At 38.2% G+C, this 253,931-nt stretch overlaps 4 protein-coding genes across 12 annotated transcripts; 2 read left to right on the top strand and 2 right to left on the bottom strand.

Annotated features, from left to right (window-relative positions):
* Nucleotides 1-4,101: 4,101 nt before the first annotated feature.
* LOC117972668 (guanylate cyclase soluble subunit alpha-2-like) lies at nucleotides 4,102-42,074 on the top strand. Of its 2 annotated transcripts, none has more exons than XM_059028514.1 (8): nucleotides 4,102-4,775; nucleotides 8,814-8,875; nucleotides 12,429-12,550; nucleotides 14,665-15,392; nucleotides 24,077-24,562; nucleotides 25,377-25,520; nucleotides 35,889-36,043; nucleotides 40,516-42,074. In XM_059028514.1, exons 1-8 carry the CDS (start codon nucleotides 4,545-4,547, stop codon nucleotides 40,565-40,567), a joined length of 1,980 nt encoding a protein of 659 aa, XP_058884497.1. In that variant the 5' UTR covers nucleotides 4,102-4,544; the 3' UTR covers nucleotides 40,568-42,074. The 2 variants fall into 2 exon arrangements, with proteins under 2 accessions (XP_058884497.1, XP_034778412.2); XM_034922521.2 differs by having other exon boundaries at nucleotides 40,467-42,074.
* A 41,672-nt stretch (nucleotides 42,075-83,746) lies between these two features.
* Nucleotides 83,747-93,879, bottom strand: LOC117405566 (L-aminoadipate-semialdehyde dehydrogenase-phosphopantetheinyl transferase-like). Its single transcript, XM_034008729.3, has 6 exons — nucleotides 93,334-93,879; nucleotides 92,162-92,390; nucleotides 90,356-90,477; nucleotides 88,536-88,697; nucleotides 84,653-84,730; nucleotides 83,747-84,281 (listed from the first exon to the last, which is right to left on the bottom strand). The coding sequence occupies exons 1-6, from the start codon at nucleotides 93,502-93,504 to the stop codon at nucleotides 84,126-84,128; spliced, it is 918 nt and encodes a 305-aa protein (XP_033864620.3). The 5' UTR covers nucleotides 93,505-93,879; the 3' UTR covers nucleotides 83,747-84,125.
* Nucleotides 93,880-95,493: 1,614 nt separating this feature from the next.
* On the top strand, nucleotides 95,494-98,968 carry LOC117405471 (myb/SANT-like DNA-binding domain-containing protein 4). Its single transcript, XM_034008553.3, has 2 exons — nucleotides 95,494-96,064; nucleotides 97,530-98,968. The coding sequence occupies exons 1-2, from the start codon at nucleotides 95,603-95,605 to the stop codon at nucleotides 98,193-98,195; spliced, it is 1,128 nt and encodes a 375-aa protein (XP_033864444.1). The 5' UTR covers nucleotides 95,494-95,602; the 3' UTR covers nucleotides 98,196-98,968.
* Nucleotides 98,969-104,382: 5,414 nt separating this feature from the next.
* On the bottom strand, nucleotides 104,383-200,424 carry LOC117406340 (glutamate receptor 4). 8 transcript variants are annotated; one of them, XM_034923117.2, is made up of 16 exons: nucleotides 200,131-200,420; nucleotides 198,973-199,131; nucleotides 159,032-159,271; nucleotides 151,275-151,459; nucleotides 147,658-147,711; nucleotides 144,323-144,481; nucleotides 138,490-138,657; nucleotides 137,209-137,313; nucleotides 134,066-134,176; nucleotides 130,518-130,724; nucleotides 128,514-128,887; nucleotides 115,907-116,105; nucleotides 114,957-115,204; nucleotides 109,442-109,556; nucleotides 108,151-108,285; nucleotides 104,383-107,191 (listed from the first exon to the last, which is right to left on the bottom strand). In XM_034923117.2, the coding sequence occupies exons 1-16, from the start codon at nucleotides 200,216-200,218 to the stop codon at nucleotides 107,027-107,029; spliced, it is 2,712 nt and encodes a 903-aa protein (XP_034779008.1). In that variant the 5' UTR covers nucleotides 200,219-200,420; the 3' UTR covers nucleotides 104,383-107,026. The 8 variants fall into 8 exon arrangements, 7 of the variants coding, with proteins under 7 accessions (XP_034779008.1, XP_034779007.1, XP_058884496.1 ...); XM_034923116.2 differs by lacking the exon at nucleotides 109,442-109,556 and adding an exon at nucleotides 110,231-110,345 and having other exon boundaries at nucleotides 200,131-200,419; XM_034923119.2 differs by having other exon boundaries at nucleotides 107,053-107,191; nucleotides 108,016-108,285; nucleotides 200,131-200,423.
* Nucleotides 200,425-253,931: the final 53,507 nt, after the last annotated feature.

The raw sequence follows: 253,931 nt of genomic DNA, 5'->3' as shown, positions 1-253,931 counted from the left end.
AGACACTTTAATATGAGAGGTTTTAAAGACTTAAGGAATTTGCTCCAATAGGATCCCATATTCAGTGCTTAATATGGAACCCCTAATGATTCTATATGAGAGCACTTTCTGCCATTGTCGCCTGTAGTTAAGGTTACTGTCGACTGTGTTACTAATTTGTTTTTTAAATTCCCAAATGTTTTTATATTTGTATCAACATGACGCAGGTGATTAATCAGTAAGCCGTCTTCTGAAGAAATCTGAATGACATATCGCTGCAAGCTTCTGTTTTAATAAATGGCCCACTCAGTTACACTGACGTTTTCTCTGCACCTTTCTTAAGAAGGGAATTAGCAGACTGCATTTTGTAAAAGTAAAAAAAAAATAGCCTCCCCCCCAGCAGACTTGTATCAAGCACTCTTCATTTATAGCTCAGTAAATGAAGTGCCACTTGTCTTTTATGACAGAAAAATAATAAGCTATTGCACTGTCAAATAGGCATTGTTTTGCAAAGGTGTAAGCATCATATCTACCATTTATGGTGTCTCATTAAGGCCAGTGGAAATAAAGAAAATAGGAATATGTCATGTCGAGCTCACAAGATACACTATCTCAGGATCTCAACCATGTCGAGATCCTGAAATCATTTATATTGTGATCTTGACATGATTCATTTCTATTTAAGCCATCCTAACCATTATCTTTAGTATAATACACTAACATTTTCACCACTCTCTCAGTCATTGTGTAGTTTCATTTATGATTTATCATGTACAGGCATGAGACAAGAATAAGAAACTCTTGCCACATGTGTAAATGGAGTGTCCCTCGCTTGACTAATTAATTTCATATGCAATATCCATGCATTCTGTATTCTACAAAAGCTGCATCTCCCTGTGGTAAGTTAGTTTTAATGATGGGGGTCATAGATCTGACAGATAAAGAATATTACTAGGTATATTACAGGTATCTACCTCTTAAAAAATGAAAAACATGTAAAAGAATAACAAATACCTGTAACTGTATTTTTTAACTAGGAGTTCAGTGAATTATTATTATTATTATTATTTATTTATTAGCAGAAGCCCTTATCCAGGGTGACTTACAATCGTAAGCAAATACATTTCGTGTTTCGTGTTCGTTTTTCCCTTTCAATTTGAAGACGACCACCAACCAATACTTTCGGGATATGCCTGCCACAGGTCAGGCATTTACTAAGCATTTTATGTCAGAGCTGCCGATAGGCCCCTCCGGGGAGTGACGTCCTCAGTCCCGCCTACCGAGGAAATAAGTGGTCACTCCGCGGAGCTCACTTCCTCTTTTTCTTCTCAAATCAGGTAAGTGAAGGTAGGTATAACTAACCTGTCCAGTTGCTGTGATTGCGTCTGTTAAAAGAGCTCTCACTCGAGTTTTTCTGGAGTTCCCCTGCAATTATTGCTGGAAGTCGGCTCGCCACTTCCCCGGAATCAGAAACTCAGCTTCTGAAGACTGAGCTATAAACACAGCACAACTGCGCCACGTTTTATTTATTTCTTTTTTCAACAGCTACATCGCTTGCAATTGTAGTCTGCTTTTCTAACCTTACAGCGCTTGCTGTTTTGTGTTTATTCCTCTGCTATTTACAGCTTTAAAAAAAAAAAAGAGACACGTGATTCCTCCACCAGGCCCTGGTTCTCTGCTGGATTGTCTCGGCCCGCCCGCCCACCCGGTGCGTCGACCAAACATGAGATTTCCCCGGTGACTTTTCTACCCCCACAGCTCCTTCTTGTGTGTGTGTGTGTGTATGTATATTCCTCCACCGGGACCCAGCTCTGCTGTTGAGTTGACGTCGCCGGCTTGGCTTGTCTCAGCCCACTTAAAAAAATAAATAAAAAAAATTTACAGTTCACCCTCCTGACTTCTGTAGACTGTGCTCCACCCCGCTGCAAGCTACACACTGCCCGGTCATGCAAGGACATGTAGTCCAGACAAAAGCCTCTGGGTTTTCAGCCCTCAATGCTTACATGTGCTCTGCATCGGTGCCCTCGGTGCCTCAGAGCCCCTGTGCCTCAGTGCTTCAACACCCTCCGTGTCCCTGCATCGCTGCCCTTGCTGCCTTCAGTGCTTCAGAGCCTCAGTGCCTTAGTGCTTTGGCTCCCTCGGTGAGTGGACGCTCCGCGCCTCGAAGCTTCGCCCCAGCACGTCAAGAGATTTCCAAATTCCACCCTTGCATCCTGTGGGAGGATCCTCCCTCCACAAGACAAACACCTACTCTGTGTACAGTGCCTGGGTATGCAGCACGCCTCCTGTATTTGTTTTGCACGACCTAAATAGTGAACATGCACCTGACATACTAGAACAGAAAGCTGTCCTTGCAGATACACTTTACCTACAGGCTGTTAATTACAACACCGTGTCACAACTATTTGTCAATTTTGATGTCAGTGCATTTATCTGTATATTTGCTGTTTAAAATAATAATAATCTGTACGCGTAATTTATAACATATTTCCGTGCACATTCCGTGAAATACGATACTTTACCTGTGACACTACCATGAATTTTAACGAAAATGTCTGCGATTTTCACAGGGCCTTCACCTCCGCAGGGTGGATTAGTGAGCTACATGCTCCTGTCAGTGCACAGTGCGTCTATGAGTATTCGGAATGATGGAACCAGGTATCATTAGGCGTGAACCCCACTTTCTTCCCTAAAGTGTGGTTAGGTTACGGATGTAACCATGCAAAAGGAGTGAGCTCCACAGAGTGACTACTTATTCCCTCGGTAGACGCGACCAGTGGACATCATTCCCCAGAGATGACTATCGGCAGCTCTGACATAAAATGCTCAGTAAATGCCTGTGGCAGGCATATCCCAGAAGTATTGGTTGGTGGTCGTCTTCTCTTTCAGGGAACCTGGGTTACACCCGTAACCTAACGATTTGTGTAACTACATGTATTAAAGTTGCCAATACGTGCTAAATTGTATTAGCGAAACAAAAAAAAAAAAAAAAAAAAAAAAAACAGTTTTAGTTATTAAAAATATGTAGTAGACGTGTTAGTGCTGATCGTGCTGTTTGTTCACTAACTTCTTCGCAGTGTGTAGTTATTTGATTTCTACAACTTTCAAACCTGACACCTTGCTATTCCTTTGGGCTTCCTGTATTAAGATACCATGCAGAGGGTACCAGAACGGAGATTCTTTCATCAAGCAGAAAAAGGTCAAATACATAAATACGTATTTTTCAGGTTAAAGGATTTATCTGATCCATTTTTTTTATATACAGATATACCTCGTACATGCATTAAAGAGACTCAGAGTGTGTGCAAGTACCATTTAACATCACACAATAAAATAATGCACTGTATTAAGTTTTGTTTTGTTTTTACCTTATTAGTTGTTATTGAAATTTGACATTACAGAAATTTCAATATTTGTCTTTTACAGGCTCATCTCGGGGTATTGTGCGCATGTATTCTTCTCCTTCCATTATAATAATATTCTTGAAGCATCACAGAAACACTGCATCTGATAACGACATGCTAGAATATGTTCAAAATGCATCTTGCAGCTCGGATGTCGAAGTGTTGGTAATAGCTGACTCGTTAAAGACGCATAGAGAAAACAATGCCTAATCGAGAGTTCAAAAGCCTGTTTCAAAAGAGACAAAAAACAGTTCAACCAAAAGTTGTTTAAACTTTCAGCAATAACTTTTGCAAAAGACAACTCTTCTATAACTAATAAAATATACATTCAAATAAAAAATCAGACAATACTTATATGGGAAAATTATCAAGACCAGAATGTCTAACGTGGTTGCTTTTGCCGTAGAGTCAACTCATTGCTGACTGACACCTGCGCCTGCTGGGTTTTTTGTTTATGTTATGACTGATTGTGTTTTTTTGTTTGTTTTTTTTTTCTCCTTATTTATTTTATTTTTTTATGTTGTCTGCCGTTTCGATAAATAAACCTTTGTTACTTTGTTACTTTAACAATTTTTAATATACCACTTTACATTTTCATTCATATATATCCTTTGAAATCCAATACACCCTACATAGCAACACGACTCACTCGCAGAATGACAATATTTTCTGAGGTAAAAGGGGGTGGGGGATGTTTCACTGATTGGAAGAAGGAGATACTAAAGCGGTAAGGCTGACATAGCTTAGTGGAAGAGTTCGTATTCTTGGTTGTAGTACCCTATCTCTCGCAGCAGACTGTTTTTAAAAAAAAATATTTTATGGATTCACATCAGGAAAGAGAAGCAGCATTTGAAGAATGAATTGTATCCTGGCTTTATTTGAAATAAGTGACACAGAAAGGAGAGACACTGAAAACACGTGATTGTTATTAATATTATTAGACAGAGGAGAAAAAAAAAAAAGGTTTAGGGTTCAAATGCTCGGTAACGGGAGCGCGGTGTATACCGTCCCTGCTGTCTGTCTCTCTCTGTCCAGCCCAAATGAACGTTACCCTGGCATCTCCTTATATAAGTGTAACCCAGAGGATTTTTTTGCCATTTACCCGTCACTGAATTCATCCACTTCAATTTGAAATCTAATGAATCCTTTTGGCTGCCCAGAATGTCTTCGAGGAAGATCTCATCGGAATCGTTCAGTTCATTGGGATCAGATTATCCGGAGAGCCCCGACGATGTCGAATGTCCCTTCTCGAGGGTATTTTGGAACGGAAAGAGCCCCTCTGGGTCACTTTCATGCCCATTTGAAGATGTCGAAATAAAAAGGGCACCGCGGACGAGACGAGTTAACCTGGATTCATTGGGGAATAGCATAAGGAAACTCACCTCGCCAACGGTAAAGAAAAAAATACAACCTAAACTTGAATAAATATGTCATTTTACTTTAGATAGGTGCGATATATTTATTGTTACGCCTATGTATCTAGCCTATAGTTTACTCAGTGTATTCGAATTGGTTAACCCACAACTCAATACAAAGACAATCCCCAAAGGCTGGTTGTTGTGTGTTTTCAAGTTTGTAAAGTAATTCACATCGAGATGTTCCTTAAGTATTTTTGCAAGCAGGTTGCATGCTCCCATGAAAGACCTCAATCAAATATGTACTTTGCATATCCTTTGTTACTTGAGCAATTATTTTCATTGGTTATTTAGCTGATTGTACGATTTTGTCTCGTTCGGGGACTACACGACCTCACCACATATTATTATAATTAAAAAACGTGGGCTTGGAATCGTAGGTAGTAAAATATGTATTTATGCAAGCCATCATGGCATGAATGGTCGTAATGAAGTGTGTGTGTGTGTGTGTGTGTGTGTGTGTGTTTGTGTTCGTGTGTTATCTATTTACCATGTATTTTGTCAAAGTACTGTATTTTTTATATCAGGTACCTTTAATTTAAATAACTAATAAGAGCAATAAAAATTTGATGCATATATACACTAAATTGACATTCATGTTATTCTGCAAATCTTGTTTTACATAATCGTTATAATTTCACTGCGCGGTGGTTATATTGATTCTTCTCAAAACTGTTGCATCACTACGACCAAAAAAATAGATTTTTTTTTTTTTTTTTAGTGATTTATGTAAAAGATGAGCGACAACAGCCAGCCAGTGCTGACAGTTGCTATTTGAACTTCTGCAGAAAAGTATGCACTGTATGAACACCTCAATAATGTCAACCTGAGGGAACACCCCAGCCGTTAGGTACTGGGCCTGTGCATGTCGTTTTGTGGTGCAGTCTGCACTATAAGCTTCAATGTGGTATTTTACTCTGAAGATTAACATAGATGTGGACACTGCAACTGTAAGGTTTTTTTTTATATATACCTTTTTGTATTAGACCATGTAAAAAACTAAATATAGCAGAAAAATACAATAGATACACACTTTAACACCCAACACCTAAATTATTGCATATCATAAACTACAATCAGTCTGAACCCTAACTGTGTATAGGTATATTTATTTTTAAGTTTTCCCTAGGTCTCCTTGACCCCCAGTCCCCAGTCCTTAGATTGGATGTCTTGGACCCTGGTTGATGTAAACTCATTCGAAATTGTTTTAAGGAATCTGTTATTAGTTTTTTGTTTGTTTGTTTCACAGGTTGTCTATAGAAAAATGCCCTATGTGCTTTAAAAGACACATGATTTACATAATGACCAGCCATACCTGAAGCACTTCTTTGGCGGGTAACACTTTCCTCTACGAGTGAAAAGCTAATTGATAATAAACACTGGTCCAAGCTAGTCTGATTTTTTTGACACGTGCTTGGGAATAGGTAGCCAGGTCGTACCCAGTTACATTTGAAGCTGTGATTCAGAAGCTCATTGAATGTTGCCCAGAAAATGTCTCCGGAGGCTGTAACAGGAAACGCTGACCCCTGCAGGCGAGATGAGGTACATACGTGTTATTAGCGCTGTTAAACCCCTGTAGAAACGTCATATTCGTGAATTATGACACATGAGCCAGCCGCACCTTTTTCTGTTTTACTTAACTCATCCGAAAATATCAATATGGTTAAGTATAAAAGCAGGGTTTCTTTGGTAAACCAGTTGATAAATACAGCAGAAATACCAGAGTACAGCTATTTTACTGTAGGACAAGAACACTTTGTAAGAGTCTTGCATGCTTTTATAATTCCTCTAATATCTATTAGACATACTGATCATTACAGTAAAGTATATTGTCAAGTGTACCGCTCTTCAAGTTAACTTGTCATTTTGTTCTGTGGCTGTATTGTAATATAATGTTAAATATGATTCATGCTTTTAAAGACGATAAATATTTTAAAAAATTGTGGCTGAAGATAAGAATTTAATTGCTGTGTGTTCATTAGTGATGAGTGACACTTTTTGCTGTAAAATTCTGAAGGTTAATTAGTAATGTATATGCACTCACATAGAACCATTATGATGATTGTATGTTAAAGTTTAATCTGTTCATTTTCCATTAGCCAGTGAAAAAAATGTTTGAAAATATTATTATTCACAATATCGTATGAGATGTTTATATCCCCCAGTTTAATGTGCTTTATGGTGTTTTTATTATTTTTACAACAATAATAATAATACCATTTATTTTATTCAGCTTCAAAAGAAATGCAAAAAGTATGGACTTTAAAAGTCTGCTTTTATAAACAAAATAACATTTACTATTATTGATTATATTTTTACAAACAGGCTTTGAAAAAACATTGGTTAAAAAAAACAAACAGAACCCTTCTTTGCTTTGGAGACAGTGACAGAGATCCTCTGTAGGTTTGCAGAACTGACCCTTCAATAACCTTCAGAAATGTTTTTATAAAACACTAAGATAAACCAGATGAGAATCATATCTATTTAAATGCACTTAAACCAGCAAACAGTACATCATTTGTGTGTGGCATATTAATGGTAAAATAATCCATCTGTATTTCCAGTAGATTCAATCTTAAGACTGCTGAAAGTGGTTAGTGTAATTAAATGTAAATGAATTGGCTTCTAAAGTGCATTTTTGACTTGATTTCAATTAATTTTTATCAAAGCATGCAGTACCACAATTCTGTAGAGAGAAATGTGCTATTTACGTTCTGGGGTTAAAGCCTTTGAAAGAAGTGACACAGTCTAAAAATACTTTGGATGAGACTTCAAACCCTGACTAATTCATACTTCTCCCTGTTGCCCAGGCCACCACTTTAAAAGAGAACCTGTCATCTGTTGGTCTTACCAGGTTAAATAAAAAAAGTGAAAACATTTAGGTTCTTATGATAAAGTAAGTTACAACGTGCCACCCATAGCTAATGTTTAGGAGTAATGCTGAGGTTGTGTGTTGGTTTAGTGGCTCACTCTCCTGTAGTTTAGGCTCATTTCACTGTTCAACTCACATTCTAATCCACACCTGAAGGGCAAAAAGCCTAGTCCATGAACAAACTGCACCACTTAATTCAGAACTTTTAACACAACATATGTCTCTACCACGTCTTGCTCACCCCCCACTCTAAAAAGGTAATTCAGTTTCTCTTTGAACATACAGTACTAGATAAACAGGCTTAGGCCCCTGTTTTATTAACGCCTGTTTATTAATTGGCTGTATCTAATAGCAACAGTATACATTACAGCTGCAGTGTTCATACAGTCCCTGAACAAAGATTTAAATACATTGTGCTTGATCAGCAAAGTCAATTTTTTATCTTTTATTTTGGTCATGTAGTTCAATTTTTGAAGATATATTTTAATAGGATGGGATTTAATGTTACTTGTATTGTGTTCATTCATGATGCCATTCAACCATTCAACATGTCTCGCTGCTAGGAAACGCACTGTTTCGCTGGCAATGCATAGCACCATGGGTTGAGTAAGGAATCGCGACTACCAGACAGTTGTCCTGTGTTTGGCTTGGACCAGGATGGCTGCTTCACGGAACATACTGGAAGCTTGTGGGAAAATAGGCTTCTCTTAGGTATCGCAGTGTATTGGAGTGATGGAAAGGATTTATAAGATATCGTCTAGGAAGGGTGGGGGGGGGTGGGGGGTTCTTAAATGCTGGAATGCAAAGAACTAGTAGTTAATACTGTAAGTCAAGAAACAACACAGAGTTTATGTAAATCAACCTGGAATATCATCTGGGTCCTATGAAGGCACTGTATGCTAATGGTTAGGTCAATATCTTTTGTGCAGGTAATGGAAATTAAGTGGAACAAATGATGTAATTAAACTGGGCCAGTAATACTAATAATAATACTATTATTATTATTATTATTATTATTATTATTAGTAGTAGTAGTAGTAGTAGTAGTAGTAGTAGTAGTTGTAGCAGTAGTAGTAGTCGTAGTAGTAGTAATATAATAGTCTACTAAAGTTTTTAATTAAGCTTTTCTTATCTTAAATTTAGGCACAAACCATACAACAAGCCCTCCAAAGAACTTTGCAGTACTACAAGAATCAAGTTATCCGGTAAGATAACCCTTTTCATATTAATATCATTGTATTTCGTAGTATGTTTTCAAGGTGCTGCTAAAATACTCATCAAATGTAATTAATTCAAAGCCATGATTATTATTATTATTTATTAGCAGATGCCCTTATCCAGGGCAACTTACAATTGTTACAAGATATCACATTGTTTTTACATACAATTACCCATTTATACAGTTGGGTTCTTACTGGAGCAATCTAGGTAAAGTACCTTGCTCAAGGGTACAGCAGCAATGTCCCCCACCTGGGATTGAACCAATGACCCTCTGGTCAAGAGTCCAGAGCCCTAACCACTACTCCACACTGCTGTCCTGTGTCGAGTAGTGGAAAATGGATATTGAAATCAGCTGCAGTTGTTCAGGTCAGCTGTGTGTTTGTATAGCTATCAACTCAAGTATTTCTGATAGAAGTCCCTATGCATAATGGCCACTGCTTTATCATTTGTGAGTCAGTACTGGAAGTTGTGGAAATTCATTTTCTGAAAGAAAAAGCTTTTTTGTTTTAGTTCATGGAAATCTGCTTTGGTCCCTGAAATGTAGCTGGATACAGTATTATATCACTGAAATATATTTTCAAATGACTCTTAATAATATGTTAAATACATTCTAAACATTAATATCATAGATATGTGATATGTGTAAAATATGTTTCCTATATAGCAGGGCCAAAAAAACCCTAAGATTCTTATAACCAAATACAATGGTATATTATTTTTTTGCACATGGACCAATAGGCAATGATGTGTGAATAAAAAGCAACCTCATTTATGGAAAATAAAACCCACAAAACAAATATTGTCTATCTAATATTGTGTTTTTTTAAAAAACATATTCACTCTTTCTTGAGGGATAAATCATAAATGCTAAAAAATATAACATAAAACGATTTTACACAAGAGAACTATGTTGTTAATTTTTCTCCAGTGCATTTAAGAGTGCCTATGTAAACCTAACATTGGACTCTTATTCACAAACCTTAACTGTTTATTTAAAGAATGATTTTGTTTTAATAAAAAATAGCTTGTTTAAATAAATTAAAAAAACAAAAAACAGAACATACTCCCACCAGGGCAGACTTGAACTTATTCCAATACAACAGATAAAGGACACCATATAACACACCCCATTAAACAATTAAAAAATGATAATGTGTTTAAATACAGTATATTGTATATTCCACTACAGCTTGATATTCTGTAAAACTGTTTACTATGTATGTTTTGTTTGATGAAATACAATAAATTTAATGAATAAGAAGAAGTAGCTACTTTTAAGGAAAGGACAATAGCCTAATTTGTGTTACATGCTCCTAACAGCTTAAAGGTCATAATACATTGACAGGGGCAAGAAGGACCTGAGCTGGGGTATAGAAACAGGCTTGTTGGCTCCAAGCTCTAAACTCTCATCATCACTCTGTATGTGATTCTCCAGCATTTGCTCTGCACCCAATAGAGATTAATGTTTGTTTCTACTAAAAAACAGATTTGTTTCCTTTGGCGTTTTTCTGAAGGGACTTGATATTTACAGTCTATCCTGAATCAAGCCTTTTGACATCAATGCATTTGTGTGGATTTTCAGAGATATGCTGTTAAATGTCCAGACTAAAATTGACAGTTTTTATATGTTACCTTGCTGAGAACTCACATTTCTGACTAAATGTAGAGTGAGGTCTTAAACCCTGACATACTTTTGTAAGAGTGTAGGATCATCTGAATATCCTAACTACACTTCTCCGTTAAGATTCTGTTGCTTACCTTTATAAGTGAATATCTTTTATACGGTACCATTCATTTTAAAAACAATTTCAGCAATGCTGTGACCACACTTAAAAACTTTTCCAGATTTGATTTCCATTACACGAGAGTAGATGTTAAAACTTCATGCTGATTTGAACTCTGCTCTTGCCAAGATTAGCACCAACTAAGACGTAGCTTTACTGTAAACTAATGTGATCCATCTGTGTCTCCATCCATTTGCGTTTCCTTCCATATGATGATGTAGATATCCTTCTGTCTGGTGTTGATGGCTGGCTCCAGGGATCAGCTTATTTGCCTCCCTGGCGCATCAGCACACACAACGGCTGCAAAGCTAGCTCGGGGGATCAATCACAGTGCGGTCTCCCCAGCGCATCAGCATGTGGATGAATAATATGCACAAAAATATGTTATTTGGCTATAATAATTATCCCCCATTGGAAAACAGAGATCAGCCCTGCTTTTTATCCACTCTGAATGTGCTCAGTGTCTGGCCAGTAGGGTTCCCTGTTCCACGATGAGGAGAAGGAGTCCCTGCTGGTTTCCCATCCCCCACCCCTAGGAGCGACAGTGCCAAAGTGATGCCCCCTTCAGGGTCCCCTGCACAGCCCGGACGTGAACTGGCGCCGTCCAAGCTGTGTGACTCATTCTGCGCTCCCAGTGGCAGCACTTTAACTGGATGAGCCACTCGGGGACTCCCACTTTACAGTATTTTAATATCTAGAGAACTGCTTGTCCTATTGTGATCAAATGTTTTTCTAGGGATATGGAGGAGCCTGTCTGGTTATAGGATATGGAGGAGACTGTCTGGTTATATGATATGGAGGAGCCTGTCTGGTTATATGATATGGAGGAGCCTGTCTGGTTATATGATATGGAGGAACCTGTCTGGTTATATGATATGGAGGAGCCTGTCTGGTTATATGATATGGAGGAGCCTGTCTGGTTATAGGATATGGAGGAACCTGTCTGGTTATATGATATGGAGGAGCCTGTCTGGTTATAGGATATGGAGGAACCTGTCTGGTTATATGATATGGAGGAACCTGTCTGGTTATATGATATGGAGGAACCTGTCTGGTTATATGATATGGAGGAGCCTGTCTGGTTATATGATATGGAGGAGCCTGTCTGGTTATATGATATGGAGGAGCCTGTCTGGTTATATGATATGGAGGAGCCTGTCTGGTTATATGATATGGAGGAACCTGTCTGGTTATATGATATGGAGGAACCTGTCTGGTTATATGATATGGAGGAGCCTGTCTGGTTATATGATATGGAGGAGCCTGTCTGGTTATATGATATGGAGGAGCCTGTCTGGTTATATGATATGGAGGAACCTGTCTGGTTATATGATATGGAGGAGCCTGTCTGGTTATATGTATGCCACACTTTTGTAGGTCATGGTGATCTACAGTACTTTTCCATAAAACTAAAAGCTTAGGTTTTGGATAAAGCTGTGCCAGGGGAGTTAATGCAGTACCTTTTTTATGTTGGTTACTGTTTTACTTATTTCTTCCTCTGCTGCTTGGCTGCTGAGTGTCTTTTTTATCAACTGGCTGCTAATTGGGTTGCAGCAGGTGGCAACTGGCTGCTAATTGGGTTGCAGCAGGTGGGTTCATAATCGTGTACCGCACAGAGGTATCAAATACATGCGCAGCCTATTTGAGATACTGTACATTTCATTTTTATGTGGGTCCTTCTAAAAAAACAAAACAAAGCAAAAAACCCCATCATTGCACCTTTCTAGGGACACTCGTTGATTTTCTTTTGCAGGTGTGATGAGGATGAAAAGGATCAGCGCAGCACTCCCAATCGATATCCTTACTTGGACCACTCTGCCAAGGACGAAGTGGAAGATATCTCAGGAATTCTGCAATGCACAGCCACTTTACTTGGTATTATGTTTTCTTTTGTCTTTCTGATTCGCACACACCTTGTCCTCGTGTAGCTAATGATAGCATGTTGAACATCAACCACGAAAGACATTTCATTAAGCAGGAGTAACTCCAGGCTATATTGATTCATTTTTATTGAAAATGACTTCTTGATTGTAATCTTTACCCAGTGTCACCTATTGCATGCACAAGCAGAAAAGATAAGCATTGCTGAACTGAGGCAAGATATCTGCAGTGCACCTCACATTCTTATATAAGTGTGGCTATATATATATATATATATATATATATATATATAGCCACACAAACTGGCTCAAATTTAAGTTTTTTTTTTGCATGGCTACAAGTTTGTTAACAAGACTTCAGCAGTGAAGATCCCGTTTGTGACGTAACCTTGCACAACTTTCTACTATAAAGGTCATACCAAGCAATTCTTTATTAACAACTGAGATCTGATGAAAGTAGCCCTGGCAGGCTTCTTGGACCAAATACAACAAATAATAATAATAATAATAATAAGCATGCAGTACGAGGGGTTTAGAGACCTCTTCATTCAGTATGTTTTTTTAATTCAACATATCAAATTATTGCCATTTGCAGGTGACTCCTAAAATGACAGCTGTTTGCAAATAAATAAATACATGCGCAAGGAAAGGAAAGATATAGCATGGAAAGATATTTCTTTTAACCTTTACGCTTTTGTTATTTTCATGGTTGGTGTTCGGATGCTTTAAGCTTAGACTTTCCTGTCCCTTAGCAGTAAAATAAGATGCAGTTCGTGTTACACTGGCCTTAAAAACCATCTATCATGAGTACTTACCCCAGAATGTATTAAATGAACATAACTGGGAATTCGTGCCAGTGTTCTCCTGTTGTGGTTGCAGGCTACCAACCTCAGAACCAGGATTAAGCGATTGTGTACAGAGTTGAAGTAAAATCTCTTAAACCTAATTCATAGGGTAGGATTTGTTTCACAAGATCAAAAACATGAAAACAAAACAAAAAAAAAACAGTTGGTTCCACGAATTTGTTCAGAAAGACAAATATGGTTCATAATACTAATAATAATAATAATAATAATAATAATAATAATAATAATAATAATAATAATAATAATATTATGATGATGATGATGTAGTGGAAAATGTGGACAAGTAGGGTAGCCTATTGCAGATTTACTACCAGTATTTAAAAATATATACTCTAATAAACATTTAGACAGGACACTTTTTATATCATAAACCTATAGGATATAAGGATATAAGATCATTACGAGTGCAGAAAGATACCACTGTTTAATACATACCTCAGGTTAATAGAGTAGCTATGTGCTGGCTTGCATAACTGTGGCTTTATGAAATATTTAAACCAACCATCATTGCGGCGTTCTCCATCATCCACTATGTCCCCTGCTCCAAAGCAAGGGATCTTCTTTGTGAATGACATCCAATCTACCCAATATTGAGATATTTAAACTTTAAGGGATATGCACCAATTATTTTTCATCAAAGTAAAACAGCCTCTAAATTACCATTTTGTTTAAATTACCATAAATTACCCCGTGAGTAATTTGCCTTTAAATATTCTTCCCAGCATCAGCCTTACGTCCTTGATTTTGCAGATACACATGTTCTGTGCTGAAAAAATAAATACAACTGACAGTGAACAAAATTGAAACATTGTGCAGTGATAAAGAATGTGGTTTAATGTACTTCCAAGGTAATATCACAAAACCAGTACCAGTACATTCACTTCAGCTCTTAAACACAAGCTTTTGTCATGTGCAAAGTGTATGTAATTTCAGTGCTGTCTATTGTTGATACTATTTGTTGGTGCATGTCTGTTTTTGATTCCAAGTCAAATTCTGAAAGACAAATACTACCAAATTTAGGATTTGTGGGGGGGATTTGGCTAAAACTAATTAGCAGCATTTCAACAACTTGACAACAGTCAGGCAAGGAGAGAGAAATACAGAATTTTCTTGAATTTTCCCAAAAAAAGGACGGTAGTGAAAATGAAACTCAATCCCCAAATATCCCAACCAAACTGAATTCTGAATACTGGGATCCCTTTTGTGCCTGTCTGGTAAAAAGGTCTTCTTGTTTTGTTTGCAGGTGTGAAGTTTGAAGAGCTGCGGGAGAGGTTTGGCGAGGAGTTCTTCAGCCAGTGCTTTGAGGAGAACGAGCGTGTCTTGCGAGCCATGGGCAGCACCCTGCAGGACTTCTTCAATGGCTTTGATGCCCTGCTGGAGCACATCCGAACTTCCTGTGGCAAGAGGGTCTCTGCGGAGTCACCTTCCTTTCTATGCAAAGACTTGCCAGATGATGGCACTTTCCTGCTCCACTATTTCCACCCCTACCCTACGGTGGGCTTCGCCATGCCTGGAGTGATCAAAGCCGCTGCGAGAAGGATATATAGCATGGAGGTCCTGGTGGAGCAGGTGGAAAATTCTGCCGAGAAGCTGGGCCTGGATGGATCGAACCCGGGCAATTCTAACTGCCTCACCTTTCTCATCAAAGTGTGCCAGCCCCCGTGCCCTGCGAAAGCACATCCGTTGAGACTGTCCTGCTCCCCGCCAGATCTTCGGATCAGCATCAGCACTTTCTGCAGGGCCTTCCCCTTCCACTTGATGTTCGACCCACACTTGGCCATCCTCCAGCTCGGGGAAGGGCTCAGAAAGCACATAAAGTGCGAGGCTCACAGGACCTTGAACTTCCGAGATTGCTTTGAAATTGTTTCTCCAAAAATCGTGTGCACTTTCCAGGGGATTCTTTTGAGACTGTCCATGCCCTTTGTGATAAGGACACGCCCTGACACATCCGGATTAGGATACCAAGAAAAAGTAAGAGGCTTTTTTTCTTTTTACTTTTTAAAATAATACAGCAGAACTAAAACACTAAAAAGGATACACGATTGTGCATACATATATATTTATTTATGTCTCTCTTCATCTCTCACCAACTTCAAACCAATCACACACTGTAAGAGTCTGCAAGACTGAACAGTGAAGACAAACACAGTTAATGTTGCTGACATCAAAGCAGCTTTAATGAGAAAATAAAAGTCATGAAAGATTTAGAGAATGTGCAAATCTACGGTACCATCAACCCTGTTCAGTCCTGGGTCTTTGTGTAGAATTAATGACCACCAAGCAGTGCTCCAGATAAGGTTTTGGGGTCATTGAGTAATTTACTCTCCAATGTAGACATTAGACACTAAAATGTATTTTGGGTAAGTACAATGCAACATTACCTTTGAAGTCATGAGTACTTTCAATAAATACTGTACACACTTTAATGCTAACTTATGGGGTATGCATTAACTAAAACCTTTACTTTGAACTATTGTACACAAACTTGGCCTTACAATAAAAACAAAAAGAACTGTTAATCTTATTTGCTTTATTGACCACAACACAGATACAGATTATATTTTTAAATTCCAAGGCTGCAGATGAATCATATGTTATAAAAGGGTTCCATGCACGTACGCTATATTTACAAAGAAACGATAATATTGCATTCCTTATTGATGGTCTTGCTATAGCTATATGAAGCATCCCAAAACTTAAGAAACACAGAATATTGTACGGTGCCGAGAAATCCAGAATCCAGTCACATATTCATCAGTTACAAACACGCATTTCAAGTGAGTGGATTCAACCGTACATTTAAAAAAAAGATGTATATTGAAAACGCAGACTTCTTGGTCAAGTGTTTATGGCAATTCCCAGGCAGGCTACAATTGGCTTGTCCTGGCATTCTATAGCTACCACATGCAGTATATTTACAATTCACCATTGAGACACCAGGGAAGAACGAAGCTTGATAACATGCAGATTCAAGCTGTGCAGCAAAATTGCTATGCCTAGTCATTGCACATTCAATTTAAATATCATAAGTAATTCATTTTCTTTCAATGCGTAAAACACCCTTTACGCAGCTTATCTGGAGCATTGCCACCAAGCTTGTTTCACTTTGGACCTGAGCCTGATTTGAACTACAGAGATGCTTCTCATGGGAGTCTTGTTGTGGGTGAGATGTTTATCTGTGTTTGGCTGACAGGGGATGAACAGGGATGGTTTCCATCTAATATAAGGGTTTATATATTCAATGATGCTGGTAATACTACATGAAACCACTCCTTGAAGCGGTAACACATTTTGCCAGCGACTGACTACTTAAAGGCTGTTCTGTTTTAATGAGGGACTTTTCTTAACAAGTTCAGAAAAAATTATAAACTGTGCCTTGCCAGTGTTGTTTGTCAGAGAATGACTAGGACCTCTTTCAGTTATGGTTAAAATAAATATCCATAATTAAAGACTCTCACCTTCACAAATAGCATCTTGAGTGATTTTGGAGAAGGCCATTTTTTTCAAATGATTGCAAATTAAAACTGGAGGATGTCATTAAAAGAAGTGAAGCAGAAAATGTTTCTATACTTCTCTCAGGGCAAATACTGAAGCGCCTCTTTTCAATATGCCATCGTGTGCGTTTAATATGTAATGAGGATTGCTGCAGGTAAGGCTGTGTGGTACATTATTTCTATGTTTGGTTTGGGTAAGAAAGTTACCTTCCATTTCCAGATGTCTCCACCGCTCACTTTGTTCAGGTTTGCTGTTATAGCTGGATGGGGTTGCACCTGAATATATATTTCGAACAAATCTTGCTCAATAAATGCTGAGTGTACTATAGCTTATTTTAGGTCTGTCTGAGGCAGTACATGCTTAGTTCAGGGCTGTCTGTCTGTCGTGCTACATTTCCATTAGACACATGGTTTTGACAGTACGAACTGCATGTACATTAATTCTGTACAAATGTCACCAAGCCTCTCTCTTCTTGATTGTTCAGTCAATGCTTTATTCACACAATTTCTCTCCATCTGTAGCCTTAGGGTCCTATTCAGAAAAGCTTAAGGACTGTTTTATGGAATGTCTTAAGGACTATCTTTGGTAGTGTTTATGCATTCTTAGGTTAAGCAGTACCTTTAAAATGAGAATAAAATCTAAATGGGCAAAATACAGTCCTTAACAAAACATTTTAAAGGTTTGTGTAAAAATGTAGAATATTTAAAAAAAGTGATTTGTTCAAATGTTTGAAAACAAACAAAAAATGCTTAACTGACACCAAATGGGCATCAATGATTAACCAGGATTAAAGTGCCTCAGGTCACCCAACTTCGGCTTCGGTTTTCCTGTCCACTGATCACACCCAATTGATCACACATCTACGCATCAAAACTCTTACCAGGCATTCTGCCTGAAGTCCTGATGACTTCATTAACTTAATCAGTGTCCTTATTAAACAGACAAGTTGTGGTGACATTAAAACAAAGCCACCTTGTTCTCTTTTTTTTCACTTAACTACTCTAATGCCTGCTGTACTGTTCTCTATTTTTTTATGAATTATGTTAGGCATAATTTGGCAGTCCAATTTATATTTTTCATATACCATAGGCAGGGCTGTATTTTGTCACAGTAAAAAAAAAATGGCTTACTTTATAGCACTTCATGGTCTAAAAATAGATATTTCACAATTAAAAATAATAATTATTAACACATAGGATAATAAACAAATTGAAATATTTGTTTATAAAGTATAATTATATTTGGTATAAAGTATTCCTTTAAGCCCTTTAAGCCATACTCAATATTAGCAACTTTGGAATCTAAGATAATGGATGTAACCATAATAAAAAAAAATACGATAAATACAATACTAATACCCGGCTTAAGCAGCTATCTTTAAATGATTCTTTGTGATGGATAGTTTCTCAGTGCTGCAGCCCGACGTTATTGTTGTGTAATTACTGAAAAACATGGAAAGAGGGACGTGTAATGACTCTTAGTCATCGATGTTACTGGTCTGCCACAATAAAGTGTTTAGTTTGAGCCTGTGGGGCCTCTGCCATTCATCATTGAGCAATTACCCAATAAAACAGCCGCTGACATGTGATTTTAATAGCTATTTATCTGTCTGCTTCCAAACAAATCCAATTAATTCTTCTTTAACGTTGCTCAATGTGCATAATGTCTCCAGGAATCAATATTTATTTTGTCTGCATTCATTTTCCAACTTACTTTCAGCGTTTACGCACAAGCCATTATGGGGAAGAAAGTACCATTCATTGATACCCTGTAATCATTATTTAAAACGCGCACACATCTTCATGAATCAGCTTCATTGCACTGTGTACTGTGACGTCACAGTGCTTTCATCTAACTTCCTGTGTGCCCTTCTGATAAAATGTAACAGGTGTGACTTGTGAGATTTAAAAAAAAAAAAGCGAATACTATTATATGCATTGTGTTTATAACTGCAAACAGTGTATTCAGCTGTGGGAAAACAGTGCATAATCAATGTCTCTTTCTCCACCTTTGTCCTGCTGTATTGACAAACACAGCTACGGCCCATTATTGAATAATACATGAACGGGATGATTACTATGTAATGTCAACATGGCAAGACCATTAAAAATCAGCCGAGGAATGAGATAAGACATGTGCCTATTTCCCCTTGTGTAATGGTTTATATAGTAATCCACATAAACAAGAGGGAAAAGAAAGACTTCATGACTCAGAGTTTAGATTTTTAGGTTTCTTTTTTACTGTTTGGAACAATTTTAAATTACCGGGAAAACAAATATTTAAAAAAAATAATAGTTAATAAGTTAAACGCCAGAAGCTTTAAAACTGAATTAAGTATTATACACATATTACAAAAGGAACAAAAGACATCCTGGCCAATAACAAAGTCTCAAGTGAAATCAGGTTTAACCTTAATCTTAAAAGTTATTTTGGGGGGTGAGGTAAAAATTAGACCTTATCTAGTAACGTCATAAGATCATCAAATAGACAATATGATAAACAACTTTGGCAAATAATTTTAATGTGATAAGGAAGAGGCTTTACATATGTATATATGTATACACACTAGATAACTGCTTATCCAATGGTGCTATAGGCATTCTTTAGTTCATTTTATTGAGAGCATTAGCATATAGAGTCTGTCTGTCTGTCTGTGTGTATATCTGGATGGACATCTAATGTGGTCACTGACATGTTTTAATTGCTTCCTTTTTTCTTTCAGAAACCATCTGGCCCAGTGTATTATAACACAAATATATGCTTAATACAGACTGATACAAAAATATAATCTTCTGAAGAATTAAATACCTCAAAAAGGCTACTAATAACCATTATAACCTTTTTGCTAGAATACATCTCAGCAGATAATAATAAAACCCTGGCTTTCATTGTCAATGTCCATTAACTTCTAACAGGATTTCACATTTTACTGTAATTTACACAGATTGAAGCTTTTATAAAAGCATTAGATACTCTGTTCTCAGTATTGGGTGAATCACCTGAACCTTTATGGAAAATGTATTCCTTGGATTCTAATTTAACCTAATCCCCACAAAGTGGGACATTTCATTTGTAAATGAATGTATTACATTAATCCATCGCATATCCGACTGCGGTGGGACCAGAGCAAGGGCGGATATGTAAAAAGACGAATAAATGAATCCTGTTTTAAATACCATTCTACACAGCTGTAACAATTAATATATTCACACAATTATTGTGTAGAGATTCAGCTTTTATTAGGGAGCAAGCCTGTGACAGGGTAGTCGTCTGCCGTGTGGATGCGTGTATTCGCTGCTGTGTGACAGGCAGGAGATCGAGACAGAGGTTGAAGTTGATACTCCCCACAGGTGAACAGGATTTATTTAAATATCAACACACTGAACAGCTCACATGACACTACCAGCAATAGCTGCGCACGGAGCACATACAACACAGTGTAGGAAAACTCTGGTAGGATCTACAATCTCTGAACTAATCTACTCGGTTCAATAATAAACTAACATTGCTGAAGAGATTGATCATGGCAGATAAACAGTTAGGACGGATATGTGATGGGCGAATTCACAATGGATTACTGTATTTAGTACAGGCATTGAACTGAATATATTACAGCATGTTGAAATCCCCAGTGAAGTTCTCTCCTGCAGGCAATTAATCTGTGTGCATAGTAACGCATAGCAAAGTTTAATAAAGCACAGTGAAAGCATGGTAAAGCATATTAAAAAAAAAAACTATTGTTTTCTTTAATGTTACGACCTGCAAATGTTCCATTAAGGACTTATAGAGCTTCATACTTAACTAGGCTAAAGCAAATCACAAAGGACAAGATAACTACTGTAGAGCTGTGGAATATTATACTACTGAATTTGTATGTGATTTATGAATTTCTTTTTAAAAGGAATATTCAAACACCACCTGTGTGCTTAAAATACTGTGGTAGGCACATCACATCTTGCTGTGATTACTTTTTTTTTTGTGGTAGGCAATACATGAATCTGTTGGCATTTTCAACAGAAAAGGGCAAAAACCAGGCCTGACAGAACAGATCCTAGACTGTGTTAACCAAGCAAAGCGGTCCTAATCTCTGCATATCATCTTGTAAAAAGCCTCAGGATATTATGAGCAAGAGCATTCAGGGCAGAAGATTGATTGTAAAGGTGAAATAATATTACAACTCATATGGCTTTTGCTGTAAATATAGAGCGAAGTGCATCTTTGAACCTACATTTGTGTACCTAGTTTTAAAATGTACACAGTTATATATGAATTTAAAAAAAAGAATCTTCTCTCAGTACCGGTACCTTATAACTGGTGCAACACAGCTAACTGAGAGAATCAGCCAGTATGAACTGTGTCAGGGCAGGAATCATCACCGAGGGTATTCATAAGTCATGCTATTACCCAGGTTTGAAATGACATAGTTAGGTTTTAGTTTGCTTTTCCAATAGTACCATTTTAAGGGTGACAGAGCAGTGGGAAATGTTATTATGAAGAATGATTACTGTATAGTCTTACAGGGCAAATGGGGTTATTTGAGTGATGCTTTGTTTTACAGTATTCTGCCCATATTGAATTCTCTCACTGGAATATGAAATATATTCCCACCTTCCAGTGTTTCATGGCTCAAGATACATTTATAACACAGCAGCATTTCAGCAATATCTGGCTCATCGAGAACCACAATCAGGCTCTTTGGACTTGATGTTGTGGAAACTACTGTGCAGTAGTCAGTTTTCGAGTACACTTTTTTTTAAAGAACTACCTAGTAATCGCGGGATGGATATTTGAGTCAAAAATATTGCATAGCCCTGCTGTAGAGTTGACAGGGGAAAAAATGAACACAACTTTAGTTAAATATTTTTTTTCTTCGCTTTTGATTCTGCTGATGAATCAAGCTTAACTTATACACTGTCATAAACTTAAAAAAACTGAAGAAATGATAGAGTTCAGTGGTTGCAAAAGGGAATCTACAAGTGTACATCCCACACGCATCAAGTATGCAGATCACAGTTCACAATAGTACATTTCCTCTTAATAAACAACACATTTGTTATTTTCTGTGAAAACACAGTCGCAAGCAGACTGTAGGGACCGATAAGCCAAAGAATAGTTTACTCTCCTTAATCTTTTACTTATCACTGGCCTAAACAGATTCCCTATAAACAACCCCATGTATTATCTCCTTAGACCACTGAAGGGTATCATTTCCTTAAACAAATGTGCTTAGCAACCGCAACCCCAGAGCAGAAGCTCTAGTTGCTCAGTTGTTGTTTTTTTTTTTCTAGATAAGCCACCACCATCATCAAGCACAATATCTTATGCTTATTTAAATAACAGTGAATTAATTTTCATAAGCTGGCAGGAAAACAGGGCAGGTTTTAAGTGGGTTATCTTCCCCATTCCAGGCAGACAGCGTAGTGCAAATATAATAGACCCAGGGACAATTCCCATCTTAATGAATTGCCATACTTTGATATGGAAATCCACTGCAACTCTCTTTGTGTCTCCTGCTGTGCTTTGACTTTTATTGTTTTATTAACCCTAATGCAACTATGATATATTAAGTATGAAACTGATACATGGTATCTATGAACTTTGATGTCAACATACAGTACTGTATGTAAATTGGATAGTGCCTCTGCCAATTTGCTACTTGTATTGTAATGTGTATAAACTATATATATATATATATATATATATATATATATATATATATATATATATATATATATATATATATATATATATATATATACACACACACAAAGATAAGCATAATGAGCAATATATACTCCCTTTCTTTCTTTAAACTACCCTACAGAATCTAATATGCGCTGGCATACGTTACTGAGGTATTTTTAGGGTTCTACAAGCCAGAAGTTATGGTATGTGAGTAACACTTAGTAGTCCAGTAGCACTGTTAATTTATGCTGTTGAACTAAAACAAATTCAGAGCATTGTATTTTACCTTGTGTCATTTTTTTTGTATGGTTCTGTTATGGTTGGTTTCAAGTTGGTGGTAGGCTTTAGATGCAGTTAATAATATTGACAGTTTGGGTCAAAGGTTTTGTGGACGAAGTTTAAAGATTAAGTATAAATCATTACCAGCAGAGCAGTAGAAGTCTTAATTCCGTGTCGTTCGTGTGTGTGTGGATGGGAGTTTATACAGTATGTGCTGCATCAACAGATAGAAAACTTGACCCCTTATTCAGCATCACAGGCAATTATTCATAGTATAAAATAAGTAGGTAAATAATTACAGGGTGTTCATGTGAATACATTTTTTTTTTCTCCATATTTTATTTTATTCAATTGTAAATACTATGTTAGGTCGTATGTAATTGCATATGTGTTAATATTATTATTATTCCACACATTGTGCTTGGAGTTATTGACATTCTGATAAATGCTGTATGCTTTATTAACTGCAGTGTTATTGCTACCGTCAAGGACTTAAATGCTGTTCATCTCTGCTTAGTTATAAATAGCAGAACTCCTTCTTCCTTCTTGGCCTGCATTTTTCAGAAAGCACTCATACACTCACATACACTTACATACACATACACACCCACATACACATACACATACACACACAGACACACACTCTCACACTCACACACACACACACACACACACAGAGACACTCACACATACCCCACACCGCCTTTCTTCTCAAAGTAATGTAGGTTTTATATATTATCTAATACCATGGGGGGGGGGGGGGGGGGGGTCTATAAATAACCCAGAAATGTGTGCTGTTACAATTTACTCGTGGGTGAAATAATATTTGTGCTGTGCTCTGAAGTCTGTAGGTAATGCATTGTCTTCTGAAGCCTGTGCTTTTAATTTGAGATTAATTGGGTTATTTTAGTCTGAAGGATTTACCAACAATAACGTCTGACTGTAGAGATACTCATTTCAATAGTGTGCAAAGCAAAAAGGTAACTAAAAACAACTGTGTTTCCTCTATAATCTTTAAGTAATGTTTGTCTGGTTTCGTCTTGAAAGCCCAGGAAGTGTGCAATGCTGGGAGCGATGATATAAACCTGCATTTTTATCATGATGGATAGATAATATATTGATTAACACTGGGTTGACACACTGATAATTCAGAAACTGTTCAGTATGGTGTATTTAAAAATTCCTTGTATTTTCAGGTGATGGAAATAAAAGGGCAGATGATTCACGTCCTCGAGTCCAACACTGTCCTATTCCTGGGGTCTCCTTGTGTGGACAAGCTGGAGGAGTTGATGGGCCGAGGTCTGCACCTCTCGGACATTCCTATCCATGATGCCACGCGGGACGTCATCCTTGTGGGCGAGCAGACGAAGGCCCAGGACGGCTTGAAGAAGCGCATGGATAAGCTGAAGGCCACTCTAGAAAAGACCCACCAGGCCCTAGAAGAGGAGAAGAAGAGGACTGTGGACCTGCTCTACTCAATCTTCCCTGGGAACGTGGCCCAGCAGCTCTGGCAGGGCAAGACTGTGCAGGCACGCAAGTTTGACGATGTCACCATGCTCTTCTCGGACATCGTTGGCTTTACCGCTGTGTGTGCCAAGTGTACCCCCATGCAGGTGATCAGCATGTTGAATGAGCTCTACACTCTCTTTGATTATCAGTGTGGAATTCTGGACGTATACAAGGTATGTTCCATTTTTTTCCATCCTGTATTTTATGGGAAACTAGTCATTTTTCTACCAATATTCATGTTTTTAAGTATACTTTAGCCATCTGGCTTATTTAAAAAACTAGAGAAACTCAATATTCTATGTTATTGCCACACGTCTAGTGCCAACTTAATGTAGGACTCAGTACTGTAGTGTTTCTTCATTCTTCAGGTTAATGCAGAAAACCACTGTACCTTGAAGACTAAGTGAATCCCTTCAGAGGCCTGGGTCAGAGTTACTGAATAAATTACAAGCTCCATGTAGTGCTGACAGTTTTAAATTTTTCTTCATTCAATGTTTTTTCTCTCCCTTGAGAGCAAAATACTTTTATCTGAAAAGTCAGCAGAGATTGCATGCACTCTCCTTTGTCAGGTCATGCAACAGGAGGCCAATTAACGGTATTGCTTTATGTGTATTACATATATTCTAGTATATCAAAAATGAACCCAATCAGGTCAAGATTTACTAACTTGGTCCCCCCAAGCGTTCTGCATTTCATTCCCAATATGTATTGGAGGACAGTGTATGTTCTCAGTTTACAAGCTCTTAAACCCTTCCAGGAAGCATCACAAGTAGGGGGTACCTATAAATTGCTTCCCCATTCTCAACTAACCTGTAATGCTTGGTTTCATATGGCCTGAGGTTAATAATGGTAAACAACTGTGTCTTCTAGTTTGTTAAGTAAAATAAATGGGGAGGAGGGGAGTTAAAAAGATGTTAAAAGGTTAACTGGTTTAAGGTTTTCTCTGAGCCAGCAGGAGAGTGATTATTTCATTTTGGATTGTTGCAGATAGAAACGATAGGGGATGCATACTGCGTGGCGTCAGGGCTGCACAAGAAGAGTGACTGTCACGCCAAACCAATTGCACTCATGGCCCTGAAGATGATGGAGCTTTCTGAAGAAGTGTTGACTCCAGATGAAAAACCCATACAGGTGAGCATTGATAGGACTGAACACACTGATAAACAATGACATGGAATGACAAACAATAACATACAGTGACATGTCATGACAAAATGTGCATTCTGTATGTAACACTACAATACCAGAGGTTGTTTACATTATGGTTTTTATGACTCTTAAAGTGATTGTTTGTGAGAGAACCACACTTCTTCCTATTTTGTTACCTTGTATCTCAGACCCTGGCTGCTTAAAAACATGAATGAGTCATGTGTACTGTGTCCATTTTAGGACATCCTCGGGTAGCACTCCTTTCTGTGTCAGGCATCAGTCCTCCTCGAGTCAGAGCTTCCCAATCCTGGTTCTGGGGACCCACTGTGTCTGCTGGTTTTCATTCCAACTGAGCTCTTAATTGCTTAACTAGACCCTTTATTTGAACTGATTGAATTTGCTTAATTAGACCTTTTTAATTGTTTTCAGCTCTTACTGTTGAAGAGTTAAAAAGTTACTGTTAAAATGTTATAGCTAACTTGAATCAAAACCAGCAGACACAGTGTGTCCCCAGGACCAGGATTGGAAAACCCTGGTCTAAATCACCCAATCAGACAAGAGCAAAAAACTTTCAATGCTTCCATTAGATGACACAAATGTCAATCAATCATTCGACAAGTAGGTGGCATTAAGTTATTGTGGTGGATGAGTAAGAAGTTATTAAAGAAAAGAGGATTGTATAATATGTCTGATGTCAAGATGCTGAGAAGATTTGACTTGCAATTTAAATCCAAGCAAATTCAAATAATTAAATTGCACGTTGTAACTTAACACATTTTTAAAGCACTTAAAATATACAACTAAAGAACGGTAAAAATGCATTGACTATTCAGCAGCTACACTGTATTGCTAGCAATTGGTTTACATTTTCATTTTTTTTAAATTATACAATCCTCTTTTCTTTAATAACTTCTTACTCACCCACCACACTAACTTAATGCCATCTGCCTGTCAAACGATTGATTGACATTTTTGTCATCTAATGGAAGCATTAGATGACCTTTAATTACGCTTCAGCTTGTGGATCCCTGCATGTTTCATTTAGGTTTGGTGAAAATGATGCAGTTTTATCATCGCCCGTGAATATATGCAAATGTTAACTGCTTAACACCTTCCATCTTTTGCTGCTGGTGCACTTAAAAACTTTCCCTAGTAAAAGCACAGTGTGGCAACTGTGGTAAATGCATACCAATTAAAATTACAATTCTGAAAGTAATAAACAACGTCCAACTAAATTAAATGTCTGAATTTTCTGATTTGGGAAGTTAATTGGGTATATTCCTTTCTGTAAAAATCTGCTGTTTACCATTTGCAGTATAACACTTTTGGAATCTAATCCACAGGCTCTTCAGGAAAAGGGCGCCAAATTGATAGAGCATCTGTATCAGTGCCATGTACTGTATTCTAAAAAATAATGGTAATTAGTTTTATTCCATAAAAAAACAACAGTGCGTGAGTTGAAAATGTATCTATGTTTAACAGGAATATAAATAAGTCTCAAACACAAACACGGTGGTTGTTTTCTGACACGTAATGTACAAAGTGAAGATGACTGTTAAAATGCAATGTAGGGTTTCAGAGTTCAGTGTATTGGGCAAAATAATTCGAAATGGACCTCAATCTAGACGCCTGGGAACCGACTGTAACTCTGCATTTCTGGGACTCCGGTAATTGATTAAACTATGTGGGTTTGTACCTCTAGCAGTTGCATTGTAAACTGATGGATAAAATAATTGTTATGCAGACTATAGGATGAAAAATGAAGGAAGAAATGTATTTTGCGTCATGTATTAACTTCTGTTTAACAGTGTGTAACGCATTTGGCGTTCAAGAGTAGCATCCTTAATTAAAAACACTGAATCTCAAGATACTGTAGATATAAGTAATAAAAGAGAACACATTTGGGGTGTATCTTGGTTACACCCTGTCAATATTTCCCCTCAATAATAGAAAATCCTAGTTTCCTAGTCTGTTCCAATAAAGCACAGCCATTTTGTAAGGAATTTGGCATATATATATATATATATATATATATATATATATATATATATATATATATATATATATATTCAGCATGAGGTCTGAGGGTTTTTCTATATTAATACAGAACCAGGGAAATTAAATACATTCATCATTATACAGAATTAGAAACAGATATAAAGCTGTAGGATACAAGAAGCAGCAGAGGATTAAGCATTGCTTTAATCTCTGGAATCAGTTCAAACAGTAATTCCGTTATTTTTTATTCTCAGCGGTGAGTGTGACTCATCATGCTTTCACTATGGTTATATAGGAAATAATAGTGTTGGAAAAATACTAATGGTAAATCTTTTAATTGACCCATGAAAAGACCGCTAGCCAATCGACAGCCTTATAGAGGGTAACAGCCTGAGAAATGTACATCTTACAAGTAACAAACTCCCCAGGTACACTTTTGAGTCCTTAAATTAACCTTCTAGTTTTGATTTATTGCCTTTTGGTTTAATGCCTTGATGAGTATGTCCTGTAAAAAAAATAAAAGGATGTAATAGATGTACTACATCACGATTTGACAGTTGCAGTTATGGCCATTTTAAAAATAATTAATGTGCAGCAGTTATATAGATCTGTAATTGAGCGTTGTTAAATATTGTATGAGACGTCATAGATAATCTAATTAAAATATAACAGTGAAAGCAGCTATTCATTATAAATTAACACCAGTTAAAACTGAACAAGCTGCAACAGGAAAATATGAGGTATAATTATAGTTCCAGAACAAAGTTGTGTGTCACATAGCAATTAATATGATTAGGTGTTTATTTGTAATTCATTGAGACCTAGATGTCAGGCAGTAATCAAGACCAAAGTTCCCATTAAATGCTGAAGCAATCAGGGTGGTGATTTAAATAGGATACAATAATGTGTTTAATGTTATTTGTACAATGGATTCCTCAGTATGGCAAATACTCACAGATGTTCAACTCAAGTAGGAGTCACGGTAGTTACTTTGACCAAGTTAGAAAAAAAAGGATAGAGGGAAAATACTGTGAATACCTATACTGGACCAAACTTTATGGGGAATCTCCAGTATTGCTACAGCTGCATTTATTTTTGTAGATGGAACTGAGAAACAGCTTCCTTAAGCTGTCCTCAAAACTCAGATGATACACCTCAGTTAACTTGCCCTACCCTGCACATTCTAAAAGCTAATGCTATCTTCTCTTTGGTCTGGTGACCTGCACTACACAGTTCACCAGTTGAGGTATAATCAGTGTTGAAATATTCACCCGTATAAAGGCCAGCAAGGCCAGCACCATGGACAGCAACCACTTGGTACGCACCCCTGTTTTTAACTACCAGTAGTTCCTTTAGTTGTCTCAAAACAGCACCAGTTTGAATGACAATATCCCTATTTACAGCAAATAGTTCATCTGGTGCTGAAGATGGAGGGCTTTCTGCTTCATCAAAGGAAAAGAAAAGGCTTTAATCAAATTCAAATCTGAAAATTTATTTTGCTTTATATACATAATTAATTTAAATCAGTAAATAAAGGCGATTCAAATTCAGGAAATCTCTCTCTCTCTCTCTCAAGTGTGGAAAATAATGCCTTTCCTTAAAAAGTACTGGGAAGAGTTTTTTTTGGCTTTTTTGGGATAACAATATCAAGACACTAATCAAATCTAGGGTGTAGGATGTAAATGTGCAAACAATTTTGATATTTGTTAAAGGTAAGTTGTTTCAGTTTTCATTTTTAGCATTATCTTCCTCTATTTAGCCTTGAATGAAGAAGAATTAAGGGGGACTTGATTGAAGTCTTTCATATCTTAGAAGGAGTTGACAGAGTTAACCCTAATTAATCCTTAAAGCACATCACACAAACCATGACCAAACCACACAGTGGACAGAGGGTGGGAGACACTTCTTTACACAGAGAGTGGTGTTGATATGGATTGGGTTACCCTGTTGCTGATGCTGAATCACTGGGATCCTTTAAGACCCAACTTGACAAGGTTTTGAGATCAATCAGCTTCTAGGAACCAGGTGAGCATAGCTGAGCCAAATGGCCTCATTTCATTTCTACATTTTCTTGTTTTTATGTTGCCCTACTATTGAATGGTAATCATTTTCTCTGTATCAAAATCCACCTGGTGTTATCTGTAATCCTAAATGATGGCTTCTTTTGAGTGCTTCCTGATTCTAAAGAAATCACATGATGTGTGACCTTTGGACTCTGCTGGCCACGCCTGTGTCATACTATTACTACAGACCAGGTGGAACACAGCATCATGTGATATTTCAAATATATGTTGGCATTTTTACATTTAATTGAGAGGGATTCAATTTCTGGAAGTCACAGACAAATATCCTGTATTGCAGCACAATCTCGAGCACAAAATGACTTGTGAACTGCCTTGCAGTGCTTACAAGAAATACCTTTCTTTATCTTCCTGGTATCCCGTGGTGTCACTCTTCCATAATCCTGGTTGTTTTGATATTTTTAAGATAACTAGTGGAATACATAGGGGCATCTGTAATACTAAATGTTGGTTATTAGGTGTATGAATGCTCACAATGATCATGTGTTTATTTTGATTGCATTAAATGAGTGTTTGACTGCTGTGGTGCAGTTTTAATACATTACCTTATTAATGGGTCTGATACATATGCAAATACATTGTACTCCAGAAAGATTTTGCCCATTATTATTTATGAGCACACGTGTCTATAATACCCATGGAGCACAAGGAACAACACGGTGTTGTTCAAACAAATGAAGAGGCATGAATGTGTGAACTGGTATTGTTTCCAGCTCCGTTACTGTTTGCACCTCAGAGTATTACAGCTTCTGGAGTAGATTGCCTCCAGCCTATATTCAGTAGAGCTGTTCTTGGATTCGTCAGCACCAAAGGGATTGCAACAAAAGTTATTTTAAATTGAGTACTGCAGTACACACACGCATGTTGCTTAGTTATTTTAAAGTGGTTGGAACGAATGGAATAATTGCATACAATTCTTAGAAATTCTCTCTTTAAGGTAATTGTCAGTTGGTTGCTGTCCATGGTTCTGGATTGAAGTGCTGCTGGAGGCTGGGGTCTACATTTCACCTACTTTATATACAGTTGAATATATGAAGCTCATCTTCATTTCTTCAGTTTCTTTTGCACCCTGGTTAGACCTCATCTGGAGAACTTATCTATAGTACGGCCACCAGCCCATGGGGAAGATATTATTAACCTTTAGAATGTGCAGTGTTGGGCACCCAAGATAATATTAGATCTTCATAAAGCTTATTCTTTTATCAGAACATCATGGCCATATATCAAATATGTGGATGGTACCTAATACTGCTGCCTGCTTGAAATGATCTGTTCAGCGATATCAATATACATAGTGATCAAGGGGGGTCTGAGTGGGTTAAAATTGGCACCCTTCTAGCAGTAATTGTGTGTCTCCATTTTTAATGATTTTTTTTGTATTTACAGCTGAACACACTCTATTAGTTCTTTCTTTTCTGTCACAGCAGCCTGTTTTGTAGGATTCGCACCTGTGAAGAGCATGACACAATTTAGATTGTTTTAGTCAGGCTTGTGTCCACTTTCGCTCACACACGCACAGTGCAATCATTGAAGCCTCAGCGAGCTGGGTCTGTGGGGGTTCTGTGATTCACCCACTGCAAATAGAACGGTGCAATAAAAAATAAAGATCCTCTACCCAAACAGTATGATAACCTGCTGGAGCTGGCCTTGGTGTTCAAAGAAGCGAACACAGAGGGACTCCAAATTGATTTTTTTTTTGTTACTCAGCAAAGATGACATGTTGACACAATCAGACTTTAGGCCAGCTCCCAGGGTACTCATATAAATGTCACACATCCACAGAGACTGTCTTCAGGTTCTGGCTTCTCTTATGCCTTCTCAGACAATGCGATGGAACCACTTTCTAACCCTTTCAACAATGCCTTTATACATACTGAGGTATGTAAACACTGATCAAAGCTGATAAGTACTGGATTTCAAGTGTTATCAGATAAGAACGTGAATGGTTCTGAATGGTCATACTTAAAATGACGTACTTAGACACTAATCCTAGTGATAATAGCCAAATGGAAAATGGTAATAGATCTATCTGACAGCACAGAATTGAATGCATATGAAAATGGGATTGCTTCATATGCAACTAAGAGGTATTTTCTCATATTTTATTTGTGCACAAGTAGACACTCTTAACAGATTTATAAGTGTAGTTGCTACTGGAAGTGACTAATTAAATGTATAATCAGTCTGGGCCTTTTAATCAATTTTAAAGTGTTACCATTCCTTATTTATTGTCCGCATAGATTTTCTGCAACAGTATGCTGCAGTACTTTGTATAATAAATTGTGGAACACCCAGTTTTAGTCCAAACTAAGACCTGGGCAGCAAACAGCAGCCTGTAAAATAGATATCCTTAAAAAGTGATACTTGATGACCCATGTTGTCAAGGAAACACATACAGTGTCTAGTCAAAGTTGTCACATTATCGTTTCTGCTTTATCCAATGGCTTTTATAAAACCACAAAATGCCTGTTTATGCTTATTTGAAATTGTGCAGATTATGTGTAACAAATGCACCAGGCTAAATACATTCTGACAATCTGACAATCTGAACTCTCAACCCTCAGTTTGACTGGCTATACCAAGACTTACTGCCTGCAGTGAGGAGGCTGCAGTGAAACAGCTAGATACCTTGTGATCGATGTCTGTTGTGTTAATGTGTCTCATCACAGGAGGGTCCTAACACTGCGTCACATTTAGAAATCTCGGTCCAGGGTGTTTGTGAGAGAGTAGAGAATTCAAGTGTACCTGCTAGCACCAGCAGGGTGTCTGTACGTATCTCAGCTGAAATGGAGTGACAGTAATTTGTCTTAGTCACAGCGCTGCCCTATTTCACATTAGCAGCACTAGCTAATGGCCAGGATAGGAAAATAATGCCCATTCATCACTCAGGTCACAGCCAGTGGTCCTGTCTCAAATGCCAGTTACGCGGTTGTATTTTGGAAATTACAGTCTTGGAGAGTATATTGTACATACTACGTGGTAGAGCACACAGAAACTGATCTTTATACACTTATAACAGTGTACAGATGTCGTCATGTGATTATTTGGACTTTCCCTTTCAGCCAGGCCAGGGAACGTGCATTCTAATCACAAACCTTTGACCACCAGGCCACTTGGTCTCTGTAAACACACTGCCTGTATCTTGCCAAGTGGAATCCCATTTTGATCTTGCTGGGAAGCTGAAATCTGAAATGGAGACAATCACGTAACTGCAATGGCTCATCTGAGGATTATCTTCCAGTGATCTGCTAAAAACCTGACTTTAAACAGTACGTATAAACCTTATAAATGATAAGAACACAAAATAAATCTTTCATTCATAACAGTACAATATGCGTGAGAGCGTGGATTATGAAACTGACATCACACACAGTCATTAACTTCCCAGTTGCTGCAGATTTCTCATCTGACTCCATATGCAGTATAACTGCTCCTGAGTGTTTTTACTTGATGTGTTGCTAAAACGCTTTTGCAAAGATTTGAATAGAATCCAATACAATTTCAGTGTTGACTGGAGTACAGCAGGAATGCAAACTTTGTATTAGTGTAGCAGTGAAAAGCGTAAGGAACGTCAAAGCTGTCAAGTTCAAGATTGATGAGGATTTGAACACCTGATATTCCAGCTGTGAAGTTCTTCCAGCCTCTTTTCTCAAGCACTACAGGTCTACCATCACTCTCCAGGGCACAGTTCCACTTGGACGACCCTCATAGTGTTGCATTTTATGTCTGGTTAAATGAATCTCTCAGCATGTTAAATCAATCCCTCAGTATTTTCACGGTACAGTAATATGGGCATATATCTGTATTATGGTTCACAGCAGCACATTCATTTACAAAATACGCATTTCACCAAAAAATAATTGGGACAGTGCTGGGATACATAATGTACAGTGCATGCTGGAGGGCAGCGTTGAACTGTAAGTGAACTTGCTGCTGTATCCTAGGGTCACCTTGATGATGTGGCCTCACTTCAGTGGGGCTTATCCTAGAAATGCACATTTCTCAATAAATTGGTACATTCACTGCGCAGTTGCTGTTATCAGTTAATTTGTGTCAAAGTCTCTGAATCAGTTCACTCCCACTTTTCTTCCTGGCTTAAGAAAGTGTGCTTGTATTCAATTAACAGCTCCCTCGCCTCAGTGCTGTTGGAGCAGTGGGAAGCTTTTAAGTTCTATTAATAGTCTCCTTCTGTTCCACCAGCACAGAGCCGAGGAGTACAGGGCAGAAACATTGACAAGTCTCAATATATTGACACTGACAATGCACTGATAGAATAAGCTTTATTTTATATTAAGTCTACAGTACAGAAATAACTATTTGCAGCTGTCTGTACATTTCTGTTTTACCACAGCAGAGCAAAATGTGTTGGTTCTGTTTTTTAATGGATTCATCTCTTGGTGCACTGGACTCATCTGCCTGATGTCTTAAGGCTGAAAGAAATTCAACACTTGCCCTCAACTGACCCCTATGGCTAATGTGCATTGCATTTTATGTGGCTATGCAATGATCTGGTATGATGTCGCCATGTCACAGGAGGAGCATTTTTAAACTCGCAACCACAACCAATCATTCCCACACAAGTCACTGATTTGCTGTATATACTGAAAGGGAAAACTTTGTTAATGGGCTTGATTTATTCTGAAAGGAAATTACCATCATTTACCATTCTAAAACCAATATGAAAGGGTACGATTCGCTTGGCCTGAGTGTGCCACATGGGGTAGGGAAGACCTATGTGGTTTCTTTTTTGGTTTATAACCAGAAATGTTCAGTAGTTGTCATGTAATGGAGCGTCTACATGAATTTCTTTGACCCTAATCTGCTTTGATTGTTATTTGTTTTAAAATTTTAACACCATTCTCTGACCAGGCAAAACCAACAGTACAAAATAACTACAACTTTCTGTTTGTATAATTTATTGTATGCATTTCTTACAGTTTTTAAAAACACAAGTACACAGTGCTGGAAATAGATGCTTCCTGTTACAGGGGGGCACACACAAGGTATCAAAAAGAAATGATCTCAGTAGAAAACTGGTTCAATCAGAGCCAACATACTGAGGAGATAATCAACTGCACAACTGCCCCAAAGGAACCCTTGCAGTATGTGTGCTATTTTTAATCGAATCTTCTAGTGTCTGGGGCACTTCACTGGGCAGTATCTAAAACAGTGGCACACCAAATATTCAAAATCTGTTTTCCTGTCTTAAGTTACCTTCACTGTCATTATCCCTTCCCTCAATGTCATTGTGGTGCTCAACCTTTTAATTTCTTGTAAGTTGAGTAAGTATCTTCAAATTGTATTTTCTTCATTTTGTTCCTTCTTAGTACTATACCTGTTTTTATTTATCTGTGTTAAGGTGATTTGACTATTCAGATACTGCTCTTCAGTCCTAGGTGCCTGTCTTAATGTAGGCTGGGTCAGACAAAATATCTTTCCTTTACCGAGCACCAGTAGCATGTAGCGCACTGCAGTGTTTCTCCAGATAAACAAAAGGAAATCCCTTCCGAAGTGGAAGATCACTGGACCCCTTGGCTGATCTAACCCACATTATTTATGTCTATGGCAGGTCCTGAACTTCAGTCAAACCTTAACACAGACTTAAAAATAAAGCTAAAACACAATAATTGCAAAAAAAACCACTAAAACATCTCCAATGGTGCAGCACTTAGAATAGCAATCTTCAAGGCTGTCTGCAGGTATTAATGCCCACTTGTATTATACTGTAATACCACTTGTGACAGAGATCGAATGTTTCTTGGTGTTAGATCTCCCTCTCGACCTGTGAGGGCACTGTGTAACGGGAACAGAGTACCCTTAACTGGACTTTTTGGCTTACGGGGTCAAACCTGGGGAATTACAAATACCGAGTGATACACGCCGCTGTATCACTCCAACATTATTATTTACAGGTGTTTGCCATAAGGCTCTGGACATTGTTAATTAAATCAATAAACACCCTTGCACCTGAAATCATTGTCTGTCTGTTTTATATTCGCTCTACACTGCACTCACCTGTATTCACTCAGCACTTTGCCACACACTCCATAAGGGGATCAGTGAAAATGGTACTGACGCTATTACAGGGTAGGAAAAAAAAGCCATTTACAGATTTATGAAATACATCTCATTTAAAAATTCGATTGTGATATAGCTACTGGACTGGGATTTTCAAGGTTGAAGTGTGCTGTCACAGTTTCTGTTTGATAACCACTGCTCCAAGCCATGAGTAAAAAATGTCTCCTTTTATTTCCTTTGCTTTGTTTTTCAGTTGAGAATTGGAATTCACTCAGGGTCTGTTCTGGCTGGTGTTGTTGGTGTGAAAATGCCTCGTTACTGCCTGTTTGGGAACAATGTCACTCTTGCCAGCAAGTTTGAGTCTGGAAGCCATCCACGGTGTATCAATGTCAGCCCAACCTCATACCAGTGAGTACCAACCAGGGGAAAACACACTGATAGGAATAAAATAGCATTGTGGGACACTGCTGTTCAAGCAAACAGGAACAGCTACCGAGTGCTTATGGAAATATAATCATTGAAACGAGGTGTGAAAGTATGGGGGGGGGGGGGGGGGGAATCTATTTTAAAATGATATAAATGGAATAGCAGAGTTGTGTCTGATTGGTTGTTAAAGTATCCGTTTTCCTTTTCATCTGGTTGCTATGACATTTCACTGCTTATATTTTTATTCATGTTTATATTGTTCATTAATCCTATTAGCAAATGACTGTGATGGGTAATTTCCATCAAGACAAGCCATGGGACAAATTGAATAGAGGTTAAAGGCTCCATGTTCCATTATGAATCCACTGTGCCATACCAGCCCCTTTCTACTGATTAATGTCAATGCAATGGGCCGGCTCTATTGGCTACCTTAATTCAGACTTGTAATCAAAATAGGAGAAAGACATAATTAACAAAGACTATAGCAATTGGTTGCCCTCTAAAGCCCCAAGGATTTTAAAGGAGCACATTGAAGCAGTGAATAAAATTGCCTGTACTAGAGATTATTTAAACTTTTTTGTTAAAAAGCAGTTTGCTTGACTTGTATTCTGTGTCATTTGACACCCTGAACTTTCTCTAATTACCTTGACATTTTCAGACGGATGAATACCGACACCTTTAGCACTTTCCATATCTTGTATAATACTCTGAGCTTCTTTGTCTAGCACTGAGAAATGTTCTTCATGTCTAAATGTCAGCAACCAAACAAACAGGAGCAACTACAGCCTGCTTAAGGAAATTCTCTAATTGAATCGAGATCTTAGATAATGCAATAAAATCAGCATAATGATCTAAATGGGGACTCTGTGCAAAGCAGTGTTGGAGTAGACGATAAAGAATGTATTTTCCTTTTTAACTGGTTTCTATGGCGTCTTGCATGTTTCTATCTGTCAAAGCCATTAGAAAATTGCATTTAATTAGCTGGTTGATGAAATACCAGTAGAGAGGGCCGTATCCTAACAGCTTGCAATGTGGATGACTGTTATTTATTTATTTTTTCTCTTAGAAATTACCTTTTTTATATATATCAACTACAGTATGTTGTGTTGTTTGTATTTACATTGAAAATAATTAAAATCATTTCCTGTAATCAGATATTATTTTCTGTTGTATTTTCCACTTGTAACGTAGCCACATGTCAAACTGTTGCTGTGGTAACCACTTTTCTTTTATTGTTCAAGGACATTTTTGCCTTTAGAGCTTAATGGCTGTAAATCACATAGAATTTTCTAGAGACTATCACTGCATAAGCAGCATACATGACATACTTACCTCAGAAATAACACTATGAGTAAATATTAACTATATCTATGTGTAAATTGTTAGGCAGACCACCAGGTTCAATATCAGTGCTTGAAGGTGTTATCTGTAATGGTTGCTGAAAGAATATGCAGTGGCAATCAGGTTTCAATGGGGGCCGGGGCTCTCGAAAGCTACAACTAACTCTGGGGAATGTAAACACACTGGCCAATGGATCTGTGAAAGACATAGGACAAGATGCTCAAAGTCTACTCCAAATTGTAATTAACATTTTTTTTTCAGAAAGAAAATGTGTACCCAATTAAGTTAACACCCCCCTCCTCAGATTTAGCGTTTTGCCAGTAATCTTAAGTTGTTTATTAGTTGGTGTTGTCAGGTTTCTGATGACTTGAACATAGCAATTTAAATACAATTTTTTACATTATTATAATAATCATATATTGTACTTGGATTCATTTGCAGGACAAATATGATGATGGTTGGTAAAGTGGGCTCTTCCCCAGGGCAGAAGAGAGCCCAAATTCTCTCAAGCACAAAACACATATAGGGCCCAATTTATCAAGGTGTTTCCAGTAAAATCTCCACTTTAAACACTTGGGTGGCTTGTCAGGTCGAATCAGTGGTGTCCTGGCTTGTGGCCCTAAACCCCATTGACAGTGTCCCTTTTTATTCTATAAGTTAAATCCTCTGGTTATTAAATAGCTTTTGTCCCTGGAGGGGTTGTTAAGCTTTGACTTGCCTATAATACAGTAGGACGAAGAATGATCCTGATTCATAGTGGAAAAGCAAAACCACAGACAGCAGCACTTTCTAGTTAAATATTCTGTTTGCTTTTTTTTTTGACAGCATGTATTGGACTGGCTTTCCAGCTTGCTTGTACTTGCTGCTAATAATCAATGAAGCATATTGTAGCAAAATACACTGGGGCTTGAAACTGAGGATAGAGCTTTTTTTTGTATCTAGCAGTCATGGTGGAGATGTGTCCAAACTCTGATATTTAATCTAGGTAGTGCAGCAAATGTGCATCAGTTCAGGGGAAATGAGCTACTTTTGAAATGTGGGGTTTAGAAACCAGCAATGTCTTTCACTCTAATGCCTGTCCTGTTTTTAGTATCATATTTCAGATGCTGTCATACATTATTTTACAAAGGGTTCATAATTCAATTAAGAAAGCAGCTTACATTGCCCCTTATAAAAGCTTAACATAGTTGTATCATAGCAAAGTGTAAAAACACACGATGAAAGCATGGTAAAGCATAGGTAATAATTGTAAAGCACAGGGCAGTATGGTAAATCAAAATAAAAAAATTCAAAACATGGTAAATCCCTAGTATAACCATGGGAAAGACAACATGACACTTTTACAAGGGGGGAATCCTTAAAGGATTCTTCTTGTTGATCCTAATTTCTTTATAGTTGTGTACCAATGTCAGGTGGTATTTTATTACTATTATTTATTTATTATTATTTTTTTTTACCTTTCTCACAAAATGATGCATGATTTTCACTGGAGTAAAATGCTTTAAGCCTTAGAACACCCTGCTAAGCACCAGTTTAAGAATATAGAATGAGATCAAATGCCACAGCAGTTCATTTGAATTATTTAGAATGTGCTTCTCCCTGCATTGGAAAGGCACAAATGAAAGCAGCGGAGCATACATGCTGACAGAGTGAGGAGAAAGTAGGGCAGCGTTGCCACTGCCTCAAAGAGATTTTCCATTTGAATGCTGCTGTTTTTGTTTTACACTTAGGGGCGCAATACATTGAATCAAACACCCGTGGCAAGTTTGACTGAATGTCAGATAGGGGAAGGAAAAATCACTGGTGCTGTTTTATGTAATTGATTTCATCCTCAGTAAGCTTTGCATATGTATGTTACCCCGTAATTGACATGGATCTGAATTAGCTATGTGACCGGCTGGCTTGCAGTGGTGATGTGTGATGACGTCACGGACCAGGAAGTAACTGAAACCAGAACAATGGATGGGCGGGTGAAGCTGAATGCTATGGCACTCAGCTGAATTTATTAATAAACAAAACAAAAACAAAAGATTTAAACAAAACAACAAAACACAAAACAAAAAGGCACAAGGGCCAAACGAATAAACAAAGACTGTTTAGCAGTCGTTTTTTTAAATGTTATTTTTCCTCGCTCTCACTCTCGCTCTCTCCCCGTACTCTCCTCTGTACACTCCACCCCGCAGCACGGGCAGCTGCAGGTTCTTATACTCTGGCCGAGGGGTTAACTAGCTGTTAATTATCTTATTACCCCTCGGCTACAGTCTGCACGCGTTTGGTAAGGATGCATGACTGTCAGCTAGTTAAATAATCAGTAGCTGATCAGTCATGCATCCTCACGAGGTTTTTAAATATAAATAAGAAATACGCGGCGCTGTTATCCGCGCCGCAAACAATAATACAAATAATAATAATTAGGGGCGGGACACTCCGCCACAGCTAACAAAATCTTTTTTTTTGGTTTTTATTTGGAGTTTGTGAAATTGGTGCTCAGCTTAATGCATCTCAAGCCTAAACTGAATGGCCACCCTTTCCTGCTATTCATTCCTGAGTTTAACAACACTGCCCAGTCAATGAGGGAAGTGATTTCAGTAGTATATAGGCTTGACCCCACAGTTGACAGTGTATATTTCCAACAGTACCATGATAGTCCCTCTACATTACATCAGGCCCATCACTTACCAAACTTTCCCTTTGGTATATGATGTGGCCATTTTGTGGAGTTTACACTTAAAATAATGCGGCCTGTGTCTCTGAGCTGGTATTTCTTCGGTTGTGATGAGGCAAAAATGTATTCGCGTTTAGAAAGGGCATTATAGCTCATGCCAAACTAGTTGGAACTTTCCAGACTACAACTGTGTCAAATGACTGATTGGTCTCTGCAAATACTGTATTCGAATCCTTAAATTTACTAAAGTACCTACTGAAGTAATTATTATATAATATGTCTGTGAAGGCAGACTTTGTCCCCCTGGTTTTTAGTTCTGCAAGGATAAACTGACAGTTTTGGAAAGTGCGTTCATATTTTTCAGAAAGGCTAATGTGCTTTCATTTTTCTTCCCCTCAGGCTACTTAAAGGAGATAACAACTTTGTCTTTATCCCCCGGTCACACCAGGAGCTTCCGGACAACTTCCCAAAGGAAATCCCTGGCATTTGCTATTTCCTGAAGGCAGGCAATTCCCAGAGCCAGAACACGGGAGCCTCGGTAGCCACTGCAGCCAGCGGCACATCCACTCGCATCAGAAAGATCTCTTACAACATCGGCACCATGTTCCTTCGGGAGACCAGTTTATGAGGACTGGATGCAATCTTGCAGAGATTGTGCCAGGGAGCGCATTGCTTCAGATTCACAGTACAGGACTGCCCAAGGTCTTTTGGAGAATAGGCTCCTTTGACATTTAACACAGAGAAAAAAAGAGATGGAACTTAAATAACACGCTCTTAGCACTACAGGTATTATATATTATGGTATAATTTGGTGCCCTTTTCCCTGACATGGACTGAAAAGTTATTCTAGCACATGCATTACATAATCTGTCTTATTCCCTGTAGGCAAACAAGTATTCTTTCTCTCTGTCTTTCTCACCCTTGTCTTTCTCTCTCTCTCTCTCTCTCTCTTGCTTGGTATTTAATGAGGTAGAGGGTTACTTTGTCTTCAGTTCTGAGGCAGCTTAGTCTATTAATGAAGCTGTCTCTCCGGCTGTTTTAGGATGCATTCCCAGTTTAGAAAGCTTTGTTTTTTGATGGATAATCAGCATGCATTGTTAATGTACCATTCAACGTGTGTATTGAAGTGGGTCATTCAATAATAAAGCTGTGTTGTTGTTCTTACACCCAGACATCCCTACAGCAAATTAGATGACCAATAAAAGCTGCCTAACTGCTTTTAAAAAGCCATGTCAAAATTGTGGTCCCTTATAAAAGCCCATATACTGTAATAGCATGTCAAGCCTTGTAATGAGTCATAGCAAAACTTGGTTATAATACCCTGGTGTTTGTTATGGTACTACTATTAGCAGGCTAATGTTAGGAACTTTTCTGTACTCTTCAGAAAGCTTTTGAGGCAGATATATAAATGCAGAATGGCTAGGATCAGACATGTATATGTACAGTATTATCCATTTTACCACTAAAATAGGTGCTCACTAAATATCTTGTTATCCATTAAATTGAATTCCCATATTTAAATAAGTGCAAACGATTTTAATGAGAAATCTAAGCCACAAGTGCAGTCACCATTACTCTGTTTATGGGAAGGGTCAGTTGAGCGGTTCTGTTGTACATACTGTATATACTAACTTTAGCTAAATGAAAAGCAGGAAATATATATTTTATTAACTGTGCATCACACATTAAAAATAAGCAAGTGTTTGTTTATCAGGCGTTTTGATTGGTTAAGAGGAATGGTTATACAAAAGGTCAGCCAAAAATCTTACAGTCCTGAAACATGGGCAGCCTTTTTAAAGGACTCATCTAAAGCTGTGTCTGTAGTTCTGCCTTGCTCAGCTGCAAGCTCAAAGCTGTTATTGTTCATGACGTTTTCAAAAGCGATCGTTTACATCTCCACAGTCTGTGACAGCATAGACAGAAGGTGTTGCCTATTCTTTAGGGTTTTATTCCAATCTGTAATTTTTTTTAATCTGATTTTATAACATTAAAAGTTTTTTTTTTTAAATAACATTAAAGTGAGTATTTCTCCTTTCAAGTAAACTGCAAATTGGAACAGGTCCCTCTGTGATGTGATTTCCTGTTATTGTTGTTGTTTTCTGTAACCAGATTTATTACAGATGGAGGGGAGAACACTGACTTAAGCAGATACAATGTATTTCTTTCACGAAGCACCAACATGATTGCCATTCAAAAAACTTTTTTTTTTTTTTTTTTACGATGTCAGTTACATCAAACTCAGCCCTTAAATACCATGTGTCTTGTATATACAAATGTGATATTTTCCTACTGGCGTACAAGGCTGTGATTCTGAGCAGAGTCTGCTAAAATGTGATATTCTAGCAATATGCTCCTGCTTGACTTTGGCTGTCTAAACAGGAGAAAACAATCTGCCCAATCAGGCTAAATAGTACACTAGGGACATTTTCTGAATTTACTACAGCAAGCATTGATCTGTAGCATATATCATTTTTAAAAACATTTGTTTCAGTGATTTAGTTGCTAGTTGCTCCTTTTACAAAAGTAAAAGGAGCAAATAGCGATGTGACAAGAGACTAAACATTGTATTGTTTTGAGTCGTAACAGAATAGCATCTTCAGGGATTTAATTAAGACCCCCCTTTGGATAACAGATGCATGTTTTAATGAGAGTTTCACTGCTGTATGTAATTGGCTCCCGCGGTTGCATTCATTTCTCCAGAGGAAGACACAGTGGAGCTGTATGTACAGTTGTTGTCAAAAGTTTACATACCCCAATGGAAATGTGTAATTTCTAGAAATTTCTCAAACAACGAATTTTAGGAAAAATCTTTTGTAGCAAAAGATTTGTTTTTATGGATGAAAAAAAGAAATTGATATCTACAATTACTTATTTCAACAATTTTTTTTGGCAAAATTCAAAAAATGCTAATTCAAAAGTATTCATACTCTTTGATGCTATGATAGTATTGTCTACAAGGTGCTGGAAACTTCAATATGATAATGCAGAACCTAATTCTAGAAAAGTCTAGAAAATGCTGGACTGTGCTATCTGAAGACCTTAGGCAAAAATTATTTATTATCATAAAGTGGAGAAGGATACAAGAAGATTTTCAAGCATTTGAGTATCCCAATTTTCAACTATTGTTTCTATTATCAAGAAGTACAAGACTTGTGGTACTGTCACAATGCTCCCTCGGTCTGGAAGAAAGAAGGTTCTTTCACCAAGAATGTTGAAGAATTGTGAAGAAGGTTAATAACAATCCGAGATTGTGTGACTGGTAATCCCTGCAGCAATATAAAGCTGTGGGAGAGGGGCTCCCGAGTGGCACATCCAGTAAAGGCGCTCTGCGCGGAGTGCAGGATGTGCCCTATAGCCTGGAGATCGCAGGTTCGAATCCAGGCTATGTCACAGCTGACCGTGACCGGGAGTTCCTAGGGGGCGGTGCACAATTGGCTGAGTGCTGCCCGGGTAGGAAGGGCTTAGGTCGGCAGGGGAATCCACGGCTCACCGCGCATCAGCGACCCCTGTGGCCGATAGTGCGCCTGTGGCTCTGCAGCGGAGCCGCCAGATCTGTGTTGTCCTCCGGCACTATAGGTCTGGTGGCATTGCTGTGGATCTGCAGTGCGAAAAATGACGGCTTGGCAGGAGCACGTTTCGGAGGACGCGTGTTCCAGCCTCTGTTTCCCGAGTCGGCGGGGGGGTTGCGAGCGGTGAGCCGAGGATACAGATAATAATTGGGCATGCTAAATTGGGGTGAAAATCGGGGTAAAATAATTGGTGACGACTAAATTAAAAAAAAAAAAAAAGCTGTGGGAGCAGCACAACTGCAAACAGTTTACCAGAAATGTGCTAAGATCTAACAGCATTCACAAGAGTCATGATAGCGATTGCATGTCAAGCAGGTGCCACTGTTGAAAAGCGGTCATCAGAGTGAATCAGAAATGGCAAAACAAAGAGAAAGGGGTAGCTGCAGTAACAGAGACAGCTTTGTCCACAAACTGTCAGTGACAGAGGCTTGTCAAGTCTGAAATAGTGTATTAATAAGTGTATGGATCCTTCAGCTGTATGGATCGATCTTTGTACTGTGTGGTATTTTTTTTAGGAAGTTGTTAAAAGCTCTGGGAAGCTATTATCTCAGTAAACACACACCATAATTACAATACACTTTCCTGTTAAAATGTATTAAAGTAAGTAACTCCACATTATGAGAATGTATGTCATGTCTACTACTTTTTTCAAGGTACTTACACCTGATTGTCAGAGCTACATCTTACAAACTACTTGTCCAATTTAAAAAGAAAAACGAAATTTGTCAGGGATTTGATGAACCATATATGTATTTCTGCATACAAATGTTCCATTAACAAAAAACATGAATGTTGAACAATATATTTATTTTTGCACACACATTTTCTATTAACAAAATAATCATTAATGAGCTTACAGTAATGCACAACTGAGCAATTCAACATGGTACTGAACAATATTGAATCCACTTATGTAGAACAACCAACATTCTGGTAAATTTGCGAATAAAACAATTCACAATGGTGTTGAAGGATATTGTACTCCAAATACGCCATAGTTTAATGAAAAGTAACGTTCTGTTAAATGCAAATTAAATAATTTAGGACCTTCGTTTTTTCATCAGAAAATCACACTTTGGTTATAACACAAAACATGACAAAATACAGGCACTAAATAGGTATATTTACTTACTAACTGCAGCATGGTAGACTCTTGTGTCACTTGGAGTTCCACAGGACTCCTGAAGCCTTACAATGCGCAAAAGCGAGTCATTCGGTCAAAGATAGACTATTGGCTTGGTTGAGGGATTAAACTGCTGAGCAATAGCTATCTTAAGTCCGCCCTTGAATTTGCTTAGTATTGCTTTATAAAATGTGAAGCGGGAGGCTATGTTCTTTGAAGGTCCAGTAAATATTAAGCTCTTTAATGTCAATAGGAATAAATAGTCATCCTTTTACCACAGTCGTTCAATGCTGTGCTGTGCTTGACTTCTGGGGTAATGTAAGGACAAGGTATAAGGGATGGCATTTGGAATAGAAGAGCGATATTTTTTGTGAAAGCAAGCAGATGTGAAACTGAGCAAGCCTTACACACTCACTATACACAACACCATGTTCCTTGCTGTAAATCAAAATGGTACTGTCTTTTAGATGAAAAACACAAACTCATTAATAATTGTTACTGAACATGAAATGTTACTTATAAAATAGGCCTTAGCCAAATTTTAAGTGGTGTTGTCATGGCTGGAATTTGAATTAATGCAAGTAATATATCTGTATAATACTACTTCACTCCATCAAACATGGATCTTAGTCTAGACATGTTTGGGGGGGGAGTGGGGGGAAGCACATTTATCTTTCAACACTGCAGACCTGTATAGAGGTCTAGAAAAGTGAACGACATCCATAACAGCAGACCAGTAAATTTATCTAATCAAGATGATGTTTCAGTATAATACAATACAACTGTTTCATTAGGTATTTTCAAGGTACAAAGTTACTTAGTGATGAAGAGCTATTTACAGAGGAGTTGTGAACGTTTGACTGATTGGTTGTAAGAATGATTTTCTAATATTGTAAAAAATGACAGTTATTAGGAATGACAGCTTTTTGATTGATATAATGGTGTGTTCAGGCATTGGATTTTAATGCAAGAGTTGATTGTTTATGATCTGGAAATGTTATATATATATAGTATATATAGTATATTTACTGTAATGTGTAGTATACAGGTAATATGCTTTAGAGTACCACATTTTTTAATAAAATATTTGTATTCTTGCAGGAGCATTCCCTTTGCATGCAAGGCTATCCCTTTATAATGTAAAGTTCTTACGACCCTGTATGAATGCCAAAACATGTAACTGTCACAAACCTTTTTAAGTACATTAGCTGACATCATTTTTGTATTTAAAGACATTCCCTGTATATACTAGATTGTTCTGGTTATTAGTATTTAGCCACTGTATCAAACACATTTAACATGCAGTAGGATGTCAATGTAAAATAACTATAGTGTACATTGTGTAATTTGTATACTACTGTATGTCTGATGTTTTAAGCAATAAGCTGAGTGTCATTTGTGTGTCTTGAAGACTAAAATGAAGACCATCTATAGTCATGATTATTGTTATTGTGTTTCAAGCACAGTTGCAGAAATGCATAGTCAAATATAGACCACTTGAAAACGTATAGTGTTATATGTGAATACAGTATATTGCAAACATGTCATGATGTCAAGTGTGTTGCAAAATTAACAAATATGTACCATGGCCCCCATATTCTTTCCCCATAATAAATGTATTCCTGCTTTTACAATGAATACCGTAAATTTCCTAACTATACCCTCAGCTGATGCTAGTAGTACTAGCCTCAAATTATGCATTGTATTACTGCTTTTAGTGATCTAATGTGTGAGAATATAAGAACACATACTAGTATACTCTGTGCTTGTGAATGTAATGCTTACCAAAGGCGAGGGACATTTCATACTAGCTACAATCAGGCATGGTGTTCCAACAAGTGCCACAAGAGCCTCCCACTCGTCTGAACCAAAGTACTTAAAATAATGTAAAATACACTGTAATAGTAATATACATTTTGCTTTGTAATAAATAAAATCCCTGTGAAAAATGACATACCTGCATTTAAATAATTCAAACTATAACTATTTAAAATGTATTCTACTTGACGTTAATACAACATACATTGGTATCCTGTTCTGTAAAACAATATTACTTCATCCATTTGGTTTCCTGTTGGCAATTGTCTGGTACCAAACAACACAAGTATTTTATTTTTCATTTTGTACTACTTTTTTTTTCAGATGTATACATTTTTCATCTTGTGTATGTCTAAAAACAATTTAGGCTTCTAGGTGTATAAAATGTGTATATAACAAGGCTGTCCTTAAGACAGTATTTACAACAGTCAGTAATTACTGTAGCAGCAGCGGCTTACAGTATATGAACTTTATTATGTACTGTATATGTAAATAAATATTATCAGAAAAAAAAATGTTGTCATTCTTCAATCCCATCTTCTACCCTTGTTATATGTGACCTTGAACCTGGCATATTGGCTTCTGCATAATGTTTTAAGTTCACTTTGTGAGTGCTCTGTGAAACCGGAGTAAGGTTCTTGTGCTTGTTAATTCACCAGGATATTTAAAACCCAATAATAGAATACAAGTCCATAGTGAATAGTGGGACATAGTCACACTTCTGGTTATGAATGTTAATAATATCTAGTAGTAATGAAACATGATGTTGCACCATGCTTCTGATTTATAGATTCATTTGAATAAAGACATCTATTCTAAGTTTGTTTCAAAGCTATTTTCAAAATGGCCGCTCTAGTGTGCTGGGGTTTGAGATCTGTCCTCTAAATCAGTGGTTCCCAACCCCTGTCCTGGGAACCCACTGTATCTGCTGGTTTTCATTCCAACTGAGCTCTCAATTACTTAACTAGACCCTTAATTTAACTGATAATTTGCTTAATCACTGCATTTGAAAACCAGTGCTCTAATTCACTGCATGAAGAGCGATAAAAAAAGAAACAAAAAAAGATTTTAAAAAAAGCATAACAACAAGTGCTCTGGCTTTTCTTTTCCATACCACATCATGTATCGTTAGTGGTGTTACCTGACAATGTGGGCAATAATCCACCTGGGGCCCCGCTGAGTTCACAAATGCAAATCAGAAGAATCACCCTGGGCTCAACATTCGATTCGTAATGAATAGGGCTTTCGAGAAAAAAATACCAGGAGCACCTAACTCACTTTTTGTAAGTTGCCAGACGAGAGGTAAGTGACAAGTTTTATTCGAATTTCAGCCCAACCCTTTACCCTGTAGGGGATGCGCGTCCTAAAATGTTAGTAAACTTAAGGAACTTGAGGGGTAAACAACTTCTGGTGTCACTAGAATTTCACGTCTACTCCTGTTATTGAAGCTGACACCCTGGGCTCTTCAAGAAGCTGCTTGATGAGATTCTGGGATCAATAAGCTACAAACAACTAAACGAGCAAGATGGGCCGAATGGCCTCCTCTTGTTTGTAACCTTTCTTATGTTCTTATGTTGGAGGCAGTGTGGTCCAGTGGTTAAAGTCCAGGGCTTGTAACCAGAAGGTCACCAGTTCAAATCTCACCTCTAACACTGACTGACTCACTGTGTGACCCTGAGCAAGTCACTTAACCTCCTTGTGCTCCATCCTGCGGATGAGATGTTAAATCAATGTCCTATTGTAAGTGGCTCAGTATATAATACACAGTTCACAGCCTACCTCTGTAAAGCGCTTTGTGATGGTGGTCCACTATGAAAGGCGCTTTTAATGGGATCAGCCCAACATAACAAGCCCTTATACTTATCAAGAAAAACTTGACGATGGTACAGGCATATATTCACTGGATCACTTATAAATCACAAAAACAAAGATTATACTCCAGAGCTACTATTAAACATAAAACTGTGTTGTTTTACAATTGTGTCCTATGTTCTATGCATTTATTATATTTTGTCACAGGTTGTCATTTTTATATCAAGATTTGTAATTTTTCAAAACGGTGGTGGTTATTAATGGTACACAGTACTATACAAAACACAGGTCAGCACAGCCAAACTAGTATGGCAGGAGACTACTATAACTGTTCTGCAGCTCTTGCATTATTGTTATCTGCAGTTTTGAAGTGTCTTCTCTTGCTGATGCAGCTTTATGCTTGCTGTTGTTATACTACATTTACTGATAATTGTTGAGGCATTGGACTCTGAATGAGTAATAATACATTGCATAAAGGGATGCTCTGAAATATAACCTGGATTTACAGGCACCTGAACTGAGAGGTTACATGTGGTCTACCAACCAGAAAATCCCTAAACAGAGTTTTTAAATGCAGTTAAATGAGAGTCCCCTTGAATTAACAGACACCTGTCTTAAGCACGCCACAAAAGTCAATTCCCTTTGTGACTGAATATCTCAGTTTGTTCTTGCACAATGAACGTTAAAGAGTAAGTGGCTTCATTTTGATTCCTTTTTACATGTTGCTTACTGCATGGTGTTTGAAATCATGTCACTGCAGTATTGAGTTGTGTTATTTTTCTCTAAATCTGCCTTTACTTGCTTTGAGCCTGAGCTTGAGTTAGTCCTAACTGAACATTTCATTCAAGTAATATGTTACTTGAATGTTAGTTCAAATCAGCCAGTCACCTGTGTTCTGTATGTTAGATAAAGGTCACATTGTCACACAATTCTTTTGAGTTACAGAATGCAAGAAATTACTTCATTTCCAGGGCTAGATTCTTAAAACTCTTGACTCAAAATCATTACTGGTATTTCAATGTGACATTTAAAGAAATACAACTATAAATCAAATTAATAAATCAAGGTAATTATACAGTTTAAAAATCTATATGTGTGCACATCAATAAATCCAATAATGCCAGTTGCATTTTGACTGTCTACTTCTATTTGATTGTCTAATCGTTCAGGGCATGTGTGTGCAACAGCTCAATTGCTGTATCAATTTTCACATGTATTAATATGCCAAAAAGAATTTCTGCCACCGAACATGAGGGCAATGCTTGCTAATAATAACATATCCATTAGCGTGTCTCTCTAGGTTCTAATCCGGAGAAAGCAAAACATATGACATGGTTTATTTAGATTTCCAGAAAGCTTTTAACAAAGTCCTGCATAAAAGATTAATTCTCAAACTGAACGCAGTAGGGATTCAAGGAAATGTATGCACATGGATTAGGGAGTGATTAACATGTAGAAAACAAAAAGTACTGATTAGAGGAGAAACCTCAAAATGGAGCGAGGTAACCACTGGAGTACCATGGGATCAGTATTAGGTCCTCTGCTCTTCCTAATCTGCATTAATGACTTAGACTCTGGTATAGTAAACAAAATTGTTAAATTTGTAGACGACACAAAAATAGGAGGAGTGGCAAACATCGTTGCAGCAACAAAGGTTATTCAAAATGATCTAGACAGCATTCAGAACTGGGCAGACACATGGCAAATGACATTTAATATAAAAAAGTGTAAGGTACTGCATGCAGGCAATAAAAATGTCCATTATAAATACCATATGGGAGACACTGAAATTGAAGAAGGAATCTATGAAAAAGATCTAGGAGTTTGTTGACTCAGAAATGTCTTCATCTAGACAATGTGGGGAAGCTATAAAAAAAGGCCAACAAAATGCTCGGATATAATGTAAAAAGTGTTTGAATTTAAATCAAGGGAAGTAATGTTAAAACTTAACAAAGCATTAGTAAGACCTCATCTAGAATATTGTGTTCAGTTCTGGTCACCTCTCTACAAAAAGGATATTGATGCTCTAGAAAGAGTGCAAAGAAGAGCAACCAGAATTATTCCAGGTTTAAAAAGCATGTTATATGCAGACAGGATAAAATAATGTAATCTATTCAGTCTTGAACAAAGAAGACTACGCGGTGATCTGATTCAAGCATTCAAAATTCTAAAAGGTATTGACTGTCCATCCAGGGGACTTTTTCAACCTGAAAAAAAAAACAAGGACCAGGAGTCACAAATGGAGATTAAATAAATGGGCATTCAGAACAGAAAAAACTTTTTTACACAGAGAATTGTGGGGGTCTGGAACCAACTCCCCAGTAATGTTGTTGAAGTTGAAGTTGGGATCCTTCAAGAAGCTGCTTGATGAGATTCTGGGATCAATACGCTACCTTTCTTATGTTCTTAAGTTCTTATCTAGCAGCCTGGATAGAAATTATAAAATGGTATTTGCTAGTTTTCTTCAGCATCCTTCAACAATGACCTACCACCTCAGCAATATCATTACCTTCTGAAAAAATATATACCAGTGACACTGGCTTACATACATATATTTTGTAATAGCATTTCCCTCAAGAAAGCATAGGAAGATAAAGCACACCATCTAATACTGAGTGCCTACCTTAATCATCCAATTACATTTTGATGCAAAATTGTATGCAATTTATGAACCACAGAGAACATTCACAACCTTTTACAAAATGCACTGTACATTACAGGAACATTACCATAAAGTCAAAACAAGGGCGTTCTTCACATCAAAAATCTAAATGACCCTGCTGTAATGTATTTTAAGAGCTAGGGCCTTTTCACATGGCATAGTCACCTTAAATTGCTAGATATTCAAAATGAGTATCTGCAGTCTGGAGTAGGGGCGTTCATTGCTAAATAAAAACCCCTTTGTTGATCTACGCACAGTTCTCAATTTCCCCATGGTCGAAAGAGAAGGAATTGAGAACAAAAAAGCCTCATATTTTCGTGGATAGAAACGGCATGAATTATACATTAGAATTTGAGAATAGCACAAACCGTAGTCAAAGATTAAGGATGAAATTGTAAGAATAATTACCAGGAAGGTGTACATATCTTTGAGGTCAAATTTCCCTGAAGTATAGGCTTCCTATTTTTTTATTTAATAACAGTTGAGAATGGTATATTTTTAAAGGGACAAAGGGCAGGCTATTACAACCTATTTCAATACACTACACCCACATTTGTTTACATTAATTTTAATATATAGACTTAATATCAGAAAGATATGTGGCCTTTTGCCACTTTAGAAACATACTTGAAGACCTTGTTGTTTCTTACATGTTTAATTGTATAATAGTGTTCTCTATCATTCTTTTTTGTTGTTTCTGATTAGTTCATCACTTAGTTCAGGGTTACCTCGCTTTGAGTTGTTTGGAGCTTGTCATGAACATCCATCTTCATTCCATTCAGCTACTGTATGTTATAGTGTTATTTATATAGACAGGGAGAAGGTGGGGCTGGCAGAGTTGAAAAGTCACATTGTCACAGTAAATTGAAGTCTGTTCAGATCTGGCACTTACTGTAAGATTCTCTAGTCAAGATGTTTAAAGGCAGAATTAGGGAAAATTGATGTTGAAAGGCAGAATTAGGGAAAATTATAACGATTAATTATAGGAACAACATAAACCGGAACCACTCAGAAATATTGCAAATACCAATAAACATAAGGGAAATGTAAGGGAAAAATATTTTAAGCTACACTCTTTAAACAAGTATAACATTAATAGAATTGTTTTTTCAAAACCATTTTCCATAATAAGCATTCCTCCAGGGTTTGTGTGCACCTGTATTTTATAAACACTCTTGAATAAAATGCTGTAAGTGGTGTATTCAAGGCTTGCCTTTAAATTGATGCTTGTCACTTGTCAGTTTATAGATATAAAAAAAAACACAATCTGGTATCAACCAAAACATTGCACCAAACACTGCAACCAAAAAATGTATGAGTTTTTGACAGCATTTGAGCTCAGTAGTATTTAGCATGCTAATTAACATTTTGACACACTCCCACTCCAGTAGTAGCTATAGGAATAATAGGATAGCTATTGTGTGCATTAGCCCCTATGCATATCAAGTGCATATATATGTAGAACCTTGGTGTATGTCAGGGTGCTGGAGCCAGGACTCCTCCCCTGAGTCATCCTGCTAAAATATCTGTCAGGCAACCTGTGCAGTGATTATGTCATATGACTATATGCAATCTAGGCGGGAAATTAAAATACTAGACACTGTAAACAAGAACATGGATGTCTCTAAAAAGGCTACAAATGTGTCTGCATCAGATCATGTAAAGCAGTATCCAGCAGGAGTTTTACACAGCGATGGAGGTAAGCTTTTCTGTACGTCCTGCAACGTTACTGTAGATCGCTACCGAGAATCGCCTGTTGACAGGCATTTAGATTAAAGTATTGACTGAAGAGAAAGGCGGAAATCCAGAGCAGAAACCGCTACTGCTTTACTTGCAAAGAAACAAAAAATGGTGACTTCCACGTTCCAAAAGTCCACTGAATGAAGCACAAACACATTACATTTTGACCTGACAGAGGCGTTTTATTGCGCAAATATCCCTCTTGAAAAATTGGACAACCAAAAGTTATGTAAATTCTTCAGACTGCGTGTAGCAAATGGTGGAGCGATTCCTTCATCAGCCCAGCTGAGACATGAATACTTACCTAAAGTTGCCGAGTATCACAAGCAGGAGATTATGGAATTGGTAAAACAGTCTGGCTGCTTGTCAGTGGTCACTGACGAGTCGACTGATGCACAAGATGGGTTACATATTGTATTTGTTTTCCAAGACCTCAATGGTCAACATGCATCTGACATACTGGAACTGAAAGCTGTCCTTGCAGATACACTTTACCTACAGGCTGTTAAATACAACACCGTTTCACAAGCTATTGTAAAGTGATTGAATAACTTTGATGTTGATTTTGATGATGTCAGTGTATTTATTTGTGTATTTTAATGTTTAAAAAAATAATAATAATCTGTACACATAATTAATAAAATAGCTGCACATTCCGCAAAATATGAATTTTCACAGGGCCTTATATATAACAATATTCATGCTTACATTTACTCATATTCAAATTGTAATAAAAGACAAAACATTTTTAGCAGATTGGTTCTGACAAATACAATCTGGGCTGCTTGTGGTTTGAGCTCAAGGCACCTAGTGACAAGGCAGGCTGCCACACAAAATATTCATAAATGGCTTCTGAAAATGATATTATAACACCAGTGCTATTGATATGCTAATGTAAATGTCAGAACCGAGCGCACAATGGTTGTAAAGCAGGCAAAATTCATAATAGTAAAACTTTCAAAGACAACATTGTGAATAACAGTTAAAAGAGGAGCTTGGAGTTGTTCTTGATCTGACAGTGGATGTGTTCTATGGTTCAATAAACCTAAAATTCGAATGCATTTTAAATAGGAAAGTGTGGACCCACGTATGGGTATTATTGGAACCAGGCTGGCACACAGACATCTGCACATTCGATGCCCATCTAAACTGAGGGTGAGGGAGTTATTCTATTTTGATGATTAAATGGAGTTAAAGATACAGTAGTGCCAAAAGCAATTCACATTAATGCTACACTGGCTTGAAGCCCAAAGCATTTGTCCTCTCACTGTCTCTAGCAATACAAGGCTGATCAGCAATTGAAGCCCGAATCTCTTAGATTTGTGAGAGCTGAAACACCTTGCTCACATCTCCCTCGCTTTCGTACTTCTATTAATCTTGTTTTTAGATTTTCATCCCAGTTCAAAGCGCCTCAAAGACACACTGACTAATTATTTTATACACCTCCTGTCATCCTTCCGCCTTCAATCTTAAATTAAAGGCAGATTTTTAAAATGGTAATAAAATGTAATCATGGTTACCCACTTTATCAAATGAATACCAGCAATCTTGCAGATTGATTGGTTTTATGGTGCAACGCAAATGAAATCTTGGAAATTCGATGGATAGATCATTCCCCTATTTGCAAAGCCCTGTGGCAATGCTTTTATGGATGACCTAGTCATTGATACAATATATAGTCCAACAGGGCTTTGAGAATGCATCAGCAATCCCAATTGGTGTTTCTAATTAATTATGTTATTTTCCATTGAAAAGACTTGGGGGGGTGGGGGGGGACTTCAGGAACAACAGAAGTAGATTAGTTTGGGGGATGCTGAAATACAGCGGGTTACAGTCTCAAACAATAACACACAAATTATACCTCTCTAACAATTCCAATTGTGCATGTCTGTGCTGTGCAGGGAAGTGGTGCTCCAGGGTATCTGTGCTGTGCAGGGAAGTGGTGCTCCAGGGTGTGTGTACTGGCTCCATGGCTGCAGCTCCCACCATTACTCGTCTGCAACAAAACAATAACTAAACACAGCGCTCCGGCACTCTAGTACTTTCAGCATAAGGGGCCGAACTGACGTAGCTGCGTCCCATTTGTAAATTGTATAACTGCTCTACAGGTAGTTAATGTACCTTTATTTTGATATGTATCCATCTGGTGTAAGGGCCCCCCCACTGTGTGTTTTTCTACCCCTAGAGTCGCTTGAAACACATTCAAAGACCTGAGTTATCTCTTTGCAGTTGGAGCAAAATAATCTTTCACTGTATACCTACTGATATGAAGTAGTTTCATTTTTATGTTCTCATCATTTCAACCCCACCACTAGATACACACTTCTATATATGTCATTTAGAGAGGTTACAGCATTCAGAATATTTTTGGAAGAAAAAAAAATCAGCGACATGAGTATCAGCAAAGAAAATAGCACATGTCTGGTAGGTCAGAGGTTCATACATCTTCTTTCATTTTCATTTCAGAGCTGTTTACTTACTCCTACCTGGAGAATTCTTGAGGCAGAAGAAAAATATGTTTGATATTTATAAGGGGAATGCCCTTTGAGTGTCCCTGCAATTTTACAAACAGGTCCTTGTTTCTGCATTGGGGTAAAAGGGACTGAAGAATTGAGGGCTTAAGATAAGAGAGGCACTGCCCTCTGAAAGAGGAACTGCTCTGACAGGCCAAGGTCAGCAGTGTTAACCTCGGCAAAGCACCGCCCCTCCCTCCCAATCTCAGTCTAGGCATATTAGAAACCCAGAAATCTCCCTAACTCAAATATTTATTTTATGCTTTTATTTAGATTTTAAGCACCTCAGTATAAACATATAACAAGAATTATACAATATAAGCTGTATATTGTATTTTTTTTTTTTAGCAAAAACATTAAAAATAATTGTTTTCTGAATCCTTGAAGTGTCCTTTACTTTTCACCTGTACAATCTTGCATTTCTAAGGTGAATATACAAGAGAATATTCCCCTTTCCGTATTACAAATGTTTCTGTTGCTTAACTCAAGCATGAAATTGCATGCTATGGTGTTTTGATCAGTCTGTATTGGCCTAAAAATCAGGTCACACCACATTATAATGCCCAAGTTAATATTTCTGTCACAGATACATCTGTAATTGTAATCCTAGTTTCTCAGGAGCCTTCTCTTTTAATGGGCACTGTAGAGAAGAGAGCCTGTGGATCTCTGCACTGATGCAGACCAGTAGAGTTACAATCAACAACCAGTTTCCTAATTGGGTATCAGACAGGTACTGACAGTTCAAAAGCAAGAAGCAAAAAAAAAGAAGGTATATTTTTAATAATTGTAACTGAAAACTTGCATGTGCGTATTATTAAATGTAGTAATATATTATATGCATTGAGGACATGTTATTATCATAAAGCAAAAAAGCCATTCCTTTTTTATTAGATTCTGTCATTTTGTATTATAAAACAATAAGAAAAGAGTGAGATTGAATCTAGGAACATGCAAGGAAATACTTGTTTTTGGGTAGCTTGTTGCATTAGGAAACCAAAGCAATTACTCAATTAATGTTTAATTGAAGTTTACAAAGCACTTGTCATATAATATCTAAAAGCAGAGGACACATCAAGAGTACTTGCCAGTATATAAAAACTCCATAACTTCAAAATGCTCAGTTACTAAAGAGGGACGAAATGGAGTATTCTAAAAATGTAGGGGGGTGCTTATCCGCTCCTTGAGTTCTGGAATCGTTTAGGTTTTATAGGTAAAACTCACTAACTGCATGATTGACCTGGAAGGAGGTTACATCAATAAAGTGATTTAGGGTATATAAGGGCTCTGGACCTCAAGGACTGGATCTGGACACTGCTGGTACAGTGTACCCATTTAAACCTGCTCAAAGTCCATGCTGGCCTATAGTTTTTAGTACACTGAAGAAGGCACTCACCAGAACATTTGTCTACTTGGCTTTTAAGCTTTACCTTCAATTTTGTTTGAACATTTTGAATGACTATATTCTACAACCCTTGAGGCTTGGGCTTGAACTTCACTTGTTTATACTGGGCATGAGCATGCAATCATACACAATCAGTGTCCAATCTAGTCTCTACTGATATTCAAGCCCCCCTGTCACTTTTTCAAAGAACATCAGGGTGCTGACCGTGATCTCTTCTACAAATCAATAAATCTCTGTCCTGGTTAAATTCAACTCATGCAGGACAATTCTCAAACAAGCTTTTGGATGACATGTGGCCCCTAAAAATATTTATGCAAGTTAGATCCAATGAAAACCAACTTGGGTCATTGCAGTAGACCCTTTGCAACCAGGGGATTGCTATAGCCTGATTTATTAATCTTTATTAATGATTAATATAATTGAAATTCATATATAAACCAATACTCTATTACTCATTATGTGTGTGTGTGTGTGTATATATATATATATATATATATATATATATATATATATATATATATATATATATATAATCAGGCTATACAGAAGCACTTTATCAGTACTGGCAGCTTCTCCAGGCAGAGTCTTGTCATAAGCTGTAACACTGGTCAGGTGGCACCTGGATGTCAGACTGGTGCTGCAGTAAATTGATTTGAGCAGCTTTTGATTAAGAAGACATGCATGTTTCCTAATGGAACACTCTGTTCTGTTCACAGCACAAGGGCTGATGACTTCACTGTCTGATATGGGAGTTACAAGGACATGACGAAAAGGCTTTTTCTTCCTGTCAATAATCAAAAAACTGTAGGTCTAAAGACAGGCTTTATATGATCTTGTAGGTCTAAAGACAGGCTTTATATGATCATGGTCACATAGAGGCATGATGTATGTAATGTAACTGTCACATAGAGGCATGACATGTGTAATGTAACTGTCATTGTGTTACGTGACTGAGGACATGGATATATTAGTAATATAGATTTACAACAACAAAACATACGGGTAACACTTTATATTAGGAGTCTCAAATTACTGAGTATTTACATAGTAGTTACTTAGTAAATACATGTTATTATGCATAGTTACAATTTACTTAATGTGTACATCTTTTTGTATAATATAACCCTAACCTTATCCTTAACCCTAATTCTAAATCTAACCTTAACCCCCTAACCCTAACTCTAAACCAAACCCTAAGCCTTTTCTGATACAATTGTGTACTTACATGTATCATATATATATAACAGTTGAAAAAATCTGTACAAATCTTCTAAACCATTTCAATTATACCTTGAAGGTAGCCAGGGGAAATTCACATCTATCCTGTCCTCTGTTCAGAAAATGAATTTCCAGTTCGACCCTGTGTAATCTGTCATTGTGGAGGATGAATACAAACCAAGCAGTCTACTATTTGTATCATTTTCTCAAAACGGTCTTATTATTTTTTTCACATAAATGACAGTTTCTTCAAAACGAACATCACGGCACAGTTTGGTTGTGCTATTCCTAGGCTTCTCACCCCAATTTGATCGGTGTCAATGTATTTATAAAGCACTGGGAGACGGTTATTTATATCACTTGTGTTTAGGCACTTCAAAGCAATTTAAAAGTACTGCTGCAGTGGATCTCAGGATAACTTTCTCCACACCGTATTATTACCAAAAATATACAAATCTGGTTGCAAGGCAAAGCAATTATATGTTCAAATCACATTCTCCTAACGGTACCTGTAGGCACACTGTAGATAACAAAAGATAAAGATTATTTTAATATTGTGGGTTGACTTGTTATTTTTTTCATCCTTGTATGTCATAAATCCAAACCTTTGTCATTCTTATTCCAGCCTCATAAAAACACAACCAACTAACAAACCTGTTACAAACCAAAGTGATTTTTAAAATAAACTACTGCACCCCGGTATATTTTTATTTAAATTAAGTGATAAACTTCACAAGTATAGAATGCATTGTGTAGTAAATTAAATGTGTAACATTTCATTAAAAATAAATCATGGATGGATACTCCCTTAATCAGTTGTAAACCAGTATAATGAACAGGCAAAGCCTTTGTAAACAGAAACATCCATAGTAAACAGAAAATGATATACCTGTACATAACAATGGGAGTAAATACAATTATTTTCCTTCACTTGTTCCATCCTCGCTATGACAGATGCCAGGCTAATCCATGCCATTTGTTCTTGCTCAGTGAAGTGATTTGTCACAGATGTGGCCCACAACTAATTTTCTTCTGTAGCCATCTCCTGTCTCTAGACTCCTTTCCTTAGCACTTCACCGTGTATTCGGGTTTAAGAGGTCTGGCAGGCTTGGATGAGTAACAAAGTAAATAAAATACAAATAGGAGGCATAGAAAGCCATCCACTCTTCTGTAATAGAACACTCATCACTGAGAGCCATGCCCCTGGTTTCTTCACACAAGCTTTAAGAAGATGTCATTCATGAACATACATGTCAACCCCTAAGTGTTCATACCAGTGAGACCCCTGCTGAAAAACCTTGGGATTGATGAAAAACCTTAATCTAGACCACTAGATTTTGTTTTGGGGGAGCTGGGGGGGGGGTACTGGTGACAGATCAAGATTTTTGCACATGGCTGACAGCTATGCCACTGACCTAGACTTAAGGGCTATGCATACCGGGAGTGACGCAAACAACATGAATACCGCATAAGTACATGAAATTTTTTTTTTAAAAAAACACACACAACTGTAACTAGTCATGAAGAGAAAATACTGTCTGCTTTTGCTCCTTTTGTGGAGATGAAAGAAAATAAATAAAACAAAGAAATAGTCTGGGTACACCACATACTAAAAAAAAGGACATTTAACAGTGAATGTTTACATGTGATCTGGTTTAACATGTAAATCATTCAAAAAGAATACATCTACACATATTTCTGGAAATACTAAGAACATTTTTTTATTAGACTTTTTTTAAATTGATTTTCAGTTTTAATAAAATCTTCAGTTAGTGTGTGAATGTGATTATTATTACAACATTATTAAAACAAAGAAGCGTCATTTTACAGAAATACGAAACCAGTGTGTGGCGCTCCCCCGAAACTTTGACCAAAATTAAGGTGAAATAAAGAGAAAGACATACCATCAATTTCCAATTGTTCTGTTATTTCTTACCATATGGCGTCTTTCTTTGTATTGTCTTTATAACCACTGACACTGGCATCATAAAGAACATTATATTTTTCGACTTTAATAATTACATTCCCATTGATGTCCATTTCTCTTTTATTTCTGTGGTAATTTCTGTGTGAATGAGACAGTGACAGTCTGGCAGCCTCTCCTTCGACTCTCTCAGAGTAATGACGTGTTGTGTACTGAAACATAAAAGGCTCACACAGACAAACCGTCAGTTTGAGACAACAAGGCAATTATATCTTTGGAGTAAGGGGGGAGTTTGCATAGCAGCTACAGGAATATAGAATGCTAATGTACACCTCTTCATGGTGACCCCCCCCCCCCAAAAAAAAAAAAAAAATGAAATAATACGCTTTTGCACAAACATGAGAGTCCATTGCATGGCCGTGAAACTCTCAAACCTTGAGACTTGACATCCATGCATGAAATGCCACGAGGCAGACGGACACATTTATATGCATATTGCACATGCTGTAGGGGGCTTTACTTTCTGAAGAGTTAGCAAAATGTGCCACTGAATGTCAGTTTGATTATCTCACCGTTATTTGTCTTGATAGTATGAATCAAATGGCCTTTATGGGATTAAAGTTAATCTAAGGAAAATGTGTTGGATCTGACAAATATTACTATAAAATGTCTTTATTTAGGATGGCCATATGAGCTTCAGGTAACTTGTTTACAACAGCGACTAAATATAGTAGCAACTGAGCCAGTCTGAGGGCTCCACATTAATATGTCTCAACATGAAGGCTGTCCTGTAATTGAAATGGAGTTGCTAAGGGACCCTCGACTGTCAGTGAACAGCTGATCCTACACTCTACAATACAAGTAATTTAATTTGTATAGAGCCTTCAAAAAACACCTCAACACAGAAAATATCAGTTGTTAAAAAGGTCAAGCACCAATTTAGGGCAGACCTCCCTTTACAATAGGCCAATATTTACAAGAAATAATAATTCAACCAGACTTTTGCAGTACACAGTTGCAAAGTTGTTCTTTGGCATCAACTTAACAAGTTCCTGATGTTCCCTGTTCCGGCAAAATCAAGAGCACACTCATATTCGGCAGCTTTTGGGATAAAGGCTTTGTGAATGTCTGCTTTCTGTGAATGTCTGGTTTTGTGAATGTCTGCACTTCCATTTTAATGTAACTTCAGCTGAGTTTATATTCATAAACAAACATTTGAGTGTATATTCCAGAAAAGTGCATGTAGTCTAAACATTCACCTGAAAATGTGAATATTCACTCTATCTTTTCTCTTGTTAAATGTTTTTATCTTCATGGCAACGCATGAAGCTCTCCTCACGATATTCAGTCGTTCTTTTCCTACTCAGTAAGCAGACACGGACATTTAAATATCCCCTCCCCTAAATGACTATGAATTGAGTAATCTGCATTGGTACGGACGATTTTTTTTCCCTAAATCAGAACTGCATAGCAACACATTTCCTGAAAAGTACGGCAAACACGCTGTGAGGAAAACTGTTATTTGGGCAGCAGTGTGGAGTAGTGGTTAGGGCTCTGGACTCTTGACCGGAGGGTTGTGGGTTCAATCCCCAGTGGGGGACACTGCTGTTGTACCCTTGAGCAAGGTACTTTACCTAGATTGCTCCAGTAAAAACCCAACTGTATAAATGGGTAATTGTATGTAAAATAATGTGATATCTGTATAATGTGAAATAATGTATAATGTGATATCTTGTAACAATTGTAAGTCGCCCTGGATAAGGGCGTCTGCTAAGAAATAAATAATAATAATAATAATAAATGCCACCAATGTAAAACATAATACACTATTTCTAGTGCTGTAGCCACATTCAAATTCACCATCTAATCCTAAGAACCTATTTTTTTCCAAATAACAAAACCAACAAAAAGTGTGATTATTGATGACTTGTTTTTCAGGGGTATTACCCAGGCATATTTGGATAAGACATCTCTACACGTTAACATGTACTTGTACCCCCCATTTTCTTTTGACAAGCTAGACATATCCACTAAATCAACTTGCCATTGATAATTGATATTGGAAACATAAACTCTATTTCTTTTAAAGTTTATTTTAGAGGGCTTATGCAAAGTGTATGAATCTTGTTCTGATAACCAACCTGTTAGGACCCTCTCAGAGGCCTTAGGGCCTTCATCCCCCAGAGCCCTTTGAAGAGTCTGGGGCCCCCCTAAATTCCCAGGATTTGAGGGATCGTATTATATTTTTCTCATACGCTGCAGTGACATCTTGAACCAAAATAACAATTCTGCACAGTTTGTAGTTCAAAGGGTTTTATTCACAGTTTATCAAGAAGATTAGGACATTTTACAAGGCTTATAAGGTTTTTACACAAACATTCATGGTTAGTCACTAAGTATTCCACAGCATTTTGTACAACTTTTGCTACATCCTCATCTCCAAAGGAAGGTAAGTAAGCTGGGCTTAGCTGAGTGGGGGACGGAGGGGGGTGATGCTTAAGGTGTTGTGGGCTAGTCGACGAAAAGTCGACACCAAGGACAGAAGGTGCCCACTTGAAGACCCCAGAGAAGTACCCTACTCAGCTCAGTCTAGACAGCTGTCATGCTGATGTGCTAGGGAGGCTGCACTGTGGTTGATCCCTGGAGCCAGCATTACACTTCAGCCATCAACACCAGGCAGAAGGATATCTACATCATCAGATGGAAGGAAACACAGATGGATCACATTAGTTTACAGTAAAATAAGCTATGTCTTAGTTGGTGCTTATCTTGGCGAGAGCTGAATCTAATATCAGCATGAAGTTTTAACACTTACTCTCACGTAATGGAAATCATTTCAGGGTTGTGTCTATTACTATAGAAGCCAACAGCACCTTTTTTCAATTGATCGCTCTCTTACTTATAGAGGTTCTGCTTAATATTGACTGAATGAGGGCAGTATGCGCATTAACAAGACACTGTGCAAGTTAAAGTCTTTGTCTTTTAATAGAAGGCTGCAGAAATTGCAGATGCTTGACTGTTAACAAAACAGAGACTCTATATCAGTGGTTCCCAAACTGTGGGTCGCGACCCACTGGTGGGTCGCAAGAGGTATCGGGGTGGGTCGCAGAACCAAACAAAGTAAAACATAAACATATTTTTAGTTTGAAATTAATCAGAAAATAATTACCCTGTTTTTAATCTGAGAAAACAAAACAGACAAAAGACAACATCATTACTAGACAAATAAATTATAAATAAATTACAACAATGTAGCCCCCCACCCTGGACCAGAAAGCTATCACATGCTCCTACTGAACGTCACCTCACCAGTGCACCAGTGCGTTTTTAAAATGAGGGAGTGCTAGCGATCTAAGTACAAGTCCAATGCCTCCACCTGAAAAGAAAAGCAAACCTGTATCATGGAAATATGAGCACAGTTACATGGAGTTTGGCTTCATTCTGTGTGGGACTGTGGCGGAGTGTCCCGCCCCTATTTATTATTATTTGTATTTTTGTTTGCGGCGCGGGTAAAAGCGCCGCGTCTTTTATTGTTATATTTAAAAACCTCGTGAGGATGCATGGCTGATCAGCTACTGATTATTTAACTAGCTGACAGTCATGCATCCTTACCAAACGCGTGCAGACTCTGGCCGGGGGATAATAAGATAATTACCAACTAGTTAATCCCTCGGCCAGAGTATATAAACCTGCAGCTCTCTGCACTTGAGGTTGGGGTGTTGGAGTAGAGAGTACGGGGAGCGGAGAGAAGGAATATCATTTGAAAAAACAATTGCTAAAACGTGCTGGATTCTCCAGCACGACACTTACTTGTTTGTTTGTTTATTCGTTCGGCCCTCGTGCCCTTTTGTTTGGTGTTTTGTTAAATCTTTTGTTTTTGTTTTGTTTATTAAATACGCTGAGTGCACCAGCACTCAGCTTCAACCGCCCATCCACTGTTTTGGTTTGAGTTACTTCCTGGTCCGTGACGTCATCCACATCACCACTGCGAGCCAGACTGTCACATATGGTGTCAGAAGTGGGATAAACAACGCCTCCAACAGCCGGACCAGGAACAGCAAAGGAAGTTTTTTTCGTGTTCGTTTTTTCAAATAGTGTTTTTTGTGTTTGAAAAAAAAAAAAAAAAAAAAAAAAAAAAAAAAAAAATGGATGAAGTGGACGCCTATATGGAGAGGTGGCATGCGCATCAGAGGGAGTTGAAGGAAGGAGGGGCTACATGGTGCCTCGCCTGCCTGGAGTATGGGCACCTCCCTGAGGTGTGCCCATATGAAGACCCCCTCTTTGTGCAGGCCTTTGATCGAGGTGAGGTGGAGACTGCGGAGGAGTGGATCCACCTGAAGGCCATACCATCGCCGCAGGTGGATCAGGAAACCTGCCTCACCTGCCTCAAAGGGGAGGAGTGGTGCTTTGCCGTCGGCAAGGTCGGGCACAAAGCACCCGACCAACCCCCTCCATGGCAGGAGGTGGAACTGCTGGTCCCGAAGAAGGGAAGGAGGGGCGGTGCTAAGAAGGCAAAGAAGCCCGCACGTCCTGCGCCTGAGCGGGAGGAGCCCGAACGTCCTGCGCCTGAGTGGGAGGAGCCCGAACGTCCTGCGCCTGAGCGGGAGGAGCCCGAACGTCCTGCGCCTGAGTGGGAGGAGCCCGAACGTCCTGCGCCTGAGTGGGAGGAGCCCGAACGTCCTGCGCCTGAGTGGGAGGAGCCCGAACGTCCTGCGCCTGAGTGGGAGGAGCCCGAACGTCCTAAGCCCAAGAGGGGGGAGTCGGTGCATCCACAGCCCAAAAGGGAGGAGTCGGTGCGTCCACAGCCCAAAAGGGAGGAGTCGGTGTGTCCACGGCCCGAAGAGAGGGAAGTCGGGGCTTCCACAGCCCTAGGACCCAAGCTGCAGTCCCAAGAGCCAGAAGGGGAGGAGTTACAGGCTCAACCCCCTGAATTTTTCTGGGGGGGAGAAGGGCAGGATGCTGGTGTTCCCCAGCAGCCTCTATTTATGCTGCTGAAGGGAGCACGGCACACACCAGCCCAGCCGCCACAGCAGAGGGAGCCAGCACCGCCACAGCCTCCCTCTGAGTGGCCAGCATCCGCCCCATCGCCTCTGCCTCCACCACCACCAGGAGCAGAGCAGCAGGAGCTGCCTCTGTCTCCACCACCACCAGGAGCAGAGCAGCAGGAGCTGCTTCTGTCTCCACCATCACCAGGAGCAGAGCAGCAAGAGCTGCCTCTGCCTCCGCCACCTCCACCAGCAGAGGGTGAATGCCTGCTGGTTCCGCCTCCACCGTCGTGGGAGGACTGCTTGCCCCTCCCACCTCCACCAGCAGAGGGTGAATGCCTGCTGGTTCTGCCTCAACCGCCGTGGGAGGACTGCTTGCCCCTCCCACCTCCACCAGCAGAGGGTGAATGCCTGCTGGTTCCGCCTCCACCGTCGTGGGAGGACTGCTTGCCCCTCCCACCTCCACCAGCAGAGGGTGAATGCCTGCTGGTTCTGCCTCAACCGTCGTGGGAGGACTGCTTGCCCCTCCCACCTCCACCAGCAGAGGGTGAATACCTGCTGGTTCCGTCTCAGCCGCTGTGGGAGGACTGCTTTCCCCTCCCACCATTGCCATTGCCTGGGGATGGCTGTTCTGCATCGCCTGGGGCTGCCTTTTGTTCTCCACAGGACACAGGGTACGAGGGAGAAGTGGAGCTCCCGCTGCCGCCTCCATGGCCAGGGGCTCCCCTCCCGAGTCCGCCTTCCGAGGGTCCGCTGCTGCTGCCGTCGCCTTCCGAGGGTCCGCTGCTGCTGCCGTCGCCTTCCGAGGGTCCGCTGCTGCTGCCGTCGCCTTCCGAGGGTCCGCTGCTGCTGCCGTCGCCTGGGGTCGCCAGGGATCCTGCTTCGCCTGGGGTCGTCGAGGGTCCGGCTTTGCCTGGGGTCGCCAGGGATCCTGCTTCGCCTGGGGTTGTCGAGGGTCCGGCTTCACCTGGGGTCGCCAGGGATCCTGCTTCGCCTGGGGTCGCTACACGATGGCCGGAGCTCCATGAAAGGGAGCTGCCAGAAATGAAGAAAGGGGGGGAGGTCAGGAGACCAGCTCCCCCAGCCGCACTTTCGCGGCTGGAGATCATGTGGTCAGAGCCCCACGGAGGGGAACTGCTGGCCGTGAAGAGGAGGGGGGAGGTCAGGAGACCAGCTCCCCCAGCCGCACTTTCGCGGCAGGAGTTTGGGTGGTCAGAGCCCCACGGAGGGGAACTGCTGGCCATGAAGAGGAAGGGGAAGGTCAGGAGACCAGCTCCCCCAGCCGCACTTTCGCGGCCGGAGATCATGTGGTCAGAGCCCCACGGAGGGGAACTGCTGGCCGTGAAGAGGAGGGGGGAGGTCAGGAGACCAGCTCCCCCAGCCGCACTTTCGCGGCAGGAAATACTGTGGCTGGAGCCCCATGAAGGGCAGCTGCCAGCCATGAAGAAGGGGGGGGAGGTCAGGAGACCAGCTTCCCCCGCAGCAATTTCGCTGCAGGAGAAAGGGTGGCCGGCCATGAAGAAGGGGGGGCAGGTCTGGAGACCACCCCCAAAATTTTTTTGGCCAGAGGAGCCGGCCGGTGCGCGGGCCATTGGAACGCTACGGCTGTTTGGGTGGGAGGAGGACATCCCACCGTGGCCGCCACCTTTGGTCCGCTGCTGCCCCTGTTCCTGCGCCGGGACTGCTAACCGGGACTTTGGGGACTAAGGGGGGAGGTGGCCGAAAAGGCCATGTGTGCTGCGCACAAGGGGGGGCATGTGTGGCGGAGTGTCCCGCCCCTATTTATTATTATTTGTATTTTTGTTTGCGGCGCGGGTAAAAGCGCCGCGTCTTTTATTGTTATATTTAAAAACCTCGTGAGGATGCATGGCTGATCAGCTACTGATTATTTAACTAGCTGACAGTCATGCATCCTTACCAAACGCGTGCAGACTCTGGCCGGGGGATAATAAGATAATTACCAACTAGTTAATCCCTCGGCCAGAGTATATAAACCTGCAGCTCTCTGCACTTGAGGTTGGGGTGTTGGAGTAGAGAGTACGGGGAGCGGAGAGAAGGAATATCATTTGAAAAAACAATTGCTAAAACGTGCTGGATTCTCCAGCACGACACTTACTTGTTTGTTTGTTTATTCGTTCGGCCCTCGTGCCCTTTTGTTTGGTGTTTTGTTAAATCTTTTGTTTTTGTTTTGTTTATTAAATACGCTGAGTGCACCAGCACTCAGCTTCAACCGCCCATCCACTGTTTTGGTTTGAGTTACTTCCTGGTCCGTGACGTCATCCACATCACCACTGCGAGCCAGACTGTCACAGGGACTGAAAACAATCCAGCTCCAAAGTGTGTGTTGTGCCTAGAAATGCTTGCAAAGGAAAGCATGAAGGCTTCCAAATTTAAAAGACTTTTAATTACCTGGAATGCACAAACAAAAGCTGTGGTTTATTTCTTAGAAAAAAAGAAATCTATTCTCCAAGACGCGTGTTTTAAGAAAAAAGCCCTGAAAGCATTGTCTCTTGCAAATGCTAGGTAAGGAAGCCGCACTAAGTCAAAAGATAAAATGTGTGCCAATGTCAAATACTACAAAGTAAATACTACCTTACAAAGTAAATACTACTGTTCAAAGTAAGTACTTAAATATTTTGGGAACTGTGAAAAATGAGCGTGTGTTTGGAATGTGTACTGTAGCAATGGCGGGCGTTGGCGAGCCGAGAGCTGATTTCATAAGCAAAAACGAAAAGTTGTTTTCAGCTTATTGTAATTTACCGTGAAAAATATGCATTTTATTTTCCTTGCAGCATTTTACACTGTAAAGTCATACTTTTATCAGCGCCGTGCATTTGGTTACTATGGCAATGGGGTCAAACAAATACCGACTTCATGATAGTGTTCGAGTTATACTTAAACTAGTGTGTACATTGACCTAGCGAGTCAGTGGCATATATGTTGTTACAATTTACTAATAATTTGAAGGCATCCGTGGTTTTAAATCTTCATAATTATTTCTATGTAGTGTTAGAAATGTAAAGAATTTTTTTTTTTTGTCGTTTAAGGTTTGCCGTTTTCATTTCTCCCATGTATTTTTTTATTGATTTAAATAATCTATGTTGTATAAAAGATGAGACAGAAATGAATAATACAAATAATAATAATAATAATAATAATAATAATAATAATAATAATAATAATAATAATAATAATCACAGATAACCCCCCACAGCTTGAATTTTATCATTCATCTTATTCAGTTGTTTTTGTATTATTATTATTTGTTTATTTAGCAGACGCCTTTATCCAAGGTGACTTACAGAGACTAGGGTGTGTGAACTATGCATCAGCTGCAGAGTCACTTACAATTATGTCTCACCCGAAAGACGGAGCACAAGGAGGTTAAGTGACTTGCTCAGGGTCACACAATGAGTCAGTGGCTGAGGTGGGATTTGAACTGGGGACCTCCTGGTTACAAGGCCTTTTCTTTAACCACTGGACCACACATAAATTAATTACATAAATTTGTAAAGCAATTAGTTACTACTGAGCAACAGATATGATGACGACAGCTATTGATATACTGCAACCTTGATGTATTTCAGGATCAAAGTTCTTAACAGGAAGGAATTATATTCTCTATCATTTTAAAACAATTAATCTTATTTGGGTTAAAAGGAACGTTTAGTATTGCCTTTGTAATCATCAAACATTGACTGAAAACTGCACACTTCAAACAAGGGTTTTCTTTGAGCTTGTAAAATGAAGGTGAATTGCTTAAATACAGTATTCTATTCTGCACACAGCAGATACCTTTCAAAAATGAAAGTTCCTTCCTCTCTTTAATAGTCTTACAGTTTGACATGCATTGTATAGAAGTTGAAGCTAAGCAAAACAATACATCTTTTTGAAGTGCTTAAAAATGAAGGCTTATCTTTTTAAAGATGTTTACATTTAAGGACAGCTCGTTGGTTCAAAATCCTTTATGCTTACTCTTATCTACTATATTTTTCATACAGTTCTTCATTATTAGGTATACTTATTTTAATCTTAGGAAAATGGTACTTTCTGGTGGTTGGGAATGTATTCATTTCCTGCTGTGGATAGTTAATCGGGCCCTATTGACAATTTAAATCCATACTTTAATATAAGTATTCCTGAAGGCTTCCGTTGTATATGAAGAGGTTTGTAGTTTGCTTTCGTGTTTCAAATCACTCACACCAAGTACAATAGGTCTTAAATACTGTAGATTTTTCTTCAAAGTCAGCAAATGTAATGCATTTTATGGATGTTATTATCCTACCATTAACCCATTTATTACCATTGCCCTCATTTGAGGACATTTTCAACTGGCCTCTACCTGTTATTTGAATGTTCTCTTTAACTATATTGTTATGATAACTTACTCTGAGCTGGATTTATGTATCAAATTACATAAATACAGCTGGTGCTCTGATTTTTTCATAGAAAAATGTATTTGGTATTTAATGGTTAAAGTAAGGAGAACAAATAGATAAAACACCAGCTCTACACTATCAACAAAATGGTAAATGTTTAATATATTAACTTTAAAAATCACTATGAATCCCCTACCCCTAGAAATGTAATGTATTCCTGCTAGGATTGAGTGCATGTTAAATGCTTTAGAAATAGGGCACATTGTTGCATACTGTATGTTTATCAAACCAATGTTAAAGGTAAATAGTAAACAGTAAATGTATTCATCTACAGAATTGAAGAAAACACCATGGATATCAAAATGTTTAATTTCAGACAGGAAAACAAGAACAAAAGTATTAGGGTGTGTCTGTGTGCTGTGTTAGACTTATCAAGTATCCTAGTTTGAACTTGCTTCTGTAATTCGTTGTTGAGGCCGTGTTTTAGTTTATGCTAACTGGCTTTTCAGATCCAGTGAACTATACTGTACAGAGGCGCCATTAACACTATTATCTGCAACCTGAAGCACAGCATATTTTTAAGGTTATAAACTGGAGCCTTTTTTACATAGGTTATCGCTTCATCTACTGAAAAAGACTCCAGGAACATCCGAGGCTTCAGGATTATCTTCAGACAAACTGAAAACATCAACCACACTTCAATCTATACACAGTGGATGCTCTGACTTCCCCAACAGAAAAAAGTTGTTATTCAGTCTACATGCTTATTGGAGGCATGGCTTCTTCTGGTCTACCTTCAGCAGACTGCCCACCAGTTTCTCAAATCAATTTTACAGCAAAGAAAGTTCAAAACATTTATTGATAGCCAGTGATCTTAAAACAGCCACTGACAGCCAGAGGCCCAGCTGCAGAATATCTGGCTGAGTTCTGATAGATGGTTTATAACCATGCAATAGCCATAGACAGAATTACAGTTTTATAAAGGGGACAGTTTTTAGCCATCTATTCTACTTTGGGATGTAAAACCACGCAATAGCCATGGACGGATTTACGGTTTTTATAAAGGGCACAGTTTTCAGCCACCTATTATACTTTGGGATGTTTAAACATAATTCCATCTATGGCTATTGCATGGTTATAAGCCATCTATAATGCTGTATTAATACTATATAACATACTTATTAAGCATATAGTATATATTTATAATACATTAATAAGCAGCACCTTCATATAAAGTGTTTAAAATACAAAGCAAAGCAACAGATTGCGATTCTCCATCCCCTTTTATGCTGTCACACATGACCCCTTGGTAAACGAGTGCAAACTAAGTCTCGCTTTCATCCAGACTTGCCGACTTCCCGACCCTGGGAAAGAACTGTCAGACCAGCCCATCGAAAGAACTCTGTTCTCGCTGCTTAGCGCCCTCACAGGTCGGGAGGGAGATTTACAACCAAGAATCATTGTATTTCTGTCACAATACATTACCAACCAAAACAGTGCAGTAATATAAAGTAAGAATAAAGGTTTAAAAATCACTTATTTACACAAAATGATAGATAGAAAATAATTATTATAATAGTAGCTGTAGTAACTTGCTGTATTTTATCAAGTAAAACAGAAAAGCTGTCAGCACAAATACAAAACGTCTGTCTCTAAAACGCACTTTGTCTGCATACTACATACACTCATAAGAGCATCTGTCAAGCAAATACAAAAAAAGAAAGGAAAAAAACAGACTATGATCCTGCTGCCTTCAAACCAAAACTAAAAGCTTATTACTGTGCGGAGAATACCTCGTTTCCAGCTAAATATGGCTGCTCGTTTTCACTGCATTTTCTCTGGTGCAGCTAAACAAAGATATTTTATTTATTTCTGTTCTATTAAATATAATATCTTTGAACTACGTCAAAGGTCAAATGGCATTCAAATATTGAAACTTGAGTCGTCATTGAAACAATCTTTAAAAATGTATCAATGTTCTGTAAACCTGTTGGCTGCAAAAAAACTTAACAAGGAGACAAAAATAAAATTTTTAAAACCACCTTGAGTGACAAATTCAGCGACATTTTCAAGTTTTGTAAACCTTTTAAAATGTTGACACACTATTGAAAAGGAACATGCAATTTTTATATTTTGCTGCCTTAATGTAAGTGATACCAAACATAAAATATTATTACTTTGGTCTAAAATGAGAACAGCAGATGGTAAAGGGACTACCAATACTCCAAGAGCGTGGAAGCAGATTATAAATATGATAATAAAAAAAGGTCTTAAATACTGAACAGAGAGTGGCAGAAGTGGGAAGGAGGGTCACAAAACACATCCCACTGTTCTGTGCCATTTCCATCTCCACTTCTGGCAGCCTGTTATTTATCTTGTCACGTCATTGACTCCCAAGATGTTCCATAAAAAGAAGCAGAACGTTTTATTTTATGAGAAGGAGAGGGGGGAGTTTAATCATATGACTTGACATGTAATGAGCAGGGCTTGTAGTTATCAGCCCATGTTTCTAAACAGGGACCACTTGATATCATGTTTAATGACATTACAGAGAACTAGCCAAGGTTTTAATTCCACATTTTATTAGCACTGTATTATCATTGGTCCCCCTTTTCTTCTGTTGATGCTGTGTTTTATTTTTGTTTGCATTTTATACTAACCCTAACCCGAACCCTTAATAAACAATCAAACCTTAATCTGAGGTCATTGATGCCCAGTAGTTGACCGCATAAAGACAAACTATCTTTAAGACGTAAGGGAGCTAATGCTAACAATAGGTAAATAATATATTTTAGTTAGCACTTACAGGCAACTGCAGGTTGTCGATTTGCCTAGTATTAAACAGGGACATCTACACATTGTGTAGCATCTCTTGTGTAGAGAGTTATATTTCAATCATCCCACTGGATATTGTAATCTGCTAGTGACATAAGATTAGGTAAAAGTTATGGTGTTACATCTTTAGATTTATGCATAGATGCTCTTAGAATCGTGGTTGTTCCTGGAGCAGTGGTTTTTACAGACTATACTGAACAATGGAGGGTTTTATAGCAATATTAAACCAAACAGTGATAAACAGAACCAAATTGGATCTAAGACCATTTACTTTGTTTGTATTTGACTATAAAAAAACCCAAACATCATGCTGATCTGTTGACTGTCTAAATGGTTAAGCGTTTACATAAAGGCCTCAGAGTGAATCCTGAGCTTGACCCGCATTTTGCTTAGTCATCCGTCTCCGCCCAGTGCTCTGATGTGGGTTGGCATCTTGTCCAAAGGGAAGAAGAAGCTCTGCTTGGTTTAAAAAAACACACACACAAAAAAAAAAACACTAGTGGAGCTGGATTTAGCTGTCCTGGACTTTAGTGTTCATGCTTTGGAGGGTGCAGTTTGCAGAGTATGAAGAACATTAAATGTCAGCATGCATTTATTCCTGCAACAGGGGGGTTTGTTAAGTGTGTGGATCATCACTGAACAATACTGAGGCAGACACAGAGCATTGGGTGTTGACACGCCGCACAGGCGCGCAGATTTAATTAACACAAGTTGCTGCCACTAGGGTACCAGCAATGGTAGCTCTAGCGTCACATTTAATAAAGAAAACAAAACAAAACGAACTAAAGCTAAAAATAAAAGTTTGCCCACAAATGGTGAGCGCTAGTCTCACTAAAAGAAACGTCCCGCTCCAGGAACCTACTACTCTATGCAAACTTCCTCTAAACTAACCTACTTCAGGGCTCCTGGAGTCCCGGCCTTCTCACGGCGACTCCTGCCTCTTCACATGGCCTTGGCTGGGCAATGCCTTCATGAGCACTGTCTTGTAGTTCCGTAGTAGTTAATCCTGCGGAGCAGATGCTCTCGTGGGCTGTGGTCGTGTGCAGGGCTAGATGCTCCCAGGGTTAGTGTAGGCTCCATAGCTTGGTTTTAGGCAGTAATGCACAAGTGGCCCAGATATAGGGAAACAAAATGCTATATTTTTTTCAATATAGAATTCTGTTTCCATGGCAACATAGAATATAGAGCAATAACAAAGTTCAATGGGGTCGAGCACAATCGAGTGTTATTTAGTTGTTGATGAAATAAGCATGGCACTGCATTAACATTTGTGGAGTGTCCTCTTTATTTGTGAGCAACACAAATGTTGACCTTTTTAGAACTGTTGACTGGTATCCTGGTAATGTAATAACAGAAGCACATTTCCCTCCTGTACATTTTCATTGCTGTCCACAGAAAGATAGGCACTTGCAGATAAGGGGTGAAATGGAATTAACAGAATAAGTCATTATTTTTCTTTTTAGCTTGACTTTTACTACTCACCCCCATTTTTATTTATAATTCCTTTGTTACATTTTCTGCTCTTTTCTGTATAACTTGTGAGATTTTTATGTGTTTGGCTGGAACGAACATGCATGTTTTTGCTCAATACATAGGGGTCCTGTAAAAAAGAATGACAAAAATAATAAAATCATAGAAAAAACAAAACAAAAAACAAAAAACAAAAAACAACTGTTTTTGTTTTTTACTGTAGTTTGTCACAATATTTACAGTATATATATATATATATATATATATATATATATATATATATATATATATATATATATATATATATATATTTTTACAGTTCCATTGATATCATAAAGTACCAAACCACCTTAAATGTACACATCCCTGTTTGGTTGTGTTTTCTCTTTATGTACTAAGCCTGTACCCATCACCAAGACAACTCTTAATGCATTTTGAAAAGCATGTTGGATGTTGTTCAATACTACTGAGGTCATGTCAATCTCTAAAGAAGAGTATTTTGCAATCATGCAATGCAGCAAATAGCCAAAGAGCATCAATTATTAAATCTCCTAGATGCTGATTAGATTTGTCTTTTGCATCCCAGGCACCAACCTGCCTGCAAGCTAGATTTAATTATTTTGGTTGGCTGGACATCACATCAGCAGCTGCCATTCATTGTAATTTTTATTTTGCATGTTCTGCTGTGGCATGTGCAAGGAAAACAAATCTTAATACAATGATAAAATTCCTTCAAACAAATCATATTCTTTACAAATAAAAGTATGTGTGACTGTATGAATGTGGATTGCCCTACAATACTATTTAAAGGCTGTTGCCCTATTTAGAGCACTTCTGGGACCACTGTGATTTGAAGCTAAGGGTCAGGAGACAAAGATCAATCAGTCTGATAAATTAATCCAGTTTTTAATATTATAGTACCTTTAAAAATGGGGTGTTGAGGGTACTATGGGGAAAATCACAATTTAGTGATGGAAAAAGAGAAAAGCGTTTCAAGACTGAAATATTAATGCCTGAATAGGTTAACATCAGCCGGGACACCTTCCACCATGTTGTGGAATCTAAGCCATGCTGAGATCAGGGCAAACAGTAACCAAGCCTGATATTAGGTATACTGTAGGTCCTAATGAAGTGGCCAGGCAGTGTGTGTTGGTAATTTATTTGTTAATAAGGTTGTGTACATCTCCGAGGACAATTTTCAAGAATGACTCGCTGATGGATGTAAAGAACAGGAGCACTAACAGACTTATTGAAGGCAACTACAGTACATAGCAGCGGTACAATTACTGTTCCAAGACTCATTGAGTCTTGGAACAGATATTACAGCATGATGAAACTGATGCACAGCAACAAATGTCTAGCTAGACTGCATATTTTTTGTTCTTAAATGTTCCCTGAGCAGATGTCTGGCAACTTGCCAGCTGGAAAATAAAAATAAAAAGCAGAAATTCAGTATCATATGCAATATACAGATTCATTTGATTTTCTTCCACGATAATAAAAATTTCCCCAAGGATAAAGATACGATCTTAAAAACTCAGATGAAAATGCTTTACAAACAAATGCACAGATGTTGCTCATTATCTATGGAGTCTTTTGTATAGTAGTTATTAACTTTAGATGCTAATATTATAAAAGAACGTTTCATTTTTAACCTTGTCAGGAACAAGACCAAGCAATTTAGGGGTTTGGGGGTCCAGATAATCAGGGTTTAGAACATCAACGGTCTGACTTAGGAACTGTTTTGTGAGGAAATTGGAAGCCCCCCCCCCATTCTGGCTTCTAGTCAACCATGATATATCAGATCTGTACAGTGACTTGTTTCCAGTGTCACGTAGGGCTGAGCTGCATGCTCTGAGCACAGCTTTGAATCATGTTTGATCAGTAAGCACAAACCATTTTTTCACGCCTCCTCATTTTAATTTGGAAAACTGGGGGAGTCAAGGAACACTTTAATATAAAGGGTTAGCCTGGTTCAATTTGAAATGCAACATGAGGTGTGTAATAACTTATTTGATTGCATGCATTGTTGCATGACTTTTTAATTAAAAAGGGGAGATTTTTTAATTCTCTCATTGTTACAGGCTTTTTTTTAAGGTTTTGCATGAATACAACAATGAATGTAAGCTTTCTATATATTGGCAGACGCAGCCACAATATTGATGATGATCTCACCCAAGTTGCGGATAACGTCGGCTGTGTGAAATACCAACTATTTACACCGCAGTGTGCTTGTCTGAGCGAATCTGGAACTTTAAACTTCCATAAATCAAGGTTTTAAACTTCTAGCAGCAAGCATACCCCATTTGAGATTGAAGTTTATTTGTTGAAATTGTTCTCACAGTAAACAAGTCGAAAGGTTATTTCTGGTTGTTGTGAAAATTAAAAGAAATATTGCACATACAGCTTAAAAAAAGAGTCATAGGTAAAACTAATAAGCAGGCAAATATTTCAGGTGATGCCTTTAAAAAAAAAAAGGAGCAATGTTTAAACAAACATTTGCTTTTAATAACCCTGATATATTTTGAAACCATTAGCAGAAGAGGTTACTTGACTGGACAGAGCACTTACTTTCAGACTTCAGCTAGGCTCTATTTAATCCCAGTCATTGCCACTATAGATGGATGGATCTAAATACAGGCGCTGTTCAAATAAATAAAAGAATGTGACTTTGACCAAACAAACATCTCTAACAGTGCGTGGGTATCTCTTTACTGTATTTTTGTCTTTAAAAGTAAGTACAGGGTTGTTCCTATTTGTAATATATAACCAGTGGTGGTATTAAGATTTACCTCTGTATACAACAATTTAAGTGACCCCCAAATTATCAAAAACTTAGACAAACTATATTACTTGGCGCCATGACCAGGTGCTGCGATGTTTGGTCTTATTATTGCAAGACAAATGTAACATGACCAATAAGTTACCACCAGTTCCATCAAGGCATTACACACAAAATATTGCTCCATCCAGGAGAGCAACCGCCAAGAAAAGGTGTAAAACTAAGCCTCACCCAGGACAACTGGAAGCTGCTAGAGAATGGAAAATGCTGTCAGATGTTGGCCAACAGCTTATTTTTCCACTTGAGATTGCCACCACTAACCTTCGACCAGACATTGTCTTGGATCAGCACGCTTTGTTCATCTGGTAGAGTTAACAGTGCCATGGGAGGATGCTGTGGATGAGGCGTATGAGAGGAAGAAACTTTGGTACGCTCAACTAGCTGCTGAAGCGGAACAGTGAGGATGGAGAGTCCGGGTTTACCCAGTGGAGGTGGGTTGTCGAGGATTTGTGGTACACTCTACAACCCGGTTTCTCAGAGATGTCGGGTTCATGCTGGCTATTGTTTGTCCAGAGTTGCGTCGCACAGTGAAGAACTTATCTGAAGCAGCAGAAAGGAGCTGGCTGTGGTTGAGACGGAAAGATTCTGGCTGGGGATCTCAAGCACAATTGAAAGAAAGCAACGCTGATGTACGGGTAAGTAAGCTGGGCTGGGTTGAGTGGGGGGATGGAGGGGGGGTGAGACTGGGACACCAGAATCACTGTCGAGCCCTCTTGAGGTGCCATGGGCTAGTCAACGAAACACAGAGGACGGAAGGTGCCCACTTGAAGACCCCAGAGATGTACCCTACTTAGATCAATCTAGACGGTTGGCATGCTGATGCGCTGGGGAGACGGCACTGTGGTTGATCCCTGAAGCCAGCATCCATAGCCATTGTGTGTGCTGATGTGCTGGGGAGGCAAAATAAGCTGATCCCTGGAGCCAGCATTACACTTCAGCCATCAACACCAGGCAGAAAGATATCTCCATCATTAGTTGGAAAGAAACGCAAATGGATGGAGATGCAGGTGGATCACATTAGTTTACTATAAAGCTGCGTCTTAGTTGGTGCTTATCTTGGCGAGAGCCGAGTTCAGATCAAGGTGAAGTTTTAACATCTACTCTCGTGTAATGGAAATCAAAGTTCTATAATCCTCTTCAGCGGGATACATAGAGACCTGGTAAATGACTATTACAGTAGACTCCCTCTTCCCAACCAGCTCTTTAAGACCAGATGACCATTAAGACCCCGCCACTCTTTCAATTTCCCATTACATTCAATGATGGCAGACATCCTCTAATTCTTTATTCAGGATTGCAACCTTATTATCCTCATTAAAATCAATACTTCCTCAAGGACTGGCCATTACCCATAAAACGTTATCCAATTATACATGTGCCTTTCATGGGTTGTTAGGATACAGCAAGTCAGAATGAAGGAGCGGATTGGATTGATTGAGGCAGCCTTTATGCATAGTTCTGATTAGGGCGTTTATAGAATGCATCACTACATTCTGCAAGAGGAGTTAAGTATTTGGGTTTCAATTTCATTCCCCTTAACCTTTTTATTTTTACACCTACATGCAATACAGAGTTATACATACTTGATGTACTTTATTATATATAAATGGTAGGATTTATTTTGAAAGCAGTTCAAATGACATCAGGTGATCCGAGTTGTGTATGCATAAGAATTGCAATAATACAGGCTATTCCTGTGCTGTAAATGGGAAATAAGACATGGCTGTGACATATTTTCCATGGCCCCTCAATATCAGCCTCTGTCCATGTAAAACCTGGTCAACGTACTGCTGCACAGAGATATGCCCTGTATTTAAATGTATCCAATGCCCTGGGTCATTACAGGCAATTGGAGCACAAATAGTAATTCATTTATTACGCAGCAACAGCACAGATCTAACCCAAGCCATGTGACTATACCCTCAACCATGGAGTTATACTGCTAAACATGTAATTATAGCCCTGCAGTTATAGTACAACCCCGGAAAAAAACTTGCATCACAATTGAATTAGCCGCAATTCATATGCCATGTTCAGTTCAAATACAGCACATCTCATTATTGCAGAGCTGGCTCCTTCAGCATGAGCTTGCAACACCTGTCCTATCTAAAACTGCACAGGTACAGTGGAAGGGATCATAAATATCCTAGGATTTAAATAACCAAGCAGCATCACCTGGTAACCCTGGGAATGATTACACTTGGCTAGCTCAAACATGAGTATTTGGCTTTCCCCAGGTAACCAGCCAATGCTATTTGATTATTCCATATTTAATATAAATTCATTGGACCTGATGCATAGAATCCATACAACTCACAAATGTAACTTTTGTTGGGTGCTTGTATGAGTTATGCCTGGTGTACACGCTTACTGTCTACCTACAGTAGGTATATGACACTATGTTGTTCTGTCTAAATAATTAGGGACAGCATAGTGATATATGTTAGGTAGGTTCTGGTTTATCAAACTTGAACTGGTGATAGATCTGTCAGCAAAAGCCAGATTCTAACAGTACAATAACACAGAGAAAATAAGTTTGCTTCAGATATAACAGATTTCATTTGCAGATAGTAACTTTAGATTTTTTTGTTCCAGTGCAGGTTGCATTAGAAGAAATACCTGAATTTTCAACCCACTCAGTGGAGGGTAGTGTGTTGAATAAAAATTGAAACAGTACAGTAATATTTCACAATGGGAAGAATGCAAATATTTTAAAGCAGTTCAAATACTGTATTAGGTTTTGAATAATATTAACATTCAGGGCACAGCACTGAAAATAAAGCTTTAATGTGTCAAAAGAACAAGATCATTGCATATGTCTGAGACACACTCTAAAGAGATAGAATGCCATTACAGTCGGTTGCTAACAGAACAGCCACTTGTGGCCTTCTTGTAGAGTGACACACTCATGTCAAACACCGCCATAGCCTCTTCTTGTCAAGAGGATATGTCTTCCTTGACTAAGCAATTCAATCCAAATTAAAGGTCACATTTCACTAGACTTTACAGATTTTTTTTTATATGGCAGATACTATCTATTAAAAAGCCTGGGCTTGTACAATGTCATTACTGAAATCATTTAGTGTCACTGAGACTCTCTGTCGTTCCACTAAATCACATCAATAAAAGTGGCTCATATCCCGTATTGCACACATGCAAGATTACAACATGCCATAAACTTTCATTCTCAAAGTTAAAATTATATTACACTGGACAGTTATTGATTTAAGATGCACTTTTGGGGAATTAATCCATACTTTTTTTTTTTGACAGCCATTTATTGCGATTGTTTGGAGCTTTATTTTTTGGTAGGAACTGTAAATTGCATACAATTGAGGACAGAAAGCTGTTCTGACGTCTCGTGGTGCTCCCCTCAGCCTGTATGGTCCAGACTGATAATGCTATGCTACATTCTCTATGTAATATAATTAGGGGAAACATGAATGTTTTAAATACAAGTGTGTTGTTATACAATATGTATCAGTGTTATTCATCAAAGAGGTGTATTTTAAAATCAGTTGTTTTTTTTTCTAGTTATTCCTAAACTCTGTAAAAAAGTGAGCTGTAGCCTTAAAGTAAGAATAAAGTGCTGTCACATTGTCCCTTTATTCTCCAGTCTGAAACTAATGACCCCAAACTGGACTGATATGACTTCTTGTTTTTTTTTCAATGCTAATAGAAAAACCAAGCCTGAAGCAATTTTAAGGACAAACAATAGCCAGCGTGTCAAGAGTTACATGTCTAGCTGCATAACTGTTAACTCCCTTCTCACATTTCTCAATGAGCCATTGCATTTTCTCACTAACCATTAACAGGTTGCCTTTTTTGGTAGCATGGCTTCTATGGGTATATATTTAAAAACTAGTGGAAAAGGTTGTCGCTTATATGAGTGTTATTAATAGGCTAGCACAGTTAAACATGAGGTTCTAGCTGTGTTACACTGATTATGCTCCTTAATACAACATCAACAGCTTCATTAGGTTCCTATCATTACACCTTACACCAAAATGGAATGTCTTTCAGCAAAACCTATATAAGCTGGTTACCTAAATTCCCATATATAACATAGAAGTATTTCACTGCAGTTTCAACAGTTATTTGTTTAATAAGAATGGATCTGTAATACTTAGTAGTGTCAGGATGTGTTCCAGAGATGTAGTCTTGCATTGCTGTTGCTGACAGCTACATTGTCCCAGACTTGACTTCCACTGCATGGATAGCTAATGAACACCAGATACTGTACAGGGTATGTCAAGTCTTCTGGCACCTGCTGAATTTAGTTCACTTTTTCAAACTCTGAAGGTATTCATAACAGGGACAGGTTTTACAGTTCAGGTTTTCTTATCATAAGACTCACCTTTATAGTAGGCTACTACTATAAAAATAACTAGATATTGTCTAACACATGTACTCACTGCTGTACATCCCAGCAATTCATTTACAGCAGTGAAGGTGACTTGTATATACCATCATTGAGAGAGTCCTTATTGTTGAATGGAAAAAAAAAAGATTTTGTACTGAAGAAAAAAAAATCCCTTTCAGTTTCAGATAGATATGCAAGTGCCAATGTGAACCAATGCTACTTTTTATACTTACAAGTTCTAGTTTAAAAGGTCTTCAGTCAACTGTTTGAGAGAAAATCAATCTGAGAACGGCACCACAGTAAAAATAAGCCCTGTTAAAACAGAGGGCTAGGGCAGTTTTTTGTCATATCCCGGCTAACTAACCATTCTGCCAGGACTCTACATCAAGTAGCTGGGATGATCTTTTTTTTCAGCCAGACTGGTAAACGCCAGTCCATAACTATAAAATACTCAATAGTAGAACATTTAGCAACAGTAAAAGACATTTCTTTGACAAACTTTGTGTTTCTCAATGTCTTCACAGGGGGTATATGAATATGACCTGCAACTCATTTCACCATTGAAGACATTAAAAAATACTTCTATTTGAAATGTTTGTAGAAGAAAGTCTTTAAGTATTGCGATATAAATCTATGCCCAACAAAACCACCCAGCTGCAAATATCACAAAAAGGCAAGACACTGTTAAAATACATCATAATCAAATGAACGTACGATTTGAAAAGGCTCAAATCTGATATCTTTATTCAGTAGTTAAGCTGTGCTATTAGATGTGAGGAAGCACTTACAACAGTAATTGGGTCGTAGCATAAATAATCTAAAGGGAACTGAAGCCTATATTATGTGTTCCATGGAGCATACATATGTTCCATCTACCACAGAAACTGAGACTACTTGTTTCCAAATGTCTTTTGTTAGAAGGCATTAATATACCACAAAAGGTGTCTATCCTAAACATCTTTAACATAACCATCTCACGATGGACCTGGCACTACACAACAATTCATGTTATTATTATTTGTTTATTTATTTGTTTATTTAGCAGACGCCTTTATCCAAGGCGACTTAGAGAGACTAGGGTGTGTGAACTATGCATCAACTGCAGAGTCACTTACAATTACATCTCACCCGAAAGAGCACAAGGAGGTTAAGTGACTTGCTCAGGGTGACACAATGAGTCAGTGGCTGAGGTGGGATTTGAATCGGGGACCTCCTGGTTCCAAACCCGTTTCTTTAACCACTGGACCACACAGCCTCCTATGTTCATACAATTTATATATTAAAAACCTGGGAAAACACAATTCATCATAAGAGTTTGTTCATAAAATCCTTGCAGTGAATCATATTCCTAACTGCAGGTCTAAATGACACTTCCTCGCTTTCTAAATCAGAACATTTCTATTCTCTCTATTCCTTTTTGCTAAGTAGTGTTCTGTGGGGTAGGATTGAAGGGTATTGTTATCTTAATAAGGCGTTTAAGATGTATTGCTCATTAGTATTGTGAACGTTCACCATTACGATTCACCTTTAGTTTACATAAGCCTTTTTAAAAACATATATACTAATCAATTTAAGTTATAGGAACACCAGGTATTTCTTTAATAATTTTTTCAAGTGCTTAATGTTATTTTCTCCTTATACAGTTATCCGTCGTGTATCAGCCCTAACCATTTATCTGCCATGATCAAGCTCTTCAGTGCGTGTGTGTGTGTATGAGTGAGACAGAACCAGAATCAGGGTTTGGATACCGATGAGTGAGTAAGCAAGTCGAAACCACTGACAGCCGGGCGAGTAGCCAGAGTTCATTTATTATTGAACAGAGAAGATTAGTTCAGAGATTGTAGATCCCACCAAAGTTTTCCTACACTGTGTTGTATGTGCTCCGTGCGCTACCATTGCTGGTAGTGTCACATGAGCTGTTCAGTCTGTTGATATGTAAATAAATCCTGTTCGCCTGCGGGGTGTATGAACTTCAACCTCCGTCTCGATCTGTCTGTCACTCAGCAGCGAATGCACGCACCCACACGGCAGACGGCTACCCTGTCACAAGCATTAATACCCTGTATCTTTCTAAACAAGAGATTTTGGGGAGCTCCCAAATAAAAGCTGGATCTCAAAACAATAATTGTGTGAATATTGTAATTGTTACAGCCATGTATAATGGTATGTAAAACATGATTAATTTATCCAACCTTTTTACATATCTGCCCTTACTCTGGTCCCACCGCAGTCAAATACGCGACAGACTGCTGTACTAGCAGTTCTTATGGTTCTTTGATTTCATTTTTTTAAACAAAATGTTAAGTGGGGTTATCCCATTGCATTGCAAACACATTGGTAAAGCTAAGTAAGGATAAATAAACAAAAAAAAAGAAAACCTGAAAAATCCAAAACAAAGAATGTTATTGATGCTTTTAGTTTGTTAATGAAAATAGCGGGGTCGTGGATTAAGATCTGAAGCAGTGTTAATTTCTGGAATGCATGTTATAAATGATGAAGGTACATAACTAATTCATCATTTCATCTACAACAGGCCTCCACACATGGGAGCAAAAAGCAAAACAGTCTTTTGAAAATCACTTTTGGGAGCTGCTTAATGAATTCTTTTCATGAAAGGAAACCACAGTTAATCTATTATTCAAAAGAGAATGACAATGTGATATGTGAAGTGCAGTGACGTACTGCAAGTAGTTTGCACTGATAAAGAGGCTAAACTGTAAACTGATTGACGTAAAACTATTGCATTGCATATATTGTACTGTACAAAGCTGTTGAAGTTCAATACACATCGCGAAATTACACTAGCTCAATGGCACCAGGTCAAGAGGGGGTAACAGTATCATGCAATAACACAGATGCAGTCCATATATATATATATATATATATATATATATATATATATATATATATATATATATATATATATATATAATAATCAGCATTATTTGTACCTTTTTTGAAGTGTGAATGTTGGGTGATTTGGCACTGTTTCTACAGCCAGTATTAATGAACTAAATGAATCAGTCTACTGAAGATGCGTTGCTCTTTATTGAATTTCAAATTGTGTCCATATCCATGGTATAAGGATGTAACGGTAATTATAAAGTGATGTCACACACTGTATAACTTTACACGTATCTTCTGAAAAGGCAGATTTAAGAAAACAATGAATCCTAAAAGGTTCTTATCATTGGAGCTTTCCCACTTCTATATTATTTTTCTTGTTGCTGTATAAGCTGTTACAATGCTTTATCAAATGTTGTACTCTTTATAATTACACATGTGGTTCCAGAGCATAGTTTGAACACCAGCTTAGCATAAGGGAGTAATATTTCCATCTGCTAGCCTGAAGTCATTTAATAAATGAATGCTGATTTTGAGTCTGCTTCCTCTATATATGTATTCAACTTGAAGATGTCCTCTGACGTCCTGGCGCTTCTTGCTTACTCTGAAAGCCCACCCAGTATTCATGATCTTCTTCAGTCAAGGGAATGGCTGATGCCACAAGGTCGTCAAAACTCAGTGTAATGAACTGTGAAGGGGTGGGATTTAACAGACCCTACAGAAAGACAAAAACAATTGGAAACAAGGGTGTAACGAAGGGTGTTAAGGTTTAAATTTGTAAATGTCTAGCAAAAATGGTCCTAAATTACAGTATGTACTAAAAATGTGTCCCCTTGTACTGTTTTTATTGGTAAATTGTAAGACCCAATTGTACAATAATACTGTACAACTTGACATCATTCAAAATTGCATTTTAAATTAAAAAAAGTATTCCATGCAAAGCATCTGTCCCACGTTAGCTGTGGAAGGTAGAAGGATTAACATACCCTTGTCAGCTCACCACCAGCCTGCTTCTTTTACTTATTATTCTACTTAGTAGAATACAGAATTAATAGAATTAAAATTTAAACAGAATTAAAATCTTACATCATCCAGCTTTTGGCTTGGTCCATCTGGTTTCCCCAAAGCAACAGCTACATGATGATGGCTATCCAGCATACACTCCTAGTAGGCAAGAAGAAATAACACTATTTACCATAAAACAAAGACGTTGCACATCATAATGAGACACAAAGCACAAACCCAGTGGTTGCAGACAGTTTTAACAGGTCATGTGGGTACGCAACTAGCAAGCCAAGAAACACACTGGGCTGCAATATTCTTACTGTACTGAAGGCTAATAAATCTGTTAGGATTTTGTAAGGATTTTCCTGCTTATAAAACACTTTTGAGAGGATAAACATTGTCCAAAAGACAGCCCATTATCTAGCAAGTGTAAATATATCTCAAGCTCCTTGCATCCCTGCCCTTGCTTCTTCAGCATTGCATTTTAATGAGGATCATTTTCTTTGAGATACTGCAGGTAAGAAGGCACTGAAGCACATATAGTACTACTCAGCATTGTAAGCAGGTAATTTGTCTTTTGAACAAATTTAATTTCTCTTCATTTTTTAATTTTATTTATTTATTTTTTTCTTACAATTTTATGCAATTCCTTTGGTCAAACCTGTCCAATTACTGTCCATCAGGTTTTCTTTATTTTCTTACTTTATTTAATGTTTGTCTGGCATGTCTGATCACTCTTACAGGCCCCATTACCAAGGAAACCCTAAAGATGCATGTTAGAGGTTGTTTAGGCGTTTAAATACAACAAACCATCCAACAGATCTCTGCCCATAGACAACTCCAAACTACAATCTGACAGACTGCAAAATATACATGTAGGAATTATAACTAGGCCACCACTGAGTTCAGAGTAAGAACAGAACAAAGTGCTATGCATATAGTCTCCTTCTAACCATTAATACATTAGGAGGTTGGAGAATACAGTATGTGTTTTAGAAATGTAGAAACAATACATTTCAGGAACTAATTAAACAGCCCTGAAAGATATACCTCATTACAAGACCTTGATAACCCACACTCTTGTTTCTTTTTTTTTTTTAAAGATATCTGCGGTTAAGAAAAATAGTGCAGTAAACAGACACCCTGGCAAATAATGATTTAAATTATATTAAGGTACTTGACAAATCTGGTGGTTCTTTAAATTGCGGCTATTGTAGCACCTGCAATGATGAAAAATCCAATTTGGTTAGATGGTTTATCAGTGTATTTGTAGTATTTATTTTGTAAAGGCAGATCTCTGTGCTGATCAGTTCACACTGCTATCCAATCCAAAACACATGCTGCTGAAGCGTTGTTATATAATTTACTCCTGTCTGCCCATGTGTCCTCCCATTATTCATTATCAACATTGTCAGCCAAAGGACCTTATAATGTTCAGAGAGAGACAACTGTAAATTACTTCCTACATGGCCACATTTATATGCTACAGTGCACTGTGGTAATTCTGGATATATTCAGAAAGCCATTCTTGGATTTCATAAAAAAAGAAAGGGACGACCTGCAAATTAACTTAGAGCTGGAGAGGTAGAGGATATACAGTAAACAGCAACCTAGGGTTGCATTAGTTAAGGTTTAAGAGGAGGAATAGGGAAGCAACTATGTATACCTCAGATTTCATCCTGAGCCAACTACGTTATTTAGAACTAAAATACTGATAGAGCTGTCAAAAGACAGGGTTGTGTTTAGGCTGCCAGGAAGCTGGAGAACGAGTGTTGTTAGGTCAGTGACACATGCTTGAACTGGTACAGAATAACCTTGAAGCTCAATTGTTGTGTCAATCACTGGAAAAAAACAGATATTTCATCAAAGTAGGAAATACATGTAGCTTATTGCTGATGTTTTGTTTTTAACAGCCCAACATCTGGCCAAAAACTGGAGTAGTGTCTTCCTAAATTAAAAGCCACAGTTTTGAAGCCAATAGTTACAGCTAGCTGTTAACAAACCAACCCCACCATTACACATCAAGTAACTCAACTAACTCTTTCTGAGCATGTAATTCTGGTGAATGTGGAGCCCCTTGTTTGTACTGCCTACAGTTTGTGCATCTCAATCCTGACCTGCCAGCTTTTTAGTCCTGGGGCTCCCTTAAAAGTAGTCTGCCAATTATGATGAATGTGAGATGGGTTTGTGATGTGGACTGATGTCCTACAGGGCCTCAGTTACGACCACCAAACTCAATTCACTTGTGACCGGAGGTGAAAAGCAAGAGTCTGCGAGTTAGCCAGCTGGGCCGCCTAGCCCACTAATAATGTATTTGTAAACTGCCAAGTGGTTTGTACGCATGTTTTACTTGAAATAAAGCACACTCTCTAATGAAACAAGATAACACAATTAGAAACTAAGGCAATCAACATCTGGGATTAAATTAGTTCTGAAAAATATATTTCATCTGACATAATGACACTTGTCCTTAGATTCACCCCACACTATTTCCGCCTCATAAGAATTAATGATGGCCAGTGTAGTCAACTGGATAAACCCTGGTCTTCTCCCAGGTAATTACTTAATCATGCGTTCCATTTTCTGCATGTGTGCAAATCAATGGTTTGAACAACATTAGGCTTATTTTGTTCTGCACAAATTCTGCAAGAACACATCAGAAAGAAGCAGCAGGTTTTAGAAGAGCTATATGCTATTGACGGCAAGAAGCAAACCTGCTGCATATTTCAATTAAAGCCTGTCTTCCACCACATCTACCCTGCTCCTTGCAACATGTATCACAGTCGCATTTATCACAGTGAGCAGAAGGCTTATCTCTTGTCAACACTGAAGATTACGCTTTCCTCCATAGTAGAGTCAGTAGCGGCCAGTGAGTTCAATGTTTTGATGGTCTCATCTGCCCACCACCAGATCAATGAATGACGAGTGCCTTACATGGTTGAGTCTGAGGTTGTGAGAAGAAAAAGTTGCGGGGAGGAGTTTGGAAAGGTGTTGCTGGGGGCAACACTATATTTTGGGAGGCAAAACAAGAACTTAGAGATTGCTGTTTCACAAACACAGGGCCTTGTCTAGAAACTGTCTATTAAGACTGTCTACTGTATAATATCATTCTGAGTATTTGTGCCCTAGTATTTGAATAACCATGCATTATAGGATGGGTCCTAAATGTAGTAAATATTATGCTATCTCCTCTCCTATAGCTGTTCTGTATACTATTCTTTTTAATTGATAAAGACATTTTTAAGGCAGTCAAATGCACTCCGAAGTGACTTTACCTGAAACCTTTGCTATGCAGTATAAAGGGTGTTTAAATCCCCTTCAGGCTGAATGGTCTCAGGAGTTTGTTTTGAAGCTGGGGATTTATGTAGCTCTTAAGCAGTCTTTCCGTGTACACAAACATAAGGTTAGTGTGTCACTGCACTTGGACTACTGTGTCCAATTCTGGTCACCACAACACCAAAGGGACAATGTGGCCCAGGAGAGAGTCCAGCAAAAAGCAACCAGACTAATCACAGGACCTAAAGGACTAAGATAAGAAGAAAGGATGAAAGAACTAAATCTATTTAGCCTGGAACAAAGAAGAATCAGGGGGGACATGATTAAAGTCTTTCAAATCTTAAAAGGAGTTGACATAGTTAACCCAAACCATTACTTTAAGCGCAGTACAGAAACCAGGACCAGAGGACACAGTTGGAAATGAAGTGGAGATAGACTTAGCACAGAGGGAAGGAGACACTTTTTGACACAGAGAGTGGTGAGTGCATGGAATGGGCTGCCTAGTAATGTTTTTGAGGCAGAAAAACTTGGATCCTTTAAGACCAAACTTGACAAAGTTCTGAGATCAAGCAGCTACTAAGAACCAGGCAAGCTCAGATGGGATGAACAGCCTCCTCTTGTTCATTAACTTTCTTATGCTCTTATGTTATATGATTATGCATACTAGGATTTCAAAACCAAATCTTACCTCAAATGCCCATCCTTCTTCCTCTTCTCCATCCAGGCACATTTTAGTCTCTCTGTACATGTGGCCTACATGTATGTGTGATGGTGCCACATGGAACTCAGCTCTCTGTAGATTGAACCCAGTGCCTGTTCCAATGGCTTTTATAAAGCATTCTTTCAATGCCTGTATGCAAAAAGACTGGTTATTTCACTAGTTATTATTATTATTATTTATTATTATTTATTTCTTAGCAGACACCCTTGTCCAGGGCGACTTACAATTGTTACAAGATATCACATTATTTTTACATACAATTACCCATTTATACAGTTGGGTTTTCACTGGAGCAATCTAGGTAAAGTACCTTGCTCTAGGGTACAGCAGCGGTGTCCCCCACCTGGGATTGAATCCACAACCCTCTGGTCAAGAGTCCAGAGCCCTAACCACTACTCCACACTGCTGCCCAGTTATACAATACAGAACTGAAATTAATTTGTAACTTGCATCGATTATTTATTTTATTGATGGAAAGCTTTAAGTTTTCCCCCACATTGAGAAAATGACATTTTCATCTACCCTGGAACCCTGTTCTCCATCACATGTGGTTTGTGTTTCACCCACAACAAAGGGAGGAATTCACCCTGCTCGAACTAGAAGTACTGTATGTTACACAGGCAGTCCTAGTCACTGGGGCAGGAAGAAGCCCACCTAAACGTATTAGCTACTGTACTTTCATGTATCATGTCATCAATGCTATAGGTTTCTTGTATAATATGTATTGAAAACTGTAGGTAACAATTAAAGTCATCAGTAATTGATAACCACACTTTCTTTTTTAAATGAGGAAAACTCTTTGCAGTTTCTGACGGGCTGGGATTGTAAAAGGAATTTCCAAGCTTGCTCTGATAAGGTATCATAAATACTTCTTGGAGGTGTTTGATACCTTGAGACATAATGCTTCCATATCTAGTCTTTAAGCCATTTACTGTACTTACTAGACTCTATAACAAGCTGAACAATGGAAGCAATGTACAGGAGACTGAACAAAATGCTTACATAAACAACGAAATAAACTCAATTAAACAAAAGTGGCCTACCCTAGGCATGGGTTCTTGGATTCACAGCCTGTACAGGAGGACAAAAGTATGAATTCTCTCCCTCTGGAATTCCTCTGTGAACTTAAGAGTTGGCCTCCCCACTCTCCTTTTATTAATGGCCAGGCTAAATTGGAAACTATCCAATTTAACCTGGACACTGCCCCACGTGTCTTTGGCTGCTCTCTAATCCAGACAGGATTTTACCTAACTCCAGACACATTCTCGCACGGCTGGAGAGAAATGAAACCCCTCTAGCGGGACTTGCCAAAACTGATAAATGCAACCATATATAATAATTTCACAGGACCAGGCCCTAACTGTGCCACGTGACAGGAAATCACTCAACCAGTGACGCTGACAACTCAAGATGACATGAAAATAAGATTCAAATGAAAAAATAACAATTTATGTGTATTTACAGTGTTACAGGTTTAATAATGTTTTGAATTTGTCATTTATCTTAAGCAGTGCTAATAGTGGGCTGCAGTGCCTAATGCACCCGAAAAGGTGGGTCTTACGTTAACATGTTTGGGAACCCCTGATTTAGAGCATTTGCAAATGTGGTTGCTCAAATCTTTATATTTATTTCACACAATACAACAAAGATCATAATAGTAGAATTTGACAAACATATGTAGGACATAATATACATTTAACCATGTTATAAATAATGCTGTACCCTTATCAGAAAGCTGACGTGAACAAAGATGACTTTAACTTTGATATATAAATGAGCCGGATTACCCAGTGTCTGTAAAACATGTCCAGCTGAGTCCATTCGGTACCTGCAGATTTGATCACCTTCCACTCATGATCAGTAAACTGCCTCGCCATAATCCGAAAGAAGTCTGCTATGGTGCTGCTGCCTGTAACAACAAAGAGATTCCTTTAAGCCAGACTATGTCATATTGCACTTCTGATTGCACAAATTCACTTTACACCAACTTCCTTTAAATTCAAAATATTCTGGAGCCCCTACAGGTAAGAATCAATTTGTTTGGCTAAGAAAAAGCCCCCTAGTTCTCAGCTGGAGGAAGGTGGTGTTCATCCAGTAAGATGATTCATTCACTAATTTGCATCTGGTTGCTTAAAATATCTCCTTCTGCGATCATCAATGAATTCTTACTGGTTTGCTAACGAATTACATAATCAATGGAAATGCAATCCAAACACTTGCCTATGGATTTTTTATAAATAATCTGTGGCACACGTCAATTTTGTAGAAAGTGTTTTTTACAGGGAATACAGGGAGTGGGTCTAGCAGAGTAGTGGGGAAACTACATTATGACTGTGTGTGTTTTTTATATAATGAAATAAAGCCTTGTCCTTGGAAAGTTTACTCCGGTCCCATCATTTCAAAGAGTATGAACGATAAACTAAACTGCTAGCAAGTGTAGCTCAAAGATGAAAGTCCTGTTTAGCTTTAGATCTTAGAATCAGATTGGATCCAATATTAGGCAGTTATCACTGCTGTACATGACAAACACTGTAACAAATACTTAAGGTAAAAACTAGACGCTTTAAGAAACCATTTAGAGATTGCCTTTGAAATAACTTTCATGTCGATTATTTTATTCAACATATTAATTAAGATAAACTAAAAACCAGTCACAGACAATACAACAATTCACGCAAACACTCTGGTCTGCAGACATGCAAGTCAACTGTTTTACTGACAAGGGTCTGGTTTCTGAAGCTGTGAGGTGAATTTGGAGAGATTATGAATTATGCTGCTAGGTTTTGTAGTCTGCTATCAAAGTTATGGCCATTGCTTATACATTAATCTCATTCCTCACTCAGGATAATCATGTTTTATACAGTACAGTGGTGAACCCACTAGCACAACCTAATGCAGACCAAGAGCATCACCTTGTGGTGGTTCAGTGAACTGCTCTTTAGTTTTCTTTTTAACTGTCTACAGCAGTGGTCTAAAACAACATCCCTTCTGAGCTAGCTGATTGGGCGGCAGAAAGAAAAAATATAGGAGTAGTAGAAACTGTGTGCAGTCTTGAAAATAATGTATTTGTACCAAACGCAGAAGCAACTTTGGTAAATTCTATGCAAATAAAAAAGGAAGCCCACTGTAAGCATTCTCTGAACGGCCAATAAGAGCTGTTGTTGCTGCAGACTGCACATGGCCAAATCTCCAATTTGCATTCTGTAAGACATGCTCTTATCACAAAATGAATACCACAAAAACTGTAAAATACATGGATTCGTTTCATGTTAATGCCTATTTCTAATTTGACTTCTTAAGGCCCCAGGATGATCTTATGAACTAGGGGGTTACAATATTAGAGTGATGTATCACTGATAAGTGTTTAAAAAGATCTTTCTTAATTAGAAGACTTATATTAATGAAAAGTTGTTCAAGGTTGCCAAAAAGATGTGACCTCATATCCCAGGAACTAAAGGTAATGGGGGCAAACAATAGCTATACAACACATACCTGTCAACTTTTGAGTAACTGGATTGCACAGGTGACATTTTGAGCCTGTGTTTATTTCACATTGAATGACCCAATGAGTCTACATTAATATATTATTTTACCTGGCTGGACAGTCTTCATAACATCAACCCCAACCTGTAGCAAAGGCTCAGCAGCCAGTACTGCATAGTCTCCTTGATGTGAAATATTAAAGGTGTACTGTTTTTGTGAACTGCAAGAAACTTCATTGGCAAGGAATGGCTTTCCTTTGGCAGTTCTCTGTAAACAGATTTCATTCCATGGAATCCCCATTTTTTCAGCAATTAGTTTCCTAATCAGCAGGCGCCCGGCCTAGGAGCGAGGACAGCATTAGGCACTTGTGTAAAAACATCATCATAGCCTATCAAGCCGATGCAAAGCATTATTAAAGTGATTAAGTGTGCTTGAAGGGAGCAAGCCACTGGTCAGATCACATTTACTTATTGTTTAAAATGACTGCTACTGTGCTGTGCTTCAAACTCCCCTTGTCTGAAATGATTTAATGACACTGCGTTACACAATTAGCAACGGTCACAGGAGCTGAACCATATGGACATTTAGATTGAAACACAATGAGAAAATAAAACAGCCACACATTTGCAGGCTAGTTTTTCACCGAAATGCTTTGTAATGGATTCACTGGTCTTACAACACCTGTGTGTCCAAAAGAACACTAACTACCATAGCTGATATACTTTTTGATGTGCTGTTACATGCAGACCTGCACAGCTGGAAGACACAACAGGTAGAACATGACTGACAAGGCTGCTGAATTCCACATTCCTTTACACGCTAACAAAAAGCAGACCTTTTTGACAGTCAGGATTATTTACATTCTCCCCATTTGTTACACTGGTAACATAATATTTACATGAGCGTTAAAGTTACACATGTACAAATGGCATGTATGGCAGATTACCTGCTTCAAATATATATACTTTTGATGGGAGGTTAAATAATCTTGAGTTTTTAAAACATTTTAAAAGGGCAATTTTTAAAGGTACGTGGGTGTGGATTTAAAAGTATTAAGCATCCACCCCCAACTCGCAATGATTTTGTAGGACAATACAAGTTAAATGTATGTTCTAGTTATTCAACTGATCCCAATAAATTTCCTGTATGAAGAGCAGGATTGAGACATGTAACTGTAGCTGCAGCACTGCACTGGGGAATCTAAAAAATAATACTGCTACCCCTTGCTGTTGATGAACACCAAACATAAGACAAAAACTGGCAAGCTCCTTGTAGATATTACCATTGCTGATTTGGCATCCTTGGCAAAGACAAATTGGTCAATCCTGTCTTTCTCCTCCTTCTGCACACAGCGAGCAGCCAGCAGCCACTCGGAGCAACTAGGTGACCAGGATCCACATCGAAAAGCCCAGCGTACACTCTCCATTGCGAGTGCTTTCGACAGCTGAACCATGGGTTTTTATTTTAGACCAGTCACTATGTATCTAATGTACATTTCACAAACATGGAAGAAGTGCTTTGCGTGCTAAAACGTTGAATTCACAAATCACCGTTTCGATAACACAAACTTGTATTCGAGGCAAACAGGGTTATGCTGTACAGTATCTAAATCCAAATGAGCACCTTAAAATGAATTCCTGTATGAAGACTTTGCTTATCTGTAAAAACAACCAACAGTTGTCGCTTTAACTCAAATTACAATACAGCATTATAAAAGTCGTTTTAAAAAAATCACAGACAATACATTATTTTAATTTCACAAGTACACTTCTAACACACACAGCAGGAAATGTGAGTATTTTCTTCCTGCCACTGACAAAACGCACGGACTAAACGTAATGTTGTTGACTGGCAGCAAATTAGACCAATCGCAGCACAAAGGTCGCTAGAAATAGGCGTTTTCTTTGCACTATTTGGCGAATTAGCTTTTCGATTCTGGAGGAAACCTGAATTTGATTGATTCATTGGACTGGAGGCAGACGAAGAGAAGCCTGCGGGTGATCGTAGAGTGACTGGTATCCAGTTGAACGAATAGGAATGGAGGGTCTTTGTTTACCTGATGTAACCGGACGTCCCTCCGCTCTGCTTCATAACTGCTGAAGCCCCGGTGAGATTTCTTTCTAAATTCCGGTAAGTTATCATCCGTTTGGCTAAAATGTGGCTTGATGACCGGTCGCTCGCACTTTTTTAAAAATCAAATTTGCATACATTTGGACGGGTACTGGTCTGGAAGCCGAAACTAAATCAGTTATTCGGCACATTCACGTTGTCAAATATTATGCTATATAATTAGGGTGCTAGACCACGTCAAAGATGTGCGTTTTTCATTCTCTCAGTGGAAATACAGTTGTCAAACGACATTAAAGAAGCAAGATAGTGTGTGTGTGTGTGTGTGTGTGTGTGTGTGTGTGTGTGTGTGTGTGTGTTTATATATATATATATATATATATATATATATATATATATATAATCATAGCTGTGTTTTATTCTGTAGTCATTTGAATTTACAGCATATCTTTTTGCACTGGACAAGTGTCAGACCTAGCTTTATGTGTTTATTAAGTACAGATGTGTCAGGTTAAGCATTTCTGTTTTTATTGCGTGATAATTAAAACAAGGTGTTTTACTATTTATTCAACATAGATAACAGATACAGCATAACACATTCTCAGTCTATTTAAATGACCCCTCTAATCAAAGCACTGAAATGAATTAGCCATACAATATAAGTCTTGAGGAATCCAACTCAGAATTTCACAGAACTTTGTGCAACTGTGACGTCTTGGATGTTCAGATTTGTGTGCATTATTGTTTCTATAAGCAGAAATAGTAATATATTAAAAGGTGGTGGTAAATCAGTTGGTTGTACAGGGACATTTTTTATCCTAAAACAAACAACCCCTATATATGATATCTTGCCCTGGCAGAATATATATATATATATATATATATATATATATATATATATATATATATATATTTATACTTAAAAAGTTGATGTTAAGGGTAAGCTACTAGCTAGAATTCTAGGGCCTTTAATGATTAGCACAGCTCCATCACAGCCACATTTCTTTTGAATTCTTTCAAATCCAAAGCGGTGGTCTATGCCACCAAAGCTGTTTTCTTTTGTTGTTGCAGATACCCTAGTTATCAGCCAAAAGTTTGCAAAACTAGATCCACTGAGTAAAGCAGGGCTCTAGTTTTGCATGTTGAATGGATCATCCCTTAATAAAGCTGTTTTCCAGTTGGCAAATGTATGGCTGCTACACTAGAACCTGACAGTCCTCATGTACTGTAATGGAAACAACTTAAACCAGACTTTACAGGAGGTTGTGGTATCATTAAACTGTTTAATTCTATCCTCAGATATCTCCTGATTCAAAAAGTTCAATGTATTGGCCAAAGTAAAAACATATTTCACCATTTTGGAGATTTAAGTTCAATATCCTGGACGTCCCTCGTATTGCCTAATCTTGGTGTTCATAACACAACAATATCCAATTCAGCACCTGTCAAGTTACACTCTAATCTCCAAACTGGATTTCTTCCAAATGAAGCAGCTGAAACGTAAAAGGAAAAGCAATTATAGCGTCAAGGAAACACAGACACTAATAAGGGAAATCCGGAAAAGGAAAGATGTACTTTTCTCTAAGCAGCAGAACACAGCCATTAACGAGCTGAAGAGAAGGGCTTGGGATGAGGTTGCGGATTGCGTGAACGCGTTAGGAGAAGGAGAGCTTCGAACTGCAGTGGAGGTGAAGAGGAGGTACCTGGACTGGAGGGCACTAATGAAAAGAAAGCAGGTGAGGGCTGAGCTGTCCCAAGTTAAGAATGAATACAACCTTTCATCACCGGATATATATAACTCTGTCAGCAGTGACCAGAGCGTGGACTTGAGTGGTTTTTCCAAGGATTTGTCTTGTGAGTGGCAAGATTTGTCTGAGTTTGGTGAGCCCAACAGTCAGCCGTCATCGAGTGTCAAGATAGAAGATGATGATCCTCAGAATTATAAGGTATGTTTTAATTCTTTTTTTTTATTTTTATTAAAGTTCTGACAGTGTCTTTTTATTGTTTTATTATGTATTTGTTTTAAGAGGAATGGATGGTAAGCTTTCAATAACAAATTTCATATATGAAAAATGTATTTAGAAATATAATGTACATATACATATGACAAAGTACTGTGTATTAAACAAAATGCAGTGAGCACAGGACATGGAGAAAATCTATAAGTGCTTTATGTATTTCTTTTTTCAAATTATGACTGTATCTCCAGGTTTATTGCTATAATTTTTATAGAGATATCACAATTCAGAAATATACTGTAAAGCCATACATATTTGCAAGTCCATTTTATTTTGCGATTTTAGTGTATGAAAAAAAAGAAAACATTTTTGGCACGAATATCAAATTCCACTAACAATACATACTTTGTATATTATGGGTGTGATTCGCCAAATATTTTGTTTACAAATATTTATGGCTTTGCAGTGTTATATTGTTCCAACCCTATATTGATTGCTTATAATTGTGTTTATTGTTATCAATCAATCAATCAATCAGTCAATCAATCTTTATTTAATATAACACCTTTCATAGTGGACCACCATCACAAAGAACTTTACAAGATGCATTAGCAACAAGAAAATCCATAATACTAAATACAGAGAAATGCATAATACATGATATACAGTTAAAAACAATGCATAATACATTAAGTAGTGAAAAATGCATAATACATGCTATAGTAGCATAATACATGAAATAGTAGCAACAACACAGCAGCCAATAGCAGATATCAGGCTTAAAGATCATGGAAAGCACGACAGAACAGGTGGGTCTTGAGAGTTGATTTAAAGCGAGCGACGGTGGGAGCATCACGCACCAAAGCTGGGAGAGAGTTCAAAGAGTCGGAGCCATGAAGCTAAACGAGCGTTCTTCAGGTGTGGTGCACTTTTGCTTGGGGATAACAAGCAGGCCATACTATACTTGGTTGGGCCTCTTCACAGCTGCTTCAAAATTTACATTTCAGCAAAATCTAAATGATCCAGGTTTATTCATTAACTATATTGACATTTAAAAACCAACAAACCAAAAATATATTTTGTTTTCATGAAATTCATGAAAAAGTACTGTAAAAAACATTTTTGGGGTATGCAACAGTCATTATTTCTCCCTGAAAAATCGGTATGCAAACCTCAGGGCATCCATTATCTATAACCGCTTACTGATTTGTCAAAGAGATTTAAAGTCATGTAACCAACAAAGCAAATTCTAAATGCTGAATCCCTTGAACAGACACATACTGTATATGAATTGCAAAGAATGCCACTGAGAGAAGAGGACCTTGGTGAATAACACACACACACACACATCAATGCAATAAAAGAGCCCATACAGTTATTCTTAGAATGCCATAGAAGGAACACCTACTGCAAAATGATTCAGGTTTTACTCTTGTATTAATTTCTGCTATAGCTTGAAGGAGGAGAAGAAGAAGAAGAAGAAGAAGGGGAAGGAGAAGTGGGAGAGGGGGATGAAGAAGAGGATGAGGACAGTTTCCCCACTATCTTGCCCGGCATCGAAAGAGAAGGCAGAGTTCCGGAAGTGTTTGCGCACATAGACGAGTTTGGGATGCTCAGCGCCACCAAAGCAGCAACGAGAGACGCAGCCGACGCCGATGACGGGACCAACATTCTCATCACTCTGGAGAAACAGAGGCTGGACTTGGAGAAGCACCGGCTGAACGTTGAGTCGGAGAGGCTGCAGGTGGAGAAGGAGCGGCTGCAGATTGAGAAGGAGAAGCTGAGGCGGATAGACATCGAGCACGAGAGGCTGCAGCTGGAGAAAGAGCGCTTGCAGATTGAGAGGGAGCGGCTTCGGCTCCTCATGTTCCAGTCCGAGAGGCCCGCGCTGGACTGTGAGCACAGCCAGACGGAGCGGAAACCCTGGCAACCCGTTGATCTGGAGGGCGAAAAACTCAAACTGGAGAAGGAGCGTTTGCAGCTGGAAAAAGAGCGGCTGCAGTTTTTTAAGTTTGAATCCGGGAGGCTGCAAATCGAAAAGGAGCGCCTGCAGGTGGAAAAGGAACGGTTGCAGCTCCACAAAGATGGACAGCAGTTAGCACTTCATCAATCACGTTAGCTCCAGGTTTTAATTTGAATTTTTTTAATTGAGTTACTATTAAGTGTAACGCCAATGTGCATTAGAACTGGCAGCCATTACCAAGATCTGTTACATCAAATTCCATAACTCATGCTGTGAATAGTCTTATTTAAAAGTGATTGTTTTCAGACAAAAGATTAAAGTTGTACAGTGGCTGCTAGTGTACTACAGCTTAGATATATTGTAGGTGCAACATGCAGTAGGCCCTATTTATAAACCCATGTTTTATTAAACCAGTAAGGTTTGGTATTCACAAATTCTTTCTTGATAGTTTTTTTTTTTCTTTTCGATGTTTCTGTGTTTCCTGATGCTCTAAGAATAAAGGTTTTATCAATATTGCCCATTTATCATTTTGATTTCCATGAGAACTGTGCTTACGAAACATGCTTCAGTTAATCTTTAAAATATTGAATAAAATGTCAGTAGAGTTATGTGTATACGTTTAAATCTGTGAAGTGTGTACTGGAGACTGTGTGATCAGAAACAGCAACACAGGGATTTAAAACATGTTCAGTGGGAAACCTTAAGAAGGTTACTATATTGTATAAAGCACAACTCTGAGCTTAATAAACATTGCAGTTGCCATCTCCTTCAAGCACCTGTGCGAATATGATGGTAGAAAGTATATCTTTTTTATTTTACTTGCACTGTGACATACTCTAAGTGGTTGTTTTTAGTGAGAAGCAATCAATTTCACAAAGCTACCCTTAACATTGTACAGTATTTTATTTTTTATTTTTTATAACTTGCTACCTATTGTGGCATATTGTATCTTTGTGGATTTTTGTGGCCTATTGTATGTGTTTACTATAGAAAAGTGCTGATGGGCCATTCCATGAAAATTGTACTAAGTCCTCTATATCAGACTAATTACAAGTGTAAGATCTGTGTTAATGGGTCTATCCTACTGTAATAAACATAAGTCTGGATTTTGCAGTATGTGTTTATAAGTAACAAAAAGGTAACAATAAGCGATTCATTTGTTGTAAAATAATCATTTTTTTAAAAATAAATAAAACACATAATACAAGAGCTCCAGTTAGTTGCCTTTGGTGCAGTAAAGACAGCTGAAATGTACATTATGTGAAAGCTAAGATGCTATAACTAGAGTCGTTCCACTTCATTTTGATCTGCAACAATGTACTGTTTAAAATAAACTATTAAACTATTTTCTAAAAGCTCTCAGGTGTCTTTCAGTACACTTTTATTCAGGGGTTAATTTGTGCCAGATCACACCTGATCCCAGATCCGGTACCTTTTTGTCTGATGCTGAAAATTGTAGTTTTCAACGATGAACCGTATAATTCATGTATGCTTTCCTGTTTTGTGATTTGAATGACAAAAGTGTAGCATACCATAACAATATATTTTAAGATGTAAAATCTATGAGTTAAAAAAAAAAAATCACAAATCTTATTACAGCCGCCAAAAACAAAGCCAAAAAGAATTTCAGCAGATTAGTCAGCCCGCCACTGTTATTGTTCAAACTTGAAGATTATGTTAAAAAAAACAAACATGGCAGGGCAAAGGTGGGCAAGCAGTTGCTGACACCAACAATAAGGCACGAAACCAGCAAGCAGATGAGAATTAGAAGCATATATGGGTCTATAAGCAAAAATACTATCACTCTTCTGAAAGAGGAATATGAACTGGTAAAACGTGTACAACCTACAGTAGAGAATTTTGGTCCTCAAAAAAGTACTTTGAATTCTTGCAGGTACTGCATATGGAACAGACGAGGAAGAGACTAGTTTTATTCATTTCATCAGGCTTTATGGGCACTGGCTACTTGATTGTAATGTGGTTTGTGTTACATATGAAATATTAATAAGAAAAAGACAAAAAAAAAACGTTTCTAACGGTACATTTCAACCAGGTTATAATATGTAAAAGCTTGCTGTTTATGTATTCCAGGGTAACATTTGCTTATTATGTAGTGCTTTTGCAGGCATTGTATTTTGCCACAGCAGAGATCTGGTCCTTGACTTGCTTTGGCAAAGTGAAGTGGCACAGCATGGCACTATGGAAGCACATAGAGCTACTTTTCAAAGGGTTATATTTCCATTAATGATGACAGAACATTTACTCTATCACAAAGAATCGAGATATATATATATATTGCAGCATCTGATAACTCTGTACAATAATGTAATTTTATTTTACCGTTTTGGATTTTGTAGGTAATTATTATTATTATTATTATTTATTTCTTAGCAGACACCCTTATCCAGGGCGACTTACAATCGTAAGCAAATACATTTCAAGTGTTACAATACAAGTAATACAATAAGAGCAAGAAATACAATAACTTTTGTTCAAGCAAAGTACAAGTGTGACAAACCACAATTCAATAATACAGCAGATAACAGTGATAGTTACATCAGGATATGATTAAATAGTGATAGTTACATCAGGATATGATTAAATACAAAGTACTACAGGTTAAACACTTGGCAGATTACAGTATTCTGAAGTCCAGGATTAAATGCAGTAAAATAGGGGGCAGATAAGAGCAGAATAAAGCACATTTAAATGAAGGGTGATAGTGTCCCAGGATACAAACAGAGGAGTTCTACAGGTGCTGTTTGACGAGGTGAGTCTTAAGGAGGCACCGGAATGTGGTCAGGGACTGGGCAGTCCTGACATCTGTAGGAAGGTCATTCCACCACTGCGGAGCAAGGGTGGAGAAGGAGTGGGCTCTGGAGGCAGGGGAGCGTAGCGGAGGTAGGAGCTAGTCTTCTAGTGCAGGCGGAGCGGAGAGGTCGAGTGGGGGTGTAGGGAGAGATGAGGGTCTGGAGGTAGCTGGGTGCAGTCTGGTCAAGGCATCTGTAGGCTAGTACAAGAGTCTTGAACTGGATGCGAGCGGTGATCGGGAGCCAGTGGAGCGATTACATGTAAAAAAAAACCTTATGAGGAATGCACAAACGTACACCACTGTCCTAGTTTCTTTACTACAAAGGTTTTACAATAATTATGTTTCTGAAATAAATTATTCACTGCTAAAACAAAACCACACAGCCAGAATTAACAACACTATCTAAAGTACTGGTATAGTTTGTAGAATAAATATGTGTACATTGGTCCTAAGCTAGTAGTAGTCTGTGTGAAAAACCAATACCAAAATAGTTTGAAACTTCTTAATGCAATAGTCATGTAGGTGGGTGGTTGTGTATCGAAGGTGCTGTATGTGAAATAATGTATCAAGCCTCACAATTCTGACCCAAATTGCCTTTTTTCATTAAAAAAAGTATTTTGCAATTCCAAACACTGCAATTCAGCACAGAGAATCCGCCATGGCTGAGATTTATTGATTGCAATTGCAGATGGTTTAGTGAACTATGATGGGCGCTCAGGGCCCGATTACTGTGATGGGCTGTGACAGATGGTTTTGTGTGACGTGTGGGTGGTGACGTCAGGTTCAGGAAGCAGTAGTCAAAGACAAAGTATGGGCTGAAACTGAAGCGCTATGGCTGCGCTCAGTGTTTTATGTGGTTTATTAAAATAATAAACAGTTTAAACAAACAAAAACACTTCTACAAAACAAAAGGGCACGTTGGCCAAACAAATAAACAAGAACACAAACAAGTATATTGGTATATAGCAATTGTTTTCTCTTACTTCACTCTCTGCTTCTGAGCCGAGACTGCGTCCTTTTATATTTGTGGCTGGAGCCTTAATTCCCTATTAATAAATGACCTTATTAAGGCTCCAGCCACATTCCCACGAGAGTTCTAGAGAAGGGGTTTTAACCCCATACCCACCGACTACTTTTTTGCCGGTCTGAAACAGTAAACAATAAAAGACGGACGGTGCTTGACCGCCCGCACATAAACACAATAATAATGATTAGGACGGATGGCTTCGCCCGCCTGCGTACAAATACAATAATAATAATAATAATAATACAAATGAAAACAATAATCATACATAAATAGATATACACAAGGGGTGGGCACTTTGCCACATACACCCCCCCTTGTGCGCAGCATAATACCTCCCCCCTTAAAATCCCCAAAGTCCTGGGCCAAGAACAGGGACTTCAAGGGGTTCACCGGTGGGGCAATCCTGGCAGTAGCACACTGGCAACCTCGAGCAGCAGCATGCAGATGGCATCCCCCCGCGGAGGCGTGCAGACGTCCCCTGGCTAAGCAAAGTCGGTGACCCCAGGCAAAGCAGAGCTGGATAGAAGCACGTCCCCGGGAGGCAGCGGCTGCAGCGGACCCATGGGAGGCGACGGCCCCAGACCCCCCAGCGGTTCCGGACCCCCAGACAGCGGCGGTCCTGGACCCCCAGGTGAAGACAGCTCCGGGCTTTCCTGCAATACAAAACTGAAAAACAGCAGCAGCTCCAGACCCTCCGGAGGTGAACTCGGGAGGGGAGCCCCTGACCAAGAAGGTGGCAGCGGGAGCTCCACTTCTCCCTCGTCCTGTAGTTGATGGCTCCCCCAGCAATGTCGAGCAGCAGGCCGCCCCCAGCGATGACGTGCAGGCATCCCCGGGCGGTGATGGCGGGAGGTGAGCCCCTGGCCATGAAGACGGCAACAGGAGCTCCACTTCTCACCGTGATGGAGTCAGGACTAGCTGGGGTTGACCTTCTTCACGTCCGGGCGGTTTTCCCTTATGCCCCTCTCAGCAGCATATGCAGGGGCTGCTGAGGACCGCAAGCTTCTTGTCCTGGTCCTTCTGGTAGTGAAGGGAGAGGCAGCTCCTGCTCCTCTCCTTGTGATGGATGGAGGCAGAGGCAGCTCCTGCTCCTCTCCTCTTGATGGTGGAGGCAGAGGCAGCTCCTGCTCCTCTCCCTCTGGTGGTGGTTGTGGAGGTAGAGGCAGCTCCTGCTCCTCTCCTTGTGATGGATGGAGGCAGAGGCAGCTCCTGCTCCTCTCCTCGTGATGGTGGAGGCAGAGGCAGCTCCTCTCATCCTGGTGGTGGAGGCAGTGGAGACAGAAGCAGTTCCTGTTCTTCTCCTCTTGATGGTGGAGGCAGAGGTAGCTCCTGTTCCTCCCTCTGGCGGTGGAGGATGAACCAGCAGCCATGCGCCCTCTGCTGGCTGAGATGGGAACAGCAGGCACCCTTCCTCCGCTACTGGAGACCTGGGTTATGGACCTGTTGGCCACCCCTTCCTGGGCTGTGGATGCACGGGCTCCCGCCTTCTGGGCGCTGGACACACGGGCTCTGTCCTTCTGGGCGCTGGACGCACGGGCTCCACCCTTCTGGGCGCTGGACGCTCAGGCTCCCCCCCTTCTGGGCGCTGGATGCACGGGCTCCTCCCACTCGGACGCTAGTTTCTTCTCTTCATACTGCATGGGGCAGATGGCCAACGTGTGCTCATATGCCCTACAGCCGGGGCACAACTGCGCTGCAAGGTTCCTCAAAAAGGCCTCATCCCCCCCGACTACACATTATAAGACCGGCTTTTTTGCCGGTCTCAAACAGTAAACAATAAAAGACGGACGGTGCTCGACCGCCCGCACATAAACACAATAATAATGATTAGGACGGATGGCTTTGTCCGCCTGCCTACAAATACGATAATAATAATAATACAAATAAAAACAATAATCATACATAAATAGATATACACAAGTGGTGGGCACTTTGCCACATGGGCGCTCAAAGCCCGAGTGAACAATACATTTGGCCGGAGACCTCATCCGTGGGTGCGCAGACTACATGCATGAGGCCGGCTGGTAAAAACATGAACAGTTACATGCATCCCAGTGCCCCAGCTAGGAAGTGGCTATGAGCCACCTCCCCCTGGGACGAGGTACGCTGCGAGGAGGTGGCTGAAACAAAAGAAGCGACATGAGAGAATAACACACGGAGCCTTTATGCGCTTGCTGATAACGTGTTGGTTAAGGGCAGATTCTCCTGTAGAAAAGCAACCGAGTTTACAATTCTCTATGGTCACTTCACTTTGTACAATTGCTTTAAAGTTCATGCCGTTGGTATATTCAGACTTTGTGTATATATTCGAGGGAAACATCTGCGACAGCCATTCAGTCTGAATACATTAGATCTGCAACTTATAATTATGGATGGATAAACAATGTTTGTACATGATAAACATTATACAGAAGGGTTAGTGATGTATTGCAGCATAAACAAGGTAATGCTTGAGTGCAGCATGCAAACTCTTACAACGTGTGAAAAGCAATACGTATAAAAGGTATTTGTCAGAAGAAGTTTTATTACTTGACAGATTTTTTTTGTTTTAATGACCAACATAATTAGAAAAGATGCCTTCTGCACTTTATACTTTCATGAGCAATACCACCCAGAGCCTTACTCACCTTACTCTGATTTTCGATTTTGCATTAATTCCATTCAGAAGGATTTGAAGATAAAGGAGGAGACAACATTATAACTTTGAAGTTTTCAAAATACAAAACCAAATCGGGCACACATTTGTAATGCTGCTTTCACACAAACAGAGCATACATACAGTAAGCTAATATACCAGAGAAGGCATGTCACAAATATTTGCATTGTATTTATTTGAAGAAACATTAATGCTGGATATGTGTTGAGAAGCAACATCATGTTTAAATGGATGTCTTTCAGAATAAGCCAGGGTTGTGGCAAAACTAAGTGCAGAGTTGACTAACCTTGCTTAGCTTCTGTGATCCGAGTTGAAGGAGGTATGGTTGCAGGTCATTTAATTATGCTTTAGAAAATATAACAGAAAATACCTTTTTGTAGAGTCATCCATCAACCTACAAAAGCCAAATAATATTACCTACTACAATTTATTGTTCCTGTCTGGTTTGTTGCTGTGTGATCGAGGCACACACTAAATGTGTACTACAGTAGCAAGTTTCAACATCACCCTGAGACCACATATAACCTTTATGTCTGTTCAAGTCCTCTAACGTGACTTAAATGTCAAACTTGAATGGGTATAAAGCTAATACATGTATTAAGTATACCAAGAACACCATTGTACATGCATTTGTTTTACCATCAGCCTTATAAAACTTACAGCTTTCTCTTCAATTAATTTCCTGCAAGGAATGATGGAAGTCACTTAATGCCCATGTGATTCCTTTCCAAATGCTGCATCTCCTAATTCACGTGATTATGGGATTCATAGTTCAGAAACTTCCCATGCAGTTTTCTTCTTTCAACTCTTAAGCACTGTTTTCAATTTAAGATTCACTTAATTAATTTAACTTGTCTTTTAATCTCTCAGGGCATGTTAAATCTCACTGTGGCCTGAATGCATGTGTGTGAAAGCAGCATAAAAGCCCAAACCTGTGTCCACATTATTTTAGATGACCCATGTTGCCCATTAACCGTGTTCAGAAGTTAAATCCACTCACAATGCTGGCCGTGCACATGTGAGAGTAAGGGAGTGTGCAAAAATTCAAGACTTTAGTTAGTTCAAATTTAAACTTTTTTTTTTTTTTGACCTGGAAGGGAATAGTTGTGGAAATGCAGAAACCGAATTTCAACAATGGTCAATATTCTCACTCATTATTTACATGAACAAGTGCAAGTGTTAGAAACAAACAAACAAAACAACACTTCAAAGTGATATCATGTGTAGGCTGAAGTAGCAAACTTCATTTCAACCATTGCTGTGAACACTACAACAGTGTCTACTTTTGATTTTTATTAAAAATGATTTCAATCTGAAACTCTAATACAGTCGCTTTAATGAAAAAATAAAACTTTTTTTTTTTAACAGCTTAAATGTTAATTGGCTTTAAAATATAAACATATAGTCAACATATAGGTAGCAGACTACACACATGAAGAACTGTGACTATCATAAGAATGTTTTAGTTTTATTCTTGTTTGGTGGGTACAAAAACCACAACTTATTATTACATTAAACTAGATCATTAATAACTCTAACATGTCTGACCCGTAGCGTGTGCTCTGACTGTACACTGAAAACGGATGTTGTACTCTTTAACATTCGGTTTGGACTTAGACAGATGCAATCTGTGGAACATTAAATGGTGTAACAGTACAAATGACACAGCAAACAAGTTGTTATATATATATATATATATATATATATATATATATATATATATATATATATATATATATATATATATATATATTCTCATAATGTTTTTTGTTTTCTAATTACAGTGATGTTATCTTGTATCCATTATTGCAATGAATTATTTCCTAAGATGGTTGGTTATAAAAGAGAAATGTATTTTGTCCACTACTTGGTTATTTACACCAGTTAAAAAGCAGGCATGTTGTACAGTATCTTCCTTCTTTTTAAAAGACAACGTAAATCATTTCTTTAGTTTCTTTTTCACAGAATTTACATATTTACTTTTCTTTGTATCACAGTATAGTGATTATTATTTATTATTTTTAAATCCCAGCACAACTGGATATCTTTACCCATGTTATTTATGGATATTTAGCGAGTCACAGGCTAGTATGTTCATTGGCCCCTGCTTAATTTTGCCAAGACAAAAGCCAAGTGTTTAATAAGCATGTTTTTTGTTTTTACACAGTTCACGTTTAACAGTGGTAAAGATAAATGCTTATAAGCACCCCCCCACCCCCCCCCCCCCCTCAAGTACAGTTTTCTGGTCTTGATTTTCCCCCCTTCGCCAGTTTTTGATTTGTCCTGATATAAGATTTCAGTGTTCAGAGCTGAGGTTGTGCACTGGTGTTTACTGAATATGTCATCTGTGTCGAGGCAGAGCTCCTTGTCTGTTACAAATGTGAGATCATCATCGATTTTACTGATGTTTTCAGTCTGTGCTGCAGTACCATCAGTTAATATTTTTTTCTTTTTCTTTTTTTTTTGATAAGGCACTAGAATATTTTTGGTTTTCATGGCAAGTCCGACGATACCACAGCCAGTCCTGAACTTTGTCGAAGGGAAGATCCGGTGTGTACAGCCTTTGGGCAATCAGGGGTCAGAACTCGCCCGTTTTCTCCAACACTCCCTGTGATGGATAGTCTGGCTTTGTTTCTCATGGCTTCAGTGAAGGTTAGCTGGGGTTGGGGGAGAAAAGAAGGAGAACACAAGAAAAATTAGCTTAAGATTTACTTCTAAAAATAATTTAGAAAATACATGGAAAGGAAATTTTAAAAGGCAGGCAACAACAAACACCAAAAACAGAACAAAATAAAAATAATTAGACATCTGCATTTCTGATTTTCATACCCTCTACAAAAAATAAAATAAAAATAAACTTGTTTAAGAATGTAGTTATAGTGCACCAAACATAAGGACCTAGTAGTTAACATGTTGCTAAGAGGCACACTACTTTTTTTTTTTTTTTTTTTTTTAATAAAACCCAGGCTTAACAAGATGCTCGGACATAATTGATGCCTGGGACTTAGTTATCCACTTTATATGTTAAAACAGATCGGTGTTATTAACTAGCATCATAAGACAAAGCATGCAGTTCAGCCACAAGCTGGAAATACTGCAGCGCTTGTACCTATAGGAACCAAATAGCAGATTGCTACTGTCCCTTGGTAGTTCATGAAAAGATACCCCCTTACATTTAATATCCTTATATAATTAATCTAATTCCCTTTTGGATTTAACTTTTTAGTTTTAAATTAGAATATATTTGCTTCTCGTTTATTTATTTTCTCCACTGGCCTTGACAGTTTTGTAATGGAAAGAAAAATGCAATGCAGGTGCCTATTTGTAATAGTAAGTAGCAAACACATCATCCGCAGCCAGAAGACGGAAACCAATTTGCATTCTGCAGATATCCTCCAGAGGAGGAAAGCAATTAAAAGCGTTTACACTGGTCACACGGTCACAACACTTTGCGTTTACGAAAAATGCATCACCCACTTACTATAGGAGGCCCTAAGTCCTACCCCTAAATTTTAACACTCTCGGTTCCGTACACGTTGTAACCTTCTCTATATGTGGCTAAATTCTCGGTACTCTGCGAAGGGCTTGGGTTAAAGTTCTGTTCATTGTTTTCCACCTTCATTCTCTTGGCCTCTGCCCTGGACTTGTAACAGAACTCTATCAGAGCCACCAGCATTGCCAAGCCCAAGCCTCCAACAAGAATGTAGAAGACACCAGCCACATTGCTGAGACTCAGGGCACTTGTCTTGTCCTAGAAAAACACATTGAGAAATGCCATCAGATACATTCACAATGGTGCATATGAACACAACATAACACATGGCTTACTGCTAATATGCTACTACAAACTAACTAACTACTACTAGTACAACTACAACTATCAATACTACATTTACAGGCATACAATTATATACTTCTTAAAATGTAATCAAACAATATAGAACACAATTACAGTGCATTACTTATTTGTGAGTAACTAGATACAAAATAGCAGAAGATAATGTGAGATGTGCAATCTAAAAAGTACTGGGAATTTTCACAATATCTGGCAATTCTGTACTAAGTAGTTTCTAATGGAACTGTTGTGGTGTGTTTCACCTGGAAGCAGTGCACTAAATGTGTACTCCAACAAATATTAAAACAATGCATTTAACAATACTTGAATTAGTATATTGATAGTTTGTGGTTAGTTATATAATACTTAAGTTTGCAAACTAGCCTGCATGTTAGTTTTTCATCTATAATCTAAAGATGGATATTAATGCTTACCCTTTCTTTTCCATAATAGCTGATGTATTATTTATTAAACAAGTTTTGTTGCAACATATCCTAGTTTAATTAATAACACAATTGAACACCATTTAAGTAGTAAAACAAAAAAGTACAATGATGTCACCTATAATAATAATAATAATAATAATAATAATAATAATACTTAATGGTCATTTATAAAATATAGCTAAGTTTATTAACAATTTGGGGTGTTAAAACTATACACAGTTTTGCATGATATATCCTGGATGGTAATTTTAGCTTATAAAATAATATTGTTATATAATTATATTTATCAGTTTTCAACAAAACAGAATACTATTTAAAATGCATTTCTATTTTAATGCTTCCAGCTAACATAATATATATGATCAGTTTAATTTTCAAATAACATTGTAAAGCAGTCCTATAATCCTATACACTTAAATAAATAAGTCATTTTAGATGCTTATGATTGTAATGTGAAACGGTGAGTAGAATCAATATGTGCACAGTGCTTACACATGCCATGTCATATCTCTCTACTGTATACAGTATATTACAATCTCCCTCTCTCTCTCTCAAATCTGCATACAGTTTTAATTCCTTTACTGTTTTGTGTATACAACAGTAGGTCCCAAACTGCAGCGACTGACCTTACTTCCAGAGTCCTTGGGTCCACATTCCCCTTTATCGTACCACCATTTGTTTTTCAGCTTGTCTAAGATGCCTGCCTCACTGAGTTTCAAAACGGCAAGGTTTACGGGAGTTCTTCACGTGGAAAATAACATAAATAACATTATATATGTTATTTTATGTTATTCAATTAAATCTACATAGAATTGCATTGCAAAGTGACAGAGCAAAGTCCCATTGAGTATATGCATGTATACATATGGGCCCAGGTCGTAGCTACACACATATGAATGGGACCTGCTCCATCGCTTTAGGTAACTGGCACATACTGCTGTGGCCGATTTTGGAAGAAAGTGCAGGCAATTACTGTGAACCCAGAATTATTGGCAAAACACACATTCCACATATGCAGATTTATTATTGCTTTAGAATTAAACTGGTAACTATGAACTTAAGCAGGTATCTGAAGAAGAATGTCTTTATAGGAGTATAAATCTTAAAACGAATTTAACGTCTGAAGTCTGATCAATCTTGTACATTGTATTAATGGCTATAAATTTCCAGTATTTAAATACAATAGTACAAGGCTACTTATGGATTATACAGTAAATACTGCAGGAATGCTTGTCATCCTCCTTTTAAACAGCAAATACTTGTGTTTTGACAGTAATTGCTCTGCTTTTAGTTTTTCTTATAGGCTGTGTGCCCCGCTATTGTACCACTAACAGGCACAGTGTGGGTAAGATGCCACAGCAGATGCACCAATTACTCTATACTGTTTACCCGCCTTTGGTGACATTGAGGCTAACCTTGGAGTCCCCTCCCCCGCTGCCACACTCTCCTTTGTCGTACCACCATTTGTTTTTCAATTTGTCCAAGAGGCCTTGTTCATTCAGTTTTAAAACTGCGAGGTTAACAGCATTTCTTGAAACGATAAAACATATTTGTCAGAAAATGTACAGCCCTTAAGGGTTTAGAAAGGACAAGAATGGAATGACATGCCAGTGAACCCCCCTCTGAATAAACCTCTCTTTTTGATCATTGTCAGTCAGATTTTTTTTAGCTCAAAACATTTTGTTCAAGGCTAACATCTTAGGGCTTTTATGCATTACATAATACCGTTTTTTTTTTTTTTTCCCCCTGAATTATTGTTACTGCAGTGATCCTTTTTTATTGCTGAAGTCCTAATTTAAAATAAACCCACAAATGGATGGATATTTATATTTCTATAGCAGTTCTATATCGGTAGCTCATGACTATTTCCATTTATCGTGGCTACTTGGGGATTGTCTGTTTAATATATGGGGTGACAAGAACGTGTACGGGTAGAGGGAAGCTACAGAAACCCAGACTTTGTGACATCATCACTCCAGACAATCCCCATGCAGCCTGAAGAAAACACCAGCAGAACTAGCGCTGGTTCTGCTGAACACTGCAACAGAACCACAGAATATCCATTCAATCACAGTTTTAGTTTTAGAGCTGCAACAATTTTGCTGGTTTTGCCTATGGAGAACTTTTGAGAATGCTGCCCAAAATAGTTCTTTTGTCTGACATGTTAATTTAATAATCCAGCCAGTGGAGGGTTAGACACATGAAAAGCCTTTGTTCATTTGTTTCTTTTTCTAGCCTTTGATGTGTATAACCCCGTACTGGGTAGATTACTTTTTACTGCAATTACCAGATTTAATTGGTGGAACTTTAGAAAAACTTTTCTCCATTTAGGCAAACTTTTCATAGTTCACAACAGGAAGCCTAACAGTATTAAAAAGATTGCAAAAGGAAGTAACAATAATTTATGTATTGTAAAAAAAAAAAAAAAAAAAAGTAACCCCCCTCCCCCCTCCTCGCCTCCACCTCCACTCCCCCCCCCCCCCCCCCCACTCCGGTATTCTGTAAGCATTTCCCCTACATCGAGCTCTGGAGCTCTTACACCTGTCTGTACAGAGATCCATCTCCTAAATCACGGGGCTGCCAGTAGCTGTAGGCAGGCCCTCGGCACTGTCTAGTTCTGGCTTGCTTCCCTACTGTGAAGGTGACAACCCTGCAAACAGCTACTACCACCCCACCACTCAACGCTCTTGGGTGGGCCAGGACCTCAATCTTAAGGATGGGACCCAGATTCATGACCTCAGGGTTGACACGCTAACATATTTGACTTCAATTGAGCTGTAAATGAGTTGCATTTCTTGTGTGTAGGGAACTTTTAACATTTACAGAAGAGAAGAGGATAAGGGAAACTGCAAAAATGTATTCGTGCATGTAGAGCCAGTACAATAATTAAAAGCCAATTCCCTTTTAGGTGACATTGTTTACTTTTGATTCTATAGTAATTGCATTTTTTTCTTTTAATGTCAGTGTTTGTCTTAAAAGGAAATCTGAAAACAGAATTGTCATTATTATTGATAACAGAAACCCACCCTCACCCTGAGTTTATTGCACATCTGTTGTTGTAATTACAAACAGACCAGTTTGGCAATAATGAAACTGAGAAAAATACAGAATGTGTGTTTTATGTTTAATTTGTTGTTGGTTTTAGTCACAATTTTGCACTATATTTTTCTGTTGGGGTAAAGTTTCTTTTTTTTCCAATGCTCTACTTGTGGTGGTGTGGTTTTTAGGCCTTTGTCATAATTAAAATGACCTTTACTCTGTAAAAGCTCTTTCTGTGAAAACCAAATCACAAATGCAAGGCCCTGTTCCAATTGTTCAGCTAATACATATTTTAATTAGCAGAGACTGGGGCTTACATAGCCTATGTTGCATACAATTTAAAATAGCTGATTTTAGGGAATTGTTTTTACAATATTACATATTATGCGTCACTTCTTTTGAAAAACAAGAACAACGGGTGCTCCTGAGTGGCTCATCTAGTAAAGGCAATCCACCCAGAGTGCAGGATGTGCCCTACAGTTTGGAGATCGCCAGTTCGAATCCAGGCTACACCATGTCTGACCGTGGCCAGGAGCTCCCAGTGGGCGGTGCATAATTGACCAAGCGCTGCCCAGGTGGGGAGGGTTTAGGTCGGCTGGGGAGTCCTTGGCTCACCGTGCACCAGTGACCCCTGTGGCTGGCTGGGTGCCTGCAGGCCTGCCTGTGTGCAATTCAGAACTGCGTGGTCCTCCGACACTGTAGTTCTGTAATGGCTTCACGGCGGGCTTGCAGCGTGAGAAAAAAACAGATGACTGAAGCCACACGTTTCCAAGGACGCGAGTGCTTGTCTTCTCGCGAGTTAGTGCAGGGGTTGCAGCAGTGAGCCAGGCTGAATAATTGGGCATGCCAAATTAGGAGAAAATCAGGGGTAAAATAATTGCCGATTCCAAATAAAAAAAAAAAAAAAAAAAAAACCAAGAACAACCACTCATGGGTGTTTAGACACTTCAAGACATGGAGAGAAAGCAACATGGCCACTCTGCAAAACTACAGTTTTACAATTAGATTCAAGAGAGGGTTATTTAGAATGAATTGCAAGCTATGTCAGAATCAACTCAATGTAACATAAAACAACAGAAGAGAATGAAATGAAATATCCAAGCTGCAAAACAAATAAACAAATAAACTAAACAAAAAAAATGCCACAAAATTCACACAAGACTATTTTAAGCGATGCTCTCTAGCCATGTAAAATAACAACCTAGTGTAACACCTCTTTTCACATCAATTTAGTTTGAGAAGAATAGAAGTCTGTGGAGGTTATTCATGTTTTAGAAAACAAGCCTACAGGAATGAGACAGCCCTTTACTTTAACCACTTGAATACTAATTCCAAATTCCACAGCTTCTGATGGAGTAGTCACTACTGTATGTATCTGCTGAATAACTATTACTCTTCCCTAGTATCTTGCTCTATACCTGTTGCAGAATAATTAAAAGAACAAAAGAGAGTTTCCTAAAGATTCTGTAGCCCTCCTTTAACAAGACAGCATAAATAAATAATTACATTAAAAAAAAAATCACAAAAGTTAAAATACTAGTAGGTGTAGCCGCGATGCAGAAACATCTGTAATAGTTTTTAAATAAATACAATAATTTCTGTTGTGCTGTTTTTGAAAGGATATGCTCATGCCACTAATTGTAGGGGTTATCACATTTTTGCATCTCATTTTGACCTCTTTCTTTCAGTCTTAATTAATACCATTTGGCTCAAAACACTTTCAAAGGTATTAAAAGCAAATATGAATAATTGAGGCACCCATGGTGGCATCCGATCTATACGATCAACAGGTAGGTTATATGGATTATCATCTTACAAGGGGACTATCTGACAGTAAATGAAGGTACCACATACAATGCAGTCAGTGATGTTTGCAAACCCTGCTCAAATCACCAAGCCTGCAATATAGTTTTAAACCCCTGAGCATTTCATAGACATTTACAAGTTCATAAACCATTTAAGTTGTTTCTGCTATATGCATAAAGTGGCGCCATTCTCATTAAATATTGAACCTTTCCTGCAGAGTTGAGCTCCCTGTTCATTTCCTTCTATATTTAACTATTAAGTGCAGACAGCAAAATCTTAAGTGACAGTGAAAACTCAAGTAGCAGAAAAGAGATTATTGATGTTATTGATTGCTTTCATTGCCCAATTTATAACACAAACTCTTTTCATAAAGTATCATAATCCATGCTGGAAGTTCACAAGCACTCTCCCTATCTCCAAGGACCATTAATTGCCTCCCTCGCTCTACTAAAGTCACTCCGAACCAAATACTAGTTTCTAAACAACAATTCACTAAATTAATTTGGGCTATTCCAATACCAGAGGTAACTGTCAATTGGAAGAGCGCATTAGAAAGTGGTTAGAAGAAAGGACCAAGCCCAAGATGACCCTGGATTTGAATGCTACTTTAGTGTGAGTCCTCACAGCATTTAAATTAGGAAATAGAAAACTAACTGGAAAGTAGATCCCCAGTTAGTCTTAATCTGTAACCATCATGCCGCAACTAATATATGATACATGTTTACTGGATTTGAGGGTTATAATGGAAACATATTGCCCTGATGGATAAAGAAGTGATGACAGCAGGTTATAATTCCTAGTTGCTGGAGGGAATTACTGTCCACCATCTGTCACTGTTCTTACCCCCCAGGGGGGGGGGGAGGCAAATCGTTTCCACTATGAGATCCATGAGGTTTATTTAGCCTACTATTAAAACATCACCATCAAACTTGTGACAGCTGCTTTAAAAGGCTGGGGACTTTAAATAAATAAAAGGACATATTTAAAAACAAAGCATCAGCAAATCATTTAAATTACAGCTGTAAGAAACTTTGTTAGTGTCATGCTCTATTTTGATTGTTTGTTTTCACATGGCCAAAAGACGCACTTAATGCAAAAATGCTTTGATGTTGAGAAGATATTGTAGTAAACAGTTTGTTACCTGTACGTTGCTCTAGAAAGTAAAAGGAAAATAATAAATACAGCACGTACCATTTTCACACACGACACAAAATAACTAGATACAGTATAAGGGGCATCAGGGAAGGTGGAATACTATAACAACACATCATTATATTGTTACACTATTCCACCTACCTTAATGGAGAACCCTTGGGTGTTGCCACTCCGTAGCCTTTGGAATCCAGGTTTCCCCCCACTTTCATTGTATCGCAAGGCTTCCTCTGCTCAATGTACTCGTTCATGGTGGACTCCAACAGAAAAGCAAACTTTCCCTTCGATTTCCGAACACGGGCTACTCCCTCTGCAGTGGTTTTGCCAAAAACTGTGGGTTCTGCCGATTTCATGTAAGTCCACATCTTTTCATACACTGCAATTTTTGATCTCTGGAAAAAAAAAAAGAGTAGACAAAAGCATTACCATGCAAAGCACTTACTGTATCAATTTCAGTCCTGTTCTTATTATTAGAAACGAGCAACCAGGTGTGAAAAGGCATATCGGTAAGGTGACGTTTCTACATCTGCTGAGCCGTCTGTGTAATTAAAGGTGGAGTTGATAGCCTTATAAAAAGATATCCTTCCCTTCATCAGTTTCAGTGGAATTTTCCCTACAATCTCACACACTGTAGTTGAAGTATATAGTGTTAAAATATAGTGTTAAAGCTGCAGTAATGTATAAACAAGATTTAAAACAATAAAAAAAACATTTCCTTCACCTCTTATTAACACTAGCAACACTGCCCCCTTTTTTTCTTATGTTAAAAGTATTTTGGTATTAGTAAGAACATAGATTAAAACCCTTGATTTAACACACACTGCTATGCCACACACTTTGAAAGCTTGTGACACTGTTGCACCACAACTGTGGTAGGCTCACAACAGGGAAAAGGAAACATGGAGCATATTCATACCAAGTAATCAATATCTTAAAGATCTGTTTCATCAGTTCCAGCAGAACCTCCATACACCGCATGCTGGATATCTGCAAAGCAAGCATGCATTCTAAGAAGGCTGCCTTGTGGACTGATATTGACTGTGTTGTGCAGTTTACTGAAGATATACAGCTTTAGCAGCTATTACAGCACTTGCCCTGAAAAACTCTTTGGTTGACCCTGAGTCCAGTGTTCCGTAAGCGATCTCGGTTTGCTTGGAGAGGTCCTCTGCACTTTCGATTGGCGAGACCATCCTCTCCACAGTGAGGAAGGCAGCGAGGTTAGCCGTGTAGGATGAAATAATAATCAGCGTGAAGAACCACCAAACGCCTCCGACAATGCGACCCGACAGAGACCTAAATACAAGGAGAAGAAAAGAAAAATACTTACAGCTCACAAGGAAAAAACAAAATCTCAGTTTCACACAAGGAACTGACAGTTCTGCCACTGTTATTATGACCTGTTTGCTTGCTTGTTTTTGTATTGTAGCTGCTCAGCTTTCAGACTCCTGAAACAACGCAACCAGGACATTGTTTTCATTGGATTACAAATACTATTAGATTCTTAAAAACAAAAACAAAAAAAACATTAAAAAAGGCTAAAATATTGAGACAAAGTAAAAAACACCACAGCTACTGTACCGTTCTGCATGTATTAAACATTCACATCTCTTGTATACCATTTTATAGATTCCTAGGCCCGCACATGTTTTCTGTGCCTGTTGACAATTTAATCTACAAGCAAAGCATACAGGTTTAATACTATTCTAGGATCAACAACAATATTCCACATATGAAGTATCTGAAATCTATTCAGTTGCATTACCTTTTTAAAATATCTATACTGCTGTATTATTAGGGAAAGGTTCAAGTTATTCAATCCAACTTCCAGGCACGGAAGGACATGACTCCAACTCAGCCCTGAGTCAGCGAAACAGAGCTACACTGCCCCTCTGGAAAATATGTCTTGCTACAAATAAATTATTCTTGCCATAAAGTGATTGCATGCACACTACAAAGGACATGCAGCTGTTTGGTGTAGGCTTGTAGTCTGGAGCAACAGTTAAGAGACTGTGCTATTTGTGTTCTGCCTTAAATTGACAATACGAGTAGGGCAATGGCATTATGGGGCAAATGGGAGCCATGACAATATTGGTTTGTAAGCAGTTCCACAGAATAAAGAGCTGCCTTATGACAAAGGAGCACTTAAATTCACTCATTGGGGTTCTTTGCATGACTGAATCATATTAACATATTCTTATCCAGCTATTCTGTATTAGATTGATCTCATATTGATGGAGTTCAATTTTTTCTTGGATAGTGGAAGGAGGATGTGTATTTGAGGATGTGTTCAAACAGTTACACATACACAGCCCTTCACTGAAGGTGGGGAAAAGGGTGTGTGAAAATGAAAGCGAGATATATATGTTGTTTTTTTTACCCATAATACTGCACACTGTATAACACTCATGGCATCAAGAACTTGTACATCATAAAGTAATTGTAATTGCTTTGTTCCTTCAAGCCACTTGCATTCCACAGTATGAAATTTTAATTATGCTGAAGTCATAACTTTTGTCAGCAGTTACAGCTCCGCAAGAAGAATACTGACAAACCATTTATATATTTTTATATATATATATATATATATATATATATATATATATATATATATATATATATAATTCTTGAATAAAAACCTGCAGACGCTATACATTTATTGGTAGTGGGCTTCAGCCTTATAGACAGATAACAAACTGATAGTGGGCTTCAGCCTTATAGACAGATAACAAACTGAACATTGTCAAATACAAAAACCATACACGTGATTAACAGAAACATGATTTATTTTTCTTTTGAATAAAATTAACAGAAATCTCAGAGACCACCAATAGTTCATAGTTCAAATGGAATAAATCAAACACACAAACAAACAAACAAGACACGTGTGCTGTCCTGAAGGAAAAGTGTAAAAGAACTGGCTTCTAAACTTTTCCATTGATAATAGAGACCCTTAAAGATATATATATATATATATATATATATATATATATATATATATATATATATATATATATATATACAGTGCCTTGCGAAAGTATTTGGCCCCCTTGAACTTTGCGACCTTTTGCCACATTTCAGGCTTCAAACATAAAGATATGAAACTGTAATTTTTTGTGAAGAATCAACAACAAGTGGGACACAATCATGAAGTGGAACGAAATTTATTGGATATTTCAAACTTTTTTAACAAATAAAAAACTGAAAAATTGGGCGTGCAAAATTATTCAGCCCCCTTAAGTTAATACTTTGTAGCGCCACCTTTTGCTGCGATTACAGCTGTAAGTCGCTTGGGGTATGTCTCTATCAGTTTTGCACATCGAGAGACTGAAATTTTTGCCCATTCCTCCTTGCAAAACAGCTCGAGCTCAGTGAGGTTGGATGGAGAGCATTTGTGAACAGCAGTTTTCAGTTCTTTCCACAGATTCTCGATTGGATTCAGGTCTGGACTTTGACTTGGCCATTCTAACACCTGGATATGTTTATTTGTGAACCATTCCATTGTAGATTTTGCTTTATGTTTTGGATCATTGTCTTGTTGGAAGACAAATCTCCGTCCCAGTCTCAGGTCTTTTGCAGACTCCATCAGGTTTTCTTCCAGAATGGTCCTGTATTTGGCTCCATCCATCTTCCCATCAATTTTAACCATCTTCCCTGTCCCTGCTGAAGAAAAGCAGGCCCAAACCATGATGCTGCCACCACCATGTTTGACAGTGGGGATGGTGTGTTCAGGGTGATGAGCTGTGTTGCTTTTACGCCAAACATAACGTTTTGCATTGTTGCCAAAAAGTTCGATTTTGGTTTCATCTGACCAGAGCACCTTCTTCCACATGTTTGGTGTGTCTCCCAGGTGGCTTGTGGCAAACTGTAAACGACACTTTTTATGGATATCTTTAAGAAATGGCTTTCTTCTTGCCACTCTTCCATAAAGGCCAGATTTGTGCAGTATACGACTGATTGTTGTCCTATGGACAGAGTCTCCCACCTCAGCTGTAGATCTCTGCAGTTCATCCAGAGTGATCATGGGCCTCTTGGCTGCATCTCTGATCAGTCTTCTCCTTGTATGAGCTGAAAGTTTAGAGGGACGGCCAGGTCTTGGTAGATTTGCAGTGGTCTGATACTCCTTCCATTTCAATATTATCGCTTGCACAGTGCTCCTTGGGATGTTTAAAGCTTGGGAAATCTTTTTGTATCCAAATCCGGCTTTAAACTTCTCCACAACAGTATCTCGGACCTGCCTGGTGTGTTCCTTGTTCTTCATGATGCTCTCTGCGCTTTAAACGGACCTCTGAGACTATCACAGTGCAGGTGCATTTATACGGAGACTTGATTACACACAGGTGGATTCTATTTATCATCATTAGTCATTTAGGTCAACATTGGATCATTCAGAGATCCTCACTGAACTTCTGGAGAGAGTTTGCTGCACTGAAAGTAAAGGGGCTGAATAATTTTGCACGCCCAATTTTTCAGTTTTTTATTTGTTAAAAAAGTTTGAAATATCCAATAAATTTCGTTCCACTTCATGATTGTGTCCCACTTGTTGTTGATTCTTCACAAAAAATTACAGTTTCATATCTTTATGTTTGAAGCCTGAAATGTGGCAAAAGGTCGCAAAGTTCAAGGGGGCCGAATACTTTCGCAAGGCACTGTATATATTCATGTTAAAAACAGTCATTAGAGGCACATATACAATTTGTTAGGTTTGATTATTTTCTTAAGTTTAATTTATCTATTGTTGACTAATTAAAAAAACAAAAACAGAAAGTAAGGCCCAGCACACTCCCTGGCATTGTGTCCTAAATCCACTGGAGTAAATTCATTTGTAATTACTGATGTACCCTGTATCTCTGACCTCCATCTGATTATGTGTTATTTATTGTATTTGATATACAAAGTGTCGAAACAAAAAAAACTTCATTTTTATTTTTGTGGATTACCAAAATTGGCGAAAGGGACAGTATAACAGGTTTGCAAGTTATGTTGTATTGTTTCTAATGTTGATCCCCCCAAAAAATTAAAACATGGTCTAAAACATCTGTTGCATGTCGAAAAGAAAAACAACACAAATTATATATACCACATACAAATACTGTGGTCACTGTAAGTCAAAAGTCAAAATTCTACTGTTGGAAGTGGTTTTATTGATATTTGTGTAATGCATGTACGGTCTCATCCACTGTTGCCAGAGATATGCATTAAAAATACTTACAATTACATAAAATAGTTACTAGCACAATAAATCAGTCTTGAGAGTAATAATAATCAATCTTGTGTAGCAGAATATTTTTGGCAAGGAAGTGTAAGGATTTTTTTTTGTGTTCAGTGAGCGATGAAACTTGAATGTACTGGAGAGATTTTAAATCTCTCAAAAGCAAAGCACTGTCTGCATGCACATGTCCAGAGGCTGTCAGACATATTCAGTAGGTCAGTAATGAACCAGATCGGAAATGACTCTGGCACACCGCTTTGTGATCTGCAGTGCTTAATGGCCGACAGACAACTGAACCACACAGACAGGCTGAAACCAAATGTCTGCTTTGTCTCGTAACACTCAAGGGTTCTACATAGTAAAAAAAAAAACTTGTTATACTGTATAAGGGTAAGCACATGTGAACAAATGGAAGTGAATAGTGGTATGACTATCACTATCTCCTCACCCCTTTTTATCTCTGTAGGCCTCAGTTTTAATCCGTCTCCGGTTGTAGATTTGATGGTCTCAGCCTAGCCCCCGAGTAGAAATGATTCTCTATCAGAAAAACACCATACAATTCAAAACAACTGACAGTTTCTGTTTGTGGGAGGCATATGACTAAACGACAGTGGGTGTTTATGTCAGGATTTAAGAGCTATGAGGTGGAGCACCCTTAACTGTCCTTCGACTTTCATGAATTCCCACAGGAGTATACAGTATTCTCATATTACTGAACCTAATATTATCAGAGTCCTAATTTTATCAAGAACCCCAATTACAAAATTGAGTATTTCCAGATTTATGACACTAATAATGCTCCCACACCAATTTTCTGCCTCATATACACAAACTATTCACAATAATTATTATTACATATTTGCTTTGTTGGTTTGGATGGAATACTGTAATTGTCACAGGTTTATAAATAAACATTGAAACTTCTTCTTTTAACAGGGTGACAAGTTTGACAATGTGCTGAGTTGTGTTGGTTAGGACACATTAAATCGGCATACTTCAGACTATGCTGTGAAATAATAAGATGATGTTCTGCTTCACAGTGTTGATAATATAGATTGCTGTGACAGAGACAGAATAATTCTTGGTGATAAATCTCTCTCCCGAACTGTGAGGGCGCTGTGTAAAGGGAACAGAGTTCCCTGGACTGGATGGCCAGACAATTCATTCCCAGGGTTAGAAGGAAGTTGGTCGTCTAGAAAGGGGGCGGAGCTACGATACACTAAATCATCGACCCGGAAGGGAAACGACGTGGCAGCCGCGGATTGGAGGAGCAGTTGCACTAGTTAACCAAGGGGTCATGATTGACGGTACAAAAGGGGGCGTAGCGAAGTGATCTGTTCCTTGTTACGGTTAAAAGCTGAACCGGAAGGAGAACCTGTGTTGTAATCGTGAGTGTTTTGTTTGTCGTGTCTCACGAATACTTGTTTGTTATTATTAGACGGCTAACACAACCCGGAGCTGTCGCTAAAGGCCAGCACTAAATCCGGACAACATTGCACTTTGTATCACGATAAACTGTATTTGCACAACAAGCACTAGAGCACACACTGTGGACTGGTGATTGTGTTTGTGTTACGTGTGGGTGTTAAAGATCGGCCCTATTATTATTACGGGACCAACCCATGGATTACAACGAAGCAAAACACACCGCTGTATTGCTTGTTATCATTATTATTTACTGTATTTGTGTCATCTGACCATTGGATTTACAAATAAAATAACATTGCACCTGGATTATCGTTGTCTGTCTGTTCATTGATCACTGCTGCATCCCTGCACCTGCACACTGTTAACCACTTTGCCACAATGGCATATAAATTTAATGTGTGATCACAACTCTATTCAATAAGGGCAATTGGTGTGAAGCAAATCAGCAGTAAACATGAGCGAGCCTTTCCATCTGGTTTGGTATTCTTTTAAATGTCTTTCAGCACTTTTTCAAACTGCACCCTCGTTAATTTGAGCTCCTGGTTTTGTATTCTGAGGACACTCCAACACAAAGCAGTGTGGCATAGTGGTTAGGGCTCTGGACTCTTGACCTGAGGGTCGTGGGTTCAATCCCCGGTGGGGACACTGCTGCTGTACCCTTGAGAAAGGTACTTTACCTAGATTGCTCCAGTAAAAACCCAACTGTATAAATGGGTAATTGAATGTAAAAATAATGTGATATCTTATAACAATTGTAAGTTGCCCTGGATAAGGGAGTCTGCTAAGAAATAAATAATAACAAAGGACAGGCACAGATGATGTTCGTCAATAAAGGCTAGATTCCAGCATATAGATTTCTACTCTGCTGTGAGAGTTTTCCAATCGTAAGGTGCACATGCAGTACTAAATTAAACATTAAAATTATGAGCTGATGCTATTAGGGTAGCCCCTGTAGAATATTCCACTTAAACACAAAAGATGTCAGTCTATGGTTTTCTTTCCCAAACCTAAGACAATCAAAACACAACTTGCTGCACAGTAATGGCACCCTGACAAAAATAAATCTTCTACAGGATCAGTTTGCGTGCCGATGAAACCACAATATATAATTTCTTTAAGTCTCTAAACAGACTCTGTGCTGTCCCTGTGCATACCCAGTATTAAACCCAGGATACATACAGTAATAACTATATGTAGATTGCCTATGATTGCCATGAACTGGGAATCTTTCTCCCTGGTATTATAATGTAAGTCAGCTCTTTGAAATCCAGCAGTTACTGTTCACCCCAAACTGCCTATAGAAGTCATATTTGGTCCATCCCCAATATCTTATTTTAACACTGCCCACTTTCACTTCACAGTGAATGTAGTGTTGGCTGTGGGAGTGTGTGTGTGCTAGGGTAGGCTTGGAGGGTTATTTTTGGCACTGTTTTTTATTTAGAATGAAGGCCATTTGTTACTCACTAGATTGAAACAGACAGCAGTGTGGGTGCCTGGAATTTTCAGGTAGTGTACATATATCAAATCAATAATATATGGTATGTCCTGTTTGGAATGTGAGTGGTGAGCTATAGCTGACTATACAGTCCTGCTGCGTTTACATAATATCATAACTGACTGCACATTTCACAATTAAAATGGCAGTGTACATATATACTGGTTCAGAGTAGATTAGTTCAGAAACCATTACATAAAAACACATCATCATAGATGTTTCAATGCTAAGAGGATTTGATTAAGAATGTTAGACATGGTGGAAGATCAGACGTATGTATTTAAACCTAATCAATAAGACAGTGTATTAGCATTGCTTGCGTGGCCTATGATTAATGTGCAACGTAGTTATGGTCTGTGCTTATTACACAAGACAAAGGTACACAGGAACAGAAAGGCCTGTTTCATTTTTTTTTTTTTTTGTCCAAACGCAATAACTGAATGTGAAGGCCAGGAGAGTGAGAAGGTACAGAAGCAATATTGCTGTGTTATTTAACCATCCCTCCAAGGTTAATTGCTCGGGAAAACCTGCTTCACTTTGTTGAATATCACTTGGGCTGAAGCAACAAATAAGGGAGTTGTCCTCCCTTTGCTAATAAAATGAAATACATTTCTCAAATTTGATGAAGCTAAAACTACTTGGACAAACATTCCCTTGAAAACAAAAGGGTTCTTTTGGGGAATGTCCACAAAACATTCTGATTTAAAAACGAATGTAATAGACCTATAGCTGCATCCTGCAAGTTGTGTCCTAACATGAAAACCTTGCCACTATGCAACACTAGGAGCTAAACATGTTTCTGTTCCTACTACCTGCACAGTGTCGGAGGAAGAGAAAGATGGGCCCCGGGGCAGGACCTTATTGTGGGCCCCCCTCCCCCCCAAATCTTGAATCAAAGTAACACCAGTTTGTACTCAAACATGCCATTTCAAGTGTTCGATATTTAACAATATTTATCAGAATGTTAGCGTGTATGAAACAGTTTACAACTACATGTAATAAGAACATTTTCTACTCACATAGTTGAATTGCATTTTGTGTGCATCTTTACAATCAACACTGCACTATTAGTCCCTCCGATCGCAGAGGTCAATACAGAATTCTGTGCAAAAATTCACAGAAATTGTTCATTTTCCCCCTCAGAAATACAGGCATGTTAATTTGCGTGACTTTGTTTTGGTACTCTGCAGCACCCGTTAACAGCTTCTGTCTTAACTACTGGATGAATCATGCACACAAAATCTAAGTGCTGAACAGAACCCAAAAACCCTCCAATATTTAGCAACCACAAGGTTAAAACAAAGGAGTAAAAAACGTCATTACTGGCACCGGTAGCTGCAATGATACGAACAATAACAAAATATATTGTCACTGTTAATTATTTATTTTTCCAAACCAGATCCCTCTGGGGTCCTCTGAGTGTGTGCAGGTTTTATATCATTATCATGGGCTCTTGCACCAGTAACATATAGTAAAATGGTCCTTCATTGTGTTCAATACAGTTTTCTATTTAACCACTGCCCATAATGCTTGCAGTCACTGTTTTGTTTTACTGTGCAGTGTAATGGTGAATGCACAGTAGAGTTCAGTAAAGTATATTATAGACTGCTCAGGATCTTTCAACCAATCAGAGCACACACTTCACCATCTGTGTTCCACGACACATCCTGGTAACCTAGAGACTGTTCACCATAGTTTATTGTCTTTGACATTTACCAGACCAACAAGGACTAAACTTGGCAAATATGATGAGGAAAAATGAGAAATGGCAAACTGTTTCCCATTGAAACCTTTGTGCTGATTAAGGAACCTTACTCTTTAATCTTCACAAGCCCTGAATAATGGTCCAATCATGCCTCTATTTTAAATGAACTGTTAATAAAAAAGGCACATTTCAATTTCAAGTAAATCAATTCTGTCCTTGCGTTTCACAGAAAATGGTTGGGAACATTTGTCTGTCTAACACTACAGAATGAGAAAGTCAATATTACAAGGTTACCATGACATTCGAATTGTACTCCATTATGCAAATCATCCATCCTGCTCATTGCACTGCACAGGGCATATATCAAGGAAGGGAAATAAATACCCCCCCCCCCCCAAAAAAAAAAAAAAAAACACTTACAATATGCAGCACATACTTTGTGTAAATATACTTTGCTTTAGTCATTAAGAATAGTCATGTTTTGATAAACCACTACAATCCAAGCTTTGTAAATGGAGAAGTCAGTATCAGACTACTGACAAGAACAATACTTTACTAATGAAACTTCTGTTATTAGATTAGACACACAAAGATCTCGGGCCTACCATTAGATTTTTTTATAAACCCCTCATCCTCAGAGAATGGCCCAGTATGTGATATAGTTACCCATACTCTGCATGGCAGCTGGTTGTATTATTCGTGGAATTGCCTCATTTCATAAGTCATTAAGCAACTGCAGGTGCAAGAAACAATATTTTAACTGGGGGAAAAAATGGCATCTATCCATACACATAATAATTAAAACTCAGAGAATGCAGCAAGAGTGAGCAAGCAACATCTGTCAGACAATTCACAGTGCTGACTCTGTGGACACTTTATTAGGAACCTCCTTGCTTCTTAAATGGAGACACCTATACATCTCCCCATTCAAGCACACACACACACACACACACACACACACACACACACACACACACACACACACACACACACACACATAGAGAGAGAGCAAACACCCTTTCATAGAAAAGAAACAAAAACTATCCATTGTGATAAAAAAAAAAAAAATTAAAACGAGGTGCCTTTTCCAGAAGTGACATCTCCTGCATTTTAACCACCTATTATCTCAACAAACTAGATTAAGTAATACATCTCTATTTAATTACAGCAAATTCGTTTTTTGACAGCTGTCGAAACTCCTAATTTATTTTTTTCATTTAAACAATACATCATAGGCACTTGGACTACATTCTCGCTGAAATGATTCATGGATGATATGAATAATATTTAATCATGTTGGTCTGTTCACAGTTTCTTTTCATTTTGAATAATTTAGCCTAGGAATACTGGAGCTTCTAAAACTGCTTCTACTGTTGGTTTTAAACATACTTTTTCTACCAAATTTACACTGAAATCAAATTCCTTGGTGCCTATTAACTGTCATGTTCCCTGGTTTAGCAGAATGCATACCTTTGTTGACCAGTTTGTTTTCAGTGTGTTTATTTTCCCCAAAAGGTACTTTTTTTATTGATTTATTGACTTATTTTAAATGTAGTATTCCCAATTATTTTACCCCCATTTCTCTCCTCAATTTAGAATATCACAGTAACTCCACATAACAGCTGAGGAGAACTGAAAGACAGTGGGGGTCCTCCAATCCCACATCCAAGCCTATTGCCTCTTTACACCCAGGTGCTCTACAGCGGCCCCTGGAGGACAAAGGACAGCCCTGCAGGTGTCTGCTTTGAACTCACATTTTGCAGACAACCCCTATCGATCCAATGCGTTCAACATGACCTTATAATACGACAACCACCTTTCAAAAACTGAAAAACAGACTTTAAGATGGTCAAATTATTCCAAGGGATTGCAATTACAAATCAAAAGCTCGTTATGGAGGTCCAATTGGAACACAATGAAAAATACAAAATGGTACTTACACAGCACAATCTACCATGGAATGTACTAATAAATCATTGATCTCACATCACTTTAAGTTAGTCGCATTGACCAGGACCAAGCAACATCACGAAAGAAAATACTCCTACATCTATTTTACCAAGATATGTACAGATTAATGACAATATGCATTATTTACTCTGGTTTTTAAGGAACCAGCATGCAGTATTGAATTCCTGATTGAAGTGGACACTATAGAAGGTAAAGGAGTTTAATGAATCTAGCGTCAGATATACAGTAGTACATTAAATGCCGCCCGTATGTGCTGGGAACTCTGCAATATAAACAAGCACACAAAACGTGCTCTCTGTTGGGTCTGCACTATTTATTATAAACCGTCTGAGGAGATAAGCTCTGTGTGTGTGTGTGTGTGGGGGGGGTACTATAGGTGCTTGTTTTAACTGCAAAGGTCTCAGCAAATATTGCAGACAAATCACACAATCACACCATGACAATCAACTGAAAATGGGGGTGTCACGTCTGTACATTGTATTCATGAATTAATACTATAGCCTGGATTCAATCAAAATTATAGCTTCGTTGTAGCCCTTACGGTGCTATTATTTTGATTACATTCTTTGTACCTTTAAGTCCTGGGTGGCGGTATTTTGCTCCTGTGTGCTTCTTGCTCTTTCTCATGATTGCCCATTTATCTGGGTGGCTGGAAAATATATTCTCTTTTTCAAATAATTCAAAAGTTAGACTCTACTTACAGGACATGCATTTTACCAAAAGGTGAAAGCGTGCTACAGAAAGATGTCCAACACCTGAAAGAAATTAAGCAATGAAACCAAGCCAAAGTGGCTAAAGCATTGGGCGTTCTAGCATAACAGAATGTATTTTTTTGCGTGGCTCACACGTGGAACAGGTGTGAATGTATACAAAGAGCTACAGTCTGTGGGATGACCAGAAGCCCAGACAGACCCCCTTTTTCTCAAATGTCAACCAACGCCATACTAGGGGGGAGAAGTCAACTTAGAAGAGCAACAGACAAGACTACACACACTGTGGACATTACGACAGTACAGAATGATGACATGAATTAAACAGACACATTTTTGTTTTGTTCTTCATTATAACATTACATGTTTACACATGGAAGCATGAAGAAGCAGCAGAACATTACAATAAACCAAAGGTGAATTTCAATAACTCCATCATGTAAAAACATTCATTATTATTTATATTTGGTAGACAAATTAAACACAATTAATCTTAAACTCTACATACAAACTTAAGGCACTAACTGTTATATTCATTACAGAATCCAATCAATTAACAGATCACCTATAGACCCCTTTAAGGCCATTACAAACTTCTGGTTGTTTTTCACAGTACACTAATGTCGCTACCATTCTTTTTTTTTTTTTTAACTAAACTACAACCTGAGATCGTCTATTAATATTCTAAAAATAAGCTTTTCCACAGAGTGCACAACATATTTATATACACCAAAACGCACTGACGGTAAAATGCAATATGCAGCAAAAACACGGTAGCCCTCCAAGAGGGACAGAAAATCCAGCAATTCCTCATGCATTTTACAGTCACGGCATGGTGTATATAAGTTACAAGGCAGCACAAAATTCGAATCCCTATGTTTTTACCGCACCATTTATACAAGCATCAGTTCATAGCAATTTGAAATGAAAGATCATAAAAAAGCAGGTAGCATTTAAAATAAGTGGCAGTTCATAAGAATCAAGGCAGTTCAAAAGTGTGGAATACAGAGTAAATTGAAACTTACAACATTTATTATTTAATTTAAAATCCCTGCCACGTATTGTAAAGTGTTACCAAATAGGTACTTTAAACAGCTCTACAGGAGAATGGTCGTAACATATATGCACCATGGCATCAGTGTTGGACCATAAAATGCGAAGAGTTAAAAGCTGTTTGACCCACCTTGGTGATATATCGCATCCTTGCTGCATAAAGGCACCCAGGGAAAACCAGAGGCTGTTAAAGATACCAAACTCATTGGGAGGCTGGTCGCTTGGTGGCCCTTCTTTACCATCTTCAGGTTCTTCTGTGTGCCACTCATAGGGGCTAAACCGGCTGACCAGAAAGAGCACCACGCTGACCCCAATGTAGGCAAACACTATACACATCCAGATTTCATAGGCCAAGGGGTCGAGGAAGGAAAAGACACCAGGCTTGGACTTCTGGGGCTTCTTGATCATGATTGAAATCCCCAAGCTCATAAAAGGTTTGGAAAAGTCAATGACTTCTTCTCGTACCAAGGTGATGGTTAATGGAGCTATTGCTATCTCTGCTTTCTGAAATGAGAACAATTTACACTTGTTAAGGACTCTTCCTGTTATCGACAACATTAATGGCACTTGAGATAAGAGATAGCATCTCATAAATTCAAATTACACTTAACACCATATGGTTGTTTGATACAATACTGCTTGTCAATCCATAATACAATAGCATTAATATGTTGCCTTCTCAATTAGCCATAACACAGGGAAAAGAGTTTATATAGTGATGTGCTGTGTTTGCTTTGTTTTGCACACTCCCACTCTGCGGGCGACAGGGTGAATGACTGGGAAAGGCTGCTACAATTCAAGGTCAAAGCTTTAATATTTAGTTTTATCTTAAAACTTGGTACTTTGAAAGGGGAAAAAAATCAGTGAGAAGTGCTTACAGTACATGAAGAAAATTGGTTACAGCTGCTACAATTTGAAAGCAAATGCTGTAAACCAGTAAAAAAAAAAAACAGACAGCATTACTTGTTACTGAGTTAGCTGCAAGCATTCCTTATTACTCTGCCAGTTTAATCTGCCAAATTAATCCCCAACAAATTGCAGTTTTATCAGGGATTGAGCAACAGCCATCTTGAACATAATCCTTCACTAAATGGCAGCTGCTGAAAATTCCTGCCGTTTACATTAATGAAGAAGTTCCAGTGCACAATGCTGCAGCTCTGTAAAAGCACACAGACATACAGTACATTTTAGCGTGTAAATACATGGAAGTTGGTGGTGGTGGGATCTGTTTTGACACGGCCTTGTTTTTAAACAAAAGGATGTCAGTTGCATATGCGATTGCTATCCATTTGTACTGTATGTTTGAGTGGAACAGTTTTATTACTGTCTGTGTTTTGCTTATTTTATAATATTTTTCTATCTTCCACAACAGCTCGTGAGAACCGAAGGTCAGTGGGAGTCCTCGGATGCCCACTGCATTGCCTCTTTCCACCCGAGAGCTAGACGTGAATGTAAGACCAAGTCCCGGAAGATTTTACATTCCTAACCTGCGGGTGTGCCAGTTTCAATGCAACTTCTAAGGTAAGATGCAATTCTCCTTACTCTCTAATAAATACTGTACAATACCTTTGGTCCTAATCTACAGGTTTAACATGCGAAAACAACTGTTAATTACGCAAATACCGGTAGTTTAAACAAGTTATTTTCTTTCTTTCATCTAAAAACATTCAGATGGATTTGAATTCACACCTGTAAAATGGGCTGGTGTAAACAGATTATAGGACAGGGCCCTAAGTGTCCTAATATTGACTTACTACTTGTTTGAGGGTAGTTCATGTTTAGATGAATGTATGATATAGACACCAGTCTATTCAATTGATTTAAGCAGTGGCAGTTTTAAATGCAGCTGTCATTTAAATAATTTAAATGTGATAAGACAGAAGAGACTCTCATGCACTGTGTGATGTTTGATTTGCATTCATTATTTAAACATAATTCATTTTAACATATTTAGAACAATTGAGTATTATTATTATTATTATTATTATTATTATTATTATTATTATTATTATTATTTATTTCTTAGCAGACACCCTTATCCAGGGCGACTTACAATCGTAAGCGAATACATTTCAAGTAGACCTCAGTACTGTTTAAAGTTATTTAGTGAAAATAAAATTAGCATTTTCCTTACTCCATGAACAAGTTCTCCAACCATCCCATTCCAAATCTTGGTCTCGGGGTCTCTGGCTCCATATTTTCCATCAGGTACAATGGCGATCTTATACTTTATGCCGATGTGCTTTGCAATCTCTGAGGCCAGGTCCACACAGTAGCCTTCATAGCGGTCATTCCCTTCGAACAGCTCATGGTTTTTCTTCAGCATGACATAAGGACCTTCCTACAATATAAGAGATAAAACTGACACGTGAACACTACACATGAATATAGAAAACATACTATACAAGGCAAAGTATAAACATGTAATGTATTAAGACTGATATATAGTATATGTTTGTTTTTTGTACAGTTTCCTCACCTTCTATTAATGTATACAGTTGAACAATGTGGTTTTTGGTGTATTTCTGTATTTTCGAGTTTGTTGTACTTTATTTTCTGATACCACTAATGTAAGTTGTATATACCGGTACCTTCTATGGAATATAGGATTTTTTAGAGGCACTTTGACATTTAATTCTTCTTAAACTAAATTTGGTTTTCTACACCTGCAATAAGATACATGTTTATTTCCTAAAGGGAACTAGCTATTTAAATAGTGGCTTTTGTTTAAGATTAGGAAAACCAACATATCTAACAGTACACGTGTAACTTTAGTAGATATTAGTTTCCAAAAGCTTGTCAAGCCTGTTTTAATCATTTAAATAGTAGCATTATTTGGATCTGATGCTGTTTAGATTACTAGGACCTAAAAAAAATAAAAAATTAGTAGACCTAGAGTCCTTCCACGTGAACTGCAAAACACAAATACACAACATCTCAGACATTAAAAAGATGCACAGGTATTAAAATACCTTGAATTATTGGGTGCATGTTTTTCTTTTGTTGTTGTTGTTTTGGGAGTTTTTTTTAGGGGAAGGCAGTGAACCCACAGGATACAAGCACTTTAAAATGTGTTAGAATCATCAACATTTCATCAGGTACTACGAAACGTGCAACATATTTAACAAAACACAGAAAGAACACTGTTTGTGAAACAAATGTCTTGCATTCATAACATGTAGAATGTTTAAAATTAAAATTCAATGGTCTGAAATGACACCATTTACTGTATACTGTACACAATGTAAATGCTGGGCCCAAGTTGAATTTTGTTTGCAACCTTTACCCAGATTATTTCTGTATTTAACATACATAATTTTTTTTCAGATAAAATAGGAGCACATTTTTGTATGGGTGTAAATATAACTGTTTTTAAGGTCAATGGACATTTTTATACAAACATTAATTTATGGTGTTATAGGACTGAATTTATGCCAGTTTGAGTCTGTGTCATTATCGAGGTACTGTTTATAACACCTTCAGGTACACATGTTAAAAATCTGAGAATACAAATACACCACAGATCCAAAATGGGGTACATGGAACCAAACACATTTTATTTCTTTATGAACATTCAAGACATGCTCATCATTTCTCAAGCATGAATGAATGAATGGTTATTTCACATTCACCGTTACATTGTCTTTGTTCAAAAGCTTTCTTTTCTATTAAGATAAAGCTGCATTCAATAGATTGTCTTGTTATTTAATTCACCATAGGGAAAGGGAGAGCGAATACAATGTGGACCAGTTTCCTGGTTTTATCTACACTGCTGTAGAAACTCCAAAAAGTAGCAAACCAACAGGACGTTACTATCTGTTACCATCTTTGGAATTCCTCTTGTAGAGGAGCGCACACATTTAACTAGAAATGTTTCCTGCATGTACATATATAAGCACACCATACTAAATCTGCTTTCGCGCAAATTCATGAACAAATGATATACAACTGAGTTAAATCTCAACAGGTATATACAATGCTTTATGATACAAAATGCTATGATCCACTTTAAATTCATTGCAACACCATTTGCCACAAGCTTGTTAAGGAGTAAGTAGCTTCACACGCTGAATGGCTTTTTTTTACATTTTCCTTTTTGAAATAATTTTGGTTCTGTTGCTCCAATATTGGCTTATTATCATGTTTTCCAAAATTTGGCATTTAACTCAGTTTGAGCTTGTCTTGACAATCCTAAGTGCCAGCTCTGAACATACTTTCACGTTCCATTGAAATCATGTGACGCTGTGACCTTTCAATCCTCCGGCTCTCTCTGGTGGTGCTGGCTGAGTTGAAAGGTCATATTGCCACAAGATTGGACTTGAATGAGGAAGGCTGTTGAGTCCCGGCACTTAGGATTCCCCATTCTGAACAATTAAAAATGATTACAAAGACCATAAGATAATGAGGGGAAATGTTAAAAAAGAACAATACAGCATCAAATGAAATGACATTTGAAGCTACTCACTCGACCGCTCTCCAGTTTTAAGTGCTGAAGCCACTAATACTGTAAACCATCTACTAAGTGCCTTAACATGTTGTCTTTGGAATTCAATAGGGTCATATACTTAGTCGGTCTCTTAACATGACTTCATAATTGTATCATACTGTACAAGGCTACATTCTTTTATTGATGTTCGAGGCTGTGCTTCAGTTGAAGAAAGGTAAAATCCTAGGCCAAACTGTCATGCTCTGAATAAACACTATATTGGTGTAAATGCAGAGATCTTAATTTGACCCTATTGCAATCCACTGTAGTACATTGTAAGTCTGATTGCTTCAAACCCTTTTCTATATTAAAGATCACATTTCTATTCAGCATAGGGAAGGATTTCAATATTGCCCGGTAAAACATGCCTGAAGTGGGCATGTAGCTGGATTTAAGCGTGTCCAAATAGCTGTTTGCAGGTCTTCAACCCCGTCCCCTAGCATCTCAGTAGAATCACATAGTGTTTCCGATGAAGTGTATCATTGCATTCGTTGAAAAAGAATGGATGGTCCAGCTCTTCTGAACAACAGCAGCAGTCCATATAAAATAATGCATGTAATAATTGTTACTGAATTGTGGAAATACTTGAGCCTTTAGAAATGAACTTTTCCAGCAGCTTGGTTACTCTGTCCTTTTCTTGATCAGTTTCTTAATATTGGATTCTTCATCAGAGGCTGAAAAGAGGAGGACGCTGCTGAGGTACAATTCTCTATTACCGTGCCTTTTTTTTTTTTTTTTTTTAAGGGGAAAAGGGGCATTATGAATTATATGCAACACAAAAAAAGTCTCTGATAAAATACGTTTTTGTGAATGAAAAACAAGTTTATAAGACTTGAGTTAAGGCTTTCCACCCACCTTGGCAGTAGCGACGTCAGTTACACTAAACCTCCTTTCAGAACCTATTGGGACCTCAGATGATCTTTTAATTATCAATAAAGCAGAATACAGCTGTATATACCGCTGTATACAAAGGGCAGGTTATTCTCTAGATATTAAATTAAAGTTTTCTTGAGCAGTTTTAAACTTTACCTCTAGCAACCCGGTCAGGTTTTTTTAAAACTTAAAGCACACCCAAACACGTACCCCAAACACTTTCGGACCATTAAATAAGTAGATCTTTAACTTCAAAAGTCAATAACCCAGCAAACTCAACACCCTTTAAATACTAGACATACAAACAAACCAGCAGGGCTTACCATTATTGTTGTTACAACCACAGTTCGGTTCTCAATGCCGGAGGTGTCGTTGGGGAAGGGCATTTCATTCTGGATCAAAACCAACTTGTCTACGTCGTTCCAGTAACCTATCTGTTAGCAAGAAACAAATCATTAAGTTCCTTCTAGAGCTGAATGTCTTTTACATACGAGCACAAATGAGAACACACCAAATACCACTTTGTTGGCACAAATCATTTCAAATCAGCTTTGGAACAGTCATTACTAGTGAAGCTTTTATGTTTAATGTTACAAAATGTATTTATTTTCACTGTGATGGGAGTGGTAGGGTTGAAACAATAATCGATTGTGATATTGTCGATAATTTGTTCAGCTATGATTATTTATTGTACTGAAAAATGATTATCCATAATCGTATTATCTGCATTTTATATTTTATGTAATATTTTTTGTTCCTGTAGAGGAGGGGAGTCTCTGCCTGTAAGCTTCCCCACATGTACATGATGTAATTGGTTATTGTATTAAAACCCAGTCTTGTGAACATGTCAGGCCATATGCACAAAGATACTGGGAAGAAATCCTTTTGCATACCTCAGTTGGGGATGATAGTTATTTGAGCCCAATAGACAAGTTAATGACTGCTCCAGACATCTAAGCAGGGATGGGACACTCATTGATGCTGTAGGCTTATAGGATGAGTTTGTATAGGAAGCTACCAATGGTGCTTCTAAAAGTACTGAGTACAGACAGTATGGGATAAGCTCTGCAGAACAGAGCTTGTTGGGTGTCTGTGGAAACGGCGTCTCTTTGTTGAAGCGCCTGAGACCGGAACTGGTATTTATTTTAAGGATAATGTTAAAAAAAAAATAATAAAGATTTTTTAATGACGGCCATGTTGAGTTGTTAATGCAATTACACTTTTAGGCCATTGACTTTAGTGACTCCCAGACAGCAGTCCTACAATCTTGCTAACCCATTGTCCAGTGGCTTCAGAAAGAAAATAGCTGAATAAAGCAGATTTTATACAGCAGACGATGATTTGAGCGTTCATGAAGAAATGATGCCGCTGTCACAGCTCCGGGCCTAGCTGAGACTTCAACATGGTTACAAAAGGCTAGGATTTTCTCAGCTGATTAATTTGGGCTGACCTTGCCCACGGAAGGCCTCTGCACTGCTGTTACACTGCTTTCCTTCAATGTGTTTTTCTGAAGACACACAGCATGCACTGTCAACAGTGATAGAACACTATCCACAGGATCTGGCAGAAGCATAACCCTAGTAGATTTGTTATGTGCTATAGCAACTGTCAAGCGCATAGTAGTGAGGCAGTGGTTATGAATTTCCCAAAACGAAACCGATATTTGCTTAAAATTACAAACCGAACGACACCGGCAAACGAGAAAACCAAACTGATACCGAAACCAAACTTTTTGTACAATGAAAAGGAGCTGGCAGTTTTAGCACTAAGCTGGCGGCATTTTCAAGGAGCTCATCACACACTTTGCTGCATATAGATGGTTCAAATTAACAATAATTAATCATTTTAATATGGTAGCATAAATCAAAAATTATGACAAGCCCTACCTGATTGATTCAGACATCCCTCAGTTGGGATAACCGCAGCTTCACACTGGGTGTTCAGATGTCTAGGGCTGTTTTCATAAACAAACACACCCCAACTTAAACCTGTTGTTAAAAAACTGCTTCTCAAGAAGTGAAAAGCTGAAGCTGAACCGTCTCTTAAATTACTCTGCTTTAAATGAAATGCTTTTGTGAGCAGGTCAGTTTATTTTTATTAAGGTTGCTTCATTTACTGGGCATTTATTGAAATGAGTTTCATTTGTCTGAGTACTTCTAATGCTGCATTCTGTCAGCATATTGATTGAATTCAAGTTTAAGGGCCTTATTCATAGTCATAACCATATGTATGTATATTACATGAGCTGCAGTTCTACTCAGACGTGATTTCCACGTGATTTGCCAGTTTAACGTTTTATTACATTATTTTATTCTTTCTACATTGTGTCTAATTGTATAATACATTGGTATGAGTGATGCAATAACACTGTATTCAGCATAATTGTCACAGTTAAAAAAACAACGTGTGTAATAATATTTCCCGTTCCCTTGGCTGCACAAATGCAGTAAACTTTCATTTCGGTTTTACTGAAAACCGATTGGATGTCGAAAACAGCTGAAAGAGTTGATAAAAAAAACAAAACGATCATAACTGATTTGCATCCCTAGTGCAGAGAGGGCTAAACTACAGTATAAAGCTATATATTTTAACACAGAGTAATTTGTTTCCAATTACATATGGATTGATTCTCTTGTTAGTAGCTCCATCTTTTGTGGATGGTAAAGTATATGGGGACAGAAATGCCCACCCGTCTACTACCAGCTATAGAAAAGGTAAGGCCAGAAAAGAGGGAGAAAGCAAGTGAAAAACAATTTTAGTGGGAGGTAAAAACTCACTATGCTAAATATCTTGGTATTTAGCAAAGCTAATTACTCCGTGTCTCAACGTTTAAAATGCTCTTGAGATAAGTGTAGTGGTATTGTGTCTTTATGAAGAGCTTTAGTCACCCAATTCTAAAGTGTAACTAGCGGTTAACACTACTACTACTACTTCTAGGGGTGTAATGGTACCCTAGTGTAGCAAGACAATATGTATCTTTTATACAATGTGTATCACGATAAATTATCATTTGATGATGGACCTCTTTGTTAAAAGACCAAAAAATAAATGCGAGGGAGAGAATGTTTTAATACCAACGATAAAACACACTTATTTTTCATTCAAGAACCATCTGGTGAACTACAATGAGCCATGCTGAGCTTGTTCTTGTATTGCAAGACAGACAATACAAACCTCTATATACCACCCCTCATTATAGCACTTGTTGTATAGACCTTACATTGCAAGGTCAATACATTAGCCCGAATTCTTTATTTTAATAAAGCTTGTCTCTTAAGTTGGTCTAACTAAGTGTCTAGTCATTACTGTCTAATTACCTATTGTACATTGCAAAAACATTTTGCAAAACATTAAGAAAACCATACGCATTCTGACAAAAGGAGCAGAAGCAAAAGCACAGGAACAAGCAAAGTAAGGCTTAAGATTCAGATAAAGACTTGCCCGAGCAGTAGGCACTTTTACATACCCTTCTTGGTCCTGTATTTTTCAGTTCAAACACATCCATTGTGTAGTTTACCCTCCGCCCATAGTGATCAAACTGCACATTTCCAGTTAATCCTTGGATCCGAACCTTGAAACAAAGTCCAAGCCATATACTAAGGTGAGTGCAATGTAACAGTTTTATGTTACCCGCTCTCTTCCCCGTAACATTACAAACTAAGCGCACATACTAAAATGAGATAATACAAAACACATGGCAGCAGCAATATAACGAGGTGCGATTAAAAAAACAACAAAACAAAAAAAAAAGTGTTAGAAACAACACTCATGAGACAATGAATAAATGTGGCCTCTGGATTCAGGCAGACTATTGCAGCTGCAATTGCTGGGTTAAGAGAAGTGGTAAATCCGAATGTGACCTCCAGAAACTGAAATTCAGGGCAGAACAAAAGAACATAGCTCCCTACATGTACATGAAACGCATTTTTGTGAAATTGTTATACTGAAACAATTGCCTTAGATATACATATTATTATACATATTCCATGCGTTGAGTTTTGAGTGGTTTTCTTTCCTAGGTCTGCAGTGCTGCAAAAACCATTATAGAATATCCTGTTCTAACAATAAACCCATTTTTTACTGTTGCTTCCTCCTGTGGGATTGTTGTTTTGTTAAAGTCAAAACACTGACTGGATATTTAAACGTTTAAGCTTCTGTAGAAATTCCTGGCACCTACAGGCACTTTACTCTACGATTGCCCTGCTCAAGGGGGTGTCACCTCTTTGTATTGGTTAAGACGTTCGATTGAAGAGGGTTCTACAAAGCCTCTGCCTTTTAAATTTGGTGCTATCACATTGATGCTAATACAGGGATGGAAATAAGACTCCTATTGTATTGCAGTTTAATCCATTCCAGGTTTTACTATGAGCCTGATTAGCCACAGTGTACAGGTAACAAGCTCAGGTGTGTCTTACTAAACTCAAAGTAAGGCCAGGAATGGATCAAACTGGTATGCAATGGGAGTCTTATTTCCATCCCTGGCTAACAGCATGGTGCCCAGTGAACCATAATGCTGACCCCTGTAGGTCAGAAAAGGCTATTACCTACCTATATACATTTTATGCTTGGGGGCTTGGGGTGGGGGGGTAGTAGTATAGCTCCCAGTCTTAAGGTTTTATGTTTAAATAAAACAGCATCACAGCACATAGGAGCTAGATTACTAAATATATTCCCACTGGGCTCATCAATCCAATCACACTGCTCACATTGATTCAGCTTTGCAAGACTTTGCATGTCTGGAACGTACCTGCTTGAGTGTTCTCTCCATGTCTATCCCCTGAGCCCATGGAGCAGCGGGGTTAGCTAGACAATCCCCTGCATTTCCTCTCCTGGAAATATCAATTTTCTGTCTTCGGAGATTGCGAAACGCTTCAGCCATTACAAGCACTCCGTCATATGTTAATGCCGATGAGTACTGACAAAAACAAAAACAAAAAAATTAAAAAGCAAAAGGCCTTTCTTTATTGGGCCGGTGTAGCAATGTAACAGGGTGAGAGGTGCTTGGGGAAATTCATTGAGGTGTGGACACAGTTCATCGTTTCATTTGTGAATTAAAAGTGTGTCTGTCTAAGACAGTGCATATAGTATTCAACCTGTCGAACATGGACAGCATTAGGAGACTCTCATACCTGAGGTAGTCAAGTCATTAGCAAATGGAAATCTCACTGAAACAATAATAAGGGAGAATGAAAATAAGCTAATTAAAGAAATGAATGAAAACATTTACTATATAACAGCACATAAAGTTAATATGCAGCAACTTGTTGATCACTTTACACAGTCTAATTTTCCTAGGCTGAATACCACTGACTGTTTGAGTGATATTAACTGTTTGTCAAGTGAATATCATGCTATTCAATGCAAAGACAAGAGCCCTATTTTACAGATTCAACAAGATTCACTGACTTTGTCATATGTGCAGAAACAACATTTAATTAAAAAAAGTCTCTCGCTTCATAACTCAAAAGCCTAATCTTTTCATATTAAAAAAGCATACTGTGTGTATCATTTCACAGAACACACATTACAACCCCACTTTCATTTGCTAATTAGATTCACAATATTTTCACAACAGGAGGAACCATCTCGAATGTATTAAATATGCAGAATGAGCACGGAAAGGAATCGTTGGAATATGAAAATCAGACAATAGTTATTATAGAACCAATAAGAACATAAACCTTGTATAATTCCCCCACATTAGTCATGTATTAGTAATGGCAAGACATATCTGTAGAACATCACTACAGAATTGGTAAATAACACAGGATGTAAACGGGTGCTTTATATTTTTTGACAGAATCGCCTTTTTTGACTTCAGTGTACCAGGGTTTCATAAGGGTTGCAAAGTCACAGAATCAATAACTAGGGTAGTTATTTAGGACCAGTCTAGGGAAGAATTCCATATCAAGGAAGCTGTATAAAAACAAACGAATACGTTCATAGTTAAAATACAATTGCCACATTGAGCCCATGTCAGTGACCAGAGAGACACGAGATTCGTGTGACAAGTTTTGCTTGAGGCACCCAAGCAGGCACGGGACTTGAAGCAGAAAAGCTTCCTTCTTATTCTAATCTGGCTTCCATGTGAAATGTGCAGGATGAATCACCAGAGTCAGAGCTGAATAGATCAGTGCAGACATTAATGAGAAGTAATTCTGGATGCTGATTTAAAGCCAAGGGACCTTGGATATTATTCCACGGCATAAATATAACAAATTATGAGACGTTTAAATGCCATTGTATTAAACAAGGACACATCTTGCTTATAGAGTTTAGTACATGGGCAAAGTGCCACAGAGCCATTATGTTTTATCACTTGTTTTGTCAGTATTTTTCTCCCACAGAAACGCAATCTTCAGCAACTCTTGTTAGTGACAACTCCTGCTGTGCATACTGTAACACCAAAGACTGTCAAAGTAGGGGGTCTGGAATTACAAATTAGCCCCTATATTTAGATTGCACAGGAGTTTAGAGAAAGGTCCCTGAGTGGCTTATTGGACGAGTTGTGTACAGGATGTGGCATGCAACCAAGGGAGTGCAGGTCCGTGTCCTTGCTGTGCAAAGTTGTCAGTCTTTGCTGGGTATTCCACAGGAAGCCGACGAACTCCAGGGTGTAAAGAGGCAATTGACTTGTTTGTGAGATCGAAGGACTTCCACTGACCATCAGTACTTCTGAGCTGTTCTGGGGAATTGCTGCAGCGAAGGATTGTAATAGGACATTCTAAAATGGGCAGAACATTGGTGTAAAATAATTATATTGTATAAATATCTACTTGCCACAAGAGTAAGACAATGGAACAAGGCATGAGCAAATATCCTTCGTATTGTGGCTAAAATCAGCTCTCCTTTATTATGCCAATTTTTATATTCCTTAAAATATTATACTGTGAGATAGAGTTATAAAGAGCAGGAAAATACCATTTCTGCATTGCCTTCATTATTAGCTTTAACACCATGCAATTGTTTGGCATAGTCATTTTGATGCTATAATATAACATTTATCCCGCCTTAGCTAAGGCGGCGCACTACATTTCGATTTAATTCATCCCACAGTCCCAGGAAGTACACAAGCCAAGGATTATCCTCTGACTGAACTAATTAACGTGCTAAATGTTTCCACAGGACATGATTTAATAAACCCTTTTATAGGGCAGACAGCAGCTTGGCGTGCTGTGAGGCTGTTTGACTTGGAAAAATAATAACTAGAAGTAGAAACAGAATGCAGGAATGATTCCAGTTGTGCCTCTGAGATAGTTTGTAAGTTTAAAGGCTACCGATGACCTTTAAGCCTTAGATACAGGTTTCAGCAAGAAAATGGCTGAAGGCCTGTGTGTATCTGAGCTTTTATTTTTTAATACCGTCGTAAAAATAAATTGAATAGCTCTTTCACGGTAGGGCCAGGGTAGTTTTGATGTGGTGAGGCATCATGAGAACTACTCAAATCCAATTACGGATTACAGCATACATGTGTATGGGAATGCACCTCTATTGCAACAAAATCCAGCAAACTGCACCATAAGTAGGGAAGTGAACAGAAAGCAAGCAGTAGTCTCTAGTGTTTTTTCAGTGTTCATAGGATTAACATTTTTGTGTTTTATCAGTCTTTATCGATTAAGACCAAAAGCAGAAAACCTAATTATATTCAATTGTGGTTTAATTGTGTAAAGTTTCATCTTTCAAGCAGCAACCTTCTGATATACTGTAAGTATTCCTGAATTATAAAAAGCTTGACATTTTCCAAGGGCTAGAAAATGTTATGCAGCTGTTGAAAATGATGGAAACTGTAAAGATCGGATTTGATAACACGCACTCCAAGCTGTCAGGTTAGCTCACCCAATAGATCTGATAGTTTTAACTATTTTGTTTTTCAGTTTCTTCTAAATGTAGCCATTTTATAAACACAGAAACACAAGGTGTTCTGCTTGTACTGATACCTGGGGTCTGAGGAGAAGCTGTCATGTTTGTTATTACCTTAAAACTAAAGAGGTCTCAAGTTCATGAAACCCTATCTTTCCAGTAACACTGAAAGCTGGAAAAAAATAACCTGCATTAAGATTGTTTGCAGTTACATCATCTTTGCTGCTGAAGTACTGTTACATACCAGACCCTTTATGTGTCTCACGTGCACTGGGTACCAGATGGCCAAGCTCTGCATGTTGCAAAACAAAATGGAACTGCCAGAAGGAATGGTATGTCTTTGCACACATCTCTGGCATTGTACGTGTGCCTGACACCCTTGATTATGAGCAGGTCACTGGTTTCATGTTTCAATGGAAATGTCAGGAAACCAACATAGTAGCTCCGTTCCTTGGTTCATAATAGAGAAAGCGCAGACCCATTGATGAAAGTGGACTCATCGTCAATAATATAGGCCTCATCAGTTCTTCAACGCACACCCCCACCCAATTTTTTGTTTCAATCTTGACTTGACCTCTATACATTCCAATAGCTAGAGACTTTGTAAACCATTGAATCATGTAGATGAACTGCAGTCTGAAGGGTTATGAGGCGATGTGTCCTGTATGTGGGATGGATACGTGGTAATATGAGTTCTTGAAAATGTACTACAGGCTTCACAAGGTCAAGCAAAAAACAGAAATTAATTAAAAAAACAAAATTATTATGCAAACGTACTGTTAATCCTTTATAAGGATATTTAGTGGTATATGTTTCATTATCATACAGGACACATGCATTTTCAACTTGTCAACACACAGAAAGAAAATAATCTATACCACTACTAAAGCATTTCAGTAACCTACATATTATACAAAAGTTGAATACCAGGATGTTTTTAACATATTTGTCTTTGCTGCTTGCATTTTTAATCAACTCATCCTATAAACTAAGTAGGTCACTCTGTCAAAATGATAACTATTGTAGTGAAGAAGGACCTTTGCTTTACTGAGACAGAGATGCCTTTTCTTTTCAGCGTCTTGTACAGAATCTTGCAAAATCTGCTTGTAAAGAATCTAATAGAGCACATCTTCAGTTTTATCCAACTAGACTCCATTAGTATTCTGCAGCTGTCATTCTAGTCAATTTTATTCAATATATATTAGTATAACATCTCAGAACGGGCTCGTTTAAATAGCTATTTATAAATCATTTCTCTAGAGAATGCCACTTTTAAACATGGTTCCTTTGACTGAAATCAAAGGAAGATGTTACTCGAACTTGTACTGTATGTTGTATTTTGCAGGTAACATCTTTTGGACTATAGGATCTTAACCTCTGCTTTTTGCTTCTGAATGATATGCAGCAGGACCAAGAAAAACTGGATTGCATTGATTTCCGAACGTTTATATTATACAGTCTACAGACTCCCAAATCGCCCGTCCCAGTCAGTCTCCCTTAGTTTAATGAGTACGTAACTTTGAATGTCATTGAAATTGCTTTTTTTATTCCCCTTACTATTTTGTGGTGTTTGCAATCACTGCGAGTGGTTTGGGGTTCTGTTTCTCCTAATCTATCTTCACCTGGCTTTGAGTTTGCTTTGAGTGCCAGGACTTTACAGCTTTTCTCATTCCATTCAAATGAAGAGATAATGTGACTTGCTCGCCCCACCTACTGTACTTATATATTGCATATAGACAAGAGACAGCAGGAGATGGTTGAAAGGTTAAATTGTTACATGATTTGAGTAAAACAAGGATGGCTTTTAGCCCCAGCACTTTGGATTCTCCAGACAAAGGCCAGGTACATTATGAGAAAAATTGCAATAACTCATTACTGGAGCAATAGAACCCAGAATCACTCAAATGATGGCAAATGTCATAAACATGTAAGGGAAATATAAAAAGACAATTAAAATGCAATTTCAAGTTGCTATTTAATGAATGTCTCCCGAGTAGAAAAGCTTTGAAAACTCGAGAAGCGGGGGCTCCCGAGTGGCGCATCCAGTAAAGGCGCTCCTCGCAGGATGTGCCCTATAGCCTGGAGATCGCTGGTTCGAATCCAGGCTATGTCACAGCTGACCGTGACCGAGAGTTCCTAGGGGGCGGCGCACAATTGGCTGAGCGCTGCCCGGGTAGGGAGGGCTTAGGTCGGCAAGGGGAATCCACGGCTCACCGCGCATCAGCGACCCCTGTGGCCGATAGGGCGCCTGTGGCTCTGCAGCGGAGCCGCCAGATCTGTGTTGTCCTCCGGCACTATAGGTCTGGTAGCATTGCTGTGGATCTGCAGTGCGAAAAATGACGGCTTGGAAGGAGCACGTTTCGGAGGACGCGTGTTTCAGCCTCCGTTTCCTGAGTCGGCGGGGGGGTTGCGAGCGGTGAGCCGGGGATACAGATAATAATTGGGCATGCTAAATTGGGGTGAAAACCGGGGTAAAAATAATTGGCGATGACTAAATTAAAAAAAAAAAAAAAAAAAAAAACTCGAGAAGCACAGAATGAGGGAATGAAATGAACTTGTAAGATCACAGCTGTTGTAAAGGGAATATTGCAACAGTAATATAGCAGATGTAAAATGAATAATTTCAACACAGGAGAAATACATTGAATTGCCTATTTTGTTAAAAAATAAAAATCTGTAAATAAGTATTGGTCAGCTACATGTAAGTAAGTCACACATACCTTTGGTGGGCTCTCTGATCCTGGATACTCCCTCTGGTCCAGCTTGTTCCAGCGCTGCATGAGTTTAATTACCATGGGAGTGTTAAAATCCACCAACTGAAATCCTGTTACGTTGGCTCCACCATGCATGAACCTCTCGAGTGAGATATCCTTAAAACCCTGCATGAAAACAAGCAGTGCATCAGGGGCAACATACACTACATTCCAGCACTCAGATTCAGAAGTTCAATCTGAATGGGAGGCTGATTTTCTGCATCTACTGTCTATATTCCCCACATTCTCTTAGGTCGGTTTGGTCGATCAGCCTCCACTCCCTCATCCACCACCTTGCAACAAGCCTTATTCAACGGGGGACGGGTGGATCAGCCACCAATCTAACAGCGATGGTAGGCCATGTCCTACCACACCTAATAAATCATTCCAAACCTTTAGAAGTGGCAGCCCCTGTCCTCCCAGTCCTAATTATGTAACTTCCTCTGAAGAACGAGGCCAGGACAGTCATTGTCTGAATTACTACCAGGTGAAAGGTTGACCTTGGGTGGGTATTACAACTTTAACTGAGGGAAACATGAACATGTAGCAAACTAAACGCAGTGTGGAGTAGTGGTTAGGGCACTGGACTCTTGACCGGAGGGTTGTGGGTTCAATCCCCAGTGGGGGACACTGGTGTTGTACCCTTGAGCAAGGTACTTTACCTAGATTGCTCCAGTAAAAATCCAACTGTATAAATGGGCAATTGTATGTAAAAAAAATAATGTGATAACTGTATAATGTGAAATAATGTATAATGTGATATCTTGTAACAATTGTAAGTCGCCCTGGATAAGGGTGTCTGCTAAGAAATGAATAATAATAATAATAATAAACTGGCTGCCAGGTTCCTAAATGCAGTGTAACAGGTAGTGCATCAATAAGGCAAACATTGGCTGTATTTTTTTTAAGTGATACAAAAATCTGTATATTTACACTTCTTTCAGAAATGCGAATTTTCATGGAGCACTACATGTTCATTTCATGAAAATCATAAAATCTGTGATAACCGTGAAAAAAATACAGACGTACACATAACCCTTTCTTCTCAATAAAACATTTCGGTACTCTAATCCCTTTCAAAATAATTACAGTGCATTTATCATCCACAAAGCTCTCAAAAGTATTTAATACTCTGAGCGGTCATACAAAAAAACCCCCCAAAAAACGCTTCTTCCTTGTTCTAGTGTATTTTGCTGCCATCAAGAGATAACAACTACCGTACAGAGGAAGTGCAAGATTATGTTATAATCTTCGAGAGAATTAAAAAATGTGTAAAACAATGGTAGTATTCAAAATGTCTTGCTCGCAAACATTTAGGGGTTGATGTACTAAAGTGTTGCGCCTTTCGCAATGGTCGCAAACCGATTGCAAATGAGTCGGATCTCTAGGGTGAAATGTACTAAGCATGCGCAATGCTGTTAGCGACTTTTTAGGAAATGCTTTGAGCCAGCAGTTTTTCTTTGCAGTTCAGCCTTAGATGAATATGTAATTATGGGCATTCCTGCATAAAGTGGAGACAGTGCAAATGAGGGTTCTCAAATGCTGAGCAGTTGTGCTCAATGCATTTTTGAGGCGAACACCCAACTACCTAATTTTCACTAATAATCTTTTATTCGTATTGTACACCAACATAGCCTCATGTTTCACTCCTATGCAGATGACATCCAGCTCTACCTAAAACCTCTTAGCTTACATCCAAGACATTGATGCCTGGATGTCTGCCAATTTTCTTCAGCTCAACACCAACAAATCTGAACAACTTCTAGTACGATCAAAAACTCAACTCAAGAATCTCAATATTGCTGCCTTGAACCTCGGAACTGTCTGCTGCTGCCTTCCCCCACTGTACAAAGCCTTGGTGTACTTCTGGATAGTAACCTCTCCTTTGATGCCCAAATCTTTGTAGTCAAATCCTCCTTCTACCACCTCCGAAACATCTCAAAGGTCTGTCCCTACCTTTCCCTTCGGGATGCAGAGATACTCTGTCATGCATTAATCTCCTCTCAAATTGAATACTGCAACTCTCTCTATGGTGGTTTCCCGTCATGTGCCATACACCGACTGCAGCTGTCAAAATGCCGCTGCTAGGATCCTTACCAGGTGTAAAAAACATGATCACATTACCCACTGTCTTACCTAGCTGCACTGGCTACCTTTTCAGGATTACTTTCAAAATTCTCCTGCTTGCCTACATGGCCCTTCATCACAAAGGTCCAGAGTATCTCTCCAACCTGCTGACCCGCTATGTCCCTGTCCACAAGCTGAGGTCCTCTGACTCAGGCTTGCTTGTTATACCCAAGCAAAAGTGCATCACACTCGGAGAACGCTGTTGTAGCTTCATGGCCCTGACTCTATGGAACTCTCTCCCAGCTTTAGTGTGTGCAGCTCCGACAATCGCTAGCTTCAAATCAACAGCTGTTGCCTAAATTGCTATTTCAGGTTTTTTTACTCCATCTTGTTTGACACATGCATCCACAATGTTTAGAATTCACATCCTAGCCTTTATTATGCCTATATTTCATGTATTTGCATTGTTTTTTTTATTTTATGTATTTAATGTACTATGCCCTGTATGTAATGTATTATGCATTGCTCCTCGCTATCTTGTAAAGCACTTTGTGATGATGGTCCACTATGAAAGGCGCTATATAAAATAAATATTGATTGATTGATTGATGGTCACTGTGTCCTCCGATCACATGACCAAGCTAATTGGCTCGCTGTTCCACAGATGTCAAGCAGCTTACTGGACCCTGGAGATGTATGCTTGAGGTAACATGCTGTGTGGCCAGTAGGTGGCGCTGCAGTGCCATGAGGAGAAACAGTCTATGATTTTGGCCCCCATCCCCAAAACAAAGCTTCCTTTGGAATCCCCAATGGAGATTTTCACCTTCACACAGCCAGGACTTGAACCTGCACTCCCCTAATGTTATTATTAGTATTACTATTATTACTACTAGTTGTAGTACTAGTAGTATTGTGGATTTTTAGAGCTCATAAAAGATGCAGGGGCATTGTTAATAAATAAAAAGTCTGTCTCAACCAGTCATACTAAATCTGACGCTCAGAATTTACAGGTACTGTTTTCCTGTAGTAACTTATTTAAAATGCTTCACAGGCTCAAACTCAATGAAATTAAACTGCCAAAACAATGCATCGTCTGTTTTGCAGACAATAACAGGAAGGCATGCAGCTCCTCACGCCAGTTATCTACTCAGGAAATATTTAAACACCTGCCAGGACCATTAAATCCAGGTGGGACAGAATTTATTAGAGGAGTGAACAAATGCACTTTTCCTTACCAAGTTCGCCATGATGTAATGGTAGCCTTTGACATGTTTCCCAACGCTAACGATCTAAAAAAAAAAAAAAGGAAACAGAACAAGAATACATTACCATGCTTTATCACTTCTCACACCTTTCAGGGAATACATTAGCACAATATTTGCAACTTGGAGCACCATGGCACTGTTGTTTCTTCCATCAATTAATTAGCAGCCGTGGTCTTATGATAGATTAATCGACTCAGGCACAAATGTATGAATTTTAACTCTCCATTGCATAAGATGATCACAGCAGGAGAGCATTTGAATTAGATTATTTGATTTCAGACATTTTTAAATAATAAATGACTGCCATTAGAGGTACACACTGCAATGGGATAGATGGTATCGGAGGCACATTAATACCTTGAAGAAAATTCATCAGTTCACTCTAGTAACCTTTCAAGCTAATTTGTAACCGCACTGGGGCGACTGATAATGTATGATTCATTTATGTGGCACTGTGCCTCGTCCTAATTTGTTTACATAGAGTCAAAATACACGCTCTTCCCTTGGGGGCAGGAAGAGGTGTAGAAGGTTAGCTTTATTGTTTTTTTTTAAGTTTTTCCTGAAACGTTAATTAGAAAAGAGCACAGGTATCAGGCCCAATTATTTACCACACAGTTAATGATTTCATTCCTATTGAAATAAACGCTGCTACTGTTTAGATTATTTATAGCACATTTTGTGTATCATAAAGTCTAAACATAATCACTTCAGATGAACTCTCACTAACTATAAATGTTGTCCTCTCTAGGTGTGTGTAAAACTATAAAGAGTGACATATATCCACTATATACCTGTAGCTCCATTAATAGAAGGTCAATACACTACTTGTCTTTAACCTGCACCCTTTTTAATGTCACAAAACTAGTACTGAGCAGGTTAATTTAAGGAATCATGTTGTGTGTTACTCTTTTTGTAACATTAATAATTAGATTTTCCTTTCACAAAAAAAGACAACCTTGATAAATACAACCCTTCAGTTTGTGTTGGGGCTTCAGTCTGGTGGAATTAGGCTGGTAAAATAAACGTTAAGCCCAAAACGGACTTTGAGGCAAATTAAATTAACATTTGGAATAAATGATGTGGAACTTAACATAACATCATTAATGATTTGATTACTACTGAAAATGACATACAAACTCTATACAGTATACCGTCATGATGTCAACAAGTTTCCATGAGAGAGGTTTAGGGATAACCAGAGAAGCCTGCAGGTAATAGTTTTTTTTTTTTTTTTAAATACACTCCAAATTCCAACAACAAATGAGACATTTTCTAAAGAGCCACGCATATTAATGAGCTAAACTACACGAATTCAGAACTAAGTGTCAAAATAAGATACCACATACACTGGGCTGTCACATATATGTATTATGCAACCAGTAAATGATCAGCCTAAAGTCAGTGTCAATACTGCTCCTTCAATACATCAATTCTTGTCACTTTCATTTTCTGTATTCGGACACTGCCTCAGATATGTATGTGAGAGACCTCTGGTTAAAGGGCAATAGATTTTTATCTCTAAGGTTCCTCGAAAGTTAAATGATCATGAGTGCACCTGTGTACTTAACATAAGCTAAACTGTAATGGAAACACAGTCTTAATACTTTTTGTTGCTATTTTAGCATTAGTGTGAGACAAAGTATAAATGCAGTAGCCAAACTGATTTGAGTATTATTGTTTTAGGAATATAGTACACATTTAAGGCTTTTTAACAAAAGAGTAGAGGGAACTATTAAATATTCAAAAGCAACCAGATGATTGATTTGTCTTCTTATTAATGAACTCTTATGAATATCTAAGAACGGACTAAACAGATTGGGCCAGGTGCACCAAAATGCAATGTGCACATTTTTTTGGGCTAAATTAATGTTCCGAGTTGTTTGGTGCTCGCTTTGTAATATTAAGGTACAATCCTTTTACAAAACATGGTACAAATTACATTTAGGCCTTAATACCTTGATAAATCGAGCCCATGGTATTTATTATCATGTATGTCTATAACGTAATAGAGAGGGAGAGAGAAAGAGAAACATACAGTACGATAGATACATTTAGACAGCAAAATGGATGGAAGGGCATGCATATGTTGAAACAGCATTAAACAATTAGCGAGAAATGCACAGTTAATAGAGATTATCCAACAGAGAGTTTGGAAGATAAGATACAAAAGAAAGGCCATGCAACATTGCTCCATCCTGACTATCTCTCTGAAAAGAAAGAGTTAAGCCAGGCATGTGTTGTTAATTCACAAAAGACCTGTGAGAGCCCAAGCCATGGATATTGAAGTATTTCAGTTCAAGTTTCTGTATGCCATGGTGTACGGAGGGCCTCCCTATTGGTATTCAGCATGTTAGAAGGGATAAGAGAACAAAAACTTCAAAGTAAAAACAGATCCCTGTACTTCACTGCAGTTCAGCTTTAACAATGCAGCACAAAGCCCTCGGTTTGCGAATACCATGATCTGAATAAGGAGTGAATAAACACCGCTCCCAGGTCAGCGCAGGGGTGGTAGCGGTGGGCTTAGCCTAAAAATAATTGGACATTACTAAATTGGGGAGAAAACAATAAAAATAATTGGAGACCACTAAATTAAAATAAATAAATAAATAAATAAATAAATAAATAAATAAATAATAGTCTGCCAAGGCTGTCGTTAGTTTAGACTTGCATTTTGCTGTCATTCAGTCGTATGAATAGCAGGTTGACGCTCAGGACCGATGAAAACGTTATGCTAATGAGGTCATTGTTAACCTTTCTCTCAATTCGTTAAAAACATGCCTTCATAGACGAAAATCGCTGGGGCTTAATGACGCATCTGAATTATTTCTTATGAATAGCAACTGCCGTTAAATAGGCATCTATGGACGAAATCCGGTCACGTACTCCTGCTTTCTCATTTTGACAGGCGTTAACCCTTTATGAATAGACCTCTGTGCATCATGATTCTAAATCATCAGCTGAATGAGGGCTTAATCTTGAACCGTTTCTGTTTTTACTGTAGCATGCTACGTGCTGTTTGTTGAATTTTACAAAGTCAAACCAAAAGTCCTTCAAAGAATTCCACAGTCTTCATTTTACTTAAAAGTAGGGAACTGCACCACTTAATTCTATGTGGTGGGTACCCTTCAAAAACACAAGGATACCCCAATATTTTACTGATATTTAGAGGGTGAAGAATCCTATTAAAGTTATTCACCTATTTTGCTGTATTCAGTGCACACATATATTTCAATTCAAACAGTCTAAATGTTAATAGGCTCCCTCTTTTTAGCCTAGATATTTCAGCTCTTAAAAAGGACACATTTTCTACTCTCTCCAGTGGTCTTGCTTCAAATCAGTTATGGATAATTTATCAATTAACATCAAATAACATGTGACGAACCAAAAGATTTTCATCACAATAAAGGAGGACTGGTATCAATGTGGATAAATCTAACAAGAGATAAGGAAATTGATTCCAAAGCATTAGAAGCATTCTTTTAAGCAGTACAATGTGTTGTTAGATAAATGCTGAAGAAGGTCATCATATACGTTGCTACAGATTCTAGAACGGAACAGAAAAGTAAAGGAAGGACCAGTGGACTTACCTGTTCTAAAATGTTCTGAAGTCTCTCGGCTTCACAATCTATCACAAATTTCTTTTCTTGCCTCCGATCCAAATCTTCTAAGAGCCGCCTGTAGCTGGCGTCATTAAAATTCTCCACACATATGGCACTGACTTGCCAGCCATTTTGTCCTGCTTTTTCCATAATTGCTTGAAGTATGGCATACCCTGATGAAAGCAAAAGAAACAGCAATGCTCTTTGTTACACCAAAAACGTGTCATTTTATCTAAATAATGAAGTCAATAATACATTTTCATAAACACAAAATTCATTGAATCATTTGAAACGTTTATCAATGTGATCAAGGTTCCTCCAAAAGTCGACATGTTGTGATATTTTACATTTTAATATAAAAAGAACTGCATTAATATATGATAAAGATAAAAAAAACCACGAGGAAGCAAGAAGTTTACTGCGTTAGGGTACAGAATTACAGATTCCGACCCCTGTTGTTGAGATGAGATGAGGAGCCTCCAGCTAGCAGTCAGTCTTAAGCATTTTTGCTACACTACCACAGAGAATAAAAAATAAACATATAAATCATGCACTTAATATATTTTATTACATTGTGCTTAACAAGAATATGTTAAAGTGAAAGCATTCTCATTTAGTCGGTAGAACATGTTGGTAATCAAACATTTTATCAGTGACCAGACACCACAGATCAAAAGTTTAAAAAACAAAGTACAGTGGTCTTGCCTTAGAAGCTTTTACACCATCTACTCACTTAAAGGAATCCTAAAGGCATGAGACATTCCTAAAGCAACCTGACTATGATCTAAGGTATAGAGTGATCATTTAACATGAAACTCAATGTTATTGTAAATGCCGTGTTCATCTGCTTGCACTCTGAAACGTTTACAATCTTGCCACCTACTGTACAAAGACGGGTCATTTACGTGTCATTATATTAGAGATGTATAGAGGGGAAGCAAAATGGCAAGTTAATTTCTTGCTATAGAAATATCTGCCGCTGTTTCGATCAATTCAGTGTACCCCATTATCTCTGCTTTTTGTATTGTCAGCATCAAAGCCAAACAGCCCTGAGGTTCCAACATAAAATATTAAGAAGAACAAACGCAAAACGACGGAGCAGGGCATACATTGCCTGTTTTACGCCACTCTAAATATTATTAATTAACACCTAAACCAATGGTTGGCCTCAAAAAACATCTACAACAGTGACTGGTACGATATTACATTTTGACAAGTCACCACTGCAGAAATATCTTCATAAAGACATGCCCACTTTGCTACAAGATAAAGTCCCTCCATACTTAGCAGGTTTTCCTATAAATGAGAAACATCCATATCCTGCACTGATCAGCATCAATTCTACATACAGGTAGATCTAGACAGGACTGCATCACATGGTGTTACTCTTGCTGGTAGGACAGAATTTCCCAGCCTTGTAAATGAATAAAGATAACCTGTGTGTAATGGTACAGGTAAAGAAGCTGCCTTAATTTCAGTCTAGTTTTACTGTAATAATGATACATTCACATTACACCTTTCATGAACATGAATGGAGCTTAAAGAACCACTTGTTTTTAAAGACATACAAGTGTGTAAAAACACTAATTGAGCTGTCTGCTTGCAGAATTATTCTATCACCAGCATAAAAACCCTTGAGTGAATTATATTGGGCTTACTTTGGGCTTTTACAGGCACATCTATACAATACTGTACATAAATGTCACCCTGCTGCCATAACATTAAATCAAACATTTAATGTAAAGACAGCACTAGCTTTCATGTGTAATAAAATGTTATGTAAACTCAAGAGTCCATATATGTTTAGCATACAGCAGGCAGGTGCTTGTGCCCATAACTGATTCAGCAGAGTTATTTAATATCAGCTTGCCTAAGGGGGGCTGGAAGCATGCATTCTTTGAGGAACCAGCTGGGAACCGAGCCCTAGGATATAAAAGCACATCAATCTTGATATGGCTGAGCCTCTGAAAACAGCACTATAACCTTCTTGTAATCTGCTACCTAGTCAACTTTTACAGTTTCTGGTAAAAAACACAGGTGGTAAAAATGGTTTGACTTTTTCTTTCAGCACTGCATCTTTTAGATAATGTGTAATTATACACAGTAAATGCATGACTTTGTTGCACACACAAGCTCTTAAACTTAAGGAAGATAACTCAGTAAGTATACCAAGGCTTCTGTTTCTCTGTTTATTTTTTGTAGATGGTAAAACAATCAAAATCAATCTGAGTTTATCTGGGATTTTTTTTTTTTTTAATATTGTCGAAAAGGTTAATTCTTTCTGGTATTGCTCAAAAGTACTCTTCTGGAGTTTTGATATGTTCAGGTTACTGCTCAAATCAAATAACAGCACAGATGGGAATCACAGTGTACGCCGTACCTCTGTTGCACAGAAAAACACCATGAACCAAGGGAGGGGATCACAACATTATTAGTCTATGGTGTTTTCTCTGTATTTCTAACAAACACCAGTTTTCTTTTATCTGTGATTATCAATTTTATCCTAACATCTCCAACTCCAGTTATATTAAGTCAATAAATTAACTATATGAGCCACCTCTTTTTTTATCTTATCCATACAAATGCTGCTTTCCATTAAGTTGTAAGTAATTCTGGTAAAGTATAGTTCCACACATTGTGATTTGTTAGAGATCCAACATGGACCTCCTAACAATGCATGTTACAAAGAGCTTTCAAGGTCATACCAGCTAAGACTTCATTAATACTGTACATGCCTCCTATTATATCTGCTTGTGGCTTGTCCTTAAAGAACATTCAAGCCTACCTTCATTCTAGAGATACTGGGGTTTGCAAATTAGTCTATACTGTAAGCCTATTAGAGTTGTGTTGCCTGTTTTACACCATAAACAAATTACTTAAATCATACACATTAGCAAGTATTGGGACTCAATATGGTCACAATACCGGAACTTGTTGGTACACACTGATATATTGCTTTTCAACATTTCCTAAATTTACAGGCCATCTCACACATCTGTGGTTGTTTATGCACAACACACACACACACACACACACACACACACACACACACACACTTGATGTACTCCCAGTTGGTTGCAACAGAGAACGGTCTCCAGTATTCAAAGTGCTGTGTCTGTTTGGAGCCCCACCAGCATGTTTAATATTCTGACTATGACTGCATTCAAGTCTATGTGAGTTTAGTGAAAAGTCCAACGCAGCTGAAAGGAACTGAATTTATGTTAACCTCTTTGTGAGTCTCATGCAGTGTCTGGAGCTACTGAATGAGGCTGAGCTTGCTGGCCTTAGATTAACTGCTATGGTTCCTAGGTTTCGTCGGGAGGGGAATGTGTTTTCAGAGTAACTAGCCACATACCTGCAGTGAGTTAGTAAACTTATCAATAGATACCAAGTGTGTAACACAAACGCCACTGAAGTGGTGCCTACATTCCCCGGTGTTTATTTAATTTGCTCAGAAGCAGAGCTCTTCAACATGTATGACCAGCTTTTTCTTGGTATCAAATTTGAATCCCACTCCTGTCATCAAAACCTTCATTTTCATATAAATATGATTATATATCGAAGCACTTTAAATACAGTAATACTGGAACGGTGTATAATGATATGACAGTTGAGAAAATGTAATGCGTTAGGCATGCCAGAAGATAAAGAAAAGAAAGAGAACATTTACAGATGCAGAGACAATCACGAGCCAACACCGAGATTTGCAGTATGGTTTGAAATTACCCACAAAAACAAACAAACAAACAAACAAACAAACAAACAACGGACACCATTAAATAGCAAGGAAAAAAGAAGGGTACAAATGTTATTGAAATGACATTAGAAGCTGCTTACTCATGAAACATATCGATGACAGAAAATGGGTGTAATTGATTGATTGAAATTCTACAAATAGCAGTTCTTTCCCATCTCCCTTTACTTCCATATCGCTAAGAGAACTGGGTTAAGTACAGTAGCATTCCTAATCAGTATCCATAAATGGGCAAGACCAAGCTGTTTGGAGTATAACTTATATCAGGGTGACCCAGGCTCAAACAAGCCACCTCACAATCCACAGACACATCTGGTAACAACTCTGCTGCTCAAAAGGTCAAAAAAGACAATCCGTCAGCTTATCCCACAGGCAGCTGAAAGCTAATTCTCTATGAATATACAGTGCGCTATCTGCTGAGGCTCATGCACGATGGAGCTATTTCTGTACGAAAATAACTTGCATTGTAGAAACAGGAAAAGAAAAGGCTGTTGGACTCAACAGGCATGCTGCCTACCTGCTGCCCAACTGTACAGTATCAATCAACTTCAGAATATACCTTTTCTTCTTCTAAAACAGCTCTTTAGGCTTTGTTTATTAGTGAATGCTAGTCCTCATGGGAGGTGAGAAAACACGGTTCACTACAGCCAGGTATGGTGCCGACAGACTCTGTAAAAGCACACCTCAATCCGGACCTGAAAACTTGTCATTCAGGCCTGGGCCCTTCTCAAACTAAGTTCACTTTGTGATTCAAACATTGTCTCCAAAAGGATGAGCCGCATCACCTTCTCCTCTAGCTTTATTTACTTTATTCAGTTCAGTTACTTTATGACATTACTGGTTGTGTGTATTTACTATCTTGCATGTCCTATTGCCATTGTATTAACTTTAATAACTTAATTTGACCTCACATAGGAATGCAAGATATTTATAAGACCCATATGGGATCCTTTAGGTAGCTGTACTTTATAACACTGTGGCAGGAAAACATAAAGTAGAAATAATTGTTTTAAAGCCTTGTATATTACTCCTTTAATATATATATATATATATATATATATATATATATAGTGTTATCACAAAAGTTATCGCTGTTATTACTTTTGTTCTGAAAAAAATATGTACATTTACCATGGTTAATAATTATTTTGAAAAAAAGGTTTTTTTCCCTTCAAGTGCGTATTGAACAATTAATTAACTAATAAACTAACACAATCTGAGAATCCAATTGTACTGTACTTTTTACTTGTAATATAAAGATGGCCAATGGGTGGCACTGCCGTCTCACACGGGGCCTTTTTTATAGCAGCAGCTGAATTCCATGTCTGTATGAGTAGAGACTCGTAAAATCTAAATTCCTAATACAGGGAACACCTGACCTCTTAAATACAATCATCCATCATCCAAGCTTGAGTACCATTTTCTTCTACTGTGCTTCCACACTTCGGTTGTTTAACAACTCAACACTTTCATTCTCCCTCCACTGGACTCATGTTTGAAATCATGTTGTTGTTTAACGCTAACCACTATATTATTCAGCGTTAGCCTACAGCAATATCACAGGAAGACGGAACGACGTTAAACTCAGCCAATCATTGATATGTCAGTTACCATGGTGCTGGTTACATACAAGTTCAAAAAGCCCTGCCAGTTACCCCCTTACATTCTAAAATACTTCACTTGTGAACAACAGTTTTCAGCTTGTGCATTCTTGTAAAATGGCGACTATACTAGACATCAAAAAACACTAGCATATCTGTGGCTAAATTGTTTGTAAACCAAAATAAATGCTGCACGGCAAAGTGAAAAATCTTGCCTATGTATTATTCAGACATTATTTAACTCACGTTAAACACTAAACAGATCTGCAGTATGTCACCTAATCACTGTAGTACAACACTGGGCACTCTGAGTGAGGCATTAAAACCAAAGTCCATTAAGCAGGTCATATTCAGGACACATCTAGATTCTACCTGACCTATCTAATGTTACAACACACCTTAGTGTATCAAGCGAGCATCTTAACCACTGCAGAAAGAACCCCACTCATTTGCACAAGCAGCTCTCAGCAAGTGTAAGAATCAGTGATTTATTCAGTGGTATTGATGTCCACATTTTTCATAATGAATAGCCCAACTGGGCAGTAGGGGTGAAACATATAATGTCTCCTTAAAAGTACTTAAACATTGTGAAAGACAAATGCAGTGGAATACGTTCTGCAAAAGAAGCACCAGTGTTTATATCATCAAAGATGTGCAAACATGTGATTTTGAAGTTGCTTAAACCCCCTTTTTAACTGATAATAAACTAAATGTTTAGAAGGCATTTTGATTAACAGACATTTAGAAAAATACACAGTATGTTTGTTTTGAAAATACTTCAATGGTTCTCAACGACTGTGGAATTCTACTGGCACGAAGATAACATTATGCATTATAGCTTTTGTGCCTATCCCCCATTTGTTATGCTTATGCCCTAAATTAGTGTTTCATCTTCTGAGCTGATTATTTTTCTATACATGCCTGGAAGAATTTACATTTTACTCAGGAGAATGGTTTCTCATTAGTTCAATACGAATAAAGAATATTTTAACTGGCCTCAAAATCATTGAAGATCACTTTAACAACAATAAAGTAATGAATAAAAAAATATATTGAGACAACAAAAAGCTTGACTCAGATTAAAGTCTGAAGTGCAGCTAATTCTGCTGGGACATGAAAAAAATGAATAGCTATTTTAAATTAATGCACCTTTATTGCTGGAATACCAATTTCCAGAGAGCTAGAACATTAGAGGCCGTCTGTAAAAAAAAATATTTCCTTTTTCTAAATTAGAATTCTGAAGTGCTTACTATAGAGTCAAATGTTTAGCTAAACTAACAACACTGCAAAATAAAATGTTATCCTGGACTCGATTATTTTTAAGCTTTTCCAAAAATGTATTGAGTGTGTTGTTCCTGAAAAACATGAGCTAATGATGATTGGAAGTAAAAAGGATCGTGTTGTTATAATTTCATATGTACAGTATTCATAGTTGTACAATTGTTAATTCTAAGGGTTATACAATAAAAAAAATACTGTACTACAATCAGTACAATTAATTAGATTAGAATTTGGATTCAATTCACTAATCTATGAGATAATCTATGAGTTTTCTGATTTATATATTTGTATGTAGTTGGTAATTGATACAATTAACTGCATTTCGACAATAGCAAAAATAAAATCAAAGTTTATGGCACTACCATAGCCATACTGTATAATAGCTATGGAGGTGCCATAGATTTTAAAACAATTTATAACAAGTTAACATATCTTCTCATGAGGTAACTTGTGCTTCAGCACTTGTGTTTGTTCGAATCCTGAGGTAAGAGCTCTTAAAATTCAATCACACTGTTTCACAATGAGAAACAATGTTGTGGAAAATGCTGATTATCATAACTGGTAATACCATGTATGATACAGTGCAATAATAAAAGATAATCATTAGTGTGCTGAAACTAGAAAACAATATGAGCCCCAGGCGAAAGGACCCTGTCCTACATTAATCATATCATTATTTTTCTCCTGGAAAAGACTGCACTTATTGGAAATCTTTTGTTTTGCTGTTACCGAGGTCCTTTTTAATGGAATATTCTTCTTTGGGCTATCAGAAATTTATTTGGTTCAATCAGGTTTTTTAGTCAGGCTTTTCTGTTTTTAAAATTGTTTCACAGCTGTTTTTGCATATTAAAATTGTACAGAGCCTTCAGGTGGTCTCCAGTATAGGGGCTACTTAAATGTATATTGTATTAAAGTATATAGCACATTCTGCTGTACAGAAATTATACAGTAACCCTTATATTCTAATGTCACTGAACTCAATTTATATTAAATTTAAGTTAAATCAATTCAAATGCATTCAACACATATTTTAACATTAACAGTTCATACTATGGAATCCTATGTCTTCACTGCTCTCTTAAATAACACCAGTGTAAGTGTGTGCTTACCCCGGTCTGTGTCGTAGAGAAAGACGAAGCGGTTCCATTCGTGGTGGTCGAGGAGGCTGAGAAGAGCGCCTCTGAGGGACGGTCGCAGCTGAAGCACAAACTGGCTCTCGCCCTCCGTGGGGAAACTGGGCGTGATCAACGAGATGTGCAGCGCACTGCAGAATGAGGTCAGGGTGTGCACTGATCGCTTGTCATACAGACCAAATATTGCAAAAACTCCTCTGGAGTATTGAGAACAAACTGGGGGAAAGAAGAAGAAGATAAATGTGTTACTGTTATTATTTTTTATGATAAAAGGTCTATAATACATGCTCAGTTCAATGAAAACGCAATTGATAAGCATTCATAGACACCTTACATACAATGTATACTGCTGCATTATAACAACAGTCTAAAAACGCTTTTGTCATGTTTCTTCCTGTCATTAACAAAAACTACACGACTGCTTGGTGAGATCATTAACAGATCCATTAAATGTTCTCGGCTTCACGGTCTTCAGGATATTCTTTGATGCCCGTAAGTCTTATCATACAGTCTTTCCAGAAAGACAGCAGAACAGCATTGTATTTTATAAGGCCCATCTAACTGATACATATAATACCTTTCAGCCAGAAGTATATAAAACATTACCAGCCAGAAACAAAATGATAGAATGGTAAACATGTTTCATAGAGAAAAACAGCTGGTTTGGAGTAAAGTTGTCATTTCAGTAATGCTACAGAAATGGATGAGGGGGAATGTGAAAAATGACAAATGGGTTTCCCATTTGTTTGAAGAGAAACGGATGATATGGATGAGATATATCAAAGCTGTCTTAACTAATGTATTCGTTTTTTTTATATATTAACTTTATTTATATCCTGGTGACCTTTCAAAACAGAAACTTGGCTAAGCTAAGGTTAGCCATGATTCTGAGAGCTATTTTGAGGCAACAGGGGTGCTTTAAACCTCTGGGTTTTAACAAGTCACCAGGATGTGACTGCTGAAATAGAAAATTATACAAAGAGGAACAAGAAGAATACATTAGTTAACTCGGATGTTTCACATCAATACCAATTTGCTCTTTTAATGCTCTGGGGTCGAATCTGGTTGGTTACTGTCAGTACATTCCTTCATACAATACTCTAAGGTATTAATGGGATAAGCAGTCCAAGCAGTGATTAAGCCTGGTTAGAATAACAAGGAATGCGGCTGTATATGAGATGGCACTTATTGATGATACTGTAGAAATGGAGAAACTTGCATGCCCTCAAGGCAGGTAAGAATCCATTATGTTTTTTTTTAGGAAAAGAAAACAAGCATAAATGACTAAGGCTATTAACTTATATTTAAAGAAATGAAGAATTTGAGACTGATGAAAAGCATAGAACAAAGCAAATATACTTTATATACCAACGTCATTTCATATTTCCTCCTAACTTTCTAGCTCTTCAATGATAATACTGAATAAGGAAGTAGGAATGGATCTTTGTGATCAACATGAAAAGAATTGCATTTACCAAACAGTAATACATTATAATATAATACAAGCAAAGAACCAAAAGATATTCAACAGAAGAACAGGTAAGAAAATGGGTTTTAAAATCCTTTTGAGAATTTGAAAAAACATAGCACATAAAATATAAGACAACAACGAAAAACTCAAAGCAAAGCCAGTCGAAGAATCACTGGTAACACTGGTAAGCATCAGTATTTCAAAAGGAATTATGTATGACTATAAACCTCACAGATTGTCTCAGCCTATCCAATGCGAGCAGTCAATGCTCCTGCAGCGTTAACACTAGAAGCCCCACGGCAGTCACTTTGGCGGTTTTTGGTTTTAAAATGTAATTTTCTCCAGTCGTGTAACACCTATGGGGCTGTGCATTCGTGTACCTTTCTGTCCATATGTATTAAATATTCTCACAAAGCATGAAACACGGGAGTGCAGAAATAAAGGAGATATATTACATTATACCTAAAAGCCCCGGGAGCAGTCACACTGATGGCCACACAGAAAACAATTGTATTGTGATTATACAGAACGGTATTCTACTTTATTATTTTTATTTACCAGTCCGCAATGTGTTTAGCTGTAATTAGATCGGTCTCTACTCCAGCGGTGGCCAACATGTGGTTTGCGATCCATGTGTGTATCTCAAAAGATTTTCGGTGGACTTATCATAAAACCACACTACGTAGTTTCCGCTTCCCCCTCAAAAGCATCTCTTCTCCCTAGCCCATCCTACCGATACTCCTGGCCCCTGACCTCCTCTTATTATGATCCTACTTGCCCGACCATAACCTAGTCTCTGGCCCTCTGCTTTCATATAAGCAACCCTATCCCAATAAACTTACATTCTTTCTTCACCCATTTTTTCTTGATTGTACCATTTGTTTAAATTTGTAAAGCGACTTGGTTAAAGGCGCTACAAACATGTAAATAAATAAATAAATAAATACATAAATAAATAATAAGTTCAGGTCTTGAACGCTTCATATTTTACTTAAAAAAAAAGTTTGATTACTTTTCTTTTCAAAATGAATGTTTTGTCACCTTCTGTCACTGGGAATGGAAAATCTGATGCACTACAATAAAAGAACAGTGAATACCGTTAACCTTGGACCATAAGGCGGCCAGGGACACTTCCTTTCCAGTGAAATTCAGGGTTAACAAGTAATTTAAAAAAGGCTTGATGGCAATTTGCATAAAAGGAGCCTCAAGTCCATTATTTACTAATTTCTAGATCCAGTGCAAAGCTTCAAAATGGTACAAAACCTGTACAAACAGCCTGAACGCATGTAAAATACGAAGGATATAAAAAGACACTGGGGCCTATTCAACTGAGCACAATTAGAGCTCTTTGTGAACCAATAAGCCATAGTCTTGAGCAATTCCAACAGAGTAAGCATTGTAAATCTTGTGCAGGACAAAGATTGTACTAATAGATTTATGAGGAATAATTAAATAATTACAAACATAATAAAATGAATAGTCCCTCTTTTATTTGTTTTAGTTACATTTATTTATATATTGACTGGAGGACCACAGACTGGAATATACTCACAAAGAAACATACACCTGAAGCACTGTTTTACCTAAGGTTACTGAATTATGTGATTTCTGTAAAAATACATTTATTTACAAACTGTCTCTCTCACAGATTCTTTGGATTCATTCTCATTTTTAAAACATGTTTTATAGAGCACAATTATTTGACCCTGATTTTCTCACCAATTTATCTTATGTTTTATTGTTTAAAAAAAGCATTCGTATCGGTTCTCGGTTACTTACGTCGCGAGGTTCCATCGGTATTTACGCATTTCAAAAAAGTGTGTTCCCACAAAACTAAACCAGAGATGACATGTTATGCTGAGGCTTGAGTCCTAAACCGCGGTGGCTTTGGCAGTCCAACGCACCCCACGGACAGCTCAGATGTCACAGGTTTAGTGTGTGAAGCCCTTGGGAGTGACACTGCAAAAGAAAGGCTATCTGTGCCAAAAAATCTGGGGGGCTTATTCCTAATTAAAATAAGCAAGAGACGAGCTCAAAGCATTAGAGTTGGTTCAGTTTAGATCTATTCAGATACCACCCAGACAGGACAGAAAAACCACACTAGTGGGTCAATCAAAGAAGAAAAGGTTACTCACGTGTTTAATATCCTAATGCAGTATCTGTCCTCTGCATGTTTCTCTATTCTTAGCTCATTTCTTTTTCCTAAGATTAAGCTTTTTCCTAAGCTTACTAACGACTCCAGATCCTGAAATAAAGCTGGACCGAAATGGCTCCTCAAGGCTGATTGTGAGGAAGTGTGGTGGGGAAACACATCAGTGTTGCACAGGCTTCAGTACACTAAGCTTCATCTATACAGGATTTCCCATTTACCCATAACACCCTGCACACAGTAGGTTGTAAAATCACAGCAACTACTGTACCGGGACCAAAAAGCTACAGTGAAATAAGAATTACAAAATGGGTTAATAAAATAGCTGATCTTGATATGATTGTTTTGAAAAAATAGGGGGAGGTGATGCTCATGAAATACTGTTATGCCATAAATTGGGCATTAATTCAATAACAAACCCAGGGAGATAACTGGTGAACTCCACTTATCTCTATGCAGTGTGTTCAGTCATTTACCGGAAGCAAACTAAACTGTCTGCCAGGTTTTAAATGCGGTGTAACAGGTAGGGCATCAATAAAGTAAAGGTCTGCTGTATTTATTTAAGTGGTCAAAAAATATGTATATTTAAACTATGGGTACATTTCACAGAAATCGTGATAACCATTAAAAAAAAAAACTAAATACCTTTCCTATGGCTTCCAACTACAGCGTTACAAAGGGGGAGCACTGTGCATAGGGGAAATCCAAGTGAGCAATGCACAGCAGCATTGTTACCTCTAGCTACTAGACAGCATACAGGAGGCTGTGTGGTCCAGTGGTTAAAGAAAAGGGCTTGTAACCAGGAGGTCCCCAGTTCAAATCCCACTTCAGCCACTGACTCATTGTGTGTCCCTGAGCAAGTCACTTAACCTCCTTGTGCTCCGTCTTTCGGGTGAGACGTAATTGTAAGTGACTCTGCAGCTGATGCATAGTTCACACACCCTAGTCTCTGTAAGTCGCCTTGGATAAAGGCGTCTGCTAAATAAACCAATAATAATAATACTGTGTTCCCTGTTGAGTCATGTAAAAAATGCAACTACATCATTATATTCATGTCTTTTTAAGCATTCCCCAAGTAAATACCAATAAAATAGAGATTTTATATTACAGAAGGACTATAGTACAGTAAGAAAATATACATTTCTGATGGGTATAAGTGACAGCATAACTTTAGTTTGCTGTGCATATTCAGTTTCAGTAACAACGCTGTAAAATCATGGTTGCTTACACTACATCATTGTACTGGAATACATCCACCATCTGACAAGATTGTAATTACCCAACAGGATAGAAATAGAAACCTGCATGACCTGAAACAAGCAGTGATTGCTATTTGTTTATTTATTTATTCATTTAAATTCCAGGCTATGAAAGTTGAGAACCCCCTTCACTCTTTCTTACAATGAAATATGGTGAAGAGTTTTGAGATTACGTTTCTGGGTTTAGGGTGGTGGTAGTAAGATGTGTCACTGTTAAGATCATTCAAATAGACCCCATTATGAGGTAACGGTCACACAACATTCAATACAATTCAATGGTGTAAGAACTTAAAGTTCTGAACGAGAGGCGGCTATTGTTCAATGCTTTAATGGAACCTAAAGGATCTCAATGATTCTGCAGCAACACAGTGGCTTGCTTGGTAACCCATTTCATGCACTCAACACTCTCTATGTAAAAAACTGCCTCTTAACCAGTCTTAACTCTGTCCCCACTCTATTGTCCCCACTCTAAGTGCTTTGTGATGGTGGTCCACTATGAAAGGTGCTATATAAAAATAAAGATATTATTATTATTATTATTATTATTATTATTATTATTATTATTATTATTATTATTATTATTATTATTATTGTCAACTGTGTCCTATGGCCCCGGTCTCTGTGCTAGGGTTCACTTTTAACGTTTTGTTCTAGACCAAAAAGATTCTGTCTTCATAACTCATACCCTTTAGCCCTGGGGTTAATCTAGCTGCTCTTTGTTGGACTCTCTCCAAAGCTGCAATGTCCATTTTGAACTCAATATTGTTGTTACAGTCACACCAGTGCATTATATACAACCTCGCCATGACCTCCCCTGATTTGCACTCTATTCTTTTGACTATGTAACCAAGCATACTGTTTGCCTTTCTAATTGCTTTTTCACTCTGCCTGGTTGCTGATTGTGCCGGGCAGGGCTGCAGAATGTTTACACCCACGCGCACAATGTGCGCCGAAGAAAATATGTAGGAAATTCAGGAGAAGGTTTTTAATGGAGATTAAGCATTGAGTGGCATAATAAATCATGGTAACACTTTAAGCTTTACAAGTGGTATGTAAAATTAAAAACATGTTATTAATTATGAAACAATAATACTGAATGACAATACCGTTTGAAATCATTATTTGCTATAACATGTTATTAGAATGTTATATGTTTATCATTCTTTGTAAAGGGTTAGTCAATAGGAAGAGACTTTTAAAGTAAAGTGCAGAGGGAAAAACATCCTCAGGACCTGGATCAGGAAAAGGGATGACATTTTTTTAGGCATTTTCAAAGACAACAGTACGTGTTTAAAGTATGCAAATAGGTTATGAACCATTAACAAAAAATGACCAACATTTGCTAACATTTTAGTTGCTTACAGCTAATAAACTAAAACAAGTTCAAATTAAATAAAGCTGGACCGAAAGATCTATGCAACAGAAGTCTGAAGTCTCACCCGCCGTTTCTGTGATATTTTCAAGCAAACCACTGTGAGAAACACTCTCCAGCTGCTTAACCACTTACAAGGTCTTGAACGAGCAGAGAAAGTAGCGTTTTGTACAAAATATGAAGTGGTTTTGTGGAGAAACAGTGACGATATGCACACAGCTATCCAAATCAGAGAAATAATGTTATAATGCCAGGCAAGCAGGAGAGTATGTTCTGCAGTTTAATTGAATGGTATTTAACTGCTTCTTCCTAATTTATTTTAATTACTGCAACTCAATGTATCACTGATGCTACAGACTCAGAGTACCAGCACTGCTAGCAGTGCAGAACGACACAGCTAATGCTCCTTTATCTCAAATGTCCCCATTTTACATAATGTTACACTGCATCAGTTTATAGCCAAGAACTGACTTGTATTGAACTTTAACCAAATACTTTCAACACTACAGTCTAGTATTATAATCAACAAGCTACTAACAACTTGACATAATTCGTAGATAATTAATATAATAATTAATTATAATTAATTAATAATTAATAATTCAGTGTATTTGTGCTAGTGATACACTGCACTTTATCATAACTAAGAGGTTTTTTGTTGTTGTTGTTGCTCATACTTGTCTGAAGTGACTCAGTCTGCTGTATAATTAATTATAATTGTCTTGTTTCCAATTCCTGAAAAATAACCACAAAAATGTGCAAAATTGTCTGCGAGACCCGGTTTGCAGTTTCAGTTGCCTGAACTTCCCTAATTTACCGTGCCTCTCTTGGTCATAAAAATATGATCAAGTGCTTTTCAGAACTCAATAGCAACTACTGCACGTGTCACTCTGCTCAATGGCTGTCACAACCTTAGACGACGGTATTTGTTAGAATATGTGCAAAAAAAGACTTGCCTACAGTACAGTATCTAGAGATGACATAGTCATGTTTCTGGGCATTTTCTTCCACCAGCGTGGCTGAGACAATAGTTTCTGGGGGTAACTGTAAAATACCTTCTATAAGTATCAAAATGCTATTCAGCAGTCATAGCTGCCAACCTCAATGAATTTTTCCCAGTGCCATGTTGTGTAATAAGTTTCAGTGGAGTGAGCAGACAATGCATTAAGTATCTGGAGTACAGGGGTTCAGACACATACACTTTAGACGTGTACCCTGTATTGTATCAATGAACACAAACTGCAGAGGGAGTGACTGAATTATCTGGGATTTACACATAAACACCCCCAAGTCAAAAAATACAGCCGCACATTATAACCCACCCTATTTCTCTGTACCATGCTCAATTTAAGATGAATTAGCCAAGGATTCAAAAATATGTGTTACCATTCTTGAGCACTTCATTTAAACACACATCAATGTTTACCGCATCTGTACCAATTTATAACAGGATTATAATTATTGCTGCACTGGTTGTACCTCAAACAGTCTACGTCAGGGTTACCATCAGCACATTCCAAGCTCCAGTCAATAACATGATCCTGTTTACCCGACACCATGCTAGCTCTCAGCAGAAAAAATACGGAGGTAAGCTAGCTGTAATGGAAGTCCATTGTAAGGTGTCAAACTCACTGAAGGTATACTTGCTACAAATGTAGTATTATTTAATCAAGTGTTGTCAAGGAGAGCCCCAGAAACCACCAACCGGATTCAGATTATCACCTTCCACAAAGCACTGAAAGAGTAACTCCAATACAAACACACACTCATTCTTTATTAAGAGATTTGAGGGCTAAAGGTCATATACTGGGAAATACGTACACAGACGTACATTCCTCAGCTTCTGACTGTACAACAAAATAAACACTTAAATACTTCCAGCAGCCTACTGGACACATTTACTGTATGTATAGTCTGATGCCACCTAATGGATAAATTCAAATTCCATTAAAAACTGTATTATAATGCAGTCATTTTTTAATAAAGTGTCAGACAGTTGTACTGCAGCAGTCGTTTGGGAAGTTTGCAGCACAAACACAAAGGTAATGTGTTGACAATATTTGTTAAGGCATATAGCTGTTAATTTACAGGCTCGAGATTGTAAATGTCAAAGTTGCGGCCATTCCAACTTCTACTGAATTCTACTGAAACCATGGATACTGTGTCATACAAATCTGTGAACAATCTGAAGCATCAACACAGTCTAATACTAGATACTGTACATGTACAACAACCATGATACTGTACAGAATGTATTTTTGATTCTTGTTTTTGTTTAAAAAATATTAAGATCAAAAGGTACATTACAGCTGTAAATTCCTGTAATTTCTGTTTGTAAATCAGATCAATAATGAGGAGTTTCTTTGTAATATATTTTCAGTAACAAAAGAACAAAGTCTTTAAAAATGCAGATGGCTGAAATAGCTGCTTACCTTATTCTGAAAGAAAGGCTATTTAGATGTGCCTACAATGGTACTACCCCAAGGGAACCTGTTTTTTCATTGGATGCATGAACGTTAGGATTTGCATCAACAACATCTGGTATATTGTTGAGCTTTGTTTTTATATATTCTTTATGTTCTCTATTTTAAAGATTCAAAATATATGAACTATGCTATTTTGGTTGTTGTTTCGCATGAGACAATAAGCTTTATGTTGTCAAAATACTTTGCATATACCCTACCAAGAATATAAATAACAGATTACATGCGTCAGTTGTATTAAAATCATTATGACCAACATCCACAACCACAGCACATGGTAGAGCAACAAATGTATCGCCATTAAAATCGTACAACAAGTTTCCAAACAGCTTGAAAAAGCAGATCACCATGGGCTACATGCCCAGTATGTGGGAGAAAATCTTGAGAGTGGTTTCAAAGATAAAGACATCATAACTTATGCATACAATAACAATTGTCCATATTATGCTTTGAGTGAGCAATTCTGGGTGAGACATCCATTATGTAAGAGTATCTTCTTCTCTAATAATAATAATAATAATAATAATTTAAGAAATAATAGCTGCATCACTAGGGAGGAAGGCATGACTGCGTGGTGTGAGACATACAGTCAGAGGAGTGCAAGTTCTCATCCTGGCAATGTAAAGTCACCAGTCTTCGGTGGGGTTTCCACAGGGACCATCACATTGGCTCTAGCGCTCCCATAGGTTAGAAAGGCAGAATTGTCTGTGACTGAGTTACCTCTCTGAATTACAGCTGCCCTCACTAGCCAGGAACCTGGGGAACTCAAGCAGAAATCTCCATGTGTAGTCTCCAGGGGGCGGTTTCTTGCCGATATCTGCTGCTGAGCTCCTGGATGTGATTGGTTCACTGGTGGGACTGGAGGATGCCCACTGATCTTGAGTTCTCCTGAGCAGTTGTAGGGAGTTTCTCTGGTAAGGTAACGCACTGTAATCAGACATTCTAATTTGGGGAGAAAAATGTGGGTAAAAAAGAATAGCTGCACAGCTGAGGTATGGGGTGCGTTAAATAAGCTGGATTGTAAGGGAAACTAACATATTAAGAACTCGAGCACACAATGATATATATCTTTTAAGATTAATATTCAAAAGAAAATCTAAGGGGCTTGAGGTGGTATCACGCGGGGTAGAGCAGCAAATGACTGTGAAGAATGCTTTATGGTTGTTGTTTTTCTTTCAGAATCCCTAATGGTACATAGGCATCATGCTGACAGTCTCCATTAGTGCTGGAATTAATAGCAATGGGTGTGTTATCCTAATTCCTGCATTGCCCCAAGGTGTTCTGGGAGGGGAATCAGCAAGCCTGGTTTTAAGTTCGCCAGTGATCTGTCTAATTTCCATTACTATCGCATATCAATTCACACATCTCATTTCTAGACTTCTATCTTTGTATTCCAGCTTATAGAGATAGACAGACTTATAAGTCCAGGTGGACAAATATGAATCAATTCCTGTGAAATGTTAGTTTAGCTTCCCTTAGCTTCCATTTATTACCAGCTAGAGGTAGTAGCTGGAATGTGCATGTTTATGTAGGTCATAGAGTGACATGATGGGATAATCTTACCTTGAGGTAAATCTTCAATTAAACTAAGTTAAGATGATGGCTCCACAGTGTGAGTGCTTGAGTGTTTGAAAGATATAGATGCATTACCTTTAGACAGTGTAAACACAGCCTGATAAAGAATTACACTACAAAAAAGGAATGAACCCAGATCACTGACAGAAACAGAATGATCATAAAATCCAGACTATGAAAAGAGTAGAACATTTAAATGAGGCAAAGCAGATAGACGTTTTTGTTTATTTAAAACATTTGACAGAAGAACGTACATGATCAAGATCTGGCAACTCATCATATTTCTAGGCTGAATTTAGCCCTAAACCTCTTTACAATGGTTCAAATTTTAAGCTGTTGAATCGTAACACTGGTGACCAGACCATCAGTAAATTAAGCTTACAGTAATTCCCATAGCAAATACATGTATGCTGCAATAACACCGTTGCAGGATTCATAGGGCAGGCTCCATAAAAAATTCTGGTAGTTCTTTCATTTCCAAAACAGGATTATCTTTGCATTTCACTGCCCAAACCACTATACCGACTGAACACTTAAAAGAAGCAGAAAGGCAAACCTTCCAGAGGTTCTAGTAAGTAGTTTTGCATAAAATCCTTTTACTTTCTTTCTGTACATATCCTGATCAAATTCATTTCAAGGTATATCGGTTTCAGGTAGCTAGACACCAAGAAACTGCTTCATTTGATACATGTGGCTTGCAGTGAGCCTTTGAAATCTCATTTCTTTACCAATTGGTCACAATGTGGTCACAAGCAGAATATTTGATATCAGCAGTCCAATGCTTCAGACATTGATATATCTCCATAGTTCTCTTTTGAATCACGGCAGACAGGTACTTTTTATTTAACCCTCACGGTAACAGAAACAGACAAGACCAAACCACTGTGAAATGATTGATATATGTTATTTCACTTTTCTTAATTGCTAATACACACACATACACTTTTCCCATATGGATGGCTGTATACCATGTAAAAGAGTAAAATTCAAATAAATTAATAAAGTGTTCATGCTTAAAACTGTCTCTGTTACCATAGAGGTTTTCCATCTGCTTTTCCCATACAGTATATCAGCAGTAAAAACAGCTACAAATGGCACAAAGTTATGATAACCTGCTTATATCTTGCATAACATCTTGTTATTTTCTTTTCTCTTTAGGTGCGGCAGGAAACACTGTGAATATGTCCACCCCATCTGTCCGTGTCTCCTTTCCAGACACGTTTCTGCATGAAGCGTACAAGAAAACTAGCATGAAAGATGTATATGTTTTATAATCCTTGGACATTTCCTTATATAAACAAAACATTTTCGAAAAAGGCCTGGTATTATTAAGACTGATTCTGCTGATGTATACATTGAGATCGTTATCATTTTCATGATTACTAGTTGTAATACTGTGTCTGTTTGTTTAAGAAAGCAGTGTAAACTAAAAAAAAAAAAAAAAAAAAAGGACCGTATGCTTGTATCCTCTAGGGGTTCCTTGAAAGTGAAAATGAGTTGTTAACATCCCAAGTACCTATACTAAATTGGAAACAAATATATATACTATCTCCACATTCAATTCTGACATAATTTCAAGTATATTTATCACATTAGTAGTAGCACACATTCTGGACATAGCCCACTGACAAAAATATGATTGACCCTGTGGACTATGACAGCCCGTCACCTATTTACTGGTAACTGCAATCACTGGATGGATGAATGCGATGCACAACTAAATGGTACAAAATACATAGAAAATGTCTATTTTAGCCCCTAACATGTTATTCTTAGAGGCTATACTCAGGGTTAGAAACTAACAATATAGTGCTACTAGTCCAAACGACTAGTACCTTTTGAAACTTGCTTAAAATGACTATTCAGTGAGCTAAATATTATTTTTCTATTCAAACATTTTCAATACATCAATAACTTACCTTTATATTTAACAGCTATTTTTTCATGTAAATTGGGTATTTCTTCATAGATTTAACCCCAAAAAGTCAAGATTTAGCTAATGTATTTATTACTGGACAAACTGAAGCAGCAAAACAGCTACTTTGGCAAGTGTAGGGATTGTGGTTATGGAATCGAGTCTCTTTGTGTACTTACTCAAGGCTTAATCAATCTGAAGATCCGTGTGATAGTCTGATGTTACATTCCCATATATTCTACAGAAGACAGTTCATTAATAGTTGTATTATAAGCCTCACAAATGGTCTTAACCAACGAGTTTCCGAATTGGCCTTCTATTTTCCCAGTCTTCCAACACCAAAAAATGGTTATATTTATAATACCATGAATATCCTCTGCAACGGTCATTACCTATCATTAGTCAAAAGCCCAGTGAATGCAATAACATAGAAGGGAAATCGAACATGAGTTTTTAAAGATAAGCCTCCTTTCAAGCTGGTGAAAGTCTCAATATTGTCAGTTACATCAAATATATCTTTAAAAAATGACGACATTACAATTTTTCCTTTCCGGTCCAATGTTGGACCCTGTCCGACATCATCAAAAAGGCATCATAAACAGGTCCCTAGTCGTTTTTTCTCTGGAAAAAGCTGAGAAAAGCTTTCAATGGCCGAGAGAGGCCGATAGAAGCAGAGAGAAGCCAGAAAAAAAACCAGAGGCAGATCTGAGAAATACACATGGTCCCTTCACCACAGACATAACAAGGACATAAACAAACAAGATAGCTGCTTCCGCATCCAGCGCTCAAAGAATATCGCAGACATTTGCCAAGCTTTTTGAGAGTTTAGTAATAAAATAATTGAGGAGTTTGGTGATAAATCGAGTGATCAGGAGATGATTTGTCAGTATGCACTACTATGAAGAGTGGGGCAGGGCTGGAGATGCAGTACTGAGTGTCCTTTTGATATGCAGTGCCTTTTAAACCTGTTTTACTGTGAATCAAATTACTTTTAAACAGCACGTGTAAAATAAACAGCTCGTGTGAAAATAAATTAAACCTGATGCGCCTGACAGGCGCTGAATAAATGGACCGCAAAGGGTTAAGACCTTTTTTGCTACTTTGCTGGTCTTGAAATCTATTGTTACATATAAAAGCACATCGCAGAAATCATGATTCTATGGACCAGTTTGCTGCAACCCTAACAGTTATTCTTGAGAAATGTGCACATGTCTCTAGAACAATCTATATGAGAGCCAGGTCAGTGCCATCCTGGTTTCTCATTAAGGCCTTTACCCTGGTCGTGTAATGGAAGGTGTTTACATTTTTTGCGCAGTGTGTAGACTTTATTTCCTCTTGGGATGAAGCCAGTTCATTCACAGACATTATATGTTGTCCTTAAATAATACCAGAGCTAATTGAATTATGAAGGTCATTATCTGTAAATTCCCTTTGTCTCAGTAATTAAAGTAAAGATGTGTACTTAAAAAAATCTCAAAATAGCAGCTCCTCCAGTGATGCTTCTCCCACCTCTTTAATTAGTGCCCTGATTTAATTTTCTCCTCAATTAGCAAAACATTTCAACAGGAAAAGGCAGACCAAGTGAGTCCTGCATCGGAGAAAAGGTTAAATGCATGGTGTTACAGAAAATGAATTAGCATAAGCACGTCCCTAAATTTGCTTTTCAGCACTGTCCAATTCCCATGAACGTCTTCTTAAATTAAACGATGAACTATGCTATTTACTGGGGTAAACTTTTCGAGCATTGCTTGTTATACCATGAATGAGAATACTAAGTTTGTTAGTCTAAAGCCGTTTCACTAAAAGGGGATTTTTTAATGATATTTTTCTTCTTTGTTGGTGTCTCCCGCAGGTTTCTCAAAATAGATGCAGTTTTCAAATGAAACCTGGAACGACCCTCCTGGAAGAGTAACATATGTTCCATATATAACATGTAAAATACATGCAGGAGTCAGACAAAAACCCAGAAACACCTACCATAGCACTGTTAATATGGTGTATGCCCTCCAAGGGCAGACAAGATGGTCCTAACAGGTATACTGTTTGTATTGTTCAGAAGGGATACATAACTATTCCTCAATGATTACTGTCTCTATTACTTCAGGGAACTTGGTAGAACATCTGCAGAGCAGGTATGACAAAGTGTAGTGAAATCATAGTAATAAGCATGTTAAGACCAGTCAATCATAATAAATCAGAGATAAGATTTGGGGGGGTTGGGGTACAGCAGACCACCATTAATCTGTGCAGATTGGGACCGATTTTATTAGTCGGAATTGAGTTTACTGTTTGTGAAATCCCTGCGCTATTAATTGAAAAATGCAATAATACAAATAAAATCATTGTCCCAACAATGGTCAAAATACATACTGTCCATAAGCCGTATTGTTCAGAGGCAGAGAGAGCTGGTTTTAAAAAGCCACTGATCTTGCTCTGAGTCTTTAATTGTTATAACTGCTCTTCATATTCAGACTGCCAGGCTAAGAGAGTCTTACATCTGCTTTCTGTTCGCTTGTCGCTGGTTTCAGTAACTACAATACAACTACAAGTCCGTTGGCTTGCACTATACTGTACTCCATTTAATTGAATGAAATTAAATTATTACCGTCCGTTTCCGCAGATACGCTGATTTCCGCACTAATACTGCACGCGAATACCTGCTTCTGCATAGATCAGATGATTTCTGCACAAATACATTTTGATAATGTACTGTATTAAACCGCATTATCAAAACAAGAATTATTGAAACATGGATTAACAGGAGTTAAAAAAACTCACATTTTAGAGTAATGTATAGGCTTTGAGCCAACTCAGTTTCTCCATTGAAACATCATGAAACCTGTTATTTGTGCAACAGGTTGCAATGGATTTGCTACTTAATGCATTCACTTTCAATGTATTGTTTGCCTCCAATCAGCTGCATTCAACTGCTGTGCCTGACTGAGGGGGTGTGGCAAAGTGCCCCGCCCCTGTGTGCATTTGTGTGATCTGTGTTGTATGTTGCGTGCGTGTGTGTGTTAATGTTGGTGTATAGATTGGTACACGGGATATAAACGGGTCTGTGTTTCACGTGTATTTAAAGTGTAGATTTGTATTTAGGCACGAGGAGAGCACAAATCACTTCACGTGCTGGTTAAATGTAATATGTGAGCACGGGGTTGCACAGAATTAATTCACGTGCTGGGATTCAAGTGAATGATTAATTAGTAATTGAATCCCAGCACAACAGTATATATAGATGCACATTTTCACTCAGTCGTGGTTGGTGTTCGGTGAGTGGAGAACGGGAGAGAGAGGAGAAACTAAAAAGTGAAAGAAAGAAAGAACGTAAATATTGCTTTACTCACCGTGTTTGTTCGTCTCTGTCTGTGCACTGTGTATTCCGTTTTTGTTTGTCTCTTTATTTTGGCGCAAGTGCCGTGTCCAGTGTTTTTGTGTTTCAAACCTTTTATTTTCTGTTTATTAAATGCTGAGCGCGATCACGCGCCCAGCTTATACCAAACCACATCTCTCTGTGTATTCCTTTTCTGGTCTGACGCCACCCACTCTGGCCGTCTTTGTGACACGTGGTGTCATCGTGGGATAACAGCGCCTCCAAGCGTCAGACCAGGAGAGGGGGTTTTGTGTTAAAAAAAAAACAAAAAAAAAAAAAAAAAAAAAACACAGGACTGGTTTCAAAAAAAAAAAAAAGTGAAAATGGAAGGCTGGAGAGACGGCTGCCGGGACCTGGAGGACCTCCTCGGGGGCCTCGAGGACCAAGGCTGGTGCATGGCCTGTGGAGTCTACGGACACACGGTGGCGATCTGCCCCTTCCAAGGTGAGGAGGAGGAGGAACCGGCCCAGGAGAGGAAGGTGGGGAGGAGGAGTAAGAAGAGAAGGGGGAAAGGAAAGCTGCAGCAGCAACAGCAACCACAACACCAGCTGGAGGAACAGCAGCCCGGGTGTTACTGCTGTGCTGAGCCTGGGCATTCCAGCACCAACTGCCCCTGGTACCCCCTCGGACAGCTACCCCAACGATGCCCCATCTGCAGAGGTGAGCACTTCGTGGCCCACTGCCCTGTCCATCAGGAGAGGGAGGAGCAGGGGTCGCCTCAGTCTCCACGACCAGCAGGGGGGGGTAGACTGCTGCTCCCACCGCCCCAACCACAACTGCAACAGCGGCCAGAGGAGCCAGAGAACCTGTTCCCCTGGTGCACCTGGTGCGGAGAGGTGGATCACCGCTGGAGGGACTGCTCCGAGGTGCCACCGAGCTGGTGCGGGCGATGTGAGGAAGGGGGACATGACTGGTCAGGATGCCCCTATGCCAGCTCGCCAGTGCCCAAGCGGAAGGAGCCTGAACGTCCTACGCCTGAGTGGGAGGAGCCCGAACATCCTACGCCTGAGTGGGAGGAGCCCGAACGTCCTACGCCTGAGTGGGAGGAGCCCGAACGTCCTACGCCTGAGTGGGAGGAGCCCGAACGTCCTACGCCTGAGTGGGGGGAGCCCGAACGTCCACAGCCCAAGAGGGGGGAGTCGGTGCGTCCACAGCCCAAAAGGGAGGAGACGGTGCGTCCACAGCCCAAAAGGGAGGAGTCGGTGCGTCCACAGCCCAAAAGGGAGGAGTCGGTGCGTCCACAGCCCAAAGGGAGGCAAGTCGGGGCTTCCACAGCTCTGGGACCCAAGCCACCAGCAGAGGGAAAATGCCTGCTGGTTCAGCCCCAAGAGCCGGAAGGGGAGGAGTTACAGGCCCAACCCCCTGGAAATTTTTGGGGGGGAGAGGGGCAGGAGGCTGGTGTCCCCCAGCAGCCTCTATTCATGCTGCTGAAGGCAGCACGGCGCGCACCAGCCCAGCCGCCACAGCGGAGGGAGCCAGCGCCGCCAGGAGCAGAGGAGCTGCCTCTGCCTCCGCCACCTCCACCGCTTCCTCCACTAGGAGCAGAGGAGCAGGAGCTGCCTCTGCCTCCACCACCACCAGGAGCAGAGGAGCAGGAGCTGCCTCTGCCTCCGCCACCTCCACCGCTTCCTCCACTAGGAGCAGAGGAGCAGGAGCTGCCTCTGCCTCCACCACCTCCAGGAGCAGAGGAGCAGGAGCTGCCTCTGCCTCCACCACCTCCAGGAGCAGAGGAGCAGGAGCTGCCTCTGCCTCCACCACCGCCAGGAGCAGAGGAGCTGAAGCTGCCTCTGCCTCCACCACCGCCAGGAGCAGAGGAGCTGGAGCTGCCTCTGCCTCCGCCACCGCCCGGAGCAGAGGAGCAGGAGCTGCCTCTGCTGCCCGTACCTCCGCAGGGAGTACGGTGGCCGGAGCCCCAGAAAGGGGAGCTGCCGGCCACGAAGAAGGGGGAGGAGGTCTGGAGACCACTTTCCCCAGCAGCAGTTTCGCTGCAGGAGTTCTTGTGGCCGGAGCCCCACAGGAGGGAGCTGCCGGCTACGAAGAAGGGGGAGGTCGGGGGACCACCTGCCCCCGCAGCTTTTTCGCTGCAGGATGGGACCAACAGGCTGTCAGCCGTGCCACTACCGGCAGGGGTGCTGACAGCATTGCCAGCCAAGGGCCCACTGAAGCCTCCCTTCCCAGCCCGAGACTTTGTTCTGGACTGCTGGGTTTTTAAGGGGGGAGGTGGCCGTTGAGGCCATGTGTGCTGCGCACAAGGGGGGGTATATGTGGCAAAGTGCCCCGCCCCTGTGTGCATTTGTGTGATCTGTGTTGTATGTTGCGTGCGTGTGTGTGTTAATGTTGGTGTATAGATTGGTACACGGGATATAAACGGGTCTGTGTTTCACGTATATTTAAAGTGTAGATTTGTATTTAGGCACGAGGAGAGCACAAATCACTTCACGTGCTGGTTAAATGTAATATGTGAGCACGGGGTTGCACAGAATTAATTCACGTGCTGGGATTCAAGTGAATGATTAATTAGTAATTGAATCCCAGCACAACAGTATATATAGATGCACATTTTCACTCAGTCGTGGTTGGTGTTCGGTGAGTGGAGAACGGGAGAGAGAGGAGAAACTAAAAAGTGAAAGAAAGAAAGAACGTAAATATTGCTTTACTCACCGTGTTTGTTCGTCTCTGTCTGTGCACTGTGTATTCCGTTTTTGTTTGTCTCTTTATTTTGGCGCAAGTGCCGTGTCCAGTGTTTTTGTGTTTCAAACCTTTTATTTTCTGTTTATTAAATGCTGAGCGCGATCACGCGCCCAGCTTATACCAAACCACATCTCTCTGTGTATTCCTTTTCTGGTCTGACGCCACCCACTCTGGCCGTCTTTGTGACAGGGGGGTACAGCTATTTAAGGAAAGCCAGAAAGCTGGATGTCAATCATATCCAACATCTGCCATGCCTCATTTAGTCACAATGAATCAAAAAGACTGGTTGCAATCTTATTATTGCTGGAGTCATTCTGATTCCTTCTAATGTTAGCCTAGCCGTTACTGAATTTAGAATATTTTTTTTATATTCTCAATGGAAGTTATTTTAAGTTCTAAAATAGTATATACACCAATCAAATAATTACATAGCAAGCAGGCTTTAATACAAAGATTGAAGACAGGCGAAGGGCGTTAGATAGGATTCCCATTCATGCTGATTCATTTGTGTATTATTGTGGGATATCTCTGCCTCAGTCTGGTCAGAAACTGTGAAGCAAATCCACTGCAACCTGTTTCCATGAAGCACGTGAGGTGGCACAAAACAGATACATCCCTTTAAAAGGCCAGTGAGGTTTTTAATACTTCATACACTCCGGTCCTCGTGTCACGTGTGTGGGTAACCGCTGATATGCAAGACAAAGAGACATGGGAGTTGGAGTTGAAACGCCACTCAGGCGAGCAGGATTTATTAACACAACAGAAAGTAAATAAACGGATCATGTGACTCTACCAGCGATGGTAACACAGAGGACACATACAGTAAACTGTACAAAAGGCTAAATAAAAAACACAGTACAAAAACTACAAATAAACAGTGCCACACAGGGCAAGCGCTAGCCTTACTGAATGAGGTGTCCCACCCCAGGAACCTGCTACACTACGTAACCCTTGCTATGCATTACTTGAGATCAATATCCCCTAAACTAACCTACTGATGAGCCGGTATTCATACGACAACTCCTGCTTCTTCATACGGCCTTGGCTGGGCATTGCCTTCACAAGCACCATGTCGCAGTTACAGGGTTTCGTAGCTGTTGTTCCTGCAGAGCAGACGCTCTCCTCCTGAGTGTATGCAGCGCCCCTCTCTGTAGCACGGTGTTGCAGTCGCCAGTCACAATAAACCAATTTCCACATATAAATGTAGGGCTCTTTGAAATCCGTTTTATTATTTTGAATTTTTGGATTTATTTTTTCCTGATTTCTGATTTTTCGGTTTTAAAAATTTGTAATTTGTTAGTTAGTTTTTTATAACCACAAGTGTTTGACACATTGACAGCAATGATGAAGCTAGAACTGCATGAAAAAATATGACAAAAAAAACCCTTTTCTAAACGGTTTTAATCAAAGTGCTTTCCGAAAAAGGGTACAAATTGGTACAATGTAATAGAGACAAACTGGGAACATTGTAATTTAAAAAAAAAATCAAAATGTAGGCTTTTTTAGTAGTTTATTTTCAACACAAGCTGAACTATAACATTTCACAATAGATTGAATGTTTTCATTAATAATTAATGACAAACAATGTAAATAAAAGCCTAAATATTTTGATTTATTCTAATATAATAAAAAGGCTCTTAGTAATATCTCCCTGAGAACTTTTGAGAAAAAATGCTGCAACTAGACCCTACTTTCTGCAGTAGTCATTACAGTACTATCTGCTCAGAATAACTTATAGGTAGTCGTTTTCCCCCAAGTTAAATGAGTAGTACACAACAAAATATGAAAGCTGAACATTAATTTCAACAAAGAACAACAACAACTTTTTAATGAAAAAAATAATATTGTAGCCTACTTCAACAGGAACATTAGCCTGCTATATTATATTAAACCAAAACAATAAAAATAATAACAATCTGGTTCTCTCTTGTCTTTTTCAATGAATATAATTAATAAAGAATAGAAACATACTATAACAACATAGATAACTACCTAGCCTAAGTTTAATTCATAATTTTTGTAATCTACCAGCAGCTTCTGTTGCATACACATCGCTGATAATAGTGCAGACCGTGGGTCAAACCAATGTTCGTGTTGGGGTGTGTATTCAATTTTTTTTAATCAATTTTGTCCTTCTGGAGTCCTCTGAATGCCTTTTAATTTGTTTGTTTTTTTAAATCATTTAAATGCAAAACCATAACTAAACATGTACACAGGCTTTAATTATTTGTCCATCAGTTGTCTTTAATTCATTTCTCTGCACGTACTACTACTTTGTCTATGATGTAGAATACATGAATGTAAACATCTAACACCAGTACGTACAATAGTCTTTCAAATAAACGTGTTATGATTTTGAATATGTGGTTCTTAAGGTCGGTATTATTGTCATTGCTTGCGCCCCGGCACCTCTTTCTTTACAAATTAAGCACTGCCCAAGCGATAACGGGAGCTAGCAAGTGAAGTGGCATGAGAGGCAGCGCTTTTTTACAGTTAAAATCACGGTCGTGTACGGTGGCTGAGAGGTGCAAAAATAGTTTTTTCATGCGTTCCCATGACGTGTGTTTCTTGAAGCCTCTTGTCATACAAACACTGCGCCATTTCAATGTCATTTTTAAAATACATACATATATATTTTGTTTGTTTAAACTGATTTTGTGGTAATGTCCTCGGGTTCCTAATTCTGTTTTTTCTCTGAATTCAGCAATTCCGTCCATGCTCTCCGCAACGCGGCTTTCATAGTACCCTATAAATTACACCAGCACTGCTTTCCCCATGTGCAGGTCAACCACCCTACTACAATGCCTCCGAAATAAAACCCCAAAGCCAAACCCCCTACATTTCAGAATGGTAAAGAATGGTAAACTTGCCTAAGGACATCTCCCCAGCTTGGCGGTCAAGGCACATTTGACAGTTTATATAACCTTGCAGATATACTACAATACTTGACTCTGGGGATACTTAACCATTACATCAGATTTTATTGAATGTAAACCTCACTCTGACAAGATGTCTTCAATATAGACTATGAAAGAATGACTCAGAGGTTCACAAATACATTTAGACTTTGCTAGTTTAGTGTACCCTATCACCAGAAACTGTGGGATAATCTATTTAGTATTTTTTTTTTCCAAAATAATAAAGTTACAAAAATTATTAAATTGCCTGTGCTGTACAAATAGGTTTTTGTTGATTCTTATTGTTTCCCATCTTTATTTGCAGTTTAAGGGCAAGGAGCCGAGTCCTGTGCTTGTATTGGTTGTTCCAGCAGAGACAGTTATAAGATGTGTATGTCAACCAAAGGCCTTCAGTATTTGGAGAACTTGGTTTTACATTATATAATTTATATATTCTATATTATTTTCGAACACAGACAGCTGTGAAAGATAACTCCCTTGACTTCTCTATCTTCTGTCAGCACAAATTTCACATTTGTTCACATTTTATTTTTCAACTACTACACTGGGAAATCAATTTAATAACCATGAGACCAGATGTCTTCTTCAACCCAGCACTGTAATTCTAGAGGTGCACTCTCAGTCCCTAAGCAACATTAGATCACTTCCCCCGTAATCAAAGTGTAAAAAGTGCTTATTTAAACATGAAGGGTGACTTGAGACTTAATTTGTGTTAAACTGGCTTCCATTAAAAAAAGTTCCAATATTATAAAATAATATCTGACAGTCACCATGTCAATAAAACCTAGCTAAATCATTAGCAGACCACTGCATTGCCATCCGTCCCTTGCAGTATTGATTTGTCAGTGTGTATCGGTTCAAAATTTGAAACTGTTACAACTGTACCACCATAATGTGCTGATGCCATTAAATAACATTTATCACAGGATTTACACCAAAATGCAAACTTTTATTTGACTTTTAACAAAAACTGAGAACCTCTGTTATTAACAATAACATGTCTACTGGGAATATACATCGCGGTACTAAGTGGATGGGGTCCTATTTTAATTATACATTATGAATGGGCACTATTTACAGATAGGACATAAGATCAGGTCTTATTATTATATTCATGAATGGTTACCCCAAAAAACAAAATCAATACATCATATATGGGAAATGCCCACGGGAGTATGCTAGAATGTACAACATGTATTTTACTGAGCACAAAAAAAACACTACATTTCATGTACAGAAATGTTTGTTTCTCAGTGAATGTATTTTCCAGCTCAGTTTCAATTTCTGCAGATGTGGCAGCAAACATATGGTAAATATACATATGGTTAATTTAAATGATGGAATCAGTGCAGCCATAGCTTAAGAACAACAGAAAACCTGCAGGAGCGTCTGCTTTTAGACTAATTTCAGTACAAAGAACGATCACTTTATAATTTTAGTGCAGAATGCACACAACTGTGCAGAGCATAGTGAGTGTTGTAGTTAGTTATTGTTCAGGCCTTTCCATTTTAAACCTTGTAAATGGTAGTACTGACAAATAGGTATCTAACCTGACCTATATCAACACTGCTCATATTGGCACATACAGGTTAAAGGGTTGGGGGTGACAACCAGGGATCCATTCACTACACAGTTTTCTTGAAATTTTATTAGAATGCTTAAACCTACATTGTAGAATGCCAGCCTAAAACCAACTTGGCCAAGGAACAACTGAATGGAGTGCCCCTCCCATCTACAGTGGTTTGAGAATGAAAACAAAGATAGAATAGTCATTGGTTGTACCTACATTATATATTTTTAGTTTTAATAAATAATAATTAAATAAACATGGAAAACATACATGTGTTTTCTGTGTTGTCTCTGTTCCATAAATGATTATCCCTTTAGTTAACCTAAATGGGGTATCATGGACAAACAACATCAAGGTTTTTAATTTGCACCAATACAAGCCAGGCTGTCCAGTAATGTCCTGGCCTCCCTTTCTATTATTAATAGCCCCAGATATGATAAAGACATTTACAGTGCAATGTTAGGCACGACTGACTATCCATTCAAGGGTTGCTACACGACAGCTAGCATTAGCAGACATGAAGTGCCGGAGGTCAAAACACCCCCTCCCTTTTCCAGCTTGACTTATATAGGTTATATTTATCAAACGGAAACACACATATAAAGGCAAAGAAGTCTTGTCATCTGCTAATGTGATCAGTTTTCAGTGCAACTATGAGGGGGCTCTTTTCTCGGAAGGAAAAATCAATCCTACCTTCCATCCATCAATCCAAGGAGTCACCTTATTCAGTCCAGTTTTCTTTATTTCCTTCACTTCCACCTCCGTCGTCTCTGGTTGTCTGAATGCTGATTACTCATTACGTCTTAACTTCAAAGAGCTAATCAGAGTGGGCTAAAGACTAAGCAACAAAGTGTTGTATTCAGAATGATTTAGAAATTAAAAAGGAATGAATGTGAACTGCACTATTGTCTTCCTTTTAAACGCAATAGTTTGCTACAGCCCCACAAATATCACAATTCACAATTTCCATGGTGTGTGTGAAAAGCTATTAACGAACTACAATATAGCTAAAATGTATGACATTATTTGCACCATATAAATAACTACATTCTCTCCATACTTGAAATTAGAAATAATCTTGCAGGCAACGTACTGTAAACCTCCTTATCTGATCGCGTTGAATGGCAAATTGAAGGCATTTAGTCAGGGAGTTTTAAAGGGAAGTTGTGAGGATCTTCCACTCCTAGGTCTTTTGAGAACAATGTGTTCTCTCTGCTTAATCTGATCAACATTAGTTACACTGTGAGAAGCCATCTGGAGGGCTATCTTCAAGACTATACTATTTCATTAACATACCTCCAAGAGGCTATGCTACTGCCCTTCTAAAGGAGAGTATTCACTTCGAGCTGTGCTTGGCACCTCCCACTGACTTCCTCAGTCATTTTCAGTTAATACTCCTGGAGATACCCTGGAGTATATGTTCTAACACTACAAAGTAGCCTAAATATTGAATTGTTTCAGTCATATAGAGCAAGAGAAGAAATACAAGTTTAGGAGCGTAAAAATAAAACTGCTCTAAAATTAAAATGGTTTGATAGGACAAAAACCTAACAGTATTTGAGAGAGGCGTTATAGTTAATGCACACTGAGCAGGTGCCACAGTATCAAAGCCTGGCATGTTGGGAAGCTGCAACAATGGCAAAAAGAAGAGTAAGTGGATGCCAAGAGAGTCAGGTGTGGTCACAAATAGTGTGTATAAAACTAAATATACTACATTTTTAACAGAGCTGAATTATTACCAGAAACCCCACAGTGGAATAATTGCTTTGGGCACTTTTTGTTGCATCTTCATTTTTTAATTGTCTGTAAAGCCCTTTGTACTCTGGGAGATGTGGGGTTTGAATCACATTGATAATTAGTAATTTCATGAATTAAATCACAAGTTCTCATGGGCATTTGCTCTCACATGATAGAAAACAAAATGCTATTTTTTACACTTTAAATTATTTTCAAGGATCAATTCCAGGCAGTTACAATATTGTACATTCACTCAGGAGTTAGACCCCTTTCACACTAATCTTCTTGGTGTCCCTGAATAAATAATCATTTCATGAATGTCAATGGCTGTTGTACCAGCCTCGGCAGTGTCCTTCACAGTAAGTAGCTTTGGAGGTCAAATGCAGAACAAATGTCCCATCCAGTTTTGCATATCTGCGATACCACTGCACTTGGATTGTTGGTATTTACTGATATTTAATAAAATGGGCAATGCATTCTCCATCCCCAGTCATTCTGCATTGATAGAAATGGATCAGACTTGTAGGTACCAGTGTACTTGAGAGGCAGTGTTTACACATTATAAGATTATTATCTGTTCAGAGATACTATGGCATTTATTAAGCATGAGATTTACCAGTGGTAAAACACTGATAAGACATGAATACTACATATTTTGTCAGGCAGGCTGTTTAGATCACAAACATAAAAACATCCAGCTGTCACTGTTATCAATACGCATTAACATGCATAACTAAATGTGTTCGCTAATAGACCTTGGAAACTTACATACAGTACACCATCATAGTGACCATGGTAACTGCTGATTAAATAAGTACCATACTGCTATGGTTTAGAATATTGTCAGCCTAAAGCAAAGATTATCAGGTCAAGTTATGTTAGTATTATTTTAATTTGTAATCTGTTTTGTTTTATTTTGAAATTCTCTAATTTGCAAAGGTAATCCCAGAAAACCACAGCCATACATTTTCATGTGTTACGTTCTAAATCATGGACTTAATAAAGTACAAACTCACTTGATTTGGCACAGCTTACAACAAAATGATAGTACTGGGACAAATACTGAAATACTCAAACACACCTTGTATTAAATGTAATCAGAAGCAAAAAAATACCATTTTTAAATGTGTAATAATCTAATTATAAATGAAACAATATCTGTATATTGTAAAAAGGTTTGCACTCACTCGGGTTCGTTGCCCCTTTAAAAATAGACCCGGCACACAGAAATGGATTTTAAGCGCTGGTGCGCTATTTTTAATCAACACAAAAATTAAACAAAACACACAAAATAAACACCTAGCTCGGTACGAGCACTAACTAACACACAGGAACACCCTGGCTAACACGGGACAGCTACACTGTTTCCCCGTCCTTACAAAACACACTGGTTTTATACAGCACTTACTTTTTAGCTCATGACTGCCAGGAAGCAGAGCACACCTTTCTGCCTCCTTCTCCTCAGCAGCCTTGAGCAGACTAGCTGCCTCTCTTAAATACCCTGCACCTGGTTTTAATTTAACAATAGCTACCAGGTGCAGGGGATAATTAATAATAAAACAATTAACAAATCAATGAAACAATAAAGTAAAACAATTAAACTAAACAAATGTGCATTCTGCACATGTTTTCCACTCAGGGAGGCTTTAACCCCCTCCCTGCTGTGTTACACTTCCCCCCCCTTGTCTTTTCAAGACACCGGCCACTCGACGGCCACCTCCCTCCACCCTTAAAAGACCACCCACCCTCAAGTCCAGCAATGTCAATTGTCGCCCTCTTCCACGGGCGGGCTTGAGGGTGGGTTGGTCCCTCCGGCGTTTCCAGGGATGGACCTAGGACCGACGCGGAGGGACCCAGACGGCTTGTCCAGGGCGACCACAGCGCAGGCCGGTGACCGGGAGCCAGGACTGGCAGGCAGAGGCGCGTGGCTGTGGACCGGTGCAGCGACGTCTTGAATCTCAGGGGGAGCGGAGCAGTAGGTAGGCGGAATGGAGCAATCAGCAGGGGGAGCGCCAGCGACGTCTGCCTTTTGCGCAGTGACGTCTTCATCCTGCGCAGCGACGTCTGGGATTCCAGGGGGAGTGAAGCAAGGGACCAGGCAGACGACTGTGCCTGGCTGTACTGCGACCTGGGAGCCAGGTCAAGCGGAGGGAGGTCTGGGCATTCCGGCCTGGTGTCCACGCTGCCGGGACAAGGGACCTCCCTCGGCAACGCCGGACTGGCTTGCAGGGGAGGCGGCACATCCTCCCCCTTGACTTCCACCGGTGACTCTGGCAACAGTGGCTCCTCCCCTCTGGGCTCTGAAAGCGGCGGCTCCTCCCCTCTGGGCTCTGGAAGCGGCGGCTCCTCCCCTCTGGGCTCTGGAAGCGGCGGCTCCTCCCCTCTGGGCTCTGGAAGCGGCGGCTCCTCCCCTCTGGGCTCTGGAAGCGGCGGCTCCTCCCCTCTGGGCTCTGGAAGCGGCGGCACCTCCCCTCTGGGCTCTGGAAGCGGCGGCTCCTCCCCTCTGGGCTCTGGAAGCGGCGGCTCCTCCCCTCTGGGCTCTGGAAGCGGCGGCTCCTCCCCTCTGGGCTCTGGAAGCGGCGGCTCCTCCCCTCTGGGCTCTGGAAGCGGCGGCTCCTCCCCTCTGGGCTCTGGAAGCGGCGGCTCCTCCCCTCTGGGCTCTGGAAGCGGCGGCACCTCCCCTCTGGGCTCTGGAAGCGTCGGCTCCTCCCCTCTGGGCTCTGGAGACTGCGGAGCTACGCTAGCCTGCTCCCATTCCAGGAGTAACCGCTCCAATTCGGTTGGCTCCCGCTCCTGTCTCTTCTGCGGTGCCAACCCCATCTCTCTCTCCCATCTCTCCAGCTGCTCCTTCTGAGCAGCGGCCTTTCTATTAATCTGCTCGATCAGGTACCATAAATCCATCTTTCTGGGTCGTAGGGGCGCCCACACTTTCTGACACCAAATGTAAAAGATTTGCACTCACTCGGGTTCGTTGCCCCTTTAAAAATAGACCCGGCACACAGAAATGGATTTTAAGCGCTGGTGCGCTATTTTTAATCAACACAAAAATTAAACAAAACACACAAAATAAACACCTAGCTCGGTACGAGCACTAACTAACACACAGGAACACCCTGGCTAACACGGGACAGCTACACTGTTTCCCCGTCCTTACAAAACACACTGGTTTTATACAGCACTTACTTTTTAGCTCATGACTGCCAGGAAGCAGAGCACACCTTTCTGCCTCCTTCTCCTCAGCAGCCTTGAGCAGACTAGCTGCCTCTCTTAAATACCCTGCACCTGGTTTTAATTTAACAATAGCTACCAGGTGCAGGGGATAATTAATAATAAAACAATTAACAAATCAATGAAACAATAAAGTAAAACAATTAAACTAAACAAATGTGCATTCTGCACATGTTTTCCACTCAGGGAGGCTTTAACCCCCTCCCTGCTGTGTTACAATATTCATCAAAAATGTTCAAGAATATTTAAACGTGATAAATCCATGTTTATCCTTTTACTGCCATTGTGCTAATATTGCCTTTTTTATTTTTTTTCCTTTTTTGAAATTTGTATCATCCATTAAGAAATAGCCTAAAGCTATTTAAACATTTCAATTCAAATCTAAAGTAACTATAGTGTGAAACAAAATCGAGCTAACAATAAGTAATGCCTTTTCAATACAAGAATGAATGAAGGTCAAACCACAGTAGAAGCGCTTGTGCTAATGTTAAAATGGGCATGCAGCTATTATTTAAAGGCACAGTATTGATGAACGCAATTCATGGAGCCAAACAGGGTGCTACACAGTGTCATAGATAAGTGTCATGTTATTTGCAGAAATCCTTGCTATATGTTCCTTTTGGAATCAGATACAAAACACAGCCTGGCAGTTATCAGGATAACCACTGGAGTTGAAAACGCTTAGCGAGGAACCATCAGCTGGTCTGTACAGTTCATTACCCAACCAGCAGTCATCCCCGATGAGACAATACAGAAGATCTTCAGGCCATACTGAGCGAACTTTTATAAAGACCCATTCAAATTTGTAAAGAAGTTATTCACCTGTGAGAAGAATGGCACACTAAAAGCATCTAAGGTTGAGCTGGAGAGATATTTGGAGGAAACACATACAGATTCAAAAAGGCAGGAGCCTATGTCAATTCCGTCAGACATCCCACCTATCAATCCACCAGAATACCAAATGGAGGACTGTGCACCTAAGTGGAAAGAAATAGAGCAAGCTGTGAAAAAAGCAAGGGCTTCATCATCTCCAGGGCCTAATGGAGTTCCGTACAGAGTGTACAAGAGTGCTTCAGGAGTTCTACGAATTCTGTGGAAATTGATGAAAGTGGCATGGGAAAAACAGGTTGTACCAAGAGCATGGCGCCGAGCAGGTGGAGTCTTTATACCTAAAGAAAAAGATTCTACAAGCATCAGTCAGTTTCGTCCCATTTCCCTATTAAACGTAGAAGGCAAGATTTTCTTCAGCATTATTGCTCAGAGATTGTCAGCTTACCTATTAAAGAACTGCTTCATTGACACTTCAATACAAAAAGCGGGCATTCCAGGTTTCCCAGGTTGCTTAGAACACATCAATGTGATCTGGCAACAAATTCAATCAGCTAAAAAGGAGAGGAAGGAGCTCCATGTGACATTCCTGGATTTGGCTAATGCATATGGTTCAGTGCCACATGAACTACTTTGGGCAGCATTTGATTTTTTCAGTGTACCGATGACAATAACAAATTTAGTGAAAGCCTATTTTGGAGATTTGCAATTCAGTTTTTCAACTTCAGAATTCAGCACTACATGGCAATGCCTAGAGGTTGGAATAATGGCAGGATGCACCATTTCTCCACTGGCTTTTACCATGGCAATGGAAGTAATCATTAGGGCATCAAAATGGGTAGTAGGAGGAGAGCGCTTGGCTTCTGAAATGCGACTACCACCAATTCGAGCATACATGGATGACATGACAACCATGACTACAACAGTAGCCTGCACTAATCGATTATTGAGCAAATTAACCAATAACATTGAATGGGCACGAATGCAATTCAAGCCCACTAAATCAAGGAGCATCTCTATAATTAAAGGCAAAGTAGTAGATAAAACATTCTTCATTAATGGTGAGGCAATACCAACAGTGTCTGAGAAGCCAGTGAAGAGTCTTGGGAGATGGTACGACGGGGATCTAAAGGACACAGTTCGTGTGGGAGAAGTTAGACAACAAGCAGTGGAAGGGTTGAAGAGCATAGACAGCTGCGCTCTACCAGGTAAACTAAAACTCTGGTGCTTTCAGTTTGGTCTACTGCCGAGGTTGCTGTGGCCACTGACTGTGTACGAGGTTTCTTTGACAACAGTAGAGAAGCTGGAAGCTTTAATCAGTTCATACATCAGGAAATGGTTGGGAGTTCCACGCTGCCTCAGCAGAGTGGGACTTTATGGTAAAGGAATACTGCAGCTACCAGTCTCTGCTCTAACCGAGGAGTTTAAGTGCGCCAAGGTCAGACTGGAAATGACATTAGTAGAGTCACGCGATAAATGTGTAAGGGAGGCAGCACCTGTGTTGAAAACTGGAAGAAAGTGGGCGGCAAAGAAAGCTGTGGAAGATGCAAAGGCTGCCCTTCGAATTGGTGATATCATGGGGCAAGTTCAGCATGGAAGAGGGGGTCTTGGTTTCAGTTCAACTCCTCCTACATGGCACAAGGCGGCCCCAGCTCAAAGAAGGAAGCTGGTAGTCAACGAGGTGCAAAAGCAGGAGGAGAGGATGAGGTGTATAAAGGCCATTTCCCAGGCCAAACAGGGAGAATGGATGAGATGGGAGAGTGTGGAACAACGCAAGATTGGCTGGCAAGACCTATGGTCAATGGAACAGAGCAGGATCAGTTTCCTCATCAGGTCAACATATGATGTTCTCCCATCACCACAGAACCTAAACCTCTGGGTAGGAGAGGATCCCTCATGTCCTTTGTGTTCATCACCTGCAACATTAAGGCACATTTTGACAGGATGTAAGGTGGCTCTTAGCCAAGGACGGTTTACTTGGTGCCATGACCAGGTGCTGCGAGTGTTTGGCCTTAGCATTGGAAGACAAGCGTAACATGACCAATAAGTTGCCACCTGTTCCATCAAAACATTACACACAAAAGACAACATTCCTCCGCCCAGGAGAGCAACCACCAAGAAAAGGTGTTAAAACCAATCCTCGCCCAGGACAACTGGAAGCTGCTAGAGACTGGAATATGCTGGCAGATGTTGGTCAACGGCTTATTTTTCCACCTGAGATTGCCACCACTAACCTTCGACCAGATATTGTCTTGTGGTCTGGATCAGCACGCCTTGTTCACCTGGTAGAGTTAACAGTGCCATGGGAGGACGCTGTAGATGAGGCGTATGAGAGGAAGAAACTGCGGTATGCTCAACTAGCCACTGAAGCGGAACAGCGAGGATGGAGAGTTCGGGTTTACCCAGTGGAAGTGGGTTGTCGAGGATTTGTGGCACACTCTACAACCCGGTTTCTCAGAGACGTCGGATTCAGTGGCCAAGAGTTGCGTCGCACAGTGAAGAACTTATCTGAAGCAGCAGAGAGGAGCAGCAACTGGCTGTGGTTGAGACGGAAAGATTCTGGCTGGGGACAGGTAAGTAAGCTGGGCTGAGTTGAGTGGGGGACGGAGGGGGGTGATGCTGGGACGCCAGAATCACCGTCGAGCCCTCTTGAGGTGTCGTGGGCTAGTCGACGAAACACTGAGGATGGAAGGTGCCCACTTGAAAACTCCAGAGATGTACCCTACTTAGCTCAATCCAGACGGTTGTCATGCTGATGCGCTGGGGAGGCCGCACTTTGGTTGATCCCCGGAGCCAGCATCGCAGCCGTTGTGTGTGCTGATGCGCCAGGGAGGCAAAATAAGCTGATCCCTGGAGCCAGCATTACACTTCAGCCATTAACACCAGACAGAAGGATATCTACATCATCATATGGAAGGAAACGTAAATGGATGGAGACGCATATGGATCACATTAGTTTACTGTAAAGCTACGTCTTAGTTGGTGCTTATCTTGGCGAGTTCAAATCAGCATGAAGTTTTAACATCTACTCTCGTGTAATGGAAATCATGACAAATGTCAGGGAAATAAAGGAGGTTAATGCTACTTAGCATTTTTATTTTGCATGCTGTCATTTTTGTTGCTCACCTATGAATAAATAAACTCGAAACTGCAGGGTTTTTTTTAAACAAAAACAAGGCATACTCAAGGGCATAATCAAATGGGGAATGTCATATCAGACTGAATGGATTGTAAACATGGGGTAAAACAGCGGCTTTTTAAAAGAACTGGCCATTTTTTCTATCGTTGAACTTGACCGAGAATCAGAAAACAGCTGTGCACTGAGTATGAAGCCGATACCTAAAGGTATTACCTTGTTATCACCCAGGTAAAAGTCACATAGCCCCATAGTAGCCAACTTTAAGTTGCTAGCTGGAAGAGTTTATAAGATTTCAGCAGTTGCATTATTTGCAAACTCATAAAACTGTCAAAAAAGACAGCGACCAGCAATCTGCTTTTTGTTAAACTGACAGTACTGCACTTGCTAAACAAAATGGACGTCTTTAGAACACTTTGTGCATCTATCAAGTCTTCCATTCAGCCCTCCAGCAGTATTGACCAACGTCTATAATGACCTACATTTTTGATGCCATTCTATAATGGTGCCCACGCTGTCTAAAATTAATTTTACTGCCGAAAGATATTATCTTATAGAATACAAGGAAAGTCCTATCCAAGTAACCTTAAAACCTACCCAATATCATGTCATCAACTTATACAGTATGATTATGTTGTATTGCATGACTAAAGCCTTGTTTGAGTTGAAAGAGATTTAAAAACTGTCCTGTTTATTTTCATCGACCGCAAAGCAATTTCAGGGGGACAGGAGATCAAGAACTCTGCCAAACCAAACACCTCTTGTGACTCGGGTAACTTAAGCAGCACATGTTACCAAGCTTCAGTACTGAACCCTAGAGACAACTGACATCTGGTCTTATCTGGAGTTTACCAGAAGGGGTCACTGTGGCACAGTTAGGTGAACCAAACCCAATTGGTTTTCAGGGGTGAGTGCCTTTATTTTGAACCTAAAAAGAACTACATATTATTATATCTTTGCTTGACTTAGCAACTTCTGTGATATAGTGGTTAGGGCTCTGGACTGAGGGTCGTGGGTTCAATCCCTGGTGGGGGGACACTGCTGCTGTACCCTTGAGCAAGGTACTTTACCTAGATTGCTCCAGTAAAAAAAAACCAACTGTATAAATGGGTAATTGTATGTAAAAAAATAATTTAATTGTATGTAAAAATGTGACAATCTTGTAACAATTGTAAGTCGCCCTGGATAAGGGCGTCTGCTAAGAAATAAATAATAATTTGGTGATATGAGTTCATGTCAGGGAGAGAACTGTTATATTCCTTTGCTGTCTGTAAACATTTTTTGTATTCCAGCAATAGAAGCTTATGCAGGATAAGTTATCAATTTATCGGTTTTGTCCTGCTGCCCTGTGACCCTCCAGTAGCACACATCTTATGCTTTGGTAATTTGAAAATGACTGCAACTAGAAGGGGAGCCACATTAAAAATGACTGCTACAGCAATTGGCCTCTATAGGCTTCTCTGAAGACCTGCCAAGTCATTTTTAGACCGTTTTCAGAGTGATTGTAGTATTAAAAGGGGAGGAGGTTTCTATTACTATACCTCCACTAATTACCTTATTTTACAATGTACATATAATTGCTAACTGAAATGCTTGCTAATTGCACTGTATAGTAGAAAAATACAACAATGTTACTGTTTGTCCTTCATTTTTCTATTGTTTTACCTGGCTTTTGAATCTCGAGAATCCTAAGCTCTGAGACTAACAGCCTTCCTCATTATTAAAATCATGTGACCGTGTAACCTTTAAACTCTCTCAGCCTGCCTGACAAAGCCAGGTAAACACAGACTTAGAGAAAATAATATCAACTCAAAGGACTCAGAACTAATGATTGCAAAGGCTAGAAAAAAGTCAAATGTAAACATAAGCTACTCTTCAATACTCACAACACAATTTACACCAGTTACTTGTTTGATATACATGTTTGTTTTTCCAGCCCTGAAAAGATTCTAGGAAATATCTCCAAGTCACATATTTACTGACTGACAGTGAAGTACCAAACCCAATCCATTAAAGTCATACACGCAGACAGAATTGTGCATGACACAGAGACATGTTTGTATTTTCACTCTGTGCTTCCAACATTACGCTTTTCTATATTTCAAGAGATGTTTTTATTCAGCTGATGCTGTCACTTCTTGCTGCCTTTTAGCTGAAAATCACTAACAGGGCAAACTCTCTCTCATCCTCTTTTACTCTGAGGAATATCAGAAGGGCACAAAAGGAACGTCACAAGCGCAGCCAGACCTGCTCGCAGTGGAGCCCGGAAGGATATGAAATCATCTGACGCTAGATCCTCTGAATTGTTTCACTGGATTATTTTATTTATTTACTTATTTACTTGTTTATTATTATTCCTTGCATATTCTAAAAATGCAAGTAGACACTTGATAAAAAGCTATTCCTTTAAAGACATCTCATGTTGTAACACAATCCAACTGTGACCATTCTTTCAGCTCCATGGACAGGGCAGCTGTAGAATGTACTCCACTTCACTCAACCTTATTTCCCATAGAAACATGACTTTGACAGGCTCCAAAAAGTTATAAATACTTATTTATTGCACAAATACTGTAGTATTAAACTGAAATGAGGGGGTAACATCCAAAGCAGATGTTCTATAAAAAGAATGTGTGAGAGTTATAATTATAGATTATTACCTCCAACAGTACATTACTGAAACAGGAATTTATTCCCGAGAAAAAAAGACTTCTTTCATTATACTAAGTCACACTTGTGCACCAAGTCATTTCTCATTTTATCACCCTGACTTAAGTGAAATATAAGGTGAGCCCAAAGCTGTCATTCAGAACTCTTTCTTTTATACATAAGCATTCTCCTACTTATTTTATTGACTGCTATGCGCCTGAAGCTAAGGTTATCTGGGTGTCCTTACATAAACAGGCAATGCTGTTGTTACACCACCTGCAGTGTAAATTAATTCATTTACATGACGTGGTTAGAATTTGGTAAATGGATGACAAACATCACCCTCTACATGAGTTATTTCCTTGCTGCCCTTGTTAGATAATTGTGGGATTTGTCAGTAGCATTGTACATTTGATAGCATAAGCATTTAATGTAAGAATCGGCCCAGTAACAAAACTGTCCCAGTAATACAACAATTAAAAGTATATCGAACAATTCAAGATGACCAGGTAAGACATTTGTTCTTCGTTTTACTCTAAAAGCTGGTTTCTGATATGGATTAGATTTTGGGGAATATGTTATTTATTTTAGTTTTCCTCTATGCAAACTGTTCTAATTTGCTGTTCTAGTTTGTACTATTTAAAAATATGCTTTCTTCTTTCTGAGAGAATGCTTCATTTTTTTGTTAAGATATGATTAGCAAATTAGTCAAACCTTCTTAAAAAAAACAAGCAAACGCAAAACGAATTGCTAAACAAAGACATGTCCATGACACACACCTAGAGAAAGGACATTCAATATACTGTACAGTCAATGGAACAAAGCCTTTAAAAAAACAACTCATTGCTTGGGACAGAAACTTAAAAGTCAGCTTTCATTTCATCAATATCCCTTTTTTAATAAAACTGTAGTGTTCACAAAAGGATTTTAAACGCAGAATTCAACGCTGTGTTACTGTGTTTTTGAGGCAAACAGAAGCTAGGTTTACCCTTGTAAATTTTCTTCCAGATATGTTACGTATCTGATTTATTCGTGGGACTCCGGTACAAAAACCTACATCATGACTTTCATTTTTCTGGACTGGGTTGTACTACCCTAATCCCTAATTAGGTGTAAATGACATACTGTAGCAATGAGCTATGTGTTCCATTAACCTCTGCAGCATGATGTAGTGCTCTTGAATGTCTAGTATTTGATAGCAAGTGAAATTGACAAAAAGTTAACCAGAACCATGCATCAAAATTGCTCTTTCCCACTGATCTCAGATGTGTACTGAATGTCATTCAACCACACTTTTGAGATTTCATTTTTTTGTGCTTGAGTCAAAATGAAAAATAACATTCGGTTTCACTTCAATGGGTAAAGCAATGCAGAGCTAAAATTGACACAATGCATTTTTTTTCTTCATATTTTGAAAATAAAAGCAAATTCACTTGGCATCTCTCACAGATTCACACTAAATTGTCTTTTTCTGTGTCTGTATTTCAGAATCATTTTAACAAAATACACCAGCTTAAAGGAACTGTATCCCTTGCCATTTAAAGTGACACAGTTTACAACTGGTTTCACTTAAGAGCATTGTGCTTTTTTTCTCAAAAGCATTGGCAGTTTATGCACACACTTGGTTTAAATGAATTGACAGTGCATGTAGATTACATTGGACGATGTGCAAACACAGAAATAAAAGCCTATCCTGTTCATACCAGGTGATGAGGGGAAAAAGTTGGCTCATGATTCTAAGTTTTGACAAATACTTGATTTCCAAAGCCATTTAGTTAAATGTAAGGAAATAAAAGATGCTTCAAACTGTTCCAGGAGTTGGACGCCTTTAAAGAAATGAGAACAGTCTTTTCAAATTGGAGCCTTGGCAGGAAAGTGGCCAGACATCCCCGGTAGCAGCAGCATCACCAGGCAAGATTTCAATAAAGTGCTGGCTTCTGACAAGTTAGCTCCATGCCAGCTTGTTTTCTCTAGCACTGTGCAAGTATTCTAAAGGGACAATGATATTTAATGGAACGAGAGCCTACATTTTTTCTAAAAGGATGGGCTTTGTGTCTGAAACAGTTATCTGAAACTATTTATTGTGCCTTCCTACCATGAACAGAAAGGGCCAATTTAGTAAAATGTCAAAGGGCTGTATTCCAACCAACTGGATGATAAAAGCTCTGTGTTAAACAAGGCTGTGATTTTAATATTGGTAATCCCTTTAATTAAAAACAGTTTCAATAAATATATATAGTTTTGTAAGGTTGTATTAATGTTATTAAATGTCTTCCCATGTAGTAGAACACGCACAAAGACATGTACAAAGACCAAGTGCTGTCTTATAATATTCGATGCTTCAAAATATATATATTTTTTTACTTGAGTGCAGAAGTAGACACAAGTCCATACATCCCAAAATAAACACCTGAGATACACCTTCTTGTGGTACAATTACACAAGATAGCTAGTTTGTAACAATTTGTTTTAAAATCAAGTTTTAAAACTTTATTGTGTAAGATCATGATATACATGCAATTAGCATTCATCTTATAATTAGTATACTATCTTGGCGGCTGTGTGGTCCAGTGGTTAAAGAAAAGGGCTTGTAGCCAGGAGGTCCCCGGTTCAAATCCCACCTCAGCCACTGACTCATTGTGTGACCATGAGCAAGTCACTTAACCTCCTTGTGCTCCGTCTTTCGGGTGAGACGTAATTGTAAATGACTCTGCAGCTGATGCATAGTTCACACACCCTAGTCTCTGTAATTTGCCTTGGATGAAGGTGTCTGCTAAATAAACTAATAATAATAATAATAATAATAATATCTTCTAATACAGTGTTGGTGTAAGAGTACGCTTAGCTGGAATTCTAGTGTACATACTACAAGCACTGATGTACATTACAGTACATTGCTTTTAGTAAACACATATTTAAAGGCTGATGACAGAGTTCAGCGTCATACGTTTATGTGCTGATGCTTAAGCGGTCGTAAGAGTTTATCTCATGAATACAGTGAGGTGTGGTAGCTAAAAAAAATCAAAGCATTAAAACATTCAACTTTGGTCTGCACATAAAAAAAAAAAATCTAATGTGCAAATGGATAACAATGCTGTTATCACTCAAGCTAATCTTTTTTGAAATGATATTCTCACAGCATGATTTACAGAACAGAATGATCTGATCTGACTGTTGGTGTGCTTTTCAGTAATGTAAAATTGGCATGCGACTTATGAGTCACAATTTGAAAACAATATATCAGAATCAAAATGTATCAGAGGTCTAAGAGCTATGTGTCTATAATGATCTATGATAGAATGAAAACCAGCACTTTGGTATCCTGCAATAAGCCATAGCTCTAAACGTAACCTCTGCAGCAGAAGGAATCTGGCAATGAGGCTCACTGGTCACGTCGTGTTTAAGGTTGACCTGTCATGAATAATGGTTTCGGTCCAACAGCTCTAGCAGCTATATATCATGCAGTGGCCTGTGCACTATATGTAAATGCAATAGGCAAAGGGATCTCAAATATCCGCCGTGTAGCTCAGTCTATACTACACAGCACACAGTACATTACTCTTCAGGTTGATGCGATACTGCAAATGCTTTCTTTTCCTATTTCTTTTTTTTCTTCTGCATCCTTTAATTAGGTTGAACATTTGCACACATCTGTGTTTTGGAAGCCTCTGTCAGCATTGGATGCTCGTGTCCTCCAGCCATCAGGCAATTGATTCCGCTCTGGTTTAGCTTAAGGGACATGCAATATGTTCATTCATTTGTCACTTAGTTTGCTTGTGCTTCATTAGGGATGATAACATTTTTTTTTTCCCTGCAACACTTCTACATCAGAATACTAAAACACTCTCATAAATCAGACAAGCACCCATTTGTTTATCACAAGGGACTAAATGTGGTTCATAATCATTAATGAATTCCACTACATATGTGAAGAATGTCTGCAATTTTCTTCTGATCACAAATGTGTAGGACCGATGCTACTAGTGTTTATGGTTTTCTAGATAGTCTGCTCTGCATGGATATGAAACTGTAAAGTGCACCACCTAAAGCACTGTGCCATCTCTCCATCTTTTATTTAACTGAAGATTTATGCCTCTATATAAAGAGGTTTACATTTATAATCTAAGAACTGTGCTGTATCAGGCTACCGAGAATTAGATCATTACCACAGAAACGTTTCAAAACGCAATAACCAATACATTGTTTATGTTTTTTTAAAGAAATCTTTCCACATAAGCATTGGAAACACATAGATGTTAAATAAACTAGCCCTTTATTTTACCTTGACATTTATTCATTAACAAAACTGGTTTAATCACTTGCTGTACATTGTATATTGTTTGGTCTATAAATTCACATAAAAATGTATTCCGCATAAACATCAATGTCACCAAACCTATTAACTTCTGCAGAAACAGACAAGGCTAGAACCATTTCCCTATGCTTTATACAGTCAACTTTTCGTACTGTACAAGAACAGAGTTGGCAGGAATCATATATCTGAATTGATGAAATTGGAAACTGACACCTATGGCCAAAATCATCTGATGTACCGTCGATGAATACTATGCAGGGAAATCCTCTTGAAGGTCAGAGTATCTCCTTTTTTTTAAAGAGAATAAAAAAAAACTCCCCCCAAAATCCTTTCCTCACTTAATTCTCTATTGATTTTACTACAAAACAAAACTAAACAATTGCTTTGCTTCAGATTTAGTGCCTCTTAGACATGAACCATTAGAACAAATTAACAGATCTGTGCATAAGCAGTATTTTTTTTTCCTAATGAGGAATGAAACATCTTTAATAAATTAATCATAAAATAATATTAACATTAAAAGAACACAGCACAAAAAATGAAGACACAACAAGACCCACTAAAATGTGTTTTCTTTGTCACACATCATTGCTGCTTTGAAGATTCCACACAATAATGAAATAGCTTTGCAGGGTATGAGCCATACTGGCAGTATCAAAACAAGAAGCAATAGAGTACTGCTGACCTTAGGAAAATGTGAACAAAGTGATGGGGACTGACGAAAACCCGGAATGTAAGAGAAGGGCCACCAATGTGAGATCATTTAACCAAACAGGAGCCACACCTAGACTGCCCTGAGATAAATCACATTTCATTCTTCTAGTCAATCAGCTATTTTTACATCACCCCCACCCCCCATTTAAAAATCCAGTTACTTTTAAACAACACTGAAATACTTGAACCTGCATTAATATAGAACTTAAATCGTTTGTAGCTAAAACGATAATCAGTTAAAAAAACACACAGCAATACAAGTCATATTACAAGTGCCTTGGTGATTAGGCAGTGCAATTTTACCAAACAGGAAACACACATCAGGCCAGTGTGACTCTAAAATAGACCTTCTGCTGCAATGGACAAACTGCTAGGTCACACAATTTGAGTGACATGCAGCTACACTCTATCAGAACACTGCAGTCAGCTAATACAGCACAGGCTCTTCAGAGCAGCAGCAGCAGCAGTAGTACCCCCTCTTTGAAATGTGTATCCCTAATTAAATTATTGAAATCGGTCACCAGATTTACTTACAGGCATTCGTTACAGCAAAGCTGTTAGCTGTTTCAATGTTGTCCACATGAGGAACCAAATTAAAAGGCGCTTCAGTCGCGTTGGGGCTGGTGTTGTGTAGAAAAATTGCTAAGCGAAAAGCAGTGTATTCCTGATCTGTGTTTCTGATGAAAAGACCTCCTGAGAAAAAACATAAACAGCAAATTAGGTTTATTATTATTATTATTATTATTATTATTATTATTATTATTATTATTATTATTCGAATCACTTTCCGAGCAATTACTGTAATTATTAAGCGGTGGGGGGGATCAGCCACATGACCTCCCGTTTAGAATATTCCTTTTTATGTATAAAACAATTTTACTGCGATTATTAGATTACCAGTAGTTTTACTGCACTTTGGTTTTATCTCCATTAAATACATGGTAAGCGTTTTTTTTCTTCTTCTAACATGTGAAAAATGTAGCATTGCGCCTATATAACTAAGTAATCGAAATTATATCCTTTTTGAAATGCACAACACACACACACACACACACACACAAGAATCAACTTTATCAACAGCCTCTCATGAAATGCAGAATCAGCTAGTCCTAGTAGAATCTCATTAGCAAACGTCTTTGGTACTCCACGATAAATTATGATGCAGTGCTGGAATAAATTAAAACTACCTCTCGTGAAAAAGGGGGAAAAAGAAGACACAAGATGTATGGAAAAGAAAACCACTAATAAGAGTGCATGCGGATGCTGTGTAACTTTTAAAAGGCACACGTTAATTAATACATGGTACAGTATAAATGAAAAGCATCCCATCAGTGTGACAGATTGTGTGGACACTGCAGTGCTTTTTAACAACATAAATGAACAAAGCACACTGAAACACAAATTAATGTAGGGTAACATCTATGACAACACAAACAAAGATGATATTATATTGCATATGGGGCTAAACACAAGGCTACATAATTAGTATCTTACATCAAGATCTTCCAGTTAGATAAGTGGCTTTATTTTTTTATTTTTTTGTACTTCTACCAGCCACAATGACTTTAAAATATTTTTAAACATGTACCACGTACAGTAACAAAAGACCATTTGTACCATGTACCCCAACCTGCACTCTACAGTCTAGTCTTAGACACACAGTACGACTAATTTACTATGTTTTTTACTCACCAATTTGCACACTGCTAGGGAACGCTCCCATTGCCAATCCCCAAAAGCTAGAAATTAGCAAGACAATCTGCTTGCAAATAATCCTCATCTTGTTTTGTTAAAAACTGTTGAGAGACATTGAGGATGATGGCACACGAGGAAAAAAAAGAAGTCGAGTTTTAGCAATCCATCCTTAGTGGTTTACCCGCAGTGTCCACTGCCTTAGAAGAGGCTCCGTCCGGCATAAATGTTGCACATGCAAGATGGGGGAGACTCGCTGGTAGTGGTGGGAGCGTCTAGTGGCTGCATGGAGAGTTGAGACATGCGCGATCTCTCTCTCTCTCTCTCTCTCTCTCTCTCTCTCTCTCTCTCTCTCTCTCTCTCTCTCTCTCTCTCTCTCTCTCTCTCTCTCTCTCTCTCTCTCTCTCTCTCTCTCTCTCTCTCTCTCTCTCTCTCTCTCTCTCAGTCCTATAAAGCAGTGATGTACCTTATTAACCAAGCAGGGTCATTTTCTCTCCACTAGTGTACTAGTTTCTCTCCACTAGTGTAATAGCACTCACTGACTGGATTCTAAATCCTGTGGCACCACTTCCTTTCATCAATACAGCTATGTACATGACAGACCTTTGCTCACATAACAGGTAAATACTTAAATCATAAACATAGTCTCAGGCTGTAGCAGTCTGTAGGCAAGCATGTTTCCTTTCTTTTTTTCATAAAGAAAAATAACTTTGATGTAAAGAATTTAAATCATTTTTTTTTTATCTGCAACCCTCCAACTAGGATATCAATATTAAAACATGCTATATTATTTTGTGTGGAACATGTGTTTGAGTCAAAGGACAACTTTAATTATGCATCATTTTAAACATGGGAATCCATGCTTTTTGTATTTATTAGCATTTGCTTGCTACCATATTGAAAAGTGCATGCGGCCATACGAATGAAATGTAAATTAATAATATTGATTTTGTGTTTTTATTTCATCACCTTTACAAGACAAGTTCTTCTCACAACAACAATATCATTCTTCTTGGGAAACTGGAGACATTTTGAAATGAGATGGTCTGGCTGAGTGTGTATTTAGCCAGGTCAGAATTAGAATGTAGCCAGGGACAGGGTTCTAAAGGGTTGCTATGGGATCTTTGTCCAAAACTCATGAAAAAAAGATGACACCAACAACACAGTGCCCTTTAATTTTATGCCAAGCATGTTGCACTTGTTTTTTTTTTTTTTCTTTTTTGGAAGACACCCATCCAAATGCTGAGCAGAGATCAGATAAAACTGCAACAGTGTAATTGTTCCAAAATAAATTGTATTCTGCCAAAATAACAGAGTAAGTTGAATGAAGAGCGCCGTGATTGTTGTACTTTCTGTACACACAAAGGGAGCCGTTATTTTGAAGCCCACTAGTGACACACCTGGTATAGTCAAGTGTATATCTAGTAGATATAGTTACAAACCTAGTCATTATTCATTGTTACACTTCATAATACACTTGGAAATTGCAGAGTTGAATGAGGTGCTGTTCCATTTGATCATGCAATATCATGAAATGTTTCAAATGCATAATCCACAGTACCTTTATATCAAGAACTGCCCAGAGCTATTTCAAATACTGCTTTTCACAATAATATTTGAATCCAGCATATCATATTGGCATCACAGGCTTCTCATTTGTTTGTAACACCTCACTGTGAACTTATGGCCATTTATATGCTTTCTGAATTGTATGCAGCCACATAAACAATATTGGTAATAACTCCCTCCTGAATTTAAATTACAGACTTCAAATATTTGTTTTTTATGTTGTAGCTGCAACTAAATGAGAATTCTAAGGGGCTATAATACAAAACAGTTACAAAAATAAAGTCAGTTACATTAGACTACTAGAAATATAAATGGAACAAAACCAACAGAAAAGGACCCAGCACTGGCCCCAGAGTGAACAAAAAGAGGCTTATGGTACCGTCACAGCTCACTTCTAAACCTACGTACCTTGTCAAGGGTTTATCTCTCTGCCTGTTGTAAACACATTCCCAATCCCCCTGTTTATATGGCGCACGTTCAGTTTATGTGAACTGTAGAAGCGTGCACACGTTTGGGGAAAAGATTGTAAGAATGTCTTTTCTTGTCAAAAAATGACCCAAGTGAAGGACAGGATGAATCCCATTTTCACAACTGTTTTGAGGGAGAAAATCAAAGTTCTTGGGCAGTTTTCCATGGAAACACCATTTTTTGTGAGCATGGTAGTGAACAAATATTATCACATGTTTGTTAAGACATTATGGGGTATGTAAGGATACATGCAAAGTGATTTGCGGGTACAAAACCCACATAATACGCCCGTAAATCGTGTTTAGCAGCCTAAAAGTCTGATTTCAGCGGCCTCTAAAAATGCGGCGTATCTAAAGAATGGTGTTCACCTGGCGTTCTGCACTTTGCCATCATTAATCCATTACAATTATATTGAAATGCATTCAAATAAAGAAAAGAGCATGGAATTGTTTGGTTTGATTTTCGAGCTCCACAAATGTCATACAGCACTTACTGCTCTCTGTGCTCCTAACTCTGCAAGTGCGGCCGCTAAATAGACTGATGCACTCATTAAGACCCTCATTATCATAATTGCGGATCATTATTTGTGCGTGTTGAGTAATTTGCATTGCTTTAAAGCTTACACAGGGCGCAGTGCAAAATAATTGCCTGGCCTCAATGCAATTTGAATTTTGCATCCACAATTATTTGCACTGCGCCTATACTTACATCTACCCCTATTTGTTGTAGTTCCCGAAATAGTCAACATTGGGAGTATACAAAGTACCTAACAGCTATGGCCAAAAGTTTTGCATCACCTAGAACTGAGACATAATTTAAAAAAAAAACAAAAAAACATATGAACATCATTTAGAAGCCATAATAGTAGCACATTATTTCATGTTGGGCAGCAGTGTGGAGTAGTGGTTAGGGCTCTGGACTCTTGACCGGAGGGTTGTGGGTTCAATACCCAGTGGGGGACACTGCTGTTGTACCCTTGAGCAAGGTACTTTACCTAGATTGCTCCAGTAAAAACCCAACTTTATAAATGGGTAATTGTATGTAAAATAATGTGATATCTGTATAATGTGATATCTTGTAACAATTGTAAGTCGCCCTGGATAAGGGCGTCTGCTAAGAAATAAATAATAATAATGTTAGATTTTTTAGACTTCTGGCATTGTGACTCCGCCCCCTTCCTGGATGGCTGGCTTCCAACTGACCCTGGAATGAACTGCCTAACCATCCAGTCTGGGGCACACTGTTCCTGTTATGCAGCTCTCTCACAGATCGGGAAGGAGATTGTTGACTAGGATTCATTCGCTCTCTGTCACAATAACATAATTATATAATGAGTGTAAGATCATCTTCTTGTTTTCTTGTACTATGCAGTACTTCTCATTAGTGAAATATAACAGTCTATACGGAGCAAAAACCTTGAGCCGAAGACGGAGTCTAACCAGCAAAATCCCACTTCGAATGACAAAATCAATTTTTTCGCTTATCTCCGAGGGTCTAATGCTGCCTTGCTCATACAGGAAAAAACTGAGGGGCCTTTTTTCAGTAAGTTCAGTAAGAGCGTGTAGCTTCATGCATCTACCAATGTTTTTTAATTAGGTCACAGTTTATACTAAATTGTCTAATTTTTAAGCGTTCTGTTATAATACTTCTGTTTTCTATTACAGTAAAACCTTTACACTTATATGCTGTTAATTAGATTAGAATACCTGTGTTTAGCTTAAAGACTGCTTCCAAATCTTTCTAAATAAGAAACTTGACTGTAAACACTTTTCTAATTTAATTACATGAAATGCTCATTCTGCTTTTCTCTCAAAGTTAACACAGGCTTCAGCACCAGTAGCTCTCAGATAAGGGAAGTTAATTCATTTCACAGGTGTTATTGGCTAGCATGACCCCCATTCAGCTCCCTTTTTACTCAGACTCACACAGACTCTATATTAATGTCCACTGTTACACTAGAATATTCAAATACAGAAACCTACAGTATTACTTATAAGCTAATAAGGAATATATCATAACATTATCCTGAACAGTGTGTTTTAACAATTTGTTTACAACATCTAGTTCAAGGAGATCAGCTCTTCCAGCAAGATTCAAATTCCCTTTACCTTTCCAGCTCTGATTAGATCTCAGATAAGGGAGGCCCGTTTCTTAAGTCTGGCATGTAGACATGCTTTTTTTCTAACATTAGGTCAGTACCTGCTCTCCCTTTTCTGCAATAATCTTTCTGCTGGCTTTATATTCTTTAAAACACAGTACAGTTCTTACAGTATAACATTGTTGCAGTTTCACAGATGTTCAATTTGTATCCCGAGCCCTCAGCCCTCAGTATCCATCGAGGTCAAGAGCCCTGACACTTGGAGAAACACAAGGTAAAAGAACGCTGAAACTTGACTGCTTTCCAGGCTAGGTAACAATACTCTTAAATATCTATTCAGGTATTGTGCGATCCCTTGTTGTAGTGTCAGTATGTACTAATATTTCTTTGGTAAATTCTTGTTTAAAACCTTAGTTCTCATTGTAATGCTTTTAAGATGATATTAATTGTGTAACTGTTTTGTGTGATTTTCAAACTTATTTTGTTGCATGCTTAATAAATACCATCTTTCTAAGAAGAGATTCCCAGCATTGAGTCATTCGCTCATGTTGAACAAATATGATTTATGAACTTTGAACAGTCTGGAATGTGGTCTATTTTTGGCTTGTTGTAACGTGTAAATCCGCTATCGTTTTCAGAGAGCGATATTGAAAACGGGTTTGTACATTATAATAGGATGCGGTTATTGCTTTAAGAATATTAACTGTCTGCAATAGCACCTACATGGCTGATTGTGTTTCTGTAACATCACTCACGATTGTCTCATTGCCATTTAGATCGCTTGATTGATTCAGAAGTAACACCCCTGTTATCTGTGCTCAGCGCCCCAGGTTCGATTCCCGATGGGCCCCTTGACTTTTTTAAAGACTTGCCTTACATTACAAAGTAAATCTGCAGCTGGCTCAGATTAGCAGAAGGGCAGGGACAGTCGTAGTGAAGGACGTGCAGAGCATTTGTCTGCTTTACACGACACCCACGCTCTCACCATTTGCCTAACTGTACTTCCCTGAAGAGAAAGTTGATCGGAAAGTTAGTATTAGGAATTCAGAGGGAAGTAAACAGCGGGAAGTGATTTTCATTGATTTTGATCCAACAAAGACCAAACTATGTTTATTTTGAATGCATTAGAAAGTGTTGTTGCTTTGACCACTCTAATTTTAGTTTAAGCCATTCACTGTAATCTTGAAGGGCTTTCTCTCGACTGGGCATTCTGATACCAGCTGATGATCACTAGTACTCGGTTCTGTTTCGCTGTTTTATTGTATGCTTGAGGGCGGGAAGCCTGAGGAGTGCTTAGTTATGAGAAAAACACACATAAGCAACAGTCTTCAAATTACCCTACAAACAGATGTGATGTAAATGTAATGTCATTTTCTATAGGACCCATAAACTAAGAATCCTATTTCAAAATTAACATCCCTGGAGTCACTTCCATTATTATTAATTCACATGCACAAATACAGAAGGTGGTCATTCTAATCAGCTTCACATGGAATCATACTGTCTATAGTACAACCTAGCTAGTGTTTATGCCACAAATGTATGGACAAGATACAGAGACACATTGAATCAGATCTCACATTTGAACTTTATAAGTCAAGCTCCTACACATTTGGAAGATTACTTTGAGCAGCAAAAAGTTAAACCTGTTCACTAATTTAATACCCTTGTAAAGAGCTTGAAGCCCCCCCCCCCCCCCTCCATCCCCCCTCCCTACAACCCATTCGCTGGATTAATAAATGGTTGTTGTAAACAACAATAAACTCTTCTTTTTCTACATAACTAAATGTTTCTGCCCTATCATTTTTACTTGCTCACATGTCCTGAAACTGATCCAAGAAAAGGATATCTGCATACACAACTCACACACAATATTGCAGTTAAAATAAATGATCTTCTCTTCATGTTAGAAGTGGTGTCACTGATTAAAGAGGCTATTTGTTAAAATTGCATATCAAACAATCCAGTAGGAATGGCTTAAGGCACTGCCAATTTCTTTCAAATTAGATTAATACAGAAATGTTGCCTTCCAGTGAAATATTTACGACAGACTGATTTAATTTGAAAACTCACTTATATTTATAAGGAACGCTGTATTTCAAACAGTAAGTAATATGTTTTAGAATTGGACAACAAAATATGTTTTGGTATTGTAGCAATCTTTGTAACCACGTTGGGTGGTCTGGCCGTGCTAGTTCCTGTACTCAGGCACTCGTTCTCTGGCTTGCTTCTCGTTGCGAACACCTACAAAACAAATGAAAACAACAAACAAACAAAATATGTAATTGAATGATTCAAAATTAGACATATGAAACAGGAAATGCGTTTGGGCAGGAAAGATGTGAAGACTAACAATGATGCATTTAAAAAAAAGTCTATCTTCTTAAAAAATGTGATTTGTGTAACTGTGTTAATATATTTACATTTTGTAAATCATTTACATTTTGTTTTGTTTTTATCATCAAAGGTAGGTTCCTTAAACTTCATGTGAAGTTTAATAAAATATGACTCCACTGACATTAAAAATACATTATCCAACTGTCATAATAAAGAGCAACTTTAAAAGCTTTGCATTATACATTCAGGACAGTGATTTAATATGCAGTGATATACAGTTGTTAAAATTCAAGTGAATTCAGTGCATTTAACACATGCAAGAAAAAGGCTTTCTCTGCTTCTTTTGTTACTTTACACTGACATGCAGAAATAAAATAGATCATAAGTGTGGTCCTGGAGGGCCCTAATCTGCCATCGCAATTTTAAAACAAATATCCAGGTTTCCTTGAGAATCTTTAATTTACCGCTGCCTCTGCAAGGCAGAGGTTATTCTCCCAGTCTTCAGTTTTATACTGTTTGGTGGATAATTTTTCACCATGAATATGTACCCGTATTGGGACACATAACTAAATGCAGATCAACAAATCCATATGTTGTACCCCATACAGACCCTTGCTTGCTAAATACATTGGTGTCCCTGGATAGATTATTGTCCCATCTCCAAATACATGCAAACGATTGTAAGGAGCAATCTGTCCCACAAGTGTATTGAAACCCCAGATATTATGAATTTACTGACAATGCAATATTCAGTACAATCATTAAACAGTGTATACCTCAGGTGTTCCCTGCTATGGACACACTCCACTTTAAAGGACGAATTAAATGACTTCTTTGCATAGCAAGAAACTGCTCAAGGTCTTGGTAGTCTTTAAATATCACGTATGACTAATGTGTAATACTGCATTAGCAATGATCCGTCACAGCACAGCAGCATGGGTTCTCTAAAGTGCAAATAAAGATATAACAAAATCCCTGGCTAGCAGCTAGCAGTATAATGCCATTTCCTCAAACAAGCATGTGCACACTGCTGTAGGTTAAGTCCTGTTAGATTAGCCTGTTTCAGGATATAGAAGTATGCTGGTGACTTCATTGACTATGATTCCACATACCTCTCATAAACACACTGGTACAGCATGCAAGCACAAGTATCACATGAATGTTTTTCCCGGAACGGCTGGTTCAAGCTACACTGTAAAAAAAAAAAATAATTAACGGTGAAATGAATGACAGCAAAGTTGCCAGTCAAAATCTTTCAAAATAACTCTTTGACCATATATTGAATAACGGTAACATACATTTTAAAACTAAATGTAACAGCCAAAAACCTTCAAAATAACTGTATGACAGTATATTGATTTAAGGTAAATATCATAGAAATAAATGTTAAACCGTATATTTAATTATTGCAAAAAAATTAAAAATAAATGTTAAACCATATATTAAACGATTAGAAATAGCGTAAAAATACGGTAAATTACAGCTGGAGTGCCAAACATTCTATTGTTTGTAAATCTACGAGTTATAAAGCTAGACATGAAGCGAATCAAAATTGTAAAGGTGCTTAAGAGCTAATATAATGAGTCACAAATTTAATAGATTAGTAAATGCAAAATCAATCTAAAATGAACTTTTGCACATTTGATTTTACATTTTTACACTTTGCTGAAAAATACTTACTATTTTTGTACAAAAGAACACAACACTATACCGGTTATATATTTTTGTCTCCAGAACTTACAAAAAAAAGACAAACTTTTTCATCAAGTGACTAATGAGGCTAGGGTAGAAGTTCAGAAACAGTTGGTGAACCAGACAGGCTTCACTTAGTTTCCTCTTCTTGAATATTAATATACCAATAAGGAGCAGGTTTTCTAGCTCTTTTTAAATCACCAACACCTTATGTGCTGGGAAAATGGTTAAACAGGCCCAATTCAACAAATAAGTAGTTCAATCAGGTGGAACAAAAACCAGAACAAAGACTGGAGTTGTGCTCCTCTGGGCTATAAGGCACCCCAATCACAAAATTTACAGCACTTCTATACCTGCTGAAACCTTCACAAAAAAACAAACCTAAATTAACAGAAGATTGTAACACCTACAGGACTGGCCCTTGTCTTCAAGAGGCTGTTAGCTCGCTGACATCCCTGCACGCCCGCACGCCCGCACCCACGCACCCACGCACACCCGCACACACAAACTCATACGCACCCACGCACGCACGCAAGCACATAGACACTCACACATGCACGCACGCACACACAAACTCACACACACACACGCCCGCACGCACGCACACACACACACACCCATGCACGCACACACACACACACACACACAAACTCACACACAAACTCACACACCCCCACGCACGCACACACACACAAACTCACACACACCCACGCACACACGCACACACACACAAACTCACACACACCCACGCACACACGCACACACACATAAACTCACACACACAGCAAATTTCAACTAAGCCCAGCCTGGAGGTGAATAAATGGATACTGATTAGATTCACACCTGGTAATCACACACAGCAGCAGGCTCTCCCAGGAGCGTCAGGTACTTCATTAATTAATTACAATAAATACACACTATTTACAATATACATTTATACACACACACACACAAACCTCTTCATGCACAGGGCTTCTGCCCTGCCACAGTGCTGTATACACTTACATTAGTGTCGGGTAATTTACACAGTAGCAAAATGCATAGGTTTACAAAATAAAAAAAAAAATGCAATTGTAAAGAAAACTCGCTTTCGCTTTCCTGTAGCTATTTTGCATTAGCGCTGCACAGATGGGTGATGTTGTTGAAGCTTGATCATGGCGGACAAATGGTTATGGCAGATATATGATGGGTGGATACATGACAGATTACTGTATATAGGCATGCACAGCACATGAATGGTATAGCAATGCATTAGGTATTCTATAAGTTAAAAATCAGTCTGCTTTTCCACTGCACACTTCCAAATAAGGTCTCTTGAAAATGTTCATGTTATAGTCAAACCAACAGCTTTATACCTGCTACTGCTTTAAGTAAATACAGTTTTACATTCAATAAACTGTTCTTGGTTTCTTTCACAGCAATGTAAAAGATAGGGTTCCTACATTATCCTACATTAGAAGGGTCATTGTTGACATAAGGGTCTGACTTATAAGTACAAAAACAAATAACTTCAAAATAACTAAACTACTGTTTAGACAATATCTTGCCTTTTTACTTTTTAAATGCAAGGGTTCAGGAATTATGTTATGGGCAAACAGATAATCAATGCTTTAATGGAATGCGTAGCTGCAGCAAACCATGAAATAAATACATTTTGTTCCTGAATATACTTGCTATTTAATTTGAAAGGATCATTTTTCAGCATTTATAACTGCAACACAAGCCGCTAAATTACGATATATTTTATGCAAAATAGTTGTTGGGGTCCCGAAGCAAATCTCTAATGACGGATTTGACTTTAATTTATAAAATGTCATTTAGTTATCAATTTTCATTTGCTTAAGAGATCTCTTGGGTTCAGAATTTGAAAACTGCTAAACCAGCTGCCATGCTAAAGTACATAATTTGTTTACCTAGAAAGAACTGTCTAATCACTTTCTGAGAGCTAGCAATGCATTTATGGTATTAGCCCCACCCACTTCTGATCCTGAATTTACAGCTTGGACTATTGTAATGGATTTCCTCCTAGCAGCTGTGAATTAATAATACTGACTTCAGCATAAGACAAGATCTTACTGCTCAACTACAGAGCTTGTTCTTCAGTTCAATGGTACAACTTTTGTCTTTGAGCCGTATCATGCATTACAGTTCATATCTAGCCCTTGCCTTTCCATTCGGTTACATGTTCTGAGATGATACCAATTAATTACATTGTGTGTTCAAGGAGGCGGAATTTAAGACAAAAACGTTTGCAGCAGCCATGATTACAGAAGGGACTCAGTGGATATAAGGCTTTATTACACATGAAACTCTATTTATATTGATGACCTTTCTTGTTTAACCATATTTACAGACCCGTATATAGAAAGTGGTTTGTAATTCCTGGGTATATTTGCTTCCGCATCTTGCATCTGTTATCAGAAAGTTAATTCATTAGCCCTTTCATCATATTATTAATCTTGTTACATGTCAACTGTCTCGTATTTGCACAAGTTGACATTTCCTAAGGACATTAATTAACATGCATGACCCCCTTCTTGTCATCATGCTTTTTTTGGGAGAGGTGACTCATTTCATGCTGTATTTTTAGATGCTGTCTCCCCCAAGTTATTCTTCTCACATCCCGCTCTGAAATAAACACAGTTTGTCTTTGTCTTTTTACATTTCTGTTCACTTGCTGGCTTGTTGGATGGTTGAACAATTGCAAGATAGCGTCTTATCGGTGCCTGGCTGCTTAAAAAATTACTGTGAGAAATGGTCATTCAATTGTATTTCTTTATTTTTCTTATTTGGTACTTAGCTAAAATGCTGAGTAGGATAGCATAACTGAGTGAAGTGAGAAAAAGACAGATGCCAACTTTCACAGAAATGCTAAGACCGGTTACCTTTTTATTAGTGACGAGACAACTGTAATTACACAGCTATGCAAAGAATAATCACTCACTCTGTTTGAGTTTTTAGGTTTGCATTAGTTGGATTGAATTTTACTGTACATGGTGTACTGTATTGTGAAATTAAAACAATATTCTTTTGAATATTTAGGGAAGGTTATGGCCAAGAGCAATGGAATAGATTGAAGGTAGCATAGCTCTGGAGTTGCAATATCCTAACGTCAAATCAGATGTGTGAACAATCTGTTCATGTACTCTCATCTGTTTTATGGTCACTAAAATAGAATGATTATGAAGTGGAAATTTAATTGCAGCTATCTCTTTCGGAGGTTTTGAGATTTCAGGACACCAGGGATTAGTAAGCACTATGTCCAGGTCAAATTCCATTTAGACAAACAAACTAAATCCCCATACTCTGAATCAGTCTCACCCTTAAAAGCAGCGACAGGTCATTCTTTAATATGGGAAGTTGCATCTCAGTAGAGTAGATCTATTCTATGCTGAAAAATCTTTATCCGTTGCCTGAGATCAGCTTCTGCCCAGCAGTCCCCTTCACATCTGGCAGTTAATAATTAACTACTGTCTTCTTCTTTATCTTCTTTTCTTTTTAATATTCCTTCCTCTCAGAGACCACCAGCACCTACCTCCTTGGAAATTGACCCACCCTGTCAAGAATAATCAAGCTCTGAGCGTTAACCGCATTTCTATTTTGGGCCCCAGCCAAGCCAGTCCATAAGGAATCATCTCACATCCTTTCTAAGGGTGAAGACAGTGTGTAGAATGCTAATGTGTTACTTTATTAGTGTGTCCAGAAAAGCAAAAACATTGTCCACCGGCACTTATTCTAAAACTGTGAAAAACTGTTGTTGTTCATTTTTAATGACGATAAAACAAGTACATAAGATACAGTGCCTTGCGAAAGTATTCGGCCCCCCTGAACTTTGCGACCTTTTGCCACATTTCAGGCTTCAAACATAAAGATATGAAACTGTAATTTTTTGTGAAGAGTCAACAACAAGTGGGACACAATCATGAAGTGGAACGAAATTTATTGGATATTTCAAACTTTTTTAACAAATAAAAAACTGAAAAATTGGGCGTGCAAAATTATTCAGCCCCCTTAAGTTAATACTTTGTAGCGCCACCTTTTGCTGCGATTACAGCTGTAAGTCGCTTGGGGTATGTCTCTATCAGTTTTGCACATCGAGAGACTGAAATTTTTGCCCATTCCTCCTTGCAAAACAGCTCGAGCTCAGTGAGGTTGGATGGAGAGCATTTGTGAACAGCAGTTTTCAGTTCTTTCCACAGATTCTCGATTGGATTCAGGTCTGGACTTTGACTTGGCCATTCTAACACCTGGATATGTTTATTTGTGAACCATTCCATTGTAGATTTTGCTTTATGTTTTGGATCATTGTCTTGTTGGAAGACAAATCTCCGTCCCAGTCTCAGGTCTTTTGCAGACTCCATCAGGTTTTCTTCCAGAATGGTCCTGTATTTGGCTCCATCCATCTTCCCATCAATTTTAACCATCTTCCCTGTCCCTGCTGAAGAAAAGCAGGCCCAAACCATGATGCTGCCACCACCATGTTTGACAGTGGGGATGGTGTGTTCAGGGTGATGAGCTGTGTTGCTTTTACGCCAAACATAACGTTTTGCATTGTTGCCAAAATGTTCGATTTTGGTTTCATCTGACCAGAGCACCTTCTTCCACATGTTTGGTGTGTCTCCCAGGTGGCTTGTGGCAAACTGTAAACGACACTTTTTATGGATATCTTTAAGAAATGGCTTTCTTCTTGCCACTCTTCCATAAAGGCCAGATTTGTGCAGTATACGACTGATTGTTGTCCTATGGACAGAGTCTCCCACCTCAGCTGTAGATCTCTGCAGTTCATCCAGAGTGATCATGGGCCTCTTGGCTGCATCTCTGATCAGTCTTCTCCTTGTATGAGCTGAAAGTTTAGAGGGACGGCCAGGTCTTGGTAGATTTGCAGTGGTCTGATACTCCTTCCATTTCAATATTATCGCTTGCACAGTGCTCCTTGGGATGTTTAAAGCTTGGGAAATCTTTTTGTATCCAAATCCGGCTTTAAACTTCTCCACAACAGTATCTCGGACCTGCCTGGTTTGTTCCTTGTTCTTCATGATGCTCTCTGCGCTTTAAACGGACCTCTGAGACTATCACAGTGCAGGTGCATTTATACGGAGACTTGATTACACACAGGTGGATTCTATTTATCATCATTAGTCATTTAGGTCAACATTGGATCATTCAGAGATCCTCACTGAACTTCTGGAGAGAGTTTGCTGCACTGAAAGTAAAGGGGCTGAATAATTTTGCACGCCCAATTTTTCAGTTTTTTATTTGTTAAAAAAGTTTGAAATATCCAATAAATTTCGTTCCACTTCATGATTGTGTCCCACTTGTTGTTGATTCTTCACAAAAAATTACAGTTTCATATCTTTATGTTTGAAGCCTGAAATGTGGCAAAAGGTCGCAAAGTTCAAGGGGGCCGAATACTTTCGCAAGGCACTGTATGTATTAGTAATCATTAAGTTTCTCTCTGCCTATCAAAACGATCTATTCACAGATATTCCAGGAAATTTTTTTTTTTTTTGCCTTTTTTATACATTTGTAATGCTATATTTTACACTTGGGGTACACACACAACAATACACACAGAACAATGCATATTTAGAGAGAATTAGAAACAAGACTTAATTGTTTAAAGCTGACCTTGTCTGTACAGTATAGTGCCTTCCAGATAACAATGTCCTCAAATCAGAGTTACAGTGCCTTGCGAAAGTATTCGGCCCCCTTGAACTTTGCGACCTTTTGCCACATTTCAGGCTTCAAAGATCATTCAGAGATCCTCACTGAACTTCTGGAGAGAGTTTGCTGCACTGAAAGTAAAGGGGCTGAATAATTTTGCACGCCCAATTTTTCAGTTTTTTATTTGTTAAAAAAGTTTGAAATATCCAATAAATTTCGTTCCACTTCATGATTGTGTCCCACTTGTTGTTGATTCTTCACAAAAAATTACAGTTTCATATCTTTATGTTTGAAGCCTGAAATGTGGCAAAAGGTCGCAAAGTTCAAGGGGGCCGAATACTTTCGCAAGGCACTGTATTTTGCTTTATTAATGCAGCCTGCTTTGTATGATTTATAAACGCCTCAAAAAAATGCTCAACACAAGATTCCAGTATTTATTTCCCAGAAACTGAAAAATGAGAACACATTACAAATTGTTATCTTGTGAAAATAAAATAATTCCCATGAGATGTTAAACAGAAAGTGAAAATAAAAAAAAATACAAGAAATATCAGGGCCCAATTAACAAAACATTGACTTGCAGTTTATTTAAACCTTCTCTAAGGATTCTGTGAAAAAAAAAAGTTGTCTGCGTGAATACAAATATTACAAAATTACTGTTTGGTTGTTGTACTGTACAGTTATTAAATGTGTTGCTGTTGGTCGGGCTCTTTAGAGAAGAAAAAGACAGCATGCTAAAAGAAAGAAAGAAAGAAAGAAAGAAAGAAAGAAAGAAAGAAAGAAAGATTTTAATAAAAATCACTATACAAAACAGAACAGCTGGAAAGAACTTGCAATAAGATGATGAAACATCTGGCACAGACAAGCCTGAGGAACACTCCAGTGGGTGGAATCAGAATCTACAAATAAAGAACAAGGTGTAACAAACAGCACTGTCATGAGTTGGATTCTGTGAACACTCAGATCCTCTGTTTAAAAAGCAGTCATGTGTCGCACATACTGCTTTAAACTCATAGTGCTCAACCACTGGAGCCATTGGCGACTTGAAAGTGTGTGAATTGTGTTTTATTTTTATTAGAAACCCTAAAGGAAACATTGAATATTATGTTAAGAACAAATACTACAGCTAAGGCCAAAGTTTTGCATTGCCTAGAATTTTAGGATTGACATATAAGTTAAAAAAAAAAAAAAACTATATGTACGTCATTTAGATCTTTTATTTAAGCAGTGTGGAGTAGTGGTTAGGGCTCTGGACTCTTGACCAGAGGGTCGTGGGTTCAATCCCCGGTCGGGGACCCTGCTGTTGTACCCTTGGGCAAGGTACTTTACCTAGATTGCTCCAGTAAAAACCCCACTGTATAAATGGGTAATTGTATGTAAAAAAAATAATGTGTTATCTTGTAACAATTGTAAGTCGCCCTGGATAAGGGCGTCTGCTAAGAAATAAATAATAATAATAATAATAATAATAATAATAATAATAACACACTGTAATCAAAGAAACTACAACATGATATCACAAAAGACTACCGGAAGCAATAATAGTAGCACAGTATTTCATGTTAGATTTTGAAATGCCACATTTTTCAATGTCTGTCAGTTTTTCATTAAGTATATGGAAAACTACAAAGTGGTATGTAATTCAATATGTTAAAGTAACATTATTCAGCAGGTTTCATTTGACTTTATGAAGCAAAATTATTTGATTCTATTGGGTGATGCAAAACTTCTGGCCAGAATGGTACATGATGTCCCACAGTATTGGTTTCCAATATAATTTCAAGAGGAATTTAGATTGTAGTGTTTTGTAAATACCATTGTTTGAAGAGATATTAGAAATCTGGCAACCTTATAGTGGTAGTAGCAAATGTTTTGAAGTCTTAAAAGAAGGCATGTTGGCAGCCAAATGCTTGAGCTACTGGACCTACAAAGAACTCATTAAGCTGAACACTTTAAGAGACACCAATTCCAAATAGTCAAGATTAACACGTGTCCATATTCCTAGATAATAGTAATAGTCTTTTCAACATGATCAATGATGTGTGTTCAAGTGTATATTCCCATATATGTAACAGAGCAACCTCTGGACTGTCTTTTTTTATTTCAAAATATTTTAAAAACATAAATGTTTTTAAAGATTCCAGAGGCTAATGTTTTCCACGGAAGCATTCCTCATGGTACTTGAAACAGGTAAAGATACTACTATCTTTCATCACTTGTCTGTCATGTTATGAGCAAGAGTACTGGAAGTGGAATTGCAATGACATGCAAGAGAAAACAGGAAAAAAGAGGAGGAGGAAACCAGAAAGACATTCTGTAACTACCTAGCATGAATACAACATTCATGAGAGGTAAAAGTGGAACACATTAAAGAAATGCTGGGTGGTTAAAGTTAAGATCTAAACAGCTCGCAAAGCCTTTATGAGAGAGCATACTAGTTTGACAGATAAGAGCTAGGAAACAGGATGTCTGCCACAATAGTCCTATAAAAATGAAACAGCCCATCAATAGGACATACTCAGCTGCATCCTTTAGATTTCACACATTGATGGCTGTGGCTGCTATTTTATAGAAACATAATAAAGATATGCCGTAGAGCAATGAAATAAAAAAAAAAAACACATAGGGGGATGGTACAGTTGGCACCTTATATCATATTGTAGTATGTATACAGGTATTCAATGTTAATAAAGTTTGTTTCCATAATGGCTCGGATGCTTGGGGTGACATTGCCCACAGCAGAACTAAGCACATTCACGAAGAATAGAAGGCTAATGAAGCCAGGTTTTTCCTCTAACACACATGCTTCTACATGGATCTCTGCCACATATTCCTCATGAAGAGTGTTCTATTTGTTGAGTTCTACAGAACAATATGGTGGAAATGTTTGAGAGCCAAATATTGTAATAAAACATTATTAGCGGTTATTGTCAAAGCTGAAAATGTAATTGAAATGGGCCAAATATACTTTTTGTTTGGATATTTGCATCTTTGCTACTCCCATCTGCCCAGGTTTGACACCTTCAAAAGGCAGCAACACTTTTCAACAGCCTTCTTCAAATTTGTGAAGAATACTGCTGCTAAGACACTATTTGGAGACATCTCTGAATCACAATGCCCTGATGCTTCTAAAAAAAGTACACACTAACCTTCTGCAGTTGTCACGAAGCCTCGAGCTGATGAAAGCTATCACCTTTAATTAAAAGATCTGATCTTGCAAATGGAATCTAATAAAACATTTAAAAATCTTGTGAAGATCTGAATTCTTAGAGATGGCTTTATAAAGACTGGCCTTGTCAAGGCTGTCAGCTTTGAGCATTTTTAAAGGCTTCTGATTTGGCACACGAAGGAAGGCTAGTGAAGGTTTTGGGTCACTGAACTTGCCTTTGAGAATAAACCATCTTATGGTGAGATCTGTGAAACAAAGGCTTAGTAGATATGCTTGATATTTATGGTTTTAAAATTGGTTTTGAAAGGTATGAGCTTCGGCATATTTCCTATAAAATGAATGATAACATGCCTTGGGGTAAGATGGGCACAGGTTTACCATACTTTCAAAGGAATTACTTTACTGTTTGCTGTTAAATTTAATTGACCTTTTATTAAATGGATGATTGTCCTGACATTGCTACAAATCATTTATGCTATCATCGGAGTCCTGAAAAATAGTATAAAATTATAGAAAAGAAAGTGCTGAAAAACACATGTTCTTAACAATGTTAAAAGAAGTTAACAGAAACCATATCCATTGTTTTGTTCCTAGTTTCATCGCTGAATAATTTTTTTTTGTTGGTGTGTGGGAAGGTGTGGGTATTCACTGACACGGGAGACAGAAGGGTGTACTTGAAACACAGCACAGGTGCCCAGTTTTATTCCCTGCTACCAATATATTTTATTTTCTTCTCTTTGGGTTTCTTTTCGTTTTTTCTTTTTCCAGCCTTTCTCGGTCCTGGAGCAGAGCTCCTGCTGGCTCGTTATGTCGTCTTATAGGGGCAGAGCTGAGGGAACAACAGAATGTTATTTTATACGGTCAGCAATCCACCCATTGCCTGCCTCTCAGCCACTCAGAGAGAGGGAAAGCCCACACACCCTCTCTCCCACCTCTCTGTGTCACTGCCATGACTGACCGGCGGATATTGCAAGGCTGCTGCCCTCTTCCTGCAGCACTATGAACGCACCAGAAGAGTCAGCACAGATCCCCCCCCCGTTACATGGTGAAAAAATGATTTCACCATCAAAGGATTGTGGGGAATACATGTGACTTATTCCCATAAGTATTAAGAAGGCAATCCCAATGTTAATGTGTCACACTATATGCTTCTACATTAAGTGGGTTCTGAAACTAAAACTATTAGACATCCATGCTTAAGATTCCACTGAAGACAACATCTTCATTCAGTGGTCTGTTTTTTAAGACATCATTTTAAATCTTAATGAGCCAGCTTTGCCATGTACTTGTCTCTCTGGAGCTACATCTAACACAAATACATTAAGTGTCTCTAACTATATGATACTTATACTGTCACAATACAAGTCTAGAAACTGGCAGCATTTTTCACTGTGTTATTAAGTAAATTGTTGTATTGTATTTGTAACTACACACCAATTTGTGTACTTGCTGTGTTATTATATTGTAGTTACAATGAATATAAACTATTACCTGAAACTCCAGTATAACACAACTGCAACTCACTTAGAAGGACCTGGTCTTAAACCCAGTACAACAGAGCTGTCCAACATTTTTGGTTAAAAGAGTCACACCATGGTCCCCGAGTGGCTCATACAGTCAAAGTGCTGCCGCTGGGAGTGCAGGATGAATCACACAGCTTGGACAGCACCAGTTTGCATCCAGGCTGTGCAAAGAGGCCGAACTTTGCTGGGGACCCCGAGAGGGGCGACACATTTGCACTGACACTCCCGGGGTGGGGGATGGGAAACCAGCAGGGATTCCTTCCCCTCATCGCGCAACAGCAAATTCTACTGACCAGACACTGAGCACGTTCAGAGTGGATAAGAGGCAGGGCTGCTCTCTGTTCTCCAGGATCGGTAGCCCCGCCCACCTCTGCTCTGGATTGCTCAGCGTAAAAGCGATTCTGGCTTTAGGCTTGTGAGATCGGAGGATGCTCACACACCTTCAGAACATCTGTTCTGTGTGGGGACTCGCTGTGGTGAGGAGAAAAAACATAATTGGTCATTCCAAATTGGGGTAAAATAAATAAAAATAATAATAATTGGTCACGCTAAATTAAAAAAAAATAGATACTAATTACCAGATAATTCTTAAAGAACTATAAACAAGATATATACAGTACATACAGTAATTAATGGAAAACACGAAAGACTTTAACAGAAGATACCCCTGATTTTACTAACTAAAACGAAATGGCTGTGTGAATAGTAGCAAAGACTTTAAATAAGAGATATAGTTCAACCATGGTGTAACAGTATATTTGTGCTCATTAAACATGATTACAAAAATCCTAAAAAGAAGGCAAGAATGGTCTTTCCAGTCACCAACACATTTTTCCATCAAGACAAGTAAAACTAGACGCTGTAGACATTTCCATTGCCAGTTCATAAAACCAAAAAGATTCGTCCTCCATGTACAGTATATGTGCTGAGCTGATTAGACCACTATCAGTACCATATACAGTAGGCATTATGGCCACTCAATAATTTACAAATGCTGCTGTTAACCCGTTGTTGTATCATCTACTTCGTCTGAGTCCTTGCTGCCTATATTAACCAGGCACAGACTAGAAAATACAGTAGCACTAACAGAGTTTAAGATATTATATACACTTAAGAGACTTAGGAGATTGCAAAACAATCAATTTATTTTGCCATTTCATATACGTTTGCAAATAAGTATATACATGTAGAAGTGATTATATTCACTTTAGCTCTTTCTTGGAGTCAAGCAAGGCAGTTTAACAGTTGTTTAATATGTTACATCTATAAATATGACCTACACTTGGATGATTGCATTAGCTATGCTATTTAGCTGTTATCATGACAACAGAATCTCTGCAATGCCCTTCAAAGAGACTAATGGAATAATACTGGGGGCTTCCTCTTTTATATCAGCAAGTATCATACATACAACATTATCTAAGCGCGATATGGATAGAACGCAAAGCAAGGCCACAGACGTAGCCTAAATTGATTTTCATTTGATTTACAGCCAGCAAGGGATATACTTTCCGATGCTACAACCAGAAGTCAATGGGTTGTATATGATTAGAAAATAGATTTATAAAGTACGCCACTGCTTTTGTTATATATATATATATATATATACAGTATATATACAGTATATATAGATACTGTATATATGCAGTATATATATATATACACACACACACACACATCATCCATAAGATTTAGGTCTTCCAAGTTCCTGTAAAGAAGAATGAGGTTCATGCTACAGCAAGGCATTGTAGGAAATTCTAGTTGTAGGTATCTGTACATCTTACAATATAACAAAAAGAAGGCCAGCTGATTGCTTGATCAACAAGGTCACTGATCAATTTTATGAGGGTTGCACTCACAACAGTAAATATTATTTGAAGTGTCCTACCTAATGCCATGGCTATGTGTTTGATGCTCAAGCCATACTTCCTCCGAGAACATGTATTTGTGCCTGTGTTTGTGATACATATCAAGAAGGTTTTAGAAAACCCTGTTTTGATATTTAACAAAACACAGTTTATAGACAGTGTTAGCAAGTATCATGTCATCTCCTAAACAAATATATGTTATGACCTGGAATATTGTGTTTAATCAGTGTTATGCCTCGAATGACCAAATAATTACAAGTTTTAAAGGTCATAAAACTGTTCAAGAGCACAATTCCTGGCACTACCCTATCCCTACCACATGGTTTTAGTTCAGGATATCTTAAAATATATTATTCCATTATGTACTGTATTATTGATAAAGGACTATTGTTTACTGTATTCCTCCATGTTATTCCTCTGCTTTCTCCAGAAAAAAGATTTAGAATCTTTTTCAAATCATACATCCAGACAACAAATACATTGTCATAGTACAAAGCCAGTAGAAGATTATTTCAATCAAAACATAGATCCAGCTACTAGGTTTAATTGAAACATTAATCAGGTTAAAATGGCAACATTTACAGGCATGGCAAACTTAATCATAACTGCAATAGTAAGCTAACAATGTCAACTGTATTGGTACCAATATGAATAAGAAAGATCAATGTTATTAAAGTTGATACCTTTTGGTAGGCTGAAAATATATTTTAAATATTTTAAATAGTACAAGCCTTTTAAAAATAAATTTCCATTATTGTATGCAGTTAACTGGTACCGGTGTATTCAATTACATGGTATTCTATAAATTACCTTTTCAATAATCTGAATTAAGGTCAAAACATGGGACATGAAAGACAACCCAGCTGCTTTTTTTCTAAAATAAGTTGCAGAATAAATCAGTGGGCGGATTAGTCGCTATTAAGCTCACAACATCAAAAGACCAGGTTCTTGTCTGATGTGTATCTGAAAATGATCTCAATTGAGGGATGTTCTGTAGGTCATTCTTAACAGTTCCAGCTGAAGTGGTCTTGTATGTGACTTCATTATTTAATCAGAGGTTAGCACTTCATTATGATTTCCCGCTCACACAAGCAGGGTTAGAGCTGACCAGGTAGCAATTCTGTGTCTTGAATCAGTGCAATTTGGATCGTTCCATACCCCAGTCCAGTAAAGGTTTTCCTTTAACACTATATAACGGACAATTCTACTGTTTTCTCTGTTGTTGAGAGGGAATTTTATTTATGAAGAAGCACACAGCAATAAGATTTGCAAAATTAGCTAATATAGAGATAGCTTAATGGATTTGTAGTGAAATTGCTTGCGGAAGAAATGCAACCAATGTAGTGCAGAATTAAGGCTGAACAAAGGAGCGCACTCACAGGAGATTGTGCTTAACCACTGGTTCTGTGCACTTTTTAAGCATTAGTGCCTGTTGATGAAGGCTCTACCGTGTGGTAGTTGATCTCAGCTACTGGGGCCGAAGGTGAGGGCACTAACGAAAGACAAGGTCAACTGCCACACTGTAGAGCCTTCATTGAGTGGGCATTATCGCTATTCAAAATCTTTTTTTTTTTTTTGTTCTTTTTTTTTTTTAAAAACACTAAAACCTAGATTTACCTTGAACTTGTAATGATTCTTTGGCTACCCTTCCGCTGAGAAAGGTTTTAGGAAAATAGTCCCAAAGATTTTCATAAAGAATCACATACATCCCTTATATCTCTTTTAACTCGTGTCAGATATCTGAACGGAGCAGTGTTACTGAATTGTCTGTGTCTCGGTTTATTGTTGGTAAAAGATGCTGTCGGGGCTGACAAGCTGTGATTGGCTGACTCGCCAGTTGCGGAATAGGATTGGTTGTTTTTGGTGGATAATAAAATCAATTTGGACCAATTGTGTCTTTGTTCAGTATTTGCTGTCCAATAGATGTGAACTGAGCTTTCAATACAGCAAGTCAAAATAAAAAAGCCAGTGGCGTAATTTAAAGTTTGATTCACAGTTGATGCAGTGACATGTACTGTCTATTAGTAGCCCGCTAGATCTGGAAGTTGATTGGCTGATGATTCTGAATATTTTTCCAATATTATTTTAAAGCTCCTGATTTCAGAGCCATTAGAGACAACACAAGTATCTATCATCTCCCTCTAGAATCCCTCTATGAACTAAAGAGACTTTCCATTCTCCATATACTCATATGGCTAGGTTTAATTGGCAGTTAATAATACAAACTTAACCTGACCACCTGGCTCCTGGCTCCTCTCGAGTCAGGACAGGCTTACCTAACTCCTGCCACATTCCCACATGGCTTGATTACCTGCCTGACGGAGGGGAATCAAACACCTCTAGGGACTTAAACCTGTTCCTGCCAAATAAATAAATGAATAAAACAATAACATTTACACACAGCATTGCCCTAACAACATTTGAATGTTATGGAAAGAGGTGTATTTGTTAACCTTACTAAAACCAATTGAATGTGCTGGAAAGATGGCAGAGTTGGATGTGTGTTATAGAGCCTTAACACTGAGGTTAATATGATTAGCTGTAAATACTGTAAGTATTTTACGTTTCAAGCAAAGGCAAGACAACAAGATGTAAAATTGACTATTTTATTATTGAACAAAAAAGAATAAGGGGTATCTCACTTCATACAACATTCGCTGCCAATAGAAAGATAATGTACTCAGTGAATACATAATGCACTAATATTAAACAAGGAGAATAAAGGCAGAAATGAAGCATGGCCCCATCCCAAGCAGGTGAGATAAAGAATGCAAACATCAGAATGAGATTTGCTCAGTCTTGCCATGAGATATGGTAATGCAAGTCTATGGACAGCTTTGGTAGACAGAGATCATGGCCTCTTTCCAGGGAGGGGAGTCTAAAGCTAGACAGGATAATCATTAGTTATTCAGGAAAAAAAGAGCAAGATATTCTGCTGTTCTTGAACTTTAACAGGCTTCTATTGAACTGAATGAATAATTAAAAGACTGAGGCACAGCTTGATATGTTTAGTGGATTAAAGTAATAGGTGGAGGAGAAATACTATTGGCTATCTAATATGATTTGCATAGGGGACAGAGCTATTGCCCCTTACAAGCCTTGAATAAAGGTGCAAGCCCTACACATAAAAAGGTAAAACGACCAAAGCATTTGTCAACTACTCTGTGTTGTATTTTTTCTAAGCAATGGTAGAGCTAATGTGATTTGAAAGCAAAAATAAATAAATAAATGAATAAATAAATAAATAAATAAATAAATAAATAAATACATCTAATAGGGAAAGGTGCTTTATTATCTTGGAAGAACATTATTTCTACTCTACTTTCCCAGATTTATAACAGCCACCCTTCACAGAGCTGGATTCATAAAATGTAAATTTGGTTCTTACTGCCAGTATCTTTCATGACTACACTGTACATGCCCTGTACATCCAAAGGTACACACATACATACAGTCTATGTAACCTAATGATACTGTCAGTGATTATTATTGTGTATTTCTGTCATTTTTTATATTTTACACACACAAAAAAAAGTCAGCCATAAATGTATTTTGTTCACTCTTGGTTGCTGATGTTATTTTTTTCTCCTAGTCTTTTTTAAATTAGCTGGACATCAAGCCAGGCCTTTCCCTTGTCCCCAAGGATCTGCTACACAGTACAGCTGAACACTGCACTTCCTAGTAACCTTCAGAACTGATAATGACATCATCAGCATGCAGAGCCAGGATTCAGCAAAATACCAGGAGATTGCGCCTTGCCTTCAATTTCTGCATTATCGCTTTTGCGACAAGAAAACCTCTAATACTTTCCTTTCCAGGGTAAAATGAAAAGCTACACAATATACAAGACACAGCATATGTCTTCCTGCACATCAGAACAGCTGTGTAAATGGTTACTCTAGCCATGCAAATTCAATCAACTTAAACCTTGCATCATGATTATGTTTTACTGGTATATAAAAAAAAAAAGGTTTTAGTCCTAAAGCAATGCAATTCATTTTAAGGTTATATAAATTCAATCATAAATTATATTTATTTTAAAAAGGGAATTGTACATTATGGTACCTCTCTCTGAATTTTCTTTGGTTTTGTTTTTCAAAGTCATCTTTCAGCTGATTATGCAAAACCTTGTCTATGATGCAGTGCGATGTGTCCTGCTGTAAGCCAAATCTGCTCTGAGCTCAATATTGCGTACAGGCTTACTTCCTGGGAATGGGGTAGCTGTGTAAAAGATATATTAAAGGTATAGTAACAGGAACAGATGCTTACTAGAGGTCTCTGCATTGTGAAAGTTAAGCACAATATCAGCGGATAATCTTCTTACCGAAATGATCATTAAAAGGTCTAATGAAAGTTTATTGTCCCTGATTCATTTTTGATGCATTTGTATATAGCAGGCTGAATTTAGTTTTAAAGGTATTCCTGCTAGCAGTTCCTTTACCTTTAACCGTGTAAACTCAGTCATTTATTGATTTTTAAACGATTTTGAACATGTCTGATTCAGGTCACATCCACTCAAAGAAGGCTCTGGTTTTCAGCAGGTTTCATGGCAGGCTGGGTGCATTGTGATATTCATGGCGTCTAGTCAAGTAATCTAAACATCGGCAGATCTAACTACGACATCATGTAAATCATTAAAATATTGAATTTTTTTTTTATATTTTCCCAGTCAGAAATAAATCAAATAGACTAGCATACACTGTGGATGTTTAATTTTCATAAATTTTAACAATAAAAGTATTTAGATTTACTGCAAATACAGTAGGTGATCTCTAATGTGTGGGTGTGCCCCATTTTCTCCATAGCCAGTTTGGTAGGAATATAGCTCAGCCTATTGATCCCTGAAAATAAAATAACTGCATTCGCATAACATGAGCTAATAATTCCTAATAAAATGAACTTACACAGAGTGGCAGGTATTCCAGATGTAAATGCAGCTATTGATTGCACCCCTGTTATGCCCAAGAGATAAGGCATTTACAGAAATTGCTAATGATCCAATTCTATAAATATTCATGTAATTTGTGATTCTAAACATAGAAACTAGCTACTGTATGTTCTCTGACTCTGCACATGATTCTTGCATTTGAAATCAGTTCGAAAATAGGAGTACACATTTTTTGTGCGTGTTGATTTTTTTGCAGTACAAAAGACTTGCATTTACATTGATTGGTTTTAATTATGGAAGTAATTGTTGGTTAACCTGTTTTTTTATTGTTATTGCTCATATCTTTTAATTGTGTCATTTGTCTTTTTACATAGCATTGCTACCACTGGGTTCAGGACTTCACTGACAAAGCCACTTTTTCTTGTCTTACTGAGTCAATAAAAGCTCTTCAGACTAAAAAGTTCTAAAGCATGCATTTTGTGTCGTACAATGTACTGTATTAGGGGTATCTAGACGAACTACCTCAAATATAAAGATATACTGTACATATAAATATGTTATATTGCTCTGGGGTTACAGTATAACATTTCTGTAGGTTCTGTACAGTGCAGTATATCAAATGGTAGTGGCAACAGAAAAGATGAAATAGTTAGTATATAAAATTAAACTAGTCTATGCAAAAAAATAATAATAATAGTAACTAGAACTGCCAGGCAGTTTTACGGCTTCCAAGCTCAGTACCAGTTGGACATTTTGGCAAGCTGTAGCATTGCAGCATAAGTATCAGCAACAGATCAGTTTTATGGATCAGTTTCAATTCAAAATACTGCATTAGTTCATTATCACAATGCTTTCTAATTTTAAACACCATAGTAACCATATCTACACACTGTAAGGAGTTATAAGCTACTTTTATATTGAACCTTAAGGAGAGGTCAAAGGTCATGATCAAGGTAATTCTTAATAGAGCATATATGGGTTCCTAAGTGTGTTGTATAGTAACCATCATTTTTTAAAATGTTTTTAAACAAATGCGTCAGGCAGCCATCTTGTATTGACACAGCGATGATGCTTGTCAACTTTGGAGTTAATCAACTAAACCGTGTTCAACTGAAGCGATTTTAAATTTAAGAACGAAATGTAGGTCTGGCCACCATCTTGTTTTACAAAAGAACACAATTTTTCCATATTTGAATTCCATTGTCCTCAGGATGACACCTACAAAGTTAGGAGTTAAGTTAGCTGGTTAAACAGTTTGCAAACAGAAGCAGTTTGATGTTTGGGCATGTTTTGGCGAATTTGGTGGCAGCCATTTTGATAGTAAAATTTATTGCAGTAACTTCTGCTTCGCAAACTTGAAGCGGGTTTGGATGCTGACGAAATATGCAAAGTTTCATATCAATCGGTTCACCGGTTCCCAAGAAGGTTTATCCATAAATTGCGTCAGGCCACCATCTTGGTTGATGCAGGGGTGCAATTATTTTTGCATCTGAACTGTAATCTACACAGGATGACCAAATGATACCTGCCAAGTTTCATGTTGATTGGTTACACCACGTGCGAACAGGAGCAGTTTAAAGTTTTGGGAGGAACAACGACAATATATATATATATATATATATATATATATATATATATATATATATATATATATATATATATATATATCTTTACAATAACAATAGCCTTCCCAAGCCAGCTTGGAAGCCTAATAATCTAGATGTATTCAAGTATCCAAGAATGTAAAGCAAAATAAATCTGAATGTATTTTCATGTACTGTAAATTGAGGAGGAATGCCACAATAGTCAATACAAATAAATACATAATTTTAAGATAATCTTATTTAAAAACAGCTGGTAAAAAAATAAATAAAAAGTTACTTTATGCAATGAAGTACCACTGCATGTGTCGGAGGCATTTCTCAATTGTAGCAAAAGGGCATCACAAGCAGTAACCTCTATACACATTGTGGATACTGAACCTTTCAGTGACCTGAATTCAATTTATATATACTTGCCTGTGATTACTCCTTCAATACAAACCAGCGGTGTATGGGAAAGAAGCTTTTCTGCAAACACAAAACGATTTGTTCATACACCACAGCACACGCAAGGGTTCTCTAGTTTCATTACCCAGTGCCTGCCCCTTACCTTTGGGAACCTGCCAATACCAGGAAACAGTGCTTACCACAGTGACCAGAATCATGCTGGAGGTTTTTAAAAATGCCTGGTTTCTGCAAATTTCCTTATTTTAAAAGTGTTTAATTCACTTTAACAAACTTGGTTGAATTGATCTAATGATGGTGGATCTTGATACAGCCATCATTAAAAAAGAAAACATTAAAACTAAGTGGCATAGTGAGAAACAATATCTGTAACAGGGAAAAGTGTAAAATGCCTTACATTGTCCTATTTTTTATACCTATTTATATAGATCAACCTCTTTAAAGCTATTGAATAAGCCTCCTTGAATTGCATTATTACATTGTTTGGTTCTAGTTTTGTAATAATAATAATGTACATAACATTGTACATAACCAACAATTACAATAACGTAATGACAATATCAGGCTTTTCACACGACATACAGTCCCACTGGAAGGAAAGGCAATCGTATCAGGGCACATGTTGGCTGAGCTTTATATACAGTACATAGGGTTTTATTAACTCTAGGCATAGCCTATGATGAATCACAAATGCCTGGGCCAATGTAATTATAAAAGACAATATTTCAAGGTTTCCCACCAACATTGATGTCAGAACTGTGAATGGCTGATACTAGGGTAGCCAACCATGCAAATTCAGCAGCTGAAAGACATTGCATCTGAGTGTGAACATTAGAGGAATTGCTAGAGTGTAACAAAAAAGTGTAGCAAATCACTTTTGGTTACAATTCCATTAAATCTCATGACCTTTGAATAGTAACCTTTTAGAATGGGAAAATGGGAGACGATCTCAGCTGAATTATGCTTTTAGTTCCAATGCCCATCCTAAAAAGTACATTTGTTCCTGAAAATGATTACCTGCAACTCGATTTGGTCTCAGATGTATTCCTATTTTTCAATGTACAGTTGATGCAAAGGTCCGGTCAGTTGTGTATTTAGATTTTTAGAAGATAAGATGTAGGTCAGTCTGTGTCTTTTCTACTGTATTCTGTGCTCCTCATTATTTTACAACGTACATCACGCCATCTTCCCACCTTTTTTAATAAACGTGCTGTAACTTCTGTTCCTAGTCTCTGAGTCTCATTCATGACACTATTCTACTACATATATACTGTATATATCATTTTGACAACAGAAAACTGCTGTGTACCATAAGGTGCAAAATCAAAAAGAAAAAGGTAATGTAGGTACCCATTTTGCAGTTTGAGCAGCCAGAACTGCTAAAGATGCACAAGATGAGACTATAAGAGACTCCCTCCAGTGCACTGTTTTATTACAGTGTTTTTTATGACTAATAAATGCATTTAATTAAATATCAGGTTTATAAAAGCAGAAATCTCAGGACACGATATGTCATTCCTAATCTTGTTCTGTTGTTATTTAAGTTACCTCAAATACAGTAACTCGCTACGACAGTCTCAGCCTCAGCACACACTAGAAAGTGCTTGGAATGGAAGGAACTGGGGCCAGGATTAGCTGGCAAATTGACCAACAAATAACTTCATTAGTTTTTCATTGATCCACCTAATAGGCAGGTAGATTATATCAAAAGGGCTGCAATCAGCCTGAGGAGGTTGGTGGGAGACGTTCTGCAACTAAAAGCAAGACAAAACTAGCAGTAAAAGCCCTGAAACCAAGGACCTGGTAATCCTTGAGTTTATTAGTGTTTTGATTTTCTGTAAATAATGTTCTAGCTGCCCCAACATCAGAGGAGCGACTTTTATATAGAAATACACGCCACCACTCAAATTAATCACAACTTTCTGCTTCAGTAACATCATTTTATTTCAATCATATTATATTTCTATATAAGTATATACAACTAACAGAAATCCCTGTAAATCTTCCCCAACAATGTATTGCATCTGTTTTAAAGATGTCACTTCTGGACTGAGCCATTTCACAACCTAAACCGCTAAAGATGCACAAGATGTCACCAGAAGAGACACCCTCCACACGATGTATTTACTTATACAACTAATATAAGAAGTGGTTAACATCTATGATTCTGTACATTAACTCAAACATAAGTGGTTTTGTGCTTAACCATCTACATTGCATAAAGGAATATGCTTAAGCAACACTTAATGCGATTTAAAGAAAAAAACACTGCAACACCTTGGATGATCCGTTGAGAGGTTTTATGTGATTATTTATAGAGGAAGAGACTGTAATGAGAAACTGCTTTTTTTAATTAATGTTAATGACATATATTTTCAGCAACACTGACCTGTGATTCCAAAACATTTAGGCTGTCCATTAACACCCCTGATGAACATTCAGCACAACAATGCTGTAAAACACTGTAGATATTAGAATTGAAATATACCCCTGTGTATCTTTTGTCCTTAGTACACACTTATGAGATCATCTTTCATAATCATAATCCATGACTGTGTGTTGGTTATGACTTTGTTCTACCATGTGTGCATCGCTCAAGGCTATGACATACAGCTTTTTTTATTATTATTATTATTTTCCAATGCAGTTCATGTTGGTCTGCCTGGCCTTTCTGTTCCCTAAAGGAGCTTTCTCTGCTTGACTTCCTACACAACTGCTAGTATGAGCACAGATCCCACAAGGGACATAGTGAAACTGAATACTCTTTGAGCCATAAGGTTTCAAAAAAGGTTTCGCATAGAAATGCCTTGGGATTCACTAGTGACTATAGTGACTAATTATATATATATATATATATATATATATATATATATATATATATATATATATATATATATATATATATATATATATATATATATATTCTACTTAAAGCTGCACCTGGAATAAAAACAATGCTTTCGTTAACATGTTTAACTATTATAATAAATCATATAACACAATGCTATTTTTTTGGTTTAAAGACAAAATGAATGATTAACTCTGTATTTCAGTAAGTAGCTTCAAATGTCATTTTAATTATCGTTTATATATATATATATATATATATATATATATATATATATATATATATATATATATATATATGTACAGTATATATATATATATATATATATATATATATATATGTACAGTATATATATATATATACACTGTATATATATATCCCTTACTACAGTATATGGTTTTCTCAATCATTCTAAGTAGTTCTTCTAGAGAATCCTAAGTGATGGGACCAAGAGCCTTCCTTGTTCTATTCAAATGATGTGAGAATGTAACCTTTCAGCTCTGTCAGCCCCACCTATTCTCGCTGTCTACTTATTGTCACACAGTTTGAATGGCATGAATAAGGCTGTTCAGTCCTGACACTTAGGAGGCGCACGGCAAGCTCAAAGGCAGGTGAAGGCAGATTTGGAAAAATACAATAACGCAATATGGCAGAAACATACCCCATACACACTTAGTGAGTTAATGCAAACACTGTCATATAATAAGGAGAATGTAAATAAAAGCAATTCCAATGACATTTGAAGGCACTTAGTCCTTAATAATTTGAAATGTTTTATAAGCTTTACAAAGAGTGCCAACCCAAAGTATTGTAATAGATTTTTATCAACAGTTATAAAACTGTACAAAGAAAATTAGCAACAGATAGTCTATGTATTATTCTTGAGTAACAGCCATTGGGCTTTAATACAGATTCAGCAACACTGGCAAATAGCTCCTCCTTTACATAACATTAATGTACTTCTTACATTAACCCTCATCTCTCCCTACACCCCCACTCGACCTCTCCGCTCCGCCTGCACTAGAAGACTAGCTCTACCTCCGCTACGCTCCCCTGCCTCCAGAGCCCGCTCCTTCTCCACCCTTGCTCCGCAGTGGTGGAATGACCTTCCTACAGATGTCAGGACTGCCCAGTCCCTGACCACATTCCGGCGCCTCCTCAAGACTCACCTCTTCAAAGAGCACCTGTATCACTCCTCTGTTTGTATCCTGGGACACTATCACCCTTCATGTAAATGTGCTTTATCTTGCTCTTATCTGCCCCCTATTTTACTGCATTTAATCCTGTACTTCAGAATACTGTAATCTGCCAAGTGTTTAACCTGTATTACTTTGTATTTAGTCACATCCTGATGTAACTATCACTATTTAATCATATCCTGATGTAACTATCACTATTATCTGCTGTATTATTGAATTGTGGTTTGTCACACTTGTACTTTGCTTGAACAAAAGTTATTGTATTTCTTGCTCTTATTGTATTACTTGTATTGTAACACTTGAAATGTATTTGCTTACGATTGTAAGTCGCCCTGGATAAGGGCGTCTGCTAAGAAATAAATAAATAATAATAATAATAATAATAATTAATGAATATGCTGATGCCTTTCTATCTGAATCACAGCAAGCCCAACACATTTGAAATAATGTGTTATTTTGAATTATGAATTCAAAACAATTTGAGAGGAAACGTTGTTTTGTCTTATAGGAGTAAGAAGGTGACAAAAAAAAAACAAGTTACAATAAAATACAAACATTGCACAGTTATCCTGCTGTATACACTGAGAAACAGCCTCCACATGCTTTGGAGATATCTGAGGTGCATGGAGAGCATGAACCCAGGAACTGAACCACGACCAACCCGGATTTACTGGTATTACAGCTTGAAGAAGTTTAGGTTTAGTTTCATGGGTACAGATTGAAAGCAATGAAATCAGAGTCTTAAGGATTTGCTATCTAAATTACATGAATTCAAATTATAATTAATATTATACCCTGACACATATTAAATAACTAATTAAACAGCACCTGATCTCTTTCACTACAGGACTCTTTTACATCCTTTTTTTTGTAGCATGTCACTAGTTCTTCATTGTTGAAAAATAAATAAATAAATCTTCCTCATACAGTGAACCCTGCATCTGCCAGATAAAAATAGTTTGCTAATTAATAACTACAAACACTTCAAACAGCACTAGACTGGCATTGAATCAAACTTTGAGTGCAATCATTTGAAATTACGTGATTTAAGATTCTGAAGTATGCTTGTTTTGGAAAGGGAGTTAATTCTGAGAAGGTCACTTGAACTTTGTGGTTGAAAACGGAGACAAAACATGATTTGAAAAAAATGTACCTGCAAGGTAGAGAAGGTGAGAGACTTGTTTTAGTTCTGTTTGCGCAAGCTATAGGTATTTATATTGATAATACTCTTGGAAGAACGCATCAGTTTTCTGAATCATTAGCTTTAAAAGCCCTCCCACTAAGAACATTCTTTTTTTTTACCCTGCTTTCTCATACAGTATAAGAAATAAGCAATCACTTCTACGACTGAACAGACACCACAACAAATGGATGGCAAAAGAAAGCAATTTAAGTGGAACAAGCAGTGATAAGCTTTAATGCGTATGACCAATGCGCTTTGATTTCAACAATTAAGATCCATACCTGATCCAGTTTATAAACAGCTTGAGTACGTGGACTGCTTGTTTAGGGTGATCTCGTTCACACAAGTGACTCCCTGGCCTGTTTTTTTTTACACAGAAAACCTTTGATAATAAAATTCAAGTTAGTTTGTTGCAGGTTAGAGCTGTGACATCCATCTCTTGAGACCTAAGCTTGAATCATGGTTAATGTCAAAAGGCGACTTTGGGATAAAGGAAAATGTGACAGAGTATGCATTAACTCTAAGCTGAGAGTTGCCTTCTAACATGCAATATGATAACATTATAATATGCACATTATGCATCAGTTTTATAAAATATGATTATTATGGTAACATTCAGCTTATTTATATGATTGGGGCATTTGTTACCAATTTTACCTCAATTCAGACTCTAAATTGCTTAGTATCCCTATGATAAGATAATTATACCATCTTCAAAAACATGCAAACAATTTGAAGGTCTTTAATTAATGAAATTTATAATTAAAGTTCGGGAGGAGGGTCAGACACCAATCTCCGCATCACCAAATTGAATCATTCAATTTACACATTAGCTAATTTAAATTGTTAGCACTATAAATACCCTCTTCACTTATCTCTCAGTTGCGTTTTGATTTCATCGTAACCCACCACCTCCCCATCTCCACCTTTCTTAATAACAGTTTTTATGTTTTATCAAATGGGGGTCTCAGCCTCGTCCAGTTGGCCAGGCAGCGAACCCTCAAACCAAGTTAGGTTTGATGCCAAATGAATGTGTATATACAGCATACTTTTCTGTTAAATCGCATACTCCGCATTCTCTACAATAAATATTTGTACTAAAACATTTTGTGATTGGTGTTTGTCCCGAACTACTGAATTTATTATAAACCTCACAGATTACCTAAACTGAACAGGTTCTGAGTAGAGCAGTCATTATCCTAAAGGCACATGCTGTATATGGCCTCTAAACGCTTAATCTTAACAATCTTGAAACTTGCCTTAAACATAAACTTCAAGCAGTGATTCTGAACAAAATATAACCCTTTTAGAAATGGATTGCTGTCCTTTTTGTTCTGTTTTAATACAATTTCTGTGTAAACACACCTTGTGTAGATGCTAATTAAAGCTGCCAGATTTAAATGAACCCTTCAAAATGAATAATGTCTTGCTCTACTTTTGAAATTAAATAATCGTCCACAGTAAAAGATATGACCTCCTGAATTTATAATGCATTTATTCAAAACACACACAAACACGAGCACACAAGGTTACAAATCTCGCAGTGACACCTCTATCATATTCCAGTGCACATTCTGAGAATTTAGTGACATCTCTGCCATATTCCTGTGGAGCAGCTAATATACAGTAGGGACACAGTGAAGATATTGTAACAAATGGCTGGCGCTGGGACTTTGTTTTTGAGTGTGTCTGTGCTTGAACTTTGCTGCAATATTGTATGGGTTGTGGGATATAAAAGAGGCAGCCTCTGTGCTAGCCGGGGCTTTATGTAAAATAAAAGTGATTGCTGCTTTATTATGCCATATGAATAAAATAACTATTCAAAACCCATATAATATATCCGACAATAAACATCTGTCAGCTTAAGGATTAGGAAACACCCTCTTACCCAAAACACATTACAACTCACTACCATCACTCTGTGATGGCAAATTACATTGGCTTTGCTCTCAAACCTTATCTAAATAAAAAAATTAATCAATGCAGTGTAAGACAATGTTAATGAGCATTCTATGAAGTAACCAGGTGAGTGACACTTCTCTCAGCTCACGACTTGTTTGGGCACTTCTGTTACACAATTCCCCCACCAAATCAACCTCAGTATTATATTCCCATTATAATTAAGCAAATTGATTTCAACTTCATTTTTTAATTTAATCATTCAGGTAATCTCTGCTTTGAAAAAAAAAAAAAACTGTTCTAGTTTTGTTCTTCAGAGAGTTTACCAGCAACCATAGCGATGCAGTCATCTGCTTGCACAAGACATTCCTAGTTGCATGCCAATCAGCCTCTCTTTTCTAATCGCTGAATTCTACGGTAATTAGCTTTACAGATTAAAGAATAATCCATGTGGCAACAGAACAGTGCAGGAAAGAAAATGCTGAGCACTTATGAATTAGAACCATTTCTTTACATATTTTTTTTTCTTTAAATTTTTACTTTGTATGCTTGAATGGATAAACTGCAAAATAGTGTGTGGGTGTAGGATTAGTGTTAATCAGGGTGTGATTTGACGGGGGTTGGGGGGGCTTTTTATCCCAGGCTCTGCACTTTCAATTTGTATTCCCTGCAGGGAAAATAGATTTTGTACTTACAATGTTTCTCTGCTGGAAAATTGTATTTATACAGATGATATTCATGCCCAAATTTGCTTATGTTTAACCCCGTTCAGCGCACTACCTCGCTAGTTCTCAGCATCTCTGTGAACTGTTTTCTAGCTACCACATATGACCATACAGACACCAGGAACCAGCAAATTCACTGATGACACTGTTTTTAGGGGAGTCAGCCAATAAGACTTAACAGAACACGACATGTTTTTAAAATGTCAGTACATATACATCGTTGTTGTTGCAATGCTCATATCCTATTATTATTATTATTAGTATTTATTTCTTATCAGACGCCCTTATCCAGGGCGACTTACAATTGTTACAAGATATCACATTATTTTTACATACAATTATATTCTTTTTTACACACAATTACCCATTTATACAGTTGGGTTTTTACTGGAACAATCTAGGTAAAGTACCTTGTTCAAGGGTACAGCAGCAGTGTCCCCACCTGGGATTGAACCCACAACCCTCCAGTCAAGAGTCCAGAGACCTAACCACTACTCCACACTGCTGACCGATGCAGCAATGTGGATCTGTTTGGCATCCTACTTGAAAGTGCTTGGAAAAACACACAACCACCCCTGCTGGAAAAATAGACTACTATTGAATCTTAAAAAATAGTACAGTTAAAAAAATGAAGAGAAGCAACATTACATTTTGAGTTTTTAAAACAATTTTAAGATAAAGTGTTTGAAATGTGTGTCTGCACCTTTAAATTACAGGTTTGAAATGATGTACGTTTGGATTTGGACTGTTAAGGTTCCTGTTTATTGATTGGGAGTTGACCTTTCTGTAGGGGATACAGGAAGTGAGAATTATTATTTATTTCTTAGCAGACGCCCTTATCCAGGGCGACTTACAATCGTTACAAGATATCGCATTATTTTTACATACAATTACCCATTTATACAGTTGGGTTTTTACTGGAGCAATCTAGGTAAAGTACTTTGCTCAAGGGTACAGCAGCAGTGTCCTCACCTGGGATTGAACCCACAACCCTCCGGTCAAGAGTCCAGAGCCCTAACCACTACTCCACACTGCTGCCCAATGAGAATGAGAGAGAAACGTGAGTGAGGCTGTAAAGCAAGACTGAACAGCTGTGATATCCCTTTTGCTCTTTACACATCCTCATACCGTGTACACTCCCAATAAAACATTTTGAACCCACGTATTGTGTGTCAACAATTTATACACAAGCCTTACGCAAGCATTACACAACATAAGTTGGTTTTCAGAAGCCGCCTCAGAAGAACAGCTACCCGTTTCTTTCTGCTTAGACTGGGTAAGATTAGCAGCGGTTGTTTGGTAACGAAACATAAAATATCACAGAGCAGGTTGAACTGTCTTCTACTGCAAATCAGGGTAGTTTAAATTATGTAAATTCCATGGTCAGTTATTCTTGAAGTAAAAATATAGTTCCTACAGGAGTACGTAAGTTGTCATGGATGTTATGTATAAGCGTTCATTGTTATTGCCTTTTAGCTATCGAGAATAATAAAAAAAAAAGTTTAAATGACAATAACTGCATTTGCATGGTGGCAGGTGTTGGCACATGAGTGGTGTACTGTATCAATGTGACATATATTTTGTGTATTTAAGCCCCCCCCACACTGCCAAATTGCACTCTGGTGATAATACTCTGCTGGCTTAAAGTAACGGCCTAGAGCTAGTATGATCATGGCTCAAGTTATTTCTATCTCCAAAGCATTGGTACCTGAAATGATAACTATACATAATTATCAAATATCCTGAAGCCCACAGTATATTAAGAAATGTAGCGATGTTTTTGTTTAAGAGATGGATAAATGCAGCATACTACAGCTCAAATGAAAATAGTTATAGTGATATAATATACATAGAGTTAAGGTAGCATCATATAGTAGTTCTTGAAACCAATCTTGTATCGCTTATTTAGAGGCCTGCTAAAGGATAGAGAGGTTCAGAGTATTTCCAGTGGTGTTTGAGTGCCCTAGGAGTGTAAGGTCTGTTACTCTGGGGAAGCAAAGCTTGAGTCATAAATACTTTAGCAAGGGCTGCTGAGGAGAGAAAACATGTGGCTGTTCAGCTCTGTCAGTGAACTGTAAAGCTCAGGAGACAGAGAATAATTTGAGGCCACAGTCATATGGATGTGCCAGCACATCTTCCTATGAATGTTCTTGGTCACACATACTGTACATTTGTAATTGGAAAGTCTTGCCTAGTCTTGGCACTTGAAAGCATTTTTTAGCACAGGCAGTTGATAGCATTATAATATGTATGTCATATTTAAGAACTGCTTGTCCAGTATGGTAAAACTTTAGCAGTTATTAAGTGTATTATAATGTAATAGTGTTTGGAGGCTGTATGTCTGTATGCTACTGTGACAGGATGGCTGATGTGGTGATGTCAGGTTCCAGGAAAGCAGTACATAAAAACAGGAATGCGGGGCAAAAATTGCGTGGCTAAACCAAACCAAACCAAACCAAACCGCTCCATCCAGACAAAAAATCTTCAGTTACTGTGAATTTGCTATTGATTGTGTGAAGACTTACTACTCTAGCTCTGTATAAGCACATGGAGAATATCAAATGATATCCAGCTTAAACATCACCGTAGGTTTTCCTTTTAAAAATTCATCAGACAGTGTATAGAAGCTTGGTATGCAAATTGCCTTTATGAAATAAGAAAAACCAGGAAAAAAGTAAAGGAAAAAATAAGAAGCAAAAAGCAATTACAAGATATGTGTGCTTAAATATAAATGCTTTAGAATAATGTCCATTACTGACATGTGTTTGTTAGTGAAGAAGACATGATAAACGCACAAATTAATAAGATATAATAACTGGTGAGCAATTATTGCAGGTTAGGTTATTACGGGAAATATCAACTGGATGAGCCCTCATTAACACCAGCACCAGAGCGCGACCCCAGCACGAGCTGTCAGACTGAAAGGAATTCAACTACACCTCACATAGCTGCTGTCTTTTCTCATTCACTTTTTAGCCGGGAAAAAAATTGCTCACCAGAGATTATAAAAAACACTGTATGGGCTAGTGTGTGATAAATGGGAATTTAATGCCCACCCTCGGGGTGGGATGCTTCGCCTTCTAGGTTTATGTAGCATCCCACCCCTCGGGTTAGCATTACATTCTCATATCACACGACCCCAATGCGCTATTCTCAATATAATGATGCTGTAGGGGATAGCTTTTACCAGAATAGGAAGCACATGATACAAAATGCAAACGCTCAAAATTGACTGATAAAAAAAAAAAACAATCTCACTGTCTTTCGTTTAATTATGACAGTTCTGGGAGGGAAGTAATGGCTAATCCCTTGTCACTTTACAACCAACATTTATGTAGGGATAGTACAATAAACTTGGGAAAGACTTCTAGTTGAAACATGTGTCAGTGAAGTTTTGCTTAAATTATACTTTGACTCCCACATTCATCCATTGTCCCACCAATTCACTTGGCAGTTTGTTTGTAGAGTATTGCTCCTTATTACAAATATTAGGAGGAAATCTGGATAGTCCACTGCCTGACCCAGCAAATGATGTATACTGTATCATTCATTGTTAATAGCTGCAGCTGAAGAATGGAGGATTCAATTAGAATGTTCACTTATGGTGTGACTGAATAAAGTAACAGGGATAGGGGGAATGGTGGCAAATGTGAAATGCAAGATTAAATCAATATCATTAATATTGCAAATCACCAAGACCCTTTTTGACATTTTAAATCCATTCTCAGACTAAACATGTTTGTTTGTCTTAATTATTTTATCACACATGAACATCACCTCAAAAATTCTGTACAGGCATGCAAGCTGTTAACTAGTAAAATAATTAAGAAATACAAGACTGTTAAAATAGTCAACCACTTATTTTGATACAGCCTTGTATTAAATATTTTTTCACACTCATTTTTTTTGGTAATGCAAAGAGTCTCTTACTGCAACACAATCAACTGTAACGATTTTATTGATACCATTTTCGCATTAATATGAAACCGAGAGCACACTCGCTACTGTTCATTTTCATAACAGGCTTCTAGCATTCGAACCTATGTGAACATCAAATGGAATTTAATTCATTGTCTTATACTGTAGGAAGGAAACAAGGAGTGATATTTCTTATCAAGTGAAAACCAAATGACAGCAGGAGTGGATTCAGCTTTATAATAAAACAACAAATTATTACATAACACGCATACAATGAAAAATAACATGCAAAAAAAAATGACAAAAGTATTTGGGCCCCTTACATTAGTATTTTTCTTGCAGTCTTTTTTGTATTTGAAACCAGTTCCTGGCATCTTTCTGGAGATATTTTTGCCCATTCTTCAACACATATAGCTTTGAGTTCTGCAATCGACTTTGGTTTCCTTTTTGCAACAGCAGCCTTCAAGTCAATCCACAACATCTCAATGAGATTCAAGTCTGAGGGCTGAGATGGCCAATCCATAACTGAAATCTTCCTTTTTTTCATAAATTCCTTTGCAGACTTCGCAGAATGCTTAGGGCCATTATCCTGCTGGAATACAAACTTCTGTCCAATAAGCCTTCTAACACTGGGTAACAAATGAGAGTGCAAAATGTATTGATATTTTGCAGCATTCATTGATCCTTCTACAATACAAAGGTTGCCAATGCCTGAGGAAGAAAAACAAGCCCATACCATCACACAACCTCCCCCATGTTTAACACTGGGCATGATGAACTTTTCTTTAAATGCTTCTCCTCTCTTCCTCCAAACATATTGTTGCTTTATTGGTGGAAAAAAGTTATATTTTGGATTCGTCTGACTTCTTCAGGTATTCAATGGAAAACTCCAATCGCTTTCTTTTGTGTATTTTTTTTTTACAAAGGTTGGCATCTTGGTTTTCACCCATTCATCTTCTTAAGGTAACGTTGAAATGTTCGCTCGTGAATTTCTTGACCATCTTCTCTCAATTCTTGTGTCAAATTCTTTTGCAGTAATCCGAGGATTTTGTCGGGCTGCTTGAACAATTCTTCTTCCAGATTTTGCAGAAATCTTTCTTGGTCTTCCACACCTGGAGCTAGTTGCAGTAGTTCCTGTTCTCCTGTGTTTGTCAATAATAGCCCAAACAGTGCTTTTCGGAAAAGTTTTTCTGCTATTTTTCTGTAGTTTCTCCTTTTTCGTTTAGTTGTATCACTGACATGTGCTCTTTAGTTTTAACCATTTTTGTTGCTTCTGTGAATCACAAATTTCCAATTTATTTTTCAGCACGTGATGATTATGTAATTATTTATTCTATAATTATCAGGTGTTGGTTTTCAATAATGATAATTGTCAATAATATGCAATGAATGGGTTTCATGCGAAATATGTTGATTGCCCAAATACTTTTGTCAAAATATGAAATTAGTTTGTGCATGTTATTTTTCAATTTATGCATGCTTTGTAATAATTAATTGTTTTATAATATATAGAAATCACTTTCTTTGTGGTGTTTCTCTTTTTTTTAACTGCCAAAATACTTTTGTCTGTCACTATATATATATATATATATATATACACTTTAAGTGTTATGTGCATGTTAAGTCAGTTGGTATTTCATATAATTAAACAATTTTAGTAAAGGTTAACTATGATGTACCCTTATTGATTTTAGGAAAGCTCTGATACTTTTTTTTGCCAATACACCCCTGACTTACCTGTGGCTTTAAAAATGGTTTATTTGTCAGGGGATCTTTCTGAACAGTCAGCTATGTGTCTGTGTATTAAACAAACCACTGCTTCCTATGTCAGTAACATTTTTTAAAGGGCTCAATTCCAAATTGGAAAAAAGTAAATAAGCCTCAAAACCCTTTAGGAACTCCCCACTCCAATAAAATCCACCATTCATCCCACAAACCACCAGCCCCAGCAATAAACACATGAATAAATCATAGATATCAACTTCCCTGACATTTGTACCTGCAGAAATAAAATGTCATATCCTAAACAACAAGAGATTGTGGGAATATGCACGTGGATTTTTTTTTGTTCGTTTGTTTGTTTTACATACTATTAATGTATAAACCAAAAAAAAAGTAATCCTCAGAAAATACAGTTAATTTAAAAAAAAATCTCTAATAATGTGACTGTAGAATCACTGAATGAAAACTGCAGTGATGGTTTAAATATGGACTAAATATGCTTCAATCAAAAATTACAAACATTTGCCTCAGACTTGTCTTCAAGGCACACTTGGGGGGGTGGGGGGGGGCGGAACAGGGCTTCTTCATATTATTGTAATACATAACATAAATAAATAAGTGGTTTACCTGACTTCCATAGTAGGCTATAAACAAAGTGAAAAAATGCACTTGTTTGATATAATTGAGCATGGAACAGGGACCATGCACAGTGAAGCGCTTTATTTCAATAGCATGACGTTTTCTTTATTACCATATGATTATACACAGCATTTGCAGATTTCAATACTGGGTTATCACTGGATATGCAATGTTACCTGAAAACCAGCTGCAAGAGAGGTGAACAGATGACGAAAATCTTTATGTTTACCACACGAAACCTGCATTCATTAAGATATAGGGTGAAATCCTGCCCTATAAAAAATGAATAATGTTAGTTACAGGTGCATGCTGCCTTGGATATAAGCCAGATTGTTGGGAACCTGAGGAAGCCAACATAATGTATATAGCAAAACCAAACGAATTAGTATATAGGTTGACTATCAGAAGGATTTTGGGAAAATCTAACTTCTGTCAAAATCAGTTAGTAAGAAAACTGTGGGAATTGAATCATGGAAAACATTTCACAGCCTATTCACATTAAATAAAAAATGTGTGTGTGTGTGGTGGGGGGGGTAATGTAAAGAATTTTCTAAACACAGAATAATTCAAGAATGTTCCTGAGTGACAGACTAAGCGGACTAAGCGGACACAGGCTATGAGGCTTCTTTTAACTGCCAAGAATGAAACGCGCACAGAGACACATCCACTTGTTTCCCTGTCACTGAGATAGATACCATTGGTAACAAGGGATCTTCTGTAGGGCAAACAAGACTGTGAAGCTGAATTTAAACTCGCCCGTGGGTCACAGCTCCTAATGATGTATGACGATTGCTTGATCTGTCAAACAATATTTTACAGGTATTTTATAGATATGTGGAGTTACGGATATAATTTATCTTGTGATCTCAACATAACTGTCTATCAGTTTTCAGTTATTTTATTGTTCTTGATTTTTTTTTCTGACTTTTAAATTTTGCAAACTTCTTTTTTCTCTCGGGGAACATTGGTCTTTTCAGAACAGCTCTCTGGGGACCTGGTCTGAGATTGCTTTTGTCTGAACACAGCCTTAGGTAAACTAATTAATTAAAAAAAAAAACTTTCTATTCTACCATTAAGATATAAAGACTTTCCAAAAAGGTTTGTTTTTATATTTGAAATACAAGCAGTATAAACATGCATTTCAAATGATCACCAAGGCTTTGCTTTATGTGCCAGCAATACAAGGATTGCCACACTGGATGTGAGATCACCAATCTGAACAGTCACTGTACTGGGACTATATGGAATACGACATTTAACCACCCTTCTATAAATGAATAGGTCTGTAATTAAATTCAATTGGTTCTGGTTTTATTTAATGACCCATCTATGAGCAAGCTAGCAGTAATCGTTAATTATTGATACATTCCACGTGTACTCATGTGAACTGCCACTTATTGTAAAGTGGGTTATATTTGTAAAATATTGGCAGCAGATGAAAATGAATTCCAGTGGATTCTTTGTTATTCCTCTGGTGTTCACTTGAATAATGACAGGCAGTGTATTATAATTGTGTAATTCCAGGGTGTTATGTTCTGTGCTGTCAGGAATAATATATATTATTTTTTTAATAATTTAGTCGTTGCCAATTAGTTTTTTTTTATTATTTTCTCCCCAGTTTGAAATGCCCAATTATTTTATTATGCTCAGCTCACCGCTACCACCCCTGCGCTGACTCGGGAGGGGCGAAGATGAACACACGCTGTCCTCCGAAGCGTGTGCCGTCAGCCGCACGCTTTTTTACACACTGCGAACTCACCGTGCAGCCGCCTCAGAGCTACAGCGTCGGAGGACAACGCAGCTCTGGACAACTTACAGGCAAGCCTGCAGGCGCCCGGCCAGACTACAGGGGTCGCTGGTGCGCGGTGAGCCGAGGACACCCTGGCCGACCCAACCCTCCCTCCCCCCGCGCGACGCTCGGCCAATTGAGCGCCGTCCCCTGGAGGCTCCCGTCCACGGTCGGCTGTGGAATAGCCTGGACTCGAACTCGCGACGTCCAGGCTATAGAGCGCATCCTGCACTCTACCGAGTGCTTTTACTGGATGCGCCACTCGGGAGCCCCCCGACTCAGCCGAAGGTTAACAAACTTTTATTAACATCCCGGTGCTATGGGTACAACTCACTGCAGTGCTCTACAACTGAAAAACCAAACCCAGAACAAGAAGGCTCTCGTGTTATAGTAGGACCTTAGGCGGCTGACGCCTGCCTGATTAAAACTAACCCACATTACTACAACCAGTACTTTTTTTTTATATACTGTCTCTTGATTTCTGTGGTTGAATTACAGCATTTAGCACTTACTGTCATTTGTTATTTTTTGTTTACGACTGTAAGTCGCCCTGGATAAGGGCGTCTGCTAAGAAAAAAATAAATAATAATATATCATATAGCGATGATAACAACAGATGGAAGTTCTTGCATTATAGCATTCCACTAAGGGGATCTAATGCAGAAAAAAAATATGAGAGAATAGCTCAAGTTGTTTTTTGTTGTTGTTTTTGATGTTATTATTTGTGAATTCCCATCAGATTCATGAGATGGAATTACAACATAGACACTTCCTGTCATTTGATATTTTACATATAATGTATACCTCAAATAAGTGTAAAAGATAATGACAACTGTTAGACAATAATTGACATATTACACCATGAAATAATCAGTTTATTTAATACAAGTGAGTAGAATAGCATATATATATATATATATAAACTTAAATATTAAGTAGACAGTCTATGTAATGGAATGCATCTGTGTACATGACAGTTTGGAAATAATAGAGCAGCTCTATTGATTGAGTCTGACTAACAGTATTTGCTTGTCTATTTAAATGTTTAAATCAGAGCACATGTAAATTGATTCCCTTATGGAGCCTAATTCAAAATAAATAAAGAAACAAATGCAAATCACTGTGGGGAAATTCAAAAGACAGGATCTCGTCGCCAACAAGATTTACAACACATATAACTGAAATGTTCTACTTATTTTTCATCCTTGCTTTTAATTTTAGAACCACATGACATAAAATCAGAACCAATTAAATATAACTGCAACTCAGTCGAGAAAAGTAATGTGATAGAAAGAACAATTAAAGCTTAGACAACAAATACTACATTATATATATTTCCATTACATCTTTGGCATTTGTACCCCTGCCCATAATTTAGTTTGCTGATAGTGGAGAGGCTGACTGTAGGGAAGTTATGGGCAGGGGGGCAGGATAGCTGCGCTCCCCCTTAGATGAAACCAAAAAACAGGTGGAGGCTGGGGGGGGAGGAGGTGAACTGATGTACAACAAGGAGGAAGGGATTGAGGTAAGATATAAAGCCCTTTCTAGCCGATCATTGGACGCGTTGTTTATCGAATGACGAATGAGATACTAGCCATTTGACTGGTACTGAAGGCGTCTAATATGTGTGATGTTTACAATTTTAATCTTAAAAGTGAGTTTCCTGTCTGAACCACCGCTTTGCTGAATTTATAGTGTGAAAACACAACAAAGGAGATCAAGTGGCCGAGATCATCAAACAAAAAGACCCACATGGTGTCATAGAGTAAGAAAATCAATAGGAGGAAGGGGGAGGTCAACAGGTTACAATTCAAAAGGTTTGATCCATAAAAGGTTTTGTCAACTATCTTTTTTTTCAGCAGCTTGCTAGGAAAATCAGGAAGATGAAATGCGGACAGGTTCCCAATAATGGTATTCTTAAATGCATTGAAGGGCTCAGATGATGCTAGATGAAAGAGGACGGTGCCTTATGTCAGTGGGGAAATTGTGAGGGTTCTGTTCTGCTATTTAGGAAGCAGGGGATTACCCATTTGCTGTGTGTTATTTACACTGCACACTGTTACCTCATGTATACTGGGCTTTAGTGTTCATTGGTAATAAAAGACTGACTGCATCTTAAGTACAGTAAACTGACTTACAATGTCCAATAATACTCAATTTTCAATTGAACACAATTACAAGCAACATTACCCATCACTGAAGTTTATGTGTAATATCAGTAATTTCACACTGACTCAAATGTTGCATTCTAGAACATTTTGCTGTGTCATCCTTCAAATAAATTACTCTACATTTCTTTCATTCATTATTTGATGGCAGTCTAAAGTTTAAAGCTCAGTACATGGTTCTTGTTCCTTTAGGTGGAGCGTTTACAATGGGAATATTCTGCTTCACCACAAAGTTGTTCCCTAAGCCGAAGTGTTCTCTTAGGAGGTGTTCCTATATGTGGAGACTACTGTATTTAAATTAGGCTATGGACTTCTTGTCAAAGATTCTTTCTACTGTATGCTTTAAGGAATAATCTGTTATATGTAATAAACAGATACTGATTAACACCAATGTTGGACTAATCGTCTGGTTTGACAGACCACGATTTGCACTAATCATGGACTACCTTATCTAAATTAACACAAGGTACAAGATTAGTGCTAATCGGGGACTGTCAAACCAGACGATTAAGTAGTCCGTTATCTTAAGTAAGATATCCCATTAGGGCTAATCATGGTCTGTGAAATAAGTAATATGTGAAGGAATTTTGAAATGGTTCCCAAAATATGTCTGGTGCCTTCTTGGATATTGCTATAAGACAGCTAAGAACTTGTGAGAAAAAAAAAAACGTACCGTTAAATGTGGACTGGGTTGTTAAATGTTCACATGGGACATGGAATAGCTGCCATTACCCAGCTTTATTGACCTTCCAAAACAAATTCAAGAGATATTTGAAATAATTGTAACACTTTTGTCGCTCTCACTATAAAGAACATCAGACAGCAAAACCCCCAAGAGCATATTATGAATGGCAGTTACCTCTCTTTTCTTTCAGCAAATAATTAGATACGTAATTTAAATTGCAGTACATTGCATTAGTCATCTTAGCTTTGCTGCTTATGAGATTTTCATTTTATTTACAAATATTTCAGGTTTTTTTTTTTTTTATTAGTATCCTGTATGTCTGAACAGAGGTCTAAAACCAAACCAATTACGTTTGCAATGTGTTCATTTAATTACTAATAAATGCATCTACAAAGCCTGTGACACCATTGGGATTTATTTAAAATCTTGTCCCCAGGGTGAATTTAAAACTACATTCATTCAGGAATAAATGTGGTCAATGTGTCTTGGTGTGTTTGGGGATATTTGTTTGTGTTTTTATTATTTCATGGTGGGTCCTGTTCTCAAGCACTCATGGTATAGATTGACACAGAGAGATAAATGATAATGAAATAACCTTAAGGGCAGCCATTATATGGTAAAAGCAGGGAGTCATACTGTGTTCTGTCAATAACGCACTCAACCCCAGACAATGTACAACCCTCTTTTCTGTATATCTACAGTATTTCCATTCACACGCCTTACCCTTTACCCTTGAAACACCATATTGAATGGGCAACTGACTTCACACCAACAGTATCTAATCCTTAAGAGTACCAACATGAACACCAGCATTATGTGAGGGGCTCATTATAAAAAACTAATTCCTGCCCTTTGCTTTAGTCTGGGTTTAATTGGAAAAAGACAAGGTGCAACCAAATGACTGAATTGGCCCAGTTGAAAGGCATACCTTCAGGTTTGTTATTGTGCTTACATAAAGGGTTATGACAATTAAAATAATTGTATTGAAACAATGCTTGTGTTTGAATTATTTTCAGTTGAGCACTCTGTATTGTCCAGGTCATTTTGTAACATCCAGCCTGGGCAGGATTAAAGCCCATCTCAAACATAACAAAAATACAGTCAGCATGGTATGACGTAGTGTTAATATTCCTGGGAAAAAAAACTCAATTTCACCAAGTGTTGTGCCAGTGGGTGTCGCTTTATAATAATTAGGGAGGGGCTGTGCTAATATTTTGGTTGTCACGCACCGTACTGTCAATCAAATGTCCATTGCTTTAAAAAGGCGTTTACAATGATTTTATAAGATTTTAGAATTATATTAATCGTGGCCAAGTGAAACATTCTACTTACTTGTCATCCTTGCTTTTTGTCTATCTCCGAGGTTGTTTAAATGCAATTATTTGTTAAATGTTCGCCATAAGATTCGCTCATATCACAAAAAAAGATGTGCTGTTCTGTTCCGAAGTTGTGCCAATCCAACTCATTCCATTGAAGTTTCATTTTTAACTGCTTACTGTTAATATGTGCTTTGTTCTATGGCTACAAAACACATATTTATAGTAGGTGCTAACCGCATCATTGCTTCACTGCAAGTTAAAACAAAATTTGGTAAAAGTTGTAGGATTCTTAGCACCAAACCAATTCACTTTTTAAAGAAAGTCTTTTACAACAAGATTTGAAGCAATGATCTGGAAGACCACAAGTAAAGGCTTTATTGATTGAGCTACTGTACACAGAGGGTTATGCTTGCTTATGTGATTTCAGTGTTATCATCAGTGACAGTCTGGAGGTGAGTATATCGACTATAATAAAGTGTTTGAATTATTTCAATGTATATGTGTGTGTGTGTGTGTGTGTGTGTATGTATGTATGTATATATATATATATATATATATTGTAATATGGCACGGAGTAGGGTAATTGATGGTCGCTATGTATCTTCACCTTTCCTGTCATTTGTTATTTAGCACTAATGAGCTCAACAAGAGACAGGTGCCACGGATCAACGCACCTGTATAAAAGTACGCTCTGACCAGCAAACTGGGTCTGAGTGTAGTGGTGGAGAAAAGGACTTGGACGATGGCAGGTGTACAGTGAAAGAAAGAAAGAAACAAACAAACAAACAAACAAACAAACAAACAAACAAAGGATTTCTTGGCTACAACTTTGGAACGGAATTGGACCTTGAGTAGTGGATTGGACTATCGGACTGGATGAGTACCCGAACCCGGTAAAACGACCCTTTTCTGAACCTGAACCACGAGACTGCCTATTATTGTTTGTTTTTGGTTGCTTATAAGAGAGCCCGGAAAAACGGCTTAACCTGTCCGAGATAAAGATTATTTTTGTTTTGTTTTTTTTATTATTTTTGTTTAAAAAGAAATGTAATTTGCTGCCTTATTGGAAGGCTATACACTGTGGAAAACAATTAATATACAGATACTGCTATTCAAACCATATTACAATCTCTCTGTGTTTGGTGTTTTGCATCTTACCACCTGTCTATCACAATCTATAATTACCCAAACCCCGCACCAGCTTACAATATATGCATGTATAAACAGATTTAAATGTTTTGACATTTTTCATGTATGTATTTATTTATTTATTTAATTTGATATCGAGTTTCACTGACCCTTGCATTATTTGTTCAGGCCAAAACTTGCTGTAAACATGGCTAAAGAAGGGACCCTTAATCACTACAAAGATATGTGTCTTTTCTTGAACAAGCAGGGGGCATGTAATAGTTTACTGAATATAAAGTGTAAAATCACTTACAGTACCCACTATGGGGTGGTGACATAAATGCTTGCAGTTGCAATAAACATATTGGTCTTCCCCAGAATTGAGGGCATTAGATGCAAAAGCAAACTGAGATAGAGGCATGCTGTGCATTCTAATACACACATTCTTTTTCATGTAGTTCATACAGCAGGTTAATGGGGCGTGTAGGGAATAAAATTGACCTTAAAGTCAAATCGTTGTGACCAATTATTGTTAAAATACTAATTGTTGTCAGCTGAAGGAATTTGGATGCCAGAGAAGCTTTTTGTCCCCATTCTGATACACTATGTTACACGTATGTAAAAGCCATCATTGTTTAAAATAATTGGTGATGGAACCTCATTCTTAGTTAGGTGATAGAATGTATGTAATAGGGGTGTGCATAAACTAGAGACCTGAACTCTGGACCATACCAGATTATACTAACAATGGGCACTAATACATTGATGTTTGTAAGCCTGTGTTAAAATGCATCTTTTCACCATATTGAATATTTTTTAGTGAATAAATATATTTGAATTAAATAATTGTCTGGGAGACCACTATTAGCTATTTGACATTTTATTGGACCCCCCCCCCCCCCCCCCCATCTCCTGCCTGACCCAAACACAAATATGAATACCAATTTAAAATTCAAAGCCCATGTGACAGAAATACAATGATTCTTGGTTGAAAATCACCCTCCCGACCTGTGTGGGCACTAAGCAGCGAGAACAGAGTTCCTTGGACGGGCTGGTCTGACAGTTCTTTCCCAGGGTTCAAGGGAAGTCGGCCAGGAAGGGGGCGAGACTCCGTTGCAATAATGCATTGACCCGGAAGGGAAACGACGTGGCAGCTGCAGATTGGGGAGGCAGTTGCACTTGTTTACCAAGGGGTCATGTGTGACGGCATAAAAGGGGATGAAGAATCGCAATCTGTTCCTTCATTTTGGTTTGTGTAAATAAACTGAGAAGGACTGTGCGAGACCCCGTTCCTAATCATAAAAAGTACCGTGGGTGTTTTGTTTGTTTTGTCTTGTAATTGTCTTGTCTTGTCTTGCACATAATCAGACAGCTAACACAGTTCCGGAGCTGTCGCCTATGGCCAGCACTAAGCCGGAACGGCACTTCACCAACAGTCACTAAATAACCTGTATCACCCACCACGAGCACTACTGCACGCACTCACGACTGGTGACCGTGTATGTATTATTGTGGGTCAGATATTGTGTTTATTAGTTGGGACAGCAATCCTGTTATTGTTTATTGCCAGGGGATTTATTGCAAGGGGATTATTGTTTAGGTCACCAGACCTGGAATAAAAATAAAGTCCACTGTTCCAAACTGGATTACAAGGCTCTGTCTGTTAAATTACCGCACTGCATCACTCCTGCACCTGTTCCCACTCAGCCACTTTGTCACAGCTCATTACAAATTTGAAATTTTGGCACCTGAGCACACCCCTGCTGTAGTCTGGTTCAATGGCTTAGGACCGCTGATGGCCATTAGATGCAATTACAGTACATTTGAATGGTTGCATACTCCCACTGTGCACAAGTTTTGTTTGTCTACTATGCAAACTTAGTCCAGTTTTTTTTTTGCATATGAAGACATGTTGGTTTTCTTTCTCACAAAGTAGTGTAAGGACAAAACTATTTAAGTATAGTTTAGAGATCTGTATATTTTCTACATCTGCAGCTGCATGGATACCTCTTACAAAGTTTGCATTCTGCTTGACATTAGGAAATGTCTTTAACATGTACTGTGGAATTACATTTCTTTCAAGGATTCAATCCCACAATGTGTCAGCTTGCCAAGTCAGTCAGTTTATATTAGTGTTTATTATGAAAAAAAAAAATTCTAATTCTTATTAGAACTATTTTAATGCACCAACTTGAGCTCTTTTGTGGGTTCTTTTAAGCTCTCCTACGTTAATTAGAAATGTATGGCTAAAGAGCTTGGAAAACTTGGAAATAGCTTTTTTTTTACTAAATTAAAATGTTAGGAACGTTGTATAGTATAGAAATATGTGTTCTTAAATCTTTTACTGGCACTTTCTAAAATAATATATGCCAGTTCAAATTTTATATTCCAACTAAACAGCAGCATTTGAAAAGGTGTCAAGGTGATCAAAGACTCTGCTATTTTAAAGCAGTTTGGCAAGCTGGAGATTGCTTTTAGGGTGTCCCTTGAGTCAAGCCTTTGTATATACTCCCAAGCTTTGCATATTTTAGTCCTTGAGTATATTAAGCTTTGTTCATTTGTGGAGCGCTATATAATTAAACCTGGTGTACTGAAAAGGGCTCATTCGCAGGTCATTTTTGGTTCAGTTTTGCTTCATAAAAGAGCATCTTGATACTGTATTTTAAAACCACCACAAGAAAGGTTACAAAAATAAGATTCCTAGAAGCCAACAGCACTTTTCACATTGCAACGTTTCCTACAAAACGACAGAAATAAGTAAAAACAATTCTATAGTACAGTGTAGGCCCATGCTCAATAACTTTTGGAGTTATTTTACTAAATCAAACTTTTCCTGAGCACTCATTAGGAATTTGCAAGCAATTATTTTCATTCACATTTAAAGACAGAAAGATGTTTATTGACGGATTGTTTGGCCCTTCAGTGGAAGGACCATGGTGGGCCTAAGGAAACAAACTCCTTCTTTTGGTCGTTTAATCACAAATAGGCATACAGCATCGGTCTGCTATCGCTAAGGCAGTTAAATAAGTGCGGAAAATACCAGATTTGAATTTGTCCTGTAAAATGTATCTCTTTCTTACTTTTTGATGTCAGCAATTTCAAAGACACATGTTGGTCAATGAGGTATAATTACATTTCTCTTGGTACATCTTTTGAGAAGGTCATAGAGTTTAAATGATCCTGATACATTTGTCCTCATCCACCCCATGAATGAAGGACAAGGAGACATTCCCATGAGGACACCTCTTGATAAGTCGTATTGATTGTGATTTTACAGCAAGTGAGAGCAGGTGTTCTGTTATAAAACTCTATTCATGATAATGTAGATGCGATGGAATCACAAATAGAAATACCATTGCCGAAGCTGTTATTTTTGTATTAACTGTAGTAGTATTGATTTGTATACTATACCACTCCTTCATCATGATTATCATTTAATCTACTCCAGCCCTAATAAGTACGGTCTGCTTGAGCTTTCAACATTTCTTTGACTCGATCACAAAATTTGAACTAAACCGTTCACATTTACAATGAAAAAAAAATAAAAGAAACTGTGTGTCATTATTTAAATGTAAAGTGGTTTGTACTGGAGTTTATTATTTTCTAAATAGGGGTTGATGAGGGCAATTTTATTTACTATCCCAATGTGTATAAATCAACCATTCTTTGGTGTTGAATAAAAATATAGATTTTGTCATTTTAACTAAAAATGAAACCACTGGGTCCAACATATTTATTATAACACAGGAGATTTATTTACTAATACTTATATATTCATATGTTGACATACAGTAGCTTATTTAAATATTATTTACATATCTGTGGAGCAGATATGTAAAAGCAGAGTTAGAAATATATATATATATATATATATATATATATATATATATATATATATATATATATATAAACATTCTATGAATATGCCCTTATAGAAACGGAAGAAATTGAGGGGTAAATATGATCTGCGTATATGTGTTCACAACATGGATTTCAAAAGAAACATTACCAGAATCAAAAGCTGTGCAGAATTATCAACAATGCAACACACAGGAACTGGTTCTAAAATTGAACCATACCATGCATTTTCTTAGCCCTTACCAGTATAAACACAGTGGAGGCCACTAGTGGTAGTAAGAGCATATATACCTGTATTAAATGCTCTTGTAATGTTACATGGACTTCTACTGCTGTATAACGATATACATTCAGGGGTGCAAATTTGGCGCTATAGAGCTAGATTCTAGCACCAGGGTACCTCACATAGCACCAGCAACGTTAAATACTGGCGCCAGTAGACATGTTTAATTTAAAATATATATATATATATATATATATATATTCCTTAGCAACCAAAGAAGATGATAGTTTCTCATTGGGTCTCGACTACTCACATGACCCACCCACACATCCACATCCACAGGAGAGAAGTTTGTGTAGTGTGAGAAAGGGGTAGCAAACATATCGCTGCACACTTTTACACAGTTATCAATAAAATCTTTGTTCAGCAAGTCAGAAAGGTATGTGGGCAATAGTAGACTTAACAGGTAACAATACATTGTAAAATAAGTTTCGTGTTCGCAAGCCTCTTAATTTTACCGCGAAAGTTAAGCTTAGCTAGTTTATAAACACATTTTGTTGCTTAAAAAATACTCATGATCTGGTTAGATGCATATAATCACGGATTTATGTTAAAACCAAATCAGTTGTTGCAGCTAATGTAAATCTCATCTATTAATACAATTCAGTGTAGCTGAATTCATGAGCTATTGTTTCTTTAATATGTCATTTTGTTAAAAATATTTACTGTAACACAAAACACTAAAAACTCATTGAAAAATGATTTGCCCCCCTGATATTATTAACTGTAGAAGCCACTTCTCTTTATAAACTATATCCTGCACAATAAGAAGGCAATAAATTATTCATTACATTATTAACCAATATTGAAGCTGGATGTACTGTAACTGAAATATTAGAAATGGCATACTACCTAGAGTATTTACAGTACATGTAAGTGTGTGATTGTACAATATCAATTCAGTAATTTGCCTTTAATCCGATGTCTATAAGTCAGTTGTATCTTTTATTAAGTTTATGATCGGAACAAAGTACACATATTTTGTCCTGGTACACAAGTTATGGCAATCAGAGATGTTGCTTTTGTTGAGTCTTTAACACCAGTTTAAATGCATGTTTTTGCACACTAAATGCAAGAGAGGAGATGTACCAGATGGCTATGTTCTACACTTTTCAGGGGTAATTAATTCAGCAGATAAAATGTAGGAAGTCAGTTG

This window comes from Acipenser ruthenus, chromosome 8 (genome assembly GCF_902713425.1).
Source record: "Acipenser ruthenus chromosome 8, fAciRut3.2 maternal haplotype, whole genome shotgun sequence".
In the NCBI taxonomy this organism is placed as follows: Eukaryota; Metazoa; Chordata; class Actinopteri; order Acipenseriformes; family Acipenseridae; genus Acipenser; species Acipenser ruthenus.
The sequence above is the reverse complement of the archived record's forward strand: the minus strand, read 5'-3'. Positions and strand labels throughout refer to the sequence as shown.

Bases quoted from the DNA above. Each gene is read 5' to 3' on its own strand.
- LOC117972668 (XM_034922521.2), top strand. From the start codon at position 4,545: ATGTCTTCGAGGAAGATCTCATCGGAATCGTTCAGTTCATTGGGATCA. The intron at 24,563-25,376 runs GTATGTTCCATT...GGATTGTTGCAG, and splicing joins GAATTCTGGACGTATACAAG to ATAGAAACGATAGGGGATGC. The intron at 25,521-35,888 runs GTGAGCATTGAT...TTTGTTTTTCAG, and splicing joins CAGATGAAAAACCCATACAG to TTGAGAATTGGAATTCACTC.
- LOC117405566 (XM_034008729.3), bottom strand. From the start codon at position 93,504: ATGGTTCAGCTGTCGAAAGCACTCGCAATGGAGAGTGTACGCTGGGCT. The intron at 90,478-92,161 runs GTAAAATAATAT...TTGTTGTTACAG, and splicing joins TATGAAGACTGTCCAGCCAG to GCAGCAGCACCATAGCAGAC. The intron at 88,698-90,355 runs GTAATCCGGCTC...TTTTGCATACAG, and splicing joins ACATGTTTTACAGACACTGG to GCATTGAAAGAATGCTTTAT.
- LOC117405471 (XM_034008553.3), top strand. From the start codon at position 95,603: ATGAAGCAGCTGAAACGTAAAAGGAAAAGCAATTATAGCGTCAAGGAA. The intron at 96,065-97,529 runs GTATGTTTTAAT...TTTCTGCTATAG, and splicing joins ATGATCCTCAGAATTATAAG to CTTGAAGGAGGAGAAGAAGA.
- LOC117406340 (XM_034923117.2), bottom strand. From the start codon at position 200,218: ATGAGGATTATTTGCAAGCAGATTGTCTTGCTAATTTCTAGCTTTTGG. The intron at 134,177-137,208 runs GTATGTAAAAGT...TCTTGCTAACAG, and splicing joins AAAATACAGGACCAAGAAGG to ATAGGTTACTGGAACGACGT. The intron at 128,888-130,517 runs GTAAGGAAAATG...TTCTCATTTCAG, and splicing joins TTGGAGAACTTGTTCATGGA to AAAGCAGAGATAGCAATAGC.